Source organism: Megascapheus bottae, chromosome 18 (genome assembly GCF_031878675.1).
Source record: "Megascapheus bottae isolate mThoBot1 chromosome 18, mThoBot2.hap1, whole genome shotgun sequence".
Classification (NCBI taxonomy): Eukaryota; Metazoa; Chordata; class Mammalia; order Rodentia; family Geomyidae; genus Megascapheus; species Megascapheus bottae.
Genome location: NC_143526.1, coordinates 43681666 through 43963276, shown reverse-complemented (window position 1 = coordinate 43963276; position 281611 = coordinate 43681666). Strand labels below are relative to the sequence as shown.

The window sequence follows — 281611 nt, the reverse complement described above, 5'->3', positions numbered from 1 at the left end:
CGTTTTGCCTTTTCCTGCAGTGCCTGCGGGGGAAGAAGGAAGGGCGGGCGGAAGGTTTCAGACTTTGCCACTGGCCAAGCCCATGCCAGGCGGCAGGGGGGCACCCTGCACACATGGGGTGGGGGGGCGCGATTACTGTCCAGCCTCGACACTGTCCAGCCTCGCCACTTAGACGGCACAGGTCCTGTCCTTGACCCTCGGACAGGCGGGTGGTGGGGTTGCAGCACGCCTTTCTTCCAAGGGAAAACTCGGAAACGTCTCCAAAGGCCCAGGTCTGGACGTCCTCTGCCAGGGCGGCTTTGCCAGGTGCCTGGCGGAAAAGGAGGCGCTGCTTCCCGGGGCGGAGGATGGGGGGGGGACCGGGCTTCCAGCGGGCCGGGCCGGGCGAGCGTCCCGTAGGGGGCGGAAGGGTTTCACGCTCCTCACTCCCGGGAGGGCCTGCGCCCTCGAGACGGGGGTGCTTTCCCGTGGCAGGGAAGGAAGGGGGGCTGAGGAGGGGAACAACGCTGGACCCCTCCTTTCTACACCGCCCTCTGCCCGCTCGCACCCAGAGGCCCGGCCCTGGCCGCCTCCGGCGCCTCGGTGGGGACCGGGCTCTGCCGCCCGCCGCGCCCCTTTCTCGGGGTCCCGCGGGTCCACCCCCCGACCTGGAGGAGGGGGCGGGTGAAAGGCCTGAGGGGTGCGCGACGCGCGCGGACTTTGGAAACCCCGTGAATCCGTGCGCGGGCGCGCGGCGGGCTGGACGGGGTGAATCCGTACGCGGGGGCGCGCGGCGGGCTGGACGGGGTGAATCCGTGCGCGGGCGCGGTGGGCTGGACGGGGTGAATCCGTGCGCGGGCGCAGTGGGCTGGACGGGGTGAATCCGTGCGCGGGGGCGCGCGGCGAGCTGCACGGGGTGAATCCATGCGCGGGCGCGCGGCGGGCTGGACGGGGTGAATCCGTGCGCTGGGGCGCGTAGGGCTGGATGGGGTGAATCCGTGCGCGGGGGCGCGCGGCGGGCTGGACGGGGTGAATCCGTGCGCGGGCGCGCGCGGCGGAACCGGGCGGGACGGCGTGCACGCGCGGACTCGGGCCGGGCCTCGTGCACGCGCCCGGGCAGGCAGGTGGAGGCGCGCGCACGCGCCCCCCCGCGCGCGCCCGGGGGCGTCCGCGCAGCCCGGGCCCCCGCCCGCCGCGGCCGGCAATCTGTCCCCCGGGGCCCCGGCCGCCTCCCGCGCCGCCTATTGAGAGCGTGAAAGCGGCGCGGTCCGCGTTGACCGGCCGCCAGTCCGCGGCTCCGAGTCGGCCGGCACCCCACGGCGTACACGGCCCGCGCTCAATGCGGCCCCCAGGCGTCCCATTCAGCCGAGCTGCATGCAAAGGAGCCGGCCATTAGATCATCGTAATTATCCCATTGACGGCCCGGGGCCCCGCGGGGCTCGAGCCCATCAAACGCGTCTCTAATGAGGCGCCCGGGGCCCTTTGTGCGCGCGCCGCCCCGGGCCCCCGGCCCCCCGGCCCCCCGGCCCTTTCAGGGCTTTCTCCGCGCTGACCCCGACCCCGGCTCCGACGTCGGCAGCCCGGCTCTGTGATCGTTTTTATTGGCTCCCACCCAGCGCTTGTTTCCTGTGTTTAACCCCGCGGCCCGGCCCGCGCTGATGGGAATCTAATAGCATCTGCCGGGCGCCGTTCACACGGCCCCGCCCGCCGCGCCGCCGCTAATCACCGCCGCCCGCGGCCCGGCAGATGTCCGCGGCCGCGCGGGCTTCCGTGAGCACGGCCGGCTGAGCCCGCCGCACCCCGCCCGGTGAGGACGGCGGCCGCCCGCGCCGCGCGCCGTGGCGAGGGCCTGGGGCGCGCGGGCCGGATCGCGGCCCCCCGGCCCCCGCAGGCCGCCGCCGCCGACCATGTTCTTTTTTAAGAATTAATTAAACGGGAGGTTTAAAAAGATTCTGTTTTCGTATGTCACAACAACTCCAGATCGCAGGGAACGAGCGGCAGGTCGCCTCTGTGGCCCGCGAGCCGGCAGTCCACGCGCAGCGCCGTCTCCAGAGCGGCGCGGCGGGGAGACACGGCCCCTCCGCGGGCTCCGCGGGCTCCGCGGGCTCCGAGCCTCCCCTGCCCGCCGCGAGACCGGCCCGGGCCTCACGAAGGACCCGCTGGAGACGGGGGACCTGGGCCTTTCGGAAGTGTGGACCCCAATTCCCTCCACACTTCTCCAGCCCATAGGCTCTTCGCGTAATTCTGTTTAACCACAAGCATAATTTAATTTGCCATAAAACTGAAATGCGGGGCCGTTACAAACGAGCTTTGGACTTGAGGGTCGGTTGAAATAACCATTGGCAGAGAGGCCTGCACTTAGAGAAAATGGCATCCTTTAACTGGGAACCAGAGAGGCGGAATTTGAGAGGGAGCTCAGAAGAAAGCAAGAACTTCTTTCTTTCCTCCAGATTGGAAAACTTCAGCCCTGATAGGAAACATCATTGCAACACACTGTGCTAGGGGGAAAAAAAAAGCACTCTTGGTCCAGCCTGAAATATTAATTAACTTCCAAATATGATTCAGCACGAATGACCACAAGACACCTAAGCCAAGGGAATGCACAGGTAGCAATTGTCAGTCATTAAAGGGACAGGAAAGTGGAAAGCAATGGGACACTGGAGGGGAGGAAAATTTTGGTCACAAGTCAGACTCTATGCCTCTTGTACCGGGGTGTTCTTGAACTCAGGGCCTGGGTGCTGCTTCTTAGCTTCTTTTTCCGCTCAAGGCTGGTGTTCTACCATGTATGCCACAGCTCCACTTCCACTTTTTGTGGGTAATTTTGCTGGAGTCTCACAGACTGGAGGGACGGAATGGAGGGAAGGAGGCAGGACAGAGGGAGAAAGGGCGGAAGGGAAGGAGGTTTTCATTCGCATTGACTTCTTGCCCACAGCTGTGGGTCTGTGGCCTTTCCCCGTCCTGGAGGGAGTCTAGGTGGGCAGCTGCAGGCGGCTGTGGCCTCAGAGATCCCACCTCTCCCCTCAGCTGCCTCCTTCTCTGTGCTCAGTCCCTGCCCCACTCCCAGAGCTGCTTTTGAGGGCCCTCAACCGGAGGCTGAAATTGGGACCAACATCGAGGTTGCTTCCGTTTCTGTTGGAGGCACTGGGGTCAAAAAGCCAATAGGCTTCGCCTTCCAGGGACGGCTGCTAAGCACTGCGAAGCTGTCACGCGTGGGCATGCTCATTCCAGGTCCTTCTCACAGTCCTGCACACAGCGCATTGTCACTGCAAGAACTTCCAGTCTCGTGGCTCCACTGCCCAGAGGAGGAGCAGAGACCAGGCGAGCAGGAGGCGCTCGGCATCCTGGGAGAGCCAGTCCCTTAGCCTTCCAGGCCAGCAGCGCCACACCACGCTCTCTCTCCCTCATTCCTCCCCTCTCCTCTTTCTAAGGACCCTTATGACTTCACAGGGTACACCCAGATAATCCGGGCTAATCACCAGCTCTCAGGAGAGCTGAGGGGGGAGGGGGTTGGGGGTCATAAGCAGTGGGGCGAAACCTGAATGCAGCAGCGGGGTCTCCATCTCCACAGTTCCCAAGCCTCAGCAGGGGCGATTGGAGCAGCGGCTTGTGTGTGTGTGTGTGTGTGTGTGTGTGTGTGTGTGTGTGTGACCAGGGAGGGAGAGTGACGTGCTCGCGTCAATGCTGGGGACAGAGTGGCTCCCAGGATTGTCACCTGTGCAGTGCAGGACAAGCACACAGTGAGCCTCGTGCCTTCATTTGGAAAGTTGGGGTGCTGCTTGCGACCATTGGCCTCATCGGGGTTTGGTGGATATGAGGCCAGACCATCACATCCACAGTCCCTCCAAGGACTGGCCAGAGGCCAAAGGACAATAGGTGGCTAGAAGTGCCGGGGGTTGGAGTGGGGGAGGGGAAGTCTGGGCAGAAGAGCTGGGACCTTGGGCCGCTGTTGGGGAGGGGGCTGGGGGCTAAGGGGGGTGGGGCTGGGCAGGGTCCCTGGTGGTAATGCTACACTTCATTCCGAGAGCCTGTGCAGGGCTCGGCCAGCCTCTCTCACCCAGGAGCATGCCTGGGGACTCAGTTATACCCCTGGAGAAAGACAAGAGGCAGGCAAGCTTCAAAGCTCCTCAGCAAACCGCAGCCCCTGGCCAAATCTGGCTGGCCACCTTGTTTTATAAATACCGTCTTATTAACCCAGGGCCATACCTTGGCCGCCTCCTATGAAACCAAGCGGGGAAATGGGAAGCCCTGAATCCGCAAGATTTCTCTGAACCTCGGGCCCCAGGCCCCGGGGATGGGGGTTGAGAGGTTGGGTGGGTGGGGGAGGGGGGTTAGTAGGGGATGGGCAGTGGGGCTGGTGGGGTGGGTCAGAGTGTGGCTCCCAGGAGGACCACTTCCAGAATCTTCCCCTGCAAGAGGCAGGGGATGGGGCGGGGGGGGGGGGCCTTCCTCATGCCAGCGGTGTGAAAGTAAACATTGATGTTCATTCAAGGAACCAGGTTTTGTCTTGTTTACTCTTACCCAGAGCAGAACATTTTAACAGCAACATTCTGCCCCGACCACCCCAGGGCGCCGACACTCTCACACCAGCCTGGCTTTCTTCTCTGCGGGTGTGGGGGGACGAAGCGTGTGTGCCCTCTCTCTCCATGTTTCTTGAAGGACTCCCCTTGGAGTCCCCTTGAGACTCCCCTTGGCAGAGCTGGCGGCTGTGGGAGGTCAGGTTTTTGAGTTCAGAGGATATTTGAACTCTAAATCCACAGAGAAGGGAGGACAAGAAGGAAACAAAGCCAGAATGATCTGGAAGATCCAGAGGTCTGTCAAAGAAAAAGACCAGACAGGTGAATAGAATAAACCACTAAACCATTAGAGTCCTTCGTTTGCTCCTTGGCAAATGTTGAACACGCCATAATGGACTGTGGACAAAGGTTACACACAGGGGTCCCAGGGTGCTTTCACCTCTCACCTGGTATTGACTGGCATTTCTTCCTCCCCCTCCCCCTCCTCCTCCCCCCTCCTCCCTCCCCCTCTTCTTCTTTTTCTTTCTTCTTCTTCTTCCTCCTTCTCCTCCTCCTCCTCCTCCTCCTCCTCTTCTTCTTCCTCCTCCTCCTCTTCTTCTTCTTGGAAAAAATGAATGGTTTGTAAGCATTTAGAGACCATGGGTCAGGTGCAATGACTACAGGGGAGGGAGAGGTAAAAGGATCACAGTTTGAGGCCAGACTGGGCAAAAAGCTAGCAAGATCCTATCTGAAAAACAGCCCTGGACGCCTGTAATCCTAGCTATTTAGGAGGCTGAGATCTGAGGATCACAGTTCAAAGCCAGCCAAGGCACTAAAGAATGTGAGACTCTTATCTCCAATTAATCACTAGAAAACTAGAAGTGGTACTGTGGCTACAGGGGAGGGCAGTAGCCTTGAGTTGAAGAGTTCAGAGACAGTGCCCCCAGGTCCAGAGTTCAATCCTTAGGACTGACAAAGGGAAGGAAGGAAGGAAGGAAGGAAGGAAGGAAGGAAGGAAGGAAGGAAGGAAAGAAAGAAAGAAAGAAAGAAAGATGGATGAAGCGATTGGGGGAGGGAGGAGGGCAGTGGGTTAAGCTGGAGCCCAGGCTGCTGTCCTGTGCCATTGGTGGCCCTGGGCAGGCTCCGCTCCTCGGGCATGCACCAAGGTGAGCTGGCCCTGGCAGCTGGTCAGAGGGAGGACAGCACTAAGCAGCCAGGAGGTGGCCAGGTGTGGTTGCGGCTGGGTCACCACAAGAGGCAGGGGATGGGAGGGGAGGGGATCCAGTTCCTATCTACTCTCTGATACACATCCACCTCTGATTCATGGGTCTCTCTGCTGGGGTTGGCTCACAGGTCCCTATCTGATGGAGGGTGGGAGGGCCTGGAGGAGCCCCCCTTACCTGGACCTCAGCGACCAGCCCCCCATCCATGAGGAGCATGCTAAAAACGCGGGGCTGAACTGAACTGTAACCACCTGGGCTGGGACACTCCATCCCCACCTCCACAGCCTGTGGGCCAGCTGTCGCCTGGGCAGTGGGGTTGTGGGGCTGGGTGGCCTCATGTCACTCCCGCCCCAGGACCAAACCTGGCTCATGAGCTTCTTGTCGTAGGGGTTCTGGGTGGGAGAGGCCAGGCTGTCAGTCAGAGAGGCAGCCACACTTGTGCCTTGTTGCTCTCACCTCCCCAGGCGAGGCCCACTGCCCACTGCCAAGCCAGGAATCTGAATCACTGGGCCCATTTCCCTGAAAACGGTGTGTGTGTGTGTGTGTGTGTGTGTGTGTGTGTGTGTGTGTGTGTGTGTGTGTGTGTGTCGCACATGCAGTCCTGGGGCTTGAGCTCAGGGCCTTGGTGCGATTCCTTAGCATTCTCACTCACGGCTGGTGTTCTACCACTTGACCTGTAGCTCTGCTTAATTAGAGGTGAATTTCTGGACTTTTCTGCCTGGGTTGGCTTTGAGCTACCACTCTCAGATCTCCGCCTCCTGAGTAGTTAGGATTACAGGCATAAGCAACTGGCACTGGGCCCAAATGGGGTCCTTACTCAGCTCTGATTCCTGCCCAAGCAGTGCTCTGGCGGCCAAGGACATGCAGAGAGGCCCTTCTCTGCTGTCCACCGGAATGAGCTCAGCCCAGAGCCTGGCCCCACTGGGGCTGTTAGGGACACTCAGGGGACCAGTTCTGGTGTTAGTGGGGTTCCCATGTCAATGCTGGCATGCTCTCTCCAAGTTCCCCCAGGGAGTGAGGCCCAAGTTTTCTCTATGCCACACGGCAGGCCTCATGTTGACAAGCCAGATAAATCCTCGGGACGGCCACCACGTTTGTCTGTCAAGGAGGAGGCGCCTTGACCACCTTTCATCGCACTCTTAGGCATCTGTCAAAATGCATTGGCCTCATGAATATGCATGTCACCAGGGCTCCGATTCTGTGCTCGGAGAGGCTATCAATGCTATAATTAATTAGTCTCATTTGCATTCGAGACTATACATAATTAATTTCTTCATTAAAAGCTTTCAACATTTCTTTGCGGAAAGTGCAAAAGATCATAGAAGGGGTTTGAAGAAGCAATTAGTTATAAAATATGTCAGTGGTGGGCGGGGGAGGAGTCGAGACGCCCCCCCCTCCAAACACGGGCCTCTTCCCCCCTTCCTTCCCCAGCACCATTCCAAGCTGGGGTTCCCCAGACGGAGGTGTGTGCTCCTGATCACATGACTCCGGGTTGTCACTTAGTAAGGACCGTTCTTCTCTGTGCTTCTTCCTCCTGAGCTGGATGGCCCCAGCTGTTGTGTCTGTCAGCTGGCCAGTCAGAAATTCCCGACAACAAGGTCACTCTCAGCCTGTCGTCTGGATGCCACTCTGACGGGCAAAGCACTGGAAATGCTGACTTTGCTCCTCCTCTAACCTCGCCAGTGGTACTGACTTAGCACATCACGAGGTGTTGGGTGCTGGTGACGCATGCCTGCCATCCTAGCTGCTTGAGGACCGTGCTTCGAGGCCAGCCTGGGCAGAGACGTTCTCGAGGCTTCTTCTCAGCCTGCAGCTGGGTGCAGTGGCAGGCGCCTAAGCTACATGGAAGGCTGAGATTCGGAGGATCGCCTTTCCAGGACGGTCTGGGTGGACCCCATCGCCTCGGGGGCCAGCAGGGTATGTGTCTGGCTTATGCCTGTGACCCCAGCAACGATGGGAAGACTTGTCGCTCGGGTGGGGGCCCAGGCAGAAAGGAAGACCTTACCCAATAACCATCCAAAGAAAGGGTTGAGGCTTGGCTCAGCAGAGGAGCACTTGCCTGGTAGGAGCGAGGCCTGGCATTCGACCCCTCAGCTGCCACCAGTGTAGTGACGTAAATAACAGGACGCTCGTCTCCTAGGAGACTGCCATTTCTCAGGCACTGCTAGAAGCTCCACACGGGTGGTTTCTGTTCATGCTCTGTGTTGTGATCCTTGTGCTTTCCAGCACAGTGGTGCAAGATGAGCACAGACCCCACCTGCGAAGGTGATGCTCGCTGGCTTCTGCCGGTGTCTTGTTGCCATGGTGACAGACCACAACTATCATGGCCACTTACAGCCACAGAGTCCCACTCTCCCCCAGTCCCCAGGCGCTGGACTGACGGGGTCTCAGTGATTAAAGCCCCAGGTTTCTGGAGCCTCCAGGGAAGGGTCTGTCCTCGCCTGGCGGAGCCTCCTTCTGCTTCCCTTGGCTTGCAGCCTCAGCCTCTTGAGAATAGCGATGGCCAGTGGAGGCACCCCTCTGCCTTGTGAGGGCCCTTGGGGGGCTGTGACCCGTCTGGATGATTCAGGGTCTTCCCCCACCCCAGATCCTTACTTAGACCCATCTGCAAAGTCTCAGGCCCAGACACTAGTGATAGAAACCAGAACAATTCTCCCACTTCTGCTCCATTTAGAGAGCAAAACCCGAGCCAACCTGTCTCTCCCTCAAGGCCTGAACTTCTCTTTCCTCCTTTGCTTCGTCTTCCTTGGTCACCGTGAACCCCTCTCGCTGCCTTGATTTCTGCAAAGGCCTCAGGGCCATTGCACTTGCTGCACTGATAACTAGGTGTTTCCATGGCTACTGAGTGAGGGCAGGACATTAGAATTCAGGGACAGGTCTAACATCCTACCAACGCCAGCCCTGAGTCCTCTCAGGGAGGCAGGACAGGTGTCATTCCTTCCTTTGATGACATTTGTTTACTGGTTATGTCAGGACTAGGTTCCTGTAGCCCCGGAGGGGTGGAGATGTGCTGCATGACTCAGGGACAGTGCGCCCATGTTTGCCACTGCAGCTGTTGGCATTTTCCCCTCTTGAGCGGGGCAGAGGGGAAGCCTGGCTGGGAAGGCCGTTCAGGGGGCAGAGCTGCCATTACCTGCTCCCCTCTGCCCCCCATTTGTCCATCACTCACATAGTGGCTCCTGCAGACATCCCGCCACCATCACTTGAGACACCACAGTGAAGAGACTTTTGAGCCCCGGAGGGAGGAGAAAGGCAGACAGCATGGGGCTTTTGCTAAAGCAGACCAGCCTGCCTGCCTGTCCTCCTTGGGGCGGGGGAGGGGGGGAAGCAGACAGGTGTGGACTTGAACTTGAACTTGATTCATAGTCCTGGACTCCGGTCAGCAGCAGAATGACATGAAGAGCTTAGCTCAGAGTACGCCTTGTCAGCGAGGGAAACGGCTCCCGACCTACCTGATCAAGAGCCAGCCCAGCCACACCTGAGCTCAGGTCCAGGTTAGGGAAGAATGGCCAGGAAATCACAGCTCTAGAGCAGGGGAGTTGGGTGGGGGTGGGGGTGGGAGGGGGGACTGTTCTGGGTGGACTTGGGAAGAAGGAAGTGGACTTGAAAGCCACCCTCTGTCTAAGGCCAGCGTCACCCCCTTGAACAAGTCACGTCCCTGGGCATCAGATATATACCAGTACAGGGCTTGAACTCAGGGCCTGCAGGCGATTCCTTAGCTTGTTTTGCTCAAGGCTGGTGCTCTACCACCTGAGCCATCACTCCACGTCTGGCTTTTCAGTGGGTCCCTGGACCAGCAGCGCGGTGCAGATGGCGCAGTTCCTGAGTGAATGTGTTTCCCAGGCTACGACCTGCAGATGGGTGGAGCAGCAGGACGGGCAGAGGGGCCGAGCTGTGCTTCCTTCAGCTCCGGTGACTGCTCACGCTGGTGACTGGGGAGGGTGTCTTCATAGACAGCAACTGGGGAGGGGGACAAATACTATTTACTGGTCAAGTCATGGTGACTACTTCCCCAGGTGCCATGGGCACGAGTGATCAAGCTACAGGACACTACACAGGCCTCGAGTTCAAGTTCACACAAAATAATCACACACACACACACACACACTTATGCTTCCTCATTCCCTAAAAGCTTGGTGGCAGTGAGTGGGCATCCTGGGCCTTTCTAGAATCTCCTGGAATACCTGCACAGGCCCAGAGTGCAGCTGAGGGAGGTGGGTGATCTGCAAAGCCCCCCCCCCCAACTTGTTCCAGCCTCCTACCTTCCTGCAAGGGCCTGGTCTACCATGGCCGGGGGCTCTGCCCTCTCCTCGCAGGGTCTGTCTTGGCCAGCTGCCTGCTGGTGGATCGTCTGGGAAGGCTGTCCTTCTGTGAGTCCTTCTCAGAGGCTGCTGGGGCAAGGGCCTGGCCTGTGGTGGGAGAGTCCTCTGACCTGCTACGTGGCTGCCATTTCTGTCACATTGGCTGTGGCTGTATTTCCAGCAGTGACATGGACTGCCCGTGTCTTGGGGTCCCATGGTGAGCCTCAAGAAGGGGCTCGGAAAACATCCAGACCTCCTGGTAGAGAGAAGAGTCTTGTCTTGGGGGAAAATATTCTTCTACAGGAAACATCTAAGACTTACCCCAATACAGACAAGATGACAAGGAGAAGCAAAGCTAGAAGGAGAATAATCAACTCACTGGTCCCGCACACATGTCCCTGCAGCCTCGGCCCTGTAACACTGACACTCTCTTATCAAAGTTTTTGCTGCCCAGAAAGCTACGCTCTTCCTTGAATGACTGATTTGAACCAAGTCAGAGCTGGGCCGGTGCCTGGAAGCTGCCCAGGGCTCTGACTGAGGCTGCAGCTGCATTGCTGGTTTTGTGCTTGCTCACAGGGCTCAGGAGTGTCACCAGGACCTCCCAGTGTCTTCTCCCCTCTCCTCTAGGCACCTGCTGTGTTCTTCTGGAGGCAGGGCTGCACCAAGGAGCTGGGACTGACCTTGTAGAGAGGGAGCTGCTGGCCACTTCCCCACAAGATGGGTTTGTTTGTTTATTCATCCATGCGCTACTCTCAGGGTAGATCACAAGCATTGTTTTTCTGTGCTGATGCTGGGCTTGAACTCAGGGCCTGGGTGCTGTCCCTGACCTTTCTTTGGTCAAGGTTGCTGCTCTACCCCTTGAGCCACTGCTCCACTTCCAATTATTTGGTGGTTCAGTGGAGATAGGAGTCTCTTGGACTTTCCTACCCAGGCTGGCTTCAAACCTCGATCCTCAGATCTCAGCCTCCTGAGTAGCTAGGACAGATGTGAACCGCTGGTGCCTGGCCAAAGGTTTCTTTTGAGACAGTCTAGTACTAATCCTTTACTTTCCTGCCCCAGTGGCTGCAGCTGTGGGTGGGGGCTCATTTTCTTGGCTCTTACATCCCCTTTCTTAGCCCCACGGTCAGAGGAGGGTTCAATCCTTCTACTTCTCCTTCTGGCCTCACAAGACACTCTAGCATCATCTTCTTTGTTTCTTGTCTCACTTCCAGCCCAGCCATATCCCTCAAAAAGCCCAGGTCCCTTTTGCTGTAAGGCCTGGGCTCCCTGTGTCCTGTGGCTAGGAGGCTAGGAGCAAGGGTCATTCTCTTAGCTCCCCTGAGCTGGGGCACAGGTAGACACTGAGCACGTGGTCTCCAGGACCTTTCTGGTATGGATTCCTCCAGCTGTCCAAGGGTGGGCGTGCCCGCTGGTCCCCAGCCAATCAGGGCCTGCCTTGGGACAGGTACTGAGACACACATCACCCAGGGAAAGGAGAGGGTGGGGTGCTGCCAGGAAGAGGGCTGCCTGGCATCCAGTAGGAAGATGGACACCCATCCCCACACCAGAGGCCAGTCCCACCTGCCACCATTCCTCCAGACACATGAGGGCCCCTCCCTTTGAAAGAAGATGGTAAATTTCATGGGCATTGGCTTCTCCAAGTCACATGGGCATTCATGAAATATTTTAATCTTGTCCTTCAAACCAGCTGGTTTGTCTTCTAATAGATTCCAATAAAATCCTTCTTTGAAAATCACATTGTTGTTAGAAGATGTGGTTCTCTTCCCCCGCCACTCCCAGCCCAGCCCCCTCAAAATTGCCTCTGCATCCCCTTTTTCCTATTAAAAAATGGAAAATTGCACAATTCACCTAATTAGTCAAATCGGAGTCGTCTGTGGCTATCACAGCCCAATGGTTGAATTTCACACATCATTTGGAAGGCGAGGGTGGAAACGTGGGCGATTCCATTACAGAGGAGAGGCCGGCTCTGTCACCGGGCCCTGGCGACACGCTATTAGCCTTTATTGATTTTTGCTTAAGTATATTCAACACAGGCACATTCCTGCAAATTTAATGTGCTGGTATTTAAACTGAAATATTTCAGTAAATGGGATTTTCTTTGTAAATGAAATTTGCCAAATGATTATAAATGACTGGAAGCAGAAATCTGAACATCGAGGATAGGCGGTGTGAAGGTTCTAGAAAGAGAAATGGGCTGGGGGTTGGGCAGGGTTTTGAAGGGACTCAAAGCCTCAGGGAGAGTATTCAAGTGGGGAACCTAGGTGCTGCACCCTGAAGGGCTCCTGGGGGCGCAGGGCACACAGGTGAGGGAGGCAGGGCATGCTGGCAGGGACCTCTACCACAGATGCCATTGGTGAACGAAAGATGCCATTGATGACACTGGCGTTGGTAAGTTCCCACCACCCACAGACCACCCACAGTGACCACTGAATAGCAGCAGAAGAGAAACATCAGCAACTGGGAAATTTAGCATAGGCATAACACATGCCAACATATGTATTATGTATGTCTCTGTCAGTCTATCTCTCTTTATACCTACCTGTTTATAATCTATGTATCCATGTGTGATATATCTCTCTTTATCTACTGATTTATAATCCATCATTCTATTTATAATCTATCATTTACCTATTTATTTACATCTGTCCTCTATTTATCTATGATCTACTTATGTTTATCATCTATTCATTTTTTGTTAGGCCTGGGGCTTGAACTCTGGGCCTGAGAGCTGTCCCTGAGCTCTTCAGCTCAAGGCTACCACCCTACCCCTTGAGCCACAGTGCTACTGTGGTTTTCTGGTAGTTAATTAGAGATAAGAATCTCCTGGACTTTAGTGCTAGGGCTGGCTATGAAGTGCAGTCCAAGATCTCAGCCTCTTGAGTAGCTAGGATTACAGATGTGAGCCAACTCACCCAGCTTCATCTATTAACCTTTATCTATCAGCTATCTATTTATCTCTTAGCTATTTCTATTTCTATCTATCATCTATCATTTATCTACTTGCATACTTATATCTTTTTTTACATATTTTTATTGTTTAATAGAAGGGTTACATTACATTCACCAGATAGAAGGTGAATTATCTCACGAATATTGATACCCTTTCTCATGTTTTGGTCCTCATTTCCTTCCCCCTACCCTTACCCCAAGCTTGTTTTCCCCCCTTCCCTATCCTATTTCAAATAACCAAATAAACATATATACAATATATCAGATAAGGTGAAGTACTGCAACAATATGAGATAACCAAGGGACAGCAAAAGAGATGAGAGATAACACAGTACATTAAGGACAACAATCACTCATTATATGGCTTTTGTTTCTACATCCTAGAGATCCTTTCATTTAGCGTCATACTATATGGCCTTTTGTATCAAGGTTTTGCTCTATTGCAAATCTCTGCTAGGAGAGCCCAAGGTTTCTACTGATTATGACAAATGAGGGAAACCATTGAGCCTAAGTTCCTTTGAGTCTGGCTTACTTCACTTAATATGATTTTTTCTAAGTCTTTCCATTTCCTTACAAATGGGGCAATGTCGTTCTTTCTGACAGCAGCATAGAATTCCATTGTGTGCAAATACCACATCTTGTGGATCCACTCATCCACTGAGGGGCATCTGGGTTGGTTCTATATCTTCTGCACACTAATATCTTAGCTCTACTTATCTCTGTACCTCTATCTACTTATCTGTAATCTGTCTATCTGTGCATCCCTCTACCCACCCAGGCACTTAGCCATGGCCTCTTAAGTACCAAGCTTATTCTCCAGCACCTAGAGACCCTCCAGCCCCAACCTAGGTGTGGTCAGCAGCCTGGGAGAGGCGGCCATCTCTCACCCCTTCACTCCCGGGGCCATCAGCAAGGACCCAGCTCGCAGTCTTCATTTACAAAGATTCCTCTGGTTTCTTGTCAAATGGCTTCTGTTGCTCTTCTGTGTTCAAGAAACATTTCCCAGGGAAACTTGGACTCGGCTGCTGGAGCTGTGCGGAATTCACGTTCTGATGAGCTTTGCGTGCCTGCAGCATTCCCCGAGCGTGGCAACCTTGGGTACTGTGCTCGGCTGCATGCCCCTGCGCTCACCTGCACCCGTTGTCTGCACAGCCATGCATCTTTCACACCTGCTCCACACGGCTGTGTGTACTGTGTCTGCCGGACTCTGTCCTCACTGCAGTCCTGGGTGGTGCTCTTTGTCCTGGGAGCAGCTGGAAACCAGGCCGCCTGTTCTGGGGCAGAACCAGATCCAGGCTGCTCAGGCCAATCCGAAGCCAGGGCCTGGTCCCCTCAGCTGCTCAGGCCCACCCCAGGATGGCTTCCCTACCACATGTCCTCAGAGCCCCGGGAGCTGAGCCTGGCTGCCAGCCTTCGGCAGCAGGACGGGCTGTCCCTCACTCCCCGTCTACACCTCACAGTCCTCCCTCTGCCACCTGCATTATGGCCCTCAGTCCCTTGGGGCCGGTCCATTTTGTCACCTGTCCAAAGGCATTTTACCCATGAAAGCATTTCCTGAGCAAGGGAATGAGAAAGACAGGGGGATCTGGTGATGGGGAGACAGAGCAAGAGGAAAACCACCAGCAGAGCTCAGATGGGAAAACTACACTCAGCAGCCAAACAAATCAAAACACAACTGCAGCCCAACTAGTTCCCGGGTGCTTTCCAAGTGTAGATGCATGGTCAGATTTGGGGTGCTCTCCTGGTGAGCAGGGCATACTTCTGTTGAGGCACTGGAGGGTGTCTCCTGGAACATGCTGAAGACAGGGGTCTGGAGGCCTCTGTGTGGACCAGATTCCCCCTCCAGAGCTCTCCACTCCCAGTCTCAGTCTTGTTTGCTATTCCCAAACAAGACACAGGAAGCCAGTTACATGGGAATGCGGCCGAACCCAGGGTGGAGACGTCAGGATGGTAAGCTCAGGCTCTCTGCATTGAAGAACCGGACATGAGAGTTGGGGACCATCTCAATCCAACTTCAGAAAGAAGAGATACAGAGAGAGCATCCTGCTTTAATTAATCAATTAAGTTACATGTTTATTGCCAGTCCTGGGGCTTGAATGCAGGGCCTAGCTTTTGTGTTCAAGGTTAGTCCTTTACCACTTGAGCCACGGTTCCATTTATGACTTTTTATGGTTAGTTGGCAATAAAAGTCTCATAGCCTTCCCTCTCTGGGCTGGCTTTGAACTGTGATCTCAGCCTCCTGAGTAGCTAGAACTATAGTTTCAACCACTGGCACTCTGCTTCATTTATTTTATAAAATTGGCCCCCACATTGAGCATGGCTCATGCCTGTAATCCTAGCTACACAGTAGACTGAGATCTGAAGATCAAGGTTCAAAGCCAGCCCGGGCACCAAAGGACCTGAGACTCTTATCCCCAATTAACCTCTAGAAAACGGGAAGTGGGGCTTGGCTCAAGGGTAGGGTGGTAGCCTTGAGCTGAAGATCTCCGGGAAAGCACCCAGGCTGAGTTCAAGCCCCACAATCCCCCCAAAAAAAATTGCTGAAGAGAAAGAACAGAAGCCTTGCCAAGCTAACTCTGCCCACTAAACACCAACAAGAAGTAATAATGTTCTTTGTGGGAACACAATAGAATCTGTAATAGTTACATATTTAACATATTTAATCCAGTGTGATCTTAGTCTAAATCCAATACAAAAAAGAAAAAGGAAATAGAAAAATAAATGGAGCTCGCAGGAGAGCTGCTGATTTTTTTAAAATCAGTTATAGGGCTTGAACGCTGGGCCTGGGCACTATTCCTGAGCTCTTCAGCTCAAGACTACCCAATCCCTGGGTCTGGGCATTGTCACTGAGCTCTTCCGCTCAAGGCTGCCACCCTACCCCTTGAGCCACAGCACCACTTCCAGTTCTCTGGTGGTTAATTGAAGATAAGTCTCATAGATTTAGTGCCTGGACTGGCTTGGATCTTGGCCTCCTGAGTAGCTAGCTACCGTGCCCAGCTTAGAGAGCGGATGATTTTGAAAATGGGCAAATAGAAATGATCTAGCGTGAAAACTGATTTAAAACACAATTTTAAACGGATAACCCAGTGATTCTGGAGCTCATGAGATATCAGAGCCAACACACAGGTAACCTAGTTCCAAAAGAGAAGAGAGAAAGTGGCAGAACAATGCAAATGTGGGGAAAGCAGATTTGAGAGTGAACCCCAAGACAGATGAGAACAAAGAACATGACACAGGCAGGCAGTGTCACCAGAAGCACTGAGGAGACCGAGGTCCAGGGTTCAGTCCCCAGGACTCCACCCCAGACATCATCAATCCATCCATCCATCCACAGAGAAGGCTTTGAAACAAGCATGCATTATCTGGGTTACTCCAGGAAAGTGGGGAGATGCCAGGAGGATGATCCTTCTGCCACATTTCATAGATTTTTTTCTGAGTGCTCTCTTCTCCCTCCCTCTCCACCCCACAATGGACTTACAGATCCTGATTCCTGGAGCAAATTTTCCAGATTCCTTCTTGAATTAATAAATCCCTTCACTTATGCTAAGTACTCTGATGCATTGTCTCAATTGGCCCTCACCAAACCGCATGAAGAAGGGTTCAGGGAGGCCAAGTGATTTTTGCCAGAGCCACACAGCTGCCCAGAGACCAGCCCAGAAGCCTGGCTTGAGGGTCAGCAGGCTTGGAGACAGAGGTGATGTCTCAGCAGTGAGGATGGGGGGCGGGCAGAGATGTGGGCACAGCAGTTTGGTCAGGAAATTTCTTATCCAAACTTCCACGACCTCTGGGCCACTCCCAGAAATCCGAATTGCAAGCTTGAGGCAGCCCAGGACAGGTTCTTGTGCAGTCAGCAAGGAGGAGGCTGAGTCCCTGAGTCAGAGGGTTCGGCCTGGAGACTGACCTGTGACAGCCCAGGACTCCAGCGATGGTGGGGCATGGGTGGGTGGGCCACTGGCCTCGCCCTGTCTGCAGCAGCAGCCAGGTGGGACCTTGGCAGACCAGCTCACTCTGCCTGCTGCCCTCCTGACCAGGGCAGAGCCTGGAGACTAAGCCAGGTCAAACACAGAGCAGGAGAGGCTGCCCTGGCCTCTGCTAGACCCTCAGGCTTCTGAGAGCCCAAAGGCTCTTTGCTTCAGTGGTTTTGTCCATGGTCTCTTGGCTCTGTTTGGAGTCTGGGGTGGTATTGTGCGCCAGGGAAAGATGGTGTAGTGGAGGACACAGCAGAGCTCATGGCTACCAGGAAGCAGGTATAGATATATGGATATATATGGATATATATGATATACATATATAGATATATGTGGAGAGAGAGAGAAAGATACAGAGACAAAGATAGGGAGAAACAGAGAGGCAGAGCCAAGGGGAGGAAGAAGGGGAAGGGGAAAGAGGAAAGGAAGAGAAGGAAGGAAATGGAGAGGAAGGGAAGAGATAGGAGGAAGGGGCTATCATTCCCATTGAGAAAACACCCCCCCCAGTGACCTCACTTCCTCTTCTGACCCCTAAAGGTTGTACCGCCCTTCATGGGGCTTGAACCCAGAGCTTGGGTGTTCTCCTTAAGCTCTTTTTTGCTCCAGGTTAGCACTTTACCACTTTGAGCCACAGCTCCATTTCCAGTTTTCTGGAGATTAAGAGTCTCATGAACTTTCCTGTGTAGGCTGGCTTTGAACTGTGATCCTCAGACCTTAGACTGCTGAGTCGCTAGAATTACAGGCATGAATCCCCAGCACCTGGTTTGGGACTAAGCTTTAGTTATGAAAAGGGACTAAGCTTTAAGTACCTGGGTTTTGGGGATGGCGAGTGCTTTATATTCAAACTAATAGCAGTCTGTTTACTCGCCAGTCTACCAGTCTACAGATCTGACCACTTGCAACTGCACATTAGAGTGTTTCCAATTTAGAAGAGCCAAGATGACTATTATTTAAACATGGAGCGCTAACCCATGCAGCAGATGGGAGGAGAGTGCATTTGCTCAGGCAGTCGCCTGTCATTTGCGGGGTGTTTATATTCCAGGCCCTGGGGCTCACCAGGAAGCCAGGCAGAGCCTCCTCCTCTAATGAAGTTCATGTTTAAATGGAGAGAGAAGAGCAACAAGCACTCAGCAAAGTAAGTAACTGTATAAATAAAATAGTAACGGCTTTCCAAAACTATGGAGAAAGCAAAAACTCCAGCTCCCACTAGAAATCTCTAGGAGCTGTAAGGTTCTGGGGTGAGGGAGGGTTTTCTGGTTTAGGCTTTGACCTAAACAATAGGGAGGAGCTGGACAAGGGAAGAGCCAGAGGTGCAGCAGGTACAAAGGCATTGTGGTGGGAAAGAGCAGGCCTGTACAAGGATACAGAAGACAGGCAAAGAGGATCAGGTGAGAGAGGTCAGACAAGCAGACAGACACAGATCCCAGGGACGGGGCTTCCCAGGGCGAGATGAGGCCTGAGGCCAGTCTGGGCAGCGTTAGCTGGTGGACGTCTTCAGTTACTGAACTTCACTTCTTAGGGCAGCTTTACAGGGACAGGAAAAGGAGCGGAAGTTGAGGGAGAGATCCCAGACCCCCACCTCACCCCACCCATTACCCCATCTGTGTCAGGGGTGCTGACACACACAATGGCACATACAATGACACGTGTGTGACACATGTGCACAATGACACATGCATGATGACATCCATGCCATAACACACGCACGACGTGTGCAGAACAGCACATGCAGAGTACACGAATGACACTTGTACAGTGACACACGCAATGACACGTGTGTGGTGACATGTGAGGTGATGACATATGGACCTGTGTCCACAGTGCCGGTCCTCTCCTGTGCCCTCCCCAGCCCCCCCCCCCCCCCCGCACCGCAGCAGCTCTTTCTTCCTCTTTTTGGACACCATCTTTGGTCTTCATGGATCAGCTCAGGATCCTCTGCCTCTGTTTTCTGTGTGCACGAGCCCCCCTGCCTGGCTCTATAATTCCACCTCACAGCAGCGGAAACCCCTGCCTCTGGGATCAGCAAATATGTCCTCATGTGGTGAAGTTCTTCACACTGCAGGGCCCCCTCAGAGGAGGCCATCACCATGCCATAGCCCAGGCTGGCCTCGAACTCCCAACCCTGGCACCTCTGACTCCAGAGTGCTGGATTCCAGGTGGACACCAACACTTCAGGCCGCAACCATCTTCCCCTTTCCAAACTCTCACTGGGCAGGAATGGTGTACCGACTGCCAGGCCGACTTCTGTCCCTGGGTGGCACGTTTATTTTCCCTCTGGGTCTGTTGTGCCTCCGTTGCTCATTTCTTCTGACCTCTGAGAAAGAGTCCCTCACCCCACACCAGTCATGGGAGAAAGAGCTCCATGCTTGGAGCAGGCCAGCGTTCCTGCCGGAAGCAGGCTGGCATCAAGACAGCCCTGGGTGCCTGGCCCTTCATGGCTCTGGTCTCCTTCCCTGCCCACTCTGTCCCCAGAGCCACCTTTTCACTGGACACAGCCATGTGCCCCCGGGTAAGGGGGCTGTTGGTCCCCACAGCCAGCAAAGGACATCACAGAGGGTGTCCCTTGACCCTGTGTCAGGCCAGGCCAGGACAAAGAAATACAAAGCACTGAGAGGCCATCAGTGCCACTATCCCCCACACCTCAGCCAGGCTGGGCCCTGGCAGGCAGGCAGCCTTTCCCGCCCATGGCTCCTGGAAGGGGACCCGGCTTTGAAGATCCTGTCCCGCTGAGGGTGACTCAGGCTGGCTGCGGTGGGCATGTCCTCAGACAAGTCACCAGCAGGCCTGCATTGTCTGCGATGGCTTCAAACACACCAGTAAATCAGACTTGGCTGTGCTCAGTGGGGCGAGGCCAGCCTCCAGGCCTGTGCCCTCCCGGCTCTCAGCGCTCGTCACCAAGTCTTCCATCAGGAGGACTTGTGTTTTGGGGGGATTTGGTCCTGGGTGTCCACCACCCACACAGAAAGCGGAGCGGGGGTGGGGGGGATGCTGACCCACAGACAAAATTCCAGAAGGAAAAGAAATAGCAGGAGCAGGATCAACACTCCCCCACCCACCCTCCCCACCCTAGTGGCTATGTCCCCAGGGCCCTGGCAACCCCCAGGTCAGGGACCCCATGCTGAGCTTGGTCTGAGCACAGGGGCAGCAGCTATCTCCTTGAGGGGCTGCCTAGGTATGGGGGGAGCTGGTGTTTACCCCCAAATTATACAAGTTATAAAACAATGAAGACATCTACACCTGTCCTGTGCCAGGATGACATTTCATGAGCCTCCCACCTCGGTGGGGCTCCTTGGCCCTGTCACAGTTCCTTTGCACATCTTGGAGTCTGGGCCGCTCCTAGGCTCAGCAGGTAGGACAGGTGGGCGGTCTTTCCTGTCAGGTCTTACTTCCTGTTAGGGCTCACTTCCTGTCAGGCTCAGTTCTCTGCTCTGGCTCCTTCAGGGATGGGTTCTGACTGGGACTCTCGCACACTGTGCAACCTCAACCACTGTCCCCAACGCGTCCTGCCACTTTCCCTCCAAAATCGTGTCCTTGCCCTGGGAAAGAATGGAGCCAGAAAATTGACTGTCTTCCTATCTAAAAATGGGTGTGTCGACACACAGAACAACTGGAAGGAAATTGAGTGGCATTCTCTAGTCTATCACACACACACACACGGAGTACACTGCCTACAGGGTCAGGTAGAGTGCTTGTCTAGCATGCACGGAGACTGGGGTTCAATTCCTTGGTACATACACATACATAGAAAAAAAAATCGGTAGTATGGCAGTGCCTCAAAAGGCTAAACATAGAACTCCCCTATGACCCAGCAATCCCACTACTTGGCATTTACCCAACCATCCAGAAACAAGGGCATACTAAACCCACTAGCACAACAATATTCATTGCAGCATTATTCACCATAGCAAAGATAGGGAACCAACCTAGATGTCCCTCAGTTGATGAGTGGATCAACAAGTTGTGGTATTTGTACACAATGGAATTCTATGCTGCTGTCAGAAAAAACGACATTGACCCATTTGTTAGGAAATGGAAAGACTTAGAAAAAATCATATTAAGTGAAGTAAGCCAGACTCAAAGGAACTTAGGCTCAATGGTTTCCCTCATTCGTCATAATCAGTAGAAACCTTGGGCTCTCCTAGCAGAGATTTGCAATAGAGCAAAACCTTGATACATAAGGCCATATAGTATGAAGTTAATTGAAAGGACCTCCAGGATATTGAAACAAAAGCCATATAACAAATAATTGTTGTCCTTAATGTACTATGTTGTCTCTCATCTCTTTTGCTGTCCCTTGGTTATCTCATATTGTTATAGTATCCACTTTGTTACCTGATATATCAGATATATTTGTATTTGGTTATTTGAAATTGGATAGGGAAGGAGGGAAAACAAGATGAGAGGTGGTGGTGGGGGCGAGGGAAATGGGGACCAAGACATGTGAAAGGGCATCAATGTATGTGAATTAATGCACCTTCTATCTGGCAAATATCATGTAACCCTTCTATTAATTACAATAATAAATATATGAAAAAAAGAAAAAAAAAAGCTGGAAGTGGTGCTGTGGCTCAAGTGGTAGAGCTCTAGCCTTGAGAAAGCCCAAGGACAGTGCTCAGACCCTGAGTTCAAGGCACAGGACTGGAAAAAAAAATGCACTGCCTCCACTTCTCTCTAAGATGCTGTTTGGGGTTTGGCAAAGTGAGAGTCAGCAAGGCACACACGCACACACACACACACACACACATGTATGTGTATATATATATATGTACATATATACATATATATATGCTTATATGTGTATTTATTTATTTATTTATTTAGTTTGGTGGTGTCCTGAGGCTTAAACTCAGGGCCTGGGCACTCTCATTGAGTTTTTGTGCTTGGGGCTAGTGCCTTTCTATTTGAGCCACAGCTCCACTTCTGGCTTTTTGGTGATTAATTGGAAATAAGAGTCTGATGGACTTTCCTGCCTAAGTTGGCCTTGAATTGTGATCCTCTGATCTCAGCCTTCTGAACAGCTAAGATTACAGGCTTGAGCTACCGGTGCCCAATCTAGCAAGGCAATACCTATTTCTCCAATTGTCTGAAATTCTTTTCCTCTCTAAATTCCCTCCTCCAGGTAAATCCAAGAACAAAAAGTTCTGTTTCTTCAGGCACACTTTTTTCTGCCAGTCCTGGGGTTTGAACTCAAGGCCTGAGCACTATTCTTGGGCTTTCCAAGGCTAGAGCTCTACCAGTGAGCTACACAACCATTTCTGGCTCTTTTCCCCCCATTTATGTGGTACCGAGGAATGGAACTTGGGTCTTGGCGCATGCTAGGCAAGCACTTTACCACTAGGCTAAACTCCTGACCCACCTGCCCCTTCTTCAAGCATTTGTAAGAAATGAGACCTAGGAAGAAGCCAATGCCTCACACCTGGAATCCTAGCTACTCAAGAGGCTGAGATCAGAGGATCATGGTTCGAAGCCAGCTCAGTCAGGAAAGTCTGTGAGACTCTTATCACCAATGAGCCACCAGAAGACTTGGAGTGGAGCTGTGGCTCCTGTGGTAGAGAGCTAGCCTTGAGCACAGAAAAGCTCAGTGACAGTGCCCAGTTCCTGAATTCAAGCCGTAGGGCCAGCATGAGAGAGGGAGTGAGGGAGAGAGAGGGAGAGAGAGATTTCCCTGTTGCATGTTCAGCTGGCCATTGAACAAACATGGCCCACAGCTCAGCCAGTCTCCTGAGCAGCCACAGTTCCGCGGGGCTTCTCTGAAGTTCTGGCTAATTCTTCCAGATGTATTTTCTACTCATCCACAAACATTTTCAGGTCTGTTGCAAACAATGTCTTTATACTTGATATGTAATCGTATCCTTCAGGCAGAAAGCTGATCATTTCATGAAAAAAAAAATCTACAAATAACAGGACCTTTTCTAGTAAAATAAAATGAGTAATGTGACACTCAGTGCCATGAGCTACTAACTGTAATTAAATGGAATGGTTATTAGCATGACAGTTCATACACAAACACCAACTGCATGAGTTAGAACATTATAACATGTTCTTATTGCCAGTTCCCTAGTCTAATTAGCTATTTTCTTTGTGTCAAATTTATTTTCAGGCCAAATTCACTTGTGGAGGGGCTCAAAGATGGAGGAGAGTTGGAGAAACCCTGAGGACAATGTTTGCTGAGAATCCAGAGCAGATTTCTTAAATAGATCTCCTTTAAACACTGGCATTAGCCTGACGCTGGTGGTTCACAGGCTGAGATTTAAAGATTATAGTCCAGAGCTAGCCAGGGCAGGAAACCACATGGAACTGTCCTTTCCAATTAACCAGCAAAAAGGAAGTGGTGTCGTGGCTCAAGTGGGGAGAATGCCAGCCTTGAGAGGAAAAAGAGCTCAAGGACAGCACCCAGGCCCTAAGTTCAAGCCCCAGGACTAGCATAAGAATAAAACAAAATAAAGAAAAAAAACCTGGGCACTGTCTGTAGCACAGGGTGTGCTGTCCAGCGGGGCCTCAGAGGACAGCAGCGGCTTCTGCGGTGTCTCTGCCCATGCTGGCTTTCTCTTGGGAGCACTGTTTGAAGGCTGTTTGTTGCTGCCATGGGAGCCGAGGGGAGGGGGGGAGGGATGCTGGGGGAGGAGGCTGAGGGGCTCCAGGTCAGTTTCCCCCACATACACCCCCGCCCACTCAGGACAACCCTGCCACAAAGAATCATCTGCTCCAAAAGTCAACCGCAACGAAGTTGGGAAATCTGTGCTAGAACAAATGAAAAACAATATTACAAAAACCCTTAAGAAACGCTTTGGTTTTTGCCAGCATGCCAATTTCCTGGAAAACAAAAGCTTATACTCTTGAAAAACATCAAACATGACAATGAATTTCCCCAGGGCTGGTTGGGCTGCTTCAAGGCCCAGGGTTTAGTGCCGCTCACAAAACCAAGGGCAGCTGGGGACCAGCACTCACGTCTGTAATCCTGTCTACTAGAGGCAGTCAAAGGATCGATTTTTTTTTTTTTGCCAGTCTTGGGCTTGAGCTCAGGGCCTGAGCACTGTCCTTGGACTTTCTCAAGGCTAGAGCTCTACCACTTGAGCCTCAGCACCACTTCCGGCTTTTTGCTGTGTATGTAGGGTACCGAGGAATCGAACCCGGGTCTTCATGCATGCTAGGCAAGCACTCTACCACTAGGCCAAACTCCCGGCCCAGGAACGATGTTTGAAGCTCGCCTGGGCAGGAAAGTCTGTGAGACTCTTATCTCCAATTGACCAGCAAAAGGCTGGAAGTGGAGCTGTGGTTCAAAAGTGGTAGAGCACCAGCCTGGAATGAAAAAGCTGAGTATGAGGCCCTGATTCCAAACTCTAGTGTTATAGGCACCAAACCAAAAGCAACTATCTCACTCCCCTGCCCGCCCCCTCTCCATTCTCCTCCAGCCCCTCAGACCAGGCATGGAAATACTGAACAACCTGGCTAGACACGCAGTCAATGTGGCTATAATGTGGCTTTCACCAGAGATGTCTTCAAATATCAGATGTCCCCTGCCTGGAGATGGGCTCTGAGTGGTGCTGGGTTCCTTCTTTCTCCTGTCTGCTTTTCCCAAACTGTCTGTGGAACATGCCCTGTATTATCAAAGAAAGAAGCTGGGAAGCCATCCTCTTCCCTGCCCCAGCCCTTGGTGCGTGCCCAGAGCTGAAGAGTTGGCACGACACGTTTCAGGACACAATGCTGCTCTCACGGCCTGGTCTAGACACCACCACGGAGGAGCCCCAAAGACCCCAGGAGTCTTGCTGGTGTTTGGTTAGCGTGGAGATAGTGCCAGAACCCACTGTCATCAGGACCAGATGTTCCAGTCAGATACGTTGCAGATCTTCTGGGAGCTGTTCTGGAGCTCTCACCAGGCCCTACAGAGCAGGGAGTGAGACACCTTGCCATAACCTGCTCAGCTCCTCCTGTTCCTGAGTTCTCAGCTTGTCAGTCCCAGGCCCACAGTCCCGACTGATCTCCGCTTACCAGACTCACAGGTGGCTAGGCACGCACATGCTCTGTAGAGCCATGGCTTTTGTGGCCCAGGCCCCAGTGTCTGGCCAGAACCAAAACCCTAGGTGTCTGAAATCATCCCAAGTCCTGGGCTGCACAGTGACCTGACCTGGGCAAGACGCCTGCAATTCCTTCCCTCTGTGCCTCAGTTTCTTCATCTACTGTGGAGTCAGGGCCAGCCTTGGCCTTAAACACTCCTGGACTCCATGGTTTAACACCTGCCACATCCCTGAATAAGGCCTGCCTTCTAGTCAGTGCCTGATCAATTCTGCTGCCGAGGAAATTATATCATTGGCCTGTGTAGTTGTCTTATCTTCCTATTGTACATCCAGGATATAGTGGCATATACCTGTAATCCTTGCCACCAGAGGCAGAGAGTGGGATTGTGGCTCAAGGATAGCCCTGGTACCTCATCTCAACAAGAGCAAAAAAACTAGGCATAGTGGCGTTTGTCTGGTACCAGCTATGCAAGAAGTGTTGACAGGAGAATCACAAATCCAAAGCTGGTGCTGACAAAATACATAAATCGTATTTAAAAAAAAAGAAAGAAAACAAAAAGGACAGGAAGCATGGATCAAGTTGTAGAGCACCTGCTCAGCAAAAAAGAGGCTGTTGAGTAGGACCCCAGAACCACCAACAAATCAAAACAAAAATGAAGCAAACAAAAAATAGCCTTAAGGGCCAGGAGTTTGGCCTAGTGGTAGATTGATTGCCTAGCATGCAGGAAGACCTGGGTTTGATTCCTCCATACCACATACATAGAAAAAGCTGGAAGTGGTGCTGTGACTCAGGTGGTAGAGCTCTAGCTTTGAGAAAGCCCAAGGACAGTGTTCAGGCCCTGAGTTCAAACCCCAGGACAGGCAAAAAAAAAAAAAGGAAAAATGGCCTTAGACAAAGAAGGAACCAAAGTGCCTGATGATCAGTGAATGAAGAGACAGAATTTGAAGCCTACGTGGAATAGAATACCACACAGCTTTACCAAGAAGGGGGTGGTTGCCTGGCCCCTAGAGGACACCCAGAGCCCATCACAGAGAACAGGAGGAGATGCCCCACGAACTCACAGCAAACAGAAACTGTCATAAATTCATTGAACCCACCCAAGCCCAATCACACAGCCTAGTGTGAGGCATCGAGGCATGGGAGACCTGACTTACTACCTCTGCCAGCCCTGCGACACTGTCTGGCAGGAACAGATCCAGTCCAGAATTCACACACAGCTGAGTACGTCTCACGGCAGCCCATCTCCCATCCAGAGCAGAAGCTGGGCAGTAGGACTGTTTCAGCAGAGTCCTCACAGGCATGCCCCTGCATGTGGGAGTTGGGTCTGGCAAGAAGAAACACATTCTCAAGGATGGTGCACCTTAAAAATGGCCAAGACATTCTATTTCATATATTTTATAACAAGGAGGGCTGTAGAAATCAAAGCCAACTTTCCCACCAGGTGCAGTCCTGGGCCAGAGGTGAAGGACCACAGAACTTCTCGAGGCCTTCTGTGGCTACCTCTAGAGCAGGCCCTGCCCTCTCCCACACTCTGGCATTCCTGGTCTGCTAGGATGGCTTGGGGCCCGGGGAGTGTGCTTTCAGGGTAAGAGAGGACTTGTGCGCAGATGGGCCTAGAAACTCAGATGGGGTTCCTCCAAAATGGGGATGGAGAAGAAGCAAGGGTGGAGGAAAAACGTGAGGGAAGGAGGAATCTGGGATGAAAGCTGCGGATGAAGGAGAATTTGAGATGGGGACGCTGAGGGTGGAGAAGCTGGGGACAGAGGGGAATCTGGAGGTGGAGATGAAGCAGGTACTGAGAAGCTGTGTGACTGAGGGGAAGCTGGAAGTGGAGAATAAGGTGGAGGGGGAAGAGAAGCTGGGGCAGTGGAGAAGCTGGGGATGAAGAAGAAGCTGGGATAGAGAGGCTGATGGTAGCAGAGAATCCGGAAGTGGTGATGAAGCTGGTGTTGAGAAGCTAGAGGGTGAGGGGAGGCTGGAGGTGGAGGAGAAGCTGGGGATGGAGAAGCATCTAGGGGTGGAGAAGATGAGGATGAGAAGAATCCAGAGGTGGAGAAGAGGCTGCTGTGGAGGTGTTGGGCTTCCTGTCCCAAGCAGACCCCACCACAGATTGTTAGCCTGTGGCAGTTCTGGGCCAGAGTCCACTGGGTCTTGCGAGCTCAGAGCCATGGGTTCCACCTTGGTGTTGGTGTGGCTGGTGGGTGGTAGGGCTTGAACTCGGGTCTGGGCACTGTCCCTGACTTTTGTGCTCAAGGCTAGCACCCTACCTTTGGAACCACAGCTCCACTTTCACCAGTTTTCTGGTGGTTCATTGGAGATTCTTATCTCTCAGCCTTTCCTGCCCAGGCAGGAAACTGTAATCCTCAGATCTCAGCCTTCTGAGTAGCTGGGATGGCAGGTGTGAGTCACTGATGTCTGGCAGTGGGGTCCATATTGAGGACAAGCCAAGTCCTTGCAGGATGAAGAGGCAGGACCAGAACCTGCCCTGGTTCCTGTCTCTGAGGACAGAGGAGCAGTGGAGGAGGCACTCCTCAGAGCCTGCCTCATGCTGCCTTGGGGCTGCCTGCTACCACGCCATGGGTCTTGGGAACCAGCCGGGGGCAGTTCTGTGGCCATGTTCCACAATGCCCCAGGAAGGAGCCATCCCAACAGCGAGGGTCGTGGCCCTGAGGTCCATGGGTCACCAGGAAACGCTGGCATGGCCCTGCAGTGCTGAGAAGCCACATGAAGACCAGCACTCTTTCAGGTCACATGAGGGAAACTGAGGTCCAGAGAGCCCAGAGGATCCCAGCGGAGGCAGGAGCAGGGTGTCTGTCTCCACATCCTTCTCACAGTGCTCTCTGGCCCTGTGGCTCACCTAAGTCACAGGGCCTGGAGACTGACGAGGTGGCGCCAAAGGTCGGTGGCCCTCTGTGGGCCCTCTGTGGGCCTGGCACGGGCCTGGGTGCGGTGGTCATATGCTGGGCAGCCAGAGGTCTGAGAACAAACAGATGCCGCTCTGCTCAGAGACAGACTCCAGCCGCTGCTGCCAGGCGAACTTGGGTGTGTAATTTAAATCTTATTAAATAATGAATCTGGGTCAGTGGTAATTTATAGATTACCTTCATTAACTGGATAAAAATAATCACCAACTCAACAGTGAGTCACAACAGCAATTAAAAAAAAAAAAGGTAGAGCTTAGCACTGGTTGTCGTGTGAGGACGTGTCTCCAATTATTTCCCAGAGATTCTGGAGATTGGCAAAAATCAGCTGGAATTTCGCCTGCGACGACTCCTCCCCTCCGCTCCCCCCTGAATTCTGAAGCCCCGTCAGGAGAAATTTAATCCATATGTTTTAGAGTTGTTTACATTTAAGCCATCAAAACAGTGTTCGCGAGGCGTATTTGAAGTTCAAGAGCTCTTCAGGCCTCCTCTCCAAAGGCCTTTGGTCTCTGCACCAGGAAATCGTCTTGTGCCACGTGACACGAAGGTGGGGTCCCCGGGAACACAGGCCCCAAGCTGGCCCAGGGGACCCTGTCCCTCCCTCCTCTGCCCTCTAGCCCCGGAAGCTGCTAGACGCAACCTTCTGGATCTGCAAAATCAGCTCCAAAGAGCCCGCGTGGCTGGACGTGAGGCCCCGCCCCCCACCCCCCAGAAGAGTTCCATCTCACAGGTGAGATGCCAGGCCCCGGGTGGACCTCCAGAGATCCTGGAGCTTTCTGTTCACGGCTTTGTTTATTGTACAAACAAGCAAGCATGCAGCTAGAGCAGTCATCTACCCCTCTCCACTTCCTACCCCCGTCCCTCTCCACATCCCTCTCCCCCCACCCCTTCCCTTTCACTCCACCCCATGTGGTGAGGTTAGTTGCTCTGGACTTTTCTTGTGAGCATTTCCTCTCTCTCTCTCCCTCTCCCTCCCCTCTCCCTCCCCTCTCCCTCTCCCTCCCCTCTCCCTCTCCCTCCCTCCCTCCCTCTCCCTCCCCTCTCCCTCCCCTCTCCCTCTCCCTCCCTCCCTCTCCCTCCCCTCTCCCTCCTCTCTCTCTCTCCCTCCCTCCCTCCCTCCCCCTCCCCCCCCCTCTCTCTCTCTGTACTGGGGCTTGAACACAGGCCTGGGCGTTATCCTTGAGCTTTATTACTCAAGGCTACTATTCTACCACTTGAGCCACACTAACTTCCAGATTTTGGTGGTTAATTGTACGTAAAAATCTCATGGACTTTCCTTCCTGGACTGGCTTTGAACCAAGGATCCTCAGATCTCAGCAGCCACCTGAGTAGCTGGGGTTACAGGCGTGAGCCACCTGGCACCTGGCCCTGGGGGACACATTCTTGATTCATCCAAGTCTCTGCTCCTCCCTCGCCCAGGTGTAATGCCCACAGCGGTGGCAGCCCAGAGCCTGGATGAAAGCCCTGGGCTCTGGGCAGTGCTGGCTTCTCCCCTGCACCTCCGGTCATTGTGGCAGGATCCAGCCTGCAGTCTGTCTGCTCAGCCCTCCCCCGCCCCCCCACAGGCCCCAGAGGACCCCACCAGCTGTGGCCTGGGGCTGGTATACATTTTTCTGCTTATAAAAGCCCTGGGCTGGGGGAGGAGGACGAATTGAGAAGGCCCCGGGGAAGCACAGGGAGCCTCCACGTCTAAAAAGCAATGTTTCTTCCCAGTACAGACAGCCAGGGGCCTGGTGATCAGAACACCTGTCCCGGGGTCACCACCGCCTGGGGAGCTGCTGACCAGCCACGGGGCATCCGCCTGCCTCTGTTGTCCTTATTGGAAGTGAAAAAGAAGAGGTAGCGGGAGGGCGCGCAAAGTAAGACCCCTGCCTCACACTATATGCTAAAATGTCTCTCTAAATCAGGGAGATGCTACCCAAGTGCGTACGTGATAGGTACGAGCACATAAATAAATCCTGAGCACAGGAAGAGCATTTTAAAAAACGGTGCAGAGGACTGAAACTATAAAGAAACGCTGACCACCTAAAACCCAACCTCCCGACAGCAAGTAAAATATTACAAAGTGAGAGAGAATAAAATTGGGATAATGTGGTAAAAGAGGGGTCGGGAGTATGGGCTACTGGGAGAATTCCTCAGTACCAACATACACAGAGAAAGCTGGACATGGCTCTGTGCTTCAAGTGGTAGAGCACTAGCCTTGAGCAAAACGTGTCCAAGGTCCTGAGTTCAAGTCCCAGGACTGGAAAAAATATGTAAAAGAAAAGTGACAAATGTATGGTGCTGAGCCTTAACACACACACACACATACACACACAATATGTATATAAAGTGAGAGAGTAATTGCTAATCAATAAGAGAAAGTCAAGTTGGCTCCTGGGATATAAACAGATAGATGCCTAAATAAGAAATGCAAGTGATAAGGGGGGAAAAAACCCCATGGAATTACAATGTTTAATAAATTCAGCACCCACACATCCTGCATGTTCAGTGACAAAAGCTGTTTGGGGTCTGATCCTGTCCGGACTCACTCTATAACAACGCACTGAGCCCCTTTCCAGGGACCCCGGAGGTAGGACATGCACAAGACTCAGGTCTGCACCCAGAGCTGCACAGTGGCTTCACTTCCTCTGCCTGAGAGGCAGAGTCGAGGGACGACAGGGGAAGGCAGGGTGCTCCCTGCCATGGCTGAGGACAGAGGAGTTAACATGTGTGAAGAGGGCGGTGATGCCAGCTCCACCGTGTACCACAGTGCATGCCCAGGGCGCAGGGAGACGCCTGCCATGCACCGAGTGCTCAGTTGGTGCCCGTGTGCCCAGCCCCAGCCCAGGATGAAGAGGCTGTGTAAATACTAAGAGGAGCCATGGCCACGCATTGCCAGAGAACCCCGGGGCAAGATCCCCAGAGACGTCTGTTCCTGCTGGGCAGAAAGATGAGTGGAGCAGACAGAGAGAGAAAGAGGGGGGAGGGAGGGAGGGAGGGCGATACAGAGAGACAGAGACACGGGGAGAACGCGCACACCCTGGGTATTACTCACTCTGCCCCATGTGCCTCTAATGTGTGGCCGGGCCAGGGAGGTCTCAAAGGTGGCATGTGAGGGCCATGGGGGGCCAGGCCACAGGCCCGTGGCTGACCTGCTGCTGGTGTCTGCACGGAGTCTCACAGCTGTCCCCTAGGTGGTCAGGTCAGAGCCAGGCTCCACCACTGCCTCTGGCCTTCTAGAACCATCCTTTGGTGGAACAGTGGGGCTTGCAGCAGGGCGGGAGGAGGCCCTGACTTCCACCTTCCCACTGGCAGTGCATGGCCATCTCATCACTGCCTGGATGATGGCCCGGGGGGTCTCCAGACAGCCTGTGAGGCCCCTGCAAGCAGAGCCCCCGCCCCCCCCCCGCAGCATTGCCAGCTCTTCCTGGGAGTGGCGGTGGGGGAGTGGGGGGGTAGAGCAGGCACACCCCCCCTCCCCTGCCCAGTGTGTGCACACATCCGGTGTAGGGGAGACCCTGGCTTTGCTGGCTCCATTCAAACCCAGGAGACGCTGATGGGCGCACAGCAGACTCTTAAACAGCACGACTCTGGCCCTCCCCTTCTCTGGAGGAAGGAGGCTGTCTGGGGATACCAGGCCTGGGCCCAGCGTGCAGCTGGCGGCAGGGGTTGGACAGCATCCGCCACCTTTGGGCGAGGCTGGCTTCTGCACTGCCCCAGTGCCCACCACTCGCTGCTGATGCCCTGAAGTTGAGAGCCCATCCCTCCCTCGTGGACGACAGGGTGCTCTAACGTGGGAGTCTGTCCAGTGTGTGTGCACACGCTAACACACAGACACATGCAAAAGCATACATGTGCATCCATTTGTAAATCTGCGGGACACACACGTGCATTGGACAAGCACACACGGATGTACCTGTGGACATACATACAGGTGACATAAGCACACACACTCACACAGTTCACATGTACAGGGCTGGGAGTTTGGCCTAGTGGTAGAGTGCTTGCCTAGCATGCTCGATGACCCAGGTTCGATGCCTCGGCACCATATACATAGAAAAAAGATGGAAGTGGTGCTGTGACTCAAGGGTAGAGCTCTAGCCTTGAGGAAAAAAAAAAGTTCTCAGGCCCTGAGTTCAAGCCCCACAACTGGCAAAAAACAAAAGGTACACATGTACAAACAACTCATCTACTGTGGCACATATGGCCTGTGCGTGAACAACCACCCACATGCATGTGTGCCCAGTCACAAGCATGCATGTGTGTATAGACACACTTGTACATAGATCTGTGCTTGTGTATCTATGCAAATCACACGTCCATTAGGTGTATGACTTCTGTGCTATCATGCATGTGCTTTGCATGTGATCATGACACATGAGCACACACATAGGCATGCCTATACAGACGCTCCTACATATGCACATGTGTGTGTGTACATGGGGTGCACACACCGACACATGCACAAAGCACAGGCATGATTCACACCTGTGTGTGTGTGCCCACATCCGGGTACGTGCACCCGACTCTTGAGCCTGGTCCCCTCCTCGCCTTGATGGACGGACATGGCTGTCAGAGCCCGTGGGATGTGTTTATTATGGCGCGGAGTGTGGGCTGGGCTGCTCTGGCTTGTGTAAGTGTCAACTGGTGAGCGCATGTGTTGTGCAGAAGGCGGACGCAGGGGCTGGGGTGCCCCCCACGGTGAGACCACCCACCACAGCACTCGCACTGCCCTTTGACTAGAGAAGCAGCACAAGAGCACTGAAGCTGGGGCCCCCAGGCGTGGGACGGAGCCACTGGGCCACCTCCGGCACCGTCCCCCCATCTCTTGCCCGTCTTGCAGGAGGAGTACCAGGCTTGCTCTCTGGGTCACCCGGGCTCTTCCTGGGCTCTTGAGTTCAGTCACCACTCACCGAGGGCTCCGTCAACTCTGGTCACGCGACAGGCTAGCATGCCTGATAGGAGCCCTGCTGGGCGTCCACTCACCTCACAGGCGCCGCTCAAAGTGCTGCACAGAGATGAAACCGTACCTGGGGATCTGGGGCTGAGGCTCTGGAGACTCCCATCTCAACCCCTCTGACAGGGTAACAAGGCCCCTCCTGCAGCCCGGACTGGAACCGGACAGGAAATGACAGTGGTTCTCACCTGACTTGGGGAGGTAACAGGAGACTTGCAAGTGGTGGGGATGTCGAGGGGCTGGACAAGAGGTTCATGGTTCAGTGTGAAGTCTTTTTTTTTTAAAGCAGTACTGCGATTTGAAATGTTCAATCACCTGAGCCCATACCTCCAGCCCCATCTCTGCTGGGTATTTTCTCAGGCAGAATCTCAAGCGTTTTGGACAGACCAATTTTGGCTCTTGATCCTCCTGTTTGCATAGCTGGGATTAAGTCTGCATCACCATGTCTGGCTTATTCTTCAGAGTCTTCTTGCCTGGGTCAGCCTCAAATTACCATCCTCCCATTTTGCCTCTCAAGCAGCTAAGACAGGATCAACTGTACTTGACCAAGCCAGAACAACTTCTAACTTTCCAAAGTTAATAGTAATTTCCAGGTCAATAGTAGAGAGGATCTTGAATACCCCCTGCCCCCACCCTGCCTTGGCTGAAAAAGAAATGGTAAATACTTCAGGTGACAGACAGACCAGTTATCCTGATCTGACCTCATGCACTGTACACACGTCCCACAAAGATGCACAAATACAGTGTGTCAATGAAAATTTTTCTGTTTAAAAGATTGACATAAGGGCCAGGAGTTTGGCCTAGTGGTAGAGTGCTTGCCTAGCATGCACAAGACCCAGGTTCAATTCCTCAGTACCACATACATAGCAAAAAGCCGGAAGTGGTGCTGAGGCTCAAGTGGTAGAGCTCTAGCCTTGAGAAAGTCCAAGGACAGTGCTCAGGCCTTGAGCTCAAGCCCAGGACTGGCAAAAAAAAAAAAAAAGATTGGCATAATAAGTGCATAATTGCTACTTGGGGGTGACAGAGGAGAAGCAGAGGTGGGAGATGGGGATGGAGGAGGAAAGACACAAGGTATCTGTCTGTCCCTGACAGAGCCACAGTCACAGCCACCAGCGGGGCCTGGGCAGCCCTGGAGGAGTCTTTGGAGCTAAAGTTCAGAGAGCCATGGGTGTGGCTGGTCCCGTGGGGCTGGCAGAGCAGGCCACATGTGGCTCCATGCAAAGGTCCCCTTTGAATTCCAGTTCTGCCGTTGCTGGCTGTGTGTCCTGGAGTACGTCCACTGGTTCCGAGGTGAAGACAGAAAGAGAGCATGAAGGAAGTCTTCTCCACCCCTCCCCGCCATGTGAACACGACATAACCACCACGGAGGAATAAAGTGGATGCGGCCTGGTCAAACCAACACCACTTCCACGCAAGCAAAGATACTGCATGGAAAGTGACCCCCCCCCCGCCACACCCCTGGGGGAGAGGGAGAACACTGCATAATTATAGCTGTGACCCTTTCCTTTACTTTCTGGAATATTCTCCACCCCGAACAATTAATCTTCCTGGCAACAAATCAAAGGGATGCCCAGAAAGAAAGGATGGAGGCCAGCTATCCTTCAGAAGAAACTCCAGGGCCCCTGTGCTGAGCTCAGCCTTCCAGCCTCCACCCATGGACCCAACTACCCACCATCCAGTTATCCACCCACCATCCACCCAGTTATCCATCCATCCACCCCCACTCCTCCATCTACCCACTTATCCATCCATCCACCCCCACTCCCCACCCACCCACATATCCATCCATCCACTCCCCCCACCATTACCCAGGGCCTGGAGCTTGCAGGGCATGCCCTCTATGACCTGAGCCCCTCCCCAGCCCTTTTTGTTTGTTATTTGATCAGGGCTGATCTCAGATCTCAATCCTTTACCTATGACTTTTAAGGAGACGAGGCCACAAGCATGATTGCCATGGTTATGGATTGAGATGGGTCTCACTAGCTTCTCTCCCCAGCTGGCCTCCTTGGGCATTCAGATCTCCATCTCCTGAGTGGCTCGAGCTCTAGATGTGAACCACTGTCACCTGACCATATAGCTCTGATTTTTATTTTTGATGACAATGTGACTAGCTACATGGTCTGGGCTCTCTGGCTTAGGCTTGTCATATGTCAGCTAGAAGGAGGGGCCACAGAACAGTTGTCCCTGACAATGAACTGAGATTAAGTTGACCCTGTGACCCAAAATACAATACCCATGAACCTCCTTCCTGGTCCAGTAGCTCCACCACAGTTCCCAGACTGACTGTCATTGGCTCAAGTTGGACTATTTTGCACGTCCAGTCCTAATACAACTGCTGCGGGGGACGGGGGAAGGGAGGAGGGGGACAGGGGTACGGGGGGGGGCAATGCCAATTAGCCAAGCCTGAGTAGTAGCTACACTGATCTCTAGGCACTGATAGCCCACCCTCTAAGGGTCATGGTTCGAAGCCAGCCTGTACAGGAAAGTCCATGAGACCCTTTTCTCCAATGAACCAGCCAAAAGGCAGAAGTGGAGCTGCGTGACAGAGCAGAGTGAGAAAGAGCAGAGTGAGAGTGAGAAGCCTAAAGGAAAAATAACACACATGGGGCCGGGAGTTTGGTCTAGTGGTAGAGTGCTTGCCTAGCATGCACGAAGACCCGGGTTCGATTCCTCGGTACCACATACATAGAAAAAAGCCGGAAGCGGTGCTGAGGCTCAAGTGGTAGAGCTCTAGCCTTGAGAAAGTCCAAGGACAGTGCTCAGGCCCTGAGCTCAAGCCCAGGATTGACACAAATAAATAAATAATTAACACCGTAACACTGCCACACACAACACTGCAATACCCCACACCACCACCACACACAACACTGCATACACCACCACACCACTTCACACAACACCACACTGCCACGCACACCTACACACCGGCACACACAACAGTATACAACAGACACAACAACACAGCACCTCTGCTCTCCCTGGCTCCCTCCCTTCTAATTAGCGCCGAATAACAAAAGTATAGCAGCTTCACCCCTCCCCTCCACTCTCTCACCTGCCAGAGGCCCACATGAGAACACAGCTGGGAGTGTGAGCGCTTCACCAATTAGAAAGCATAATAAAACACGCCCACCCATGAGGAGAGGCCTAAGGCTGGCTCTTGGTGGAGGGAGGGTTGTGGGGGAGGGGTGGGGGAGGGGAGTCTAGCAGGGCTGGCAGGGAGGTGGGGGGAGGGTGCAGGGCACAGGGAACGGCAGAAGCCAGGGCACAGGAGCCCCTCTGCGACTTGCCTGGCTGCACAGTTCTGAGCCTGTGGGTGATGCTGGGTCGGTATAAAAGGGGGCCTCTGCACCTGTCTCTGAAGCTGGTGACCTGACAACCGCAGGCCCGGCGTCAGCCCCATCTCACCTAACCTCCCACCTGCTGGAGCCGGGAGATGGGAGGAGACCTCAGGGGTGGCCAGGGGCCCAGACAGGCCATGACATGGGGCCACATTGCCTGGCCCGTGGTCCCACATGACACCTGACACTCAAATACTCGCTCTTCAAAGTCTTCAAAGGACTCCTTCATTCAAAGAAAGGGTCACCCATCCCCTCCTGCCCGCAGGCCTCCCCTGCTCACAGCACTGAGTTGGAAGCTGAGGCCTTAGCACAGCTCAGCCAGCCCCGTGCAGGGACCTGCCCTGGACACAGCGGGCAGACACGTAAGCCCCCCAGCCCTTCACACAGCAAGAACTGCAGCAGCAGCCCAGGGGTCCCCACCAGGCCACTGCCACCAGCAAGGGCTGTGGAGACACCAGTGAGGACCCTGGGGAGGAGCTGCAGCCAGCAGTCACAGGAGAGGAGGCACTGCTGAGAGGTGGCACTGCAGTTAGGCCTGAGCAGCCCAGAGGGAGCCACCAGGAGACAGTGGGGAGGCTCTGGAGTGGGCGAGGCCCAGGTAGGCTCCAGGCTCCACGGGAACCAGCCAATCACCACACATGGCTAAAGACGGCTGGGTGGTGTGAGGGGGAAGTGAAAAGCCAGAGGAACTGTGGCCACCCCTCACTGAGATCATGGGCGTCTCACGCCTGGAAGCCTAGCTACTCAGGAGGCTCAGGTCTGGAGGACTGAGGTCTGAGGCTAGCCTGGATAGAGCATCCCTCAGGATTCCATCTCCTAAACAATGAGCAAAGCTGGGCTGGAGACGTGGCCAGAGCACATACCACGCCCACAAAGAGCAAGCACAAGGCAGCCAGTTCAAACTCCCGGGGGCAGGCAGTGTGTGTGTGTGGGGGGTGACGTGAGCAAGGATTCCTGCAATCCCCGCGAACTGGGAGGCAGTGCCAGCTGGGCCCCTGGAACCAAGGGTGCAAGAGCAGCCTTGGCAGCAGATCTGGCTCAAATAAAACCCCAAGCAACAAAGCATGTTAAGGTAGGACTACAGCAATAGCGATTTGCAAATCATGCACTGACTGTCCACCCATCCCTCTAGCCACTCCCGAACTTATTTCATTGTGATTCAAGGGCCCAACACACCCACTAGAAAACCAGACAAGAAGAGCGGTGGCTGCGGGCACAAGAGATATTCCAGTCCCACTGAACCCGCAACAGTCGTAACCTTGACCTTGGGTGGGAGATGTCACGGGGTGGGGGTGGGGGTAGATTTGGGCGCAGCCACCATGCCTGACTCATGTCTATGGTGACGCTGCTGCCCTCCTCTGAGCCTAGGCAAGACCACAACTCTCATGCTAAAGGAACCTTGTGGCCTCCCACTGGCTCTGCTAACAGCTGCATGGCTTCACAGAGCCAATCCCGAGCCTGGAGGAAGGAATATCACCCCTTGATGGGTGGAAAGCCGGGGATGCTGGTCGAGAGAGAATTCGCTGATTGGTGCGATGGCATTCGGCCCATGGAGGGTGGGGTTCACGAGTAAGCAGGGGATGGGCTCAGGGACACACCTGTGCCACAGGTAATCATCTCGTGAGACAGGCGAGGGCTCAGGGGAGGAAGAGAGGCTGAGCTAATGTGACTGACCGCAGGCAACGAGGGCACCAGATTTGGCTTTCAACGGGGCAGATTGCCTCGGGGATCACCACAGTTAGCACACGCTGTAGAATGCCCACCGAAGTTTGAGTTCTGTTTCAAGCACTGCCTTACCGTAAATATATTCCAAATAATGCCTCTCCCTGGAAGGAGGCAGCCCTCTGTTTAGTCATAGGACGTCTAGGAAAGTCAACCAGAATCTGCAGAATGAGTTTTGCTATCCACACTTGGGGAAAATGGAAAGACCAAGCCTGGCCTGGGTCAGTGGTCAGCTCACTACAGATCCGCTCTTATCCTTCTGGGAAGGTGGAGGAGGAGGAAGAGGAGGAGGAGGAGGAGGAGGAGGCAGCGGTGGCAGCGACAGCTCCACCTACCTAACCCACCTGCACAGCTTTGTTTGGGAGAAGAGCTAGGGAGATGATCTTTAGGCTGAGCTGCTGAGTCTGCCAGTCTGTCTGCCTGTCTGTCTGTCTACCGTGTGTGTGTGTGTGTGTGTGTGTGTGTGTGTGTGTGTGTGTATGTGTGACTGAATAAATATTTATCCGCTGTCCAATCAAGCTTATTAATTGCCACGATTTCACAATATGCAAAGTGACATCCCATCTTGGATCATAGCCATAATGTTTGGGACTCTGAGAACCTGTTTGCTAAGGGGAATTTTATGAGATTGAGATTGGCTTTTTTTTTTGCTTTATTTTGTTTCGTTCTGTGTGAGGCTGTGTTTGAGGGCAGGAGGGGAGGAGGGACAATACTGGTTTTGTGTGTTCCTTGCATTGATGAAGCCTGGGCCTTTGAAGTTTAAGACCAGTTGTAAATTCCTTGAAGTTGGTCCCGTTTCCTTTTTATATTAGTATGTTAACAAGCTTTGGAAAACAGACAGAGCTTACAGGAAAGCACAGCTGGGTCGCTCCTGAGCCCAGCTTTAATTCAAACCAGAGCCTGGCTGTGTCGTGCTGTACCTCGGACTGCTGTTTACCAACGGAGCAGGAAGAGGCTGTGGGGAAGCCATCCAGCGTCCTCGGTCCTCCAGCACAGAGAGCCTTCTCTAGCCCGTTCTCCAGTTGGGATTCATTAAGAAAGGAAATGCCACCAAGCCCCATCACTCCTGCGGAGACCTTTGCTAGATAAAGTTCAGCAAGAGAAAAAGGAAAAAGGAGAAGGAAAGGAAAAGAAGACACCGCCCACAGATGGGTTTATTGTCCCAGGGGACAGACACAGACCTGTGACCACACTCACAATGGTATGGTTGTGACAGTCAACTGTGCCTGGGAAGGGGCAAGGGAGTTAAAAGTTTTAACCAGCCTACTGTCAGAGCCTCACCCTGAGCCGACTCCACTGACGGCATCTGACGGGGGAGGGACTGGAAGTGCTATCTTCATGCATGACAACCCACGGAAGGACCTTCTTGGCTGTCCCTGACCAACTCAGCAAGGAGACACTTGAAGGAAATGTATAACCTCACTCTGGCTCGATCTCAGGCATGTGGCAGGTCTGGCGACATTTGGGGAGACAGAGATGTGTTGGAATGCAGGAGTGCAACGTCAAGTTCAAGCACACGTGGTGTGGTCTCCAGGTACCAGCTAACCTCCGGCTTCATCTGCCCGTCAGCCGTCCTGTGATCCCTCACTGTCCACCTCTCACAGGCACTGGGCCCCACCCACCCCACGTGGGTCCCCATCACTGCCCTTTATCCTCCCCTCTCAACAGCAAGTTGTGTTCAGCGTACCCCTACATACATCAGAGAAGTTTCCGGGCCACCTGGTTGATTTTTATTTTGAAGGATCCCAGGAAAAATAAATAAGGAAAATGTAAACGTGGAGAAACAGGCCAGGGGGGGAGGTGCCCTCTCTCTAAGCAGCGAGCATCCTGGCCCACATGCAGGGAAGGCACAGGCGCCCTGGGACCTCGTGATTGGTACCAAATGCCACCTGTACCTGGTTAGGGGAACAAAATATCCGCCCAGAAATGTAAGCAATGGCAGCAGAGACTCCACCACATTGGAACCACCTTGCTGGAAGGAGCTTGACTTTCAGGGAGTCTGTCAGGATCCAAACCATGTGTCTGCCGGGCCCCGCTGGTAGCGTGTGTAACAGCCTCTTGGTTAAAGATGGAGGGTGAGTGGACCAGAAGTTGAGTGCCCCAAGCAGCCAGCCCTGAACTGGGCCTAGGCCCCATATTAGCAGGGTCTGGACTCAGATCTCAGCCTCCTGCGTAGCTGGGATTACAGGTGGGAACCACTGACACTGGGCTTGTATTTCTCATTTTTGTAAGACGGGGTCCCGCTCCCTTTGCCTGAGCTGATGCCCAAGTTTCTATCCTCCTGCCACTGCCTCCGCAGTCGCCAGGGTCATGCCAGGCTTGCAGGGCTCTTTTGAGGACGTGTGAGAGCCTGGAGAACAGCAGCCAGACAGCGCTCACGGGCCATGCCCTGGCAGTGATGCCAGCTCCGTGTGGCAGAAACCAGGAGAATAGTGGGGTTTTATTGTTTTTACTTTTTAAAATTTGCTTGTTTCTGAGCCAGCACTGGGGCTTGAATTTAGAGCCTAGGCACTGTCCCTGAACTTTATTGCTCAAGGTTGGCTCTACCTCTTGAGTTACAGCTCCATTTCCAGCTTTTTTTTTTTTGCTGGTTTATCCGAGATAAGAATCTCACAGACATTCCTGCTTGGGCTGTCTTTGAACCTGGGGCACTGGATGGAGTTCACGCCACTCACTGACCACCAGGAGAGTGCCACAGGAAGGTTAACAACTTGCATGTGGCTGAGGCGGGATCTGAACATACACCATCTGGCCCCAGAGCTGGATGGGTGGATGGATGGGTGGGTGGATGGGTCAGTGGGTAGATGGATGGGTAGACAGATGGATGGATGGGTAGGTGGTGGGTGGGTAGATACAGATGGGTGGGTGGGTGGATGGGTGGATAGATGGATAAGTGGGCAGAGAGATGGTGGACAGGTGCTAGATGGATGGATGGTAGATGGATAGTGGATGAACAGATGGATATAGATAGATAGGTGGTAAATGGATGGGTGGGTGGATGATGGGTGGATGAGCAAATGGATAGATAGATGAGTGAACAAATGGATGGACAGACATGATTGATAGATGGAGGAATGGAGGGCTAGTAGGATAGAGGGATGGACAGATGACAGGTGGATGGATGGATGGATGAAAGGGAGGGAGGCAGGAAGAACAAGGAGACAGATTGATGGGTTGATGATAGATGATGGATGGGAGAAAGGATCGAGAAAGGGAAGACAGGGGGATGGATGAGTAGATGCACTGGTGATGGACAGATGATGGAGAGAGAGAGAAGGCTGGGGAAACAATGGGTCGATGATGGGGAAAGAAGGGATGGAGGGAGGGAGGGAGGGAAACATGGATGGACAGAGAGATGACAGATGAATGGACGGACAGATGGACATGGTGGGAATGTTGCACGGAGGCTTTAGCGAGCTCTAGGGACTACAGAGGATGCAGAAGAACAGAACGTGGTTGTGATTGGTTCAGGAAGATGAGGACATTGCGGGTTGGGTATCTACTGGACACAGGAATTCTCTTGAGAACAAACCTGCTGTCAGTTCAGTTGGTTCAAGCAAGCAGCCTTGTTCCTGAGCTGGGCCCACAGCCCACCCTCTGCTCCCTACCACGGGCGGGCGAGCCCTGAACCCAGCAAGGAGAAGGGTGGGGTGAGCCGCAGAGGGAATTACACGATCTATAATGGCTATAAAAATCTCAGGCTCTGGAGGAAAAAGCAATCATACTGTAATTGACTGTTTACTAATGGAATTTATTAATTTATAGCCACAAAAGAATCAGCTAATTTGTGGTTAATGGTGTTTAAAAGATAAACAACATAGATTAAATCTATGGAGCAAAGCCCGTTCCCCCTGATGCATCTGAATGCAGAAATGATGGGAAGGTCGGGCCTGGCATGGCCAGAGGGGACCAGGGGTTTGGCAGTGCCAGAGGTGGGGAGCCAAGGTGGGGCAGGTGGTCCTCCAGGCCTAGACACCCCAACACCGGGTCTGCTACTGCTCTCCTGGACGCTAGTGCCCCTCCCCCCACCTCCAGCCCAGGCGGAAGACAGCGCAGGTGGGAAGGGGCCAAAGCCAGTGCAGAGCTCTCCCTGGCCTTGATCCTGTGGCTTTTGCACTTTCTGTGCAGTTCTCACTTTTCTGATCACCCCCCATAGCCAGCGCAGTCTTGTTTCTCTTGAGCAACTTCGCCTGAAGTTGATGTCTTTACATTTGCCTGTGTGTGCACCAGGACGGGGGCTTGAACTCAGGGCCTCGTACCCTTGCTGAACTGCTTCACTCAAGGCTGGCACTTTACCACTGGAGCCACAGCACCCCTCCCTTTGCCAGTGGCTAGGAAAAGTCACCACGCCCAAGACTGGATGAAAGGATGGGTTGTTCTCCCCTGCTAGGCAGAAGATTTCAAGGCACAAAGCAAAGCCCCCACACCCACTCCCTGAAGGCTGCTCTGAGAAGTAGAGATGGAAGCCAGGCGGGTCCATGAGACCACAGGGCTGGGCAGAGGGGGTGTGGGTAGGGAGGCCACTCCTCCTTGCCAACTAGGCCACCCTTCTGCCTACCCTAGTAGTGGACAGAAACATACAGTGCAGGCCAGGCCTGACGGGCTCAGAAATATGTTGGTGGCTCGAGCATGGCCACGGGGCTGGGTGTGGGGCTGGTGTCTGACTGGAGGACAGACGAGCTCTTGTGCTCAGAGATGGGGTCTGGAGTCCCCACCGCAGCCTTCTGCTGCAAGGGCCAGAGAATCAGACCCAGGAAGAGCAGGTCGGGCTCTAAGGTTTGAGAAATTGGATCAAGCCATGCCTGAAACAAGATCTACTCTGGGATTCTTCCGTCAATAAAGACATTTGTTTCCTTCTGGCTCCAGCTCTTTGTACCACTTTTCCTTTTGCTTAGAATGAAAACACGGGCCAGGTATAGTGGCTCACACCTGTCATCCTAGCTACTCAGGAGGCTGAGATCTGAGGATCAGGGTTCAAAGCCAGCCTGGGTACTAAAGTCTGTGAGACTCTTATCTCCAATTAATCACTAGAAAACCCAAAGTGGCACTGTGGCTCCAGGGGTAGGATGGTAATGGGTGGGGCAATGCCCAGACCCTGAGAACAAGGCTGCTTGCTTGAACCAACTGAACTGACAGCAGGTTTATTCTCAAGAGAATTCCTGTGTCCAGTAGACACCCAACCCGCAATGTCCTCATCTTCCTGAACCAATCACAACCACGTTCTGTTCTTCTGCATCCTCTGTAGTCCCCACTGACAGGGTTGGGTAGCAGCCATGGAGTGGGCTATATCTGGTTGACCCTGGCTGAGTGGCCTCATCTCACAGAAAGTGCCTCCTCGGCCACTGGCCTGGCTGGCGTCACGGCCCCCAAATCCTGTCTGTTCCAGCCTGAGGCTCTGTGCCTGGCAAGGCCTGACTCAGCTCAGTGCCCTTGGAGGTCAGAACAGGGCAGGGGCAGAGGGTACTTACGGCTGGAAGGTGGTACTCTGTCTTGCCTCAGTTTCTCTCTCTCTTTTTTTCCAGTCCTGGGACTTGAACTCAGGGCCTGAGCACTGTCCTTGGACTTTCTCAAGGCTAGAGCTCTACCACTTGAGCCTCAGCACCACTTCTGGCTTTTTCTATGCATGTGGTACCCAGAAATCAAACAGGTCTTCCTGCATGCTAGGAAAGCACTCTACCACTAGGCCAAACTCCCAGGCCCGTGCCTCAGTTTCTCTACTGAGAAATTTCCAGAAAGTCTGTGCTCTGCTTCTGCCTCTACTGCCCAGACCTGTAAGGATAAGGCCAAAGGTCTCAGAAGTCACACAGGGCCCCCTACCCCTACCCCAAGAGGTTTTATGACTCTCATCCTTCATCCCTTCCCATTGCCTTCAGGACCTCTTGGGGCAGGTCCAACTCCGATCTTTCACACTACAAGTGTGGCTCTTTACTCAGGCTTGGAATGCAGTGGCTGCAAGTATGGCAGGCCACAGCCGAGCAGACAAGGGGCGTGTACTGGAGGAGGGTCCTTGGGCAGTCTCTGTCACCTGCTGCTCTGACTCCTGGACAGGTTTCTCGCCTGTCCACCAAGGGAACAAAGTGGCTGTGAGAGTAAAGTAAATAAACCATGGGTTTAATCATCCTTATTATCAAAACAATGGCTGGGCCAAAACTCCTGGACTCCAGTCCTCCCAGCTGACAGCCTTGAGGCAGGAAGGAGGGGTGTGTGTGTGTGTGATCACATGTGTGTGCGCATGCCTGTGGGCATGCACAGGCATGTGCACGTGTTTCTCAGTTCACTTTCTAGATGTGCTCAGGAGGCCGCAGGCTTTTTTCCGAGAATGGCAGATGTCCTGTCCCCTGCACTTGGATGGGGCAGGTTCAAAGGAAGCAGGGGCACCCTTCCATTCCTCCCTAAGAATGTACCAGGGCCCCCACACCCAGGGCTCCCACACCCTCCCCCACCTTGCTTCTCTGGGGAGAAAGCACTGGAGTCAGCTGTACCCAGGCTGCATCTGAGACATAAGCATTTTATGGTTAAAAATAATAATAAATCTTCCTAGCTGTTGTGGGCCGGGGGGGGGGGAGGGAGGGTCTCACGTCCATAATCCTAACTACCCAGGAAGGAGCCTGAGCAGGAAACTCTGTGACTCTTATCTCCAATGAACCACCAAGATATTGGAAGTGGCACTGTGGCTCAAGCGGTAGAGCACTAACCCTGAGCTGAAGTGCTCAGGGACAGCGTCCAGGCCCTGAGTTCAAGCTCCAGGGCCAGCATGCACACGTGGACATGTTTGTGTGAGCACAGACACATGCATGCACATGCACACATGCATACAGACACACACACATACACGCATGCACACACAAGAACTCTCCTAAAAATGACAAGAAGCCCATATCACCAGACCCTAGGGGAAAGCAGAATGGCGCCTGCCATGAGCCCGTGACTCTATGGGCTGAGCATCTGGGCAACGCCTTGCCCCCACCAGCTCCGAGGCCTCCACACACCGACCAGTGCCTGCCACCTGGTCCTGGGGATTGGCCAAGGCCGCAGACCCCCTCGAGCCCAGGCGATGCACTCCACAGTGCACACCCTCCAGCCAGGCTGGCTCTACCCCAGGGCCTGGAGGCTGTGAGCAACACAGTGAGATCTTACTTCAGAAAGGAGGCGGGGAGGAAAGAAAGGAAGGGAAGAAAGAGGGGAAGGAGGGAAGGATGGACGGAGGAAGACAGAGAAGGAACTGGCAAGATCATATCCACCATGTGTGACCTGGCGCGTTTTTAGGGGCTCTCACTACCATCATCTAAAACCAGGAGATTTCATCCCAAGCTGTGTATCTTCACTTTCACTGAGTGAGCGTTGGGGTAACCCTGAGCAGCTTTCTCACACCTCTCCTTCTCTAGCCGCACCCCCTCCCAACTCCTCTCCCCCACCTCCTCTCTAGAAACACCATATCCCTGCTGTTCTCTCAGGCTCTGGACCTCAGGTGGAGGTGAGCTGCTATGGGGGTTCTGGTGGAAAATGGGCCACCCCATTCTCACTCTTCCTACAGGGTGAGTGGATTTCCGGGGCCTCATCTTTCCCCTGGGGCAGAAGGGACCTTTCTCCCTCGCCCTTCTCTGCCTCCTGTCACAAAAATGCATCTAGTCGTGAGGACACGCAGGAGAATCCCAGGCATTTTGGCCCTCACTGGACCGTGCCCTCTGGTTTACTGGAACTCCAACAAGCAGGCCTGGATTCTCCACACTGCCAGGACCTGGCGCTGGGCACCTGGGCACGCCCCGGCTCGCCCTTTTAGAGGAAAGGAAAACGTCACTCGCCCTTCTGGCTGCTGCCTGCGGGCCTCCAGGCTCCCCAGAAATGAGTGAGGGTATGAGGCTGGGGCCCCACGTCTCAGAAGCCTTAGCTGTCCATCTCAGCCCCCCAGCAGCTCTGGGCTGGGCACAGCCATCAAGCACCTGGCCTGGCACACACCAGCCCAGCACACTGCAGGAGAAGCCGCCAGGCAGCCACGGTTTGCTGGCTCTGTGCCACACCACCCACCCACAGACTGGGGGTCCACACTTATTGTTAGCAGTGCGAGGCCGGCTAGGACAGGCATGTGGACATGCCAGCTGCAACTTCTGCTTGATAATTGTCCCCCAAATTCCCACCCACCCAGAGCATCGGAATGTAGCATGTCAACAGGCTGTCTGTGGATACAACAGAGGTGAAGATATAAAACCTGGATCAGCAGGGCCCTTGATCAGTGAGAATGTCCGTATGACAGACAGAGGGCCACTCAGGGGAGGTAGGCTCCAGAGACACCACTGCTGATGGCATCATGTGCCAATGATGCCAGGATAAAAAAAGCAGAAAAGAAAGCAGATGCTCAATGAAACATTAAATAAGGAAGGGTCTCAGAGCCACTCTGCAGAGAAAGAAGCTGAGGAACAGAAATAAAGAATCACTTTTTCGCCATGCACCAGTGGCTCATGCCTATAATCTGAGGCTGAGATCTGAGCATCGCAGTTCAAAGCCAGCCGGGCATGGAAATCCATGAGACTATTATCTCCAATTGACCACCAGAGAATTGGAAGTGGCACTGTGACTCAAGTGGTAGAATGCTAGCCTTGAGCTGAAGAGCTCAGGGACAGCTCCCAGGCTCAGAGTTCAAGCCCCATGACTGGTGGCAGAGTTCTAAGAAGAAAGAGCTGGTTTTTCAGAGCGTGCTCAGTGGTTTCACAACACACCGATGGTCAGAGCTCATCAAGACCCATTAGAGGATGGGAACAAATACGGGAATTACATGGGGAGTGTGGAGACTATGGCAGACTGTGTGGAGTACACACCACGGGGGGACGATACTGTCTCAGGCTCCATCCCACTGTGGCCATGTGTGACAAGGAGCCACTAAAGCTAGATCTCCTGGTTTTCCTAGCAAAGCCCAAGGCCAGGCTGTTGTGTGAAAATTTGCAATTCTTAAATGTTGGCAGGCAGTGGATTATTTTCCCCTCCAAACTCTTAAGCTGTCCAAAAAAAGCATGCCTCCTCTTCATGGCCTCTGGCTTCAAGTGATTAAATACTTGGAAGGTTTTGTCCTTGAACCCTTCTTCAGGAATCCACTGGCTGAGCCACACACGGATGCCAGCACGGTCAGGTACAGACACACCAAACTAGAAATAGGAACAACATTTGCTCCAGAATATTCTCCCACCGCAACCTGGTCCCGTGCTCGTTGGCTTTTCTAATGTGTGGCGTTCTCCTTAGAAAGAGATGGCAGAGCCTCACAAGTAGCTCCAGCTAATCACAACTGGGGGTTTACCTAGAGAACCCAGAAACCCTGACCACCTGCAAGAAGTGCCCAATGAAGCAGGGCGCAGCTACTCAGGAGGCTGAGATCTGAGGATCAAGGTTCAAAGCCAGCCTGAGACTCTTGTCTCCAATTAACCTCTAGAAAATGGGAAGTGGGGCTTGGCTCAAGGGTAGGGCGGTAGCCTTGAGTTGAAGAGCTCAGAGACAACGCCCAGGCCCAGGTGGGGAGGGCGGTAGCCTTGAGCTGAAGAACTCAGGGACAGCACCCAGGCCGAGTTCAAGCCCCATGATACACACACACACACACACACACACACACACACACACACACACACAAGCCCAATGACACCCCACAGTCCAAGGCTAGTTGTCCTTCAGGAGTTCAAGTTCAAGGAAATTCCTCCAGAAAAGCATTAGTGAGAACCTGACTGCTATACAACCTCAACCTCTTCTACACACACACACACACACACACACACACACACACACACACACAGACTGATGATGCCAGGGTGCCAGGGTCTAAAAGACTTGACTGGAATGAGGGCGGGGGGGGGGGGTCCCCACATTTATCCAAAGTTCTGCTTTAACCCAACACCCTATGAAGCACTTTGTCATTCTGCAACAGGATCTAGTGATTCTTGTCTTGACTTGCCTTTGAAGGATCCCTGCTAGCTTGGAAAGGCAGGGCATGTTTAAGCGGTGACTTCATTTCATGCACCCTAGCACCCCACACACTGGTTCCTGACACAACGTGAGCTGGAAGCTGGCAGCCGTGAGGGAGAGAAGCCCCATTCCATGCCCAGGGCAACCTCCCTTAGTCCAGAGCAGCCCTGCTGTCCAACCCTTCTTTCTAGACACACTTCCTGGTCACCTGTGGTTGTGTGTGTGCCAACTGTGTGCTGATCCCGGCGCCTAACCTCAGGATCTGAGAGCTGTCCCTGGGCTACTTTGCTCAGATCTAATGCTCTGCTGCTTGAGCCACAGCTCTACTCTGGCTTTTTTTGGTGGCTAACTGGAGATACGAGTCCCACAGACTTTCTTGCCAAGCTTGCGGAATCATGATCCTCAGTTCTCTTGAGTAGCTAGGGTTTCAGGTTGGGCTTTTATTTTTTTAGTTTTTAATGGATTTTTTTTCCTTCTTTCTTTCCTTCTTCCTCACCATCCCTTGATTTTCTTAGAAAAGAGAATTCCTGTTTTGCCAAGGAGAAAACAAAACCCCATCTGTCTACTGAAGAGCAGTTGGGGCTCCCTGAACCCAGGAATAGGGTAGGAGACGGGAAACGACAGAAACTAGGCTCTGGGGGATGAGCGAGTCCCAGAGCTTCACTCCTCCTGCTTTAGCCTCTATCTGTCCCAGCCAATGAGAGTGCGTGCTTCCTGTCACCTATGCTGATTGGTTTAGGGATGTAGACATCAGCCAATCCAAATGTGGCAGGCATTGGTGTGTGTGTGGGGGGGGGGGGTTGGACATCCAATCAACATCGAGTTTAGAGCTGTCTCCAAATTTGGGGAATCTCTTACTCTCCTTTTAAATTCCTCTATTGCTTAGTTAATACAAATAAAAGGCAGAATTCAAGCCGGGTGCTGGTGGCTCACACCTGAAATCCTGGCGACATAGGAGGCTGAGATCTGAGCTTCATGGTTCAAAGCCAGACTGGGCAGGAAAGTCTGTGAGGTTCTTATCTCCAATTAACCACCAGAAAACTGGAAGTGGCGCTGTGGCTCAAAGTGGTAGAGCACTAGCTTTGAGCTGAAGAGCTCAGGGACAGAGCCCAGGCTCAGATTTCAAGCCCCATGACCAAAAAAAAAAAAAGTTTTCCACAAATGTCATTTAAAAATGCTAAGGGAAGGGGCCAAGAGCATGGCCTAGTGATAGAAGGCCTGCCTAACATGCTCAAAGCCCTGGGTTTGACTCCTCAGTACCACATTTACAGAAAAAGCAGGAAGTGGTACTGTGTCTCAAGGGATAGGCCCTGAGTTCAAGCCCCAGGATAGGAAGAAGAAGGAGGAGGAGGAGGAGGAGGAAGAGGAGGAGGAGGAAGAGGAGGAGGAGGAGGAGGAGGAGGAGGAAGAGGAGGAGGAGGAGGAGGTGGCAGTGGCTGCAGCAGCTAAGGGAATTCAGGCTGAGATCAGAGGATCGTGGTACAAAGTCAGTCTTGTCAAAATAAATAACTAAAATAAACCCAGAAGTGAAGCTATGGCTCAAGTGGTAAAGAGTACTAGTCTTCAAAACTGTGAGAGCAAGAAAGAGCTAGCACTGTCCATTGTCTTTATGAGACTCATGTAACTGTAACCTCTCTGTACATCACCTTTATAATAACAGTTAAAAGAAAAAGAGTGCGATCTTCAGTCCCAGGACTGAGTTTAAGTCCCAGGACTGGCACAAGGGCTGGAATGGATGCTGAGAGGAGTCCTGTAAGAACAATTCTTGGAACTCCCCTCAACGTCCCTGCTCCTCGCCAGGTGTTCTTTGCTCACATGTCCTGAGGAAGGAGAGGCCATGCTTCTCTGCAGAGCTTAAAATGGAGAAAGCTCTGTATGTTGTGGAAGCCACTCGGGAGAGGCTGGAACGCTTGAAATCAGAGAAAAACTATGTTGGGAAGAAAAGGAGAGGGAAGACAGACAGAAGGAAAGCCAGAAAACAAGGAAGACTGAAACTCAAAGCTTGTGGTGTCAAGTCAGCCTCTGCAACCAGCTGCCCCTGAAGGTGTTAACCCCTGGTCTCCCTGACAACCTGAGCCAAGGCACTGCACTTGCCGCAGTGGGCACTGGCAGGTGGGTCGCAGTCAGGAATTAAAATGAATGAGAGTAGCACACCTGGAGATTTCCTCAGCCGGTTATAAAATAGGTCACGTTCCCAACTCATAGAAACCATCAACCACCGAGAAGATGAAGATTCTAATTGTCCACATTCAAGTCATAGTCATTGTGCACAGGAAACTGTACACATGGCATTCACTGACATATCTTCCTGCATCCCATAGGTATGTACAAATACCATGCATCATTTCAAAATGTGCTAAAGGGCTCGGAATGTGGCTTAGTGGTACAGTACTTGCCTAGCAATTGTGAAACCCTGAGATCCATTTCTTAGTACCATGTAAACTAATAACAACAACAACAACAATAATAATAAAGAATTTAAAAATAAATCTTTAGGGAGTTTGGCCTAGTGGTAGAGTGCTTGCCTGGCATGCACAAAGATCCGGGTTTGCTTCCTCAGTAAGTAACACATATATAGAAAAAAGCCATAAGTGCTGAGGCTCAAGTGGTCGAGCTGTAGCCTTGAGAAAGCCCAAGGACAGTGCTCAGGCCCTGAGCTCAAGCCCAGGACTGGCAAAAAAATAAATAAAATTTTAAGAAAAAATTTTAACTGTTAGAAATCATGGATCACCTCTTTATCACCTACTTCTATGCTATTTTTTCCAGTCACTTATAAAATGTGAGTTAACCAGTTTTATAATAAGAACACATTTTTATTTTTTGTTCGCCAGTTCTGGGGCTTGAACTCAGAGCCTGGGCACTGTCCTTGGATTTTTCTCGAGACTGGAGCTCTACCACTTGAGCCACAGCATCGATTCCGGCTTTTTTTTCTTGTATGTGGTACTGAGGAATTGTACCCAGGGCTTTGTGCATGCTAGGTAAGCACTCCACCACTAGGCCAAACTCCCAGCCCCAAGAACACATGTTTAAAGATAGAAAGTCTTTCTTCTCTTTGAAACAGCTGGCTGTGGCCTGCAGTCTTTAAAACCCAGCTCCTCTGAGGCAGGACCTGGACCATGGACCCCATGCCCTCAGGGGCTTCAGCCTCCTTCGCTCCCTCTGCAGTGGTGGGCGAGAGTCTCTGGAGAGTGTTCTCTAGAGGAGGGTGCAGGGAGGCTCCTGGAGCCTCCCCCAGCACGTAAATGACAGCGTGGGGCCCGCCAGATGAAAGTGGCCTGCAGTTTCCAGCAGCCTGGAGAACTTCCCTTCAATTACAGGAGAATTCACCACCTTGGCCAGCAGTTTCCTGGGCCACTTTCCATGAGGCTGGACCGGTCTTTCTGGAATCCCTGCATTTTTCCTGAGAGAATTAGAGGAAGGTGTAAGGATGAAAGGAAGGACCCGGGGTGCATTTTTGCAAATGTCTCTTTTGTGGACTCTAGGAGGCTGCTGAAAATGGACACACACACACACACACACACACACACACACACACACACACACACACACACACACACACTGCCTGGACATCATGGCCTTTCTGCCCCTTGCGGTCTTCATCTTTGTCTCCCCTGGGCTAATGTCCCACTTTCTCTCCAACACATACTACCCACACATCCATCCTCCCGCTGTCCCCTTGCCTAGCTAACGCCTATAGACCCTCCTGTAGCCCTGCCCAGAACTGCCCCAGATCTCCTGCTGTGAGCAGGAAGCTCAAATGCAGTGAATCTCAGTTCTGTGTGGCAGCTGTTTCCTAACAGCCCTGTGCCCGTCGGGGCAGCCTGGCACAGAGTGGGCAGGAGGGGCTCAGCCCACTTTCTCTTTCAGGGTCTTCACTGGCTGAGAGGCAACCTCAAGACAGTTAACCTCCATTCTGATACCCCTGGTTTCTGGTGAGACTGGGGTTTCGACTTAGGACTTTGCACTTGCTAGGAGAGGCATTCTACCACGTGAGCCAAGACCCAACTCCTAATACCCCCAGTTAAAATGCAGTCATTTAAAAAGCATAAGGCTGGGGCCGGGAGTTTGGCCTGGTGGCAGAGTGCTTGCCTAGCATGCACAAAGACCTGGGTTCGATTCCTCAGTACCATATACATAGAAAAAGCTGGAAGTGGTACTGTGGCTCAAGTGGTGGAGCTCTAGCCTTGAGAAAAGCCCAAAGACAGTACTCAGGTGCTGAGTTCAAGCCCCAAGACTAGTAAAAAAAATTATATATATATATATATATATATATATATATCATAAAGCCTAGTCCTGCGATGTGACCCACAGGCTGCAGTGTGCTGCTGTGGATTAACTCACACCAGGCCCCTGTCACCTCTTCTGGGAGAATACAATTCCCAGATCTCAGGTACTCACATGGACTTCCCAGATGGAGACTGCATTCCCAGACTTCTTGAAGCTATCTAGGTGTGGTCACGTGACCCAGTGAGATGCAAATGGAAGCTTCTGGAAGCTTCCTCAGAAGGCAGCAGGCGTTTTGCTTTTCACTTTTTTTGCATGGGTGTGCCAGCACTAGGGCCTCAGGCTCTTGCTTAGTCTGGTCCAGCTGTGCAGGGGAAGGGCTCCTTGCAGGTGCCGGGACAAGGGGGACCATTAACCCCCCGGAGGAGTCCTCCACACCCCACAGAGGGTCTGACAGGCAGGCAGGCAGGATATTCCCTAGGCACAAAGTGACTTTATGCAAATGTCCCACTACAGGGGCTCCTGTGGGCAGGTCTGCTTAGGGAGGGAGGTCCCCTAACTTGTTTTCTTTTTTGTCCTGGAGCTTGAACTGTGGGCCCAGGGTGCTGTCCTTGGGCTCCTTTTGCTCCAGGCCAGTGCTCTACCTGTTGAGCCACAGCACCACTTCTGGCTTTTTCTGTGATTGATGGGAAATAAGAGTCTCACAGACTCTCCTGCTTGAGCTGGTCTTGAACAGTGATTCTCAGGTCTCTGCTTCCTTAATCACTAGGATTACAGGCTTGGGCCACCCCAGTCTTTTATTCTGAAACTGCTCCTGAAACGTGCCCATCTTACTGCCATGTGTACCCACCAGCCCTGGCCCCTCGCATTACTATGCAGACATGTGCTCATCCTGTGTGTATCTATAAGTGCACGCTCATGCACACACGTGTGTACATGTGATGCGCACGTGCGCTAATGTGTTTGCATGTGTGTTCCCGCTGTGCTACATGTGCATGCATAGGTGGGTGTATGTACCTTGTGTGCTGTGTGTATGAGTGCTTGCTGTCGCACATGCTTGTGTGCATGGATGGGTTGTGTGCTTGTCTGCGTGTGCATGTGTATACATGTGAGTGTGTGTGTGCATGCATGGGCATGTACATACTCAAGCACTCTCTACTAAGCACTGCTTTTATTGCCCCACATTTTCATGTTATTTAGTGAGAAACAGCAAAGGATGACAGTGTCAGCCTGGCAGCCCCCCATGGAGAGCTGGCTCTGCCCTGTCACCCCTCCGGGCTGCTGTCCCTGTCCAGTAGCTTTCTCCTTGGGGCTTGGCTGTCACTTCTTTTCAGTCACTTCTCAAGGGAGACAGCGAGCTGTCATTTTCATTTACATTCTTGTCTTCTCTGAACAGAGTTTGTTTTTTTTTTTAAGAGTCTGGGGTGGATTCTTTGAAGGAAGTCACTGTGGATTTGATGGTTTAACCTGAGCAGTCTCTGGAGGGGAAGGGGGAGGGGTTCCGGACATTTTCCTTGTCCTGGCTGGGGGAAGGGACAGTGCCCCCACCCTGCCCCAGGTCCCCATAGGGGTATCCTGCAGTGTCCACAGACGGGCCTGGCTCAGAGCAGCATGCTTTGTCCCTGTAACCCCTGCCCCAGCCCTCCCCTGACCCCCTCCTGTACCCCTGGAACCCCATTCTCCAGGGCTGAGGATTACCCTTGTTTCAGGTTTTAGAAACTCAGAAGCATCGCTTTCCTCCACCCTTACAAGATTCATGTGATTTTTGGTCATCTAGCCCACTGTCTGTGCACAGCAAGACCAAACCCCAGCTTCAGAAGTGGTGGGGCAAGCCTGCAACCCCGGCTCTTGGGAGGCTGAGGCGGGAGGCTCAGGATTTGAGGCCAGCCCAGGTTACGTGGGGGAGGGGGTGGGAAACACTGAGATTGCCATGAAATCCACACATCCCAGGCTCGAGGCAGATAGTCCGTCATTCCAGCGCTTGCCAGCAACCCCCATCTCCACCCGCCCCCCCCCCCCCCCGCCACATCTGCAGAAACAACACTGTATGGTTCTGACCAAACCAGAGGCTGGATTTCCTCTTAGAGACCCCACCCAGCCTGTACAGAACAAACCCAAAGAGCATGGCTATGCGGCCAGCTTGGGCATAGCCACCTGTGGGCAGTGAGCGATCCCCCCCTTCTCTGCCCTCCCTACTTCCCTCCCCTCCCAGTCTGGGGGACACTACCAGGAGGGGAAACAGGATGAGACCCTAGTATCCCTGGGCGCAATATGGAAATAATCATTTCTAAGAAAAACAACAAATTAAAACTGTTAAGGAGCTTCCTGGTGTATGATTTAAGATCTGGCTCGGCTGGAATGACATCAAAAGGCATAAAATATAAACAGTCCACAGAGTGGCTCTCCCAGTCTGCCTCGCACACCCCCCCACCCCTTCCCCTGTACACATACTCCTCTCCCTCTGTACACACCTCCTCCCACATACCCCACAGACACACACAGCCAGGGGCAAGGGGTGGCAACACTGAGAGGCCCAGTGTCATGGCAGGGGAGAGGTGAGAGGATGGTGTGGGAAGGGGGGGCCCACGTGTGGGGTGGAGTCCTAGTAAGAGAGCCATGGCCAGATGCAGGCGGCCTAGGACAGCGCAGGGGCAGCCGGGTAGCGTGGCTGGCCTTGCCAGCAGCCAGCACCTTGTCTCTTTCCTCAGCCCCGGGAAGGAGACTCCACTCGCCCCAGCCAGCCCAAAGGTCAAGGAAGCAGCAGCCACGCTGAACTGAGATGGTGATGGCTGAAATTCCCCAAAGCCAGGATGCTCTGCATCCCATGGCTCTTCACTACAAATGCCACTGGGGGGGTCTCACGGAGCACAGCACGCAAATCTCCCCTGTCCCCTGCAGGGCCAAGGAGCCCTGCCCAGCTTAGGTTTCATGCTTCATTAACTTGCAGGACAAAAGGAGTTAACCCTTTCCCCAAGCCTGTCAGGAGGCTCACAGTGCAGACAGGGGGACAGAGGGACACAGAGGCCCCCTTAAGTGATTGTGGGGTGATAACTGACCCCTCTCCCCCAGTTGGCCAATGTTTAAGGGGTGCCTCTAAGTGCCAGGCCAGGCAGGGGCAGAAGTGAGGGGGGTAACAGCCATCCTGGTGCTATGGCAAACTCCACATGGGCTTTTCAAACTCACCCCTGCTTGGGGAGGAGAGTGAGAGGGGGGTCCAGGGAAGTGCGGTAGCTCAGTGGGTGACACACTCCCATCTTTGATGTCAGCCTGTCCATCTTTCAACCTTTCTTGTCCTGTGTGTACCCCAAACTGCAAAACTGGTCCACACACCTGCAGTAGCAGGAAGTTTCTGGAACCCTGGCCTCCATCTGATGGCTGAGCTGGATTCTAGCAAGTTCCTCAGGCAGTTTATGGACCATAGAAGTTGAGACGTGAGCTGGATGGTGGACACATCACTAGGGGCCAAGGAAAACCACTCCTGGGGGGCGGGGAGGCATTGCCAGTGACCAGCTTGGGGGGGGGGGTGACAACACTGGTCCCTCCTTTCCCTACACACCCACCAGGCCCATCTTTGGAGAAAGCCAGGCTGAAGCACATTTCTGGAGAGCTTGGAAGAGGTCTGACATCGCCAATGCAATGTGTTGTCAGTCATGGCTGTCACCCCTGAGACCCTGTCCCGGGAACTTGAAGATGTTTCGATCCCTGGAGGCCATCCCAGCCACAGGAGCCAGGCTAGAGGCAGAGGGGTACTGAGACTCCACCCCACTCCTGTTTCTCTCTCCAGGTCCCTCAAAGATCTTGCCTACACCAAGGCCCAGGCCCACAGTCCATAGCTGAGCTAGGCGCGCAAGTCAGTCGACAGAAGAGCCATAACTGGGCACCCGTGTCTCACGCCTGCAATCCCAGCTACTCAGGAGGTCCGAGTGAGATTGAAGCCAGCCCATGCAGGGAAGTCCGAGAGGGGCCAGGATTTGGCCTAGTGGTAGAGAGCTTGCCTAGCATGCATGAGGACCAGGTTCCTCGATTCCTTGGTACCACCTACGTGGAAAAAAAGCCATAAGTGGTGCTGAGGCTCAAGTGGTAGAGCTCTAGCCTTGAGAAAGCCCAATGGCAGTGTTTCGGTCCTGAGTACAAGCCCCAGGGCTGATAAACAAAAGAAAAGAAAAGAAAAGAAAAGAAAAGAAGTTGTAGAGTCTCTTATCTCTATTTAACCATAAAAAAGTGAGACGGGGAGGTGTGGCTCAAGTGGTAGAGTGCCAGCCTTGAGCAAAAATGCTAAGGGATAACACCTAGGTCCTGAATTCAAGTCCCATTTAAAAATAAGTGAAGGAGGCCAGGAGTTTGGCCTAGTGGTTAAAGTGCTTGCCTAGCATGCATGAAGACCTGGGTTTGATTCCTTGGTACCACATACATAGAAAAAAGCCGGAAATGGTGCTGAGGCTCAAGTGGTAGAGCTCTAGCCTTGAGAAAGTCCAAGGACAGTGCTCAGGTCCTGAGCTCAAGCCCAGGACTGGCAAAAAAAAAAAAATAAGTGAAGGAGGGGCTGGGAGTTTGGCCTAGTAGTAGAGTGCTTGCCTAGCATGCACGAAGACCCACGTTCAATTCCTCGGCACCACATACATAGAAAAAAAAATAGCCGAAAGTGGTGCTGAGGCTCAAGTGGTAGAGCTCTAGCCTTGAGAAAGCTCAAGAACAGTGTTCAGGCCCTGAGTTCAAGGCCCAGGACTAGAAAAGAAATGAATGAATGAATGAATGAATGAATGAATATATGTAGGAAAATAAAAAGAGCTTCCAACATGGTTTTCTTAAAGCTGTACCTTTTCTTTTTTCTCTTTCTCGCCAGTCCTGGGGCTTTAACTCAGGGCCTATGCACTGTCCTTGAGCTTTCTCAAGGCTAGTGCTCTACCACTTGAATCACAGCACTACTTCCAGCTTTTCTATTCTGTGTATGGGGTACCAAGGAATTGAACCCAGGGCTTCATGCATGCTGGGCAAGCACTCTACTACTAGGCCGTGCTCCTGGCCCAAAGCCACACCTTTTCATAAAAAATTAATTTTAATGTATTTTTCCTTTATTTCTTTATTGCTTAGGCGGTACTGAGGAATCAGTCCCAGGACCTCATGCATGCTAGGCAAGTATTCTACCACTAAACCATATTCCCTGCACTCAAAAGGGCATCTTTGCCTTTGAGTATGTCTCAATTCCTAGAGAAAAGATTTTAACCTAGGACCTTCTCTCCTCCTGGCTCAGATTCAGTATAAACTAGCTGGAGGGTAGGTAGCAAACTGACCAGACATGGGGGCAGAGAAAGATAGGGCAATGGTCTGCTAGTTTTTCTGGCTTAACGTGGCTTCCCCTACTAGAATCCTTTCTCAGTGGTATGGACATTGAAATCACAAAGCTGGGTTACTTCAAAGCTGGGGACTGGGAGGGCTGGTGAGCTCTGGATGTCTGCATGCATAATCTGACTTTCAATCTGTCTATACAAACTCTATCAGCAGCCTAGGGGACCCCCCCCACACACACATACCCCCTGCTCTCAGCTCTATCTCCAGACCCAAACCAGACCATTCCTTACTGACCAGCCTCCCTTCTGGAGAGGCAAGGTAGGAAGAACTAGCTACCTGGGCCAAGGATTTAATCATTGTTTAAAAAATCCAAATGAGCCAGGCACGGTGGCTCACACCTGTAATCCCAGCTACTCAGGAGGCTAGAATCTGAGGATCAAGGCTCAAAGCCTGCCCGAGCACTAAATACTGAGAGACTCTTATCTCTAATTAACTACTAGAAAACTGGAAATGATGCTGAGGCTCAAAGTGACAGGTGGTAGCCTTGAGCTGAAGAACTCAGGGACAGTGCCCAGGCCCAGGGGTAGGATGGTAGCCTTGAGCTGAAGAGCTCAGGGACAGTGCCAGGCCCAGAGTCCAAGCCCCATGACCCCCCCCAAAAAAAATCCAAATGAAGTTGGGTGCTGGTGGCTCACGCCTATAAACCTAGCTACTTAGGATGCTGAGATATGAGGATCACAGTTCAAAGCCCTCCTGTGCACAAAAGTCTGTGCAACTCTTATCTCCTATGACTCAAAGTGGTAGAACGCTAGCCTTGAGCTGAAGAACTTTGAGACAGCTCCCAAGCCCAGAGTTCAAGCCCTATAACCTACAAAACAAACAAATAAATAAAATAAAATAAAACAAAATCTAAATGAGCCAGGAACTCACGCCTGCCTGTAATCCTAGCTACTCAGGAGGTTGAGATCTGAGGATGGTGGTTCCAAGCCAGTCAGAGCAGGAAAGCCAGTGAACTCTTACCTAAAAAAGCCAAAAGTGAAGCTGAGGCGTGAATGCTAGCCTAGAACACAAAGCCCAGGACCAACACACACATACATACACACACACACACACACACTTGCACGCACACACCACTTCATTCATTCCATTAAAGCAGTGCAGCCTTGGGTAGTTAAGGAAAAGGTGCAGCCCTTGGGAGGCAGGGAAGGTTAAGCGCCATCACAGGTGCTGGCCAGAGCATGTCTATCTCAGTCATCATGGATGATGACCTTGACCATGAGTCCTATACATACCTCAAGAACACTGGGGCAAGAGGCTCCAGACACAGTGGAATCCCATCTACTATGAGGACCCAGGATGTCTTGTCCACTTATGGGTTGGTACCTGGTGAGTCTCAGCTCATCTAAGTAAGGGAAGGATACTATTGGCTTTAGGCCTGGGAAGCCAGGGTTCAAACTCTGCTATGCTAAGCTGAAAGCTCCCTCATAGAACCTAAGTTCCATGCAGTTAGCCACCTGTCCTGTTGCTTTCCTGTATTTCATATTTTTCCTCAGGAATCTCTCTGTGTGGGTTCTAAATAAGTAGAAAGCACCGGGTTATTGAACAGTCTCTAAGTCTTCTACAAAACACATGGTGTGTGCATGAAGTCGAATGTAGGATGAGGAATGGAGTTAAAGGAGAATGTGTACCAGCATCTCTGCCAACACAGACAAGGCTGGGAGGTGAGAGAGGCAGAGCAAAGAGGGCAGGTATGATCAAATTTGGAGGATGGGGCCCAGAGGTAGACCAGATGTACTCTGTAAAACTTCATTTGAAATAAGAGCTTCATCTGGACTTCCTTTTATTGTAGTACTGGAGATTGAACCCAGAGTTCGCGGACACTAGGCAGTGCTCTACCACCATGTGACACCTCCATGCTCCTCTGGGGTCTCATCTCTCTTGATATCCATACATATGCCTGCAAGCATATGGGGCAAAATTCAAAAGCCACTTGTCACGTCAGCTTAGGGGAAGGTGTCTCTGTGTTGCAATTCCAGGTACATTTCAAAGATTCACCCAAATTAGAACCCCAACTCTTGGGAGGCTGAGATAGGAGAATCTCTAGTTTGAAGTCCACTTGGGCTGACCCCATCAGCAAATAAGAGAAAAGGAAAGAGGGGAGAGGAAGAGAAAAGGAAACGGTTTTCCAAAATTGGTTATGGCAAGTAAAGAACAAAAACCCCAAACAAAAAGGCCTTTCATAGAGATCGTCATCAATAGGCTGGCTAGGGAGAATGTCCAAGTTCACAGATTTAGAGATTAGCCAAGGACTGGGAGCTCTGTGCATTCAGCCTCCTGCAAAGCCAACCCAGAAGCCCAGGGTGGGGGTACACAGATGAGAAGGGAGACGTTTATCCTGTGAGGAAGGGGGCTACCGGAAGCAACCCCTCAGAACAGAACAATGGGTTTGCCCTTCTGTAAGAAATAAACAGAGAAAACCCCAGACATAGAGGCATCTGGAAATTTCTCATTACCTATTCATCATTAAGCTAGCGTGTGGCCCTTAACTGTTTTGTCTGCTCAGACCACATCCTCTTTCTGAAAACAGAGCCCCTCTTCTCCCAGTTAAAACCCTGCCCCTCTGGACCATGTGGGAAGGTCCCATAAGATCCAGTAACCAATCCCTTAGTCCAGAAGTAGTCACCTGACCCAAGATGAACCAATAAGAGCCTCTATCCTATTTCAGGGCTCACAGCTGGCAGAGCTTCCCGGCTATTCCTCTTCAGTAAGGGAAGGTCTACCTCTGAGAATGTTATGGCTACTTTTCATTGGCAAACATGTCCTAGGTTCCAGACTATTCCAAAGGCTGGTCCCAATGTGCTCCTTCACATAGACTGAATTTAGAGGGCCCAGTGGCTGTGATCTTTCTCACGAACAAAGTGGAGAACATGGTAGTGCAGAGGCCAGAGGTAGCTCCTGCATCCTCTTCCCTGACCAGCCTGCACTGTGCTCCATGGAGGCCAAGAAAACGAGGCAGCTCTCAGCAGAAGACAAAATACTTGCTAGCAAAACCCCTGTTCCAGGCTGCAGCCACCATGGGAAGATCTCGTCTGTTCATACGCAGCCTCGGCTGCGTTATCCCCCATCTGTCCTCCCAGCTCTTAGTGACTCAACGTAGCCTTTTCAACGACCGGGATATTGGCACGTTTCACAAGGCAAGGGGAAAACCTGAATCGTCATAAGCCAAGAATGTGAAGTTTGTATTTAGTTTCAAAATCACATGAGAAAAAGAAAAGAAAAACAACGATCAAGTTGTTGGGGCACCGTGGAAGGTGTATGGGTGTTTGTGGCATGTGTATGCCTGCTTTCCTGAAGATAAAAGTTCCACATATAGGGCCGGAAGTTTGGCCTAGTGGTAGTGTTTGCCTAGCATGCACAAAGACCTGGGTTTAGTTCCTCAGTACCACATGCATAGAAGCTGGAAGTGGTGCTGTGGCTCAAGTGGTCAAGCTCTAGCCTTGAGAAAGTCCAAGGACAGTGCTCAGGCCCTGAGATCAAGCTCAGGACTGGCAAAAAAAAAATCCACTTATGGCTAGGAGTTTGGCCTAGTTGGTAGACTGCTTGCCTAGCATGCATGAAGACCTGGGTTCAATTCCTCGGTACCACATACACAGAAAAGGCTGAGAAGTGGTGCTGTGACTCAAGTGGTAGAGTGCTAGCCTTGAGAAAGCCCAAGGGCAGTGCTCAGGCCCTGAGTTCAAGCCCCAGAACTGGCAAAAAATGATTCCACTTAGCTGAGTGCTGGTTGTGCATGCACACCTGTAATCCTAGCTACTTGGGAGGCTGAGTGGGAGGATTGGGGTTTGAAGTCAGCTCAGGCAGAAAAGTCCATGAGAATCTTATTTTTAGCTGACCAGCAAAATGGCAACTGAAAGCAGAGCTCAAGTGGAAACACTGAGTGGGGTCTGAGGGGCTGTCAGGCATAATGGCTGAGATGTCAAGCTGCTGAGGATGAAGAAATGCTTCACTGAGGTCGAAGCACCTCAGGCCCATGAAGTTGCAGTGTTGGGGGGCAGAACCCAATGAGAAAGTTGGAAGGAAAAGCATTGCAGAGTTGGTGATTTTCCTTCTCTTTGGAGACCATGCTCTGCAGAGGGCAACATGGTCAGTCAGGTGGAAGTGGACTGGGAATGAGGGGCAGAGAAAGCCCAGGGCAGGGAGCTTGTCCCCGGGACACTTGGCAATGTCTGGGGGCTCAAGGGACCACTACATCTGAGAGGCATTGCAATTAGAGCCCAGCAGGTAGAGGCCAGGGACGGCGGTCAGCTCCTGGCCATGCCGAAAGGCCCTGCAGGCAGCCATCTGGTCTCGAGTGTCAGCAGAACCCCAGGGCTCCAGAGCGATGGGCTGGGGAGACAGAGCAGATGACACAGGAAAGATGCCCTTCAGAACAAAGCTCCAGCCGGGCCTGGGCCTGTCATCCTAGCTACTCAGGAGGCTGAGGCTCACGGTTCAAAGCCATCCTGGGCGTGAAAGTCCATGAGACTCATCTGGAAGTAACCACCAGAAAACCAGAAGTGGGGCTGTGGCTCAAGGGGTAGGGTGGTAGCCTTGAGCTGAAGAACTCAGGGACAGCACCCAGAGTTCAAGCCCCACAACCAACCCCAAAAAAAAGAAGAAGAAGAAGTGAAGCTCCCCAAAAGTAAATGATGAGGACTATAGGGATCAAGACTCTTTCTGCTGGGAGAAAGCCATGTTGTTTAAATCACCTGTCCTGGGCTGGAAATGTGGCTTAGTGGTCGAGTGCTTGGCTGGCATGCATGAAGCCCTGGGTTCCATTCTTCACTACCATGTAAATAGAAAAGGCCAGAAGTGGTACTATGGCTCAAGTGGTGGAGTGAAAGAGGCTCGGGGGAGAGTGCCCAGGTCCTGAGTTCAACCCCCGCCCCCACCCCCACCCCCGAATGCTCTGTCCTGCTTCTTTCTTTTATGTGTGTGTCAGTCCTAGGGCTTGAACTGTCCCTTAGCTTTTTCACACTTGGCTAGCACTCTATCACTGGAGCCTCAGACCCACTTCTGACTGTTTAGTGATAATTGGAGATGAGAGTTTTGTGGCCCTTCCTGCCTGGCTGGTCTTGAATGGTGAGCCTCAGATCTCAGGCTCCTGTGTAGCTCAGAATATAGGCAATCTGGAAAGGACCTGATTCCCTTTTGGCTCTATTTTCAAAGGGCAGGAGGCATAGTCGGAGACCAAGTGCTCTCCACTTACTGGACAGCCAGCTTCTCTCCCCCAAAACTACTTCTGCCACATTGAGTGTAGATGAGTCAGACACCAGTGGCTCCGATTTATTTTATACAAAACAGGGCTCTGGAATTCTGGGAAGACCATGGGCAAGCAGCAAGGCTGACTGAGAGCAGAGAGCAAATGCATCAGTATCAGCCCTCTATGGCAGATGACCCCAGCACCCAGGCCCCCATCCAGGCCCCCATCCAGGCCCCGCTGCTGTGCTGGAGGGGCAGATGCCTCAGGCTGATTTCTCAGCCAGGTCAGCTCCTCACACCCAGGACAAAATCCAAAAGACTCTTACCTCCAATTAACCACCAAAAAGCTGGAAGTAAAGGAATGGTTCAAGTGGTAGAGCACAGCCTTGAGCACAAAAGCTAAGAGATGGTTCAAGATGCTGAGTTCAAACCCCAATAGAAGCACAACATTAAAAAGAAAAAAAAAGTAAAATAAATGCCAACTCAGGGCCACAGGTACAGCTCTAGTGTACCTCTAGCTCAATTGCCAGCACCATAAAAAATAGACACATTACGGTTTCCTCTAACTTCTCCACGTGAGAGTTTGTCCCTGTGGCAGAAGACAAGTGTGGATACAGAAATTAACAAGCATATCTCCCCATGGAGGGTGTGCGTGAACTGGGGTGCCACGAGTCTGGGGAGAGACAGTGACAGGGTGCTACCCTGTCACCTTCAGGCATTCTTCCCACCAGCCGGGAAACTGAGGTCTGACCCTCAGCACCTCACCCTCCAGGGTGCACCTCCTAACACACTGCAGCATCCGACGGAGAGCCAGGCACTGCCTGCCAACCACACACCACGGGGCACTCCTGGCATGCAGGGAGGTGGCTCCTGGCTTGAGTGGCAGCATGTCAAGCATGGAGGCTTCTCCCCCTGGAGCCCAAGCTGCTTTCAGAGGTCACCCCAAGGCCTCTTGACGCCTACCTTTGTCCATTCGGACCCAGGGAGAGCTGCTAACTCAAACCAGGTGAGTCACTTCCAGCATGCTTTATCCAGACTTCCTGCTGAGGTCAGGGGCTGCTTGCTGGCTCTGCAGTGCTTGCTGGCCTCCTGGACTCCCTGCCTCCTGTCTTGCAGACCCTGTCTTTGTGGAACATTCCAGAATGTCCTCCCAGGGCCTCTGTGTCTTTTCCTGGCTTCTCAGCTACTGTCGTTCCACAGAGTTCCTGTCAACTCCGTCATCACCTCTACCCTGGCCCCTTCCAGCCCTGACCCACTTTATCATCCCGTCCTGCCAAGCTGGGTCTGGGTGGACCTGCACATTCAGGGTCAGCGTCCATGCAGCTGTGGGAATGTGGACACTGTGAAAGAAATGGGCCAAAAGCTCAGGGCCCCGAGCCCGGGTTCTGCAGCTCCGTTCAATGAATGAAGAGCAGAGGCTGGAACTCTGCCTACCGTTCTCAAATCCTCAGCCACGTGGCTGCCCTTCCAGCCTTTTGAAAATGCACACACACAGAGGGCTTTTGGAAAAAAACACAAGAGAAGAAACTTAATCCCTTTGAGGAGTTAAAATCTTTCCCTGGAATTAAAAAAAAAAAAAAGAAACCAACAAAATTGGATGTTTTGGATAAAAAAGCGTGACGGAGTAAGAGCCCAACATCTGTTCCTGTACAGTTAGTTTACTTTTACCCCTCCTTAAGAACTGACAAGTTGCTAAAGATGTCATGAATCACAGGAAAACATAAGAGACATACACACAATGGGGGACAGCCAAGAAAAGGGGAGGGGGGGAAAGACAGAAGAGTGACAGAGACAGAGATCATAGGAGACAGACACACCAAGAGGAATGAGCTGGGGACTGGTGGCTCACATCTATAATCCGAATTACTCAGGAGGCTGAAATCTTGAGGATTGCAGTTCAAAACCAGCCCTGGCAGGAGAATCTGTGAATCCATCTCCAGTTACCCACAATAAGCTGGAAGTAAAGCTATGGCTCAAGTGGTAGAGCACTAGCCTTGAGCAAGAAAAGCTCAGGGACAAACCTCCAAGTGCTAAGTTCAAACACCAGGGCAAGAACCAGGACCAAGAGAGAAAGTGGGGGGAGAAAAAAAGAAAAAGAACAAAGGAAGGAAGGAAGGAAGGAAGGAAGGAAGACTAGGAGACCAAGGCCTCCCCTCCCCCTGGCCTAGCGCCGTCCAGCCAGCCTCCTATCACTGCCGCCCTGTGCCCACGCAGACTGTATTTCCAGCTGCTTTCCTAGGGGCTTCACAGAAAAGGCTCCTGGCCCCTCATGTGGACTCTGTGCTCCACAATGATGCCAGCTCTTGCCTGGAAACTGATGGGACACCATGGAACCAAGTGAGAAAGGGTTACACCCTCTCTGTCAAGTAGCCACAGCTGCCTGCCTGCTTCTTGTCCAAACACAACTTAAGCCCCTTAGTGGAGGAGAAAGAAGAAAGTGTGTAGTGCCAAATCTGTCCCAACATTCACCAGGCCTTTTACATTTAAAAACAAAATGGCAGTGGGGAGAGGAGGGACTCTTTCTGTCTCCCACGGGGCTGGTCCTACAGTCCTCTCTGCCACAACTTCCTGGCAGCGGCATGCACATGCAGTCCCAGTCATCCCAGCCAAATAGAGGCTCTGAAAGATAATAAAAGAAAACATTAAACAAACAAACAATAAATGAAAATCCTCTACTAAAAGAGTAGATTTGTAAAGTAGGAAGAGGAAAGAAGCAAGTACCACAACACAACAAAACAATAAGAAATTCAACATATTGCTGGGTGTGGTGGCTCACTCCGTCATCCTAGCTACTAGGGAGGCTGAGATCTGAAGATCAAGGTTCAAAGATAGCCCAGGTACAAAAGGATCTGAAATTCTTATCTCCAATTAACCTCTAGAAAATGGGAAGTGGGGGTTGGCCCAAAGATAGGGGATAGTCTTGAGCTGAAGAGCTCAAGAACAGTGCCCAGGCTGAGGTCAAGTCCCATGACCCACAAAAAAAAGAAGGAAGGAAGGAAGGAAGGAAGGAAGGAAAGAAAGAAAGAAAGACAACATATCAATCAATGTTAACTGACCCAAAGATATAGAAGGACAACTTTTTTGGATCAAAACACAAGAACCAGCTGGGTTCTGGTGGCTCATGCCTATAATCCTAGCTACTCAGAAGGCTGAGCTCTGAGGATCATGGTTCAGAGCCAACCTAGGCAGGAAAGTCTCTGAGTCTCTTACTCCAATTAACCACTAGAAAACCAGAAGTGGTACTGTGGCTTAAGTAGTAGAGCAGTAGCCTTGAGCTGAAGAGCTCAGGGACAGCATCCAGGCCCAAGCCCCACAACTGGAAAAAAAAAAAGTCACTTCCTAGAAATGAACGTTACAATCCATGGAGAGAAAACTATAGCTGTTAACATATATGCACCAGATTTACAGCAGAACACCCAAGTTCATTAAGTAAACACTTCTGACATTACAAGCACCAATGGATTCTAGTACAATATCAGAGGGAGACTTCAACATCCCATTCTCCCAACACAAAAGTCTAATGAACAAAATAATCCACAAAACATAGTTCAAATGGAACTGACAGACTTCTACAGAGTATCTTACCCAGTAGCTTCCCAGTACATGTTTTTCGTAGCTGCCCATTCAAGAACTATACTATGCAGGCCAGTCAATAAATGTAATGTTACACCAACAGGATCACAAACAGGACAGAGAAAAGCCTTTGACAAAATTCAAAACATCCTTTTACAATAAAATATCAGTAAAAACTAGAAATGGAAAAAAATATACCTGACCTTTACATATTACTAAAGTCAATATCACACTTAAAAACTGAAGTCATTTACTGTAAAGTTAGACATGCGACAAAAGTATCACTCTCTTCATTCTTATGACTCTGTATGACTTTAGACTTACTGGCCAAAGCAATAAAGCAAGAAAAGGGAATAAAAAGGATTCAGATAGGGAAAGGAGAAATCAAGTTAATCCTATTTGCTGATGATATGATCCCTACACATATAACAACCTCTACACACACACACACACACACACACACACACACACACACACACACACACACACACACCCTTTTGGAAAGGTAGGATATGAAACCAATAGTCAGAGGGCTGGGAATGTGGCTTAGTGGTAGAGTGCTTTCCTAGTACTCATGAAGCCCCGGGCTGATTCCTCAGTATCCTAGAAACAGAAAAGGCCAGAAGGGGCACTATGGCTCAAGTGGTAGAGAGCTAGCCTTGAGCTGAAGAGCTCAGGAACAGAGCCCAGATCCAGTTCAAGCCCTACGACCAAACAAACAAAAAATCATAATAACAACAACAACAAAACCAAACCGATATAATTTCCCACAGAACTAGAGAAACCAATCCAAAGCTTCATATGTAGTTGCAGAAATAAACCTACCAATGAAGCCTGTTGAAATTCTGGGGAGGAAGCCAGAGAGCCACCGAGAAGACATTGTTTGGCTTATGTTGAATACATGTATGGAAATGCCACAATGGCTTTCTAACTTCTGTACTTGAGGTATGCTAATTAAAAGAAGTTTTATCAATAACTAAGTGGAAGCAAGGCGGTGCTAGGCTCCTGGCTGAGGTGCTTGCAAATCCAGGAGTTCACCCAAAGGCTGGCCCTGATCCTTGGGGCCCCGGATGGAGGCCTGGGAACCCTACATTTTCATAAGGTCCCAGAGGGCATGGACGCTGTTGTTTGTGGTCTTCACTTAAGGAGCTGTTTTTCAGAGGCAGCTGCGTCCAGATCCATGAGGTGTGGACCTCCAAGACCAGGCAGGGAGAGCCAGGCAACCTCCATCCTCCATCCACCCATGACAGAGGCCATCTTTGGTGTGACTCCGGTGGGTTCTGCCCGGTCCTCCTGCAGTGTACCCTGCCTGTAGCCGGCTGCTTCTCATGCAGACCACGACCTGCATGGGAGCCCTGGGTCAGGGCCTGCCTGTGGGTGTTCTCCTGGGTCTGCAGGTACCCCATCCTTCCCTCCCTCCCTCCCTCCCTCCCTCCCCCAAGTCTCCTGGGATGGCCTCTGTTTATGGATCACAAAGTGGGCTCTCAGGGGTGTGACAGGCCCCTGTTTCACAGCCTGCAAGGGACGGCCAAAGGCTGTCTAAGGCTGGACTGCGCCCTGTCCCCTCCTCCACAGAAATGGGACGTTGAGGTGCACAGTGCCTCCAGCAGGCCAGGTTCTGTGGTCGTGGGAGGCCCGCTGCATGGCTGTGTGAGGTCCCTGAGGCCAGCACAAGAGGGTCTTCAGGTGGGCTCTGAGCAGGTGATTGTGAGCTCTCAGAACACGGGACCTGCTTCCTGGTCTAGCCTTTCGCTGCTGTTTCCCGGAAGCCCGGGTATCCTGGTCAGACCCCGCTCTGAACTAGCCCTGGACGTAGAAAGTGAGGACAGAGCCCATCTCCATCTTAGCCCAGCTCCTTCCGGGTCAGGCTCTGCCACCACCCTTCCCCACAGCCCGCCGCCACCTGCTGTCTCTCACTGTCCCAGCCTGGCAGTCCCTTGGTTTCCGTGTCTATCCCACAGCAGCCATGCCCCTCTGGGCCTCTTGGCTTAGAGCTATGCGAGAGGGAGAAGGGGGATGGAGGCCCGAGGCTCGCATCTCTGTCCCCCTGCCTCACAGCTAAAGGTGAGAGCAAGAGGAGTACTTGCCTCTGACCACTCGCCGATCTTTGCAGAACCTTCCATGTGAATTGTTTCTGAATAACATTCACCTCAAAACAATCCCTGAAATGCCAGCCATATATGGACCTTTTTGAGCAGGTCTGCCCCAGCTCGGCTCTGAGCATGGCCTGCTGGGTATTTTCCATCTGGCACCTGAACAGCCCAAGTTGGTGACTTCCAGGGTGCTTGGCATTGACTTGCTTCATTTTCTCCCTGTGAAAGGCCCCTTGTTCTCCCAGGAAGTGTCATCGAAACAATGCCCAGTTAATCCACTCCTGTCCCTGGCTGGACCCAGCCCAAGGAGGAGGAGGAGGAGGAGGAGGAGGAGGAGGAGGAGGAGGAAGGAGAAGGACAGGGTGTTGGGGATGGGCAAGAGGAGAGGGAAAGAGGAGGAGGAGGGAGAGGGGGGTGAGGAAGAGGAGAGGGAGGAAGGGAAGGAGGAGGAAGGAGAGGGGAGTAGAGGAGAGGGAGGAAGAGGAGGGGGGAGGAGAACAGGGAAGAGGAGAATGAGTAGGGGAAAGGGGCAGAGGGGGAAGGGGAGAAGAGGGAGGATGAGGGGACTGGGGAGGAGGAGGGGAGATGGGGACAAGGAAGAGGAGAATAAGGAGGGGAAGGAGGTAGAGGGGGGAAGGGAGGAGGAGAGAAGGGGAGGAAGAGAAGGGGAGGTGCAGTCTGCTGCCTCCCCAATAGAAGGAGGGGAAGGGCCATGGGTTTACTGTGAGCCCCGCTGGCTGGTCCCTCTTCCACCTCCCAGCTCAGTGCCCCGGGCATCAGTGATGGAGCTTTCTCTTGTGCTGTGCCCCGTGTCCCCTGGACTCTGTGTTCCTTCGCCCTTGCTTGCTCTTCCTAGTTCTCCTCTTCCCTTGTTGGGCTCGTGGACGGCTTGGTGAGCAGGAGTGGAGGACGGGACCCAGGGGAACCAGTGGCGCCTCAGCTGGGTGGCCTCGCTGCCCCTGAGCTGCTGCGCCCTCCTGGCAGGATGAACACCAGGAGCAGTCGGTATGGATGGCTCGTGCCCTGCCACAGCCTGGGCCTGACGCCCCTCAAAGCCAGATACGAGGCACTTCCTAGACTATATTGTTCTGCTACTAAGTACACGCATTTGTTTGGTTTTTTGTCGTCATTTTTTGTTTCTATTAGGTTTGTGAAGCCAGGTGCCAGTGGCTCGCGTTGTAACCATAGCTACTCAGGAGGCTGAGATCTGAAGGTTGCAGTTAGAAGCCAGGCTAAGCAGACAACTCAGCAAAGGTCTTACTTCCAATGTGTCAGCAAAAAGCCAGAAGTGGTGGTATGGCTCAGGAGGGAGAGCGCCAGCCTTGGCTGGCCCCCTTTGCCCAAGTCTCAGTTGACGGCATTTCTGCCACCCACTGTCTCCAGGCCAGGTCCACAGAGCACAGGGCCCTCCCCTTCATAACACCCCACCCCACCTGCCACAGCAGGTTCTGAGCGAGCCACTTAGGCAGAAGTTACTGCCTCTGCTTCCAACCTCCTGGCCTCCAGCCCCCAGCCCAGAGCCTAGTGTGTACTGCACAATCAGTTAAGACCGCCCAGGGAATGAACCTGCAAATCTAGATTGAGTAAAATGGCTGCCGGTCATTGTGGCACGTGCCTGTAATCCCAGCACTTGGGAGACTGAGGAGACAAGAAGTGTGTGAGTTCAAAGCTAGCCTGAGCTACACAGCAAGACCCTGCCTCACAAAACCAAGGTAGCTCATGCCTGTAACCCTAGCTATTTGGAAGGCTGATATCCTATGCCAGAAGCCAGTATGGGCAGAAATCTCCAATTAACCAGCAAAAGGCAAGGCTAGAGTCATGGCTTAAATGGTAGGGCAACAGCCAAGCAAGCCAAGAAAGCTTCCTGAGTTCAAATCCTGGTAACCACCAAAAGTAAACAAGCTAACAAACAAAAGCAATGAAAATGTAGAAGGGAACAGTCCCCAGTGGCCCTCTTAGATGGCCACATTTCTCCTTACAGGGAAAAACTGAGGATTGTCAAGTGCTGTGAGGCTGAGGTCTGAGGATCCTGACTCAAAGCCAGCACAGGCAGAAAAGTCTGTGGGACTCTTATTACCAAGTAATGACCCAAAAGCTAGAAGTGGAGCTGTGGCTCAAATGGTAGGGCCTTGATCAAGGAAGCCAAGGAATTTCATCCAGTGCCTGAGTTCAAGTCCCGGTACCAGCACAAAAGAAAGAAGGGGTGAGGAAGAGGGAGAGGGAGGCTTTGAAGATGACATTCTGGTCATTACCAATAGTTACCAGCAGCAGTGTGTGCATGGGTGACTTGGCAGAAATTCAATAAAACTTTATTTAGGAGAGCAGGCGGTAAGTCACAGTGTGTCCATCTCTGTCCTAGACTTGAACGGGGACCATCAAGGGGAGGCTGGCAGAAGGAGGGGGTGGAACCTCAGAGGCTCCAGTGCCCTGAGGGAGGACGGCCCTTGGCTCTCTGGCTTTGTCTTCCTGTCCCTTTGCCAGTGGGGGACAAAAGGAAGGTGCCCACAGCAGACCTCTCTCCCAACTCTGAGACCACTTCCTAAAACCACAGACGGCAATGGAGAAGCCCAGGTCCCCCCTCTGGGCCTGGCAGGGACACAGAACCAAGCCCAGAGTGGGGAATGTGTTCCCACAATGGAACCCATTGAAGAATAGCACACGTGCACAAAAGCTGGTGTGTTTGGTGTCACAGCTGGCCAAGGGGACACAGTGAGCCGGGTGGCCGTGAGCCTGGTACTCAGGGGACTTCCAATCCCCCAGAAAGCCCATGGTGGCTCCTGGGTCTGGAGACCCCCATGGTCCTGCACTCAGACGCCAGGACTGCGAGGCCAGCCATCCCCCTGGCTGCCAGTATGCAAGGCCACCCCTGGGTCTCCCTCTGCCAGCCTCTTGATGTGCCACAGGTATCTAGCAAGGCAGCTTCCACAAAGGCCCAGGGCCTCTGACCTGAGAGAGAGAGGGAGGGAGGGAGGGAGAGAGGGAGGAAGGGAGGGAGGAAGGGTACTGAGGCCACGGGACTGGGCCTTGGTTCGTCCCCTTCCCCACTTGGCTGGCTGTACCACCTTGACCATAGCCACAGCTGCCTGGAAGATGCATCCACTCTCCTAGAGCAAGATCAAGGTCAAAGGCCAAGGAGTCCCCAAGAAAGATGGAGATACTGTCTGTCCCCCTTGGGACACGAGCAGACTCCAAGTTTGGAGCTCGTGGCGTATTGAGGGCTTGGACAAATGCTGGAATCTCCCAGAACTCTGAATCTAAGGAGCAGTGCCCAGGCCCTGCACTCAAGCCTCACTGCTGGCATGCACATGCATGTGTATGTACACACACACACACACACACACACACACACACTGAACCCAGGACTTTCCACCTGCTAGCCAGGAGCTCTACCCGCTGAGACATGCCTCCCAGCACAAACAACTCACTTTGAACCCTCTTGTTGTCTAGTGTTTTCTCTGGCTTTCTAGCACATGCTTTAAAATGCATTCATACAGCAAAAGTGCCTTTGCTTACAACTTTTGCCATATGTTGGTGAGAAAAAACAAATCTAAGCAGCCTGTGAAGTCAGCATGCATAATGCCTGATTCTGGGCCCCAAAACACAGACCAGGTATCCCTGGCCACCTCACCCCCACCCCACCTTGGCCCACCACTAAAGGGACCCAAAGAACTTGTAGGCTTGCACTGGAGCCCAGCTGACAGCATAGCCCCTCCGAGAATGTGGGGACATCTGTCACATTGGCACCGTGTCTGTCACCAGGAGTAGCTGTTGAATCCAGAGAGTAGGAGGTGACGTCTCATTTGCATACTCACGTGCTCGGGACTGGGTGCATTGCCAATCCGCCTCATGCTGACCCCCCCCCCCAGAATTGTCTCCATCTTTTCAGACTTGTCCCTAGGATGATATGGGATGCAACTCTGTCACCCCCAGCCCCGAGCCTGACCCAGGAGAAGGCAGAGGGCTAGCTTGGTAACAGAATGCTTGCAAGCTATACAGGCGCGTATTTTCTTCCAAGACCCACAACCACTCCGGAACCCCCAGATACACACACTTTCCCTGGGTGCACACATCTGTGATGAAATGCGATTCACCGTCTCACACAGCGAGGGCCGAACACCAACAGCCAAGAATAAAACAGAACAATTTCAACAGCATATCATAACAAGGTATGGCCATATGTACCCACTGTCCCTCTCCCGTCTTCCTCCTTCCCTCCCCCCCCCCCTCTCTCTCGTGATGCAGTGATGGCACTCCTGGGAATTTGTCCACAAGACTATATATGTCGTAAGCACAGCTACACACCCGTGCTCGTTGTGGCACCGTGTGCCATAGTGAAGTTATGAAAGCAGCCCAGATGGACAAACGGATCAAGAAAAAGAAAGGTTTCTTATTGGCCTAGCACAATCCTGTGACCACAGCTGTAGCCTCCGCGATTGGCTCACCTGCCTGCCTGTGGCCCAGATGTCACCTCTACAACTGGCAGCCTCCCCAGAACCCCTCAGAGGACAGTGGGCCCAGAGAGCTTGGGAGAAGGAGCGGCTGGATTGACACCATCCACAAAGACCGCCAAATGTAGGCGTAGCTGCCTTTATGAAAGCCAGGCGCAACAGGGCTTAACGCTAACCCAGGCAAGCAGAAGAGTCCAGGAGACACCACCTCCAATTAATCAAACTCTCCATAATCAGGGGTGGAGCATGGTTTAAGTGGTAGAGCATCAGCCAGGCAAACAAACTAAATGAGTATGAGGCCCTGGGGTCAAGTTCTGGTACAGGGGGAGAAAGAGAGACAGAGACAGAGACAGAGACACAGACACAGACACAGACAGAGACACAGACACAGAGACGGAGACAGAGAGAGACAGAGGAGACAGAAACAGAGATGAGACAGAGGAAAAAAAATAGAGAAGCAAGGAAGGAGAAAGGGAAAGGAAAAGAAAAAAGAAAAGGGGAACCAGCTGGACGAAAGGTGTGGAGCCAGGACCAGGATAGCACACACTGGAGCGTCTCAGTCTTTGCTGGGGGCGGGGTGCTTGGTGTCATCAAGCCTCTCTGCTGGCTGGCTTGCTGTTTCCATTCACAGTGGCTTGTTCTCTCCTGCCCAGTACATGGCCTCTGCCCCGCCTGGCAGCCTTTGACCAGAGGCTGACAGATGGCTTTGCCAGGCTCCCCTGGGTACACACAGTCCAGGTTGAGTAACTTTTTGCCAACTGGCTGGTCAGCCCCGAGCATCCTGACCAAGTTCCAATCCCCCAGATCTGAGCCACTTCCTGCTCAGCCTCCTGAGACCTGACCTGGTCCCGCTGAAGACACCCTACTCCTCTAGCAGGAGACAGCGATGGCCACGATTCCCCACTCTAGAAGGTCAAGAAATCCAGGTGGAGGATCTGAGGTCTCACCATCCCTGCAGGAGTGCTGAGCACAAGGTCTCCTACCTCCCGGGCCCAGACTCCTTCCCCAGAGAGGCCTGCATACACCTAGCTACTCAGGAGGCTGAGATCTGAGGATCCAGGTTCAACGCCAGCCCAGACAGGAAAGTCTATGAGACTCTTCTCTCCAAGAAGCTACTCTGAAAAGACTGGAATTCATGTTGTGGCTTGGTGATCGAATGCTAGCTTTGAGCAAAAGAAGCTCAGGGCCAGTCCCTAGTCCCTGAGTTCAAGCCCCAGAACCAGCGAGTTCAAATGACGGCACATGCCTTAATCCCTGCCACCATGAAGGACCATAGGTTTGATCCCAGCCTGACCTAAGTATCAAGACCCTATTCAAAAAGAAGAGGGAGAAGGGAAAGAAAGAAAAAGAGACGGCCAGATGCACCAGTCAGAGCACTCATCTGCCATATGGCGACTGTGTGTCACTGTGTACCTGGAGTCCAGCGTCACCAGTGTCACTCCGCCTCCTCCTTGATGATGTCACTCCACTTCTTCACATTTGGATTTCAGATGTTGCCCAAAGGATCTCACCGTTCTAATAAGTTAATAAAATTATAGACATTAGCCACTGCAGCTTACAAATCTATGCTAATTATCAGAAAAAGAATGGAGAGGGGAGGAGGGGGGAGATGAAGAGAGAGGGGGGGAGGGAGGCCCATCATACGACTCCGGGGATGATCATGCAGGCGAGTTAAGCTTGGCGCTGGCAGGGTAGGGGAGCTGAATGAACGCTCGCTCACCTGATTTCTGAGCACTGGAAGGTGGTTGCATCAATCAAGGCTGGAGCTTTTGTGCCTGGGAGGGAAAGTGAAAAAGCTGCCCTAGCCCTGGCCCTGGCTCCGTGAGCAGAAGTCTGACGTGTGTGCAGTGTACACACTGAGCATGGGTTTGGCGTGCCCAGTTCAAAAGCACCCAGCTGGCTCCATCCTTGACCCACAGCCCGGGCAGCTGGCCCTGGCCCAGCTCAGATGGGGCCTCCGGACAGACCACTCGGGGCCGGGCCATGAGGCTGCAGCTGCCAGGCCTGACTGCTGCCCTGCAGACCCTCCTCCCTCCCTCCTTCCCTCCCTCCCAGGGTCCAGGCTCTCCCAGCCCTGATAGCAGCTGTGTGTGTAACTAACAGAAGAATCAAGTGGCATTCTGGGGCAGGCAGAGGTTTTCTGTACCCCAGTAATCAGAGGAGTGAAGGCCTAAGGACCCCATCAGAATGCAGACCTGACCAGGTAGGTCTCCAGGCCCTCCAAGCTCCTCCTCAGCAAGAGCTTGGCTGTTGATCAGAAGCAGATGTGACAGCCACACCCATAATCCCATCACCCAGGCCCAAGTGGGCAGGGCTCAGGTTCAAGGCCCTCTAGGTGGACTCCTAATAAATAAGTGAAATGCCAACAGATGCCCTTGAATCTCTGCAGTGGTCAAGAGACGAAACCATGTCAGCGAGGGGTGCTGAAGCTCAATCCCCTCTTTCCCTTGGGTCTTAGCTTCTCTCCAGCAGTATTATCAGATTTTGCCAACAAAAATTGGTAATATGTAGGACATGCTGACAAAGAGAAGGATTTCTCTTGCTTGTCTGAAGTCCAAGCCTGACTGTTTATCTTGTACTTTACCTGGCACCCCTACCTGATACAATCTTCTAGACATGGGCCCTGGCCCCAGCTTTTGGGGAGACCCAGACTCCTGCTTCCACGAGCAGACTTGGGCCACGTCTGGTGTTCTGTACTGAGTCTCTGAGTCTAGGTTCTCCTGGGCGCAGCCCTCATCCACAGACCTCCTGCCTAGAACAGGGACAGGGGCCTGCTGCCCACTGCAATGGGAGAACATGGGGTTCCAGTGCCCAGGAAGAATGAAGGGAGCCTCCTGTTTTCCTTTGTGCCCCAGCCACGCTGGTCCTCCCCACACCCCATTTCTGATCATTCCAGGGGCTTTCGGGATGACCGTGCACTCGCCCTCTACCCTGCAGACTTATCTCATGGAATGTCCTAGAAGTTAAACCTGAAGTCATTCACCCACCCATCTTTTTGTTTTGCTGTTTTGCTTGGCTGAGCTGGCCTTAAACTCCAGATCCCAGTGCTGAGATTATAGAGGTGTGCTGCCACACCCGGCTCTTCTAATCAGTTCAGCTTTTCTCCCTCTCCCTCCCAGTTTCCGTCCCTGAGTAGAGACCCATCTTTCCATCCTTTGTTAGTTTCAGGTTCAGTTTGCTTGGTCTTCTTCTGGAGTGTGTTGTTGTTGTTGTTGTTGTTGTTGCCAGTCCTGGTCCTTGAGCGCAGGGCCTGAGCACTGTCCTTGGACTTTCTCAAGGTTAGAGCTCTACTACTTGAGCCTCAGCACCACTTCCAACTTTTTCTACGTATATGGTACTGAGGAATCGAACCCGTGTCTTCATGCATGCTAGGCCACACCCCTGGCCACCTGGTCTCCTTCTGGAAGGTTCCCGCTCCAGATGTTTAGGGCACTAGCATGCCTACCCCCAGGTCACAGCCCAGTGTCTGCCACCCAGACTCCAGATTTCCAGGATAAGGGCCCTGCCTGGTGTCCTGCAGGTCAGGGGTCTGTCCCTTCCCCGGGTGGCTGTGGAGAGGTGGGGTCTGAGCTGCGGGAGCCCACTGCTGCGGAGAGGAGAGAAGGTCTGTGAGAAGGTGGTGTGGGGTGGTCCTGATCAGGAACCTCTGGAATGAGCCACAGCAGAGACCTAACCTTGTGGGTGCTGAGAAAATGCTTCTAGAGCAATCCCCGGAGGCCACTATGACGGAAAGGTCCTCAGGTCCCTGGAAATGCTCTACCCTTGTGGGCCAGAGTTGCACTGAACATCCTCATTATTCCCTCAGCCTCTGGGTCACAGGAGACCCTCTGGGGGTTTGAACTCAGGGTCTGGGTCCCACCCCTGAGCTCTTCTGCTCAAGGCTCATGCTCTGCCAACTCTGAGCCACAGTGGCACTTCTGGTTTTTAGGTCGTTTATTGGAAAGGAGAGTTTCACAGACTTTCTCGCCTGGAGTGGCTTCAAACTATGATCCTGGGATCTCAGCCTCGGGAGGAGCTCCTATCACAGGCCTGAGCCACGGCGTCCAGCTCACTGTTGTGCGTATGAACTAAGCTGTGGGGCCGCTGGGACTAAGATGGGAGTAAACCACAATGGAGGTAAAATATTCAACCTACAGGCTGGTGCACAGGATTGTTCAGCGAGCTGGGGAACACCGCGGTCGCTAGTTTAACGTTTCTAAATTCTGGCACATGAAAGTTATTCACCAGCCAAGGGTCTCCCCCACCCCCAAATCAAGTAACCTTTGAATGACCCTTTCTGTTGTTGACAGTCAATAAGGTCTGAAGAGCCCCACCTTACCCCGCCTATCAGTTCCCAGTCGAGGAGGCCAGCCCTGCCGGGAGCTCCACTCATCCCGTTCCTGTCTGCTCTGTCTGCAGTGCTCTCCTGCGGGCCTGGCTCCCCACTCCTGCTTGCTGTGCTGAACTCCCTCAGGATGAGTTTCAGAAATGAAGATCCAGTCAAATCTATCCCGCTGTGCAGGAATTCAGGGGTTTGCCGGGGTCGGGGCCAGGCCCAGGCCTGCAGTTCCAGCTGAAGGCTGGGGTGGCGCCCAAGCTCTCCAGCCCTGCAGGCTCCATGCTGCTGGGCCTGGCCCTGCTGCTCCCTCTGCCAGGGCACCCTGTGCAGCCTGGCTCTTCTCCCTGTCCCCTGCCTGTCACCACCTGAAGGAGACTTAGCTTAGCCCTCAGAGGAGGGCTCAGATGGACTGGGCCGTGTTTCTGCAGACCCCAACATCCTCCATGGCTGGGGGGAGGGGGGGCCCACTGCCAGGAGTCTCAAGTCATGTGAGAGCAGCAGGCCAGGGTGACAGCAGGGGACAGGGATGCTCTAGGCCCAAGAGGATGGCCCTGATAGTCAGTGCCTTCTCTGCTGGCCACGTGCCCTGGACAGCTGAGCAAACCAAGGCTTCAGATGGGTAAAGGGACAGCAGCACACAAGCCAGGGGGACAGAGATGGGGCCAGGAAACACAGGGTCATATACCATTGGTGCCACGTGAGTGTCACTTTATACAGAATGACAATGGTGACAAGAAGGGGTGCCCGGGGCCCTGGCCTGATCTTGCTTGTTCATTTGCAGATCTGCTTCTCCAGAGCCCACCGTGGAGACACTGCCCTCCCGGCCATCAGGGGCACAGTACATCAGTCCTTCCTTCTCTCTTTCTTTCTTTGCTTTCTTCTCTTTTTTCCTTCCTTCCTTCCTCCCTCCCTCCCTTCCTTCTTTCTTCCTTCCTCCTATTTGTCTTCTTTCCCTCTCTTTCCTTTTTTTTTTTTCCTGTGCCAGCACTGGGGCTTGAATTCAAGGCCTGGATGCTGCCCCTTAGCTTTCTCACTGAAAGCTGGTGCTCTACCACCTGAGCCCTAGCTGTTTCCAGCTCTTTTCTGGTTGATTGGCGATAAGAATCTTACCAATTTGTTTGTCTGGGCTGACTTTGAACAGTGATTCTCAAATCTCTGCTCCCTACGTAATCACTTCTGTCTGGCTTTCTTCCTTACATCTTGGAAGAAACAACCCTCTCTTCCCCTATGTACTGCTTGGCCAGTGAGCTGGCTTATCATTTTTCTAGAAGAAACAAAACTGAGAGCCCCCCCCCCCCGTCAGTCTCCTTTCCCCCACCCCCACCCAGAAGAACTGTCAAGGTCCAGAAGCTAGCACGCAGAATTTATATTTATTTGCGAAGTGCTAAAGGTGTCTCTCCCAGCCTGGCAGCTCTTCAACAAAACATCTTTGGCTCCAAGCTCCCTCCCTTCCCCCCCCACACCCTCCCTTGCACTCCCCCATCCCTTTGGCGTCCCATGTGCTAATAGAGTCTGTTTCTCCCAGGGTGGCTGAAAGCTCCTATTTCAAAGCTAAGTTAGAGCTGGGGGCCTGGTGGCTTGCGCTTGTCACCCTAGCTGCTCAGGAGGCTGAGGTCCTAGGGTCTTTATTAGAAGACGGCCTGGGCAGAAAAGTCCATGAGACTCCAATCTCCAATGAACCATTTAGAAGCTGGACTTGGAGGTGTGGCACAAGTGGTAGAGTACTACTAGTTTAGAGCAGAGAAAGCTGAGGGATAGCACTCAGTGCTGGGTTTAAGCTTTAGTACCGTACAACACACCACATACACACACACACACACACAATCGAAGTTAGACCAGGCACCCGTGATTCACGCCTATGATCCTAACTACCCAGGAGGCTGAGATTTGAGGATCAAGGGCTGGGCAGATAATTCCCAAGGACTCTTTACAACCACCACGGGAGCTGCGACTCGAGTGACAGAGCAGCAGCCTCGAGTGAGAGCCTACAGCCTCGAGGGCAAGCCCCCATACCAGTACACACACATATTAAACACTTGATTTTCTCCCTGCCATCATTTTTTTTATTGTCGGGATAATGTATAGGGGGTGACAGTTCCATTCGTCAGGTAGTAGGTGCATCGCTTCTCACACACTGATGCCCCTCCTCACGTTTTTGTCCCCATTTCCTTCCCCCCACCCCTCCCTGCCATCATTTCACCAATAACCTGACAACTGCTATGTGGTGTTTCTGTCCTGGACAAGCCAGCGTTCACCATCACCACCCCTGAGGATAGGACCCTGAAGAGAGCTAGATAACTGGGCAAAACAGAGTTGAAACCCGCGGTCTCTGTGCCCAGCCAGCCATGTGGGCTTCACAGCACCACAGCACTTGGTGCAGCTACTCTGCCGGCTTGCTTTGCTCTGGTCAGCTTTGGTCGGCTCTGGTTGGCTCTGATTAGCTTCTGGTTGGCTCTGGTTGGCTTTGATTGGCTCTGACTGGTTTCTGGTTGGCTCTGGTCGGCTTTGGTTGGCTCTGGTCATATCTGGCTGGTTCCAGTTCACTCTGGTTGGCTTTTGCAGTACAAGACAAGAGTGTTAGCACTGAACTACACCCCCAAGGTTTTTGTTTGGAGGAGTTAGATTTTATATTTCTTTTTATGAGATAGGTAGAGTGCCAGGCTGATCCCAAACTCTTGGGCTCAAATAATACTCCTGTTTTAGCCACCTAACTAGCTGGAATGGTGTGCGTATGCCATAACAGGCAACTAGTTTGCAGTGTGTGTGTGTGTGTGTGTGTGCGCGTGTGCGCGTGCACAGTACTAAAGCTTGAATCTAGGGTCTCATCTTGCTTAGGTTTTTTTTTTTCAAGGCTGGCATACAACCGATTAAGCTACACCTTCACTTCTGGCTTTTTGCTGCTTAATGGGAGAGAAGAGTCTCTCAGGTTTGTCTGCCCAGGTTGGCTTTCAACCTCACTTCTCAGATCTGTCTCCTGGTACTTGGATTACAGGAGAAAGCCACCAGTGCCCAGCTAACTTTTTTTTTTGTATATTTTAATGGTTGAGAAAATATTAAAACAGGAATATTTCAAGACAGGTGAAAATTAGGTGAAATTTGAATTTCACATAATTTCAAATCTGAGAGGGGCTCCAAATGACCTAGCTAGCACACGGAAAGGCAGTGCCCCATTCCCCGCAAAAGGCTCACGGCGCTGTCAGGAAGCGTGCACAGAAGGCAGGGGCAGCAGGCAGGAGGTGCTGAGGCAGGGGCCAGCTCCACTGCAGCATCAGTACGTCAAAAGGAATGAGTGAGGGGCAGGTGGGACCCTCTGTTTTGTTTCAGATGCCCTGTCTTTCTTGTCTTGGTTGTTGTCCTATTAATCGTTTCTCGTGATAAACTGGCAGGCAGGTAAACCTGATAAAACTAAACCTGAGTGGCCTGAGGTGTGTACACAGTCACGGAACTATGGGGGCAGAGCCCCCACTGGAGCCTAGGCCAGGCTTTGGCTCCAAGGTGAAAGCTGACTTCCACAGAAGGGACACGGGACCCCGAATGAGAGAGAAGCCTCCCCCTGCCCAGGTGCTTCCCTGGGGACAGGGAGGCAGATGTGGCTCTGCCCCCCTTCTCAAAATAAGGAGAACATAAGGAGCTAGGAAGGGAACAGCTAAAATCTCTTGCTGGGGATTAGACAGTGGCATATCCAGTGTAGTTTGGCTTGGCAGAAGGAAGGAAAAGAACAAACTGGCAATACAATCGGGAAGGCTGGACTGAGAAGGAGGCTTGCCGCCCGCTCATGGAACATTCTAGAAAATGCAGCAGGGTCCAAAAGGACCAACAGTGGGGAAACAGCAGATTGGGAACAGAGGGGTGAGAAGGAAGAACTGAATGTGGCCTAGTGGTAGAGCGCTTGCCTAGCATGCGTGGTAAAGCCCCGGATTCGATTCCTTGGTACCACAGACATAGAAAAAGCTGGAAGTGGTGCTATGGCTCAAGTGGTAGAGTACTAACTTTGAGCAAAAGAAGCTTAGACAGTTCCCAGGCCTTGAGTTTGCCAGAGAAGCAAACAAAAAAGAAATGGAGCCAGGCATACTAGCCTAGAAGCATGCAGGAGGTGAAGGCAAAAGGAACAAGAGTTCAAAGCCAGCCTTGGCTGCCATAAACATACAACATCTAAAATTGTCAACATCTAGATACAAGGGGACATATTCCATTCCCTCAGCAGAATGCACCTTACAAACCACTGAGGGAAACATGCCACACCATGCCGCCTTTCCATTCAGCAGAGTCACTGTGCAATTGTGTGTGTGTGTGTGTGTGTGTGCCCTCCAGCAGTGGGACTAGAACTTGGGGCCAAGGTGCTGTCCCTTAGCTTAGGACTGGCATCCTATCACTTGAGCCATACTTCCACTTCTGCCTTTTTTGGATGGCTGAGTCTCTCATGTTTTTCTCTCCAAGCTGGATTTGAACCTTTTATCTTCAAATCTCAGCCTCCTGACAAACTAGATAGGAGTCAGCTGATGTTCGGCTTGGTCTTAAAATCAAATCACGAGCTATTGCTTGGCCAGGGCCCTGGAATTGGACCTTTCACTCTATTCAGGTTCCACACTGGTACCAGACCCTGCCACAGAGTTGTCGTTCCAGGTAGCAGGGAGGTGACCCCGCTTTACCATGCTGCCAGAAACAACAGCACACTGCAGAAACCCTGGCTCTGCCGTAAGAGTAATCTCAGAATCAGGAAGCTGTTTGTCTCTGCAGAGGATCACGTTCCCCGTGACTGGCAGACGGGACTTGGAAGCTCTGGGTGTCTCCCATTCCTCCCAGTGGGATGAGACACAGCTCACAGAGAACAAACCGAGATGATCGGCAGGAAGAGAAACACTGGTTTATCTGGAGGAAGGGACATGGACCCTTCTGGGAGGATGAGACCCCGTGTGGCAGAGTGGACACCTCTGTCCACTGGGCTCCAGTGGCCGTGGAGTCTGTGCCACCATGCAGGGCACAGAACCCAGCAGTGCCTAGCCCAAAGGGACCTCAGGCTCTTATTCTTCTATGGAGCCAGTGACGGCCACTTCCGAGCTGTGCCCTGCTTCATCAAGGCCGGCAGGTTTCACTGCCACTTTGGGCCACCCTCCATCAGTCTGTGGAGGAAGGCTCAATGGAGGAGTTGCCCTCAGCCCTTTAGGGAGGCGGCGTTGCCAGCCATTTCCCCGGAGGAGCCAGGCCCCGGCAGCCCCCCCACAGCCAAGCCCCAAGAGAAGCATCTCTTTGTTCCTCACCCGTCCGTGACCCGACCTTGTTTCGCTTTGGTTTTCAACATTCAAATCCAGGAAGTTTAGGTCTCAGAGCTCCCCCTGACATTAGACCCCCACCACCACAGAGGGTGGGGACAAAGAATGACGGTCATTGTTGTGGAATCGTTTCAAATGAGAAACAGCCAACATCTTCCCTGCCTTGGCCACAACCTAAATCACACACACATGCAAGATAAGACAACCATGCCCACTTGTGGAAATACCCCCTCTGCCCTCGACCAGGATCTACAGGTGTGCCAACTTCTGGAAAAGAGGCTTGGCATTCAGAATGGCCAGGCCTTGGGATGCACTTCCATCCCACAGATGCAGCATCCAGCAGGGCTGCCACTGGCCACGGGGTAGGGGGGAAGCGGAGGGGGGAGCCCTGGGTGATGAGCTCTGCAGACCGCAGATGACGCCCTTCCGCTAAGGCAGAGACAAGCACATTCTGGTTTCCTCAGCACCAGCTCAAAAACCCTACGCAGACACAGTTATTCTTGCTTGGAACTCAGAGTCCTGCACATCCAGAGGGAACCAAGATGCAGGGAAGCAAGCAAGAGTGGGCCGAGTCCTATGACTCACTTTCAGTCCTGGATTGACTTTGGGACATTTCCAAAACATTGTCTGCAGCACAATTCGGCACAGCTCCTCCAAGCCAACTTCTAGTCCAAAAGCAGGTTGTCGATAAGAAACCCATCCTCCCCTTCCCTCTTTGCCCCTGTGACTTCCGCCTAACTAACACCCCATGCCTTAAGTCCCGATTGAGAAATCACTGCCAACCTAAGACCTCTTTTCACTGCTTTAAAGCACAACAATTGGGATCTTGACATATCAGCCCGATAAATCCAACTTAATGGGAATGCAGAGCTGCCAAGAGTGAAGTTTGAAGTTGGCAGAGCTTAAATTACTTCAGGCCATCCAATGCCAACATTAAGTCAAGAATTGCCGAGCGCTTCACAGAGAATTATGAATTAAGGATTAAGAGGCCCGAGCTGAAGCAATAGCCTTATCCACTGTGGAAAATCCTTTCTCTCCCACGTCCCTTTGAAGCCAGGCCACACATGCCAAACTATAAACACACCACTTCCTGGAGGAAAGGCCAGGGCACTTCAGCCTGAGAGCAACTGCCTGCCGTGCCCAGACTCCCAGAGCCTGCTCACTGCTGGCCAGAAGCCCCTCTTCTGAAGGAAAGACCCCATCTGATTCACCAAGCAGGCAGGCCAAGTGATTATAATGCCTGGATAGACAAGTTCAGTGCCTCCTGAGATAGAAATCCTGCTACCTTCCACACCTTCTCCTGCTGGATTATACTCCAAGTCCCCCGAAAGAAAGGCTGCCTACGTAAGGAACACCTGTGGTAACCCTAACACCAATGAGCGAGTAACGTGGGTCCAGCAGGAGCCGGACCTAGGATATTGTGCTCTACATGCCAGCTCTCATTCATGTCTTCAGCACACCCGATGCCCCGGGTTCTACCTCTAGCACACATGCAAAAAATGTTGGGTGGGAGGTGCCAGTGGCTCATGCCTGTAATCCAGCTTGCTCGGGAGGCTGAGATCTGAAGATCACAGTTCAAAGCTAGCCTAAGAAGATAAATCTGAGAGTCCTTTATCTCCAACTAGCTAGAAAAGACCAGAAGTGGAGGTGTGGTAGAGCACCATACTTAACAGAAAAAGCTAAGGATGAATGTGAGGCCCTGAGTTCAAGCCCCTATAGCAGCACATACATTAAAAACGGTTGTTGTTCCCCCCCCCCAATATCCACTAACACCTCTGGACAGGAGGATGGCACTGCCAGCTGGTGAGACACTGGAGATACCTGGCACCCGAGTGTTGTCAGGGAGAGAATTAAAATCTAGGTACCACTCCTGGAGACTGGGGGGCAGACAGGCGACGGAGAGGGAGGCAAAGAGTATTACCAAGTTAGAACCAGATAGAACAGATTCTATTGAGAATATTTTTTTTATTATACAGGTATCATACATACACACAACAATGACTTGGGGAACATTTCTGAGCACAAAGTTCAATTCCAAATTTCCATGTCACCCACACGAGCTACACCACACATTCATCTTAAAAAGAGTTCGGCCCTGAAGGAATGAGACACAAACTTATTGCTTTTTTGGAGAGAGAGCTCGAATTAAATAGAACCTGCTATACCCCATAAAAGAAGCCACATTATTTTCTTCATTCTTCATACCCTATGTATATTTGTATAAAATTTAAAGATGTGTCACAGATCACCCATCACCGTTAAAATATTAAAACCGATCCTATGTCCCCCAATGTTATTAAGAAGTATGGCAGTATTTACAGACCCCATTAAATTATGCATAAATAAAATCTGTACAGTCAATACAGTTTCTCAAAATACAGAGTCTCTGCAGGGACCTGGAGATGGCAGGCTGCAGCTCGCACTTCCTGCTTACCCTTTTCAAGTTTAATGGAGAGAAGAGGAAAAAAAAAATCAAAATCTGAAATAAATATGCAAATAAAGCTTCAGTACCTTAAAGGAACATGTTGTTTGAGTCTCCCCTTTAGAGAATCACAACTTTCCAAGAAAAACGACGAGACGAGAAAATGACATCATCAGCAGGCTGTATTTTCTACAAATTTCCTCAAGCCAGAGCCCCTCTGTGAACATGGGGTTGCAGACAAGGCAACCTGCTAGATATAGAACCTTCGCCTCCAGAGGAGGGGTCCGTTCTCTGCTCTCTGAAGATGTTAGACAAATACCCATTTTCAGATAAATATCCTAGTGGACCTGAAAACCAACTGCTTCGTTAATACTGAAAATAAAAGTGATTGTGGCTCTGAAACTCATCCATTTTTCGGCATCAGCAGCTAAGCCTGTGTGGTTTCTTGTCAGCCCGGGGAATTTATCAAAAAAAGGTTCTAAATCCTGTAGCACCATGTTCAGAGAAAAAGGATGGAGTTCCAAAAAACAAAAATGACTGGAAAAACCAATGACAACAAAAAACAAAACAACTATAACAATGAAACAGTGCTTGGCACCTTGGAATTGATGGGTCGTTTATCCGATGTGAGATGTGAGATACTTTAGCCTAGTGAAGCCACCAGAAATCCAGCGGAGGCAGGTGGAGACGGCTGCATCGGAAATGAGGGGAGACGGTTCTGACAGCAAGGTAGGCAGAAGAGGAAACAAAATACTCTTCCCCCAGGCCAGAGGCGTCTCAGTCTGTCCAAGTGGGGACAGGGCCTCACCAGTCTTCCCTTCCCGACTCTTCGGTCCTCCGTCCCCGCTGGTCACTTCCTGTGCTTGTCTATCTTCTCCAGAGTCTTGGAATCTGCTGGACTCTGGTCTCCGGGGCTCATGTAGGATTTGTCTATGACCATCAAGGCTTCTTTGATGTAGTTCTGCAGTGCAGACACGGCCGCGCAGATGGCCTGGCTGCCGAAGCCATGGGTAATTAGGCTGAAATGAGACAGGCAGCTCTGTATGCTCATCTCCAAAACTGGGGTGGGCCTGCTGTTCCCGTTGGGAGTTCGGTCTTGATTGAGGAGGTCTGTGAATTCTTTACACACTTGCCTGTGAAGACAGTTGATTAACTCTGGTGAGCCTTCCCTGGCCCTCTGCATGTCCCCAACACCCAACAAACCCACCCTCGGGGCCCAGGAACAGAGGTGGAATAGTCTAAGGCCTCACTTAGCACCTGATAGGAGGATGCCCTGCTAGGAAGATCTCTTCCCAAGCAGGATCTCCTTTCATTCCTGGGGCACACTACTAAAGATAACAAGATTAACAACAGTCGGCTGATCAAGGTCTCTAGGTTGTAGAGGTTAAGGGACAAGTTTACTTTAGGACAAATTGGTGTCAATAAATAAATGCTCTCAGAAACCCCAAGGATGATGCAAATGGCCGAAACTAGTGATCACGGAGTGGCCAGCTCATCTTTTGAACTAATCTCATTTAACAAGATTTGACTCTGCTTCACTGAGCAGGACTGCACTGTCACTTTCTGAGAGTACAAACTCTCCTGGTGCTTGAAAACTCACTTTGGAGTTGATTTGCCCACAGGCCTGCCATGAATTTACTCTGATTTTTGCAATGAAATAAAAAGTACACAGGGCTGAGAGTGTAGGCTAATGGTAGAGTGCTCGCCTAGCATGCACAAAGCCCCGGGTTCAATTCTTTGGTACCACATACTCAGAAAAAGCTGGAAGTAGTGCTGTGGCTCACATGGCAGGGTGCTAGCCTTGAGCAAAAAAGTGTCCCAGGACAGTGCCCAAGACTTGAGTTCAAGCCCCAGAACTGGCAAAAAATGTATATATATCTTTTTTTGTTGTTGTCATGGTGGGACTTGAAACTCTGCCTGGGCTTCTCCCTGAGCTCTTCAGCTCAAGGCTACCACTCTACACCTAGAGCCTCAGGGCCACTTATGGCTTTCTGGTGATTAACTGGAGATAAGAGTCTCTAGGACTTTTTAGTGCCAAGGCAGGCTTTGAATCTTGATCAGATCTCAGCCTCCTGAATAGCTAGGATTACAGGCGTGACCCACTGGGCGCTGTCCCGAGCTCTTCAGCTCAAGGCTACCACCCTACCCCTGGAGCCACAGCACCACTTCCTTTTCTAGTGGGTTAACTGGAGATAAGCGTCTCCAGGAATTTAGTATTCAGGCTGACTGAATCGTGATTCTCAGGTCTCAGCCTCCTGAGTAGCTAGGATTACAGGTGTGAGCCACTGCTTCCCAGGAGAACTCATTTATTAGCCATCCTGGCTTTTCTCTTCCTAAGGTGCACACAGAGCCCCACGGTGTGGCATCTCCTTCCCGAAGCCAGTACTGGGCACTCCATCCTGGGGTTGGAGGCAGGCCCATTACTCACTGTGCTGCCAGGAGCATGTTCTTCCTCGCTGCCATCTCGTTTCGGCCTCCGAGATGAGGTCTCGTTAAATATTCCGCCACAGGCTTACTGGGAAATTCAGCTTCACAGACATAGGCGAAGTCCCGGGCCAAATGAACAGCCTCACCTACAACCAGACCATAGGTTCAGGCCCTGACACAGCGGCCACCACAGGGGACCGTCCTGCCCCCCCCCCCCCATCTCTGGCAGTCATGGTCTACCAGCCACTCTGCCTCATAAAGTAAAACCATGAGCAGAGCAGACTGAGATGTCAGGGTCCTGCCTGCAGTCCAGTTCTGGGAATACCATGAGCAAGGAGCCCCCAGCAGGAGAAAGAACCCCTTTCTTTACACAACTCCTCCTCCTTGAACTCAGGGCCTGGACACATCCCTGAACCTTTGTGCTCAAGGCTGGCACTCTACCATTTGAGCCACAATTCCACTTCTGGTTTTCTTGGTTGTTCATTAGAGAAAAGAGTCTCATGGACTTCCCTGACTAGGCTGGCTGAGTACTGAGACCCCCAGATCTCAGCCTCCCCAGTGGCTAAGATTGCAGGTGTCAGCTGTAGGCACCCAGCTTGGGGCTCTGTAGGTTTGTGAGGTGCTCATGTACCCACAGTCCAATGAGCAGATGACCAGTCACAGCCAGGCTGTCTCCAGGTAATAATCTCTGCTCTTGTTGCACATCCTGTTGTTTTAGGAGGTATGGAGGTCGGAAAACGGAGGTCAGACAAGTTTGTATAAGACCCTACTGATAAGCAAAAAGGGTAGGAGGCTCAAGTGGAGCCGGGTACTGGTAGTTTACGCTTCTAATCCTATCTGCTTAGGAGGCCAAGATCTGGGTGGATTAAAGTTCAAAGCCAGCCCAGGCATAAGAGTCCATGTGACTTTATGTCCAATTAACCAGCAAAGGGGCAGAAGTGGAGGTGTAGCTTGCCAGCCTTAAGTGAAAAAAGCTAAGTAAGAGTACAAGGTCCTGAGTTCAAACCTCAGTACTGATAGGAAGGTTATTTCTAGACATTTTTTTTTTGCCAGTCCTGGGCTTGGGCTCAGGGCCTGAGCACTGTCCTTGGGTTTTCTCAAGGCAAGAGCTCTACCACTTGAGCCACAGCATCATTTCTCACTTTTTTCTGTGTATGTGATATGGAGGAATCAAACCTGGGTCTTGCTAGGCAAGCACTCTACCACTAGGCCAAACTCCTGGCCCCTCTAGACTATTTCTTTTCAAAGACCCTAGAAGATTAAAGTGGTTGTAGTGGTTCCTGGATGCCTATAATCCCATGTTGTTAGAGTGAGTGGCTCAAAGCCACCCTCGGCCTTAGGGGGAAACAACATGCAAATGAAGACTGGGATCACAGCTCAGTGGTAGAGCACCGACCCAGTGTGTTCTCAGTCCTAAACCCAATCCTCAGCGCCCCCAAAACTAAAAGGGGAAATCTAGGACTATAACCTGCAAGATCATCTTGGAACACTGACTCCCCCACCCCAAAATACAGCAGAAGAGAAAGGACTCCAGGAGCAGAGGCCCCGAGAGCCTGGCAAAGCCCTAGGTAGTGGCTGGGCCCTCCTGGTTAATTCAGACCCACCTCCTGGAGGATCTGCTGGGGGCAGGGCAGCAGTGGTCAACATCTGCCCAAGGCCTCTGGAGGCTCTCCATAAAGGGTAGAAAGGGAAGGTACACAAGTTTTTCAGCTCAACCATCATCATGACAAGGAAATGCCTTCCAAACATTGCACTGCTGTGAGCAGAGGGGGACTGGGGCCAGAGCTGGTAACCACCTGAGTGCAATGGCTGCCGTGGTTGGCATCATTGTCCAGCTCCTTCCTGCAATGCTTTGCTGGCTTGAGGGGTTTTTTTGTTTTGTTTTTTAATTTACTTCTCCCTCACCCCCCTTTTAATGGTTGGACTGCATTCTTGGCTACTTTCCAGGTTGGGGGGGAGGGTCTTCTATTCAAGAGACTCAAATGCCATTTATAGGGACAATGATCTGAAGAGTGGAGAAAGAGCCCCTCTCTGGCCAGGGGTTCTATTGCTTTCTTGTCTCTTGATGGGGAGAAATAATGACAAGTTAGGCCAGGCTGGTGTATGCAAGGACTGTGAGCTGAGGATCCCACAGCAGAAAAAACACATACTCCATTCTGCCCAGCATTGAAAGTAACCAGGATGGTAAATAGAAAGTCAGCCACTGATCAGCTCCCTCCTCAACTCTATGGAAACTTTTTTTTTTTTTTTGCCAGTCTGATGTATATACGATCTGAGATTAAGAAACCCAGTTTCTTTGCCCATTGATTCTCGTGAGCTCAGAAGCCAGGAGCTGTCAAGATACAGGGCTGCGAAGTCTTCAGACAAAATGGATTCATTAACAGGAACAGAAGCAGTCAGCTTGCTTTCATCTCTCCCTTCCCTGCTTGGGACCATGTCTTAAAAGGCTTGTGGTCTGGCTTTCCTTTTGCAGAAGTACTAAAGACAGCACAAATTGAAAACATTACCAAAGAGCCACCAGCGGCACTCACCTTCCACCAAAGATGTCAGCAGGGTCACGTGCGCAGCTTTCCGCCTCCCCGCTGGAAGGTTCAGGCCAATCTTGTCTAACTTCTCCCTCAGAGATCGCCCTCCATTTTTGGACTTGGCTCTGGGAAAGAGACAATGGGGTCCTCTCAACAAAACACAGAAAATTCTCCCCTCCTAGCAGCAGGTGCTCATGCCTGTAATCCCAGCTACTCAGAAGGATGAGATATGACGACCATGATTTAAAGCCACCCAGACAGGGAAGCCCCTGAGAGTCTTAGTTCCAATTAACAACCAAAAAAACCAATGTAAAGCTAGGGCTCAAGTGGTAGAACACTGGCCTTGAGAGAAAAAAAAAAAAAGAAGAAAGAAAAAGAAAAGCTCAGGGACGGTGCCCCACCTCCAGAGTTGAAGCCCAAATGCCAGCACAAAAATAATATAAAATAAACTGTACCTTCTAAAGTAGTGTTATTAAAGCTGGACTGTCAGGCTATTTCAATTATGTACAACATAATTTTTAGAAATTAATCTCTGTAAGTATTTTTAAACCTTGCCACCACTCCCTTTTATTTTCTGATGAGCATAGAGCATCGCTTGCTGTATTGCAGGAGATGTACATTTTCAACTCAGAAAACTGGTTGGGGGGGGGGGACAAAAGCCTCTCTTTTCAATACAGATGTTAGCCTGTAAAATCAAATCCTAACCAGATGATAATTTGTTAGCATTGTTTTAACACTTGCTTCTGCACTTGGCACTTTCTAAAAGAGAAGAAGTGTACTAAAATCGCTTGCTGAGCCGATTAGAATTCAGCGTTAGGTATACAAGTTACATAAATGTTAAAAATACCTCCCAGGTTCTCTATACATTCCCTCTCAGCTACCCAAGCACAGACCCCAGGGACTGTACCTTCGGAGGACGCCACCAAGCAGGGAGGCGTTCAAGCACTCTGGCGGTGACAGCCTCCTCTGCACTTCGGCCACCGTCACTTTATATTTGGATGTGGAGCTGAGGAGGGACAGTCTCCCCGGGACAGAGCAGAAGACCTCATTGGGGTTCATCACAGCCCCTACCAGCTCCTTCTGGCACGGCAGACCCAGGGGGTTCTTGGTCATGGAGATGGGACCTGTTGAGGAGAGACCAGAAACGGGGGTCACTAAAGCCCATTCTGAGCAGAGATCTTCTCTGAACCAGGAGCCCGGCTAAACTGCCTGTTTTTCAGACAAGAAACCTAGACTATACACACTGCCAGATCCTTTTCTTTTTCTAAGTCTTATTCTTTCTTCAAAGATAAATCAAATGTGAAATTCACAAGTTAACACCTTGCAAAGTTAATTAGTCAAGATCCCAAGCATGTTTTTTTTCTTCTTCTTTTTTTCCCACCCAGTGCCTGGCTACCTCTGTAATCTGCTTAATTAGAACATTTGCCTTCAGAAGACGATTAATGCTAGCCCCACCCCCTCACACTCCAAGAACTAACCCGCGACCTCAGATCCTGCCCCCAAAGCCTTCTGTGGAACTGCATTCTTCACTCTTACTAACACCCATTAATCCACCCAGTTTAAGTTTACTGGGAAATTTTATTTTTCAAATTTCCTCCCAACCCTTTACACCACCACAATCTATTAAAGCAGTTTGATTTTATATAACAAACCCTAACTACCTTTAATAGGGTCCTTCTTACCTTTCCCCCAACAGCCATCCTAACAATTCTGCCAGCACAAGTACTTAATTTAAGGAGCCTCCCACTCAAGAGTAATACCACTTTTTTTTCTCACCCCTCGCTCTCTGGGAAGACCAGAAAGTGGGGAGGTGGGGGGGGGGGGACAGATCACCCCGTCCTGCCCCGCTGCACTGTTTGGTTGGCAGACCAGACTTACTCAAAACCTTTCTGACAAGTTTGAATCTTCCCAAAATTCATGTTTGAGATCACACCCACTCAATCAACAATTAGAGCGCTCACAGACCCCACCACTCCGGGGAGGTGGTTGTGAACGGATTTCAGATTGTTGAAGGCACCGTGTGAGATGCCCGGTCTTCCCCTCCCGGCCAGGGGGCCCCGGCTCCGGGGGAGGCCGGACTCCGGGGCGCGGGCCCCGCGCGCAGCGACCGACCGCAGGCGTCCAACGAAACCCCTCGGTCCGCCTCAAAACCACCCTTGAGAACGAGTGCTGCGTGCAGAGCCTCCCAGGGTCTCCCCGGCCTGCGCGCTGCTCTCTGGGACCGGCTCAAAGCCCCTTTCCCGAGGCCCGGTCGCCCCCCTCCGCTTCCCCCAGGGCCCCCGCGCTCACCTTTGCGGATGACAGTCTGGTCGTGGAGGAGGAGATGCTGGTCGTCCACATTCTGGGAGGAGAAAGAACAAGGTTTCCCTTTAGGTGTGGGCCGGGGGAGCCCCGGGGCGGCGGGCCGGCCCCCCGCGGGCGGCGGCCGGGCGCGCTCACCTGCACCTCCTCCATCTGGTGCGCCACGTCGTGCAGCCCCAGGTTCTCTGCCAGGCCCGCGGCGTCCAGGGCGTGCGCGTGCGGGAGCAGCAGCTCGGAGCGGCGGTAGGCCTCGCGGCGCGCGCCCACCGCGCCCCCCTCCAGCCCGGCGAGGTGCGGCAGCAGCGCGGCCGGGCGCCCGTGGTGCGCGGGCAGCCCGGCCCCGTCCTGGCCCTGGCGGCCGGGCCAGGCCTGCTGCTGGCTGCCGGTGGGCGCGGGCTGGTGCAGGGGGTTGATGGCGGCGTAGGCTTCGCCCAGGTGCGAGTAGGGATCGGCCGACTGCGAGTAGGCCAGCTGCTGGTAGGGCGGCGGGAAGTAAGGCGGCGGCTGGTACTCCGAGACGCCCGAGTGCGACAGGGGCGGCGCGGGGCTGTAGAGGTGCTGGCCGGCCGAGGACAGGTGGGGGATGCGCGGGTTCCCATTGTTACCCGCGTCGTGGCGATCCTGGGCGAGACGGAGAAGAAACCCGGTTAGGACGAAAACCCTGGTGCGGCGAACCCGCCAGCCCGCGAGCCCCGCCGCCCCCGTCTGGCGACAGTGCCCTCCGGGGGAACAGCTCCGGGGCCCAGCGACCCCAGGAGCGAGACGCCCCGAGGACTCCTTCGTTAATGGCGACCCCCCACCCCCCAGGAAAAAGAGGCTGGATTAAGACCTGGGAGGTCAAATCCTCCACGCCCCGCGGCGTAGGGCCCCGCGCCATCAAGCTCGAGGCGCTGGCAGACATCGAGGCCGATCTCCGGGCTGGCTGGGCCGGCGCCCCGGGAGGAAGCCGCGAGGCAGAGAACCCCAGGCAGCGCGCGCTCGCTCGCCGGTCCGCACGTGTTGCCTCGGCGCAGCCGGCAGAAATTGTGCCGGAGCCAATCCCGCACCCGCCCTCCCCACCCCAGGGACCCACCCTTCCACGCCCTTCGGGCAAAGACCTCCGGGCCAGGGACGCTCCCGGGAGGTGGCTGCCACCCAACACAGCCCGAGGGGCTCGGGAGGGAACTCGCTGGGGCCTCGGGCTGTGTTCTCTGCCTGCGAGGCCAGACCGAAGGAAGAGGAGGTGCGATCGGCCACTGGCGGGGTCCCCACAGCCGGTGCCGAGACCCCGAGCCCCGGGAGACAGGGCCCGCGCACGTCCACGCGCTCTGAGGCGGCTCGATTTAATTCCTAAAAGATGTGTCTGCCTCGGTCCGGGGGTCACGGGGTGGAGGGGAGCACGCGGGGACACGGCGCTGCCGCCCCCTGGCGGGAGCGCCGGACCACGCCGGCCCGGGCCGCCCCCCTGCGGGGCTCGGGGGCGCCGCGCGCGCGCGCTCGGGCTTGCCGGCCGCCCCGGCTCCCCGCTCCACGCGCCCCGGCGCTCGCCGCCCGCGTCTTCTTCCTCTTCCCGCTCGCCGCCTCCCTCCCGCCTGCGCTCCGAAACTCCAGCTCAACCTGTCCAACAGGCTGGAGCACTAGCCGGGCGGACGGCCCCGTCGGGCCCCAGCACCCCCAACGCGCCCCAGCCCCCACTTCGCTGGAGAGTCAGGCTTCCGTTGTTCTCCAGCCTCCCCGAGGAGGAGGTAGCGGGGCAGGTGACCGGCCCGCCCCGGAGGAGCCTCGGGGAAGGTGTCGCCCGCGGGCGGCCAGCCTGCGCTGACCCTTCGGACGAAGACGTCCGGCGAAAAGGCCACGTCTAAGACCGCAGGCCGGAGCTGCCGGGAGCTCGGGAAGAAGGGCGGCTCGCTCCGAAGGAAGCCGGCTGGTAAGCCTTGTTGGTGGGATCTGCCGTTCTGCCCAGGCCTAGGGCTGGGTGCTTAGGAAAGGGCCAGTACGGGAAGGGGCCCCGAGAACGGGGCTGCGGGGTGTCCGGAGGACGGGGTGTCCGGTCCGGCCGAGAGGCGAGGGCTCCTGCGCGCTCCTCCCCGACCTCAGCCGCTGGTCCCCCGCCTCCCGGATGGCCTTCAGGCGGAGCCGGGCTGCACCCCTGCGCCCCAGCTCACCTCGCAGTCCTCTTCATATTTGACATTATCGGTTATTTTCCACAACATGGCGTCCGGAGTCCCCCAAAACAGTCGCCAGTTAAATCCAGGCTCCCCCCACCCCCCGAGCGGTAAATCCAAAATCGGGGTCACGGTGGCCAGGCGTCTGCCGCCGCCCCCGCCGTGCGGGCCCTGCTGTCCCGGTCACTGGATACGCATCGGCGGCTCTGAGGACGTGGATGCGGCCACCGCGGGGAGCGCGCGCGCGCGGAGGCCGCGGCCGTGGAGCGATGAGGCCGCGCCCGCACCGAGTGTCCCCGCGATAGCCGGGGGACCAGAGCGCCTTAATGAGAAGGAAATTATCATAACTCCTCCCCGGGGGCCGGCGCCGAGGCCCGGGCGGGGCGGGGCCGCCCCCAGCCAGTCCCAGCCCGGCTCCGCCCCGCGCCCCGGCCGGGCGTCGCGCGCCCGGCCCCCAGGCCGCTAGGGGGGCGCGGGGAGCGCGGTGGGCGGCGCCTCGCTGACAATTGTGAGGCCCGGGAACCCAGACGCCCCAGAACCCCGACGCGTCCTCCTCCGCCGATCCCGCCCAGCACACATCTCAGGTCCGCAGACTGTGGGAGCTGGGAACCCAGATAGTTCCCAAAGCCCGGGAGACCCTCTCTGCTTGCCGGCATTCCTCTCCCCTTGGGCCAAGAAATGTCACCTGGAGGTGGGGTCCTGGCGTTTGGGGGTGGTCTCAACTCCTGGGCTCCTCTCACGCGTCCCACGCACTCCACGGACACGCACAGATTGGGCTGGGGACGCACAGAGCAAACCCTAGCCTGGACGGAGCGGCGCCCCTGCTCCCAGGACCTCACCCCGTCCTGCTGCCACCCTCTCGACCCCCCATCTTCTTGTGGGCGTTCTGCCCCCAGCGTGGAAGTCAGAAGACCGTGCGGGCTCAGCTCAGAAGTGGGGACAACGGCCTGTCCGTGACAACGCTGTCGCCCGAAGCTGCGTCTCCTTCCTCGGCAGTGGCCGAGCTCCTCTGCCCTGCCCTGCCGCCCTGCCCAGCTCTGCTGCCCAGCCCGGCTCTGCCGCCGTCTGCTCAGCGCCGGCTGCCTGGACCCACCACCCAGAAGCCTTAACTTGCCCAGGAAGAGACCCGAGCACCGGGGGCCAGGCGGAGTAAGATGGGGTGGGAGGAGGAAGGGGCTGCAGAGCCCCCCCCCACGGTGGACACTCACCCCACAGGTGAAGGTAGAAAACCAAACCCTCCACTGCCTTCCGGCTCACTTCTGACGCCCAAACTGGAACGAAATGGTGGGAGTTCGTTTTTACATTTTAAAGAAACGAAAATTCATCTCCCCAATGATTGTTTTCATTGCAAGAGGGGGAGCACGCTCGTTCTCAAGTGGAAATTTTGTGGGGTCATCCCAACGGGGTTCAGCCCTTCGGAGGGGCCTGGGCAGGGGACGGCTTTGGTTCGGTGCTGGACCCGGTTTTGCAATCGTGGACACCCCGCAGGGCGGCCGCAGTCTGGAACGGGCTGCAGGGTGGCGACCCTACCGCCTTCCTGCTCCTCCTCGGAGTTGGGTGAGCATTTCTTTAGTCCCAGATGGCCTAAAATAAAGTAAGAACTAAGACAAAAATAGGTGTCCTCCAAGAGAAACGTCGTCCCTCGCCTTCGGGAGCGAGCTGAGTTTACGAGGAGGCTGCTTCAAACCGCTGGGGCTGCTTTTCCAGCCAAGGTGACGCGGGGCTTTGCGCCAACTACCCGCGGCCGAGTCCAGAGGCAAGAGCCCCTGACCCCGGCCTGCAGCCCTCGGGGTCTGGGGGCAGAGAACAGCACTAGCCCCTCTCGTGGTATCCGGGCGAGAGACTGGGGGAAGGCACTGCCCACCGCCAGAGCTGCATCCTGACCCTGCGGGGGACAGGCGGGGGCCAGAGCTGGGAAGATCCGGGCTCCCCGACCCGGGCGCCCCGACGGGCTCTGCTCCACTCCCGGCCTCAAAGTTTTCCTCCAAGACCCGACCCGGGGTGCAGATTTACAAGCTGTCCGCACTGTGTCCCCCAGCTTCGCCTCCGGCAGTCCGGGGCCAGGGGGGCCTGGAGTGGTCACTCCCTCTCGGTCCCTAGCTGTCCTCCCTCCCTCAGCCGCGCGCGCCCAGGCTTCCCGGAGGAGCGGGGCCGCCTCCCCGCCCAGGACGCGCGGCGAGGCCACGGGATCGGTGGACACTGAGGGTCCGCGCCGCCCTCGGGGACCCCCGGGCGCCCAGGGGCTGCGGAGCCGCTGGGCAGAACCATTCGTTCAGAGAGAGCCGTGGCGCAAAGCTCGGAGGGGAAGGCGGCGCCGACAATCGCCCTCCCGTCCCGGGGCCCGGGGCCCGCGGCGTGCACCCTGCCCGCCCGGCGCCGCCGAAAGGTGTGCGCCGGTGTCCGCGGCCCCCGCCGCCCGTGACCCCAGCTTCACGGCTGAAAATGGGAACCCAGGGCTGGAGCAGCCAAGTCGGGCCCCCGACAGTGGTGGGCCCCGCCGCCACCGCCGCCGCCTCCCCGGGGTGGAAGTGGAAGGATCCCCGCAGCGGAGGCGGAGACCCGGGCGGAGGCGCGGAGCGGGCGGCCGCGTCCCGCGGCGTCGGGGCTCCGCTCTGCCGCCCCCTAGGGGCCCCGCGGCCACGCACACCCCGGGAGCTGGGCCCGCGCCGACTGGGCCCGGGGAACCCGGCTGGAGCCATCAGGTGTCAGCCGCGCCCCGACGGTGCCACGACGCCCCCGCCCGCCCCCCGCCCCGGGGACGCGGCCGGGCAGGGAAAGCTGGACGGGGCCGGGCGGCAGGTGGAGGACCCGAGCGCTTCGCCGCGGACACCCCCAGACCTCCGCACGCGGCCCCGCCCGAGCTCACCGGGGGGCGCACGCCCCGGGGTGCTCCGAGCGATCCGTCGGGTCGGGATCAGAATTCTCCACGGGCGCCACGCGGCCACCCGGCGCGACACCGCCCGACTCATCCAGTCCCACGGCCTCGCACCCCACCCAGGCCCAGCGGGGGGCAAAGCGGCCCCGCGGCCTTCAGGAATCCCTTCCCGCAGACGGCGGCGAGGCGCCCCGCGGAGGGCACCCGAGCTCCCCCGGGGTCCCAGCGCGCCCCGCTTCAGACTCCATCCTGACAACCACTCCGCCCATCTCATTCCATGGGGGAAACCTCGGAGTCGTCAGGTCGGGAAAGCCGCCCACGCCCTGGAGCCCTGTCCCATGTCCCCTGTCCCAGCCGCTCTCGGGGATCCGCTGAGGGACGGCGCCCCCAGCCCCGCTGCGCCGCGCCCGCGTCCCGGAGCGCCCGGGGGCCGCGGAGGACACCCGGAGGCCTTCCCCGGCCGGCGTCCAGAGTCACCGAGCACCTCCGGGCCAGGTGAACCCGGGGGCTGTCACTCAGCAGGCCGCCAGGCGCAGAGGAGGCCCACCGAGCCAGGACTGGGTCCCCGCGCCGGGATGGGTGACAGGAGCCGCACGGATTTAACGCCCAAGCGCCCCGGGGCGCACCCCCCCGCCCGCAGCCTGCGGTCCCCTCTGGCCTCTCCTCCTGGACACCCGCACACCTCGCCTCACCCTTAGGAACGGGAAATTCATGTCGCCAGCTCTCCACTCCAGGGACTTCAGGGCAGAAGCAAGGCCGTCCAGCCCTCCCTAGCAGCAGCGGCTGGGAGCAGTTTATTTGGTAGGGGAGGGAAGGAGAGGGGAAGGGGTGGGAGAGGGAGTCCCAGCCAAAACCAGCGGTGGTGATTGGTGGACACACCTGAGAGGCCCTCCCCCCTCCTCCCTGCCCTCCCCCCTCCTCCCCTGCCCTCCCCCGCCCCTGGGATCTGCAAACTCCTCCGCGGAGCGGAACAGGGGTCTTCCCCGCATTTGAGGAGACTTCTGCAGAGACTGCATGTGAAGAGACTTTTTTCAAGTGGAAGGGGACGCACACCACCAGGGGCCGTTCACAGCGGGTGGAAAACTTAGGTTTAAAAGCAAAGTCTTCCCGGCAGAGGACAGTAAAACTTTATCAAGCCAGAACCATCCTCATTCCTCCGAATTCTCAGCTGCTGTAGGAATGAAGTCACACAGCTAGAAACTTATCTTGACTTTGGGAACTTGGGAGTTAACTCTGACTCCTCTGGGGAAGACACTCAGAGGCAAGGTACATGGTTCTTGAACAATAAGACAAAAGTTCAAGTCCAGTATCATGCCAGCTGGGAAGGAGAACCAGAGGGTTCTCCTCCCCAGCACAGCCAGGGAGGTTAGACTCGTGCCTGAACTGCCCCTCACATCCCATTTCCTTGCTAGCTTGGTCATGAGCTGAGCTCAGGCATCTCACCCAGCTCCTTTCCCCAGAGGAGATTGGAAGATGTACCCTGAACCCCCCCCCCCCTCCGCCAACACCCAGAAGGCAACAGCGAATCCAGCATCCACACCCTTCCGGCAGACTGTCCAGACTCCCCTGAGGCCTTCAAAGGCAGTTTTTTTTGAAATGCACCCTGGGATGTTTATGACCAGCCATCCATAGAAAGAAATGTAAATTTTTACGATGTGAAAAACAGCCATTTAATCACTTTCATCAAAAAGGGGTTCCAGCACAGATTTCCAGACACTTCTCTGGGCCAGGTACATTCTCCTAGCTGGGAATGTACGGGGTCGGGGGTGGGGGTTGTGGCTGTGTTTGTTTGTGTGTTGTTTGTGGTTCTGGTGAGCCAGCTCCCCCTCCCCCACCCCACCCAGTCTCCCGTTGCTCTTCCAGGATTTGACCATTGAATATTTCCATTTTGTTCTAAAGTAAATCCAGGGAGTCTCTAGCTCCTGTGAACAGAAAATGTTCACATTCTTTCTCTGTCTCTCCATGTTTAAACCCTGTCACACTAAAATCCTTGCTAAAGTGTGTGTGTGTGTGTGTGTGTGTGTGTGTGTGTGTGTGTGTGTGTGTGTGTGTGTGTATCCAGAAAAGATTTTCTGGAGGAGAGCTGGTGGCTGGCTTTATAATTCTAACTACTCAAGAGCTACTGTTCAGAGGATCTTAATTTGAAGCCAGACCAGGGAGAAAAGTCGAAGAGACTTACATTTCCAAAACAACCAACAAAAAGCGGGTGGAGACATAGTTCAAGGGATGCATGGTGCATCATTGCAGGTTGGCCCTCCCTTACGTTGTCCTGTGAAGCACAATGTGTTTTGGGGGTGCTAAAAGTTAGGAAGTAGACTGTTAGGGCCACAGTCACTGGCTGGCCCCCTAGAAAGTTGTTACCACGTAACCCTGGGCTTATCTAAAGCAGGGCTTCCCAAAGTGAGGGCACAGGTGAGGGTGTGGGAAGGCAAGAGCGCCCCTCTCTGAGGTGCCCAGCCTCCACCACTACCCCCAAAGCCCTCCCCCCCCCCCCGCACTGTGAGGAGCTCTGGAGTGCAGTCCAGCAGCCAGTGCTGGACTCTCAGTGACTCTGGTGTGGTTGATGTTTGCAGATGGGGCAAAGGAGGAAGCCAGCACTATGGAGTGCAGGAGGACAGCAGAGGTCAACCAACCTGAGCACCACACGGCAGCCAGGGCCGCCTGTGAGGCCAGGGTCTGCCTCCCCCAGAATGCACCTCTCCCTGGTCCATGGGTCTGGGGTTGAGCATGGCTGGGGTGGGTGAGCCCTGCAGAGTCCAGCTGGGTGGTAAATGAGCTAGGCCCACCTGCCTGGCCCATCAGAGAGGAGCCTGAGACTCAGCTCCCCTCAGCTCCCAGGGCCAGTGAGGCACTTGTGCCTCCAGAGACTTCTATGCCAAAGGGGCTCTCGTGCTCACCTAGAACCCCAGCCCTGAGGAGACTGAGGCAGGGGCTCCCAGCACTGAGGCCAGGCTGAGCCGCAGACATAGTAATGAGACCCTGTCATGATAAATAGATAACAAATAAGGAGTTTAACACATTTTTAAAAAATGGCACACACCCCCCACCCCCAATCAAACACATGAATTACAGGGGGAGGAAGGAGGGAAGGAGGGAGGCCTGGAAGGAGGAGTGAGAAGAGCTGTAGAGGTGAAGATGGAGGTGAGAGGAGTTGCAGGGATGAAAGGGAGGGAGGGGGAAAAGAAGGACAGGAGGAAGGGATGAGGAAGGGAATGGAAGCTGGGCTGCACCAGCCTTGTGGCTGTGGCAGTCTACAGGGTGGCTCTGTGACCTGTCCAGGGGCTACAGCAGACCCAGCTGAGGCACGGGCTGGGGAGTGACGACTGAAGAGACCCTGCAGGGTGTGGTGGGGGCTGGGACTTAGGAGAATCTGGATGCCTGACCGTCCACCCCCCCCCATGTCCCCTCAACTCTGGAGCCTGGCCTTCAGCTGTCTACAGAGGAACCCTGCTGTTGCCCAAGAATGATATCACCAGGGACAGGGTCCCTGGTTCCCTCTGGGGTGGGCTGCTGGGGAAGCAGAGGACAGGACCAGTCATGGCCTGGGAAGCCCGAGGTCTTCAGGAGGTGGATCACAGACAAAGCATGTGTGCATGTGCATATGTGTGTGTGTGGGGGTGCAACCACAGGTCAGAAATTCAGGTGGGAGCCGAAGTTAGGGGATGGGAGAAGAGCAGGGCAAAGAATTGCCCAGGTAAAGCTCACAGCACCCGGCTGAGATCTGGATGCCTGGTTCATTTAATGTGCAAGAACAAAGAAAAAGTCAACTAGAAAAAGTCCCCAATTTTCCCACCTCGCCAAACTAGAGGTCAACACACCTCTGCCATTCAGAAGCTGTGTTTCAGGTGATGGAGAAGATAAAACGTCAGACTAGGGCAGGGTTCTGACTGCACGAGAGTGTTTGTTGTTTTATTTTGAAATGGAGTCTCTTCAAAGCTGAGACCAGCAACGCTTCCCCCCACCCCAGCCTCTCAGAGTTCTGGGATTAGGACCTCACGCCCTAACTAAACAGGGCTTTTTAATGACAATAGAAAAGTCGTTACCTGCCGCTAGTGGCTTTACAGTGTAAAAAACGATGTGAGCGGGTGGGGAAGAATTCTGTCTCCCCACGCTGCTAGCTGGGAGGGAGGCGAGTTGGGCTGATTTGAATGTAGATTTACTTTCTTTCTGCTCCCAGCTCTCCTTTTGTGTTTCCTCTTTCCGTCTCCTCCTCCCTCATCTCAGTCTCCTCCATTTGTATTTTGCTCCTTTGTTGACTGGCTTAAATTGTAGCTAACACTAGCATTTTTAAAACTTTTATTTGACTTTTTCTTATACACCGAAGTGACTTATATTATTACTTAAGGTGTGTCCCTTTTTTCTTTTTGTGCCTTTGTGGAGCCTGAAACAAAGGGCCTCCTGTTCTTGCTTGGCTTTTTCCACTCAAGGCTGGTACTCTACCACTGGAGCCACGGCACCAAGTCCACCTTCCTTTTTGCTGATAAATGAAGATAAGAATCCTCCTGGATTTTCTTGCCAGGTCTAGCTTCAGATTGAGATGTTCAGATCTCAGCATCCTGCGGGCCCGCCACCAGAATCAGGTCTCTTTCTTGAGTAATTTCATTAGGTCCACACACAGACTAAAAAAGTAGGCGTGGTTAGCCTTTTTGTTCTGTATTAAAAGGAACCCAGAAATTTGGTAACTCAGCCTTTGGGACCTGGAAGGTGAAAAGGGGTGAAGGAGACACTGGATATCATCAGGAATCTGTCTGGTATGGCCACACATGCATTTTTTGGGTCAGGTTGCCTATTAAAATAGCCTCTAACTTGCAATAGAAGAAAACCTAGATACATAAGGCCTTATAGTATGATGCTAAATGAAAGGACCTCCAAGATATAGAAACAAAAGCCATATAATGAGTGATTGTTGTCCTTAATGTACTATGTTATCTCTCATCTCTTTTGCTGTCCCTTGGTTATCTCATATTGTTACAGTATCTCACTTTGTTATCTGATATATTGGATATATTTGTATCTGGTTATTTGAAATTGGATAGGGAAGGGGGAAAACAAGATGAGGGGTGGGGGGGAGGGAAATGGGGACCAAGACATGAGAAAGGGTATCAATGTATGTAAATTAATGCACCTTCTATCTGGCGAATATAATGTAACCCTTCTATTAATTACAATAAAAAATATATGAAGAAAATAAAATTAAATAGCCTCTAGTTCAGCCCAGCACACCACAGGCCCTTTGAGAGCTGAGCATGCAGGGTAAGGCCAGGGGAGGATTTCTGTGGCCTATTCCCACCCCTTCCCTCCCCCACACACCTCAGGAAAGATGCCTAGAAGTGCAAAGCCAAGTGGCAAAGAAGCACAGGGCCCTGAGTTCAAAGCCCAGTAACTGCTCCAGAAGAAGAAAAAGAAAACCATAAACCGAACAAAGACAAGAGACCTGGTACCTTTCCTTTCAAGCCCATCACCTTTCTTTCTTTCTCTCTCTCTCTCTCTCTCTCTCTCTCTCTCTCTCTCTCTCTCTCTCTCTCTCTCTCTCTCTCTTTCTTCCTTTCCTTTCCTTTCCTTTCCTTTTATGTTTTGTGGGTCAAGGGGCTTGAACTAGGCCTGAGCACTATCCATGAGCTCTTCAGCTCAAGGCTACCACCCTACCCTTGAGCCAAGCTCCACTTCCCATTTTCTAGAGGTTAGTTGAAGATAAGAGTCTCAGGTCCTTTTGTGTCTAGGCTGGCTTTGAACCTTGATCCTCAGATTTCAGCCTCCTGAGTAGCTAGGATGACAGGCGTGAGCCACAGAGCCAAGCTGAGGATCATGTTTCTGTTAGTACGTGTGGGAGGGAGGCATTTGGCAAGGTCTGGGTGTATTTTCTGCAGGTAGATAAGCATCCATACTGCAACCGAACGAACCACCTTCTAACCACAGGAAGAAATTGCATGAACTGTGGCACATGGCTTCCAGTGGCCTGCTGCTCCTTGCACACCATGAAGCAACGTGGGCCAGACCTCCAGGGATAAGGCTTCGGGACCAGGCAGCATTCACCAGTGACTGCAGAAGTCAGGATGGAGGCTACCTCAATTGGGTGGGGTGAGTAGGTTGGAGAGGGCATGAGGAGACTTGTGGGGTAATGGAATGTTCTAGATCTTCATCTGGGTATTGCTTACAAGAGCTGCTTCTCTTTGAAAGGTGGCTGAGCCATATTGTATGACAGAGAACCTCAGGATTTGCATCTTAAAACTCACTTCTGTTGTTTTTGCTTGGGGAGAGACAAAGTCTCCCTATGTGACCCTGAAACACAATTCTGCCTCAGCTTCCTAAGAGCTAGGACCTCGGTTTAAAAACAAAAAGGGCTGGGAATACGGCTTAGTGGTAGAGAGCTTGCTCAGCATGCATGAAGCCCTGAGTTTGATTCCTCAGTACCACATAAACAGAAAAAGCCCAAAGTGGTGCTGTGGCACAAGTGGTAGAGTGTTAGTCTTGTGCAAAAGAAGTCCAGGGACAGTGCCTAGGCCCTGAGTTCAAGCCTCAGGACTAGCAAAAACCATAACAAAACAAAACAAATAACATAAAAAAGAAAAGTAACAACACTGTTTGAAAGGAAATGTACTCATCTGAATCATGTAATAGTAACCTTCTGTATATCGCCTTTCCTATATATATATATATTTTTAATGAATTCACTTTATTTATTTATTTATTTATTTATTTATTTGCCAGTCCCGGGCTTGAGCTCAGAGCCTGAGCACTGTCCTTGGACTTTCTCAAGGCTAGAGCTCTACCACTTGAGCCTCAGCACCATTTTCGGCTTTTTTCTATGTATGTGGTGCCGAGGAATTGAACCCGGCTCTTCGTGCATGCTAGGCAAGCACTCTACCACTAGGCCAAACTCCTGGCCACTATATATATTTTGGTTGGTTCTGGGACTTGAACGCTGGGCCTGGGCATTGTCTCTAAGCTCTTCAGCTCAAAGCTACCTCTCTACCCCTTGAGCCATAGCACCATTTCCAGTTTTCTGGTGGCTAATTGGAGATAAGAGTTTCACAGACTTTTGAGCCAGGGCTAGCTTTGAACCTCTATCCTCAGATCTAAGCCTCCTGAGTAGCTAGGATTATAGGTGTGAACCACTGCAACTGGCAATAATGTATTTTTTTTAATCAAACGTTTAAGAAGAAAGTAAGTAAATCAATTGTGTAAAACCTGAAGAAATTAATTCACCCCATGCAATTATTGTTTTTAAATACATTTAGGCATATAAATAGTGATAACTTTTATTAATAGCCAGTACTAGGGCTTGAGCTCAGGGTCTGGGTGCTGTCCCTGAGCTTTTGTACTTAAGGCTAGTTCTGTACCATCTGAGCCACAGCTTCACTTCTGGCTTTTAGGTGGTTAATTAGAGATAAGAGTCTCCAATTAATTCCTGCCCAGGCTGGCTTTGCACCTGGATCCTCAGTTCTCAGTCTCCTGTGTAACTAGGATTATAGGCACAAGCCATTAGAACCCAGCTGACAGTGTATTTTAAATAAAATATTCTATAAATCTTAACACTGAATGGGGTTAGGCCACCTGGATATCTAAATACAGAATGAAATCAGACCCTTGACCCACAGATAAATCAACTGAAAGTGCATTTAAGACTTATGAACATTGAAACTTTAAAACCACTGGGAGAAAACAGGAAGGGAAGACTGGGGAGCTTCACCTGGACCATGATGGCTCTTTCAGTGTGAGCACAGGAGGACATCTGGCCATGGAGATGAGAAGCATGAGGGCTGGGAATTTGGCCTAGTGCTTGTCTAGTATGCACAAAGGCCTGGATTCGGTTCCTTGGTACCACATACGTAGAAGTGGTACTGTGGCTCATGTGGTAGAGCTCCAGCCTTGAGAAAGATCAAGGACAGTGCTCAGGCCCTGAGTTCTAGCCCTGGGATTGGCAGAAAAAGAAGGAGGAGGAGGAGGAGGAGGAGAAGGAGAAGAGGAAGAAGAGGAAGAAAGAAGAGGAAGAAGAGGAAGGAGAGGAAGAAGAGGAAGAAGAAGAAGAAGAAGAAGAAGAAGAAGAAGAAGAAGAAGAAGAAGAAAAAGAAGAAAAAGAAGAAGAAGAGGAGGAGGAGGAGGAGGAGGAGGAGGAGGAGGAGGAGAAGAAGAAGGGGCCGGGAGTTTGGCTTAGTGGTAGAGTGCTTGCCTACCATGCACAAAGACCGGATTCAATTCCTCGGTACCACATACATACAAAAAAGCCAGAGTGGTGCTGAGGCTCAAGTGGTAGAGCCCTAGCCTTGAGAAAGCCCAAGGACAGTGCTCAGGCCCTGAGCTCAAGCCCAGGGCTGGCAAAAAAAAAAAAAGAAGAAGAAATGAGACACATGGATCAGATTGCATTGAGCTAAACAACCTTGTAGACAATGGCTAAATAAAGAGGAGAAAATATACATCTAAGGGGTTAACACCAAAATAAGCTGGGAACACAAGTGAACAGATTTTTTTTTTAATAGGTAAAGGATCTGAGCAACATTTCTCCAAAGAAGAGGTGAATGGCTTCAGATATGAGGAGGAAGTGCTCAGAATTACCCCACCTTCTTTTCACAGCTGAAAAAAAAAACACATTTTGGAATGAAGCTTAGGTGCCCAGCATGTGAACCCCTTGTTTTATGAATGGACATTAAGTTTCCTCTAAAATATAAAATCCTTGAAAGCATAGCTTTTGTTCCCTCTCTGTTTAGCCCCTGCTTAGGACTTCACCGTAAACAGAAGCGAGTCATAAATACTAGTTAGCTGTAAAGTGTCTTGGGCTCTACAAAATACCCAGTGAGTCAGACCTCAGTTTCTTCACCTGTAAGAGAGGGAGCAGCTGAAGCATACCTAGCCCTAGGCCCCACTCCCAACACCAAATATAGGCTTGCGCCCTAACGACTCAGAGCCAGCTCAGAGGAGCCTCTAGGGGAAGTCACGAAGCCCTGCCGGGGAATGGCAGGGAGGCTTGGGAAGAGGTGTGGGGAGGCACGGAGAAGGCTCAGAGGAGTGGGACGAGGGGATGGGGGGGGGGGGCTGCAGGCCAATCCCCAAACAGTGAGCTCCAGCATCTGGAGCTCAGAGAATTCCATAATTAAGTAAGACATCACTGGCTTCCTGCTGTCTGTATGATGGGATGTTCTAGGGACTACCTGATACGTGACATCCAACCCACAGAAGGCACTGACAGGAGAGCCCAAAGCTACGGTGACCTCAGTCGTAAAAACATTAGAGGGAGCTGAAAAAATGGCTCCCATTAATTTTTCTTCTGAAAGGTTGTTGGGTTTCATCTTTATTTTTTTGTTATTATACAGGTGATATCCAGAGAGATTATAGTTAGGAAGCCAGCTGAAGAGTACATTTGTTTTGGACAACGTCACTCTTCCCTCCCTCTCTCCCCAGTTTCCCCTCCCATCCCCAGTCACAAGTTGGATAGTTATTTTCAACCCAGTCCTGTGAGTTCAACAGCTGAATTTATTCACCCTTTGTCCCTCCTCTTATGTTGGTTTTGAAATAGGGCCTCCCTGTGTTTTCCAGGCTGTTCTTGAACTCTTGGACTCAAGCCTCCTTGGCCTCCCCAAAACTGCTGTACTTAATTCTAAATTCTCATTCCAGAGAGTACTGTTGTTTCTGTCTTCTCTCTCCTCCTTCTCTTTTTCCTCACTTGTTTTTTTTTTTTTTTTTTCCAGTCCTGGGCTCAGGGCCTGGGCTCTGTCCCTAAGCCTCTCTATGCTCAAGGCTAGCACCCTACCACTTAACCACGGCGCTACTTCCGACGTTTTGTGTATGTGGTACTGAGGAATCGAACCCAGGGCTTCATGTATGCTAGCCAAGCACTCTACTGCTAAGCCACATTCCCAGCTCCTCCTTCCTCCTCCTGTTTCTCCCCCTCCTCTTTTCTTCCTCTTCCTGCTCCTTTTTATGATACTGGGGTTTGAATTGAGCCTTACTCTTGCAGAGCAAGCACTCTGCCTCTGGTCCACAGCCCAAAATATGATTCATTTTTATGTTTTCAGATTAATGGATAACAGACTTAGTATTCATTTCCAAATCTATACATTCTGACCGAGTCTCAGAAACTGCTAGCACCATTGGCTGCCCACATAACCAAAGCTTTCTTACAGACCTCAGTGTCTTTCTCCCAGTGCCGGGGTTTGAACCCTGGCTTGCACCTCCTAGGCAGATGCTCAACCACTGGAGCCGCGCTCTGCTTCTCAGTCATGGAAATGGAAAGAGATCCTGAGCTGGGAAGACAGTCCCCCCTTTCCCAGGTCCTGGAGTGGCCAAAGGAATGTGGTCAGGAGCCTGGGTGACAGAGGGCAGGGAGGGCACCACCCAGCCCACACAGTGGCAAGCACGGACCGCTGTGGTTTCTGGGAACTGGCTTGTTAGTCCTCTAAACACCTTTTGGGGGTACTGTGTAAGCCTTCCTCTACTTCCCCCACAGAAGGGCCCAAGGCCAGCCCCAAGACAAACACATCTGGGTGGAGGGTGTGGTGGAAGCCACAAGGCTTGCTTGTTTTCTAAAGGCTGGGGGGTATCACCTGAGTGCCAAGCTTGGGGTTCATCTAGCCCATAATAAGCCTGACACCGATGAACCTTATGGACAGATGGTGAGATGGAGCCATGCCTTGCGTATTCCTGCCTGGTGTTGGTAAAATCCTGTGAGACGCACACGTGTGTGTGTGTACACGCAGGACTCACTCTCTTGCTTGGCTTTTCCATTCAAGCCTACCACTGTCCACCACTTGAGGCACACCTCTACTTCCTTGGAATGTTTTGGTTAGAAGTGTGTAAACTGAGGCCCAGGAAGGCTGGAGATTCAGCCAGCGTCCACTCGTCCAGCATGACATGGGCCCCCAGTCACCTCCACACAGCCTGGTTCCACACAGATCCGATCAAGCACATGGGCTTCAGGGCCCAGAGCTCAGGATTCAAGCCATCTTCATCATCCACTGGAAATCATCAAACATGGCTGAGCCTGAGCTTTCCCACATCAGCAATGATGCCCTCAATCTGGGAGTTATTGGGAAAGCTCTGGGAGAATGAGAGTCTAGGCCTTGACACAGCAATGGGGAGCAGAGTCTGTGTGGTCTGGTAGCGGGGCACCCTGACAAGTGGCTGCCCCTGGACTGGGACACCTGTGTCACTGCGCAGGCTGGCCCCAAAGTATGCACTGATGGCCGTTTGTCCAAGTGCTCAGTCCATAGTCGTTCAGGCCCTGTGCTGGGCAGACAAGCGTTGGCAAAAGATGCTCAAATCCCTGGCTTCAGGGGGCTCATCTGGGCTGGGGACCTCGGGAAGCCAGCCTTAGCACCAGAGGAATTACCAGCCCTACCCAAAGGCTGGTGCCAGGTACCAGGGGTTCACACCTGTAATTCCCAGCTACTCAGGAGGCTGAGATCTGAGGGTTATACTGCTAAGCCAGCCTGGGCAGAAAAGTCCACAAGACTCTGATCTCCAATGATCTACTAATAAGCCATAAATGGAACTGTGGCTCAAGTGGTGGAGCACCAGCCTTGAGTGAAAAAAATAAGGGACAGTGCCCAGGCCCTGAGTTCAAGACTCAGTACTAGAACAACAGCAAGACAAAGGCCTGGCCCAGTCCTGGGACAAGAAAACTTCAGCGTGGGGCTGGGGTACCCAGCTGTCCATGGCCTTGGATGACAGAAAGTTAAACAAGATCCCCCTGCATCCTGTACCCAGCTTCAGAGCCCAGCGACATAGGTGGCCAGAACTCCTTTATTCAGTCCACTCACCCTGGTAACCATGCTCCACACAGCCAGGAAGGAAAGTGCTTGGCTTCTCAGGGAGGTGGCTCCCTGTCCAGAGAACTCCCCTCTGCACATCAGAATGATCGGGGCAAACAGGTTTCCAGCCGGAGGGCCAGGTAGGTTACTAGCTAGCTGAAAGGAGATAATCTCACACCAGGTGTAAATGGATTGCTCCAGGACTAAAAGCTTGATTGAGACATCTTTTAATGTAGCCTGTGGCCCAAGCAAAAGCCACCTGAGGGCTGTTGGAGACCTGGATGCTGAAGACTCCAATGGACCCGTGCTGGCCAATCCAGGGGGATGATTCCTATAAAACCCACAAGCCTCACCAATCAGACGGGTCCCTTCTGGGAGCTGATGTGCCAATCAATGAAATGACCCGCCCTCAGCCATGGAGAGGAAGGGGCCTGGTCCAGCAAGTTCTGTTTCAAGTTAGAACATTAGAACCGAAGGGAACTCCCCGGCTTCTCTCAAGCCCTAGTGAGGAGGAAGTTTGTATTCGGAGTTCTGTTTGGCACACCGTTTTATTTAGATCTTTGTGGTTTCACATGAATTTACTTTCAATGTTCTCTCTTCCCCAACCCACCCACACCTTTTTGAGACAGGGTCTCACTATGTAGCTATGGCTGGTCTGGACTGGAACTTGCCACCCTCCAGCCTCAGAGTCCTGAATGCTAGGATTACAGGCAGACACCACCGGGCTTGGCTCATTCTTGCCATTTGTCCTTACCTACAGCCATGTATTTAGCATGTGTGTGGGCTGATGGGGGAAAGGCATGTTGAAGGAGGCGTTCGCTTTCTCCTGTCGGGTTTCTTTTGATTGCTTGGTTTTCTCCTTCTGTGCATTGCCCATTCTTGCAAATTGTCCGTGTTTCCACCTCACCGTCAGTCTTGCTTCAAGCTTTCCACAGGATTGGCTTTTTTTTTTTTTTTTTTTTTTGCCAGTCCTGGGCTTGAGCTCAGGGCCTGAGCACTGTCCTTGGACTTTCTCAAGGCTAGAGCTCTACCACTTGAGCCTCAGCACCACTTCCGGCTTTTTTCTATGTATGTGGTACCGAGGAATCGAACCCGGGTCTTCATGCATGCTAGGCAAGCACTTTAACCACTAGGCCACACTCCCGGCCCTAGGATTGGCTTTTTAGGTTTGCTTTCCTTTGGGTCCTGAGCCTCCGCGGGAAGTGTATGGGGGTCTGAGGAGGGAGCCTCTTTCCAAATGGCCCTTCAGGAGGTGGCAAGCATTCACGGAAGGCCTTCCCATTCCCTACATCCCTGCAGCTGTGGTCTCTGTGGTACTTCTGCGCCTGAGCCAGATCGAACCTTCTCTGTGCTCTCTGTCAGCCTCTACCCACCGGCCTCCACTTACCAGCCTTCACCCACCGCACTCTCCACGGGAGCTTCAGGATCTATTTGATCTTTTCCGAGTCTTGCTAGAACTCGGGAGTGGAATGGCTCTGGGTGTGTTGACAGGATTGTTGAAGAGATCTCAGATCTTTATAGGAATAGGGGGAGAATCGGCCAGGAAGGGACAGCAACAAGCCACCTCCTTGACCCAGAGCCCCTGGGTGAAAATAAAATGAAATCCCTGCAGGTGACTGTGAGGATAGCCACAAGGGCATAGAGTCCTTAGTGAGTCACCTGGAGCTTTGGCCTAGGGCTCCTTCTGGCTCTTTCTGCCTGGGGGAGAGGGAGGGGGAGGGGGAGGGGGGAGGTTGGATAGCTTCAGGCTCCAGGTCAGCCAGGACTTGAAGCAGGGAGGAGGACACACCTGGGCTAGACTGCGATTTATCTCCAGTTTCAGAGTTGTTTGTGTCAGATAATAAAAATTAGAAGAATGGATTCACCGGTAGACCAGTAGTCAGCACATTGATTAAAAATGCATGGCAGCCTCTGCTCAACAACTCTGCACCTGCTGGGTGTAGAGCCTCCGGGAACAAGGCCAGGAGCCATAGCGGGTGGGGGTGGGGGTGGGGGATACAAGATCCAACCCCAGGGGGCGAGCAACGCTGGACACACGACACACAACACAGGACTGGGGGCCAGGAAGGCCCCGGAGCTGCTGCTGGCTGAAAAGGCTTAGAGGAAGGCTCACTCCTCTTCAGGCTGTCTCTCAACTGACAATCATCTGGTTTATAAACTCAGCCACTTGCCCTGGGTCTCTCCCACTAGAATGGGAGTCAGAAAACAATGGGATTTTCCCCACGGGCCTGGGTGACACCCCTGGGAAATAGACTCCTACTGGGGGCTGGAAGGAAGCAACTGCCAGTCCCAAAGACCTAAATGTCGGAGGTGGATTCAGCCAGCGGGCCAGCTTTGTAGTCTCCCTCCATGGTTGAAGACTTGGCGCCTTCACTTCCTGCTTTCTGGTCGTTTATTGGAGGTAAGAATTTCATGCCTGGGCTGGCTTTGAACTTCGATCGTCAGATGCCAGTGGCTAGAGTTACAGGTGTGAGCCCCCCTGAAAACCCAGTGCGCTTTGCAGGCTGAAATGTAGAGGTGACTTGGTTTCGTGGGGTTGGGCTGGGCTTGGAATGGGCTTGGGATGGTATCATTCTGAGAAGCTCACAGGTAGTATGGGAGCCCGGCTCACAGTTTGGGCTTCAAACACAGCCGTTGAAGAGATTCGTTTAAATGCTTATATTTCTCAGACTTCCCAACTTTCCTGGATTGTTTTAACAATAAAAGATCAAGCCAGGCACGGAATGGAGACACAATCTTCTCTGTCTCTATCTCTTTCTCTCTCTCTCTGAACAAAAAGACAAGACTCTCTAACACTGGAAACCAAAGAGAGAAGAAATGTTTCTTAAACATTATGAAATACTTATTGGCTTTGCCTGGGAAAGGTGGAGTGAAAAACAAGAGCTGGGCACTGGTGCCTCATGTCTGTAACCCTAACTTAATCGGGAGATCTGAGGGTCATGGTTGGAAGCCAGCTCTGGAAAGAAAGTCCATGAAAGGTTAACTCCAATTAACCAAGAACTGGAAGTAGAGCTGTGGTTCAAGTGGTAGAGTGCTGGCTTTGAGCACAAAAAGTTAAGGGACAGGACCCAGGCCTTGAGTTCAAGCCCCAGTATGGGGACATGGATGGACACACACACACACACTGCTAAATACCTTGAAAGCCTCTTTCTTACACATTATGTTCATATCTCTGCCCTCAGCTATTCTAATAAGGGCTTTGTACTTTGCCATTTAACAGAAATCTACCATGGCATGCCATTTATCTCTATTATGTATACTTAGATCTCAGTTCTGTTTGACTAGCACTTCCTTTATTAAAGTATAAAATCTCACATATTTACAGTACAATACGATACCTTGTCCTATGCAAAGGCTTTCAAAGCCATCAAGTTCCTCAGCCCACCGCTGCCTCTCCCAGAACACAGACATTTTGTGCCTGCTCTCTGAACAGCTCTGCAGAACGCAGTGCACTAGCACTCAGTGCTCACCCTGGTCCGTGGTGACCCACGGAACCAACTTGCCACGCCTCTCCAGGGCCACACCACCCATCCCACATCCACATCGTCCCCACCCCCCCAGCCACATCTCATGAATCTAAATTAATCAAAACTATAAACCACATTTCATTTCTACTTGAGGTACAAGACTAAGCCTGGCAATGCTTGTTAGTCTGGTTGCACAGAGAATATTCCAGAAGATTCGAGAACTTTCAGCAGGTGGCATCAAGCCTATGAAAAATCCCCTACTCTCAAAAGGTGTTGATCAAGCATCAAGGGAAGCTCATCAGAGACTGGGTCAGTGTGTCGCTCCACTTCCTGGGTCTGGCTGACTGGGAAAGGCGACTCAGGTAGAAGCAGCTGGGGTCCTGAGTGTTGAGTGATGCGTGACTCACAGCCCTGCGTTACTCACAGGCACAAGATCTTTTGGGCCTTCGCTGCTAGCATGTCTGTCTGGAGCAGAGATGGGCGGCAGCTGCTGGCGTTGGATGTCCTTCCAGGAAAGCCTTCCCCAGGCACTGGGCAGCAAATACAGAGTCGAGGGGGGTTATGTACCCACAAATATCCAGTGTGCATGTAGCCTGTGCTGTGGAAATAGCAGGCACTGGATAGCTTGCTCCCAGCCACCAAAGGAGGCTGAGATCTGTGGACCATGGTTGGAAGCCAGCTCAGGCAGGGGAGTCTGGGAGACTCTTATCTTCCATTAACCTTCCCAAGGCCGGAAACAGCTGAACTTGTAGAACATCAGCCTTGAGCAAAAAAGCCAAAGGAGAAAGTAAGGCCCTGAGTTCAAGCCCGAGTACGGGTGCTGGCACACACACACACACACACAGGTATGCAGGCCCATGTGGGAGGCTGGGTGGCCCCAGTGCTTGTTGATTCCACGTGAGAAGGACCAGCAGTTCTCCAGAGGGTCTAGGTTGGCAGTGAAGAGTGCCATTTCTCACTCATGTCCCAGAACTCCAGCATGGGGGTCCTGCAGAATTAGGGATCCCACTGGGAGAATTTCAAAGGGAATTTTTGTAGAAGTTTCCCAGAGCTTGGGAGGGGGTCCTCCCTTGGCTGGAGCTGGGGACTCATCAGGGACCCTGACCCCTTGGCCTCTTCTGGAGCTCCACCATGCCAGGTCAGTCAGGGCTGACCAGTCCAGTCAAGTCCAGGGCAGAGGCTTGCTGGACTCCCATCCCTGCTACCTGGACCATGCCCCATGCTGCCTGTTTTCCCAAGGTGCCTTTTAAGTGCCAGGTCCCTGGGGTTCAAGCCCACCCCAACTTTCCATGGGAGGAGGGCAGTTTCCATCCAGCTGCCCTGGAGGTGACTCCTCAACCTCTTAGGATTTGAGGGGGAGGAGAGGAGCCTCAGGCGTGGCTGGATCCCTCATGAGGGTCTCCCCCCCCCCCCCCCAGCCTCTCCCAGGTGTGCAGCATGCAGGATCTCCAGCGTTCCCTGGCCCCTTGAGATTTTTTTTTTCTTGCTAGTCCTTGGCCTTGAATTCAGGGCCTGGGTGCTGTCCTTAGCTTTTTTCCAGCTCAAGGGTGGTGCTCTACTATTTGAGCCACACCTACATTTACAGCTTTTTGGTGATTCATGGATTTTTCCTGCCCAGGCTGGCTTTGATCTGTGATCCTCAAACCTCAGCTTCCTGAGAAGCTGGGGTAACAGGTGTGAGCCACCAGCATTCAAGTGCTGAGGGTGATCCAGGAGCAAGGACTACAGTTGGGAAAGGACCAGAGGAAGAGCCTTTCCCTGGAGCTGGCATTCGCCTGAGTCCCCAAGAAGCTGAGGGTCAGAGTCCCAGCCAGCCTGGTTCAAGCATCTGTGGGGTTTCCTAAATTTCCCCCTTCTTTTGTTTACTGCCCCAGGGCCCCTGCCAACCCCGCTCCGGGCCCCCCATAGGCCGGAGCCAAGGGATGGTCACTCTGTGACTTCAGAGTCACCTCCATTGGCCTCTGTCCTGAGCTTCCAGTCAGTTGACATTTAGTCACAAAGCCGCAGGGAAAGCTTCACCTCTAGCCATACCCAGAGCTGGAAAAAGAAGAAACAAGGTAGAAAAACCTCAGCCTTGTTGACTTCCTTCCCGAGCATGGCGCAGACACCTTGCACAGCTGCACCCCATCTCCACCTCCTACCAGGGTCCCCTGGCCTTCCAGTCCAGTGGACAAGTGAGGAGTGGACAACGGAAATCAAGATGTCGCCTCGGGAGGGGCCGAGTTACTCCGTGGGATGCTCTTCTTTCTTTTTTTGAAGTCTTTTTGTTGTTGTTGTTTCTGTTTTTTGTACTAGTCCTAGGGCTTGAACTCAGAGCCTGGGCACTGTCCCTTAGCTTTTCTTTTTGCTCAAGGCTGGTTGTCTTTCGAGCCCCCAGGGGAGGCTGGGGTCTGGGGGCTGGTTTGTTTGTTGTGTGTTCAGTGCTGAGGGTGGATGCAGGGCCTCGGGTGCTCAGTGCTCTGCCCCGAGCTCGGCTTCCAGTCCTGCAGACATCTCTGGTGCTCATAGCTGGAAGGGAGACTCAGGCAGTCAGTGGGGAGAGAGAGAGAGGCCAGGGGCCACTGCCGCCACCAGCACCCAGGGCCAGGGCCAGCCCAGCCTTCCAGGTCAGCAGGGCCAGCGGGGCCCTGTGTAGCTCTGCCAGAAGGAGCTGGAGGCTTAGCAGAAGGTATGGAGGGAGGTTTCTAATGGCTTTCTCCATGGTTTTCTGCCCAGCAAAAAAAAAAAACCAAAACTTAACTTGACCAGGGAAACATGGAGCTACTTGCAACCAAAGAATCGACGCTGGCCCCAGGCTGCCTTCCTGCCAAACTCTGACCTGAGCCACATGGAAATGCCTGGGATAGCAAAGAGGGGACAGATTTCAAGAGCAGCCCCGGCCCCATTCCTGCTCAAGCCCCAGGTGTCTGTTCAGTAATTGCTGTGACAGGAGGCCTCATTGCATCAGGCCAAGAGATGCTATCTGTCCCAAGAAGGGCTTTGCCGAGGCCACAGTGCAGTAATTATAGGGGAAAAGTCCAGCTGTGTTCTCAGGTCCCTGGGGTCAGTACTGAAATCTCACCTGAGAGCTCCGGGAAGGCGTGGACACCTCTCCCCCCACTTCCGGCTTCCAACTACCGGGAAGGTGGATGGTTACCAAGTATGGTGACAGAGTCCTGCATCCTGTTTCTCCTTGGGGTGGTGACAGTGGGGAGGATGATGAGTGATGATGGGGTGGTGGTGGTGGTGAGCTACTACAGGTTGGCAGGTGACTCTCGTCGTTGGGCTCTTTGGCCTGTTGGTCATTACAAATATTTACCTTTTTTTTTTTTGCCAGCCCTGGGGCTTGAACTGAGGGCCTAGCCACTGCAGTTGAGCTCTTTTGCTCAAGGCTAGCACTCTACCACTTTAAGCCACAGCCCCACTTCCAGTTTTCTAGTGATTAACTGAAGATAAGAGTCTCTTGCTCTTTAGTGCCCGGGCTGGCTTTGAACTGCTGTCCTCAGATCTAAGCCTCCTGAGCAGCTAGGATTATAGACATGAGCCACTGAGCCCAGCTTAGATTTTTTTTTTTTGTTTTGCCAGTCCTGGCCTTGAGCTCAGGGCCTGAGCACTGCCCTTGGGTTTTTTCCTCAAGGCTAGATCTCTACCACTTGAGCCACACACCACGTCTGGCTTTTTTTCTATGTATGTGGTACCACAGAATTGAACCCCAATCTTCGTGAATGCTAGGCAATCACTTTACCACTGGGCCAAACTCCTGGTCCTGTTAGATTATTGCCAGTTCTGGGGCTTGAACTCAGGGCCTGGGCACTGTCCTTGGGCTTTCTCAAAGCTAGTGCTCTACCACTTGAACCATAGCACCACTCTGGCTTTTTCTGTGTATGTGGTACTTAGGAATTGAACTCGGGCTTCCTGCATGCTCGGCGGGCAGTTTGCTCGCCTCATTGCTTTCTTTTTTTTTTTAAATCCATACATGAATTCATGGACAGCTAGTTTGATTCCATGTCTCAGCTACTGTGGACAAGACTGTAATTCGTGCCAATGTCTCTTCGACATACTGGTTTCCATCTTTCCGCCATGCTGATTTCCTTTTCTCTGGGTATGTACTCAGTGGTAGAATGTCTGGATCCGGTGATAGACGTATTTTTGTATCCCCCACCAGTGTGAGCTTCCCTCTTCCTCTCCCTCCCTCTTCCCCTCCCTCCCTCCTCCTCCCTCCCCTGGCAGCAGCACACTTTACCCACCTGTCCCAAAGACCCAGAGCCCTGCCCCCACAACGTTCTGGTCCCCATTTGCCTAATTTGTGGGTGAAGGAGCCAGAAATTTTCATCTGAGGTTTTGACTCTGAAATGCAAGATAGAAATGATGACAGCTATACAGAGATGAAGCTGAGGCCATCAGGGCTGCTCTCCTCTGAAATGTGTTCAAGCCGCCGGGTCCAGCAGGTGCTGGCAAGCCTGGGGAGTCCTGCTAAAGGGAGTGGGGAGGGCTAGAGCCAGCATGGCCCCTCGGCAGCAGCAGAACACGGCTCACGTGGTAGAATGTGAGCCATGAGCAGAACAGGTGAAGGGCAGTGCCCAGCTCCTGAGTTCAAGCCCCAGATCTGGCAAAACCCAAAATAAACATAAATAAACTAAATTAAATCTTAGTGACGACACTCTGGTCCTGAGTCTTAATGGTAAAGCCCCTGCCTACCCTGAGGCCCTGAGTTCAAACCCTAGTACTGCCCCCCCAATTTAAAAGCCCACCTGGGCTAGCCCTGTAAATGCCTGCACATTTGTTCCTGAGTTTTTCCTGATTAACACATTTTTCTAGTGGAATTAAGCCCATAGAGTTGAGGCTCGCGAAGGCATTCAAAAACCTGCTTTGAAGCTCAGGCTGGAGGCTCACACCTGTAATCCCAGCAGCTTAGGAGGCTGGGATCTAAGGACCTAAGGTTTGAATCCAGCCTGGCTAGGCAAATTCATGAGACTCTTTTTTGTTGTTGTTGTTCCTGGGGCTTGAACTCTGGGCCTGGGCGCTGTCTCTGAGCTCTTTAGCTCAAGGCTACTCCCCTGCCCCTTGAGCCACTGCGACACTTCCAATTTTCTAGTGATTAATTGGAGATAAGCATCTCATGGATTTGGGCAGGGAGTTTAGCTGAGTGGTAGAGTGCTTGCCTAGCACGCACAAAGACCTGGGTTCAATTCTTTGGTACCACATACATAGCAAAAAGCCAGAAGTGGTGCTGTGGCTCAAGTGGTAGAACTCTAGCCTTGAGAAAGCCCAAGGACAGTGTTCAGGCCCTAAGTTCAAGCCCTAGGACTAGCAAAAAAAAAAAAAAAGAATCACATAGACGTTAGTGCCTGGGCTGGCTTTGAACCATGATCCTCAGATCTCAGCCAGCTAGGATGACAGGCAGTGAACCACTGCGCCCGGCTTTTTTCTTTTTCTTTTTTGGTTGTACTGGAGTTTGAACTCAGCGCTCTGCCAACTTGAGCCATACCCCCAGCCTTTGCCAGTTTAAAGTCCAGTAATGTGAGCTTAGTCCGTGAGACTTTTATTTCCAACAAACCACCAAAAAGCTGGAATCAGATCAGTGGGTCAAGTAATTAAGTACCAGCCTTGAGCAAAAAAGCCAAGGGATAGTGCCTGGGTCCTGAGTTCAAGCCACAGTGGCCAGACACAGGCCAGCACCATTGCATAAAACAGGCATGCACAGTGGGGCCCAGAAGTCTGGACCCCTCTGCAAGCTGTGAGCCCCTCTCCTCCCTCCCCACCCTGCGTAAATGGAGGGCAGTAGAGTGGGTCACCAGTGTTGGTGCAGGGCCACCACAGGTCCTTCCCAAAAGCCCAGGACAGGGGTAGGGGTGGGTGGTGGGGAGGAAGGGTGGCAGTGAAGAAGGTGGCTGCTAGGGTTCTGCTGGGCAAAGGGACCGAGCGCCCAGGAATGCACGATGGTCCTAAAGTAAAGCTAAACAAGCTGCTGGGAGCATGGCCTAGTGGTAGAGTGCTCGCCTCACAAGCATGAAGACTTGGGTTCAGCTCCTTGGTATCACGTGCAAAGGAAAAGCAGGGCCTGGCACAGTGGCTCATGTCTGTAATCCTAGCTACTCAGGAGGCTGAGATCTGAGGATAGCAGCTCAGAGCCAGCCCAGGCAGCAAAGTCCATGAGACTCTTAGCGCCAACTAATCACAGAAGAAGCAGAAGTGGTGCTGTGGCTCCAGTGGTAGAGCTGTAGCCTTGAGCACAGAGGCTCAGGGACAGCGTCCAAGCCCAGAATTCAAGCCCCAGGACCAGCCAGGAAAGATCTAGTAGTCACAGAGGGAAGGTAAGGCAGGCAGGCAGGGCCAGGGGCTGGTGGCTCATGCCTATAATCTTAGTTGCTCAGGAGGCTAAGATCTGAGGGTTGCAGTTCGAAGCCAATTCAGACAGGAAAGTTCACAAGCTCTTATCTCCAATACATTGCTCAGAAAAATTAGAAGTGGTGCTGTGGCTCCAGTGGTAGAGTGCTAGCCTTGAGCAAAAAGAGGTGCAGGAACTGCACCCAAGTCCTGAGTTCAAGCTCTGGGCCTGACAAAAGAAATGAAAAAAAAAAAACGAGAAAGGGAGGGAGGGAGGAAGGAAATTTTTCCTCCTTCCTGCTGGAAGTATCCCCTTAAACCCCTCTTGTCTAGGGTCCAGAACTTTAGAACAACACTGTAGCAGAACCACTGATTGCTTCACAGCACCAGGCAGACACCAGCAGCTTTCCGTGACCTGGCTGGGGACTTATCCCAGAGGCCGGCCCCGTCCAGCATGTGGGGACCACAGCAGTGTGTGAACCCCCCAGGCAGAAGCCATGGGCCCCCTGGAGGACGATGTTGGCGCCCCTCCTGTCTGAAGGCTGACTGTCAGAGGTGGTGATGATGGAGAGTGAGGCTGTAATGCCTCCAGCCGGTTCACACCCGCCACACAGGAAGCGCTTTCCCCACCCCACCGGTGAGCAGACCACTTAGTCACAGGCTCTGGTCTCTCCATCACTAGTTATCTGATATCCCAGACCTGGACTCAAGCTTGAAATCCTCGAGTCTCAGCCTCCTGAGTGCTGGGATTACAGAAATGCACCCCAGTGCCCGCAGAACGACGCAGTTCACTGTGGAGTCCTGGGTGCCCCCAGTGATTGTGGCTTCCTGGGGCTGCTCTCCAGAGAGCTGTGTATATGTGTCTGTATGTGTGTGTGTGTACACGTGTGCATCCATCACGATGTCCATGATGTTACTCTGTTTTTGTGTGCCCCTCCTGGGCCTTGAGCTTTTGTTTTGCTCAAGGCTGGCGCTCTACCCTTTGAGCCATACCTTCACTTCCAGACTTTTGCTAGCTAACTGGAAATCAGACTTTGATCTTCAGATCTCAGCCTCCAGAGTCTGGGATTTCAGGCGTGAGTCACCGCATCCGGCTGTATGTTGACACTTACGTCATTGATACATTACATCCTACTTCTCCATATTGGAATTTCATTTCTCCAACAGGGAGAAACATGAACCTGACTACTTATCTAGAATTTCAGAACCCAGCCGCTTGGCTCTGGCCTGGGGCCTGGCTCAGGCTTCTCCATACCACTTTTGATCTGTGGAACAGCATAGGGATTGTGTTTATAGTAGAACTTCCTGTGACTAGTGTTGAATACTAAGTACTAATTCATAGAGGACAGAAGGGTCACTGCAGCCCTTGTTGCTCTTTTAATAGGTTATACTTTCTCAGAATATGGTCAGTTTCTCCTTGATTTTCAAATTGCTTCCAAATCATTGTCGTCGTCGTCATCATCATCGTCTTCTTCGTCTTCTTCTCCTTCTCCTTCTTCTTCTCCTTCTCTTTCTTCTTCTTCACTTGAACTCAGGACTTTGTGTCTTCTTTTAATCCCTTGAGCCACAGCATCTCTTCTACTTTTCTGGTGATTCATTAGAGATAAGAGTCTCACAGACTTTAGTGCCCCGGCTGGCTTTGAACCGCAGTCCTTAGATCTCAGCCTCCTGAGTAGCTAGGATTACAGGCGTGAGCCACTGCGCCTGGCAGGGCTTTGTGTCTTCTAGATAGGCAATCCACTGCTGAGCCATGCCCTCAAGCTCTTTCCTGCCTCATCACCATAAAGATAAGGTTTTCTACTTGCCCAGGCTGGCCTGGACCGTGACCCTCCTGTTCTAGGCTTCCTGCCCAGCTGGGATGAGGATCTTGGCTTCTTCAGTGGAGATGGAATCTCCCCACACCGATTTGCCCAGGCTAGCCTTGAACCAGTCAAGAGCCTCCCCACCAGCCGTCCTAGGAGTTTTGAGCAAAGCAAGCACAAGGTTTTGAGTTCAAGCCGTGGTACCAGCCAGGGACAAGAATGACATTCAGATGTTTTCCAAGATCAGAACACAGACAGAGCATCTGTAATATTCTAGTACATAAACATGGTAAGAAATCGAACAATGCAAGCAACTTACAATAACAAAACAGTGATAGTGGGCGTGGATGGCTCATGCCTGGAACCCCAGCTACTCAGGAGGCTGAGATCTGAGGGTCACAGTTCAGTCAGGCCAGGGAGGACAGTCCAGGAAACTCTCTCTTGTCTTCAATTCACAACACCTCACCACCCCACCCCCAAAAAGAAAAAGTGCCAAAAGTAGAGCTATGGCTCAAGTGGTAGACCAATAGTTTTGAGCATACAAGCTCAGGGAAAGCTGGGTGCTGGTGGCTCACACCTGTAATCCTAGCTACTCAGGAGGCTGAGATCTAAGATCCAAAGATCTGAGATTCAAAGCCAGGCTGGACAAGTTCTTAAGACTCTTATTTCCAGTGAACCTCCAGAAAACCACAAGTGGTGCTGTGGCTCAAAAGAGCTCAGAGCAAAAGAGCTCAGAGACAGCGCCCAAGCCCTGAGTTCAAGGCCCACAACAGGCATAAAACAACAAATAGTGATAACCTTAACACAACTGTGTATGTGTGCCTACATGTGTGTGTGTGTGTGTGTGTGTGTGTGTGTGTGTGCTCATGTGCACATGCACCAGTACTGAGGCTTGAATTCAGGGCCATTCCACTTTTCTGTTCACAACTGGTGTTCTACCACTTGAGCCATGCCTCCAGTCCAGCCTTTTTCTTTTTCGCTGGTCAGCTGGAGATAGAGCCTGGAGGATTTTTTTTTATCAAGCATGGCTTCCAACTGCCATCCTGAGAGCTCGGCCTCTTGCCCGAGGCCAAGTGTGGCGCCTCACAAACCTTGGTAAAAGGTTTGGTTGATTTAAAATGACCGAGGGGAGGACATTTTGTGGTGCTGCGGGTATGGGCTCTTAGACTTCGTGGGCTATCACAAACTGAGCAGACAGACGGTGCTCTCTGTGTGGCGGTGCGGCAGCCAGCACCGGGTTCCAGGGGAGGTGAGCCAGCAAAGCTGGTGCTTGCTTTTGTTTATTTTGATTTGCTCAGTTTGCTGTCATCGGGGTGCTGGGGATCAACCCTGAGCCCCAACTTGGTTTGGTTCACTCAGGCCCAGCCAGCCCTCGGTGGGGGGGGGGGTCTGTACCTTCCCGCGCCCCTCCTGGTCTTCCGCTCTGAGGACTGGGAGACTTCCAGCCAGGAATGTCCCTGCCCCTCCTCAGGGGACTGGGAGAAGTCTCCATTGGGTGCTCAGATCTGGGTCCTCTGCTTCTCTGGCCTAAAGCAGGATAGAGTGGGGATAGGTGCTCAGATAGGCCAGCTCTGAGCCCAAACCCCCTCCTCCCTCCTCTTCCTCCTCCAAAGGCCAAGATCTGAGGAGCACAGTGAGAAGCCAGCCTGGGCAGGAAAATCCATGAGACTCTTGTCACCAATTAACCAGCAAAAAGCCAGAAGTAGAGGTGTGGCTCAAGTGGTTGAGTACCAGCTTGAATGAAAAAGCTAAGGGATAGGGCATTGAGTTTATGCCCCAGTACACATCCCTCCCCATGCGCACGCGTGCGCGCACACGCGCACACACACACACACACTTTCCCTATACCGGGCTTCGTGCTATGGGTCAAAGTGATGCCACCCATCCTGCCAAGCCCCTCTCAGATCACGGGCAGAGGTTGGAAAGATGGGGAGGCGGTGTGGTTTTACACCACCTACTTTCCAGGCCCCTCTGTGAAAACAAGCCCCTGGTCAGCTGGAGACAAAGGGCTGTGACCTCACACACAGTTTCCAGCCCGGCCGCCCTGGGGCAGGGCCCTCTCTCCCCATCCCAGCTTCCTCATGGGTAAAAGAGCATTGGGCAAGCTCTTTGCTAAATGCCTGGAATTCTGCACAGCCGAGACATGCCTGGGGGCCCACAGCCCGCCTCCGGGTTCCAGGGAAGTCTTCAGCAGCTGGGATCAGGGTGGCTTCTATCCTCTCTGGCCCCAACTGGGGACCCCCCCCTTCCCTGCCACCATCATTGTTCAGTACCTGCCTGGAGCCCCAAGCCCCACACTCTACAGCCCAGGCCAGGCCAGGGCAAATGTTCCAACTAAGCCATCTTGCTGCCTCTTCCTCCTGCTCCTGCTCCTGGTCTTCCTCCTCCTTTTGCTTTCTTATTTTTAAAGCAAGACGTTTTCTTTTCTAGGGAGAAATGTCATCCCATGAAACCACACACAGGACACTGAGACTGTGTGGTGGCCTTAGGCTCATTTCTTCCTACTCAGGAGATGAGGGTCACAGTTTGAAACCCAGCCTGGGCAGAGAAGTCTGGGAGGCTCTTATCTCCAAGAGTCCCCCCAAAGCTCAAGTGGCTAAGGGACAGTGCCCAGGCCCAGCACAAACTAAGAAAACTCCTTTTGTTTCTCTGTGTTCTTCTGTAGGGAAAACTGAGCCCAGGGCCCCACACAAGGCAGTAAGTATTCTACCCCCTGAGCCCTTAGCCCTCTCCTTGTGACTTGACCCTGAGAGGTAAGTGCTGCTGCCCCCTCCCTTCAGATGAAGAACCTGGATCCTCTGTGGTCATCTGGCAGGGTTTGGGCTCATCCTGCCAGCAGCCGCCTAGGGGAGGGGGTCTGGCGGTGGCCTGGAGGCCTGCAGTTCCTGAGTGTGGCCACAAGGTGGGGTGCTGACCACGGGCGCTTGCAGCGAGGCCTCGAGGCTGGAAGGCTGGGGGACTTCAGCTGACATCTCACCACCGTGGGGTATGCCGGCTATGGACATTCCCCGGCACACCTAACTTTCTCCGGCCCCAGAACTGCTCCGAGAGGTTCTCTGGTTTGTGTTTTGTTTTTTGAAGGGGGAGGAGAATCAAGTATAGGCTACCTGAACTCTCCCAGGGCTTCTCCCTATTCTCTTTTTACCAGCGTGGTGGGCGCCATTCGCTGCTTGCGATCAAAATGTTCAAACACCCTGGGACATCTCCCTCCCAAGAGCAAAAGCCATGCGGGAAAGGATGCTGACTGCGGGGTGAGCGGAGAAAACCCCATCTCCAGGAGCCTCCCTAACAAGCTAACTCCCACCCAGGGGTCACAGCCCCGCTGAGCGCAGGCAGAGGGGGCCTCACGACACAGAGCGGCTGCTGTGCCTCCCCTGAGGCTGCAGCCTCCCTGGGCCTGGGAGCCGTGGTGAATGTGGATCAGCAGCATAGGTTGACATGAAGTCTCAGGCTAGGCTGTAAAGATGCCGGACCCTGCCAGGCCTGACTCCGGCCTGCGCTCTAGGTCCAGCGCCACCCTGTGTGGGTCCCTGGCTGTCCATCCCGGGAGAGAGGCCACTTCCTGATTTCTTCTTGTTCTGTCCCAGAGGTGCAGCCCCCGCCTTGTGTGTCACACACGCATTCTTCTCCACACACTGCGCCCCGGGCAGCCCCTTACCTCATGCTTCCTGGGCCGGCTGTCCCAGTTTCCTGTAGCATTTATTCCATTGTTTTTTCATATTCAGACTGACTCTGTCTTCTGGGAGAGTGGAGATGGTTTCAGAGTAGCGCTAGCAGTTCTCATGTATCACACTGATGGGTCTGTGGGGTGGGAAGAGGGCCTTGAACTCAGGGCCTTGCACGCTCACTTGGCTTTTTTTTTTTTGCTCAAGGCTAGTGCTCTATCACTGGAACCATAACTCCACCTTCGGCCTTTCTTGCTAGGTAGTTGGAGATAAGAGTGTCATGCATTTTTCTCAGGCAGGCTTCCAGGCTTCCTCAGATCTCAGCCTCTTAACTAGCTGGGATTACAGGCGTGAGCCACCAGCACGGGTTTTATATATGTGTGTGTATTGTATATTACTATATCATATGTACTCAAATATTCATATATATTCATATGTATATTACAGCATGTCCCTGCACGTGGACAAAGGAGACACGGGAGTTGACAGTGCTGTCCCCTCCCTGGTTTGCTTTGCAGGAGCCGTGGCAGTAGTTGTCAAATGGGGTGTCATCCCCCCCAAGGCCCACTCATCAATACTGAGGAGAATGTGAGCTGGGCTAGGTGTGGGGTGCTGAGGGCATGAGGTGGGGGGGGAGCCCAATGCCTCCCTGTGCACAGCCCCCGGCCCTGCTGGAGAGCTGCTGTTCCCAGCCTTCCACAGCGCTAAGTGTGAAGAAAACCATTCTAGTTGCAGCTGGGTGCAGGTGGCTCACACTTATAATCCCAGCTACTCAGGAGGCTGAGATCTGAGGACCAAGGTTCAAAGCCAGCTCGGCACAAAAGGACCTGAGACTCTTATCTCCAACTAACCTCTAGAAAATGGGAAGTGGGGCTCAAGGGTAGGGCAGTAACCTTGAGCTGAAGAGCTCAGGGACAGTGCCCAGGCCAAGGTCAAGTCCCATGACCCCCCCCCCCAAAAAAAAAGGAGTTCAGGGATATTGCCTAGGCCCTGAGTTTTAGTCCCACAACTGACAAAAAAGAAAGAGAGCAAGAGAGAAAGAAAGAAAAGAAAGAAGCAAAGCAAGAAAGAGAGAAAGAAAGAAAGGAATTGCACAGCTACCAGACTAAAGTCAATACCCATGTTGTAGATTGACGCCAGCACCCGGTGCATGCTGGGTAAACTCCTGACCACTGAGCCACATTCCAGGCCTCGGCTGTGCAGTGCAGATGGGCCTCGCGTTTTCTGCATCACCCCTGAGCTCCTCAAACGCGTGACCTTAGTTGCCTCAGCTTCCCGTGTGCCGGGATTGCCAGTCCTGGCGGTCCTTTTCTTTTTTTTTTGCAGGGCTAGAACCAGGACTCAGCACTGTTGTCTTGTTGCTTGGTGACCAAACCCCTCTGTGGCTGAGATCCGGTCACCAGCGTCCACCCTCTGCATTTCATTTTAGTTCTAGTCATGCACATAATGTACTTTGATCAAATTCACCCCCGTTCTAGCTCTAAAAACAACAACAACAACAAAACTGGTCAGGGCCTGGGCACTGTCCCTGAGCTCTTTTGCTCAAGGCTCTACCACTCTGAGCCACAGCACCACTTCTGGTTTTCTGGCTGTTCATTGGAGATACAAGTCTCGTGGATTTTTCCTGCCTGGGTTGGCTTTGAACCACGGTCCTCAGATCTCAGCCTCCTGAGTAGCTAGGAGTACAGGCGTGAGCCACCAGCACCTGGCTTCTATGGTTCTTTCTCAGTGCCCCTTCTCTGAAATATTTTAATGGGCTTCATTATTCTGTGTTCCCACATGCATGTGAAACACTGTGCTTGCAGTCCTCTGAGCCTGGCTCTCCCGGTGTCACTGGGGCAATCTAAACTCCTGGGGCTCCTCCTCAGCCACCCACGTGAGGGGGACTCCAGGCTGCTCCCGCCTGGCTGGTTGCTTCCTCCCTAACTTGTTTCTCTCAGGATTATTGCCCAACACAAGCCCAGCTCCCTCCATGGCCCCCTGCCCTGGGGTATCCCTCTGTCAATCTGTCCATCTGTCCCTCTGGGGCCTGGGCATGAAGCCCAGCGCTTCAACTACAGTGGGTTCATTGTAGAGGCTGGCTGCGCCCCAGCAATCCCCACCCCGCTCTTCTCTCCTCCCTCTTCCCTCTTTCTTCTTTCTCCTCCCCCTCTTTCCCCCTTTCTTCCATCCATCCCTCCCACCCCTTCCCTCCCTCCCCCTCCCCCCTCATACTGCTGTTAATCTGAAATTTTGGAAAACATGTGCTTCCCTTTATTTCCCTCTGAGTGCACCAGGGCATGTTCGAGTGTGTGGGTGCGCTCTCCCCCTCTGGTGTTTGTGCATCATTGAGGTGTCTGCTTCTTTGGGGTGTCTTCCTGCATCAGTGGGAAGTGAAGTGGGGCTGACAGGCTTGAACGTGGGGCTCAGGAGAAGGCTGCTGGCAGAGGTGGAGGAGAGCCTTGGCTTCAGTTCCTCTGTTACTTAGAAAGGAGGAGGAAAGAAAAGCCTAGAGATGGCGCTGTTTCTCCCCCTCCCCACCCGGCTGCGCCTGCTGCACCCCAGGACCACGATATCCAGGCCTTTTGTGGTCCAGCCAGCCTTCCTACCTAAGCAGCAGAGGGAGCTGAGGGATGAGGCGAGGGAGGGACTAGAAAAACTGGTGACACTCTGGATGGAATCCCCCCACCCCAAGTTCAGCCTAAGGCCCCTGGGCCAGCCAGACTCCCATGGCCTGGGGAGACCCCAGTATCCTCTGCTCCCAGAAATCCTCCTAACAGCAGGATGGGCCGTGAGGGTCCTGAGTCACAGGATGCAGATTCGAGCCTGGAGAAGATGGAGGAGAAGACCCTCGGCCTGCACTGGGGTCTGCCTGTCAGCATTCGCACCCCGGGCCGGGGGGCGGTGACAGGCGGCTCTTCTCCCCTTCTCAAGGTCAGCAGTTTCGAGGTGTCCCCTGGGGAACATCACGTCCCCATCTGGAAGTGGTGGAGGGAAGCAAATGGCAGCCCCTAACAAGGGGGTGTGAGGGCAGGTGTTGACTGCAGGGAGAGTCCCCAGGGCCGGGTGACTGGACCTGGGCCCCAGGCCAGCCCCAGTCACCGCAGGGCACACGCCACGCGTGCGGCAGGGCTGGTCCCCCCCCCCCCCCCCAGGAAACTCAGCACACCGAGGCTTCTCGGCCCAGATGGTCCCTAGAGGAGCCAAGGACAACACGTCAACAAGGGCTGTCGCTACCCCACGGGCCCTAGTGACAAACAGATGGCTCAGCTGAAAATATTTACTATTTCTGCACAATTACAGAGCACGTGTGACAGCTTCCCCATGTCCTGAGTGGGTGACAAGCCAGGAGAGGCGGGTACGAAGAGCTGAAGGCAGAATCCTCCATGGAGGAGCCACGGGGGGCCTCGGACGGTGTCCCCTCTGGAGGAAGAGCCCAGGGACCGCTTGGTGGCTCTGGGGCTGACACCTGGGGCTATGGAGTCCCCAGCTGTGACCCCTGGATGCTGCAGTCCGCTGAGGTCTCTGGGGCTCCTTCCCTGTTGGTCAAACCCCTTTAAGCTTTAAGCCTCCATTGCAAGTTTCCCTTCACATGAGACCTTGTTTGGGGTTTCTGTTTCCCACCCTGCCCCAAAGGGGACCCTGGTAGGGACCCCTCCCTGGTAAGGTCCCCAACTTGTCCGGCCTAAGCCACCCAGAGCGCTGAGTATCCGGGGCACTGTGATTGGTTTGCGGATGACCCAGAAAGAGCCAATTAGAGACCAGGGGACCCTGCCTAGGGGTGGGGCGGCTCCAGCCGAGGGTCCCCTCAGCCCATGTACCCAGGCCCCTTCCTGCCAAGTCCTTGAGCTGATACCACAGCCTCTGTGTTCAGCCATGTTTGGGCTTGCACTGAAAAAGCGTCATCTGTCTTGTGAGACCAGGCTGGGCTTGCAGGCACTGTGCAGCCCAGGTTGGTTCTGGGTAGAGATCTTCCCTGAGTTCGAAACCCCACACTCACTGCAATGAGGCGAATTAACTGTTCTGAATTGGCCTTGGTATGTTGCACACACTTCTCAAACATGGTCACCTGGCTGGCCTGGCTCGTCCCTGGCCCTGGGCCTGGCGCCCGTCCTGAGTTCATCACGGAGCGACACAGTTGGGAGTTTCAACAGGAAATTCTCCTGATGCCCCACCACCCCCACCAGTGTGTTTGTACCCTCCACCGTCCTGGAGAGAGGAAAAGGGACCCAGACTCAGTGGCAGACACAGGTTCAAGTCCAGTGCTGACGCTAGCACAGCTGGACTTTGATTGAAGCAACAAACTTCTCAACAGAGCCCTTTCCTCCTCTGTAACTTCACCATTCAGCTTGCGATGCAGTGAGCTCAGAGCTGTTCCTCCCTCCCTCCTTCCCTCCCTCCTTTTTTTTTTTTAATTGCCCTTGGCTTAGGATTTGGGGGCCTAAAAGGCCCCAAAAGTAAGAGATTTGAAAATTAAAAAAAAATGAAGCCGAGTATAGCAGCTCATGCCTGTAATGACGGGGGCTCAGAGACAGCGATGGGGAAGATCGAAGTTGGAAGTTTCTCTGTACAAAAGTTATCAATTCCCCGCCTCCGCCCCGAGTCAGGCACGTCATGCCTACCTGTCATCTCAGCCACAAGGACCATGCAGGTAGCAGGGCCAAGGTGCCCAGAAGCAGGCCCTAAACTGTGAGGTTCTGCCTAAAAGTAACGAAGGCAAACCAGGTATGGAGGCGTGGCTCAAGTGGCAGAACGCCTGTCTAGGGAGTGTAAGACCTGAGTTCAAAGCCCCAGGACTGCTCCTCCCCGCCAAAAAAGAAAAGAAGTTGGGTCACAACCAGACCTGAACATGTACAGAAATGAGGCTCGGGCTGTGTCCACCGGCAGAGGACCCGGCTGGGAGGGGACCCCTGCAGGCCACCATGTCTGCTCCTCCACGAGTAATGCCCCAAGACCAACTGGGTGTGCAGGAAGAGGACTAGAGCCAGTCCGGGCTGGGGGGGGGGGGCACCGGGACCCCAGAGGGCAAGGAACCACCCATACCTTGTGTCCATGCCCACTCGGACCCTGGAATGCCACCCAGATCTCAAGACGAGACTGTGAAGAAGAGCAGAGGGAAGGTGTGTGTGTGTGGGGGTGGCCAAGTGAAGATGAGGCAGCTGCGAGGGCTGGAGTGCCTGCAGCCTCTGACCACTGGAGGAGGCTTTGAGGAGCCACTGGCAGAGATCCTTCAGAGCCCGGGAGGCTCACAGCCAGGGTCCTGCAAACTAAACCAACTAAAGATGGACAGACAAGAAGAGGAGAGGACCATGGGTTCAGTTCACGTTTACAGACAGAGCTGAGAAGTGAGGGTGAGGGTGGGCATTGGTGCTCACACCTGTCTCCCCAGCCACTCAGGAAGCTGAGATCTGAGGATCAAGGTTCAAAGCCAGCCCAGGCACTGAAGACTGTGAGACTCATCTCCTATTAATCACTAGAAAATGGAAAGTGGCGCTGGGGCTCAAAGGGTAGGGCAGTAGCCTTGAGATGGAAGAGCTCAGGGACAGTGCCCAGGCCCAGCGTTCAAGACCACAAGCGAAAAAGAAAAGTCTCTCAGATGTGTCTGCCTGTTCTTGGCCTCGAATCACAATCCTCAGATCCTCCTGAGGTGGCAAGAGATGCACCACCAGCCCGGAGCTTTTTCTTTTTTTTAATTGTTTATTTGCCAGTCCTGCTGTGATAGGAGTTCTTCGGGTTTTCTCACACAGGCCCTCCAAAGCCTCAGGCCGGCCCAGGAGACCCAACGGCACGTGTGTCTGCTGTGTGTCATAGGAGCCTGAGGCCGCAGGAGCGGAAGCAAGGCGAAGAGGTACCGGAAGACCAGGACCGTGGCGGCTGCCCTGTCCCTGCTCTTCTGATTCAGACACAGGTGGGACACAGACCACTCAATAGTTGAATGGTCACACATTTTGCTTTACCTTTTCTTTCCAGTGGATCTGATTTTCTCTCCCACCCATCTCCCCACTTCTCAACAGCACTGAGACTTGAACTCAGAACTGTAGGCTCTTACTTGCCTTTTTCACGCGAGGCTGGCATTCTACCACTTGAGCCACAGCTCTGCTTCCAGCTTTTTGGTGGTTAACTGGAGATAAGAGTCTCAGGGACTTTCTTGCCTGGGCTGGCTTTGAACTGTGATCCTTAGATCTCAGCTTCCCAAGTAGCTAGGATTACAGGCATGAGCCACGAGTGTTCAGCTTGCCTGCCTGCCTGCCTTCCCTCTTTCCTTTCTCTCCTTTCCTTGCCTTTCCTTCCTTCCCTTTTCCTTCCCTCCCTCCCTGCTCACCTTTGGTCATGCTGTGAAGGTTTCAGAAACAAGTGAGTCTAATTTCTCTTTCTCTGTGATCTTTTAAATTTATTTTACGGTGTCAGTCCTGGGGCTTGAACTCGGCCTTGCCCTCTCGGCTCTGCTGTTTCTGCTCATAGCTCGTGCTCTACCACTGGAGCCACACTTCCAATTCCTGCATTTTGCCAGGTAATTAGAAATGGAGTCTCAGACTTTGTTCAAACTGTGATCCTTAGGATTTCAGCCATCCAAGTAGCTGGGGCAGCCCCTGCCCACGCCACACCCCGCCCGCCCCCACCTGCAGTCTTTTTACACCACCATCCCTCCCAGAAGGCCAAAGCACCTGGGGGGGAGTAGCGTTGAACACCTATCACACACCATCTGTTTGAAGTAGGGGCCATTGTCTGGGTGAAAGGAGAAGGTGAAGAGTGGTGGTCTGGGTGCCTGCAGGCAGTAGCGGGAAGGCAAATTCTTCCCCGCCCGCCAGGGTTTCTAGTGTGCAGGTGAGGGGTGGGCCAGGCGCCAGCAGGTGCGGGGCACGGAGTCTGCCTTCCACCGCTGGCTGTCCACCTTCTGATCCTGAGCTGCCCACTTCATCCCGCCGTGCTGAGGCGGCCCTTGGGGTCTAAGGTGTGGGGAGTGGGCTGTGGGCACGGGGTGGGGTGCAGAAACCTATTTTAAAGGCTCTTACCACTCCGAGGAGAAGTCCTGCAGGGGGGAGGGGGCAGCCTGCCTGCTCCATCTTCCGCACACATCTTCTCACCGTCTCCTTCTGGCCCGGGGCCACTGCTCTTCCTGTTGGCCAGGCCACCACACAGCCGCAGGGGGATGGCTGGTGAACTTCCCCTTACCTTCAGCAGCCCCTGCGCTGGCCCCACGGGTTCCGACGGTGAACTAAGCACCACCTCACCCCTCTTCTCACGTGTATACACACAGGTTCGTGTACCTGCATGCACGTATTCGCACACCCACCCCACTCGTTCTTGCTTTAGGCTGTACACACACACCCACTTGACAACCTACCCATTTCACTTCACTTGTGGAGCTGGGATTCACACCCAGGGCCTCACCCACAAGATGAAGCGGTCGGTGCAGGCGCAGTCTCCTCCACAGCAGACTGCAGGGCCCTGCGTGGGGGACGCAGCTGCTTTTCCTTTTCATTCCCAGAACCCAGAACAAGTCAGCACTGGAACACATAACCAATTGATGGCGATGATTTGTTATGGAAAACCAGTACTACTATTGTATTACAAATGCTGGTCGTTGCGATTAACAGTAAAGGGTCCTGGACTTGGATTTGTTCCTCTTACAGCATGATTGCAGGATGGGCTCCAGAGCAAAATCTTTAGCAAACTATGCATTGCAATAGGCTTTGTCTGCCCCCTACTGGCAGTTTCTGGACACTGCAAGCCACACACTACAGTGTACCAGGCATCTGCCAGCCCTGTCCTATTCCTGGCATCCCTGGTGAGGATGCAAATGGGGGCAACATTTCCAAAGATACCAGACAACCCCCGGGGAAACCACCCAGCAATCCCTCCTCGAAACACCTTCAACCACGCATGCACACACATGCACACGCGCACGCACACGCACACACACAGTGCAGGCACCATTGCATTGTCATTTCATGCTGTTGGAAGCGGCTGTGTTAAGATGATCCAAGAAGATGGGCATGAGAGATATACACAGCTGGACACAAAAGAAACCGCGGAGATAGAACCAGAATACAGACACTGGCTGCTACTGGGGCTGTGTGGGGAGGGAGGAAGGAAAGGAGAGGCTTGAAGAAGGGACAGGGAGGGGGAAGAGGTGCCACGTCCCTGGGGGGGGCTTGGTATTTTTGTGTGTTTTGGTTTTATTCTTGATGCCAGTCTTGGGGCTTCAATTCAGGGCCAGGGTGTTGCCCCCGAGCTTTTTCACTCACTGCTGGTGCTCTACCACTTGAGCCACAGCTTCACTTCTGCCTTTCTGCTGGTTCATTGGAAATCAAGTCTCACACCTTCCTAATGTCGGCGGATCAGCCATGAACTTCCCCAGTGCTCTCGGGGAGAGTGGAGCAGTGTCTTAAGGGCGCTTGTCCAGGGTGCAGCAAGTGAGTCCTGGAGCAGCATTCTGCACGATTCCATTTGTGCAATGGCTGGAAACCACAAAATCCTCCAGACGGCAGCTGGCCCGGGGCAGGGCAAGCCTGATGCCCCTGCAGCTTGGTCTTCAAGATTTCAGGGAACTAAAGAACTTGGGACTGCTGACTTTCTGGGTTTGATCCTGTGTTTTAAGATTTAACCTTAGGGAGAAATTGGTGTGGGGAGTGAGCACCTTTCTAACCTCCCGTGTCTGTTTCCACAAGTGTACAGTGGGTGCGATGAGCGTGACAGGCCAGCTGGGCGCTGAGACTTCTCATTCCTAACTCCCTGTCCACAGACACTGTAGTCTCTGTACCCTGGCTCAAGGGCCCAGGAAACCTTCCTGTTAGGTCTGCAGCCTCCTGCGTGGCCAAGAAAATGACCACAAACCCTGTGGTTAAAAACAAGGACATGGATTCTCCGTCTCCATGGTGGAGGAAGGGCCATGTACAGACTGGGGTTTCTGCTCAGGGTCTCCCCAGGTTGAGGTCAGGCACTGGTCACGATGTGTCCTGCCTAGGCCCACCTACTGGCATCCATCCTTTTACAAAACCTGGTTTCCTTCTTGCTGTGGACTGGGGGACAAGAATCTGCCCTCCCAGTTTTGCCAGAGCTGGTGTGGCTTAAACTCAGAGCCTTGTGTAACTTTCTTGCTCATGGCTGGTGCTGTACCACTTGAGCCATGCCTCTAGCCTTGGTTTTTGCCAGTTATTTTGGCGTTTTGAGGTCTATTTTGATCAGGATCCTTCAGATCTCAGCCTCCTAAGTAGCTAGGATTACAAGTGGGAGCCACTGGCACCTAATTTAGCTTCACTTAACCATGAAGTTGTTCTTTGTAATGTAGTAGATTAGGAACCATTCACCTACTTTGTCCACGTGGACACATGAGAAGAGCCAGGAGTGTCTACGGAGATGTTGGCATGTCTGGCTTTCTTATTGGTCCCCAGGGGTCAGGACCCCTCGGCCAAGGATGTCATTGTGCTGGGCGCTGGCAGCTCACACCTGTCATCTTAGCCACTCAGAAGGCTGACATCTGAGGATCAAGGCTCCAAGCCAGCCTGGAGAGGTTCTTACCTCCACTGAAGGAGCCAAAGGTGGGGTGAAGGTAAGGCTTGAGAGGTTGAGCACCAGCTATGAATAGGAAAAGTAAAGCACGAGCACAAGGCCTTGGGTTCAAGCCTCAGTACCTGCACACACACACACACACACACACACACACACACACACACACACACACACACACACACACACACACACACACACACACACACACACACACACACACACACACCCCTCCCCCCAGTGTGTGGGAAGAGGAAAGGCAATCCCTTCTGGCTTGGTGGGGACGGGGCGGGGGAGGGGGGATGTCTCACTACATTTCTCTTCTGGCTCAAAGGGAGAAAGGCAGAGCGGGCACGTGAGGGCTCTTCCTTCAGAATAGTTTATTAGATCGGATGCTGTCTGCCAGCATTCTTCTCTCTACTCCGACGCCACCCACTCACTCCGATTCCTCCTCCCCCCAGATCTCGTAGATGGTGATGTTACCCTGGGGGTCCGGAGGCATCTCCGGGGTTTGTAGCTTGGGGGGGTTTCCGGTTGCCATGGTGACTTTCAGGTTCCGCACCCTGGACAAAAACTTCACCAGATCCATCTCGAGCTGGGTGAGGGTGTTGAACGCGTGGTCTTTGGTGGGGGAAGCATTTTGACTTTTCTTTAGTGGCGAGCGAAATTGACAGCCTCGAAGGCTGGTAATATTCTGCTCCTGCAATGAAAGAGTGCAGGTGAAGAAGGGCCGGCTGACCCTGGCTCCAGGGCGCTGGCCAGGATGGGCCTGCCCGAGAGAACATAGTTCTGATAAGGCTTTGGTCCAGGTGCTGGCAAACTGGTCACATCTGTTTATTCTGCACTAGTCCTGGGGCTTGAACTCCGAGCCTGGACGCTGTCCCTGAGCTTTTGTGCTCAAGGCTGGCGCTCTACCATTTGAGCCACAGCTTTTAGCTTTTTTGACTGTCAGCTTTTTTCTGGTTCAGTAGAGGTAAGAGTCTTATGGACTTTTCCTGCCCAGGCTGGCTTTGGACCAGGATCCTAAATCTCAGGCTCCCGAGTAGCTGGGATTCCAGACGTGAGCTGGGTGCTCCACTCCACTGCCTGTTTGTATAGATTGGGACTCAGCCATGCTTTTATCTGCACATTAGCTGTAATTAAAGGGCTGAATACTGGCCCTTTAACAAAAGCTTGCCAATCTCTAGCCAATAGGGTCAGTGGGTCTGTCCAGGGCACTGTCCAGGGCACTGTCTCTCCTGCCCCTTGTACTTCAAAGGGCTGGCAAGCCACTCCGGGGACTGGCAGGTACCATTACCCCTTAGGTACAGGCCTCACACACCTTCCCTGGGGAGAATGAGAACATTTCCATGGAGTCTACGATGTAGAAATCAAACAGTGAGACCTTAAGTAACCAGGGGACAGCTGGCTACTGTGGTTCATGCCTGGGAGATTGAGATCTGAGGATCTAGGCTCAAAGCCAGCCCAGGCAGAACACTTCCTGACATACTTGTTTCCAATTAAATCAGAAAAAAAAAAAGCTGTGGTTCAAGTGGTAGAGCACCAGCTTTGAACAAAACAGCCAAGGAACAGAGCTCAAGGAACCTGAGTTCAAGCCCTAATACCAGCATGTACATATACACCACCAACAAAGTCAGGGACATTGAATCTGGCTTTGTGAATAATTCTGGCTCGAAACACACTGTAAATTCTTTAATATAACCTCAATTTGGAAAAAAACAGTTGATAGGCCAAACGGTGAGCCATTTGACAAGTCAATACAACTGTCCCAGCCTCAGTGGGCTTGGGGACACATTAAGGCCGTACTCAGCATCAGGCCCAGGATTTACAACAGGGCAAGCTACCGTCCCATGAAGTCTATCCTCACAGTACGCAGTCTTGCCTAGACTGACCAGAGGCTTCTGAAAAATGCGGTATAGCCGGGCACCAGTGGCTGGTACCTACCATCCTAGCCACTCAGGAGGCTGAGATCTGAGGTTTGCAGTCTGAACACAACCCAGGCAGAAAAGAAGCACTCGTCTCCAGTTAACCACCAAGAAAGCCAGACCTGGAGGGGTGCGTGGCCCAAGCGGGAGAGCTCACATTGAGCACAGAAGCTCGGGGCCGGCCAGCGCCCAAGCCATGAGTTCAAGCCCCAGGACTGGATGTAAAATGGAGCCCACCTCACCTTACTCTTCTCACTATCTCCTCGAAACTTCAGTATCACATACAGCACAACAACGAAAAAAAGCCAGAGCCATTTGCTCCCAAGCCAGCCTTGGGCATGCTCTGGAAGGTTCTGTCGAATCCGGAAGTGCCCTCCGCAAGGCGCTTTCCCTTGGGGTTCTCTGGCTATCTCCCTCAGCGACGAGAACATGAAGGCCCAGCCGCAGGAAAGGCAGAGGGGGAAGAACAGGAGCCATCTCAGCGTCCACATGGTGGGCAGAGGTGGGGCAGGGGGCCGCTCATGGTGGGTCTGTCGGCTTGGCGCCGGGAGTGGGCACCTTCTGCTGGGCGCCCGTGATGTCACAGAGGCCCCGGCCCACAGACCAGGCCTTTGTGATGCCTGCGGGGGGCTCCCTGTGTTGCCTGGGAGCAGGACTTAGGGAGAAAGTTCTAGAGTCAGAGAGGGAGAAGCAGAGGGGAAGCCAGGTGTGTGTTGGAATGTCCTTTGAGCCCAGCACAGGTGGGAGGTTTGTGAGCTGGCACCATGTGCCCCACGGCAGGGGCCACAGCAGGTGTTTTGCCAAACCTCCATTCTCCCCTCAAACGACCTGCCAGGATTTCCATGCTCAGGAGCCTTCGCCTAACTCCACATTTCTGTCTCAGCAGGCACACAGTTCTGGGGGCAGTGGACTGCTCTCCCAGGCCAAGCCCAGCCCAGCCCGGCCCGGCGGTGGCCCTGAGAGCACTGAGTGCCACCGACACACACCTGTAATCCCAGCCTCCAGGACTCTGAGGATCATGAGTTCAAAGCCAGCCTGCCCCCCAAAAACATCACCGTTCATTAAAATGTCCCAAGAGCTTGGTGCTGGTGGTTCGTGTGTGATCCTAGCTACTCAGGCGAAGAGTAGGTGGTCTGAGGTCTGGCAGGGCAGAAATGTTCACAAGACTCTTACCATCAACGAACTACTCAGAAAATCCCAAAAGTGGTGCCCTGGCTCAAGTGGTTGAGTGTTAGCCTTGAGCACAAAAGGTCAGGGACAGCGCCCAGGCCCAGAATTTAAGTCCTAGGATTGAGGGGCGGGCGGGGGAAGGAAAAAAGGGGCTGCCTAAAGGTGTGGCTCTGAGGGTTGAGCTGAAGCCCAGCAAGTACCAGGCCTCGAGTTCAAGCCCCAGGAGCCCTCCTCCGTACAGACAAGAGAGCAGCAGGCCCCCATGGCTAGAACCCCACCTCCACCAGGCAGGACTGTGAGCAAGTGCAGCTCAGCTAGCCAGCTAGATGTGGTTTCTCACCTCAAGAGTGGGCAGTGGCCACCACCCACCTGCCTGGGCTACGGGGAGACCCAGGAGGACGCCAGTGAAGCACCGGACTGCACAGACAGCCCTGAGGACAGGGCAGCTCCTGCCTTTCACCTCCGCTGACCTCGCGGGTCAGGTGAGCTGCCAGGGTCTGGGTATAGGACACAACACTGGGCAGTGCTCCCTGCATAGGGAAAAGGCTGCCCTGCAACGCTTCTGCTGGCCTTTAAAAGCTGGGGCCTCTGACCCTCCCTTACTGGACAGGCCTGGACTAGGGCAAAGCCTAGCACACGCTGTCAGAGCTTTGAGATGGACCCAAGGCTCTGCACACGGACTGGTCCAGAGCAAAACAGTCCTTCAACACAGAACTGAGGCTAAAAAGAAGAAAATGAATCGCACGCCTGCAATCCCAGCCATCAGGAAGGCTCCAAGTTTAGAGGCCAGCTTGGGCTATGTAACAAGATCCTATCTCAAGAAGTGGCACTGTGGCTCAAGGGGTAAAGCACCAGCCTTGAGCTGAAGAGCTCAGGGACAGCGCCCAGGTCTAGAGTTCAAGCCCACGACAGACAAAACAACAACAATAAAAAGATCCTATCTTGGACCGGGAGTTTGGCCTAGTGGTTAAAGTGCTTGCCTAGCATGCACGAAGACCTGGGTTCGATTCCTCGGTACCACATACATAGAAAAAAGCCGGAAGTGGTGCTGAGGCTCAAGTGGTAGAGCTCCAGCCTTGAGAAAGTCCAACGACAGTGCTCAGGCCCTGAGCTCAAGCCCAGGACTGGCAAAAAAAAAAAAAAAAAAGATCCTATCTCAAAGAATAGGTGCCTCTCTCCCCATCTGAAGGGAGCACGGAGGCTGGAGGGGGCACACGCACCACTTAGGTACCCTCCCACCAGTGCCAGGGAGGAAGGAGGAGAGGGGAGAAGGGAGAGGCGGGGTGGGGAGAGGCAGCGCCCGCTCCCCGGGATGATAGGGAGGCCGCTTTATTCAGAACCACACTGGGAAGGGCCCACCTAATCCGGTTCTCTCCGGAAGACCACAGAGCGTCTGATGGGACCTGGGGGCCGGCCTGAGGGACAGTCCCATGCTCAGTCGGCCTGCTCTGGAAGCAGCAGGACACCCTTGTCACTCACGCGGGGTGTGCGGGCAGGGCACTCAGAAGCAGTAGGACGTGTGGGTGACCCAGTGCGCAGACTCCTCCTTGGAGCGCTTGGCGGAGCTGTGCGTGGTGAAAAGTGACTTGTAGGCCTCCGACTCCTCGCTGTCGGCGATGGATCTTTTCAGGGCAGCCGCCGCCTTCCCGGCTTTTCCAGAAGCAGCTCCATTAGTGGCTGCAAAAGAAACGCAACCGTCTTCAGGGCTGTAGACCTCACAATCCTGCCCGGCAGGAGCACGGGCCACACACCTGGCTGCGGCCAATGCCAGCATCAGTGCTGCACTGGGCCAGAGGGCAGGGGCAGGGGATGTGCATGGCACCGGGGAGCCAGCTGTGCCAAGACCAGGAAGGCGGCCACGGTCGCGAGTCGTGCACACACAGCTTCAAGCGTGTCTGAGTTGGCGGGGTGGTCCGGAAGGCCCCGGTGGCCACGCAGGGTCACCGCCTAGGTACAGCAGGACAAGTGGCTCCTCCACGGGACTCACCTGCACTTTTGGAAGCTGAAGCCGGTTTCTCTTTGGGGTCGGAGCTGCTTTCCTCAGCCCTGCCAGGCTTTGCTTTGGATGGCCCTGGGCATTCTGGAAAAGAAACACAATCCCAACAGAGCAGGAAGTTGTGTGCGCTACAGGCTGCAGTGCTGTAGCTGTAGGGTTTTTTCTTTCTTTCTTTTTTTTTTTGTGCTAGTCCTGGGGCTTGAACTCAGGGTCTGGGCACTGTTCTTGTCTCAAGTCTAGCACTCTACCACCTGAGCCAGCCACAGTACCACTTCCAGCTTTCTTCTGTGTATGTGGTACCTATGAATTGAACCCGGGGCTTTGTGCTTGCTGGGCAGGCACTCTGCCTCTAGCCACACTCCTGGCCCTGAAGTTCTTTCTTCTAGTGCTTACCTTCAGCGGCTCCAGCCTTTGAAACACACTCCACGCCCTTGGGCTTCTTGGTTTTCTGCAGGAGGAAAGAAGTGTTGGGGACGTCAGGGGCGGCTGTGGGGCTGGCACCTGTCAACCCTCCCCCGAGTCCCCAGGAACATGCGGTTTTGCACTAGTGCCTCACACTCCTCCGACAGTCAGGTGACATAGGACGACACGCAGGTTGCGTGCAGTCCAGAGCACAACAAAAGACTATGTCTCATCACAGTGCTGCCAGTTCAGCTGCTCTGATGGTTGCTTACTGAGCTATAAGCTTGGAAGCTTAAACTTGGGCATATTTCTAGCTAGTTCAAAGATCTGGACTACTTAGATTCTTTTTTTTTTTTGTCATGGGGCTTAAACTCTCCCTCAGCTCTTTTGGCTCAAGGCGGGCACTTTACCACTTTGAGCCAAGCTCTACTTCCAGTTTTCTTGTGGTTAACTGGAGTCTCATAGACTTTATTGTCTGAGCTGGCATTGAACTGTGATCCTCAGGTCTCAGCCACCTGAGTAGCTGGGATTTCAGGCGTGAGCCACCGCACTCAGCTCTGGTTAGCTTCTTAGGCACTGGAATTGTGATACCTTAGTTACTGGGCAGCAAGAGTGGAAAGGTGTGAGTCCCTTGAAAATCCCACAGCTGTTTCTGCATTGATTCTATTCCTTTGATTTACTTTGAAATGTCATTTTGGCAAGTCCCCACCAAGGCCACAGAGCCTCCTTATTTCAGAGGACTATCTCCACCTACTTACTGAACACTAGAGGTCCTTCTCAGGCTTGGCCTTCCTTTGAGGGGAGGCATTTCCAAATCAGGGTCAACTACATCCCCAGACCCCAACGCCAACGTCCGAGCTGGAGCGAGCAGCCTAGTAGCAGCGTCTCAGAGGGACAGGGCATAGTATGCGTGGAGAGTGAGTTATTTCCATTGGACTCTGACAACTTAGCAGGAAGCCTGGACAGTAGCTTCCTTCAACCTCCAATTGCCGTGTGTGTGTGTGTGTGTGTGTGTGTGTGTGTGTGTGTGTGTGTGTGTGTGTGTGTGTGTGTGTGTGTGTGTGTGTGTGGATGTGCTTGAACTCAGGGCCTGGGCACTGTTCACAAACTATCTGCAACAGACAGAATACCTGCATCTCCTCAATAAATCATGGTGTAAATGTCTGCTGGCCTCAGATCTAGAGCCTACTAAACAGTTTATTTTCTTCTTGGTGGCACTGAGGGTTGAACTTGGGGTCTCCACAACCAGGCAGGAGCTCCAGGCAGGAGCTCTACTCCTGGGCTGTGCCCCCATCCAGTTGTCATGTGGTGTCATCAGGGAGCACTTCCATGTCCCAGCGCCAGAACCCCTCCCCCATAAGACCTGACACCCTGTGTGATGTGTGCGGGGTGCTGTCTACCCTGCCACTGGTGGTAGGGCCGAGTGTGGACAGGTCCAACAGTGCCTGACACAAGCAGGTGTGCTGGACCCACGCCGGGGACCTGCTCAGGTTCTAAGCCCTAGGAAGATGCCAGAAGCCTGGGTGAGAGGTCCGGGTGGGTCCTGGGGAGGCCAGCATACATACATACATACATACATACATACATACATACATACATACATACATACATACATACATAACTGCCTGCCTGCCTGCCCTCCCACCCTCGCCCTGTGCCAGCCCTCACCTTCTCCAGCTTGGCGCGTAGCCGCCTCTCCTCCATCCTGGTCTTCAGCTCCTCCACGTCCTCCTTGGTGCCGTTGAGCACAATGATGTCATCGTCCTGGAAAGGGGCCCCACACTGGAGGGAAAAGGGAAAGCCATCTTCAGATGATGGAGGGAAGGGGTCCCCAGATCACTGCTCGCAGCCCTTGCTAAGTGTGTGCTGTGGCTCTGCCTGTGTGCTGACTCGGCCAGTCTGTCCCTCTCCATGGCTTGAAGGCCGAGGGCCACCGAGGAGGGAGGGCAGGGCTGCTGGCAGGCACAGCTGGCTCCAGGAATGCTACCCACACAGTAGGACTCTATGAGAATCTCAATGTTTGCCTCTTTTTGCCACATGTGGCTCAGATGCAACTAAATGGAGGAACCACAACACTTACCTAAAAAGGGTGCATAACCTGTCTTAGCTACTGAATATTCAATATAAAGGAAAAGTAAATTAGCAATTCCACAGTCACATGGTCACTTTTTTTTTTTTTTGCTGGACCTAGAGCTTGAGCTCAGGCCCTGAGCACTGTCCTTGGGATTTCTCAAGGCTAGAGCTCTACCACTTGAGCCACAGCACCACTTCCAACTTTTTTCTACGTATGTGGCACCGAGAAATCAAACCTGGGTCTTCATGCATGCTAGGCAAGCAATCTACCACTAGGCCAAACTCCCACCTGATCTATCTTTATTTCTTGAGACAGTTTCCTGCCTCAGATTCTCATCTTCCTATCTCTACCCCCAGAGTTCTGGGATTACAGAAGTGTACCACCATGCCAGGCTCCAGGTGGTAACTTTTTTTTTTAATAGAGCGCTTTTAAGAAAAAGAGTTGGGGCAGACCCGCTGTGTTGGTGTTGGTTGTGAGTCCAGCAGGCTTGAGCTTGCAATAAAGACTCTCGTGCTCTTACCTTGGGGAGTGGGGGGAGAGTTGGGGGACCGGGAGTTTGGCCTAGTGGTAGAGTGCTTGCCTAGCATGCACAAAGACCCAGGTTCAATTTCTCGGTACCATATACATAGAAAAAAAAGCCAGAAGTGGTGCTGAGGCTCAAGTGGTAGAGCTCTAGCCTTGAGAAAGTCCAAGGACAGTGCTCAGGCCCTGAGCTCAAGCCCAGGACTGGCAAAAAAATAAATTAAAAAAAAAAAAAAAGAGTTAGAGCTGGCGCTGGTGGCTCACGCCTGTAATCCTAGCTACAGGAGGCTGAGATCTGAGGATCAAGATCCAAAGCCAGCCTGGGCACAAAAGACCAATTAATCACTAGAAAACAGGACGTGGGGCTTGGCTTAGGGGGTAGAGTGGTAGCCTTGAGCTGAAGAGCTCAGAGACGGGGCATAGGCCAAGTTCATGCCCCCTGACCCCCCCCCCCCGAAAAAAAAAGAGCTGGGAAATGTCACGAGGGAATCCCGGTGGACTTAGGGGCATGGACCCTTACATCATTTAAAACAAATGGGAAGGGCTGTGCGGCTTTTCCTTCCTAACATCTGCAAAGCACAGCTGCTGTTTGTGTCTGACCCATGTGTTACCTGTGTGGCACACTGCTCTGTCCTGACGCGTCTGCCCCTGCAGACACCCCGTGACGCGGTGGAGAACGCAGATCTGGTGTCTGCCTTCAGGAGCACCCGGTGCTTGTCCTCCCAGGGGCCCTCTGCCCTGTCCACCCGGCGGTGGCCCAGGGTTTTGCCCACAGGACGCTCAGTAGCTGCTGACTGGCTATCACATGCTATGGGGTTCCCATCCCTGTCTTCACTCACAAAGTCCGAGGAGGGAAGGAAGGGGGTGCCCGGAGGCCCCCCCCCCGTGGGCACACCTGTGAGCCAGGGGCCAGCGTGACTCTGGCTCTCCTGTCGGCAGAGATGGCCAGCTCTTCCCCCTCTCCTTATGAACAAATACATGACTCTCATGGACTTCACAAAGCACTGCAGCGGGTGCCCACAAACACTGCCGCCCCAGCCCGCAGTCTGAGCCCGAGGGTGGCTGTGCGCTGTCCCCAGGGCCCAGGGTGCAGTGTTGTGTTTACCCAGCTCTGAAGAAACGTTCAGAGAAGCAAAAGCAGCAACTCTTGCATCCCGGTGTGAGAAGCAACCAGAGCCCGAGTCTCCAGAGAGGCAGAGGCAGGCAACTCTGCCAACAGGAGGAAGAGCAGGGTGGCGCCCATGCTTCTCACCCTGCGTCCACCAGCAGCAGCAGCAGCAGCTCTGGTAAGTGCCCACTACCCACACTGACACTGAAGGGCAGGCTCGCCCCAGCTTGCCCAACGGGGGAGGGGGTAAGGGGGGGTTGAGGCAGGACAGCCACGAGCTGGGATCACAGGGGTGCACTGCCACGCCTGTCTTTCTTGGTCCTTCCATGGCACTGGAATAGCATGTCTGGACCACAGTCAGACTTGAAACACAGACATGCAGGAACCCTTCTCTCTCCACATGCCCCGCTTCTGGCCAAACCAAAGGCGAGTGGAATGTTTTCCCTGTGACCCAACCACAGATCATTCAGTTTAAACTGTCGCGGTAGAAAGGGGGTGTGTGTGTGTGTGTGTGTGTGTGTGTGTGTGTGTGTGTGTGTGTGTGTGTGTGTGTGTGTGTGTGTGTGTGTGTGTGTGTGTGTGTGTGTGTGTGTGTGTGTGTGTGTGTGTGTGTGTGTGTGTGTGTGTGTGTGTGTGTGTGTGTGTGTGTGTGTGTGTGTGTGTGTGTGTGTGTGTCAGAGACACTAATCAGCCTCTGTTCTCAGCTGTGCATAACAGACAAAAGGCTACAGAGCTGACTGTGGAGTGGACATCCTAAGGTTTCCTATCCACTGAACATAGCTTTAAAATCCCAGCTACACGTCGTGGGCATTGATCCTTATTACCCATGACCTTTACAGAAAGCTCAGTAAACAGAGCGAGTGGCTGTTGGATGGTGTCTGCTGCCCTGTGAGCCTGCACACCAGGCGGAGGGAGTGCAGTCTCGGCATGCTGTGCCAGGGCAGTGGAGGCAGAAAACCCCACTGCTGCCGGCTTGCTGCCGGGACTGAGAAGGAACACAGCTTCAGCTCTCCTTCAGATGTAAGGAGCACTGTCTGTGCCTGCACGGACATCAGGGGACACACAAGTGCTTCCGGCACTATAAAAGAGGGCAGTGACAGATTGCTCTCAGCCATGCTTCCAGTCATTCCACTGAAGGAATTCTCCAGAATTCCCCAGGCGTCATCTGGTTCCAGTCAACTGACTGCAATCATTATTTCTACCATACTATAGTTGTGTGTGTGTGTGTGTGCGCGCGCGCACTTGCGCATGAGACACATCTATGTATGCACATGTACGCAAGGTGACGCTTTCCCAAGGCTGTGGATGTGGAGACCCACACGGGCGGGGATGTGCTCCTAAAGGATCTGCCTAGCACACACAGGCCTGGGTCCATCCCTCAGAAAGAGAAAGGCATAGAAACGCAGGAAGGAAGAGGAGCAAGGAAGACAAAGACCCCACTACCCAGCCTAGGAAAGAGCATTCTCAGCAGCCCTAAGGCGGCAGGATGCAGGGATAGCTCACCACCAAGAACAGACCGGCTGGACAAAACTCGTACGCAGCTCTTCACATGGGTGACCTATGTGAATCAGGCTTTCAACACAACGGCTTGTGAAGGAAGGACATGGTTCAAAACAGGAAGTGTGTGCCTGTGTAGGTCTTGGGGCTTGAACTCAGGGCTGAGCTTTTTTGCTCAAGTCTAGTGCTCTGCCACTTGAGCCACAGTTCCACTTTCTGGGTTGTTTTTTGGTAGGCTTGACTCTGGACTGGGGCACTGTCCCTGAGCATTTTGGCTTAAAGCCAGTGCTCTACCAGTTGATCCACAGCACTACTTTGGGCTTTTTCTGTATTTTTGGTACCAAGGAATTGAACCCAAGGCTTTGTACATGCTAGACAAGCACTCTACCACTAGGCCACACTCCCAGCTCCTTTCTGCTGTTTTTGTTGGTGGTTAATCTAAGTCTCAAGAACTTTCCTATCTAGACTGGTTTCGAACTGAGATCCTCGGTTCTCAGACTCCATTCCTACATTTCTTGGAAATTCACATTTACTAAATGTGCCTTCATTAGGGCTAAAAACGCTGACCTCGGTACAGAAACAGAACGAGAGAGGATGTCAGACATTTGCAGAGCTGGACGGGAAGCCGGGTGCCCTGGAGAGCACCTCCTCCCACAGGGAAGAGGGATCTTGGCACATTCTACTCCACACACACAGCAGCCAGGTCTCCAAGACGCCATCACAAAGCCAGCTTCTCCTCCCCCCCACCAGTACAAAGAATGGCAGAGCAGCAACTCAAGATGGGCTGGCAGGGCCACACCTCAGGCACTTGAGCAGACATGGATCCCCAATTCAAAGTGAGCCTGGAACAGACGTAGTGGCCAACGGTGTGGACAGCACTGAGGTGGAAAGGTGACAAGCAGACACCTCAGCCATTGCTCTCTTGGGCTCTGCAGTTAAGTCAGGGCACCCAGATGAGGCTCCTCAATGAATTATGGAGACAGCTGGACCCCCGGGGGGGATTATGCGGATCATCTGCAAGTGCAGAGGACTCATTGGCCTCTGCAGAAGGAAGGGACCAAGGAGAGGACAAGAATCCCCCTTAGCTTCCCACCCAGAGGCCCCAGCAAGCTGGCATGGGCTCTGCAGCCCAGCACTAAGGGAAAGTTTACTTCTACCATATTTTAAACAGTCTCCTTCCTGTTCAAGTTCTGTTTTTAAGGTGGATTTGTTTATTTTGGAGATGCAAATTATAAGTGGGAGTGCTAGGTTTTTGCAGGCAAGGATTAGATATTTCATAGCACGTCTTTCAAAGCCAGCTGTGAGGTCTAATGTTTGGCACAGGAACGTTCACTGAACCATCACATAACACCCTGCCCTGGTACACTGGGGAACAGCTGTCTTTTGTTTCCTATGTCTGTTAGAAAGAAACTGCAGCAAAGGTAAATACAACATCTAAAAAATCCAAGCTATGGGCCGCGAGTTCTCGGTACCACATATGTAGAAAAAGCTGGAAGTGGTGCTGTGGCTCAAGTGGTAGGGTTCTAGCTTTGAGAAAACCCAAGGACAGTGCTCAGGCCCTGAGCTCAAGCCCAGGACTGGGGCGGGGGGCGGGGAATCCAAGCCAGGCACAGTGCTCGAGCCTATCCCTAGGACTATGTGGCTTGGGCCAGCCTGGAGGTAGAAGCTCCCAAGCCAACATCTCCCTCACTGGCTGCCCGGTGCCCAGTGCCCAGTGCTGTGACCCCGGCTACAGGGGCAGCGTGACGGCCAGGCACAGTGGTGCACTCCTGTTATCTCAACAACCAGAACCAGGGTCACAGCCCAAGGTGGGCATAAAGTGCAACCCTATACCTGGAAAATGGGGCTGGAGATAAGGCTCACGTGGTAGAGCACCAGCCTAGCACGCAGGAGGCCGACTTCTATCCCCAGAGCCAGTACCATAAAACACAACCAACATATAATGATAGCTTTTGGTTGTTTTTTTGTTTTTGCCAGTCCTGAGGCTTGAACTCTGGGCCTGGGTGCTGTCCCTGACCTCCTTTTGCTCAGGGTTATCACTCTACCACCTGAGCCACAGTACCATTTTGGACTTCAGTGACTTAACTGGAAATAAGTGTCTCACAGACTTTCCTGCCCAGCTTGGCTTCAAACCCTGACCCTCAGATCTCAGACTCTTGAGTAGCTAGGGTTACAAACAGCTTGCTGAGCACTCATGCCTGTAATCCTAGTTACTCAAGGAGGCCGAGGTATGAGGACTGCGGTTAGAATCCAGTCCAGGCAGAAAATTCCCTCAACATTCTTATCTCCACTTAACCAATCAAAACCTGGGCATCATGCTGTGGCTCAAAGTGGTAGAGCACCAGCCTTGAGCAAAAGAATCAGGCCCTGAGTTCAAGCCCCACGAATGACAACAAAACCCCAGGCTTTCTACTGAAGGCAAGAGTAGCAGTCACAGAGGAGCGGCCAGGCTTTCCTTCCCATGGCCAGGAGGGCAGAGCCTTCAGAATCTGCCACGCCCACTCAGGAACCCACTGGAGCTTGGGTGTGTGTGGGGGGCACACACTAGCCTCCAGTGACCCTATCTGGTCTGTAATGGCTCCGATCCTCCCTGGAAACCACCCCCACACTCCTCTCAGCAGGATCCTTTCTGCCATTGCCACACATCTCTTCATGTCGCGTCCTTTACTGGAAGATGGGAGCAGGCATGACACCCCAGGTTCCACACCATCATCCTCCGGGAGGCTCAGAGCCACCCCTGGGAACCGCCATGCACAGATCGCATGGTTACCATGGAAACAGGTGGCCACACCCAGTGCTGACACAGCTGTCTGCGGCTGCATGCACTTTGGGACACAGTTCCTTAAGGATCCAAACACACACATGGAGGTAGCCACCTCACTACCTGACATTCACCAAGGAAAAGAGGTATCTCCCCACACAGACTCACGCTCAGTGCTTACTGCATCTTTGCAATGTTCAAGAGCTACAAACATCTTAAACGTCCCCTAGCAGCTGAGGGCCCAGGTGGATGACAACTCAGCAGTAAGACAGGGCCAGTGCACAAGAGATGCAGCTGAAGGCGCACGGCACTCACACACCACCAACAAAGGGCTGGAAATGGGACTCAGGTGGAACATCATCTTAGCAAGTTCAGCGCTCTTGAGTTCACAGCCCAGTACAGATGACGGACACAACGCAGTGATCCGGATGAATTAATTCAGAGGGTTAAGGGTGAAGGCCAGGAGAGCAGTGCATGCTGCATAAAATGTGCCCAATGACACAAGGCACAGATGAATCCCTCAGACCCAGGATGGGGCAGGAGAAGGGCCACACTAAAAGAGTCATGAAGCAATTTTTAGGGTTGAGGAAAATGGCAGTTTCTTAACATAAACAGAGATTATGGCTGGACGTGGGAGCACATACGTGAGGCAGGAGGAGCACTGGAGAACAGGAGTTTGAGGTCAGCTTAGATGGCAACACAAGACGCTGTCTCTGGTCAAGCTATCCACCTGAAGGATGTGTGGTGTGGTAGCTGCAGCAAAGCTGGGAAGGGTGACGACACTGACCAGCACTGCCTCTGCTTCTTCTAGGAAGCACAAGGGAAAGCACCCAAACTAGGGTGGTGAGAATGCCCTCGGAGCGCCAGGCATGGGACAGCTTCGAGCCACAAAACCCGGCCTTCTTGTGTGCGCAGCTGTCTGCATCTTCATCTTCCTGTATTTAAGGAGCTCAACCCCAGAGGCTGCCGACACAGAGCCCACCTACCCAGCCGCCGTGGAATGCGGCTTTTATCCAGACGAGCTGTGTGCCGCTTTATTTGAAGGGAAAAAAGCAGCCCCCCAGATCGCCAAGTTGTGCACAAACCCACCCATATCCAACATCCTTGAGTATGTACACAAAGCAGGAAACTGCTCTGGGCTTTCCCAGGGGCTGCGATTCATCACCACACCTCTCTCTGCAGAGGAGGGGAACTTCTCTCTAGCCTACATAATAACCATTCACAAGGAGCTGGCCATGTTTGTGCAGCTCCTCAGAGCCATCTATGCACCGCAAAATGTTTACTGTATTCGCGTGGATGGAAAGGTCCCATGGAAGTATATGACGGCAGTGCAGACTCTAGCCCACTGCTTTGAAAACATCTTCGTTTCATCACAAACACAAAAGGTGGCTTACACCAACCATGGGAGACTGCAGGCAGATATAAGCTGTATGAAAGATCTGGTCCGATCCAAACTGCGATGGAAACACGTCATTAATCTTTGTGGCCAGGATTTTCCCATCAAAACCAACAGGGAAATCATCCAGTACCTCCGAAGCAAGTGGAACGATAAAAACCTCACTCCTGGAGTGGCTGTCCCAGTGCACCCCCAGTCCCCACAGGGCCAAGGCCTTACTGAGCCCAGCCCGGCAGGGAGTATCCATGCATCTCTAAAGGAAGGATTTAGGCAGGAGCCACCCCACAACTTAACAGTTTACTCTGGAAGTGCCTACTACTTGCTTACGAGGAAATTTGTGGAGTTCATCCTGACTGACAGCCGTGCGAAAGACATGCTGCAGTGGGCCAAAGACATCCACAGCCCAGAGCAGTACTACTGGGTGACCCTGAACCGGCTCAAAGGTAAAGGACTGATCACACAGACGTTTGTTCACAGCAGAGGCCAGGAGCAGGGGCTCTATTCGCCCCTCCTTTCTTTTCTCCAACCCCTCTGCCTGTTCTTGTGCAGTACTGGGGCTTGAACTCAGGTCCTCAAGTTCTCTTGTTTAGCTATTTTGCTCCAGGCTGGCTACCACTTAAGCGATAGCTGTATTTCTGGCTTTTTGCTGTTTAATTGGAGATTAAGAATTTTGACAGGCTGAATTCAAATTAGGATCCTCAGACTTCAACCTCCTGGGTAGCTAGAATTACAAGTATCAGATACGTCTGTCCAGGCTGGCTTTGAACCTCAGTCCTCAGATCTCAGCCTCCTGAGTTACAAGTCAAACAGGGGTTTTGTTCTTTTTTGTTTTGTTTTGTTTGGCTTTAATTTTTATGCCTTAGATTTTTTTTTTGAAAAATAAATTATGGATATTTGTTTCTAGGAAAATATTCCACAACCCATAAAATATAACATAATAGTGGTATAGCTGTATCCAAAGTAAGATTCCTTCCTTACCTTTGTCTAATTGGGTACCACATCTTTGGACATGGAAAACTAAAACTGCTGGTATTAACAAAATTATTTTGTACTGTTAATTGCTTTCCTCTGTCATGGGGCTTTCCTAGCATTATTCTTTTCACGGTGCCCTCTTTCCTAGTTGCCTTCATTCCTTTCTACCCAGGGTACTAGTTCAATACTGTTTCTCCAACTGCCTCCTTGTATGAGCTACAAAGATGTAAAGCTTGGTGTAAGTCCAAAAATTACATGATCAAAACACGTGTTTAACAAATTGTTGGCTAAATTTTTAAAGACAATTACCACAATTCAGTAGCAAATTACAGACCTTGAATGTAGGCCGATGAACATTTGGCCCTGAATCAATTCATGTGAACTGGCTGGATAGACATGCACACTTCTAGGAAAGTATTTCATAAAAATGTCCACTTTTTGAGATTTTAGCAGAGCCCATTTAGGGGAGGGATATATATATACACACACACACATATATATATTTATATTTGATGGGTCATGGGGGGCTTGAACTCGGCCTGGGTGCTGACCCTGAGCTCTTCCGCTCAAGGCTACAGTAGAGGGAGTTTTTCTAAATTGGAGATCTCTCTCTCTCTTCTTGTGGATCATGGGGCTTGAACTCTGGGCCTGGGTGCTGTTCCTGAGCTCTTCAGCTCATGGCTACTGCCCTACCCTTGGGCCTGGGTGCTGTAGCTGAGCTCTTCAGCTCAAGGCTACCGCCCTACCCTTGAGCCACAGCCCCATTCCCCCCATCCCCACTTTGTAGTGCCCCGGGCTGGCTGGCTTGAGATCCTCAGATCTCAGCCTCCTGAGTAGTTAGGATTACAGGCCTGAGCCATTGTGTGGCAAGATTTTTTTTCCTACTCAGCTGTTTTGGAAGGCTTTGCTGGCACTTAGCATCTTGCTATACCTTCCCCTGTGGAGTGCAGGTGGGCTGCTGGCTTTAGTACAGCCACATTCCCACCTCACCTGGCTGCTTTGGTCTCCTCTACAGAAGTACTTGAATTTTGCTTCTCCTCCCAAAAAGCCTTTGAGATCCCGATTGTACATCTTGGAAATTCTTCCTATCTTCATTCACTTGGTAAATACCACCAGGCAGCCACTACTGCCAGGCACAGTCATCAGGATCTACCCATAGCAGGGATGTGCTGGTCCTGGGCCCTGGGTCTTCACCAGGCTCTGGGCGGCAGAGGGAAGTCCTCTCCTCTCAGTGCACTTAGGTGCTTCCTCCTTGGAAAGGCTAAGAGCTCCCCGGGGAGTACGCTGCATGCGTGAACACCCAGTACACCCTGTGCAGGACCTTTTCCTAACCTTCCTACCCAGCCAAGTCCTTTTCCAGTTCACCTCAGAGGGCTGTTATAAACAAATGACCCAGATGACCCCTACATGGCTCCCAGGGGCACTTTGCAAGACCAGTAATCAGCAAGGGATGGAGATGGATGCAGAAGGCAGTCCAGGTCCTGGATGGAGACTGAGGGCTGCTGCTCCGTCCCAGCCCCAGAGCCAGTGCAGCGCACCGTCCTTCTGCGGTGGCCTTCCCTCAGGGAATTACACTTGTACTAAAGAACCAGGAGTGGACTCCGGGTGCATGATGGCTTTGTGTTTCCTCAGACGCTCCTGGGGCTACACCAGAGGCTGGCTGGGAAGGAAATGTTCGAGCCATCAAGTGGAGAACAGAGGAAGGAAAGGCTCACGATGGATGTAAAGGTAAAAACTAAACCAAAACAACCAGCATTAACAATTTTTACAAAATCTATGTGGAAGAAAGCATACAATCCTATTTAATCTGTGATGACCAATTAGTGGTGGTCAATTTTGATTAAAAACCCTTTCCTTGATGTAAGACTCATACAGAGAAGTGTAGGCATCATAAATATATGGGCTAGTAAACTGACTGGTAAGTGACTACAGCAAGGGTTTAACTTATGAAGGTGTGAGTTTGGTCTGGATTTATGAAATGTAGTTCAGGCTGACCCGAACTCTCTATCCTCCTGACTCGTTTCCTTATCACAGAATTACAAATGTGTAGCACCATGCCCAGTTAAAGTTTTTAAACAACCTACAGTCACTGAAAAGCTGAGAAAAGACAGAAGCGCTGAAGTCATTACCACCTTGGTGAACTGTCCCTGTCCATGTCCAGGGAAGACTGAGAAGCAAGGAGTTGGAATGAGGGAGAACTTCTGATTTACCAGGCAGGTGACTGCCAGTTCATTTCCTGGTGACAGAGGATTCACCTGGAGGGAACATTTTAGAAAGTGCCAGCACAAGGAAGGACCTTGTCAAACCAGAGGTGAACTATGAAGCCCAACGCCTTCCAGTGACATCAGAGGACATGCAGCACTTCTCTGTGTAAGTATGGCAGCTGAGAGTCTGTGTTCTTTCTGCAGGTCACTATGTCCAAGACACCTGTGTCTATGGGCCAGGAGACCTTCCCTGGATCATCCAATCACCTTGTCTGTTTGCCAGCAAATTCGAGCCATCTTCTGAGCCCCTTGTGGTCACATGCCTGGAGAGGCGGCACCGGCTTCGGGTCCTGGCACAGGCAGAGGTCCCCATAGAACCACACTGGCATTTCCAGCAGGAGAGTCATTTCAACATGAAACTGCACTGCTAAGGGCGTCTGTTTCCTGTGGGTGTGACCCTTTCCTGGTGGAAATAAGGCAGCATGGCACTAAAGAACACTGGGCCAGCAATTCCTAGTACAAACTAGTCCTCAGGTGGGATGTGTTTCACTGTTGATTACAGGCTGCTTTCCTAACTTCGGGAGAAAAACTGTAAGAGAAAACAAAGGACTAAAGCTATCCCAGGAGTCTAGGAGAGCTGCTCTGGGGGCCAGGTGCTTGTGGTGGTGTCGTGAGCAAGGAACCCCACCCTAGGGAAACATGCTGACTATGCTGGACTTGCTAGAGAGAACAACAGCGCCGCACTCCGTGATCTCTGAGTAAGATGGAGGTGCTATGGAGCAGGAAATACGTCTTCCAAAGCTGCCGGAAGTGTGCTATCTGCGTGTTGCCTGGTGGTGCTCTTCAGAGCACCGCCCGTGACATCATCTGTGGCCACTATGGACGCTGGGAAGGAGGTGAGTGAGACGCAGGAGTCAACCTGGACTTGCATTTAGTTCGGAAGTTTTAATTGACTGTGTTAAACACAAGGCCCAGGTGGCAACAGCTCCATCCGAAGGCTCTCTAGGGCAAATGCACCATGCACTGGATGAATGTCCCCTAGAAGTGCCTGACACTTCCCACAGGAGATGACAGGACCCGGCACAGGGCAGGAAGGTGAGGCCAGGATGTGAAGAAGGCAGGCAGCGGGGTGGCCTGGCCGTGGGGTACGCCCTATTGACTTCCTACAAGGAAGTACAAGCCCCATGGCAGAACACATCACTTCAGAAACAGCACAAAATAAAATAAGAAGAGCAACGTCACACACCGATTCTGGATCCAGGAGTGTCAGGTGAAGAAAGGGCATGCTATGACCCAAGCTGCACAATGCCAGTGCAAGCCTCAGCCCTCACGTATCAGATGGAAGGGCAGCTGGTGCACACTCCATTCTTAAATGGATTGTCTGTTCACTTGTAGTGCGTAAGAACAAAACAAAATCCCACATAAAACTGAACTTTTTGTTTTGGTCAATCTTGAGTCTTGAACTCTGGGCCTGGGCACTGTCCCTGGGCTCTTCAGATCAAGGCTATCGTGCTTTACCACTTGAGCCAGAGCACCACGTCTGGTTTTCTGGTGGTAAATTGGAGATAAGAGTCTCAGACATGAGCCACTGACACTTGCAAAACTGTCTGAACTTTTATAACAAGGTGAGATGCACACTGGGATCCTGAGATAATGCCTCTGGTCTCTGGAAATGAAACCCTCTTGCAAAGCTTTACACTTTACTGTTTAAAAGTGTATATTAAGACAGGTGCTGGTAGTTCATGCCTGTAATCCAGGTACTCAGGAGGGTGAGATCTGAGGATTGCAGTTCAAAACCAGCTGGACAGGAAAGCCCATGAGACTTATCTCCAATTAACTACCAGAAAACCGGAAGTGGAACTGTGGCTGAAAGTGGTTGAGCACTAGCCTTGAGCAAAAGAGCTCAGGGACAGTGCCCTGAGTTCAAGCCCCATGACTCACCCCCAATCCCCCACAAAAGTGTGTATTAGAGGCAATTTCTTGAGGCTTGACAACCACAATATTTTAGGAAGCTCAAACAATCCAAAGGAAGTCAAAGCCAAAAAAACAGAATTATCTGGGGTGGTGGTGGGGGTGGTGGTGGTGTGTGTGTGTGTGTGTGTGTGTGTGTGTATGTGTTATTTTCAGGTAGTGGCCTTGAATTCAAGGTTTTGCTCTTTCATCCAACCTTTGCTCAAGGTTAGTGCTCTACCACTTGGGCTATAGCTCCATTTCTAGCATCTTACCAATTAATTAGAGATTAAAAGTCTTGTGGACTTTCCTGCTGGCTTTGAACCTTAATCCTCAGGTCCCAGTCTCCTGAGTAGCTAAGATTATAGGCATGAGCCACTAGAACTGGGCTAACTCAATCTTCTCTTTCCACCTACCATGAAAAGAATGTAAAACAAGCAAAAAAAAAAAATGTAGAACAGAAAGAGCCAAGTACACATTCACATTTACTTCTAATTTAAAGTACCGACAACCTTTACCTACCACAGAGCCTAAACACAAGGCTCCAGAAGCCAGTAAGTTAACTACGACCACCTGCCACACCACTAACTTCCACAGCAACCTGCTTCACTACTGTGCACACCAGTTACCTGAGGACCTTGATAAAACACAGACTAGGTCAGCAGGCCTGCAGCGGGCCTGAGGTTCCGCACTTCTCCGTGTATGCTGTTAGTGGGGCTTGAAAGCAGAGCCTCACATCCTTGCTAAGCTTTTTCACTTATCAGGAGCTCGACCACTTGAGCCACATTCCCATTTCTGGCCTTTTCTGATTAACTAGAGAGAAGAATCTCTTGGACTTGTCTGCCAGGCTGGGTTCAAACCTGCTGAGTCCTCAGATCTCAACCTCCTGAACAGCTAGATTACTGATGTGAGCCACCAGCACTCAGCCAATCCTGCACCTCCTCTTTTCTTTTAGACATTTATTTATGGCCATTTTAGAGGTGATATACAGAGAGGTTACATTTATGTGAGTCACATTTCTTTGTACAGTGTCATGGGTTCTCACCCATTCTCTTCCTCTGTCCTTCCCGTATCCACCCACAAGTGGTATGGTCCGATGTCCAGTGGCTCACTGCCCTGTGAGCATCACTGCTGCGCTTTTTCACCCTTTCTCCTCAGATTCTGTGTCCCCCCCCACTCCCCTCCCCCGTCAACATTGCAGGTCACAGTGAACTTTGAGTAGCAAGCACATCATTTATTTTGCAACCTGAAGTGATTCCAATGTGTTTCTTCTTGTTGCAAGAAGCGAAAATACAGTGGGGAATACAATTAATTTTTCTGGTTAGTGATTTGTTTATAGTCAAAACAAGAAAGCCTAGCAACTGCCATCTCTCTGGATCCTGTTTACTGAAACCAGGCATGCACACCTTGTGTCATACAGCATAGAGCCAAAGTTGTCTCTAAGCTGTGAGTCTCTGCTAGTGAATTTAGGAGGCACCTCTTGGTAGGGCACTAGTGGCTCATGCCTATAATCTTAGCAACTCAGGAGGCTGAGATCTAAGGACTGCGATCAAAGTCAGCCCAGGCAAGAAAGTCTATGGACTCTTATCTCCACTTAACCACCAGAAAACCAAACGTGGAGCTGAGGCTCAAAGTGGTAGAGCATTAGCCTTGAGCAAAAAGAGCTCAAACATGCACCCAGGCCCTGAGTTCAAGACCCGCCCCCCCCAGAAAAAGGAGGCCCAAAGGACAAAAAATGCATAGCCTTCACCTGATACATGCCACACACCAGTGATTGATCTAAATTTCAGACACAGTTCAAATAGCCATTAGCACCGACTTTGTCTTCCTTCATTCTTGGACTCATGGCGCACTGAAATTCCTCATGTAGAAGGGGCCAGCATTCTGCTTAGCACCTAGCTACACATTAAGACTACATGTTTCCTGGCAGTCAGGCTCCTTGGCCATGTGACTCCGTCCCAGCCAATGGAGAGAGTAGAGTGTTACAAGCCAGTTCTAGGTCTGCCCACAGAAATCTCTTTAGAAAGATGCTGTCCTTCCCTCATGTGAGGGGAAAAATGAGAACTTTTCAAACCACAGGAACAAGAGAGACAATCAACTTCTCTCAGTACATGGTATCTTCTCACAGTAGCTCTGGCAATGAACACACAGCATGCAACCAGTTAAGTAGTGGCAATGTTTACGCATGAGAAGCAGTAGTTACCTTGTCTTCTACAACAAATTATCAATAAAATAAAATAAAATAAACAACTTTAGTCCAGTGCCTGAAGTCGAGAGCTGAGGCTTGCAGGTCAAAGCTCTCAAAGCTATATGGGAAGTCAAGTCCATGAAACTCTTATCTCCAATTAACCACCAAAAAGCTGAAAGTAAAGCTGGGGCTCAAGTGGCAGAGAACTAGCCTTGAGCTTTCTATAAAAGTTCAGGGACGGGCCGGGAGTTTGGCCTAGTGGGTAAAGTGCTTGCCTAGCATTCATGAAGACCCGGGTTCGATTCCTTGGCACCACATACATAGAAAAAAGCTGGAAGTGGTGCTGAGGCTCAAGTGGTAGAGCTCTAGCCTTGAGAAAGTCCAAGGACAGTGCTGAGGCCCTGAGCTCAAGCCCAGGACTGGCAAAAAAAAAAAAAAAAAAAAGTTCAGGGACAATGCCCAGGCCCTGAGCCCTGAGTTCAAGCCTTAGGACCAGCATACACACACACACACACACACACACACACACACACACACACACACACACACACACACACACACACACACACACACACACACACACACACACACACACACACACACACACACAAATTCTCTCTGAGGTACCCTAGTTATAGTCAGTCCTGCTGCACTATAGGAGGACTCAGTAGCTTGAATTACAACAGCCCCCTTATAGCTCTGCAGAGCCTGCCAGCCCTCCCTGCACCAGCTGGCCATGTAAGGAGCTGAGCTGACACCAGGGACAGCCTAGGAGTGTGGGATAAGTCCCACACTCTGGTCGCTCTCATCAGTGAGTACCACAAGCCTGGGCACCTACTATAATTACTCTGAACACTGAAAAACTAGAAATCTGGGAGACTTACACCCACTCGGGAGATTTGTACTCAGTGGGCTGAACTGGGCATGCTCCAGAGGCTACACACCAGCCAGGGGTGTGGGAAGTGTTGACCTGGCTCACTTGGCTTCTGAACTGTGTTTCTCTCTCACCTTCTTACACCTCTTATTAGATTTCCTGAGTGCACAGGCATTGTGGTGTGTCTAACCTTACCACCTGTTTACGCTGGGTGTAATAACGCACACACATCTGCATGTGGGGCATACACAAAGCTCCCTTCTTGTTGGTAGAGCCACCGTGCCTTGGAGGTCTCCCTCCTTCTCACAGTGAGGGCTTCTTCCCAAGCTCTCCCGCCCCTACCCTGCAGTCCTCGGAGCAGCACACAGCCGCATTTACACTCCCACATGCTTTCTGGCTTGCTCTACCAGGGTGAATATGAGCTATCAAGGCAGTCAGGGGATGTGGGAGGACTGACCACAGAAAGAAACAGAACAAATAGGAGCTCAGCAGCCCTAGGCTGGAGTGAGGCCAGATCAGTGCAGAGGGAACACAGTCCACAGGGAACAGCCCTGACGTGGGCAGACCACAAGAGGCCGACTCCAGGTCAGCAATGAACGGCCTCCCAAGAGTTTTCAGATGTGCGTAAGACACGGAGGTACCCTGGGCCATATGATTTCCTCAGCCAAAAAGGGAAAAATGAGCAGGACAGGAACTCGACAGGAACTCACCGTGTGACAGACTTCTGCTTTTATCTCTTTCAAGGCTCGTTCAGAAAACACACAACCGCAGCCCCGAAGGAAGCAGAACCTGGTGGGAGAGTCCAGTAAGGAAAGCGGCTTCAGTATGGACTAGACATGAGTACATAACTGACACCACTCGCCACACAAGGAGCAAGGGCCACAAACATAACATTGACTCGATTTCTCTGACTTAAAAAGTCAGGGGTTGGGGGCTCGGGTCTAGGGCAGGGCAGGGCAGGGCAGGGCATGCAACTAGCACACACTAGGGCTGGAATCCCGGCACCGCAAAAATAACTGCATAAGTAGATTAACTCAGGGTTTTATGCTCGATCAGTCAGCTTGCTAGGCTACACTGGTGCTCTACTACTTGAGCATCTAGCCCTCTGAAAAGGCCTTAAAAGTCAACTATAAACGAAATGATAACAAAATACTCAGGAGGTTGAGACTTGAGGAATGTGGCTCAAAGCAGTCTAGACAGGAAAAGTTCATGAGACTCATCTCCACTTAACACTCAAAAGAATGGAAATGAAGCTGCGGCTCAAGTGGTAGTATGCTAGCCTCAAGCACAAATGTTTGAGGATAATGCTAAGCTCTGTGTTCAAGACTCATGACTGGTGCACACACACACACACACACACACACACACACAACTTGAACAATATGATAGGGCATTAGCATGCAATTTAGAAAAGATAATCTACAAAAAATGTGTTAGCCCCAAATGTTACAGAAATTCATCTGAAAACCACGGCGTGTTTCACCTAGCCGGTGGTGACTGCTAGGAGACTGAAGGTCTCTGTTGAAAACTGTGGACAGTGGCACTTGGGTGGGCAGGAAGACACCACACGGCACAGCATTTTAGGAGTAGAATGTAGCGATACCACATAAAGTAGCACTTTCGACTGTTGTGTAGAAATGGGCCTCCAAGTGCACAAATGCACAGGTGTGTTCTCATCAGGCTGTGCAGACAATGCTGTCTTTAACAAGGTCACCCACATGTCACGTGTTCACTGGTGAGGAATGGGTCCGACAACTAGGAATACTGACTGAGCCACTGGAAAGAACAAGGCTAACTGGTGTTCAAGGTCAGGAAAACATGGAAAATAAACAAGGCAGCTGCATGACTGACTAGAAGGCCAGTGTTTCAGCACAGGTGTGGACCCAGGGCTGACCCCTGGAGGGAGGGTGAGGGAGGGTGCGCAGCAGGACGCACGTTCACACCCTACTGCACCCAGTCCAACCAGGTCCACTGAAGAGTCCTACCACACGCAGATGGCCCTGGCGGAACGCAACACACACTCCAGTTAATGAACATTTTCTGGATGCTTACTCGTAGATTATTTTTCTCTGAACAAAGATTCAATGTATTTTATTGCATGGCAATTTATTTCTATATGTTCATGTTATTCAAATTTTACAAAATGTACATTAATAAAAAAAAATCTACTGCACGGGCTCTATTAACCACGAGGACAGAAGTCAAAGAGGCAGAGTTCAAAAATAACTGGGAAGAGAAAAAGGGGCAGAGTAAGTAGCAGAAGAAAGGAGAGGAGCAGGGGGGCCTCCGTGAGAGCACCAGGCTACAGGCAGCTGTGTTTGTTCCCTACTGAGTTCTTCCTGTGGGGTGAACCAAGGTTTTCTTAAAAAGAAGTGGCAGCCACTCCGAAGGCTTTACATTGTATGAATCTCTGTAGATATGAATACCTAAGACAGGGGAATTCCCTGAGGAGAAGGCAAACTGATGCTCGCCAGGGGACCAGTGCCAGGGGAAGGGGGGCTGCTCCAGGGGTGAGGGGTTTCTTTGGGTGATAAGGAAGGTGGTGACTGCACAATAATGTGAATGTGTTAAATACCACTCAATGCACACTTTAAAATGGCCCATTTTATGTTACATGTATATACATACACACACATGAATACACACACACATATGTAGCCAAGTGTTGGTGGTTCACACCTATAATTCTAGCTACTCAAGAGGCTGAAATGTGAAGATCATGGTTTGAAGCCAGCCTTGGCAGAAAAACTGTGTGAGTTATCTCTAAGCACCAAAAAGCCCAAAGTGGATATGTGGCTCAAGATATAAAGTGCTAGCCTTGAGCAAAAAAGCCAAATAAGGGCCCTGGGTTCAAACCCTGCTACTGACCAAATAAGGTAAAATAAGTTGAAATAAATTAAGTAGGACAAGATTGGTAAAGGGTCTGGATCCCCAACAAGTTTCCTGTTTGACCCCACCCACCACCAAGGATTGAGCCCACAGTGGTTCAAATTTAGGCACTTGAAAGACAAGCTATGAACCTTCTGTTCAGCTCCAGGGTCTCCCACTTCAGAGGATGGTAGTCCTGAGTTACACAAACACACCAGAATGCTACCAGCTGGGACCTTGGCTGGCGCACACAGTCAATACACTTCAACACTTCTAAGGAACAGGAGTTGTCACGGGAGGTGCCTGCCCTTTGCTTTCAGGACCCTAGGAGCAGATGGTCAAGTTACCAACTCAGGTTAGAGTCACCCTAGAACCTTTGGAATTTCCACTTCAGCGTAGGTTTTCCTGCTCTTGAGAACTGTGGGCCACAGACAGCAAAGCCAGCAGAGCTGACAGAATACTTATGGCTGCTGCAGAAGAAGCCACTGGGGACTGAGTGTGGCTTCCTCCCAGGCCAAGCCAAGCCCCAGGATGCCACAAAGAAACCCCAAGAGCCCCAGTTCTTGTTCACCAGCCCCATGCTAACCTGTGTCGGCCGTTCATCTCCAGGCCCACCACGGGGCAGATGAAGCGGGCGCGCTGGAGGTCATCATGCTTGTCACCCTTCGTGTTTCCTTTATCTCCCCCCCAGGCAGGGTTATCAGAAAGCCTTAGCTCTGTCACATTCTGCAAAGAGACAAGAGCACTGTTGAAGACAGTGACACCATGAGTGGCACAGCTCAGCATGGGCACGGGAGGGGGGGGAGGGGGGCACAGGAGGGCACTGGCTGCTCACCAGGGTGATTTCATAGCTGTCGCTCCCCACTTCCCCTGATCTGGGGATAGAGGAGCTACACCCCAAACTCCATGTACTGATTCCTTCTGATAGTAACACTCGTACACCATCGAAAAGTAAAAAGCCTAAGTTGAACCATCATATGTCAGAGACCACATACATTGGCAATTCCTTCTTATAAACATTCGTTATTTAAGGGACTGAAGAAGCTCACAGCCAACAGCATGCACTCAGCTCACCCAGGAAGGATGCTCGCTCTTTCCCTGTTTCCCAACTGGCTAAAGTAAAATGGGTGGGGCCACAGCCTAAGGCAGAACTTCAGTAGGAAAGTGCTGTCAGATTTTATGACAGATGCACAGGTCTGCAAGGTGCAGCTTCACAGCTCTATGATAGTGTTTGAGGCATCTCTTCCTATACTTAACTCACTGTTGGGATTTCCACACTGGGAAGAGCAGCTGAGTGCCTCACAGGAAAGCCGGATTTCACAGCCCACTTCCTGGGTGAGCCAGGCGAAGCCCACCAAGGACCCCTCGAGTGTTCTGCTGAGAAAACGTAGGAGCTATATGGACGAGCCTGCGTACAATCCTTGAGAACCTGTTTGGAGGTACCAGCAGAGAAGCCCAGCCTTTCACACACCCTTGACTGATGCTCAGTCCTCTACCTGGTCCACCGCACGCTGGCCTCACAGCGAGAGACAGCCATGCCACGGCGAGGCAAGGGGACACCAGATAGTCAGACCAATCAGTGCCCAACAGGCTGACATGTCATACACAGCCCACGTCCTGCACTTCTCTTCACTGCTCCCATTTCTTGGGGGGGACAGGGGTGTGCGTGCGTGCGTGCGTGCGTGTGTGCGTGTGTGTGTGTGTGTGTGTGTGTGTACATTGCAGGTTTGACTACACAAAACCACTGCATGTGTTAAGCATAGAACTAAATGAATTTGAAAGCTAGTTGAATTTACACTTACAGGTTTTTTTGCTGTTGTTGTTTTGTTTTGTTTTTGCCAGTCTTGGGCCTGAGCACTGTCCTTGGGCTTTCTCAAGGCTAGACAGAGCTCTACCACTTGAGCCTCAGCACCACTTCCAGCTTTTTTCTATGTATGTGGTACTGAGGAATCAAACCCAGGTCTTTGTGCATGCGAGGCAAGCACTCTACCACCAGGCCAAACTCCCGCCCCCTACCCCCTTTTTTTAAGAGTGAAAATTGGTCTGGAAATTTCCGCATTACCACTGGCTACTCAAATAAGCACATTCTGTATTCAGCCCCAGAATTCAAGCAAAAAGCCTAATATGCTAATGAAAAAGAAAGCAAAGGAAAAGAATGGTCTTAAAACCCCTGCCTGGGAATCAGGGATCTGGCTAAGCAGGCTTGCAATTCTGGAGAGCCACTCCCACCGAGCTGAAGGCACACCAGCCTGACCCAGCTGAACTTCCTCAGCGCCTTTTAGATTTCTTTTTCTTTGATGCACGTCCCAGCACTTGAGGGTACAACTGGTGAACGAGAACTCACCATCATCACAGACGTGTTGCCAACAGGGCTCAAGCCCTTTCCTTCTGCCTCCGTACATAGTAAAGAATAGTCCATGCCAAGAATTGGAGGACTATAATTTTTTTTTAATAAAAGAAAATGAACTGACAAATAGAACCCCTAATCAGGATAGGGTACCACCAAAATTCTAATTCTATAGAAGCACCTCCCTGATGTAATTAAAAATTCAAGGAGCTGAGTCTTGTGTGTGTGTGTGTGTGTGTGTGTGTGTGTTTAATGGTGTGGGGGATCTACCTCTGTGGTAAGCTTTAAAAAGGGTAAGAAAGTACTCTGTTACGAGCAATATCCCCAGGCCTCAAGAAGAAGCTGACTACGTTCATTAAGAAACTTCACGGCTTCCATGAAACCACAACAGGTTTGGCATGTAGAAAGCATGCCTACGGGAATTTCTTGTTTGAGATTCACATAACCTCTCACATCACAGCTCTATTATAGCTGGACAGGATGAGACTCCCAACTACTGAATTCAGTCTTTAATGAACATAATTTTAAGAAATCAGCTCAACTTTGGAGACTCTGGGAGCACTGTATAAACATGTCTTACCTTAATGCTCTTAATGTGAGATGCTGCCTTTCCAAGAGCCTTTTCGGCAGATTTGTCCAATAGAAATTCAATGACTGCATCTTTGTTATAAAGTCTGCAAAAATAAGGATCAGTCAAAGTATGTGGCAACAAGCAATATTCAATAACCAAAGGAAAACAAATCAAATGCTAACCAAAAATCATTTATAACTGGTAAAGAAGAAATGTCTTACTTTACCAGTGGAAGTACCCATGACCTTCTTTCAACCCTTAACAAAGAATACAAAGAATTGGTGTAAGCCAGGCACCAGTGACTCACAATTATAATCGTAGCTACTCAGGAGGTTGAGATCTGAGGATCACGGTTCAAAGCCAGCCTGGACAATAAAGTCCATGAGACTCTTATCTCCAATTTACCACCAGAAAACTTTAAGTGGTGCTGTGGCTCAAGGGGTAGGGTGGTAGTCTTGAGCTGAAGAGCTCAGGCAAATGGTAGATAAAGAATGAAAAAAGTAACCTGAGAAGTTTAATGTTTAAAAAAAAAAAAAAAGTATGGGCTGGGAGTGCAGCCTAGTGGTAGAGTGCTCGCCTAGCATATACAAAGCCCTGGGTTCGATTCCTTGGTACCACATACTCAGAAAAAGATGGAAGTGGCTCATGTGGCAGAACACTAGCCTTGAGCAAAAAGTGTCCAAGGACAGTGTCCAGGCCCTGAGTTAAAGACCCAGAACTAGGAAAAAAAAAAAAAGTACGTATTTTTCAAGTTTTCTTCCAAAATAAAAATAGAAGATTCAGAACCTCTGGGCTCACATTACTGGACTTTAAATTGGCAAAGGCTGGGGTATGGCTCAAGCTGGCAGAGCTCTGAGTTCAAAAAGAAAAAAAAAAAGAAAAAAGAAGCCAGGTGCAGTGGCTCACACCTGTAATCCTAGCTATTCAGGAGGCTTAGATCTGTGGACTGAAGTTCAAAGCCAGCCCAGGCACTAAAGTTCTGAGACTCTAATCTCCAATGAACCACTAAAAAACTGGAAGTGGTATGCCCGGCGTGGTGGCTCACGCCTGTAATCCTAGCTACTCAGAAGGCTGAGATCTGAGGATCCAGGTTCAAAGCCAGCCTGGGCACAAAAGGACCTGAGACTTTTATCTCCAATTAACATCTAGAAAAGAGAAGTGGGGCTTGGCTCAAGGGTAGGGCATTAGCCTTGAGCTGAAGAGCTCAGGGACTGCACCCAAGCCCAGAGTTCAAGCCCCAGATCGACCCCCCCCCCCACGCAAAAAAGAAAAAGCAGCTAGAATCAGCTCCCCTGTTACACAGGATACAATCCTTCCATGCCATCTACATTCTCTACTGAACCTCAAATGGCTCCCTTTATGTTTTGTAGTTCTAATTTAACAGAATTAGAACATGGTCGTTGAGGCTTTGAATCATGGATTGAGTAAAACAAATTGATTAGAAGAGTGTAGTTATATCCAGAGATTGAGAATGAAAATTTGTGCCTCACAAATTTGCTTAGGATAATTCATATTTGATGAGTCAAGAGCTCTATGTACACATTATACTTCCCTCAAGATCACTGAATAAACCCATCTTGATGAAGTAAAGCAGCCATACCTGCCAAGTTCACAGGCAACTATCGGTCGTCTCAGGATCTCTTGACTCAGAGTGCAATAGTTCCACTGGGCCACTAACTCAGCATCTTTATCAACCTAATAAAAGAAAACAAAAATAAAATCTCCCAGTTAAGTTTCATAACTGGAAACTCCATGGTCCATAGTCCTCTATGTAAACGTTTAATACTATACTGATATTTAAATCAAATCCCTTTTTTTTTGGAGGGGGGGGATAGTCCTGGGGCTTGAACTCTGGACCTGAGCCACAGCACCACTTCCAGCTTTTTCTGTGTATGTGATATGGAGGAACTGAATCCAGGGCTTTGTGCATGCTAGGCAAGCATTCTTACTACTAGGCCACACTCACAGCCCAAATCACTGTTTGGTTTTTTTTTGGTCAGTCATGGAGCTTGAACTCTGGGCTTAGGCACTGTCCCTGTGCTCTTCAACTCAAGGCTAGCACTCAACCATTTGAGCTACAGCCCACTATCACTTTTATTTTTAAATCAAAAATAGTGAGACAAGCTGGGCATGGTGATATAGACCTATAATCCTAGTACTCTGGAGGCTAAAAGAGGAGGATCACAAGTTTGAGGGCAGACTTGGCAATGATGATGTTGGTACTGGGGTGTGAATTCAGGGCCTGGGCACTGTCCTGTAGCTTTCTTGCTCAAAGATAGTGCATTAACACTTAAACATCTACCTACACTTCCAGTGTCTTAAGTGGTTAATTAAAAATATGGTCTTATGAACTATCCTACCCAAGCTGGCTTTGAAATGAAACTCTCAGATCTCAGCCTCTTAAGTAGTTAAGATTACAGGTGTGAGCCTCAGGCACTTGGTTCAAAAACTACTCTAAGAAGAGCTCAGGGGTAATTCAGTGATTTGGTCTTGGGCAGCATGCACAAGGCTCTGGGTTCCATCTCTAGCACAGCAAACAACAACAAAAAAACCAAGACAGTGACAGATGAAGGGAGATGAGACACCTTAGATAATTAATATTGTGTCAAATAAATGCAACACATATAAAGAGACCAGTGCTTATTAAAACTGTAGAAGCATCTGAGCACCAGTGGCTCATGCCTATAATCCTATCTACTCAGGAGGCTGAGATCTGAGGATTGTGGTTTGGAAACCAGCCCAACAGAAAAGTTCAGGAGACTCTAATCTCCAATAAACTACTCAGAAAAAAAAAAAAGAACAGGAAGTGGTGCTGTGGCTCAAGTGGCAGAGCACTAGCCTTGAACACAAAGAGGCTGAGCAGGCATGCAGGCCCGGCAAAAACATCAACAACAAAAACCCTAAAACTATACAAGCTATAAATACTAACATGTGTAATTTAACTAAACCTAGGATGGGTCACACAGAAGAGAACTTCTTAAGTATTGCAGGGAGGGCACTGAACATTACAGGTTTCAAATCATGGCTTGCTCAAACCAAGTTTGCGGTGATCATCTCCCAACCAGGAGGCCATGGAGTGTCAGTTCACCACCCAAGAAATTCTAAGAGATTTGTGAGTTCCAGGCCAGACACCAGGGAAGGAAGGCGGCACACACCCCTCTAGCCGGCCACGTCTTACTCCTTTACAACGTAAGCTCTACGAGGGTCGCGTTCTCGTCTGCATTCCCAGGGCCTCGACCAGCGCTCGCAGGAAGCCATTACCATTGTGGGTCGTGCGAGGTGGGGTTAACGAGAACCACCTCGCCTGCCCACACACTCCAACCACCTCGGGCTTTCCTGCCCCGTTTTGACATGTACGTTTCTGGCCCAGCTCTTCACCAAGCTCCTCCTTTTCAGCCCCACCACAAGGCAGTAAAAGTTGAGCTGAGGGCGGGGAGTCTGGCCTAGTGGTCGAGCGCTGGCCTAGCGTGCACAAAGACCCGGGTTCGATTCTTTGGTACCTCGTCTATAGAAAAAAGCCAGAAGTGGTGCTGCTCAGGCCCTGAGCTCCAGCCCAGGACTGGCAAAAAAAGAAAAAAAAAGTTGAGCCGAGGCCAAAAGCAAAGCAGAAGTCCACGCCCTGGCGAAGGGGCCGGAGAACGGTGAGAGGGCTCTGCCGCCTTCTCCCCGGCCTGCGCGCCCGGGACCCCCGACGCGTGCAGCCGTCCTCACTGCGGCCGGCGTCGGGCCGGGCCCAGCCTCGCAGGCCCCCCGCGCCGCCCCCCGCGCCCACGTCACCCACCTTCTCGACCTTCTTCGGTCCCTTCACCAGCTCGTGTCTCTTGGGGATGGTGCCCCCGTCGCAGCCCATGGCGAGACTCCAGCCAAGACCAGCAGCAACAGCTCCACTTCGCCACTTCCGGGATCACTGGCGACAGGTAAAGCCACTTCCGGCTCCACGTGATGACGCACCCGCCCGTCGCGCAGCTCACGGCCGGAAGAGGCGGGGAGCGAGGCGGGCCGTTGCTTAGTAACGACGGTCGCCTCGGGCGGCGCTGCCGGGAGTTGGGCGTGGCCGGGACGCGGGGCGCGGCGCGCGCACGGGTCCTCCGCGGGCGCCCGCCGCAGCCGGCCACGCCCCACCTTCCTTCTTCCCCGGGTGCCGCGGGGTGGCCTGCGCTTGCTCGTCGTCCCCGTCGTCCCCGGCGGGAGCGGCTCGTGAGCACCCACGGGCGGAGCCGCCGATCGGACCGGAGCCCCCTCCCCCATAGAGTTCCAGCAGGGTGTGGGGCGGAGCCTCCCCCGGGGGCCCGAGCCTCCCCGGGATCCCGAGCCTCCCCCGGGACCCCGAGCCTCCCCGAGGGGCCCGAGCCTCCCCCGGGATCCCGAGCCTCCCCGAGGGGCCCGAGCCTCCCCGAGGGGCCCGAGCCTCCCCGAGATCCCGAGCCTCCCCGAGGGACCCGAGCCTCCCCGAGATCCCGAGGCTCCCCGAGGGGCCCGAGCCTCCCCCGGGATCCCGAGCCTCCCCGAGGGGCCCGAGCCTCCCCCGGGATCCCGAGCCTCCCCGAGGGGCCCGAGCCTCCCCCGGGATCCCGAGCCTCCCCGAGGGTCCCGAGCCTCCCCGAGATCCCGAGCCTCCCCGAGGGGCCCGAGCCTCCCCGACATCCCGAGCCTCCCCGAGGGTCCCGAGCCTCCCCGAGATCCCGAGCCTCCCCGAGATCCCGAGCCTCCCCGAGGGTCCCCGAGGGTCCCGAGCCTCCCCGACATCCCGAGCCTCCCCGAGGGTCCCGAGCCCCCCTCCGGGGTCCCGAGCCTCTCCCTCCCTCCCCCTCCCCCCTCCCGCCCCTTCCCCCGCCCCGTGCCCTGCCATCCACCCGTGGTGGACGTCTGAAGTTCCTCCCTCAGCTGGGGCATTGTGTGTCTTGTTCACTGCCTCCTCCAGCCCAGGCAATGGTTTTGTTTTTTGTTTTTTTTTCTTTTTCCAGTCCTGGAACTCAGGGCCTGAGCACTGTCCTTGGGCTTCCTCAAGGCTAGAGCGCCACGACCTGAGCCTCAGCACCGCTTCTGGCCTTGTCTACGAAGGTGGTACCGAGGAATGGAACCCCGGGCCTACATTGACTTTTGAAGAGACAAGCTCAATTAGATCATAACAAGAGCAGAAGTCTCTATAAGACCGCTCCTAAAATCCATTCTAGTCTACTGTCAGGCCCTTGATCATCTCTGTTCCTTTAATCATTGTAAATACCAGGAGGAAAGTTCATCACAGACTAGAGGTAGGTTCTTGTCAGAGCTGGAAGCTGCCACACTGACATAAGTGAAATCGATAATAAAACCTGAGTTAGAGGTCGGGGCTGTAATGCTACCTACTCAAGAGACTGAGATCTGAGGGTGGTGGCTCAGAGCCTTCCCAGACAGAAAAATCCATGAGACTCTTATCTTCAATTAACCAGCGGGCACCAGCAACTGAAGGTGATGGCTCAAGTGCTTGAGTGAAGAAAGCCGGTCTGTGAGGCCATGATTTCAAGTTCTTGAACGAGTGTGTGCACACAGGCACCCACGTTCACTGGAACAATCTCCTACTTGGGAACAGTTGCCCATCAAGAAAATAGGTGGATGTAAAAAGTTCCAGGTCTATAGATGGAGAGTGAATATTGCTGCAATGTGGGAATTAATTGATTCATTGATAAATTGGTCTCTCATTGGCTTGTGACCACAAGCACCAGAACTAATCCCCAGGAGAGTAGAAATGTTCTGTCCTTTCCAGTTGTGCTCCAGTACCTAGAGGAGGTTTTGGCATAGTTGAGGTATATTTCCTCAGTGAACTGAAAAAGCAACAACAAAGCACAGACTCACTTAAGGAGAGGTGACAGATGCAGTTTTGCAGATCCCTAAACTGTACAGTAGTGCAGAACACTGGCACAGGGCAGCTGTTTCCAGAACCTTAGATGAAGGCTGAGTCTTCACCGAATCTAAGCAGCGCTTCTGACTGTAAAACTGTTTCCCTAATGTGGCCCCTCCCTCTGCGAGATGACCACTGGAGAAAGCTCAACAATGCCCTGTCAGCTGTGCTGGCTCAGGTGAAGATCACTGGACTTATCCCTCACTTTCCTTTGCCTGTTTTGGTTGACTGGTCTCTTGGTTGCTCTGTCCAGCTGTGTACAGCTAAAACAGTGTGACTCATTGTGATTGTCAGTGGGTGAGAGCTGGCAGCCTGCTAGAAGGCCTGTGTGTTGTGCATCTGGGAGGCACGCGTCATTGCTGTCTGTTCTCTTCCTTTCCCTCCCCAACCCCCGAGACAATTTTGTCACAATCCAGATGTGGATTTGAAGAGAAGGGTGAGGATGGAATGATAAAGAGAGAAAAATAAACCATAATAATCTACTAAAACCAGTGTTTCACGCCAGGTGTTGGTGGCAGGCACCTGTAATCCTAGCTACTCAGGAGGCTGAGGTCTGAGGACCATAGTTAGAAGCTAGTCTAGGTAGGAAATGTTCATGAGACTTTGTTTTGGTCAGGCCTGGGGCTTGAACTTAGGGTTTGGGAACTGTCTCTGAACTTCTTTTGCTCAAGACCAGTACTCTACCACGTGAACCACAGTGTCATTTCTGGCTTTTTCTGTTTATGTGGTACTGAGGAATTGAACCCAGGGCTTCATACATCTCAGGCAAACACTCTACCACTAAGCCACATTCCCAGCTCCAGTTTATGAGAATTTTATCTCCAATTAACTTTCAAAAAGCTGAAAATAAAGCTGTGGCTCAAGTAGTAGAGCACCAGACTTGAACAAAACAGGACAGCACCCAGGCCCAGAGTTCAAGGCCCATGACCAGAAAAAAAAAAAATTGGAGCTGGGGATAAAACTTAAGTGGTAAAACCCTTGCTGGAAGGAAGGAAGAGAGTGAAAGAAACAAGTTTCTAACCAGAACGGTGACTCCCTGAGTGCTTGTCACATGCAAAGATCTTTACAGTGGCAACTCAACCACTTCCATCCTGATGAATGTAACCTAATTGGGGTCAAGTTGCTATCATCACACCACCTACCATTTCCTCTTCCTTCCTCTGGAGGAAATGACAATTCTGGGCATTTGACACAAATGTTTACCAACGGGTTGCCAAGAGCTGAAACAAAGCAATACAAAAAAAGATGTGTTTCATTTTGTTAGAAGGTCTTTTTTTCCGAAGCAGTGGTGAATGTTTGCCACCATCCTTCTTCAACAAAAAGGAAAGGAAATATCCCTTATGCTAAGAACACCCATTGTCACCATTTTGTACCCAAAGGGTTTGCACTTTGAGGACAACATTCCTTGGTTTTTAACTTCTCAGACAAAAGGATGGGGGCGTGTTAATTACCTACTAGAGAATATGTCACTTAGGACTAAGCATAAGAGGTACCAGGTTATTTTGTAATTAATAAATACATGTTGTGATCAACACAAATGGAAAAAGTAATGTCATAAGTGCTTCAGAACTGCTTTTACTAGCAGGCACTTGGCCCTATGAACAAACAAAAAGCCGGAGAAAAATTGGACATCCCAGCTTCCTCCCAACGCTGTGTCCTTTGCCCTGAGCAATTCTCTCCTGCATCACGTCATAGCCATCTTAAAAGCCAGGGAGGTGTGGACAGGGGACCCACCTGCCTGCCAGGCTGCCAGGTCTTGTCCAAAAGCCCCACCTAAGTGATCCTGTGACTGGACTGTCAGGCCACCGGCCACCACCACTGACCACTGCCACACGCCTACGACAAGGACTGTTTCACTACGCAAACGTCCGTGCCTGCCCCCAGCTCTTCATCGATTTAAACCCACACCTCATGACTGTGCCCAGAAGATGGCTGAAGGTGGAATGAAATGCTGTCCTCCCCAGCTGCTCATACCACATCACGAATCTTGCTGTGTCCTTCACCTGGTCTCTGGCATATTTGACGTAGAAGATGGAGTGGACCAGAACTGGCATGTAAAATGTCTTGGGTTTGGATGTGGGGTCTAAAGCTCCAGTTTCTTTGCCTACTGCACCAAAAATGTATTTCTGGCTTCCCTAAAACAATCTCTCAAAAAAATCCCCCTTTGCTAGCGAGTCTGGTTGGAAGACATTCTTCACTACCACATGTCTTCGGAATACAGGACATGTAGTTCCTGACCATGGATCTCTTCAGAGATGTTATAGGAAGGAGCCTCAGGAGGGAGAGCTGTCTTCGGGAGAGCCAGGGGCAGGTTAGCTGGTTGATGATATGATAAAGATGGCTTCTTTCTCCAAGGCAAAGCCCAGTCGGCTCTGCTCACAGCCCAATGTAAGAGAGTGGAGGTTCTAGGCTGAGGGTTTCAAGTGACCAAGGTACACTCAACTTCAGGATACCTTTTTTGTTATTGTGGTCCTGGGGCTTGAACTCTGGGCCTGGACGTGGTCCCTGAGCTCTTTTACTCAAGGCTTGCGCTTTACCACTTTGAGCCACAGCTCCACTTCTGTTTTTCTGGTGGTTAATTGGAGATAAGAGTCTCCGTGGGGGACTTTTCTGCCCAGGCTTCTTTTTTAGTCCTCTGTAATCAGCTCAATAAAAAAATAGCCAGCACGCTGCTGGCCACATTTGAAGGTGCCCGTCAAGCTGGGAGGAGAAGACTGGAACTGGATTTGGTATCACCACAGGGCATGTGGCCCAGAGATGCTGCTGATGGGGCAAAGCTGCAGGTGAGAGACATGGACCTAACCAGGAGAGAGGCAATGATGTAACCATAGCAACAGGAGGGGGCGCCTCCACTGCAAGGAGAAGAGGAGGAGGTGGGCTCCCGGGGGAGGGGGGGACTCAGCAACACTTCCGTGTCCACTGACGACCCCCGTCTTCCTGTCTGCACCCCACCCCACCCCAGATGGTGGTTTTACTTTTCAGAGCCAGGGTAGCACATAAGAACTTGTGTTCTAGGTATCACCTGCAGACTCCAGGGGAAGACCTCAAGTACAGAGCCAACGCTTTATTTGGATACCAGAACTTCAGCCATGTGGATCCAAAACCTCTCGAAGGGAAGGGCCACTGCAAATGGCGCTTAAATTCATGATTATATTTAAATAACATCCTAAGTCACAACAGGCTTGAGAATGTTGGTGTCTAAACATTTTCCAATTAAATAGTACAAATTCTTATCCGCTGAATGGTTCTGAGGCAAGCAACTGCAAAATAAGTTAGGACAGAAGCCAACAAAACACAATCTGTTAAAAATAACATGTACCCTTAACTCAGACCAGATAACACGGAAACGATATTTATATATTGGGGCTCTGGTTGTATTTCTTCGCATGTGTGAGGCCCTGGGTACAATCTCTAGCAGCACACACACACACACACACACAGTGAGATGAAACACAGGCACATACTTTGTACATATCTAACAGAATTAATTCAATCACAAATAAAAACAAAAAGCTTATTACTTTTTTTGTGTGCCAGTTCTGGGGCTTGGACTCAAGGGCCTGGGCACTGTCCTTGGACACTTTTTGCTCAAGGCTAGCACTCTACTATTGCAGCCACAGCCCCATTTTCGGCTTTTTCTATGTATGTGGTACCAAGGAATTGAACCCAGGGCTTCATGCATGCTAGGCAAGCACTCTACCACTCTACCACTAAGCTATGCTCCTGGCCCCCTTATTACATTTTTTTTTTGTGTGGGTTGAACTCACCCTGGGTGCTGTCCCCGAGCTCTTCAGCTCAAGGCTACCGCCCTACCCTTGAGCCAAACCCCACTTCCCATTTTCTAGAGATTAATTGGAGATAAGAGTCTCAGGTCCTTTTGTGCCCAGGCTGGCTTTGAACCACGATCCTCCTCGAATCTCAGCCTCCTGAGTAACTAGGATTACAGATGTAAGCCACTTTGCCCAGCTCCCTTATTACATTTTTCTAATGGATGCAACAGAAAATGATTTTCTTTTTTTTTTTCTTTCATTTTTCTTTTCCAACTCCATGTTCTTCCCCGTGGCCTGGTATCTTATGTCTCCAAGTTCCATGCAGAAAAGACCCACTCTGGTCCTTATGACAAGGTGAGTGTTGCGTGAATGAATGTAAACCACACACATTTAGGCTAATATAAAAAGTGACTTCCATGACGTCATCTCAAACACTGACTCCATGTACCGGGTCAAGCCACACCCCACGTCACCAAGTCCTGACCTCCCTGACTCTCCCCCTTGGGAAGCCCACTGGGGTGACACTGGCTCTGGACACTGTGGCTGCTTGCTTCTCCCGTGGGGTGGGGTGGGCTCGGGTGGTGAAGTAAAGCCGAGCCGTGTGAAGCTGGGAGGGATGGGAGTGCAGCTTCACTCCAGTGTCCCTCTGAACTGCCTCGCGTGCTGCTCCAGCCTCTGCACCTCTGCCCGGAGGTGCTCCCGGGCCACAGGGCTGGGGAACTGAAGCACAGCGTCCTTGGTGGCCAGCGCCAGGTCCTTGAGCAGCCCACAGAGGTGACTGCTCCTGCAGAGGATCTCATTGCGCACATCCTTCTCCCGGGTCTCCGCACAGAGCGTGTCCACCAGCTTCTGGCCTACCACGATCACCAGTTTGCTCTGAGCGATGAAGACCTCGGGCGCTGGGCTGCTGCCCAGGCTGCTGGTAAATGCACCGATGGCTTTGAAGAGTGCCCCAAAATACAGCCGGCAGTGTTCAGAGAGCTGGATTTTCCTCCCAGAGGTCTGCTGCCTCATAGGTTCAGGGACAAGAGAGCCAGGACCCTGAGGAAGAGAAAGAGGAAAGTTGATAAGGTGCAGATCGATGGGGAGGCTGTGGTTGCCTTCCTCTTCCTGTGGTTACTCCATTTGCAAGAACTTTTATGACAACAGTTTGTTTAGGGAGAACCTAATACTACAACATGAATGTCAAGGTTTGCAAAGTGTTACAAAAAATGGTGCCTATATACACATCTGTGTACAGTATGTATTGTATACATGCATAATTCTTTTTCTCAGTTGTGGGGCTTGAACTCAGAGCCTGGGTACTGTTGCTGAGCTCTTTGTGTTTAAAGCTAGAACTTTGACTCACAGCTGGTTTTCTGATGGTAAATTGGAGATAAGAGTTTCACAGATTTTCCTAACCTGGCTGGCTTTGAAGTGCAATCCTCAGATCTCAGCCTCCTGATTAGCTAGTATACAGGCATGAGCTACCAGCATCCAGCCACATATATCAACTTTTATCCATTTCAGTAAATCAGGAGAAATCTCTTCTAAGGGACTCATTGGCAACGAGTGTATTTGATCCTTTGGTCATACAAGAAGAGGGGCAGATGTGCAATGCACGCCTGTAATCCCAGATTAAGGGAGGCATAGGTAGAATGATGGAGTCCAGGCTGGCCTAGGCAAAAGCAAAACCTTATCTGAAAAATAAAGCAAAGGAAGTGGCATTGTGGCTCAAGTGATAGACTGCTAGCTTGGAGTTGAGCACAGGGACAGCGCCCAGGCCCAGAATTTAAGCCCTGTGAACGACAAAAATAAAGCAAAAAAGAGGCTGAGGACATTGCTCAAGTAGAAACATTTTTCTAGGCAAGTATGAGGCCTGGAGTTCAAGCCCCAGGTCTGTGTCTTGCCTCCCCCTCTCCCGCAAAAAAAACCCAAACGTTCATGATAATAAGGTTTCATCAACTTTTATTTTTGTGTTTGTATGCAGGTACTAGGGCTTAGTGTTCTTGCTTGGCTTTTCTGCTCAAGCCTGGCACTCTACCACTTGAGTCATACCTCCACTTCCTGCTTTTTGGTGATTCATTGGAGATAAGACTCCTGCCTGGGCAGTCTTTGAACCACGATCCTCAGATCCCAGCCTCCAGAGTAGTTAGAATTAACAGATATGAGCCATGAGTACCTAGCTAACCAAAATTGTATGTTCACAAAATTTTCCTTATGAAAAACGGTATCACTGTCTCCCCAGAGGCAGTAATATCGAAGGACTTCCAGCATATTCAGGAAGTAGAAGGCAGGTAACAATCCAAAGCCCCTTCATTTATGTATGTATGTATGTATGTATGTATGTATGTATGTATGTATGTATGTATTTATTTTGCCAGTCCTGGGGCTTGAACTCAGGGCCTGGGCTCTGTCCTTAGACAATTTTTGCTCAAGGAAAACACTCTGCCACTTGATCCACAGTGCAATTTCCTGCTTTTTCTGTGTATGAGATATGGAGGAATCGAACCTAGGGCTTTGTGCATGCTAGGTGAACACTCTACCACTAAGCCACACTCTCAGTCCCCAAAACTCCTTCTTGATGTTTTATTTACTCTTCTGTTGTTGGTATTGCTGTGCTGGGGTTTTGAACCCAGGGCTTCTCACATGCTAGACAGGTGTCCCGCTGATTGCCACTGAAGTTTACCTTTGCAGTTTTATGGGTAGGGGAACCATCTCAGAGCAGGGACCACTGGGGCCAGCCAGGTAGCAAGTCATAAGTCTGGAGCTCTGTCAATCAGCTAAGTCAGAAGCTCTCTTTACCTTCCCCTCTGCCTCCTCCCATTTGTGATGGACGATGGCAGAGAGGACAGGGAAGGCAGCGGTGGTTTCAGAAGACAGCTATGTCCACAGGACTGGTGCATTTGGAAGGGAGGAAGGAAGCCTACTTTGGAGAAGTATGTTATTAGGATTTCATAGTAAAAACAGAAAATAAAAGCAATGAGTGTTTTTAGTGGAAAGTGAGGAAAGGTAGTGCAAGAGTGGAAGCAGAATATTGGGAGCAGAAAGATGGTAGGAACAAGGTCAAGGTTAGAAGTAGCAAGAACCAAGAGTAAGACAATGGACCGCTAGCCACTCGGCTTGAAAATGTCCACCACAGACTAGCATTGTTGGCTCATACCTGTGATTCTAGCTATTCCGGAGGCTGTGATTTGAGGACCATGGGTCAAAGCCAGCCTGGGCAGGAAAATCTGTGTGACGTTTATTTCCAATTAATTGCCAGAAAACTGAAAGTAGAACTGTAGTAGGGTGCTAGCCTTGAACAGAAAAGCTGAGGGACAGCACCTAGGCCCTGAGTTCAAGTCCCACGACCAAGAACAACAACAAATTAAACAACTTCAGGCAAATGAAAACTACAGGTGATGTCCTCTCCCCTACTGAGGAAATGCTGAAGGTATGACTCGAGTGGGTAAAGCACTTGCCTGGCAAGCCTGAAGCTCTAGATTCAATCCTCATTACTGCAAAAAATGTACATACATCGATGAACATTAAAAAGATTCAAATTTCTAGAATGTGTTAAAACTCCTATATCACCAAGGCATTTCAGCAGAATCCTAAGGCCAGAGCTGAAAGGCGCCAGTGGTCTCCTAGACACAGCCCCAAGGTGCCTGCCTGCTGGGGCTCTGGAGACAAGCAACTGCCAACCCAAATGGCTTCTTATCAGGGCTGAGCACAATCAGCAAAATATTTTGTTGGGAGTGGGGATCAGAACAAAGATTTGAACTCAGGGCTTCAAGTTTGCTCACTAGGCATTCCACTACTTGCAAGGAAGAACATTCCCAGGTAGACTTAAATAAAAGATTTACAAAAATCCTCTCTGATTCTATTTTCAGAGATAAAATGGAACTCCAGATATTTCATGAAAAAAATTGAAATCTTCTCATTTATTTGCCCAGATACTAAAATCTTACTTCCCAATATGATTTTACCTGTAAGTTTACATCCTTGAATTTTATTTTCTGAGAAAGGAGCCAATGTTTTCCCAGAGCCTGGGTGCATGGGTGGAGAATCTCAGCCTCCTTCCTGGCTCACACCTGCCCAGGCACACAGTGGAAAGGCCTGTTCCCATTCTGAACTCAGAACTCACCTGTCCACACGCATGTGGTCCACTTTTCTTCCCCAGTTCAGTGGAGGGTTCATTTTCCTTTTGTTTATGGAAAGGACTCTTCTGGCACAATTCCATTTCCCTGAGGGGAAGCTGCATGCACACCTCGTGTTTGGATTCCGAATTTGGGATTAAGTGCCCAGGCTCTTCTTCTTGTTCACAGTTCTGGGTGAAGAGAAGCCTTGCATTGGCAATGACAATGGAGACGAACCTCTTGACATCTTCTGGAACCATCCGAGCCACCATGACAAACCTCTCAAGGTCATCTGGGCTGTTCTGGACTTGGTCCATCCCAAGAATGTCGAGAGACCACTTGCATCCGTCTAGGCTTCCCTTAGCTTCCAGCAGGATCTGGTGGGAGTTGGAGATTGTCTGGAGCTGATCTTGAATTCTGGCTTGAAGGTGATTGTCTGTCAGGTTGCAGGCAGTCCCACGAACGCCTTGAGCAAACTCCAGAAATTGCCTTAAAGAATCCTCGACCTGGTGAGCGGCCTGGCGGATTGCATGGATGTTGGCCTCCAGAGAGTCTCGGAACCTCCATTTCCTATTTACAAAGAGCAGCAGGCCTGCTACAGAGCTGACCACTTCATGTTGCAGGGTCACTGCTGTCGCCTTGGCCACGTCGGAATCCAAATCCAGAGACAGCTCCTTTGTGGACTCTGAATAGGAGCTGTTGGAGGAGTCGGTGGACGTGGAGGAACAGGAAGACATGACACTCGCTCTGCTGCTGCCTGAGCTGGAGACGGATAACCGGTGAGGCTCAGGGGACAGGGAAGAAGTCCGCCCAGAAAGCCAGGATGGATTGTGGCCTGGGGGAGTCTTTGGCTTAGCTTTTCCCAGCTCACTTCCGGTGGGGAACACATTTGACATGGCCTTAGGAATGTCGTAAATGTTGGGCGTGGTGTTCTGCTGTTCCACCCGGGGCAACAGAAAGCTGGACGGCACCTTGTAGCTGACCCCTGCCCCTGGAGGGAGCGAGTCTCCAGGTGCTGTGGAGGGGTAAGGAGAAACGTCCGGAAGGCTGGCATTTTTCTGCCTGAGCGTGATGTCACAGGGCTGTGGAGGGGGGCTCCTGGCTCTGTTGCTGGCAGGGCTGGGGACAGTGGAGAAGGAAGCAGGAATGACCCTGGGCTCTGCTTCTTCCCGGAAGCTGGTTAAAGCTGGGTTTCTAATGTTGGCTCTTCCCGGAGATGGGATGTCATATGTCCATTGTGACTTCTGAGGGTTTGGTAATGTGTGGCAGCCAGCTCTTCCCCAGGCTGGAGCTGCTGTCTGGACGATGCTCTGGCCCTGTGGAGTGAGCACGCACACACACACACACACACACACACACACACACACACACACACACACGGAGTTAAGTAGTCTTAGCAAGAAGCCTGGAGTGCTCAGTCTGCCTGCCACTACTCTTCTCATGTCCCTTTGTGGCTCTTACCCCCTTTTGTGCCTCTATCTTGCCACTTCTTCCATGACAGCCCTGGCTTATCTGTAACTCACCACCACCACAGCAGGCCATTTACTGTCTCTCATCACCAGCTCAGAATGCTTACTTATACCTCACATTTTATTTTCCCCAAATGGGACGTTCTGCTTCAACTGCCTTCCCATCTAACAAACTCCTATGCATCCCTCATGAAGTCTGCTGAAAAGCCATCTCTTTGTAAGGTTTCTCCAGGAGTCTTGGGTGACTGTGTTTATGGGATGTGTATGGTAGAATACAATGACTCCAGCGAGTCACAGATTTCGGATGAAATCTTTGAAGAACTATAGCTTAGGTCTGGAGTGCCTCACGAAGGCTCCCGTCTGTGCTCAAGGCTTGGGCGTCAGCCTGTGGTGCTACTGGACCTTTAAGAGGTGGACATGGGGTCCCTCCCCTCTTTGCTTCCTGGTCAGCAGCAGGTGAGTATCGTTGCTGTACCATGCAATTCAATGCTGCTAGGAAATGCTTTCTTCAGCTGGGCTGGCTTGAGTGATAGAATGCCTAGAAAGTACAAGGCTCTGAGTTCAAATCCCAGCACAACCCCTCCCCAGTTTAAAAAAAAAGCGGGAGGAAGAAATGAAATGAACCTCACCCCTCCAAGCTCCTATACTGGCTCCTTAGTCTCCCACTGGTGGCACTATCTGGGGGAAGTCCTGGAAACTTTAGAGGATAGAGTCCAAGTTAGAGAAGAGAAAGTAGATCCCTGGAGGCAGGTCTTGGTGTGGTGTGTGTGTGTGTGGGGGGTATTTTGTCTCTGACTCCTTCCTGCCTGCCTCTCTCTGTTTCCTGCTGCCTCGCTCCTTCTTCCTGTCCCTAGAGAAGTGAGCAGTTTGTACCATCTCTCCTTCAGCCTTGATGTTCCATTCAGGGCCTGAGGCCAAGACGCTGTAGATGAATTCTTTTTAAACAGCTAGAAAAGTACTTCCTGCCTCTGATTTATCACAGTGGGGGGCAGGTGGCTAATAGATTTGCCATGACCAGCTGAGCCCCACAGGCTTAACAACTGGCCAACCCACCCTGGGCTGAAATGCGTGACCCTTGTGAGCAGTTTGCTTCAGGCCTTTCGTCACAGTGATGGAAGCTGATGAAAGCATTGAGCTGATAACATTTCCCAGAGGATGTTAGGTTTGATAGCCTCACACTTCCGTGCAGACACGTCCATACTCACACTTGCGTGACTGGCTGGGGTGTGGAGAGCGGCCTTCTGGGGACTGGCTGGTATGTCATACAATGGCTGCTTCTCTGGCTCCTAGGGAAAGAGCACAAGGAAAACAGCTCTGATTTTTCCTCACCAATGGCAGCTAGCGCTAACTGTCCACACTCCAGTGCTTTATCCAGAGAAAGACAGGAGACTCTGAACAGGCTGTGGGGCTCTCGGTCCTGGAGCTCTTTGGAAAGATGTCTGTAAGCTGCATAGATAGCCTGCAGCCATGCCCTTGGTGCTTTTGAAGGTGCCTTTCTCGTTGAAGGCAGAGAAAAGCCAGGGGACACACTGCAGCTCAAACAGACGGAGGCAGGCCTTCACACGGAAAGAAGCCTGAAGATGTGGGATTGGGACAAAGGAGTCTGCGTGTATGTGTATGTTTTTTCCTAGTAGAACATTCTACCTTTCACTCCTGTGGTCACCTGAAAATATTTCTTGAGTGCCTATGAACTACAAGACACTAAACCAAATGGCACCATATAGCTATAGTAATGATAATAAAAAAAAAAGGGGGGGGGTGGTTTGAACCAGGCACTGGTGAATCACACTTGTAACCCTAGTTACTCAGGAACATGAGATTGGAAGAACACTGTCTGAAGCCAGCCCAACCAGACAAATCCAAGAGAGACTCTTATTTCCAATTAACCAGCAAAAAAGGCAAAAGCAGAACCGTGGCTCCACTGGTAAAGTTTCAGCCTTGATTAAAAAATGAAGGGACAGGGTGGAAGTTTGGCCTAGTGGTTAAAGTGCTTGCCTAGCATGCACAAAGACCCGGGTTCAATTCCTCGGTACCACATATATAGAAAAAAGCCGGAAATGGTGCTGAGGCTCAAGCGGTAGAGCTCTAGCCTTGAGAAAGTCCAAGGACAGTGCTCAGGCCCCGAGCTCAAGCCCAGGACTGGCAAGAAAAAAAGGACAGCATCCAGGCCCTGAGTTTAAGCCCATTACTGGCAAACACAAAAAAAGAGGATTCATGGAGTAAGATGGAAGAGAAGGATGAATGGGTGACATCAATCCATTTGTAGCCTGACTTACGGAATTGTAAAACTACTTATTAGTACATTTTTAAAAGAGGGTTTCACTGGATGATAGTGGCTCAGGCCTATAATCCTATCTTCTCAGGAGGCTTAGGTCTGAGGATTGCAGCTTGAAGCCAGGCCAGTCACAGACCTGAAACTCAAGTGGTAGAACACTTGGCTTGAGGAAAATAAGTTCAGAGACAGCACGTAGGCCCTGAGTTCAAGCCATTGGACATGGGCATACCCACACAGACAGACAGACCACACACGCGCGCACGCGCACACGCACACAGTTTGGGTGACTGATTGGACAAATCTGAGGATGTACTAGAGCCAGGCACTGTGTTTCATAAAGATATGACTGGTGCTGCTCTGCTCAAGCTGCTTGGGTGCTCGTGAGAGATGTGTGTTAAATAACACACTGTGTTATATGATTAATGTGAACATAGAGTACACTGTGAAGATTGGGTCACATATTGTCAAGAATTTTCTTAGGGCTTCAGATGTGGTTCAGAGCTAGACAGAAAAAAAGTGTGTGTGTGTGTGTGTGTGTGTGTGTGTGTGTGTGTGCGCGCGCGCACTGGTACTGGGGCTTGAAGTCAGGGTCTCTTGGATTTGTCTGCCATTCTGGCTTTCAAACTTGATGCTCAGATGCACATATGTACATAATAAATACATACGTGTACATAGTAAAATAATAAAATACATATCATAAAGGGAAAGTAAGATTTCAAAAGCACCTGGGCTGGGCTCCCGCCCACTAGGGCGGTAAGCTAGTTAGTCATGGGTGGTGATGCATTGTTTGGGGTGATGCTTGTGGAGACCCCGCTCTGTGAAGGGGAACGCAATGTTCGAGCAATGGACTCAGACCCCAGACTCAGCACTCGGCCCCCAGGGAAGCAGGGCTGCTCAACAAGACTCACCTTAAGGGTTGAGTGGACCTGGCTCTGGGCAGGCACGTCGTACACCTGGGAAGGCAGAGTTGGCAGCGAGGCTCTGGTGGGTCTGGGAAGCACAATGAGGGCCTTGGAAAGAAAAGGGACGCTAAGCCAAAGGGCACGTCACACAGGTTGTCATAGCATGTTCAAAGTGACCCCCCCCAGGTGGCAGGGTCTGCTGGGCAAATGCTATGTTTGCCAGCACCCCCTGGTGTGCAGATACCCCCCCTGTGAAGATGAAAGCAGTAATCTTAGAGCGGGGCTGACTTTCTCCTGGGGTGGGCCAGGTCTGCCTGCATCGCCTCATCTGGGAAACAGGCTAGGATACACCAGCTTGGGTGCTATGCCATGGATCCAGGTGCTGAGGGGGCCCCAGGGACCTGCTGTACAGGTAAGCTTCCCCGTGATTCCTAGGACCAAGAAACCGAGTCTCTGACATGGAGCTATTCATACATTCACCTAAAGCTTTGCTTTTGTTTTTTCTTTTAGCTGTACCAGGCCTTGAGCTCACCTCCAGGCAGGTGATGTACCTCGGAATCATACCTCAAATCCCTGTCTGCACTGGTTCATTTTGAGACCAGCTTCCTGCTCAGGAGAGCATCTAGGCCACAGCCAGCCTGTGTATGCTTCCCAGGAAGCTCGGATGGCAAGTTCTGGTTACTGTGTCCAGATATCGCTCAAGAAGGGGTCTAGGGGACTTTTTCCTCAAGTTGGCCTTGAACAGCAATCCTCTCTATTTCAGCCTCCCAAGAAACTACGATTATACATGCAAGCCACCCACACCCAGAGCATCTAAAGCTACCAAGGCTGTAGCTGCCAGCCAACCAGGCAGAGCTGACTTTCCAAGCACACAGTGGAGGAACTAACACAGTCTAGGGGAAGCAGAAACAGAACGTTCTCCTTAGGAGTGAGAGAAGATTGGGCAGTAGGAGGTGTTCAGAGGAACTGTAAGGGACAGACTTTGCTGGAATGAGTGGGAAGCAGAAAACACACCAAGGATTGTAAGTGATAGGGGAGTGAGTGCGGGGAAGAGAGGGGTGGAGTGAGAGGGAAATAACCGCAGGTGGTCATAGAGAAGAGCTGCTTCTTACCAAGGACAGGAGTCACCATCAAGATCTATGACCCGCTCAGCTACAGCTCTGGACTCATGGAGTCTGAGCTCATGAGGTAGAAGGCAAGGCTGGTTTGATCCTGTGGCATGCACAGCTGCTGACTCTATGCTGCACAGCATGTTGGATGCCATAGGGACAGCTGTGTTTACCTGAGTTAGCTAGTGAACTTTTTCCTTTGGTTGGTCATGGGGCTTGAACTCAGGGCCTGGATGCAGTCCTTGCGCAAGGCTAGTGCTCTACCACTCTGAGCCACAGCATCACTTGTGGTTGTCTGGTGGTTAATTAGAGATAAGAGTCTCACAGAGATCCGGCTTTGAACCACGATCCTCAGATCTCAGCCTCCTGAGGAGCTAGGATTATGGGCCTGAGCAACCCACGTCTTCATCTGGTAAACTTTAACTCAAGTTCTCGTCTTCTATCTTAGACCTTCGAACCAGAACATCTCTGTGGGCAAGGCCTGAGGGTGGCAGGGGAGTATAGGCTGAAGGCTATTGGCTGACAGGGACTTATTACGTAAGAGGAAAGTAAGATGGGTTCCAGTAGTATTCTGCACAGGGTGCAGAGCAAGAGAAGTTGAGAAGACTTCGTTTCTGAACTCCAGCACTGGGAGAAGGTAGCCCAAGAAACTTGTCATGGAGTAGAGCCCAGGGCACAGAGGTGAGAGGGAGTCACAATTTAAATGTGGACAGGAAAGAGGAGAGTTCAGATGTAGGAGTAGCTTCTGGTGACCAGACCAGAGTCCCTTCATCATCAGTGTCCCCAGAACCCAGCACTGGGGTGGCACAGGTGAAGGGCTGCCCTTTGTTTGCTTTTGGTGAATGAGACAGTAGAAATTAACCGGTCTGGCGTCACGCAGGCTGCAACCACAGGTGTGGCTAGAACAACTATGGGGCTGGAAACTGGCAGCTCCTTTCTTACCTGCAAAGGAAGCTGTGCTACCCTGGGTTCTGGAGAGTGGGGGGTCTCTGGGAACGAAGGACACACCCCACTTCTACTTGGAGAGCCTGAGTCCTGTACACAGAGGAGCAGACTCCCCTAGCTCTAGCGTTCCGTCTACCTTGGTCTCCCCTTCATGCAGCCTGGGCTGCTGTTGTCTCCCTTGAAGACTATTAAAAGACAGCTTTAATTGTATGTATTCCTCCCATCCCATAACAACCCCATCCTTTACTCTGAGAGGTGCTTCCAGTGTTCTGGAATCTTCCTTATTATAGCCTATGACCTTGACTCAACTTCAGTGCTTCTGTGCTAATTGGCCCAAGCCATCAATGGCTCTCATTACATTTTGAATTAAATCCACGCTCCAAAACACGACCAAGCCCAGGGGCCACACGTACAGTATGTCCCCAACTACCAGTGCCACTGTCCTCACATCCATCCCCCCACAGGTCCCACTAGATCCCTCCTGACACAGACTCTTCAAATGCTGCCCCTGCTCCCATCGCTCCCTCAGGACTGCAGGCCAGGGTCCCTCATTCACCTGGCCACTGTGTGCGCGATACATGCCTACTAGGACACCTACAGAGCCCAGGGACTTTCCTGAGGGTGGCATTTCACACAGAACAATGCCACTTCAAATGTAACCAGTGCTTCTTGGAGAAATGTAGGCTCGGGGCAGGGAGGCGGGGCTGGGGGGAGGGGACAATTCATTAAGGAACGTGTTTGAGAAACATGGTTTCAAAAGGGAGAAAGAACCTCAGTTTAGGAACTAGTGGGTCCAAGAACAATTTCACCAGGAAATCTTGCCCCTGTTGGGACTTCAGTCAAAACTGATTATGTTTCTTAGGTGGTCATTTTTATAGTTTTGCTCTTGTCACGCCTGCATTTTATATTAAGGAAGTTGCTACACAAAGTGAAACAAAGCTTAGGTTAGTGGCTGCCCTAGGGGGAAGTGGTACAGAGAAAGCAGGGAGACTTTGGAGGGGAGACCTGGTTTTGTTCAGTCTTGATTTATACGAGAGGCTGAGCTATGCTCTTAGGATCTGAAGGTGAGTTTAACAAAAAGCTCCACGGAGCTGAGCCTCAGTGGCACTTGTCTATAATCCTTGCTACTCACAGGCTATGACTGGAAGGTAAAAAGTCTTTGCCCATAAAAGTTAGGTATGGAGCCAGGTCTTGGTGGCGCACACCTGTAATCCTAGCTACTCAGGAGACTGAGATTTGAGGATCAACGTGCAAAGCCAGCCTACACAGAAAAGTCCATGAGACTCATCTCCACCAAAGCTCCAGAGAACCAGAAATGGTGCTGTGGCTCAAAGTGATAGAGTGCTAGCCTTGAGCAAAAAAGCTGGGGAACAGCACCCAGGCCCTGAGTTCAAGCCCCATAACTGACAAAAAAAATAATCTGGGTGTAGTAGTACATACCTGTAATCCCAGCTATGTAGGAAATGTAAATAAGGAGAGAGTGAGAGAGAAGATGTTGAAGAGGAGAAAGGACTGAAGGTAGAGAGGAAAGGAGGGAGGGTGGAAGGGAAGGAAAAAGAAAAGAAAGAAACAAGAAAGAAAAGAAAAAGCAAGGTCGTCTTAGTAGGGGCAGGCAAGGAGAGACTTGGAAGAGAAAAGCCAGGGAAGTCCCTGGGAGTTTTCTGTGCCTCCTCAGGAGCTGCTTGGTGGCAGAGAGGCCCTGAATTCCCCTCAGTAGCTGAGGTTTTTCTTGGTTTCCTCAGAGTAGGAGGCACTATTGACATGGTTTGTGCCAAGTCCAGGGCTTGTAACTGGTGCCCTGGGAAGCTTTGGTGCCAAACCTGTCCTCCCATCCTGCCAGTTCCAGCCCTAAAGCTGACACTGGGGTCCTGGGGTGTGTGGTTTCATTCATTCAACGTTTGCTGGGGCATCTGCAGGAGCCTGGCACTGTGCTGGGTGCTGTGGTACCTGGTACCTTCCAGAGAAAGGAGATAGCCACTGATAGATTTTTTTTAATTCTTTAGTAATTTTGGAAAGAAGTTCAAGTTAACTTCAGTGTGGCTAGTTCTTACAAGACAGCAGTTTTCAAAAAAAAAAAAAAAGACAGCAGTTTTCAGGATTTCTAAAGGAATCTGTGACTCCCTGTTTGCAGGCAGGGTTGGAAGGTAGACTGGAGGTGGCAGATTTGGGGCCCTGACACCGTGTTGGGCAGTGGCCTCTCCACCAGGGACACAGACCTTGGCAAGATCTCTGCCAGAGCTGTGGTGCCATTTGATTGTAAAGTGGTGTCCGATGGCAGGAAACGCCATCATACGTGCTCTATCCCAGTGTCCCAGGAAGGCGGGGCCAGGCTGATCTTCTGCTTGCTTGCTTCTGTGTGTGTGTGTGTGTGTGTGTGTGTGTGTGTGTGTGTGTGTGTGTGTAGAAACTCAAGCTGGCATCACTGGTGGCTCATCCACAGTGTGCTTGCACAATCATAGTGCAGTGGTTCTCCGGAGCCATTGGCAGGCCGCACAGGAGCCAGGCTTGGCGAGCGGGGCAATCTCAGGTGTGAAGGGCACGGGGCCCCAGCGCCAGCTTTCTTGGGCACCACTGCACTGGCCACTCCTCCTCACAGCTGACCTTTGGACCAGGGTAACCGGAGAGGAATGGCCACTCCCCACCCGTGTGCCCTCCCTTTCATCCTGCCCGGATGCTCACCTGTTTGGGGAAGCTCAGAGTCTTTTCACAGATGACCCTGGCCTGGGAAGGAGGCTCGGGGAGTTCGTAGACTTGGGTGGTGGACGATGGAGGCCGCTCCACCCAGCTCTTCATGGGCTCGTACACAGGTCCTGGTAGAGGAGGTTGCCATGGGGTTGGCACCTTGTAGGTCCCCTCAGAGCCAGCAAGGTCATCTTCCAGGCCTCTCGGGAACGGGGGACAGGGCCTGTCTGTGGGGGTCTCTGGGAGGATGATGAGGCGGTTGGCGGGGGCCAGGCCTTGCCTCCCGTGGAGCAAACACTTCCACCAGCCCTCGCTTTCCGGAACATTCTGCTCCAGGACCATCAGGATGTCTCCCCTGGAGAAAGCCAGCTCATCGACGCAGTCAGGGCGGTTGTCATAAAGTGCTCTAGCCAGCAGCATCTGGGGGGGGGGGGACAGCAATCAGCATCATTACCAGTGCCCGTGGGTCCCACCCACATGCCACTCAGAGACCACTGGGTGCGTTCACGGTGGCTGTTCACTTTTCATTTCTTCGGCCCAGACTCTCTGGCCCTGGCTGTTCATCCGAGGACTCCCTTCTCACTCCTGGGATCGCACGTCAAGTTTTGCTTCTGCCCCGAGACCAGGTGCAGCCATTTCCCTTTCAGGCCTCTCAAGGCCCTTTGTAAAAATCCACAGGTGCTAGGGCCCTGGTGGTCGTGTACTGAAGTGTGGTATAGCCCGTGGCAGGGCACACTCGTGTGTGAAATTCCTAGCTGTGTACCACAAGCATTTCAGCTAGCATCTCTGGGCCTCAGTTTCCTCGTGGCTAACATGAGGATAATAGTAAATGTCTAGCTCAAGGGGTTATTGAGAATTAAAGGGACTGAGTGTGTGTGTGTGTGTGTGTGTGTGTGTGTGTGTGTGTGTGTGTGTGTAGGATCACCTCTTGTTTCTCTGCTACTCTGTCCCCGGCATCAAGCACAGCTACTTAGCAGAAGCTCAACAAATGATCATAAATGAATGAATGAATGATTGAACACTCAGGAGGCTAATGATTTTTCTATGGTGTCAGAGAGAGGAGGAGAAAAAATAATCTGTATCTAAGGGACTACGAGGGAGCGGGGGGGGGGAGAGGGCAGGGGAGAGGGAGACTAGGAGAGTAATAAAGGGAGCGGATGTACATTTTGCATGTGGAAGCATCACAAGGAAACGCCTTATGTACAATTTCATATGTAGCAACCAAACCAAGTCTCTTGAATTCTCCAATCCATGATCTTTGGGTAAGTCACACAACCCCCAAAAACCCTTTGGTGTAATGTCAGTAATGATTGAGCCCCTTCCTATACCTTCTCTTTTCTTTTTCTCCGCCCCCCCCAGTACTGGGATTTGAACTCAGGGGCTCTGTTTGCTTGTTAGGCAGGTGCTCTACCATTTGAACCACACCTCCAGCCCAGCTTTTTTGATAGTTATTTTGGCTATAGAGTCTCTCCCACTTTGGAGATGCAGTGTGCCTGGGGCTCATTTCAAACCATGATCTTCCAGATCTCAGTCTCGTAAGGAGCTAGAATTCTAACCACCAGTCAGTGCCCACTGGCCCCTAGCGGAGACCCTTGGGTAAACTTCCCACTGCAGTTGCACAAAGACAGTTCCTGTAGGTTTCAAAGTAATCGCCTTTTCCTCCTTACTATGACAACACATAATGATGACAGAGACGGTAGAATACAAGAAACCACCCAAAATCTCACCACCAAGAGTTCCCTAGTCACGCTTCAATTGTTAGCTCTTTCTTTAAATACATTTTGTTGAACGTTTTTTTTTTTTTTTAAATACTCAGCCCTTGTCCACATAGGTCACAAACAGAGCAAAGACGGGCTTTGATCCCATTACATTTGTTGGGAGTGTGTTTCTATGATGTGCACTCCTTTTCCTGTTATGCCATAGAACGTGCTATCAACAGTCTCTGACACTGGCAAGCAGGTCAGGTGACCTGGGCAGTACCATGCTGCGTATTTGAGGAGCACAAGTAGACTGGGAACCCTGGTGTAGACAGGAAGGGAATATGAGGAGTCCCCAAACTTCCTCCCCTGGGATCCTAAGTAAGCCTGGGTGCTGTCCCTGAGCCTCTTTATGTGCTAGGTTAGTATGCTACCACTTGAGCCACAGCACTCTGTCCGGCTTTTTCTGAGCAGTTTATCGGAGGTTAGAGTCTCCAGGACTTTTCTATCCAGGTCAGCTTTGGACTGTCATCGGCTGATCTCAGCCTCCTGAGTAGCTAGGATTATATGCGTGACACCCGGATGCCTGGCCCTGTGAAACTCTTTATATCCCACTAACCACCCAAAAGCTGGAAGTAGAGCTGTGGTTCAAGTGGTAGAGCGTTAGCCTTGAGCTTCTCTTCAAACATTCTTGTCCCGCTCCTCTTTACCATTCACCCCCCAGGCAGGACACCGAGTGATGCCCGGAGCATCTTAAAGCAGGAATGCATGTGGGTTAGGTCATGGCAGGCCACGGTGCTGGGAGGGCCAGACACCCCGGCAGCCCGGGCAACCCCAGAATCCAGCTGTCATTGTGCACTTACTCTCCTGGTCTCAGGCAGAGTTCTTCCTGGACAATGGATGGTAGAGCTGACAGACAGGCGCTCCAGTGGTGTCAAGTGCAGCTTGTGGCTAGTCCATATTTATTTTTATTTATTGTGGTTTTTTTTTTTTTTTTTTGCCAGTCCTGGGCTTGAGCTCAGGGCCTGAGCACTGTCCTTGGACTTTCTCAAGGCTAGAGCTCTACCACTTGAGCCTTAGCACCACTTCTGGCTTTTTTTTTCTGTGTATGTGGTACCGAGGAATCGAACCCGGGTCTTCATGCATGCTAGGCAAGCACTTTAACCACTAGGCCAAACTCCCGGCCCCGGTTTGTTTTTTTTTTAACTATATATTTTTTGTCTTTTCTTTTTTTGGAACTGGAGATTGAATGCAGAACATTGCACTTAGTAGGCAAGCACTTTGCTACAGCCCAACCCATGGCTCAAACGTTGGCATTGCTATTTAAAGGTACAAGGCATGGGCAAGGTTCCAGGGACAACGGAAGACACAAGTGTAATCAGTTTCCAGGAATGGACAATTCCCAGACGCATTCATCTTGGGCTGTTTTTCTGTCTACATTTGTGTCTGTCTGTCTGTCTGTCTGTCTCTGTCTGTTGCTCTGTGTGGTTGACAGTGATCTTGTTATTTAGCCCAGGCTGGCCCCAAACTCCCAATCCTTCTGCCTCATCCTCCAGAGTGCTGGATTCACAGGCAAGCACCATCTTGCCCAATGCACTTGCCAGTCATCACAGGGAAGCCAGGAGAAACAGGAACAAGTGTTTGGAAAGGAGGGGGGAAGGAAGAGGGAGGGCTAAGGGTCACAAGGGCAAACAATAGAGAAGACCCCCCCCCAACATCCAAGAGGAGGGCTTTCATACATCTGGGTGTAGTTTGGGAATCCTCAGCTGCCTTTGGGTCACCACTGGAGAAATCATCCATTCACTCCTGGATTCATTCATTCATTCATTCATTCATTCCCTGAGAGCCAAGATCAGGTGCTCAGAACATCTGCTACCTGCCAGGATCTCTGCTAGATCCCTAATGGTGGACAAAATATGTCCCAATGCTCATGTGTTGTGCACAGTTTCTTGGAAGGGACAAAACTTGAGTGTGATGGAAAGAAAATACAGGAACTCGTGGGAAGCTGTGGGTCGGGAAGTTGTGGTAGGAAGGGCTTAGGAAAGTTTCCCTGAGAAAGTGGCCCTGGAAATTTCCATGTCGGGGTAAGGCGGAGTGTGGGAAGGTCCCCGGGCATGGGAAGAGAAATGTGTGGAGGCTGGACCAGTGGGGGGTGAAGGGGCGTGTGTGGAGAAGAGGGAGTTGGAGGAACTGAAAAGCAGGGCCCTGCCTGGAGAGCCATGAATGGGTCTGGGCGTTGATTTTTTTTTTTTTTTTTGCCAGTCCCAGTGCTTGAACTCAGGACCTGAGCACTGTCCTTGGGGCTTTCTCAAGGCCAGTGCTCTACTACTTGAGCCACAGCACGACTTCTGGTTTTTCTGTGTATGTGGTACCAAGGAATTGAACCCAGGGCTTCGGACATGGTAGGCTAGCACTCTATTACTAGGCCATGCTCCCAGCCCTATTTATTTTTGTATGATGAGACTGGGACTTAAATTCAGGGCTTCCTGCTTGCTAAGCAGGTGCTTTCCCACTGAGCTACACTTCCACCCTTAAGATTGCCACTTGGTTGAGTGCTCGCCTAGCATGCATGGAGACCGGGGTTTGATTCCTCAGTACCACATCCATAGAAAAAAGTCAGAAGTGGTGCTGTGGCTCAAGTGGTAGAATGCTAGCCTTGAGGAGAAAGCTCAAGGACAGTGCTGAGGTCCTGAGTTCAAGGCCCAGGACTGGGACAAAACCAAAGCAAAGCAAAACAAACAAAAGAATGCCACTTGCTTTCCTGAAGAGCCAAACGTGAAAATGAATAAATAAAATAACACTAAGCGGGCCAAGCTGAGCATTGTCTAGCATGCAACACTGAGCTTCCCTTGCCATGTAAAAAGTCACTAGGTCAGGGACCAGGCCTTTCTGCCCCCACGCAGGCCCCTGTAAGGAGAGGGCTCTCCCCACATCCTGCTTAACTTTCATCTTTCCCCAAACAAGGCTGGGAAGGCATCAGGACTCAATCCTGCTTCTGCCTTGGGTCATCTGTCACCTTCCTCTTCTGCCCCAAACTCTTGTGCTTTGAACATAGGGAACAAGTTAGCAGCGAAGGAATCGGGAAGCTGGTGGGACAGTTCCCATTCGGGACATCGCCAGCTGCCTGGGGGGCCAGGCACACTGAAAGGACACTGCTGGATGCCCAGACAGGGAAGGAGTGGGAGACACGCCAGGAACCCCGGGTGTCAGGCGACCTCTGACCCCAGCTCTGTACAAAGACACAAACTTTTGACACAGACTTTGGGACACATTTGTCTTCAGCTTCTAGGCTTTCTTCTTACAGGGACTGTGTCTTATTTTCAAGACTTCTTCTTTTGGGGGGAAAAGGTGACAGACTTGTTCCTATGTCTTTGAGGGCCACAAGAGATTACTTACACAGAAACCATTCTTGATTTTTTAATCAGTGTTATGAGTCCTTTAATGCTTGGGAACTGTGGATAGCTGAGATTGTGTTTCCATCCATGAAGGAAATGTATACTAAGGTCACTGGACTCTGCTGTGCGTCTTTAGGAGGTAGTTGAGCTTAGACCACTACATCTGGAGTGAGCTCTGGGTGGAGAAAGTTTTCTGATCACTTTTCTTCCCTCTCCTTCCCTCCCTTCCCTTCCCTTCCCCTCTTTTTGTGATAGTACTGGGACTTGAACTCAGGACCTGGGCACTATCTCTGAGCTTCTTCTACTGAAAGCTAGCACTCTATCACTTGAGCCACAGCTCCACATCTGGATTTTTGGTGGTTAATTGGAGATAGGAGTCTCGCAGACTTCCCTACCTGGGCTGGCTTCAGACTTCAGTCCTCAGATCTCAGCCTCTTGGGTGGTTAGGGTGACAGGGGTAAGCCACCAGCACCCAGCTCGGATCACCTTTACAGGCAGACAAGTTTTCCCCTTGAATGTGCTTTGGAAATAGTTCACATTATATAAATGAAGATTATGTAAAAGAAGATCAAAGCAGAGGGAATGGTCTTGTCTGTTGGCTAGTGTTTATTGTCCATCATTGTGTAGGTAGCACGTGATGTGTGTGTGTGTGTGTGTGTGTGTGTGTGTGTGTGTGTGTATGTGTGTGTGAGAGAGAGAGAAATTTCCAAGAGCATAGGAAAAATCCCCTCACCTCCACTTCTCCCACTCACATTCTCTGAAAAGGGAAGAAAAAGGGAGGAAGGAAGGGAGAGGAAGAGGAAGAGGAGGGTAAAGCAATGAGCATCATGTGACACAAGTCCTCTGGAGAGAGGAGAGGGGTAAAAGTATTGTCAAGTAGCCATAGCTTCAAAGATAACTGGGAAGGAGTCACCAGTTTACAGTCCCCTCCCCCAACCGTGTGTGGTGGTTTTAGAACCACAGCCAGGCCACAGAATGAGGCTGTCTCTGTTCCATGTGCTATGGTTTTTTTTTCATTAAAAATTATTATTATTATAAAGGTGACGTACAGAGAGGTCATAGTTACATGATTCAGGTAAAGAATACATTTCTTTTCGGGACAATGTTACCATGTTAACCCTTCCATTACTCCTTTTTTTCTTTTTGCATTTGAAAACAGTGGCAAATGAAAGCCCCGCCCCACCCAAGATAGCCTCACAGATTTACCACACACACACACACACACACACACACACACACACACACACACACACACACACACACACCATGCCCTCATGGATCTGTTAAAGTGAACGAGTCCCAGTCAGGTCCCACAGAGACTCCTAAACAGATCTAATTTGTTGGGCTTTGACCTAGTCTTTCTAAAAGATTACACTATTGGAGGTTCAGTTAATTCATTTGTAACCAGTTGCATACCACCCAATGTATTTATTTGTAAATGTATAGGCCCATTCTGTCTACTGCAAATGAGGGAAACTATGCAACCTATGTTTTCTAAGTTGGACTTACTTTGCTTAATTTAATATTTTTTTAAGTCTGTTTCCTTATGAATGGAGACAGGTGGATGAATGAAATGGGACGTGGAGGGTGTGCTGAGAATGCAGTCAAAAATTCATTGCTTTTACCACAAAATTAAGAAAAGTAAGGGAAGGGGTGTGAGAACGTTGAAGGGAGTTGAGTCACTGTTCAAGATGCATTGTGTACTGCTTTCCATAGTGGTTGAACAAGTTTGCACTCCCACCAACAGTGTAGTAGTGATTCCTCCTGGCCACATCCCCTCCAGCATCTGTTGTTATTAGTTTTCCTGAACCTGGCCATTCTAACTGGAGTGAGGTGGAATCTTAGCGTTGTTTTGATTTGCATTTCTTTTATGACCAGAGATGTTGAGCATTTCTTCATGTGTCTATAGACCATTTTTGTTTCTTCTTCAGAGAAGACTCTCTTTAAGTCTTTGGCCCATTTTTTAATGGGATGGTTGTTACTTTGGAGATTAGTTTTGGAGTGATTCAATTTTTTGAGCTGTTGATATATTTTAGATATGAGGCCTTTGTCCGTTGTATGGTTGGTGAAGATCTTCTCCCACTCTGTAGGCTTCCTAATTAATTTACTAGCTATGTCAGTTGCCATACAAAAGCTCTGCAGTTTAATGCAGCCCCACTTATCCAGCCTTTCTCTGATTTGTTGTGATTCTTGGTCCTTATTAAGAAAGTTTCGACCTGTGCCAAGGAGGCCTAGTGTATCTCCTATTCCTTCTTGTAAAGTTTTCAGTGTGTCAGCTTTTACCTCCAGGTCTTTGATCCATTTGGAGTTAATTCTAGTGCAAGGTGACAAAGAAGGATCCAGCTTTAGTTTTCTGCAGGTGCTTAACCAGTTCTGCCAGCACCACTTGTTGAAGAGGCTCTCTTTCTTCCATTCTATGTTTTTGGCTCCCTTGTCAAAGATTAGGTGGCCCTAGGTCTGTGGTTTAATATCTGGGTCCTCAGTTCTATTGCATTGGTCTTCAGGCCTGTTCTTGTGCCAGTACCAAGCTGTTTTGATAATTATAGAGTCTAAAGTTTGGTATTGAAATTTCTCCTGCACTGTTCTTTCTGCTAAGAAGTGTTTTTGCTATACGGGGTCTTTTAGTATTCCATATAAAATTTTGGATTGCCTCTTCTATTTCTTTAAAGAATGACATTGGGATATTGATGGGTATTGCGTTGAATTTGTAGATAGCCCTTGGCAAGATTGTCATTTTCACGATGTAGATTCTTCCAATCCAGGAGCATGGGAGGTTTTTCCATTTCCTTAGTTCTGCTTTAATTTCCTTTTTCAGGGTTTTAAAGTTTTCATCGAAAAGGTCCTTTACATTCTTAGTTAAGGTAATTCCTAGGTACTTTATTTTCTTTAAAAGGCTAAACATAGAGCTTCCCTATGACCCAGCAATTCCACTACTTGGCATTTACCCAACCATCCAGAAACTAGGGCATACTAAATCCACTAGCACAACAATGTTTATTGCAGCATTATTCACCATAGCAAAGATATGGAACCAACCTAGATGTCCCTCAGTTGATGAGTGGATCAACAAGTTGTGGTATTTGTACACAATGGAATTCTATGCTGCTGTCAGAAAAAATGACATCGCCCCATTTGTTAGGAAATGAAAAGACTTAGAAAAAATCATATTAAGTGAAGTAAGCCAGACTCAAAGGAACTTAGGCTCAATGGTTTCCCTCATTTGTCATAATCAGTAGAAACCTTGGGCTCTCCTAGCAGAGATTTGCAATAGAGCAAAACCTTGATACATAAGGCCATATAGTATGAAGCTAATTGAAAGGACCTCTAGGATATTGAAACAAAAGCCATATAATGAATGATTGTTGTCCTTAATGTACTATGTTATCTCTCATCTCCTTTGCTATCCCTTGGTTATCTCATATTGTTACAGTATCTCACTTTGTTATCTGATATATTGGATATATTTGTATTTGGTTATTTGGGGAAGGGGGGAAAACCAAGATGGGGGTTAGGGAGGAGGGGAAGGTAATGGGGACCAAGACATGTGAAAGGGTATCAATGTATGTGAATTAATGCACCTTCTATCTGGCAAATATCATATAACCCTTTTATTAATTACAATAAAAATATTTAAAAAAGATGCATTGTGTATATAAACTGCTTTGTTAAATGGCACCTTTCCAGAACTATTTAAAGATAGCTTAAAAATGTAAAAAAAATAAATAGAAGGAAACAGATCTGGACTGGAATAGTGTCCCAGCTCAGTCTGGCCAAGGTAAGACCTAGAGGCATGGACTGAGTCTCTGCACAATTATGGAGCATCACTGAGCTTGTCCCTCCTTCTCTCCCTTCCTCCTTCCCTCCCCTTCCTCCTTTGGCCAGAGGTTGGATGGTGAGTAGCTGGCAGGTGGGAGGCCTTCCACAGAAGGTCCACAGCCAGAGCTGATAGTACAGAAGAAAGAGGCAGGAGAGCAAGCAGCCTGGGTGGGACCTGCAGTGCCCTACAGAGGGGCCACATGCTTGCGCTCCTCCCTTCTGGCCACGGTTAGAGCAAATGTCTACTGGAAGGGACCATCAGACAAGCAGTGCACCTGCCCTCCTGCCCCATCTGATTCCTGTCTCTCTGCTCCTTCTTCCTTCCCTCCTGTCAAAGGACCTCCCTCTGATACAGCTGTGCGAGAAGGAAGCTGGTTCCCCGCTTGGATTTGTTTCCATCTTGCTTGAGTTGCAGTCTCCTGTCACGAACAACGTTGACACTGAAAGTAAAATGCCAGGAATCTGGAGGGAATTGAGAGTCAGCAAAATGTTTGGATGTTTCTTCACTCGATGGCCTGAGACTGAAACATTTTCAGTTGTTTCCTTGGGACCTGCCAGGCTAATGGAGACCCAGCAGGATAGATGGACAGATTACAGATGGATGGTCAGACAGAGTAATAAAGCTCCCTCCCTCCTGTTTTGCTTCAGCCTTCTACCTCTGCTCAGCAATAATGATGAAGACTTTTAAATGAGGTGACAAATAAGAATAAATGAGGTGACAAGCAGACAACTTCCCTGGGCCAAGATGAGATGGGGGTGGAGAGTACTGTTTTTCTTGGAACTGTTTTTCAAAAAGCTTTGTAAAGTAGCTGAAGGAGTGATACTGAAGGGAAACATCTCTGTGGTGTGTGTGTGCGTGTGTGTGTGTGTGCGTGTGTGTGTGTGTGTGTGTGTGTGTGTACTTAATAAATACCAATTTGCCAAATTGATCATATAAATAGGAAACTAACTTAGTTTTTGCTTTAGTTTTCTTTTATTGAACACATTGAAAAATCTTGAATTTATGGCTTCCTGTCCAGAAAATGCCTGAAGCTGTTTATCTGAAAGTATGATATTCAAACTCCCTTTGCTCAATTATGTTTAAGTGTAAAGTAATTTGAAGCTTTCAGAATGAGTAAAAGGAAGTCAAGGCACTGATAGTTCATGCCGTAATCCTAGCTACAGGAGGCTGAGATCTGAAAATGGTGGGCAGAAAAGCCTGGGAGACATGTTATCTCCAATTAACCAACAAAAGACTAGAAATGGAGCTGTGGCTCAAGTGATGGAGTGCCAGCCTTGAGTGAAAAAGATATGAAAGAGGGCTGGAAGTTTGGCCTAGTGGTAGAGTGCTTGCCTAGCATGCACAAAGACCCAGGTTCAATTCCTTGGTACCACATACATAGAAAAAAGCCAGAAGTGATGCTGAGGCTCAAGTGGTAGAGCTCTAGCCTTGAGAAAGTCCAAGGACAGTGCTCAGGCCCTGAGCTCAAGCCCAGGACTGGCAAAAAAAAAAAGATATAAAAAAGTGTGAGGCCCCAGTAGTTGTGTGCATGCATGTGCGTGCACACATGCACGCACACGCACGCACACACACACACACACACACACACACACACAGCCCATGTGTTCTTTTTTGGCTTCAAATCCCAGCACATGACACCACTTCCGTTTCCAATGACACGGTGCTTGGTCAGTTATTTCCTTAAGGCCCAGAAGGCAGTTGGAAATGACAACTTGGAGACTACTGGAACAGCAAAGGCAGAGTCACTCACCTTCCTCTGCGTCCTTAAAGCAATACTCTCCAGGCCTAGCAAATGCAGGTGGGAACCTGCACCTTCACCACCACCCCAACTGATTTGTGCAGCTCGGATGGGAGACCTGGGCTCAGCAAAGCCAGTGCTGGAACAGCAGCTGTTCCTGCCAGTCTCTAGGGCTGAAACCCACAGCCGGGATCTGGTGGTGACAAAGGTCCCCTCAGCCCCCTCTCCTTCTTCTGGATACAAATAAACCATGCCACGATTGACCCAGAGGAACAGGGTCAAAGGCGTGCAGAGACCTAGTGAACTTGGCAATGATGGGGATGGGGAAATAAAGGGAAGCTTAAAGAGCAGGGCAATCCGGGAGCCAGTGGCTCACGTCTGTGAACCTAACTACTCAGGAGGTTGAGATCTGACGATCACAGGTCATAGCCATCTTGGACAGAAAAGTCCATGACCAATTAGCCACCAAAAAGCTAGAAGTAGATGCATGGCTCAAGCAGTACAACACCATCCTTGAGCAATAATGCTCAGGGAGCACTCAGGCCCTGAGTTCAAGCACCACAATGGGTACAAATTAAATAAACACCTACCTAGCGGGGTTTCTTTTTGTTCTGTTTTTCTACCAGTGTCCTTGGATGGCCTGTTGTGTGAGTATGCAGGCTTTTTCTGGTTTCTCTGTGGTAACAGTAAGCCCTGGTCCTCCCGTCTTTGAGCCACCAGGAAGCCACACATGGCAGGGACTTCTGTGAGTAGATTAGGTTGTATCTGCCAACCAGGCTGTGATCAGAAAGAAATTCCAGGACTAGGGACCAGTGGAACATTTCCCCCTGTCTGTCTTGCCCACTTCTTAAGTTCCTTCTTGCTAGCTGTGCCCTTGAGTTAAGATACTTGGTTTGGAGCTGAGTGGTGGTAGCTCAGGCCTATAATCCTAGCTACTCAGGAGATCGAGATCTGAGGATCACAGGTCAAAGCTAGCCCAGGCAGGAGAGTCCAGGAGATTCTTACTCCAATTAACCACCAAAAAGTCAGAAATGGAGCTGAGGCTCAACTACCAGCCTTGAGCACAAAAGCCCAGGGACAGAACCCAGGCCCTGAGGTCACACTCCATGACTGGCATTGAAGAGAAAAAATCAAGACATTTCCTTTGAGAAACTGAGTATTTGGGAGGTATCCTGGGTCAAGGCAAGTGGAAGAGGATTCTGTCCCAGCTTGTAATGGACTCCACACAGAGTGTGTGTGTGTGTGTGGTGGGGGGAGGCGAGTAACCAAGGACAGTTCAGGGCCTTGCTTCACCTTCAAGATGGTAGTGTCACTCATGCCTGCCTGACTTCCTTCTTCCTACCTCTTAGTCATGAAAGCCAGGGGAGGGGGGTTTACCAGAAACTAATATGGAAGTGTTTTTCCTTTCTCTTTTTCTTTCTTTGAAAGGAAATTGTATGCTTCTTCTCATAGCTAAAAGTGAACTAGTAAAACAGAACCAAAACAACCCTGCCACATACAAGCCAAGTCCTGTGGTATATGTCTGGAAGCCAAGCTATTTGGGAGGCTGAGGCAGGAGGATTGAGGCCAGCCTGAGCAACATAGCAAGACTCCATCTCAAAAAGAGAAAAGGCATACAACTATCTGAAGAAATGTTTAGGAATACAAGAAAGACACTTGCACACCCATGTTCATTGCTGCACTATTCACAATAGCCCAGTTATGCAGTCAGCCCAGATGCCCTACAGGGGTGAGTAGATGAAGAAAATGTTATACACAATGGAATTTTACTCACACATCAGCAAGAACAGTTTTAGGTCATTTGCAGGGAATAAAAATATGTAAGTGAAGTAAGTCAAGTTCAGAGAGACAAAGGCACATGTCTTTTTCTTGTATATAGAAGTTAGATCTAAACCAGAAACATATAGGAAGACACATACAAGGTTTGTGTATTTGCACAACAACAACCTGACGGAAGAATGGTATGTGCAAGGGTAGATTCCATCGATTAACCTCAACAGGAATTGGAGATGTGTTGTGTCAGAGGTAGGCGAGGTCATGGAAATGGAGACAGGGTGGGTGAATACAGCTATTATATTCAGTGTGCACATGTGAAAATGGAAAGAGGCAACTTGAGGGGATGGGCAAGGTCGGGAGAGATGGGGAGAGGGTAGGGAGTGAGTGGTACTGATCAAGATGCATTGTCCTCACAGACTGATGAGTTCATTCAAAAATAAGTGAGAGAAAGATGACCTATGAAATTATAGATTCAACGATCTAGTTTTAGTTTATCTAATAAACATCAAGTTACATGTAGAGGTTATATATTTAACATGTAACTGACATATATAATTTATACACACGTGTGTATATGAAGCTCCATGTGACTGTCACAGGTAAAGCCATCTAGTTAGGGTCCATTTGACCAACCAAGAATTCAAGCAGTGAGTGGGCATGGGGCCGGGCCAATGACTTCTCTGTTTTTCTTAGATTGCGGGTTGTAGAGGAATGAGGCAGAAAAGGCATCACTGTAATTCAAGCTTTTCTTCTCTTCTGGTGGTGTGGATGTCCTTAGATGTAATAGTTCTGTTGTCAAGAAGAGGCCATAGATCAACCGAGCCCAGTCTCTCGTTTTCTCCTTGGTTCAGAGGAGGCTACCAGATGGCTCAGGTTTCTAATCTATTGGATTTGAGAAGCTGCTGGCCCCTTCTTCTCAGGGAGAGGAGGAATGGAGGAGTTCCCCACAATATCTGCTATCAGTCACTGACTTCTGTTTTTTTTTTTTTTTTTTTGCCAGTTGTGGGGCTTGAACTCAGGTCCTGAGCACTGTCCTTAGACTTTTCTCAAGGCTAGAGCTCTACCACTTGAGCCTCAGCACCACTTCCGGCTTTTTTTCTATGTATGTGGTACCAAGGAATCGAACCCGGGTCTTCGTGCATGCTAGGCAAGCACTCCACCACTAGGCCAAACTCCCAGCCCCTTCTGTTTTTATTCTGCTTGTTTAAATGCTGAACTCAAAGCACATATTCTGCAAAGTGCTTTTCTCTTGTTACATCGGGGGCAGCCGACTCCCAGGGAGAGGGAAGCTACTGCACACTTTCCTTTCTTGACTGCTTCCAAAAGACCAGCATCCCAGCCAACAAGAAAGAGTAGGTGCACAACTACCAGCAGGCCAAGCTCCATCCCCAGGGCAGGCAGGACCTCAGAGAAGAGGAACAAGACTTGACTTCCACAGACTCCTGTGCATAGACATACTCCTGGGAATAATTGCAGCAGCTCTTGTGTAACACAGACACCCTGGCCCTACCCCGCCCTGGCGACGCTCTGCCTCTTGGCATCACTCTGCTTCTCGTGGGTGTATGTGCAAGCCGCCTCTCCCCTACAAGCAGATACCTCATAGCCACTCATGGTGGGAGCCCGTTCCTCCAGAAAAGCCAGTTCCCCTTTGTCCAAACCTTGTAGGAGAGTAATCTCCCTGAGCGCCACCATTCTGGCCAGTCTCCACCTTCTTCCTTTTCTAAATTACTTCCCCTCCAGGCTCTTGTCACTTCCTGCCTTAGTCATCCGAATTCCAAGACCATGATGGCGCCATCTCACGATCAAGTGGACCCTGAAGTTGGAAGTTGCTTATGGGGGTCAACGTGGCATTCTTATGAGGCCTCCCCTCTCCCAACATTTAAAGTGTGCTCTAGAGGAAATGAAACACTCAGAGAAGAAAAGCCAGTGAGCAGGGAATAGCAATGGTGTAATGGATTTTTAAAAGTTATAGCACGGAGGAGTTGTTAGATATTGAGAAAGAAGCCAGGCATCTTTTGGTGGCATTCAGAATCGTGTTGAGCACAGAGAAGACACTCAGTGTTCGTTGAATAAATAAGACGAGTACATTGTTTGGATGCTCAGACAGAAGGCCATGTCTATAACGCTAATTACTCGGGATTCTGAGATCCAGAGACCGTGGTTCAAAGCCAACCTGGGGAGAAATGACTGTGCAGTTTCCTCTCCAATTAACTGAGGAAAGCCAGGCTGGAGTGTGGCTCCAGTGGTAGAGCGCCAGGCCTAGGGATCCAGTTCCCGAGCGCATGGGATCCTGAGTTCCAATCCCACTACTGGCATTAAGAAAAGGAGTGTACGCTGTCTTCTATGCGGGACTTAGCATGCCCGGTTAAACAAAAGCTGCAACTCACACTTTGATTTACTCTTCCCTCTGCTCCGACTGCAAGTCTTAAACACCAAAAGGGTGCTGTTTTATTTTTACAATGCGGAATGAATTTTGCCCTTCACTTTTCCATCTCACTCCTGGCACTGTCCTTTCACATTAAGCAGTCTGTGCTTAGCATCCAGGTATTAATTGGACTGAGATTTCTGCCTTTCCCCCCCCTTTTCCTCTGCAACTAAAAGCCTTGCCTGCAGGCTGGCTGGGTGTTGTGTGGCCCACGACTCCTTCCCCTCATTTACTCCGCTCCCGCCACCTTGGCCTTTTGATGAACTCATTCCCGCCACAGGGCCTTAGCACCTGTCTCTCCCTCTGCCTGGAAAGCTCTTCCAATCATCGCATGTTGAGGATGGCCTGACATGTCCATGGCGTCGTTTCTTTATGTCAAGCATCACTGGGCATCACCAAGTCTGTGCACTTGCCCGCTGTCGGTCATGGTCTCCTCTGCAATGCCAGCTCTGTGTGTGTCATCCTGAGTTCCCAGAGCTGGTGAGCTCGGGGTGGGGGGGTGAAAGGCTGAACACTGGGTGATAGTCATCAGTTGTATTTTCAAGTCGAGTGCTGTGGGGGGGGGGTGTGTTTTGCCTTTTGAGAGAGTGAGATTTTTTCTTTTCTTTTTTGGTCTCAGGGCTTGAACTCAGGGCCTAGACACTATTCCTGAGCTGCTTCTGCTCAAGGCTAGTACTCTACCACTTGAGCCACAAAGCCATTTCCAGATTTTTCTGAATGGTTAATTGGAGGTAAGAGTCTTATTGACTTTCCTGTCTGGGCTGGCTTTGAATCATGGTCCCCAGCTCTAGCTAAGATTATGGGTGTGAGCCATCCCAGGAGAGTGAACTTTGTGATGCTGCCAGCAGGTGGGACAGCAGCAAGAGAGGCCACCAGGCGCTGTGACCTTGACTTTGATCACAATGGCTAAGCTTCCAGGCACCCTCTGATCAAGGGAGGAGGAGCTTACTCTCAGGTGGAGTGCAGGTGAGGTGGGATCAAGTGGGGTTAGGGAGCTGAGCCCCGGGGATCTCTGTTCCCAGAATCCCCACAGCCAGGAAGCTGCATCCCTGCTTGTGGTGAGGCTGAGCTGTAAGGGTTCCACTTCCCTCCATGTGACCTTCACCCCCTCCCGCCAGGCTCCTACTGGGTGCACAGAGTGTGGGATAAGCCAGCTCAGCTCAGGCTGTCCAGCAGCTGAGGGAGCTAGACAATGCCTGTGAACACACCAGGGCCAGACAATGGTGACCTTGTTCAGTGGAGAACAAGTGAGGAAAATGAGGTGCGGGGGGGGGGGGGGAGGAGAGGGAGGGTGTGTGACTGAAGACAGAGCCCAGTGGGGGAGTGGGAGGGAGCTAGCTGAGGCAGGAGAGCCACTGGGGGCACCCAGTGGAGTCAGGCTTCCTGCATGGGTCTCATCTGTCCTCAACAGTCAGCCAGTTTGCAATGTCCTGCTTACACCTCAGGGCACATAGGCGTCCCCTCTGTGCCACCTGTAGCTGCCCACTTTCAACTCAGGATTCTTACCCAGAGATCTGAGGTGAACAGCCAACACCAGCCAGCGGCCACTGTCACCTCTGTGCCAGCCTTGACAATCTTGATGTTTTCTGGTCTAACTCTTTTTTTTTTCCCTTTTGTGGGCTTGAACTCTGGGCCTGGGCACTCTCTCTGAGCTCTTCAGCTCAAGGATACTGCTCTACCAATTGAGCCACAGTGCCACGTGTGGTTTTCTGGTGGTTTATTAGAGAGAAGAGTCTTATGGACTTTCTAGCCTGGGCTGGCTTTGAACTCCGATCCTCCGATCTCAGCCTCCTGACTAGCTAGGATTACAGACGTGAGCCATTGGTGCTTGACTGGTCTAACGCTCTATCTGAACTGGAGTGAGACCTGCGTCAACCATTCTAACAGAGCTGAGATGGAAGATGCTGGAACATGAAGATTTCGGTGTTCTTAGATGATGGATCTTAGGCCTCTCACTCCTCAGGAACTCCATAAAGACACAGTGGCTCCCGTCTGTGATCCTCCCTCTTCAGAAAGCTGAGCTCGGAGAAGCATGATTGGAAGGCGATCCGCATAGGAAAGTCCGTGGGACTTTTCTCCAATAAACCACCGAAAAGCTAGAAATGGTGCTGTGCGTGGCTCAAGTGGTAGAGCGCTGGCCATGAGTGAAAATGCCAAGGGAGTGTGCAAGGCCCTGTTTTCAAGCTCAGTGAAGAAAGCCACGTGTGAGCTCACCTGTAAGCACCCAGAGGTACTGAGGAAAGAGCCCGCACATAGCCGAGAAACTGGTGGAAAGGGGGCTGAAAGTGGAATGAAATTTCAGAAATTCTCAAACAGTGCATGGAAGTGAGGGCCAGCCTGCATTAATCCCCGGACATCTCTCTCTCTCTCTCTTTCTCTCTCTCTCTCTCTCTCTCTCACACACACACACACACACACACACACACACGTAAACACGAATTCTATTTTCATAAATAAGACCTTTTTTTTGGGTGCTAGTATTGGGCCTTGAACTCAAGGTTTTACACTCTTAATTGCTTTCACTCAAAAGTTTGAGTCACACCTCTACTTCTGACACATTACTGGTTAATGACAGATAAGTCTCTTGGGGATTTTCTTGCCCAGGCTGGCTTTGAACCTTGATCCTCAGAACTCAGGGCACAGATGTGAATCACCAGTGCTCGACAAGAGAATATTCCTGTTCTTAGGACACAGTTAGTGTCTGGTGTTTAGGTGTGATGTCTCCTCCATGCCTGCCCCACGCACAACCCGCCACTCTCCTTGGTCACTTTGACTTTCGTTTTCAAATGCTTTGGTAACAAAGACACCAACAAAGTCTGTGCCTAGGCCTAAATTTACACTCATAAATTTACACAGCCTAAATTTACATAGCATAAGGCACCAGGAGCGGACAGGTCCGGAAGAAAGAGACACAGAAATGTCATAAGTTACTTTTTCCTCACTTTTCCAATAGTTGAGGTAGCCGGAATATTTTCATGTAATGACGGGAGAGTCCGTTGGGCTACTCAGTGTGATTTCAAGCTGAGTATCCCTGACATGAATTATTACTATGGCAACAATAAACAATCCACTGAATTCTTGTAAATAGCCTCTCTAGTCGGTAATGGTTTCATTTCTATTTTTATTTTCCTGTTCTACTTAAAATTTCAAGGCATGTATCAGGGGAAAGGAGCATTAACTTTGAGCCTTATCTAATTTGATTTTAAGACCCTTTTGGGTGGGGGGGTAGGCCTTCCTTCCTTCCTTCCTTCCTTCCTTCCTTCCTTCCTTCCTTCCTTCCTTCCTTCCCTCCCTCACATTTTTTCTTCTCTCTCTCTCTCTCTTCCTCTCTCTCCCTCTCTCTCTCTTTCTTTCTCTCTCTCCCTCTCTCTCTTTCTCTTTCCCCATAGGCTTGAACTCAGGGTCTGGGCACTATCCCTGAGCTTCTTTAGTGCTCTACTACTTGAGCTACAGTGCCATTTCACACTTTTTCTGTGTGTGCGGTACTGAGAAATCGAACTTGGGGCTTCATGTATACTAGACACTTTACCACTAAGCTACATTTCCAGTCCATTCCTCTCTTTTATTTCTGGGCCATTCCTGGGCCTTGAACTCGGGACTTGGGCACTGTCCCCTGAGCGTTTTGTGTTTTTTTTTTTTTTTTTTTTTTTGCTCAAGGCTAATGCTCTACCACTTGTGCCACAGCTCCACTTTGGACTTTTAAGATTCTCACCAACTTTCCTTCTTAGGCTGGCTTGCACCTCAATTTTCAGCTGTCACTCTCCTGAGTAGCTTGAACCCTGGCACCCAGATCATAGAGCCTTTCTAAGAAGAGCGCGTTCTTTGGTTTAAAAGAGCGCGTTCTTTGGTTTTGGCACGGATGGGTAGAGTGAAGGAGCGTTTCTGCCTTTGCTCCAACACAAGACAAGGTAACACAAAGACAGCACATAGGACTCCCTCGCTGCCCTCTACAGGAGGCAGAGAGATCGATAGAATCAGCCGGGTTATAAGAGCCACTCGGGGCATCGTCAGGGCCCAGATGGTCAGGGCAGATGCACCTCTGGCTTCAGGAGCCAACTACACATCCAAAGCTGTGCGGCCCGTTATCCAGCTGATCACCGTTCTATCCAGCTGGCTGATAGCGAGCTTTGCAGTCCAGCTACTTCCCACCTCCAACCTTCATTAGAAAACCCAGCACTAGCACCTGTCACATCCATGGCTGCCCCACGCCCAGCCTGCCACTCACCTTGGGCACCCCATCCTTGAGGCCAGCTCCCTGCATGCTGGTAGGAGATGGTTTTGTCCAGCTCTCTGGCTCCTTCTCCAGCGCCAGAGGCAGAATGGCCAAGTCACTGAATGTTCCCGCTGCTTCCCGGGGATGATCGGACAGCGCATGGGAGCCTGTCAAGAATGTTCTCCCAGCAGGCAAACTTTCTGGAAAGCATGGTAAGAGTAAAATGATAGGGCGAGAGGAGGGGAAACAGATATAGGCCACACTCACTCCATGACTGACGTTGCACTGGTCTGTAAGTAGAGCCTGTCACTCATTCGCTAGGAGAAACCACAACAGAAAGAAAAAAAAAAAAAGCCACCCTCTTCTGCTTTGCAGTGCAAGTTCCTGCTTTGAACAGCTTGGTTCAGGGGCATAGAACATTCTTGTTCCTTGAACTACTGCCAGCTCCTTTCCACGATAAGGCCACTTGGCCCAATTTCTGACCATGGTCAGCGTTTCTTCCTTCCCGCTCCCTAGCATCTGCTTCCGCCACACAGGGACCCAGCCCCACTGTGCCTGTGGGGACACTCCTGGGCTCTGAACACACTGAACCAGGCAGACTTGTTAGAGCTGAAATCTAACCAACCTGTGTTTGAAGTTACCAGGCTAGCTCACAGTGCCTCCTGTCTTGCCAAATCTAGAATGTTCCTTCAATCCACCTCAAACACACAGACCTGCTGGACCAGATGCTGCACATTTTTATGCCCAGCAGCTCCATCTCTTACCACTCTCTTCTTGCCACCATACGCATTTACTTACGGACTTCCGGTTTTCCTGTGTGTCCGGGCCCCACACTGGAGCATCTGAACACACTGAGCATGGGAAACAGCTGTCTGCTTGCTGGCCAGGCGATCTGCCCTTTAAAATGCTGCCTTGGTAGTGGGTGGCTGTGGGGGTGCCGACTCCACAGAAGATCCAGCTCTCTGTGGTAAAATGGGTGGCCCACAGAGGAAGGGGAGTTGCTGAGGGAAGGGAAGGTATGGATTGCAGGGGTGAATCAGTGTGGAGGTGGAGCTTGCTCTTTCACAGTACAGACAAGCACCAGGAGATGGAGAGAAAGGATGAAAATGAGCCTGAGCTGCATAAGGAAACCCGGTGGACATGGATGGAAGCGCTGGACGTTGTGAAGGGCTGGCATGTGACTGACAGCTGGGTCCCAAGATTTGTTTTATTCGGTTAGATCTTTAGGAAGTTGAGATTTCGTCCCCACAGCATGGCTGGAAGGTGCACAGCAGGTGTCAGCAGGCTGTCGAATGCCCTCTGACTGAGGGGAGCTACTTCATGCTGACATCCTTCACATGCTACAGTCCTGTGCAGGTGGGTGGGAGACGGAGCACCCCTGGGAGGGAAGAGGGAGGAGGGAGGAAGGAGGAGATTAGAACAGAGAAAGGAGAGAGCACCAGGGGCACACAAACAAATCTACGGGTTTCTTGTTCTAAAAAGCCCAAAGTCCTAAGCCAGGTGCTAGTGGCTCAGGCCTGTAATCCTAGCTACTCAAGAGGCTGAGATCTGGGGATCGCAGGGCAAAGCCAGCCCAGGCCAGCTCATCTCCAACTCACCATCAAAGAGCTGGAAATGGAACTGTGGCTCAAGTGTGATAATGCTAACCCTGAGTGAAAAAGCCAAGGGACAATGCCCAGGCACTGAGTTCAAGCCTCAGTACCAGCATGAACAACACAGAGTCAGAAGCTGGTGTGTGGGGGCCACTGATACCTCAGCGTTCTGAACAGTGCTCAACATGGTTGTCTTAACTTGCTGAATACATTTTGGTTCTAGATTAGGCACCAAATGTTAGTAGTTGCGATTCTGCACAAGTGTCTGAGCAGTGTTTACTAGCTATACATCTTGTTTCTGCTTCCTCAGTCCCCCTTTTCTCTGGTGGTTAAAGTCCTTTTAGCACTGGCAGCAGCTGCTAACCCAGAGTGGAGTGGAGCTGAACCCGCAACTCGGACAGGGAAGTAGGGTGAAGGGAGCACCCTTGTCTGAATTATCTTGGTGACAGGAAAGAAAGGGTCTGTGTCCTCTGAGATGCCCAAAGGAGATAGGCTGGTGTCTGGGTGGACAACTCTGCCACCTGTGGACCATGTTTACCAGAAAATGACTCCCCCCATTTCCTGCCCCCCCCCAGGCTGGGCTGAGAAAAAGAACTAGAGACCTCAGAACACCAGGGCTGAGCAGGGCTTGAAGACCAACCTTTAAGTGCAACCGTTGCTTGGAGGGGCTGGGGGGGTCTACAGTGCCAGGTTCAGATCTAACTATGCGACACATTGCCTCATGTCACCCCACTGCAGCCTTGCAAGCCGGCTACTGACAAGGATCTGGGAGGGGATGTTTATCTGGCCAAGTCTAGCTTCTTTCTTTTTGTCTGTGGTGGGGCTTGAACTCTGGACCTGGGTGCTGTCCCTGAGCTCTTCAGCTCAAATCTAGAGCTCTCCCACTTTGAGTCACGGTGCCACTTCCCGTTTTCTGGTGGTTCATTGGAGATAAGAGTCTCCTTTGGGCCCTGGATGGCTTTGAACCATGATCCTTAGATCTCAGCTTCTTGAGTAGCCAGGAGTACAGGCAATAAACCACTAGCACCCGGCAAAATCTGGTTTCTTTGATAATGTTTTCCTCACAGAATTGGCAGAAGAAAGCCAGAAAGCGTCAGTCACAATGGATAAACCTTACTTAGATCCTACGAAGTCCCTGACACATACACTGAAATATTTATAGATAAAATACAGCTGATGTCTAGCTTCAAAGCCACGTGGCAAAGTTGAGAGGCTTAGGCAGACCACGGTTGGTTATGATGAAAGTTACAAAGCTTGTGTGCCGGATGCATTGGGCTTCATTGTGATGTAGACATGGGGTGTGTGTGTGTGTGTGTGTGTGTGTGTGTGTGTGTGTGTGTGTGTCTGTATTGGTCCTGGGGCTTGAACTCAAGGCCTGGGCACTGTCCCTGAGCTTTTTTTGCTCAAGGCTAGTGCTCTACCACTTGAGCCACAGTTCCATTTCAGGTCCCGCCCCCCCCTCAAAAAAAAAAAAAAAAGAGAGAGATTAGAATCTCACCAACTTTTCTTCCAGGGGCTAGCTTCCAATCATGATCCTCAGATCTCAGCTTCTTTGGGTAGATAGAACTATAGATATAAGCCACCAGTACTTGAATATAATTCAACCGTCATAAAACTCACCCTTTAAAGGTGTACAGTTCAGTGTAACCATCACCATAATCTAATTTCAAAGAACTTTCATCATCCCTAATAGAAACCCCTCAGCAGTACTCCCTCTTTTCCTCCCCACGTCTTGGCAACCAATGTCTGCTGTATTGTTGGCTTCTGGATATGTTTGAAATTATCTAATAAAAAAGTTAAAAAGAAGCCGGGTGTGATGGTGTAGACCTGTAATGCCAGGACTTTGAGAGGAGGTAGAAAGATGGAGTTCAAGGCCAGCCTGGTCTACATAGCAAGTCTGGCTTAAAAAAAAACCAAACAATAATTGTAAGGAAGGACAAATCTGCTCAAGGTCAGAGTAAAGAAACACAGCCAGTGTTTCAATCTGAAAGAGATGCCACGCTAACTCAGTTCAGATGGTTCCCTTGGCAAGCTTGTCAATGACTTTTCTGCAATAGGAGGGCTGGCTCTCCAATTCATGATACAGATTCTGGTTGTCTAATTCATGATCTGTTTTCTAAGGAACACAGCCTAGGCTGGAAGAGGGAAACTAGGGCACAAATGCAACAGAACTTGGCCCTGAAATAAGCCTGACTCCCGCAAAAAAAGCTAGAGGGTTTTTTGTGGCGTTTATGAATGGTGGCGACTGCCTTGACTAAATGCATGTGTCTTAAAGCAGACGAGTCTTACATGCACAGAGATGGCAAGAATGGAGTATTTCAGGGAATGAGTGCTTTTGAAATCTGCTTGAAGACAGGAACAGAGTCTGAGAATTAAGTTAGGGCAGACCCAGCAAGGGGTGTGGGGGTGGTGGGCACCATGGGTCCTGATGTCTTCTGAGATTCGTGACGCCCATCAGCTGAGACTTGGGCCCACACGTGTGGGAACGCAGGTGCTGTTTCCTGCACACTCCTGTCAGGCTTCCAGGGACGTTTACTGAGAAGCTCATGCATTTCAACACAGGCTTAGTTTCTGCTGCTTCACATTGTGGGGGATTCTTCATACATTTTCTTGGTGCTACCCCTCTCCCCGCTACAGTGCCATCTGGGAAGATTACTGAGGGCTCAAGGTGTGTTCATGAACAGGGAATTTGTGTTGATTTCTGCAAGTCACTTGAAGCCACTATGATTGGAGAACGATTAAATAAATTTTTTTTTTTTTTGACCAGTCCTGAGGCTTGAACTCAGGGCCTGGGCACTGTCCTTGGACACTTTTTGCTCAAGGCTAGCACCCTGCCACTTGAGCCAATGCACCACTTCTGGCTTTTTCCGTGTACATGGTACCAAGGAATAGAACCCAGAGATTCGTGCATGCTAGGCGAGCACTCTATCACTAGGCCACACTCTGGTTCCAGCTTTTAAATTTTGACTTGACTTTCTCTAAGCAGTTTAGATTGAGTTGGGGATGCCCTGTGAGTCAGCTTCTTCCTTTATGCACCCTCCACCTCCTCCCCAGTACAGGGCTGGGTTTTTTCAGGCTTACCCTTTGAGAAGTCTAGGCTCTCTAGATCTTGACCAAACCTTCCACCCGGAAGGGCTTTATGCTCAAACATCATTAGGCTGCATGGAGTGGACTGTCACCCCTGGGGTGGCTATGAGCTCCAGGACTCGTAATCCTCTGGATTTTCCTGTGTTGGCCTCTCAGGATTTTCCCTTTCTTGCTGGATCAGGAGATTAAACATAAATTCTAGTGAGATTCGTACTGAAAGGACTCTGAGTGCCGGGTCTGTGTGTTCAGAGAAAGAAGCCTCCCTTTCAGAGCAGATGGCTTTCCCTGCCTCACACTAGGAAGCATGGGAAGCCCTGGGAAGCATGGGGGTGGAGCTCGAAGGCTGAAGGGCACCGTAGAGGTCACAGAGGCCTTTAAGCGGAGGACACTGTAGGCCAGAAGACAATACAGCTGGTGGGAGCATTCACCAACAAGTCAGTGACAGAGCTGAGGCAGGACCCCCCGCTCAGCCTCCCACTAACTTGCCTAAAGAAACCCAAGGGCAAGACAGAAGACAGTTTGCTCTAAATGATCCAGAGAAACGGAATTATACTCAAGTTGCTTTAATTCACAGAGAAAAGCGGAGACACAGAGCGTGGTGATCATACTACAACTGCGACTTCTAGGACAGGCACCAGGGAAAGTGCGAAAAGCACTCCTTACACCTGCTGCTTGAGAACTCGTGTGCAAACACGGGGAAATTCGTGTTCCAAACAAACGAACTGACTTTAAATGGATATTATATACAAAAGTTTATTTGAGCAATCACAGGTGTGAAGGTGTAATTCTCGTTCTCACTGGATACCATCCATCATTGAATGCCAACACCATTACTGAGGTGAGAACTCCCCATCCATACAAATACACCAACTCAAAACATTTCATATCACTTTTACAAGCAAAGAAGAAAGAAAATCGTTTCAGAAACAAAAAAAGTTCTTGACCCTGTCAGTTTGATTCCTGATTCTACAGAGCCACTTCAGAGACTGGTATCAAAACCATCATGGTGAATGCAAAGGCCGAGGGAGCCCCTGATGGGTGGAGCAGTCACTTCAGTACACGAGACAGAGTGGAGAAACAGACATGGCAGATGGCAGGTTCACAGGCTAAAGGCAACAAGAAAGTCAGAGAATGAAGTGGAGAGTTTTGCCTTGATACTTTAGGCTTTCTTTTTAGAACTGGTTATCCCACTCCAATCAGTAGCATTCTTTAATCTTCTAAAAATGGCACTTCTAAAAATGGTGCCCAGTTGGGCACCAGTGCTCATGTCTGTAATCCTAGCTACTCAGGAGGCTGAGATCTGAGGATCATGGTTCTAAGGAGGAAAGTCCTGGGACTTCTATCTCCAAGTAAGCACCAAAACGTCAGAAGTGGGCTGTCTTGAGCAAAAAAGCTCAGGGACAGCACCCAAGCTCTGAGTTCAAGGCCCAGGATTGGGGTGCATGGGCATATACACACATACACACAGTACCTCTGAGGGCTAAGTTCAAGCAGTGGGAGACCAGGAAGCAAAATTAAATTGACACTCATCATGGATTAACAAAACAAAACAAAACAGCTCTTCAGAAAACTGAACTAGAACTCTGGGCCTTAACACATGAGAACGTGTAAGGGCTGCACGAGCCAAAGGACAATGACTGAAGCAGAACTTTTCTGCAGGAAGTTCCTGTGACACAGCAATCACTTTCACTTTGACTTATTTACTATAATTCCAGCTGTTCCTGGGTTATATTTCTAGGTACTCTTATTAGATCATGAGGTGTTTGATTTTTTGAATAAATAGCAAGAATTAATAAGAGGGGAGGGTATGGTTTTCTTAGAGAACAGAATCTAGAGAAGTACTGTCACCCTCTAAAAAATTCCAAGATAAAGAAACCCTATATTGGATTGTTAATTGTATAACTCTCCCAAGACTGCGGCTCTTATGGCCTCGGCAAGGAGGCACTAGCATACTGAAGAGAACGGAAAAGCGAGTTGAGATTACTACAAAGCCAGTGGAAAACAAGCCCTCATGAAGAGAAAAAGGTAGGCTCCTGTTTTTGTCTGAATAAGATTCATTTTTCATTATGGTTCCTATCAGATCATTCACCATCTTACTGGCAAAGCACTTCCTGCTGCACCCCGCACTGCAGGGGCTCAGGGGTGCAGCGTGGTAAACACAGTCCTGCAAGCCGTTGAGGAGCGTCGGGGGACACTGGCCTTATGTTTTACTGAAGCGAACATAGAGAACACTAAAATTGCAGATCTGAGCTTTATTGTCAGAAGGATGTCATTTTAGGATAGAGTTGAGAGAGTCTCAAAGTGGTTCAACATGGCACAAAACTCTAGGTCCTCACGCGGCAGCCTACTCACCCGTCACAATGTATCTGGAAAGGAAACAGAGAGGGGTCGTAGAACAGCCTTGGGGGTGACTGGGAGCCAAGCCGAAGCTCTCACGCTAGACTCACCTGAACCCTAGAAAGTACTTTAATACTCTATCCTCCAAACACGTAAGATCAAAGAATGGCAAGTCCTGCATTTACAAAACCAATACAAACTGCACTGGAATCATCAGTGAGTGGAGAAATGCCCAGATCTGGGTTTCCAACCTTTTCCACCATGATTCTACATCAAGGTCAAAAAAGATTCTTTTGTCCAAATCCTAGTAGGATGCACACAGCGGCAGAGCGCAGGCCACTGGTGGCACGACTTCCTACTGGAGCTGGTGGCAGGCCCTGCAGGAGGGCGGAGTCCCTGACACGAGCCCCGTGGCCAGGTCAGTGCGGCTTAGTCGGTGGTGGACCTCCGGTACCAGAACCGGGCTCTGAAGTCGTCGCTGCAGGTCATGAAGCCCGGGTTGGTGGGTGAGTGCACAATGCAGCGCACGATGTTGTTGTGGCCTAGCGAGAGCAGGTTCCGGCGCTCGGCCGTCCTCGAGTCCCAGCAGCACAGGCTGATGGTCCTTTCGTCCGGCAGCAGCACGTAGTCCTCCGTGTGGTTAAAGACGGCCTGTGTCCGGTGTACCTGTCGGCCACTCAGGCCTGCACCTGCAACAGAAACCAAGACGTGAAGGGCCCGTGGGTGGAGTCACTGCCACGACGTTCACCCCTCAGACCATCTGGATGTTCTGGTGGTGTTCTGGTGGTTTCTTCAGCTGGAAAAACAGCCTTACCAAAAAAATATGAGCCAGGCCAGGTGCTGGTGGCTCACACCTGTATTCACAGTTACTCAGGAGGCTGAGATCTGAGGATTGTAGCTTAAAGCTACAGAAAAATCCACAAGACTCGTGTCTCCAATAAACCACTCAGAAACAGCTGGAAGTGGCACTGTGGGTCAAGGGGTAGAGTGCCAGCCTTGAGCAAAAGTTCTCAGGGATGTAGCACTGAGGTCCTGAGTTCAAGCTCCATTATTGGCACCAAAAAAAAGTAAATAAAATAGAGCTGGTGCTGCGTTATCTATTTTCTATAGTAGTTAAAACCACTTTATGACATTTGTTTCCCCCCTAGCAACCAAGTACCTCATGTTTAGAAGAACCACAACAATTCTTTGCTAAACATTTATTCCCTGCCAGGATGAACAGAGCTAGAAAAAAAAAAACATCCTGTGTTCAGACCTCTATTTCTTAGGATTAAACTCCCAGGAACAGAATTACTGGTGTATGAAAATTTGCTTTCCAAAAGGAAGCTTTATCTTTTTGTAACCATGTAAAATAGTCAATAGAAAGTGAGAAGCCTGCTGTTTGGAGGACAACACTGCATTGCTTTCTGGAGTGCAGGTGGGTCCTCTCAAGAACACTGGCTTGGTTCTGTCCCAGTCTCTGTACTTCCTTTTCATGACCCAGGGAGGGTGCTGCCCTTGTTATGGGGTCACTCTTCCACTTCTCTAGGCACTCCCCTCATTGTAAATGTCAGAATAGGTGCACAGGCCCCACGCTTCTCATGTGAAGGTGAGTGACTACAGCTCAATGGATGGACACAGAAGCTTTAGCTAAGGCAGAGGCCAGCTCAGCTCTGATTACTGACGTCACCTCAGGCACTTAATTTTTGTGAACCTGTTCCCATGATATTCATTTATTTGGTAGTATTTAGAGTTTGAACTAAGGGTCTTGATGCTCTTCTTGCTTAATGATACAGCCTGGATTCTACGCAGGGCTGGTCTTAGGACTGTAATTCTTCTACCTTTACTTTACAAAACTGTAATTTCAGGCAAATACTACGACTTCTGCAACCTTCTTTTTTAATACCAGGGCTTGGACTCAGGCTGGTATGCTTGCCCATGGCGGTTACTCTCCTGCTTGAGCCCAACTCTCGTTCTGCTCTCTGTTGAGCCATCAAAGATGAAACCTTGAGGACTTTTTGGCCTAGGCTGATTTTAGTTGTGACACCCGCCCCTCACAAGTCTCAGTCTCCCAGCAGGCATTTATTTCTGTTTACACAATATATTTATTCAAGCTTGGCTTTCAACAGCTCCAAATGGTGTCAGGCTAGACATCCTTCAATAGCATGTACCCCTCAAGAAGAGGAAATTTGCATATAAATCGCCTTTAAAATAGCCAACCTTGCAATTCTCCACTGAAACAAGCCAGTTAACCACGTCACCCCAAGGTACTGCACACATTCACCGAGGTCTCAGGGGAAGCACAGTGGGACATGTTTCCTCTGCTCATACTAGCATCTTCTCTGCAGTCCATGCACAGTTCATTTCAAGAACTAGGACAAGAGTGGCTCTCTGCAGACTTGCATGAACACACGGGCATTGTGGGAGACACATCTAAGTAGGCGATGCTGCACCCTAGAGGCTCAAATGTCATCAGCACTGCCATTTTGCCTTCAGATAGCAGAGGTTCCCCCTCCCTGCACGCAGTGTTTCTTAGCTATGGTAATCCTGGTGCATCACATAGCTCACAAGAGAAAAATAGTGGAAGCTCCCTGGAGGTTTCTCACCAGACAACAGCCTTTGCTGCTATGGAAAGGAAGAGTAAGAAATATTTTAACAGAAAGGCTCAACATTTCTGGTCATAAAAGAAATGCAAATCAAAACAACTCTAAGATTCCACCTCACTCCAATTAGAATGGCCAGGATCAGGAAAACGAATAATAACAGATGCTGGAGGGGATGTGGCCAGGAGGGGTCACTACTACACTGTTGGTGGGAGTGCAAACTCGTTCAACCACTATGGAAAGCAGTGTGGCAGTGCCTCAAAAGGCTAAACATAGAACTCCCCTATGACCCAGCAATTCCACTACTTGGCATTTACCCAACCATGCAAAATCTAGGGCATACTAAATCCACTAGCACAACCATATTCATCGCAGCATTATTCACCATAGCAAAGATATGGAACCAACCTAGATGTCCCTCAGTTGATGAGTGGATCAACAACTTGTGGTATTTGTACACAATGGAATTCTATGCTGCTGTCAGAAAAAATGACATCGCCCCATTTGTTAGGAAATGGAAAGACTTAGAAAAAATCATATTAAGTGAAGTAAGCCAGACTCAAAGGAACTTAGGCTCAATGGTTTCCCTCATTTGCCATAACCAGTAGAAACCTTGGGCTCTACTAGCAGAGATCTGCAATAGAGCAAAACCTTGATATATAAGGCCATATAGTATGAAGCTAATTGAAAGGACCTCCAGGATACTGAAACAAAAGCCATATAATGAATGATTGTTGTCCTTAATGTACTATGTTATCTTTCATCTCCTTTGCTGTCTCTTGGGTATCTCACATTGTTATCTGATATATTGAATTTATTTGTATTTGGTTATTTGAAATTTGATAGGGAAGGGGGGAAAACCAAGACTGGGGGTGGGTGGTGGGTGGGGGGGAGGGTGATGGGTACTAAGACATGTGAAAGGGTATCAATGTATGTGAATTAATGCACCTATCGGGCAAATATCATGTAACCCTTTTATTAATTACAATAAAAAAAATTAAAATAAAATGGAGTATTTACACCTAAAAAAAAAAAGAAATATTTTAACAATACTTATTAGCTAATGGACCTGAATCCTAACGCTGCATGATAGGAAGCTGACAAAATTCATCACAAAAGAGGTTTATTGGTACAAGTGCTGTGGGTGAGACCAGTGGTAATGAATGAGAATTCAAGGGGCCTTGCCTGCTGAGCCTACTTCCAATCTGGACTCGGGACACTGGTGTCTTAAATAGGGGCTCCCTTTGCTCTTAGGGACAGACCCAGGCACTCCCTCTCACTGGGGAAGCCCCCAGCACACGCCATTATAGAGCTCCACTAATAGGCTTTCTCTGCTTGTACTCCTGTTGCTGTGGGAAGAGGACAAGTGACTGTTCCAAGGATGGACTGCCAGGTCTCCACCTCCAGAGGAGAAGAGTTAAGAAACTATGATTCTGTTCCCTGCTTTGCCTCTAAATGCAACCTTTAGTAAGTTTGTTTTTTTTTTTTTTGAGTACAGGGTGGATCCTCAGACCTCTCACATGCTAGCAAAGTACTTTACAATGGAGCTGCCACCTCAGCCCCAAGGTTGAACCTTTAGTTCTGAAACTGGGATAAGAATTGCCTTGTCCCATGGATACATTTACTGTATTGCTCCGTAAGGGAGATCAGAAAGTTCTGGAAATGGTAAAATGCTATAGAAATGTCAATCATTTTCTCACATACCCGTGTATCTGACCAGAGTTCGTCCTGTGGATATTTCCCAAAGCTTAGCCACAGAGTCTTTTCCACTTGAGAGAATGTATTTAGAATTTTTGGAAAAAATGGCAGAGCAGACTTCGGCACCATCATGTGCTTTCTCAAAGGTGGTGATGCAGCGATTTGAGACTCCATCCCATAATTTGATACAGCCGTCCTTGCTGCCAGTTACATACATGTTGGCACTGGGATTGTAATTGACGGAGCAGATGGCATCAGTGTGCTGATCTTGAGGGTTGCACGAGACAAAGCATTGGAAGGTGTTGATATCATAAAGGCGAAGAGTAGGGTGCTGAGTTCCAACCAGTATAAAGTCTCCCGATGGGTGGAAGGAGATGGAGCGCAGCATTTCAGCTTCCTGCAATGACAGACACTGACCTGAGTGACCACTCGGGAGACAGTCAGATCCAAAGGCAGTGGAGAAAACACCAGACCCAAGAGTCCACTATCATCGGGTATCACATAGCTATCAGAGCACTGGTGGCACAGACTTATGATCCTAGCTACTCAGGAGGCTGAGACCTGAGGATCTTGGTTCAAGGTCATCCAGGCAGGAAAGTCCATGAGGCTGATTTCCAGTGTAACCACCAAAAAGCCAGAAGTAGAGCTGCCTTGAGCAGTGAAGTTTGGAATAGTGCCCAGGTCCTGCGTTTAAGCACCAAGAACAACACGAAAAACAAAACAAAACAAAACAAAAACACCCAAACCAAACCCCGATGCAATGAAAGGATTGTCATATATAAAAGTATTTTTAATATTCTTTAGAGCAGAGATTTTGAAAAACTGTATTTACGGATTAAGTCTTCAAAAACTATAGAAGTAAACTCCATTTGTGAATGAATATTGGGTGAATTCAGAATGGGACATTATAAATGGACTAGGGGATAATCAATCTATTGGTGTATTGATAACACACATTTGTAAATGAGAAGAGCCTCTTTTAAGTTGATCCCATGCTGCAAACAGTGAGGGAAAAAATATGTTTAATGACCGAAAGATGGAGGTCAGTACTATTAGTATTTCTATGGTTTCCCTTCCATGTTGCACTCCTATTGTTTATAATGGAATCTCAAAGCGTGATGTGGACGCGAAACTCTCAGGAACTTTGTCCAGGCTCCAGCTGATGGCAGTGGCTCTGGCAGCCAGAGATGTGTGCCGGCTCCTGTGCCCTGTGGATGGGCCTTTCTTTCTCATTCTATTTCTTGTTTTATACAATTATCACTGAGACTCCTTGAAAAAACATAGCATTTACCCAAAAAAAAAAAAAAAAGCCTCTCCCAAACATCTCTAACCTGAATGTACTTGAAGGCTCTTTTGGCTGATGGCTTAGAATAATCAAATAGTTTGAGTGTATAATCTCGTGAGCCAGAGGCCAGGATCTGTTCTGTTGGGTGGAAAGCAAGACATGTGACTTCATCCACGTGGTCGTAGAGAGTCCGGATGACTGGGTGGTTTTCCATGTTCTGCTGCGCTGTCTCATTCATCATGACCTATGCCAACAAGGGGAGATGACATGGTCAAGGCTCAGACGCAGCTCAACTAGCGCTCAAAGTCCACTCTACACCTACAGTGCACCAAAGCTGCTCTTTCTTCAGAGTGAGCAACGGAATGCTCTCATGTTCTGAGTTTCTTACCTCTATTGGCATAGCACTTTTAGCCAACATTCGCTCTGTGTCAAGTATCTTTATGGAGGCGTCAGCAGACCCCGTGGCTATCAGCTGCCCATCTCTACTGTAGGTCGCCACACGGCATGGTCCTTTATGCGATGTGACATAGCAGGTCTCATACTCAGACGCCTCTGGGGACATCGTCTGGACATCTGCATCAAATTCCAGGTCTATGCCCGTGCCAGGAGCAACTGTGTCGGAACGACCAATTGCATACTGAACTGCGGTGTCGTCATTTTCCATTCCTGAAAGAAATCAAAATTAAGAGCATGAAGAAATCATGTAAAGGCCCAAACATCTCACCAGTGTCAACTTGCTAGTCCTTGGAGGTCTACCACACATAAAACTTTACAAAATGACAGACCCTGCCCAGGCTACCACAGGTTGGCGGAAGGCTGGGCATACACAGCCAGAGTTACCACTTTAACTGCTGCCAAAAAGAGCCGTTTGCTTTTTAAAAATTATTTTCATGTTGAAACTTTTAAACATGTGTGTGTGTGTATGTGTGTTTGGCAGTACCTAGATTTGAACTCAGAGCCTCATGATCACAAGGTTGGCCTTACCAAGCCACACCTCCAGCTCTAGTTCTCTCTTATTTTCAGGATAGGGTCTTGCTTCCTGTTTGGACACACTGTGGCTTCCCATTGCTGCTGGGACTACAGGCAGGCGCTAGTGTGACCGACTTCCCTCTGTTGAGATAGAAACTTCTGGCATTTTCTGTCTTCTCAATCTCAGCCACTACATAGCTTAGGATGATGGGCGTGAGCCGCTGCATCCAGCCATGGGCCGGGCGTCTCGTGAGCATTCTTGCCTAGGCTGACATTGACCGTGATCCCCGTTCTCAGCTTCCCAAGTAGCAAGGATGACAGGCATCAGCCGCCAGCAGCCGGTTCTGAATCTCAACATTTTCAAGGCTGATTTCTGTGAGCAGCTCAGAAGCTCATGAAAGTCAGTTATATGTTTTAATATTAGTGAACTGTTTTTGAAAAATGTGATTATTAAAAGTTGAAATATATCATGCTTGATCTAAAAACACATCATGCTTTAAGTTAGAAAATAACTTACACAGTGCACAAATAATACTTATTAGCAGTGGAAAAATTAGAACTATATAGAAGAAAAAAAGACTTCAAGTCTTATCACTTGCAGATAACTTTTTATCATTGCGGCACAAATCCTAGCTTAGTTTTCAAGAGATACTGACCTGCAACGTACAGCAAGTTCTCATGTCACACAGATGTCTGTGTCCACACTGTCATATTGTTATGTTCTACTTTATGGGTACTTAAAATTTTTTTAGCCAATTCCATATCGTGGGGCAGTTTTGTTTATACCTTTCATTTCCCTGAGGATAACTCCTCACGATTCGCACCACTAAGTCAAAGGAAATCAACATGTTCAGTAATTCAGAACTTTATTGAATGGAAGGTAGGTACAAGGATATACCACTGAATAAGACAAGGGCCTCATCTTTATTAAGACTATAGTCTCTTTTTTTTGGTGGGGGGGGAAAAAGGGAGTTGGAGAGCAGGAAGATAAGGATTATAAGGAAGGAAATGCTCCAGATAGGAATTGTTACGATGTAACAAAAAGCAGAGGAATCAGAGGTGACATCTCAGCTGAGACTTGAAGAAGTCCACAATACAATGGCACAGTGGTCCAGACAACATGTAACACATTAGAACAGTTTAAAAAGTCTTCATTACCTGGACTTTACTTATCAATCCACAAGTAGCTACAGTTGTACTTGTCACATTATTACACAACAACACTAAGCAAGAATTATCTTGTGGACAGTTCTTTATGGGGTCCACAAACTGACATTCACAAGATACCTAGTTTGATGAGGTGTAGGAGCTGCTCGGAGGGGGCACACACAGACTGGGGCTTCACCTCATTGATGAGGCCGTTGGCGATGCTGATGTAGCCATCGTAGAGGAGCTGGCTGATGATCAGTTTGTAGAGCTGCTGGCGGTCCTTCAGGCCCACTTTGGTTCTGTACATCTTGGAGAAGAGGACAACTTCCCTGCCAGCAGCAGAGAGAAAACAAGGAAGTGAAAAACAGTGACGAGCAGAGGCACTAGTCAATCTGAAGCAACAAAGGTGTCTTTGGTTAGACATACATCCCAGTTAGACTAGCTGCATCATCTTTGGGTAGTGACCTCATTGTTCTCAGCACAGGTTCTTTAGCTGTTAAGTTTCTAGAGGTTAAACAACATGGTGTGTGTAAAGCACTTAGCTGAAATTATTCGAGTAATGCCAGCCACGTGTATACTAGAAACCCTCATCCACTTTTCTTCACTGCCAAACCGCAAGTTTTAGTCTTTATTGCTAGCCCCGAATCTTTAATTTCTTTAACCAAACACCAACTGATATGTGCAACAGATAAGACAGCTGTAATTGTTTTGTCTGGCTCCTGTTCCCACCAGCTGAGGTGTATGTTTACTGGTGACTGTTATGTTCATTTGTAAAACCTGCTACTGCAATTGTTCAACTTTGCCAGGCGCTATGAAGGCAAAAAGCGACTGAGAGCTCAACCGAGATAAACACTTTGGAAAGATTCGAAGTGAAATTGTGTAAGAAAACGTACTAGGGAACGGTTGCCTAGCAAGCGGGAGGACAGGTTCAAACCCTATCAGTGCTACCTTACATCCAAGCGAGAAAGGGCCCAATCCACTATAGAAACGGAAAGGGCACTCTGCGTAGACACACACTCTTGACTATGCACTCTTAACGGACAACTGTTAACGAGGCAGGCAAGAATGCCCACGGGTGGGCCTGGGTGGACGGGCTGAGGATGATCACCCACGCATTACCCATTCCCCGCCTGCGACCCCTCCTGTGGCACTTGCATTTTGGACGGGCTACCAGCGTCAAGAGACAGAACTACAGAGAAGTGACCTCGGTGAACCATTTACCAAGCACCGCCTCTCTGCACCAGGGCCTGCCCCGAGCTCAAGTACACTGGGAACCACAAACACGCGCACCGACAACCGCGCGAGGCCCGGGCGGGGCTCGGGGGCGCCTGAGCACCGCCGTGGGCTGTCTTCACGCCCGAGCCCCGGGGCGACCGACCGAACTGCCGCCGGGCGGGCGGGGGCGACGACTCCCCGGCCTGCAGGGAGGGCGGCGAGGCACGAGGCCCGGGCCGGTTACCCCGAGGCGGAGCCCCGGGCGGGCGCGTCTCGGAGCGCCCCTCCAGCACCCGGCCGCCGAGGCGGACGAGCCGGGGTCGCGGCCTGGGGGGAGGAGGAGGAGGAAGGGGCGGTGCAGGCCTCGCCGCGCGCGAGCCTTGACGGCCCCGTGCCTCGTGCGGCCCACCACGGGTCCCCGTCAATCCCCCCCGCCGCCCCTCCCCGATGCCCGGACCCCCTCCGTACCCGCTGATCGCGATCTCTGGCTCCGGCTCTCCGGCTCTCTTCTACAAAAATGGAGGCGCGAATCCCGCCCGATCGATGGCTCGGCGCGCACATTCACTGCGCACGCGCCCAGGCCGCGACGCCGAGTGCTGCGCTATCGACCGGCCCCGCTCGGCCTTGCCCTTCTCGCCATTTTACTTACTGGCACGTTCGAGAAGTTCGCTCACCGGCCCCCGACTTTATCTCCTATGCAACAACCTTGAGTCCAACGAACTGTTATTTCACGGACTAATGCCCACGCCTGGATACCACGGCGGGCCCTAGAACCGCCGTAGACCTGACGGGCCGTTGGCTCCGCTACTTCCGGGCTCTTGGGTGCTAGTGCGCCTGCGCCACGGAATGCTGGTCGTGAGCCAATCACAAAGAGGCTCCGCCGTGACTCGGGCCAATCAGCGTTCAGACCGCAGGGTTTAAACCCGCATTTCAAAAGGAAGAACCCTTTAGCGGTAACGGCTGGGCGGTCGGGGCGCTGGCGGCCTGGTGCCGGAGCTGGCAGCCGGTCCGCGGGTAGGTGGGGGTGCCCGGCCCCGCGGGGCGGGCGGGGGACGAGGCCTCGGGCCGCGGGTGGACCTGGGGTCCCCGGCCCCCCGCTCCCGGAGCTCCCCGTTGGCTGCCCGGAGTCCGCGGGCGGGGCCGGGGCCCGGGGCCGGGGGTCTCCCGGCCGGCGTCTCCCCGCCCGGGGGCGCGGGTCTCCGGCCGGCGCCCCGCATTCAGGGACCGCCCGGGGTGCCCACACCGCAGGAAGCCCCGAGGCCTTGGGGCTCTGGCGTGGGTGAGGTGACGAGACCCCCGGGCTCACTGAGCGAGCGGCGGCGGGGGCCGGGGGCGTGAGGAGCGCGGCCCCGGAGGCCCCGGCGCCCAGCGGCTCCCGCCCCGCCGCGGAAGGTGGCTCCCGGCCGGCCGGCCGAAGGTGAGCTGTCTGTTAACGAGCGCTCCCGCCGGGATCACCCAGGGTCGTCGGGCGCAGGGTCTGCTTTATTAAACCCGGCGGGGTGGAGCGTCGCCATCGCCGAGCGCTTTCCACGGAAGTGGAGGCGCCAGCCCTGAGCGGAAAGGCCCCGAGTTCAAGGCCCAGTGCTCCATCTTCGCAGGCGCTGCCACTTGTGATTGTTAGGGAAAGTGAAGAAAGCATTGGAACACGGGTTGGGGTGGGGGTGGGGGTTGCTTACCCTTTCTATTGCTTTTACGAATCCACTGTATAAAGACTGGGCCTTTATAATGTTAGCTAGTTTGTAAAAGAAATGTGTATCTATGTGGGTGTGTACATACATATATGGGGAATGCTTTGTGGCTAGGTTCTAGAATTCCAAAAGCATTTGGGTAGCCCATTTCATCTGCTTTCTTGATGTTTGTTCAACTTACTTGTTAGTTGTTTCTGCCTGCCACCCTATAATACTGACATAACTTATATCATGGTGTTGTCCTTTGTCATTGACTTCCTTCATGTCCAATGTATTTGAGTCTTGTTATGTACTAGGCATTGTTCTAAGTCCTGGGGTCACAGGCAGTGAATACTAGGGCACCAGCCTGGCCTTCGGTCTCTTGCTCCCTATTTCTGTGGAGGATGTCTGAGTCTTGGGAGACAAACAGTACATAGATGCGCAGAAGCTTTTATTTACGATGTTAAGGCTATGGATAAAAATAAGGGAGAGATGATCCTGTGAGGGAATATTGAACAAACACCTGAGTGAAATGAGCGAGCTACACCCAGGGGGCCCAATAGGCAGAGGAAATCGAAAGTCCCAAGGCCTGGTAGCTGGGGACTTGTTTTGGCTGGTGTGTGGTAGACCAGAGATAAAGGCAGAAGTAGTCAAGGTCCATAGTCTATGGGACTTGCCGAGGAGTTTGCATTGTTTTGGCTGAGTTGGCTAGCAGCAGGGGTCTTAAAAACCATGGACCATCACATCTTCAGGGTTAATGGGGATCACTGGCTACAGGGTCCAGAATGGACTGCCAAGAGCAAAGGCAGAAGTGAGGTGATCATTCGGGACCTCTTGTAAATGATCCAAGGGGAGCATATTTGACTGGATGGTGGCAGCGGTGGTAGATCAGATGATGTGGGGGTAGTAAGAGGACCATGTCAACGATTGTGCTGCTAATCTGATGCACTGCCGTCACTGGGGATGTGGATGTCTCTCCAAGCCAATGGCAGACGAAGTGTGGGACACTTAAAATTGAGGTGGCTCTCAAATAATCAACTGCAGATACTTACGGAGAGCAGGAAAGTTTGGAGCGATGGGGGGAACCATGAAAAGGGTGACATTGATCAAGATGCTTTCTACTCATAAACTGACATGTTCAATTGAAACCCCTTGTACTATTAAATAAAATTTAAAAAATATAAGTGAAAGGTTTTAAAAAGTAGGAAATTTAAGTTTGGAGCTGAGAGAGATCTGGGTTGCAGTTGAACATTTAGGAGTCCTCAGGCGCTGGATGAGAAAGCCAAGAGACTAGGCAAACTCAACATTGGGGATGAGGACTGCTGGGCCTGAATTTATTACCATGCCCTCAGTCCTGCCCTCTACAACTGTGGGACAAATGGACATGTGCATCAGTTGAGGAGCATAGAATTATGCGAGGGAGGGAAGATATGCATGTACGCATGCATACACATCTACTTTGTTAGGAAAGAAACCACCTTATCAGCTTCATTAATATACGTTAAAAAATACAGAATTCTGTGAGTCACAGAGACCTTTTCATCTGGGAGACTGCCAGTAACTACTATAGCAACACTTGAGGCAGGTGGCTTCATATTAAAGGTTGTTTTTTTTTTTAGGCACCATGGACACATCTAAAGAAAATCACATTTCGGGGCCTTTTAAGGTAATTGAATTGCCAGTAGTCCCATTTACATCTATAAAGTTCAAGAGACGATTGGTCTGGTATCAGGAATTGTTTCTCTTTTGCACTGACACTGGGGCTTAAATCTACACCTGGGCAATGTCCTTGAACTTTTTCACATAAGGGTGGCACTTTACCAATTGAGCCACAGCTCCACTTTTGGCTTTTTGGTGGTTAATCGGAGATTAAGAGTCTCTTGGACATTCCTGGCAAGGTTGGCTTCAAACTGTGACCCTCAGATCTCAGCCTCTTGAGTGGCTAGGATTACAGGTATGAGCAACCAGCACCAGACCTTCTCTTTTCTTTGGGTTAACTATTTTCTTCCATGTTCTTGATTCTGTCTGGGTTTCTACTGGGTTGTGGAGCCACACTTGTGTCAGAAGGAGTGGACTTTGTATTTGAAGCCTTCTATGCTTTCATACACAATGAGTTGGTGCTGGACCTCAAGACATGGCTTTCTAACACTGGCCCTTGTCAGGTAGACTGAAAGCAGGAGGAAGTCTCATCTGCTCTCATTTTACTGCCATTAGCCTAGCATTTTGGAGCTATTTAACTTGTAAGACTAAAGAGTCTACATTAAGAAGGCTGGGAATGGTGCTTAAGTGGTAGAGTGCTTGCTTATCATGTAGGAAGCCCTGGGTTCAATTCCTCAGTACCACATAAACAGAAAAGGCTGGGATTGGCTCTGTGGCTTAAGTGGTAGAGTGCTGGCTTTGAGCAGATGAAGCTCAGAGACAATGCTCAGGCCCTGAGTTCAAGCCCCAGCACTGGCCAAAATAAGGAGGGGAGGGGTGAAATCAGGTTTACTGGAACAAGTAAGGAATACAGTTGGGATAATCCCAAAAGAACATGAACATAGGAAGCAAAGAAGAAACTTATTCGTTTTCATGATGGAGAGACTTGTCATTGCATATAGACATAGGCATATTTGTGTGGGTGTGTGGGTGTGTGTGTGTGGGTGTGTGGTTTGAGGCTTGAACTCAGCGCCTGGGTACTGTCCTTGGATATTGCTGCTTGAGCCACAGAACTGCTTGTCTGGCTTTTTCTATTTACATAGTACTGAGGAATTGAACCCAAGGTTTTGTGTATGTCAAGTGAGCACTCTACCACTAGGCCACACTCCTGGTCCCATTTTTAAAAATTTTTAAATTACATTTTTATTCTCAAATAGTTGCACAAAGGGGTTACAACTCAAAAAGTCAGCTTGAGTACCATGCATTTTGATGAAAATCACCCCTTTCCTCCTCGCCATCCATTCAACTGCACCTTTTCCCTCAATTTTAAAATAAAAATGTTAATAAGCATTGTTCTATTTTCATACATGCTTGTAAAGGACTTGGGCCACATTCACCCTTTAAAAGTTTTCTCCTTCCGTGTATTTTCAAAGAGGTTCATTAGTTATCCTACAAAAGACACTAGAGATCTCACAACATTGATCTCTTCATTCTGTCCTGCCGCAGGCTGCAGTTTCATTAGGAGATGGTCCAAAACGTGTTCCAGTGGCTCAGCAGTTTCCTTCATCTGCAGTCAGTGGCCAGGCTCAGCGCGTCTTGTGTCCTTCAAATTCCTCCCAGAGAGTTCCTTCACAAGCACAGAAGCTTGTCTCCACTCAGAAGCCTGTGCAGAAGCAATCACAGTCGGCTGCCATTGCTCGACCTGTCTCCCGGTCCCTGACTAACCCCCAGAAGAATGAGCAGCCCCAGCCATCAGCCTCTGGTAAGCCAGCTTGATACTCACCGAGTGGTACCGAGTGGTACTTTGTTGCTAAAACTACTTGGGGGAGGTCATCCAAGGCCACTGCTGGCTATGCTAAAGAGTGGAGCTTCGTCTCCAGACGCCTGTGACTACTAAAGATTTGAGGGCAGAGAAGGGACTGAATAGCCTCTTAGAAAGCTTACACCAGACATGCGGAGTGAACTCAAGAGTAGCAGTGCTGGCTGTGAGAGTGCTGGGGAGGAGATATTGAGGTCAAGTGCTTGTGCGGGTGGAGCGCGGTAGTGGTGATAGTTACCATTTGTCATTCAGCAGCTGTTGAGTTCTCCCAACATAGTAGCGGGCTCTGAGAGAGACCATGCCTTCATTCATGGTGCCAAATTCACTCCTGGAAACCATTTAATGAGGATAGCAGAGTAACTGACCCGCTTCCACAGAGGAAGTAGCTAAGACTCGGGGCACAGTTAGTTTAGTAAAGACACAGTGGAGAGGTTGAAAACTCACATAGGATTAGACTCAGGTAAACTGGCAATAATAGATTACCCTCAAAGGATAATGATGGAGTTTAGGGTGCCGGTGAAAGGAAGAAAGAACTTCCTCTCCACTGGCAGGTTTGCTCATTGAATCTGTGAATGGGGAAATGAATCAAAATACTGAACTCAGTGGTCAGTGGTTAATACGGCAGCATTGTGAACTCAGAAGGGTCTGTGTAAGCAGGCACTGGGAGGGAAAGGCAGCGATGGGGCCCCAGGAGGGGGGTGGAGAGCATGAGGTGAACCAGGGCTAGCAGTGTGAGTAGCAGCAGCCTCTTGGGTGACACATCTGGTTCCCATCATACAGGTAACTTTGCAGATGTCCTTTTCAAACCCTGGCGGCATTCATTGTTCAGGTGGTGGCACATTCCGGTCTCCTACAGTCACATGTTGGGGTGGTGCATCCCGAATGCCAGTAGCATTTACATGGATGTTAGCTGGGGTAGAGAGCCACAGGGGAGCCATTTAGATTTGCACTGTAATACCTGAGTGCAGCCTACTGGACATGAGAGGTAGAAGCGTGGAAAATCCCCTTGTTTCCACAGCTACGGCAGGAATAACTAAGCTGGTCCTGGTGGTGCATGCCTGTAATTCTGGCACTTGGGAAAGTGAGGCAGGAGGATCAAAGGTTTCAGGCTGGCTTGGGAGCATAGCAAGGACCCTGTCTTACCATGGGCAGTGGCTCATGCCTGCATTTTAGCTACTCAGGAGTCTGAGGGCAGATTCGGAGTTATGGTTTAGGGCCAGTCTGGGCAGAAACGTTTTTGAGACCCTATAAAGAAAAACAAAGCTGGAGACATGGCTTAAATGGTTAGATCCACTAGTGTTCCCCTCTAGAACAACTGTCAGTTGAACTCTTAGTAGTTTGTATTATGTTCTCCTGCCTGGAAGGTGATGGCTTGCTTTGCATAATATGTGTAGGGCGTGGATGTGGCTGGCTCGAGCACTGGGTCGAGAGGTGACTGAAGTTAGTGGTGGTTCCTGGAAGTTCATTCAGAGAGACTGCAGGGAGGTAGACCAGCTGTGTTTCTGCTGTGAAGGCCTCCTGCCTGCAGTGGGTGCCAGGGCACGGCTCAGAGAGAAAACCTGAAGCCTAGATTCTTGATATTAGGCATCATTAATGTTCCTGGGACCATCCTGTTTATCTGTTCAAGTTTTAAAAAACTTACTCTTTGTAGTTGCTCTAAAAACGGAACTTTAACTTATTCCATATAGGAAATAATCCTGAAAAGGAAGTGGCCTCAAAAGAGAAAAATGAAGACTCAAAAAAGTAAGCTCTCATTCACAAAGTTCTGTATTGTTACTCTATTGGAATAGGCTATTTCATTGTAATTAGAGGTAATTATAAGACATGCTTCCAGTTATCTAATCTTAAAGCCCTTTATTTTTTTATCAGGAACTCAGAAATTTTAAAATCAGTTTTTAAAGATAAAAGCCTGAGTTAATCTGTTATAGAAAGTTTGAATGATTTCTTGCTATTCTCAGAAGTCATCTGTATGTACTTCTAGTTTATTTTCATGCAAAAGTGAGAGTTCTTAATTTTTTTTTTAAATTTTTGAGCTGGAATCTTATGTTGCTATTACTGACCTAGAATGCCTAAGCTCAAGTGATCTTCCTGCCTTAGGTTCCCAGGTAGCAGGGACTGGAAGCATGCACTGCCGTAGCTGGCTTACAAGGACAAGTTTTTCCAACACAAAATGTCAGGATAGAGAATTATACAGGCATGTGTGACTAAAAGGTATTTTGGCAACACTAATTATTGTACTTGTTCTCTATTGTAAAGTCCCTAGATGGACACTTTCTAAACACTTGCTCTTAACCTCTGAGCTAGATTCCAGCGTAGAGGAGCAGGGATCAAGTGATCCCATGATTGGTTTTGCTTGTAGCCGCCTAAAGACTTTCTCAGCATTGAGCTCCATAGACTCCATGCCCAGCTGCCTGGGCCCATCCTGCCTCCACTAGTGACAGTGGCTCCATGCGTGAAAGGGGGCTGGACTAGCTTCTCATGATTGGTGGGAGGGTGGATGTGAAAGAGGCCCTGAGCCCTTCCTGCTGTTCTGTAACTTGCCCTTCGCATGATCCCTGAGCTGTCAGTAGGTCTACATGCTGAGCACAGGACCTCCCCACAGAGGGTTTCTACCTTGGAAATCCAAGGTTGTTCCATGTTAATAGCTCACAAAGCTGAACACACCTAGCAAAGTTGGGGCTCAGTGTCTGTGACTCACGAATAGTAATTATGGGCTTGGTTCCCACTGAAAGTACATGTGATGGCCAATTGGAACTTACAGAATATGTTCATTTCTTGTTGGGAAATTCTTGGCAAAGATGTGTGTCCTTCAAATTCTGAGGTGCTGCCATCTCTTCTAGAAGGCAATGGACTTTGGAAGATTTTGACATTGGCCGCCCACTGGGGAAAGGGAAATTTGGTAATGTTTATTTGGCAAGAGAAAAACAAAGCAAGTTTATCCTCGCTCTTAAAGTGTTATTTAAAGCTCAACTGGAGAAGGCAGGAGTGGAACATCAGCTCAGAAGAGAAGTGGAAATACAGTCCCACCTCCGGTGAGTTTCCAGGGTGAAGCTCAGAGGAAAGCTCACAAGACTCCTCTTAGCCTTTCACAGGACTTGCCGCAGGGGGTTGGAGGCGTGGTTCTGTTGGTAGAGAGCTAGCCAGTGAGTGAAAGCATCATGTGCCGAGTCTTGAGTCCTGTTCTTGGACCTAAAAAAAAGAAAAAGGAAAAGAAATAACTTGCTTCGTAGCACCACATAGAATACTTAAGTACTTGTCATTTTCCAAAGATTCATGGCGACTTTAGTGCTGTGTTGGAACTCAATTTGAGGTCCGAAGTTTTATTAATGAGGTAACTTAGCTGAGTAGTCTTTTTTTCTTGGTTGTGGGTAAGTAAGTGGTAGCAGTCTCCTGGTTGCTTTGAGTCAGTGGTTTTTTCATTTTTGCTTTTAATGTTCTGTAGATATAAAAGAAATGATAACACTTAGACTTTGCCTGTAACACACTCATCCATCAGCTAGGCCTAGGCAGACTGTGTCCCCATGCCATATGCCTGTCTGCTTTGTCTGTTTGCACGTTATTCTTGTGCAAATCCCGTGCTCTTTTTTTCTTTAATATGTAGAATGATGTTTAGCTGAGATTCCCTCCTATGAATAAAGGGAAGAAATAAGAGTCTTAACTAAACCCGAGGTCCAGAATAACACGAAGGGAACGTCACTGGTGCCTGTGTTTTACATGTGGGCCACACTGCCTGGAGTTAGGCCTACAGCTGTGGATTCTCCTGTGGGCTGGGAAGAGGGTTCAGGTGAAATACCATTGAAGGGTGTGTGATATTCAGTGCATACTCTCATATCAGCTCTGAAACTGACCCATCTTCACTGTTCCTTGCAGGCATCCTAATATTCTCAGGCTATATGGCTATTTCCATGATGCCACTAGAGTGTACCTAATTCTTGAATATGCACCGCTTGGAACAGTCTACAGAGAACTTCAGAAGTTATCCAAATTTGATGAGCAGCGAACTGCTACTGTAAGTTTTCTCTGATTGATCAGGCTAATTGTGTTTTCTTTATTCCAAAGTATCATTCATTGGGGCCGGGAATTTGGCCTAGTGGTTAAAGTGCTTGCCTAGCATGCATGAAGACCCGGGTTCAATTCCTCGGTACCACATACATAGAAAAAAGCCAGAAGTGGTGCTGAGGCTCAAGTGGTAGAGCTCTAGCCTTGAGAAAGTCCAAGGACAGTGCTCAGGCCCTGAGCTCAAGCCCAGGACTGGCAAAAAAAACAAAAAAAACCCAAAGTATCATTCATGGTAGAGTCAGCTGTTAGCATGAGATCAGACATTTGAAATGAAGAAGCTCAGGTATGGCTTTTCTGCCTTCTCTCTTTAGCAATTGCTTATCTTATACTAGTTTTAGACCTGCAGAACTTGTGAAGGGAGTGGAGTTCCAGTATAGTCCACCTCTGATTTCTCCTATTTATGTCTTCACTAATAAATTAGCCTTTTTAGTGTAAAGTAATATTGAATCCTATCTAGCATCTACTTAGGAAAATGAACTTCAGCATTTTGTTAGTTACATATATACCTTGAATATACTGTACCCTTCTTATACTGTACCCTTCTTACCTAAGTAAACTCAGGGCTTGACCTACTAGGTCTTAAGTTGAGATAGGACTGGAGATAGTAATTTAACGAAACCAAAGTAGAAGTAAAAAGGGCTAATTTTCTTGCATACGTTAATCTGATTAGCCAGTGAGTACATCCCCAAATTCAAAATTTATGAAACTTACCTGCCAACCATAACAAAACTGAGTCAGGGTAACATGTAATAGGTGATAGCTGTCAGCTGTGGATGCTGTGAGGCCTGAGTCTGAGGAGCTCAGGGTCTTACTTATGACATGGCAGAAGCAAGAAGGGTAAGAGAGTCAGAGCTAGAACTCAAGAAGCTTCACCCCCTTTTATATGGGAATTAATATCCTCAGGAGGATGGAGCTCTCCTGACCCAGACACTTCTCCTTAGATACTGTCTCCTAACATGGTTGTTTTTGTGATTAACTTTTCAACACACAGTTCTTAGGGCCACATCACTCTTTAATGTGACAGTGAACTCACTTCTAGGTATTCTAATTTTCCCTCCTGATACTTTTCTTCTGACAAATCAATTTTGTTTTAGAAAGATCCTGTTTTAAAAAATGGATATTGATTGTATTGGAAACCTGTCAGAAGATCCCAAACATTGCTCACAAATCAGGATTCACTAACTTGTACCATTTGGTCCACATTATTTTCTGTCTTTGTTGCTGTTTGGCCTTGTGGGAGTGTGGTTAAAGCTCAGAGTTAGTCCTTGGCTGTTTCTTAATGTCCTATCAGCTGTATTTTCAAAGGACCAGCCAAGGACTGGAGAGCTTATTGCTGACACCCATCAGCTGATTTTTTTTTTGTTTATTATGGGGAGTCCTCTGACTTACTATTAGACCACGGAAGTCATGTTTGAGGCAGCTTTAAAGTGAGAGGTTGAGCCAGCCAGGGAAACTGCCTAGTCCTCAGGCTAGTGCCATTGGGGCTGACTTTCCTTTTCACATGTTTCCATCTCTTCCTCTCAGAAACCCTGTGCAGGACACAGGATAGATCGCCTCTGCCTGGAACTCCCTCATGGATGTGTTTCCCAAACAAAAACAAATGTTCTCTGCCTGTCACCAGGGACACTTGTGGACAGAGCAGGAGGCTGAGGAACTCGTGGCCATTCAGTCTTAGCTCTAAGTCTGGTCTTTGTTTCCTGTCTGCATTCAGACTAAAATGTGACTCTTTTGCCTGCCTGCCTGCCTGCCTGCCTGCCTGCCTGCCTTCCTTCCTTCCCCTCCCTTCCCTTCTTTCTTCCCTTTCTTTTCTTCCCTCCCTCCCTCTCCCTCTCTCTCTCCCTCCTTCCCTTCCTCCCCCCTGCCTTTCGCCCTACCTTCTTGGAAAACACCTGTAAAGAGTGCCATTCCTAGTAAGAAAAAAATGTTGACAGGAAAAGCCTCATGGGAATGGGTTTCTTCAAGTGTTTTTAAAGGAGACAAATGCTTCAAACATGCAGAGGCAGGGATGCTAGGACAAGGATTAAAGGTCAGGCTCACAGGGGGGTCATTTTAACCAGGGATTAGTTTAGGTATTCGAACAGTTTCCTCTGTGAGAGCAAAGTTCAGGGCCAGGTAGATACATATCTGGTTGGTACTTGTCAACTTTAATATACTTTATTCTAATTATATGTCAACAGATGTATAATTGATATTTACAAAGTAGAGGGAAATTGTTCTAGTATCTCCAAACACAGCTTAGTCTCTTACCATCACATTTACCACTGCCCTTAGTTGACCAAACTTTGGGTTATTGTATCATCTGAACACACCAAAAAACATGTCTGGACCACCTCTTTCTTGCTCAGAAAATACTAGAGTGTGGGGGACTGTCCAAAATTCCTGCTCTCTGGTTCAGTTTATTCTTATCAACTTGTATATGATTTATGCAGTATTAGCATTGAAACCTGTGGAACATTAAGTTTATACTGTATTAAAATATTTGAATGTCAGAAAGTGTATAAAAATCTAAAACGTGCTCTCTGATACTTTCTTTCTGATAGTATATCACAGAATTGGCAAATGCTCTGTCTTACTGTCATTCAAAGAGGGTCATTCATAGAGACATCAAGCCAGAGAACCTGCTGCTTGGGTCATCAGGAGAGCTTAAAATCGCAGACTTTGGGTGGTCAGTCCATGCTCCATCCTCCAGGTATGTGATCTCACAGTAGGGGTATGTCACGAACCGGGTCTACTCTGACTAGCTGGATCATTTCAGCTTGATGAGCAACTACCGTCTTTGAGGAAATATTGTGTTTTTGAGCTATCTGCCATTCTAGGCTTATGGTTAAAGATGTTTAATGCCAGTAAGGTTAACAAAAAAAACAACCCTGCAGAGGTGATGCATACACGACAGAAACAACACATAATACAGATGTGTGTAGGGGACAGCTCCTACCTTCATGCTAGGGTGGAGTCCAGCTGTGTCCTGGAAAGACAGGAGAAAAAGCAAAGTGGCCGCACAGCAGCCAGGAGCTGAAAGAGCAGTTCTGAGGCATGGGGCAGGTGGGGTGGATTCTGAAGTCCACATTGGTGTGGATGGGAGCATTCAGGCTGGTGAATGCTTGGATGCTTCATGTGGGTCAGGCATTCTAATGGGTCAGCTTGGAGGAAAGACTGAAAATAAAGCCATTTCAGAAAAGCTGCGGAGCCTGAAATTGGTGGTGTGGGGCAGACCCTTTGTTGTTGAAATGATTTCCATTGAGTCTGTGGCTGTGGTCTCTTTTTAACTGATTGCTACCAGTGGGAGGGGATGTCACCCAGTGAGTAACTCAGCTAACACTGAACTATAGGCTTTAAACAAGAGCTTTACCTGCCCAGTGGTGTTTTCTGAAGATGGTGTGCGGATATGCTGGTGGCCATGCCCCCCTGTGGCCAGGGGTGTGGTGGAACAGCTGGCTGCTGTCTGTCTTGGAGCACTGAGGAGCCCGGTGTGGCAGGAGACTGGGGGGGGGGGGGGGGAGAGAAAGTGTGTGTGTGTGTGTGTGTGTGTGTGTGTGTGTGTATGTGTATGTGTATATGTGTATGTATGGAGGGGTAGTTAGAAGCCTAAAGTGGTGGCTCCTCCATTACAGGGCACACCTTACCCAGTAAACTTGGAGGGGGGAACAGGGTGCTACCTGTGGCTGGGTGTGGCCACAGGACTGTGACAGCCGTAGCACCCGTCACCTTCTGCTTTTGACCAGCTGGCTCGGTGTCTGCTGCAGCCAGTGTATTTCCAGCCTTTGTTTTCAAAATCAGAATCAGTAGAAATGCTGAACCATAGCAGATAGTGCCCAGTCTGCCCAGAGCCTCCACCCAGCAGCTGTGATTGCTTTGCCATATTGCCTGGGTCTGCTTTCTTGGTGAGCATGTGAGTATAAGATATGGCACTGTCGTGCTTCATTCATACTGCGTGCTGCTGTATGCGTCTCCTATGGTACAGGCCCTGCGCAGTCACCATGAGAACCTCCTCACTGCCCCAAGTCAGCGGCATTGTTCATACTCAGTTCATGGTGACACCACCCCAGTGGTGCAAGAAATGTCACGAGTGTGTATTCTAACCAGGACTTGATGCCACATGCTGTAATAACCTTTAGGAGGTCAAGGCAATGAAAGCTCAGAGCCATCCTGAACTGCTGAAGGACCATGTCTCAAAAAACCAAGCCAGTCCCATGCATTGGACGTGATTGTCTCTTTAGACCTAATCTCGGGCAGGCCACATACTTTTCCTTGTTGTTGTCTGTATGGAAACTTGAACTTAACACCTTCATTACACCTGGCTTCTTCACTCAAGCCTGGCACTCCTATCAGCTGAGCCACAGCTCCACTCTAGCCTTTTGCTAGTGAATTGAAGATAAGAATCTCCGACTTTTCTGGGCTGGCTTTGAACCACAGTCCTCAGATCTCACCTTCCTGAGTAGCTAGGATTATAGGCGTGAACCTTGGTACCTTGCTAATGTACAGTGTTTTTCTTATTGTGGTATCACCTAACTTGGACCTAGTATACAACTCTGAGTTATATTTAGAGAACTCTGAATAGCAGCTTTTTTCTGTTCTGTTGTGTTGTAGTCCAGGCTGGCTGTCCCTGAACTTTTGCCTCAACTCCTGAGTGCTGAGATGCCAGGCATGGCATGTACCATCATGCCTGGCTACATGGAAGCTTATATACAAATAATTGCAGTTACACTGTCTAGGTTATTCAGCATTTTGGAGCTTGTCAGATTTGGAAGCAAACAGTAGGTCCTCCACACTTCTTTAGAGAAGGGCCCCCTGGGGAAGTGGACACATGTTACATGACTGAGGGTTGGGCTCTGTTGTGCTGCTATCATAGGAGAACCACTCTGTGTGGCACCCTGGACTACCTGCCCCCGGAGATGATTGAAGGTCGCATGCACGACGAGAAGGTGGATCTCTGGAGCCTTGGGGTCCTGTGCTATGAATTTTTAACTGGGAAGCCTCCCTTTGAGGCACAGACATACCAAGAGACATACAGAAGAATATCTCGGGTAAGCCATAGCTGAGGAGTCGTCCCTGACTGGCCTGGGTGCGAAGGTTTACACTGTCTCTAACCTGTGTTTGGTGACTTTTATCCCTTGTACTCTAGGTTGAATTCACATTCCCTGAGTTTGTGACAGAGGGAGCCAGGGATCTCATTTCCCGACTGCTAAAGCACAGTGCAAGCCAGCGGCCGACTCTAGGAGAAGTGCTTGAACACCCCTGGATTATAGCAAACTCGTCAAAACCACCAAGTTGCCAAAAGAGCAAAGAATTGAGTGGCAAATAATTTCCCTGAAGCTTGGGGAGAGCCAGAGCTGCTGCACAATGTTTTGGAGCACCTACCGAGATTCCCTTCTGTTGTCTACCGCCGTCCCCGTAGCACTGCAGGACGGTGCCCGCACAGCCGATGGGCCGGGCCTGCACTGCGCTCTGCTCCATGATGGGATGCTCGGAGGCCACAGGATCCTGCTGCTCTCACTGACTGCTTTCATAATCTGGTGGCAGGCTCCCCTTCACCATCCCCACGGACGTCCAGCTGATGCCCTCGAGGGACACCAGTTGTGTCGGCTCAGTGACAAGGAAAGTGACCACTTTGCCTGGCTCAGCCAGCTAGAGCTGTACATGACCTCACAGTGCCTGAGCGTGTGTGTAACTTATTGGGTGGCCCAGCCCAGGAGAGCTGTTGGAATGAGGATGTGGTTCGTTCTTTTAACTGTTAAAATAAAGGTTTGTGTGTGGACTTTGACCTTCCTCTGTGGCCTGCTCCCCGTGGCCATCTCCTTGCTCAGCCTGTCTGGGTTTCTGGTCCTCCTTAGCCTTGGTGAAATGGAACACATGCTCTCCATCTATCTTGGGACACTTAAGCCGTCTTTGATTACCTTGACCTTACGACGTGCTGATGATTTTCACCACTTCACTGTTGGCCCTGCTCGAGTGTGTACAGTCAGTAGAGATGGGCTTTCGAGGCTGACGAACGAGTCAGCCTTGAAAGCAATGACACCTCAGAGGTCAGCTGTCTCCTTGGTGTAAGTGAACTGGTCTCTAGTTTGTGTGTGCGTGTGGAGCTCAGCCTGGATGTTGTTCCTTAGCTTTTTGCCCTCAAGGGTGGCATGCTATCCCTTGAGGGTGCCCATACCTCAACTACGGGCTTTTCTCTGATTGGTTGTAGATAGTTTTTTGAGCTAGCTTTGAACTAGGATCTTCGGGTCTCAACCTCCTGACATGAGCCATCAGTGTCCAGCTTAGTTCCCAGGCTTGTGCTAAACCAGCCTTCACATTTCCAAGTAATATTCTTGTGCCCTCTCCCCAAGCTGTAATTGGTTCACATGAGCAGGCTGGCTACATGGATGGGATATTCCCCAGACCAGCTCTCGAACAGGCAGAAACTTCGCTGCACAGGCCACCTGTACCATAGTCAAGCACAAGGAACAGCAAGGGCTTACTGGGAGAGAAAGAAAAGGTTCATGAATGCACACAAAACATTTATTTGCTTCACAGATCTAAGCTGCTCCCTTTATCCGGGTAAAAAACTACAGACAGGTAATGGCTTAGATTACATTTTAAAAATATATGTTTATTCCTCTAGTTCCATGAAAAACTGAGTACACGCAGTCCACATCTTGCTGGTGAGTCACATAAGGCGTCAATTCCCTGATCCTGGATTCCATCCCCTCTTTTTTTTTTCTGTTTTGGCTACTGACCACAGGACGAGGGTGGGGAGGGGCTTAAGACAGTGGCATGGCTATTTGGTATGAGTCTTATTGCTTACACTTTGACATTTTGCTGAGGGATTATCCGGGGTGCAAAGGGAGACTTGGTCAGATTGTGGCCAAGATGGGGAGGGGGAGGAGTGGCCGTGTGGAAAGGTTCTCCTGGTCCCTACCACGGACCACCTACCACCACTGTGGGCATCTCTACCAGGGAGATGGGATGACCTTGGGAATCAATCCCAAAGGCAATCCAGGGGTTTTTATTTTTCTCCTTGCAGTACCAGGAAGCTACAGTTTCAATCACTTAAAAGGAAATCATTTGAAAGGAAATTACTGCTTTAAGAGCCAGAAAGTGCTAGATGTGGCAAATGCTGTAATCCATCCTAGCCCTTGGGAGGCTGGAGCAGGAAGATCTTGGGTTTGAGGCTAGGGAACTGTCAGCAGTCAGAGCTCAGTAAAACTTGTGTTGTCAATAAGAAGAGCTTTCTGACTGCCCGAAGGTACATGTTTTCAAAAGGCACAGTGAACCTGTCAGAAATGCAATCCCTTCAGCTATCAAGCAGCACACACTTGAAAACCAGCTTTTCAGAGCGAAGCCAGCACCTGGTAGCAGCACAGCTCAGAAGAAAGCCTTGGGCTGCTGGGTCACTTCTTGACCTGACTGCTTACAGCATCTCATTTGGGTCTTGAATGTCTGTGCTAATCTCCTTAACCCGCTTTTTCTTCCTACAGTAAAACTGGCCTGATAGACCAATTACCCAAGCCATTTCCCCTCCTTCTAATGTGTATTATTGAATGGTTTACTTTCCATGTGTGACCAGTGCTACTCTATTTCCTTTGGAAGTAGTGCTGATTACTTCATGTACTTAAAAATACAAGCAGTGACAGTGTAAATGAGCTCTGGAATGTCTGAGGCTTGAGACTGTGTTAAAGATTGCCTTAGCTTTCTACACCTCTGTGATCAAGCCAGTTTTCTCTTCTGGTCGTGGGGCTTGAACTCAGGGTTTGGGTACTGTCCTTGGGGGTATGTATTTTTTTTTCCTCTCTAAGTTAAAGCTCTACCACTTGGGATAAGAGTCTCAAGTAGTCCTTCTGCTCAGGCTGTTTTGGAGCTATGATTCTCAGATCTCAGCCTCCTATGTAGCTAGGATTACAGGCTTGATCTGCTGGCACCTGGCTCCCCGTGGCAGTCTTTAACACTGCTAATGAGCAGGGCTTCTCTATTTTATAAACAAGGCTGGCCTACTTTAATGCAATCTCAGAGAAACCATCTAGTGCTGTTAGGTTCATATTTGATGGTATTTTGGAGTTACCAGAAATACTTGTTTTTCTTTCCTTCTCCAAAACGTGTAATTATGAACTTGGAGGGGTTGATGCCAACTCAGATCATGATTACAGATTGTTCTTTGTTCCTTGTCTGCCTGGCAGCTGTTTTGCAGAACATTGCTAATCAGAAGAATTTTAAAATTCAGCTAAATTGTTGCTGTTACAAAAAGTGTGCAGAGCCGGGAGTTTGGGCTAGTGGTAGAGTTCTTGCCTAGCACGCATGAAGACCTGGGTTCAATTCCTCAGTACCACATACATAGAAAAGCCAGAAGTGGTACTGTGCTCAAGTGGTAGAACACTAGCCTTGAGGAAAAGTCCAAGGACAGTGCTCATGCCCTGAGTTGAGACCCCAGGACTTGCACACGCACAAAAGCTGGGTGCGGTAGCTCACACCTATAATCTTATCTACTCTGGAGGCTGAGATCTGAGGATCAAGGTTCAAAGCCAGCCCAGGCACAAAAGGACCTGAGACTCTTACCTCCAGTTAACCTCTAGAAAACAGAAAGTGGGGCTTGGCTCAAGGGTAGAGCAGTAGCCTTGAGCTGAAGAGCTCAGGGACAGTGCCCAGGCCCAGAGTTCAAGCCCCATGACCCATAAAAAAAAAATTAAAAGAAAAAAAAGAGTGAAGATGAACTCCTTGGGCTTTTTTGGAGACACCTCCCCCTCTAATGAACTAGAAGGGTATTTTGTAGATTGTTTGAAGATATTAGCTCATCTGTCATGACTTACTATTAGATGATATAGCCCTGGAGTCACTAGCATTAACAAAAATTTGCAAAGACAGTCAACAAAGGCCAAAACTCACGTGAACATAGCAACTCCCTGCTCCCAAACCCCTACAACCCCCAAATCAAGTTTCATGATTGGGAAAAGGTACCCACAGTTGGTTTGTCAAGGTTTTGCAGCTGGAGGTTTAAAAAGTCCCACTCTGCGAAAATATCTGACAATGAAGGGCACGGAGAAGAGGGTGATGCTGATCCTTACAGGGGCAAACAGCTTGTGGATTGCATAGGCCACCACGAAGGTACTCGTGCCTGCCGCCATCTTGGACTGCACCAGTGATTCTTTAAATCCAAGCTTAAGCAGGATGGCAGACATGTCTACACCGCTGGTGGGAAAGGAAAAGAGACAGTGATCACGACGGGGGATAAAACCCACTGGGTTCTAAGATTCACAACATCTTGTAAAGTGTGATGCAAGCAGCTGAATGAATAAGCCCTAGAGACTTCTCATTTACAGAGAATCCTCCATGACCCAAAAAACCAAGCACTTATTACGGTCAAGATCTCACCTGGAAACAACCATGTAAAATACACCCAACGAGACCAACGAGATTCCAATGTGTAGTGACACGCCGACAGCCCCATACTCTTGGAAAACCTTTTTCAGCTGCTGGGACTTGCTTTGCTTTTTCTCCTCCGTGCCTCTGGTCTCCCTGCCTGGTGTTGTGGTGATTCTGCTGGGGTCCTGTACGAGAATCAAAGGGAAGACTTGAGGTTAGTGGTCTTCACCCAAGATTATACCAGCACAGTGTTAGGCTCTCTCCTTGCCCACTCAGAGCTCAATTCTGTCCTTAGTGACTAAGACTTAAGTCCCACATTCAGGTGAAGGCTAAGTCCTAGCGATGGCTAGCAGAATGAAGGACTCTAAGATGTCCAGGTTTTTGCCCTCAGAGCCTCTGGACATGTCATCTTACCTGGGCATAGGACTGGGGAGCTGTGTTCTGGGGAAGGCTCTGGAGGTGGGGAGATATCCAGGTGAGCTCAATGGAACCACATAGATCCTTAAGGGGGGGGGAGGGTGGTAGGAGAGTCTGCATCTGAGGCAGAGGTGATGGCTGGCGCAGAGATCTGAAGATGTGCTGCTGGTGGAGGGATGTGAGGATCACCCCCAGGGGGCAGGGGGGCCTTAGGAAGCTGCAACAGGCAGGAAGTGGATTCTGTCCTGGAGCACAGAGGGAACTGCCTGACACCTCAGCTCGTTCAAGATCAGTTTGGACTTTTGACCTCCAACACTGCAAGGTAACAGATATGCATGGCGTCTGATAGAGCAACAAGTTACTAAAACCAGGCTCCATTCTTGGGGACAGCAGTGACTTTGTTGAGCACTTTTGCTGAGCTGATACTGGGGGGCACCTTATTTCTTCATCTTCCTGACAGCTTTGTGACATTAGCATACTGTCCCTTTCCTCACTTCACAGAAGAGTGGCACAGGCTTGAAGAGGTCGATCAGCTGGCCCAGTCATAAAAATTAGAGCCTGGGCCAACTGGTGCAGCACGCCATGCCTGGTACCAGAAAAGGGATGGGCAAAACAACAGGCAAAAGCCATTGTATCTTTTTTTTTTCCTTTGCAGGTCATGGGGCTTGAATTTGGGGCCTGGATGCTATGCCTGAGCCCTTTTGCTCAAGGCTAGTGCTCTAATACTTTAAACCACTTCAGTTTTCTGACAGTTAACCTGAGATGGGAGTCTCATGGACTTTCTTGCTGGTGTTGGCTTTGAACCATGATCCTCAGATCTCAGCCTCCAGAGTGGCTAGGCTTACAGGCATGAACTGCTCCTGTCAGCTATGGTATCTTATACTTGAGACTGGAGACAGATTAAGGAAAGGGCGGTTTCTGGACAATATACTGACCAGGATTTGCACAGAAATAATTCATCGCATGTATGGCTGGTAACATTTATCAGTCACCTACTGGGCCTACTTAGGACAAACACACAGAAAACTCTACCACTCTTGGGGTAGAAAGTAAGTGCTTTTAACCAAGTGCTTTTATCCACATAAAAATGCTTTTATCCTGGGCTCGGCAGGAGGTGAGCATCTGCTCTACTTACAGGTCCTGCAGCTGTGGCCTCCCTCCTCATTGTATCTTAGAACCTGCTGTAGCGGAGCCATGTTGCAGGCAAGGGGTAGGAGCAGCTAGCTTGGGATTCCCATGAGACAGCGTGGAGGAAATGACAGCAGGTCCTCAGCCGGGCCCACCAATTGCTGAGAGTCACTACCAGGCGCAGGGAGCTCTGGCTCAGCACATCTTGACCACCCAGGACCTGTGTGGCCCAGATGCCATCAAAGAGCTTTGCCATTGGTCCATGGGCCCCATCATCGCGGCGGCTTGGGCACTGGAATTTCTCATCAGCTCCCCAGGTGACTCTGAGGTGATCAGCTGGTGGCCAGGCAATCCCCTTCACCCATGTCCTTCCCTGGCTGGCACCCTCTCTTTGCTGTCATCCCTTCCTAAGGCCCCCCCACTGTGCCCTGAGCAAGGCCTGGGCCATCTTGCTTCACACTGAACAGGAAGCTGCCTGTTGTTCTGGTTCCGTTCTTACTATCATCTTGACATAGACGATGGTGTTCTGTAGCTGAAAAGTCTGGCTGCCTTCTCAGTTTTCTTTTGTTGGCCAGGAGGCCTTTTGCCAAACTAGAGGATGAACAAAAGGGCCCTGGGTGGCCATGGTTGTGAGCCTGCTGGAGACCAGGGAAGCACAGGGCAGAGCTGGCTTCTCACTGCCCTTGGCCTCCTAACAGTGGCTTGGACTGGAGGGGTCTGTCGTCTGTGCTATCAGCTCTGGCAGAGAACTAGGTGTGGCCCGTTTTATCAGGAAGAGCCCAGCCTCAACACTGCTCAGCTACCAATCCAGCCAGGGTACCAGGCTTGGGGGCGGTGGTGGCAGCATGTATTGGCCATGAAAAGTCAGTAACATTCTTTCTCCCTTCCAGAGCCCAGGGTAGGAGATCATGTGGAAGAGGGTGCTCTGGGAAGGATCTTCTGTTAGGAAGTGGGGGGGTGGGGTGGGAAATACCAGAAGCCATGCATTTTTGTCTTTCCTTCTGAGACTAAAGAAGACTGAGCAGAGGAGTCTCAGACCCTCATCTGTCATGCACATTACCCTAGGTACCTATGAGGTGCCAGGTACTACCCCAAGTGCTTGCAATCCCTGCATGCTTTCACACATGAGTGCATGACACCTCAATATCTGTCAAATCCCCCAAATCAGAGAAATGGCAGGAAAACTGGAAGAGGATCACCCATAAATCAGTCCCAGTCTTAGGAGTGACACATATTCATTCACTAAATAATAAACACTACATTGTACTGCCTTTGGCCCCAGCAGTGCTCTGAGTACACTGAAACTATTAATTCTAATAATCCTTATGCCCCTGTGTAAGACTGATCATTGAATAGAATAAGATCCTCAAAGCCAGGAAAGGTTAAGTAACTTTGCAAGGATCACAGAGATGAGCTATCAGCGCTTGGACTCACACTCAGCACTGTGCTCCTCCTCAGCCCTCACCAGTGGCATCTCTGTGCCAGGCTGCTTCAGGTGCTGGGACAGAGCAGAAAAGAAACCTGACCCAACCCATAGGAGGAAAGGGCCCAGGGAGAGAAAAGAGGTGAAATGCTGGGGCTGCCAGAGGTGACTGTGCATGACGAGGCCTGCGAGGAGGGGCTGGTTGGGGCCCAGGGACAGCAAGTCATTTATCTCAGTGGCCTTGCTGTACAAGACCTTGGCTGTGTTAAATAAGGACAGGTCCCTGTATGCTGAGTCTCATTCCCTCCCCATTCCAGCAGAGCCCTCTGCTCAAGACAGGCATGTGTCTCAGGCCCCTAAGTGAGTCCCAGGCAAACAGGAAGCACACAGCGGGGCTCTAATCTCCCTGTGCAGGATGCAAAGAGCAGCAGCCAGGGGCTGCTAGACTCTGACCAGTCAGTCCCAGCCCTCACTGGCTCCAGGCTGCACTTCCAGACTAGGGAAGATCCTTAGAGAGATGAGGGTCTTGTTAGAACAAGATCCCATGTGGGTTCCACTCATCTATCAGAGAGCAGAGGCCAATCACAGCTTATGGGCCCTGGGGCCTTGTGGCTGTGTATGTTTATGGTGACCATAATAATGACAAACGCTAATTTAGGAAATCCCAGATACCAGATACAAGAATTATCTCCCTTTATATTCATACTCTTAAGACATGTGTAAGCTACTAACATCCCATCTTACAGATGAGGAAAGTAAGGCCCTGAAGAGTATAATACTCAACCAAGGTCACAGAAATAGTGGAGACCGGAACCACAATGATACACAGCTGTCCTGGGGGACAAGGCTAGTGTCACTGAAAGACAAGCAAGGTAAGAGGCCCTTCCAGATGAGTGCAAGGAAGATGTATTCCCAGAGGGCTGAGGAGGGGCCTGAGGGCTGCTGATGCTGGGAGACATGGCTGGAGGGGACCTGGAAGAACTGGGGGAGGCAGCTTGGGAGTTCATAGAGTTTCCCTGGACTGTGTTGAGGATGAGTGTCCAGGCCCCTGTGTGTGTCTGCCAGGCAGAAGAGGAGAGGACAGAGAAGGAAGTCCCACCTGTGTGTGCTGGGACAAGGAGTCCAGGCCCTCTGTCCCTTCCTGAAAAGCCTCAGGAAGTCGGGGAGTCCAGGCTTCAGTCCTCGGCTGTCCCCAGACTTGCGGCCCACAGGTCAGCAAGCAGGCCAGGCCTAGGGCCGGACCCACAGTGGGAAGCTGGGAGCCCTGACGTGTCCCTTACATCTCCAGCGTCCACTTCCTTGGTGGCCCCACTTAGCTGCACTGCCATTCTGAATGGAGGCCGGAGACCAAAGAGAACCGCAGTGAACAGCAGCAGCACCGAGCGGCCGGCTCGCTGCGGAGGGCAGGCGGGGGCCGCGGGGTGGAGACGGCGGCCCCGGGCCAGGGCTCCGGCGGGACAACGAAGGCCGCCAGCCAGTGAAGTTCGCACGCGTCGAGGCCGGGCCCCGCGCTCCCCGCAGGCTGGGGGGCGGTCGGGCGGCCCACCGCTCTCCCGAGCCCCGGGTCCTCCGGTTTTCGATCCGGAGAATCGCCACCTTGGCTTGTAGGGACTTGGGGACTCCGGGACCCGGGAGGCGATCGGCTACGGGCAGCTGCGGTGCCCCGCTGTGCACCGGGCGCCGGGCCCCTGGGGACCGGACGGGGGCGGAGGCTCGCTTACCTGGCGACCCGCGCCGTCCCCGGAAGCCGTGCGCAGCAGTCGGGTGTGTGGACCAGGTCGGGACAAGGCCAAGGCCAGCGGCGGCGGGGCGCAGTGGGCGGCAGCACCCAGGAGCCAGGTGGCTCGAGGCGGGACCCGAGCGCCCACCCGGCTGGCCTGGCCCAGCAGCGTTAACAGCCCCACCATGGTGCGCGCCTGCCGCAGCGGGGCGGGTGAGACCGGGCCTGGCGGGCTCCCGGCCCCGCCCCAGGCGCAAGCCCCGCCCCCAGGCCGAGGCCCCGCCCCCGGAACTCGCTGCTGGTGGGTGGGGCTAGAGAAGAGTGGTTGTTGTGGATCCACCCTCTGGCTCCGCCCCTCGGAAGAGCCCTCCAGCCTGTGTTAGAGTAGATTTGGAGAGAAGGGAGCGCGTCCTTCAGGCCCCGCCTCTAACCCCGCCCCCAGGCAAGTAGGTGGGGGGCGGGGCTACGAGCGAGATTGGCGGGGCGGGACGGGGTGGGCGGGGCCACGGCGGACGGGCTGGCGGGATTGGCGGGGTGGGCGGGGCCACGGCGGACGGGCCGGCCGGATTGGCGGGGCGGGCGGGGCCACGGCGGACGGGCCGGCCGGATTGGCAGGGTGGCCGGGTTGGCGGGGTTAATTCTAAGGGCACCGAGGTGTTCCCCGGCTGCCGGCGGCGGGGCTCCCCCGTCGGAAGCGGGTGAAAGCGGGCACATGGACACTTGGCACCCTCCGAATGACCCTGGCACCCGTCGGAGTGGACGGGAAGCGGGGCAGCCTCGTGGAAAGCCGTTCTCTGGGTGCGGCAGTAATCATCCGGAGCGACGTTCGCCGCAGCGCACGGGAGCCGCGGTCTCGGGCAGTCGGATGGCTGTGCGGGGCGGTCTGCTCACCGCCCTGGCACCGAGTACCGTTCTTCCAGTGACGGAGCCCAGGTCTCACGGGAAACAGATCTCAGAGCTGTCCTGGGGTGACATGTCCGGCGCGGTGGCTGCCGTGGCTGCCCGCGGCCGGGGTGGTGCGGGGAGCCGAGGGGACCCCGGGTCGTGGCAGCCTGCCGCGCTCCGGGTGGGTCGTAGGCAGTGCACGCTGTAGGCCCCCGGGCTGCGGCTGGGGGAGGACGGAGCGGAGGAGGCCAGCTCAAGGCCAGCTCAAGGCAGCCGCTACAGAGTGAACCCCAGTCTTAAAAATAAAGGACCCAGTCCTAAGATGCCTCGCCCCCTCTCCAGTCTGTGGGTGACACTTCCTAAGGCGCAGGCTCTCAGGCAAACGGCGGCTGCCGCCTCAGCCTCTCTGAGCTGCAGGTTTTCATCTGGAAAATGAGGGCACGACGGGGGGTGTTTATGGCCGTGCCAGGGGTGGCACAGGGACTCCACGCGGGGCAGAGTGTGTGCAGGTTAGCTGGGATGAGTCAGAGGAGCCCGAGGCAGGGCCTCCTCCCGAGGCTCCAGACCTGGAGGCCCTCCTTAGGTCTCATGGCAGTTGAGAGGAGTGGTTTTTTTTTTTTTAAAGAATTTATTAACCCTGATTTTTACATCATATTTCAAATGTCATGTTTAACAAGCAAGAATTCAAGAAGGGAATCTCTATATGCAATCACTGGTACATAGATTTTAGAACATAATTAAAGAGATAGCTGTCTTTGGTGTATGGGCCTTAGGGCAAAAGAAAAGCATGTTTTTTTTTTGTTTTGTTTTTTTGCCAGTCCTGGGCTTGGGCTCAGGGCTTGAGCACTGTCCTTGGACTTTCTCTAGGCTAGCACTCTACCACTTGAGCCTCAGCACCACTTCTGGCGTTTTGCTAGGTATGTGGTACCGAGGAATCGAACCCGGGTCTTCGTGCATGCTAGGCAAGCACTGTACCACTAGGCCAAACTCCCAGCCCCGAAAAGCACGTTTTTATTTTCTCCATTAAATCTGACAATAACTAGAATGGTGTCGTTAGAATCTTTTACTGTGTCACGGTGTAGACTTGGGTTCAAGGTTCTCTAGTCTCAGTCTCCCAAGTGCTGGGATTACAGGCATGTTACTACACTCAACTTTTCCTTTGTTTTAATCACACACTCACACACTGCTTCCTGCCTGAACTTTATTAGCTCTGTGTTTCTCATAAGTAGAAGCTGATGTTGGCAGTGTATTCATTTAAATTCTCCTCCTGTCGTGAGTAGAGGAATGTATGCTCATGGTTCAGAAGTTTACAGGTTTGGAAAGGTGATTACAGTGCTGTGTCCCTCTATGGTTGGGGTTGGGCTTCTGTGGATCTGTGCTGAGCCCAGTGGTGGTGAATGTGCCCCGGAGGCCTGTGAATGCTGTTTCTCTGGGCCCCAGAGTCTTTTGTGAAAGCAGCCTTGAGCACAGCCTTGAGTCTGACTCAGGGATAGAGTGCTGGGGTTGGGAAGGCTAAACCTGCTTTGGTCCAGATAAGGGCTGGGGCTTGCTGGAAAGGGCCAGCAGCAGGGTGGAATCTGGCCTTCCAGAGTTAGAGGACTGACTTTCCCTGAAGTTCTTGACTTCTTTAATCTGGCCCAAGTCCAGATTAAAGCTGCCAGGATGGACTGTGAGGACAAATCTTCACTACTGAGGATTTTAAAGTCTCTTCACACATTCCTTTTCATAGCCCTTCCCTCTACCCACCTAGAGCACACCTCTAATCCCCAGTGTGCCCAGAACTCAGCACTCTGAGACTGTTTGCTGGAGTCCCAGCCCAGGAGTAGCCCCCCACAACACACACACTGAGAAGTAAAGAAACCACTTGAGATGTCCCAGGGGGAGGGAGCGGTGCTGGGAATGAAACTTGAGGATGGAAGGCATTTTCATCTGAGATGTGTACATCATGTGAGGGGGAGGGGGAGTTACAGGTGGACACGGTGCGAACATGCTATCCTGTCTCCATTTGCTGCTATGCATCTTGAGCAGGGCTGAGTAGATGTTTGGGGACTCAGAACACAATGAAAATATGGGATTTCTGGTTCAAAAAGCAGGGCAAGTGTCGTTAAAGGTCATAGAGAATGGAGCCTTTCCCTCCCTTTCGTCATCTCTCTCGAGTTGTAATGTTTAAACCTATTTAGTTATTTAAACGTACCTGCTAGAGCCATGCCTTCAGTCATGTGGGCTTTAGTTTGTTTTTCAAATAGAATTTCATGTTTTTGCGCCTTCTGAGTAAACGGGATTACAGGCATGCACTACTTCCTCTTTGTGGTTTTTCTGAGGGTTTGTTATACCTCAGCAGCTTCTTTGGCCCTGTTAGCTTGGATGCTGAAGAGCCAGGAGCATTGGCACAGGCCATAGGAAGACTGGCAAGAGCTTTGAAGTTCTCCTCTGGGATGGCTCTGGCTTTGTCCTTTTTGTACGTGTTCTGGATGGCCATCCCGGGTCCTCAGCCACAGGGGTGTGTGTGTGTGTGTGTGTGGTGGGGGAGAGGAGGAGCAATTGAGTTCTTCAGCAGAGCTGTCTCCCATCTCAGGGAGAGCATGGATTGCTGGGGAAGAGGAGGGGCTTGCAGCAGTACTCTTTCAACTGCTGCATGTTTGCCTGCCCACAGCTTTTTTGTTGTTGTTGTTTTCTATTGGTCATGGGGCTTGAACTCTGGGCCTGAGCATTATCCCTGAGCTTTTCAGCTCAAGGCTACCACCCTACCCCTTGACCTGCTGATTTTCTAGTGTTTAATTGGAGATAAAGAGTCTCACGGTCTTTAGTGCCCAGGCTGGCTTTGAAACACCATCCTCAGATCTTAGCTTCCTGAGTAGCTAGGATTACAGACAGGTATGAGCCACCACGCCTGGCTTGCCCACAGCTTTTTTGAGCTAGGGTCCCACTAACCTTTTGGCAGGATGACCTCAAATTGTGACTCTCTACCTGTCCCCCCGTCATTGCTCCCCAGTCAAGGCATGTGTGACCTTCCTCTGGTGTCCTCGTGGGCTTTGTTCTGCTTGTTGATTCTTGCATGTTCCACTGACCCTGTCAGCTTCTTGACCAGTCAGGAACTCTGGGGTGGCCAAGGAAAACTTACATGACATCATTTTAGCCTAAGTGCTTGGATAATTCTGGGGAGAAAATGGGATAGGTAAGGATGGGATTCGGTCCTTTTTAGTTATGATTTCTTAGAAGGACAATCTCTCTTTTTTTTTTTTTGTCAATGGGGCTTGAACTTGGGGCTTGAGTGCTGTATCTAAGCTTCTTGCTCAAGGCTAGTGCTCTACTACTTTGAGCAACAACACTGCTTTCTGTTTTCTGGTGGTTAATTGGAGATAAGAGTCTCATGGACTTTTTAGTCTGGGCTGGCTTTGAACTGTGATCCTCAGATCTCAGCCTCTTGAGTAGCTAGGATTACAAGTGTGCTGCTTTCTCTGGTCATCTCTTATGGTTTTCCTAGACACTGTATTATTAATTCTAGCATCTTCTTGGATTCCACGTAGATGAAATTCTGCCACGGGCTGCATAATGATGTTTGGATCACCCGTGGATGCCGTTCGTGGGCGTGGTTATGCCCCGGGCACCCAGTGGAGTCCTAGCCAGCATGGTGCATTGCGTAGCATGTGAGCACACAGTCTACGTATATGGTTTGAGCACCCCCAGAGTCCACAGGCATCGGGCTTCTCGGAATGCAGTCAGCTGTTGGCTTGCTCCCCTGATGTCAAGTGTGAAAGCTCCAAGGCGGGGAGCTGTCACTGGGTGGTGGGTGGCACTCCTGCATGCTTCCCATTTTCATGAAATCATCTGTGTTCCCAGCACCATGGTCCTGCAGTTGAGGCGTCCCCGTTTTGTAGATGAGGAGTCCAGGCTGGGGACATGTGTGTTTGAGTCCCAGGAGGCTCGGTGGATGACCCCACATCCCCAAGGTGGTACAGTCAAGTACTGGCCAGCAGTGGTGCAGTGTCTTGGCTGATTCCCAGCTGGCTTGCAGGGACTCCCCAGGGGTTCGAGCTGTGTCTCTCTCTTCTGCCCTTCCTCCCCCACCCCTTCCCTCTCTCCCAAGGGACACTTCCCATCTGGCCTTTTCTCTCTTTCAGCAACAATGGCTTCCCACTGTGGCTGTCACGGGTTTCCAGAAAGGCCCAGACTGTGCAGAGCAGTCGGTGGAGAGCTGCCAACCCAACAGGTGCCTCTGCCAGAAGAACTCTGCCATCCTTTGCCAACCGGGCAAGCCTTGCCAATGGCTGTTCAGGAAAGAGAGGCTTGCTTATTATACTAGATAGTAATTCACAAAATACAAAACCAAAACAGGAGTACCTGCTTAGCAAACAGGAGGCCCTGAGTTCAAATCTCAGTACCAGGAAATGAACAGCCCAACAAACAGTGAACAGGACATAACCTGGAGAGAAAATGGCTGAATAATGATTAATCATCACATGGTGAAAAATAGTTATAACAGGTAATGGGAAGATCCCCCCCCAGGTAATGTTGAATGGGAAAGCAAGGAAGATGAAAGTCTAATTTACCTGTGTGTTGTTGTTGTTGTTGTTGTTGTTGTTGTTTTGCCACTCTTGGGGCTTGAACTCGGGGACTGGGCACTGTCCCTGGGCTTTCTCAAGGCTAGAGCTCTACTTCTTTGCACCACAGCACCACTTCTGGCTTTTTCTATGTATGTGTTACCAAGGAATCGAACCCAGGGCTTCATACATACTAGGTAAGCACTCCTACCATTAGGGAATACTCCCAGACCCTAGTTTTTCCTGTTCATATGACAGACTTGTATATTTAGATGTGAAAATGTGTGTGCATTTAGGATTATATGAACATAGTATTTTAAGGAAAGGGAGAAGAGGCTGTTAAGGTTTCAGGTTTGTGAGGGTTTTTTTTTTTTTTGTGCCAGCACAGGGACTTGAACTTAGGGTCTCTTGCTTTCCTTTACCACTGAGTCATAGCTCCACTTCCAGGTTTTTGTTGGTTAACTGGAGATAAGATTCTCACAGGCTTTTCTGCCTGGAGCTGGCTTCAAACTCCAATCCTCAGATCTCCTAAGTAGCCAGGATTACAGACGTGAGCCACTGTGCCTGGTGGGTCTCAGGTTTTGACAATTGAGTGTCTTGGTCCCCAAACGACAAGAGTCACGCTGGCAAGACAAATGTCTGACATGAAGTGGCTGAGTGTAGGCGAGGATGAGTGGCTGTTTCTTTACCATGGGGATACAAACTGTGTTAGTATAGAAGGACAGACTTTGTGGTGCAATAAACAGTGAAGTGAGCAAGGAAAATGCATGGCCCCTTCCCCGATGTAGAGCAGCAAGCTTAGCACACCAGGCACATATAGGGCCCTGCGTGAGGCCGGAGTGCAGGCATCAGTGTGTTTACGGCTCACAGTGGCTGATGAGGCAGGTGGATCAACAGACAGAAGCCCCTAGGGCTCAGTCACTTGACCTTGCTACTAGATGGTCTGCCTAGAGGCAATGTCCACTCTGTTCTTAGCCAGGACACCAGCTGGGATGCTAACCGTGGAGCTTCCTGAACCCAGAGATCTCTAAAGATGGTCCCTGCGAGGAAGGCTTAGGGATCTTTTGCCGTCACCACAGACAAAGAATCTGGAGCCTGGAGAGTCAAGGAAAGTCTTGTAAAGCCTCAGTGGTAAGAACAGGGCAGGGGCACTGTTACTTCTCTTGTGTTTTTTTTGCTCAAGGCTGGCGTTCTACTACTTGAAGCACACCTCTACTCTGGGCTTTTTGGCAATTGATAAGAGTCTTCAAGTCTAATCTTGATCCTCAGATCTCAGCCTCCTGAGCAGCTAGGATTATCAGTGTGAACTCTCAGCCCTTGGCAAGACATGTCATCTGTGAAGCCTCACACGTAGGCTCATTTATATTTGAAATTAAAACTGGACTAGGGGGTCGTAGAATGGCGATCTGTAAAACAATCTACTGGCCAGTAAAGAGGTGATAAGGCAGCTATACTTGCAGGACAGCAGGAGAGAAATGCAGCTGGCTTCAAAGAAATGGGCTTCCTCTCTCCAGTAGGACTGGGCAAGGGTTGGGTATGATCGAAATGTCATAGAAAGTGATTTTTGCTGAATCTCACATTCCGGCCTGGGGTGTGTGTGGGGGGGAGTAACTTGGCTTGGACTCTGTCTTGGGTTCCCAGGGGTCATCAGAGAAGATGATGCCAGAGCCGGTGCCCCCAGAGCCCTGGCAGCAGGCAGCCCTGGCACCTGGCCTTCTGGCACTCAGACCACCTGTTATCTCCTACTTTAGGCTGATGGCTTGAGTCTAACCTGAAGGATGTCGCAGCAGTGGTTAGGTTACAATCCTTTGTGGTTTCTATCTCAGACCCTTCTCGGTTCTCATGTCTGGATGCTCCTAGGGCAGGGAGCCACAAGTTCAGGAACAGGAGCCCCTTGGCCAGAGGCCTGAGGACAGCCCTGCCTCTGACAGGCCTTCAATCCTGCCCCGACCTTGCCTGCAGCCTGTGAGAGACTCCAAGCCCCTCTGGAGGGGCCACCTCCGGAGGTGAGCTGTTGCTCAGTAACACGCTGCCATGTCGCTCAAGCCCAGCTCAAGCCCCGTTCACACCTCCAGGTTAGTTCTCTACCCACGTGCTCTCTGTGTGGCCTGAGTAAGTCATCCACCACTCTGAGCCTCTTTTTCCTCATTCATGACTGGCAGGACAGGGCAGCACCAATTCTGAGCACTGCTGGAAGACTGGAAGCCCAGTACCCAGCCCTCCATGCAAGCCTGGTACCCAGCCTGCACCTGCCTGGGGCATCTGTTTGTTGCTGGGTAACAAATGACTACAGATTGTAGCAGTGAAAAACAAGCACCATTCAATCAGCTCATGGAATGGAGAGCTGGGGGCTGAGGAGTAGGTCACCTCCTCCTGTAGTTCTGACCCCGCCTTCACCGTGTGGGTCTTTACCCTCTAAGCTAGCAAGTTAAAGTTTAGTGGGAAGACATGCTTAGGGGCCTGTAGTTCTGGCCCAGGGTTGAGCCTGGAGCCATGGGGATGCAGAAGCCACTCATTTTTCTTTTCTAGAACTTTCTCTCATTTGGAAAATACCTTCCTCTCCTTCACCCCCTCCCATGGTTTGGGCGGTCACAGTGTCCTGCTGGCCCCTCTGGTTGGTGCAGGGCACATGACCCTGCTCTTGCTGGAATGTCCCTGGAATGGATAAAAATGGGGTCGTTTATGCGTTTACGTGGTCTGACCTGACTTTTCCACTTACTGGCGCACTAATGTCTTTCCTGCTGAAGCTGTAATTACAGAACATTAGTTTAAAAGGCCCAGGGCATCCTTCAGCATGCATGCCCATGGTTATTCTCATCTCTTGTGATGGGTTTATAGCTGGCTTCCATTTTTGTTGTTACTCTAACTTGAATTTAATTGTCAAGTTCACTGGCTTTTTCCTAGGCCTCATTATTCCTGATGTCCTGTCACCACAGGTTCCATTACTAACCTTTGCAAATGTCTTCTTCCCTCATTCATTTGTTCATTGGCACGTACATACTGGGTGCTCCATCTGTCTCTTTCTGACACCATGTAGTAGGGTGGCAAAAAGGCAGGGTTTTGCAGGTCAGAGAAGAGTCTGGAGTTCGTAGCTACAAGCCGAGGGACCCCAAGGAAATGAACCTTTGTCTACAATGGGAATAAGGACCACAGCTCAGCTTCCAGAAAGGATCAAAGTCACGCCAGTAAGTGACAGGTCTGAGTGCAGCACCTCATCCCGCCCCCCCCTCCCTCCCCAGCACACAGGCTGCCTGGGACAGTGGAGGGAAAAGGGCAGAGGAGGTCCTCCCCCTTCCTCCCCCCATGTCACTCCCCCCTCCCTTCCTGGCTTGCACACCAGAGAGCAACAGCTGGGGACTTGTGTGTGTGTGTGTATATTCCAGTAAATTTCTTCCCAAATCATTTCTTGAGAAATACTGTGTGCTTAGGGACACAGAGGAGACCCAGAAAAACACAGCCTGGACCCTGTCCTTGAGAGGGCCATAATACAGAAGGCTGTCCACAGCTGGTGTGGACAGGGTTAGCAGCCATCCACCCCTTGGGGCCTGTTCTCCTGTGGCCTGTCCTGTGGGACCTGTGTTCTTGCTCTTGTGGCCTATCCCATGAGAGCTCTCCTGTTTTTTTTTTAATCAGTCATGGGGCTTGAACTCAGGGCCTGGGCACCGTCCCTGAGCTCTTTTACTCAGTGCTCGACCACTTGTGCAACTTGTAGTTTTCTGGTGGTTTCTTGGAGATAAGTCTCCTGGACTTTGCTAACCCACCTCCCCACTCTGCAGGACTCATCTCTGTGCAGTGGATGGGTCAGAGTCCACACCTCTTGGTGCTGTGCCAAGATATGGCTGCTCCGGGTACCTGGCATGGACAGGAGCGCAGACACGGCGAGTTATTAAGAGGAATCTCACGCTTCCCTCCTTAGCTTCATGTCCAGGCCAGTGCTTTCTTTTTGTTTCCACAGATGGGGTGGAGGGTAGACCTGTGCCTGGGGTTGGAGCTAGGGCTTGGGGATTCAGCTGCTTGAGGAGCTTCCAGGCTTAACTTGCACTTAGTTGTGTGACCTGGCCTGTCACATAGCCTCTCTGAGCCCCACTTTCCCACATGTGAACTGGCCTCATGGGGCTGCTGTGAGGACTAAGAGATGGGCTTGAGGTTCTTGGCACAGAGCCTGCCATGGCTGCTGCCTCCAGAGAGCCCATCGCAGGTCACACTGGGACCATTCTAGCTTTTCTCATTCGTGCATTTTCAGAAGATTGCAGAAAGCGTGAGCTGTACCTGAGGCAAGGTTCTGCTGGGGGAGGCGGTGTCCCACAACACAGACCCTGAGCTGTCTGATCTGCTTATAAACCATCAGTGATAAAGCAGTAGCTTGTTGTAGGATGGAGGTGTGGATACCGAGTTCTAGAAAGCTCCTTGTACCGAGAGTTCTCCCGAGAAGGAAATGGATGATTTCTCAGTACTGAGGATGGATCTGGAAGTGAGAGGCACCTGGAGGGTGTATTTTGGTGTGATGTCTGAAATGGTTGCGAATGGCTGTGTCTGAAGTAGACACTTATGAGGAGGGAAAGGCGACTGAGTCACATCTGAGAAGCTTGGGCAAGAACAGGAAATTAAATCGATATCAGCACACTGGCATCCGTTCTGTTGGCAACCATGGACATTCTCACAGAGCATAGATGTTTAGTATAATAAGTAAAACTAGCTCATTGAAGAAAAAAAAACAGTACTTACTGGTGCACGGGCCACATGGCTCCCCTCCCCCACACAGTGCCGAAGAGCAGAAGGTGTCAGATACAGGGAGAATGCTGGAAAGCTGCTTCCAAGGGGACACTGGGAAAGCATTGCCTCATGATCAGCAAGAGGCTGCTGGGGAACAAGGCTGGTTACCTGGACTTGGTGTTTTCTCTCCTCTCCCCTCCCCTGTTTGAAGGCCGCAGGAGTCCTGTTCTTCCCAGAGCCCAGGGTGTGACTGCACTTGGGCCTTTGGTCTCCTATCTTGCATGTACATACAGAATTTTAAGCGGTTTTTCTCCTGCTATCTGCCTAGCATCAGTTTACTTACTAGATTCACTCATCGAAGCTTCCGAGTGAGAGAGCAAAACTTTCTGTCTTCTGCAGTTGTCAGTGGGTTGATTTATTTACTCACTGAAGGTGTTTCCAGACCCTACTCAGTGCTAATCTCTGTGCTGGGATGCAGTCATGAATGAGAAAGATAAGACGTCTGCCCCAAACGCTGAATGCTCTCTCTCCTGGGGAAGAGATGATGAGAAAAACTCAAAATCTCCTTTCCACAGAACTGGGAGAGAAACCAGTTTTAAATATTGAATCAATATTAAATGTTGAGCCAGAATGGGTCAATGGGTCACTAGCAATGGAATGATTCTCCCGCCTTTCTGGGACGGGGTAATTGCAATCCTGTTATTACTCTACGGTTTTGATCCTGTTATTTCTGTTACATCACTGTTGGTTGGAGGCCATTCCAGCCCCAGGCTCCTTGCTGCTGGGGTCTTCCTATGGCTGCATCGTTACCTCTGACAACCCCACAGGTTTGTCATTATGCTCACTTTTATTTTGCAGGTGAGTCTTGGCTAAAGGAAGATGAGGTGCTACCCCCAAGGGGTTAAATGAGCACTGGCAGACAGACGGGCAATACCCGTCTCTCAGAGGAGAGGCTGTCTGTGGTGTGGGCAGTTTCACTGGCTGAGAACTGCAGGTTGCAGGGCAATGAAGAGGCTGACTTCACAGGGGGCACGAGGCTGCCCCCCTCCGCTGGATTTCAGCATAGCGGAACCCCAGCGACCAATGCTTCCACCCCACGGCAGAGCTCCTTGCACAAGGCATCCTCTCCCAGGAGGTGGCGCTGCAGGCTCTGCCAAGGCCCAGCCAAGCACGGCTTGGGCATTTTGAAGAGAGAATTTGCAGCTGTTAACTAGTCCAGACAGCATTCTGGGGTGTGGGGTGTCAGCACCCTTCTGTAAGTGGTAGTTTATAGCACAGCAAACCCAGCTGTCCCAAGATGGACAATTGGACTGAAAGCATGTAAAGTTTCCTGAGACCCATATGCATAGACTGATATGTACACACGTCTGTATCTACATCTATCTTATTTTTGTTGGTCTTAGCAGTATGGGATTTGAACTTAGGTCAAGTGCTCTACCACTTGAACCATGGTTCCAGCCCTCTCCTGAGTTTTAAGTTATTTATTTTGGATCATGATACTGGATAATAATATCACTAGGTGATATCCCTTAACTTTTTGATCAAGGCTGGCACTCTATCATTTGAGTCATATTTCTCCTTCTGGCTTTCTGCTGGTTAATTGGAGACAAGAGTCTCACAGACTTTGCCTGCTTTGGAGATCCTCAAATCTCAGTCTCTTGAATAGCTAGGGTTAGGGGTGTAAGGCCTGAGCACCTATCTCCTTTCCTAAGTTTTAAATGTTGGCAACTGAAAAAAAAAATAGGTGACAGATCAAATGTATTTGAGTGACAGGGACACTATAAATCCTGGGGAGGTAAAGTGAGGGCTGCCACCCGCAGCCATCTCAGCACACAATTACAGTAGACATGTAAACAAACAGTGGTGGTAGTATGCCCTGTGAGTCTTTTGTGACTGATGTTGGAGTCTTGGGGGGTCTTTTGTCTTAAGTTTGGGCCTATTTGTTTCTTTATACAAGATGATCTCTTTGTAAAACTCAAATCTTTGTGGCCCAGTAACTACAAAGTCCTAATTGTATCGCCCCTGCCCGTGATGCTGCAGGGCGCGGGCCCGGGGCCTCAGTGGACGCCTGTGCCTGGGCAGGATTTCGTAAGTCTTCACAGTGAGCAATCAGCGGGTGTTGATGACGACTGGGGGCGATGATTCTGGGAAGTGCTAAGGAGACAGATGAGGGAGCCCAGCTCCTCTTCACCCCAGTGTGGGAAGGGCTTTCCTGCATTAGCTGGGAGGCTTTGAAAAGCCTTGAAATCCATTCTTGCTTCCAAATGCCCACATATCAGAAAAGCGAATAAGAAGTATAACGAAGTTAAGAGTGGCCTTTCCATCCCTCTGGTGACTCTCTCTCGGAGTTGTGGCTGCTTGTACAGATGTCCTGCAGAAGCTCTGTCTGCTGTCTTCTGAGTTCCTTTGAAGGGGACCCTGCTCTTGGTGCTTGGAAGTGCTTTTGATGTCATTCCTGCCTCAGGAGCCGTGCTTGCCTGTGGTGACGTCTGAGGGAGATGTGTCCTTAGCAATCTTATAGAGTGGTCTGGAGACTTCTTGCGTCAGGATCACCTGGGCAGGGACAGAGCAGGTATTTCTGAGATGTGAGGCTTGTGGCTCAAAGCCAGCCTGAGCAGGAAAGCCCGTAAGACTCGTATCTGCAATGAATCACCGGAAAACCAGAAGTAGAGCTGTGGCTCCAAGTGATAAAGTGCTAGCTTTGAGTGAAAAGAGCTGAGAGACAGTGCTCAGGTCTTGAGTTTCAGCCCCATGACTGACCCCCCCTAACCCCCCCTAGAAAAGGTAAATGTCCAGGCTCTGTTTGGGAACCCCTGGGCCCTGCATGGACAGATTAGACTCCTCAGGAAGTGATATGCACTACATCAGCACAGGGGATAAACAGGCCTCGTGGGCCAGGGCTAAGCTCTGGGAGGCTTCTAATCTGTTAAAGGTCAAAGCTTGAGTGCCTCGGTGAGATACTGAGCCATGGCCTAGAATATGTGGAGAACTGGCTTGGACTTTTGCCATTCATTCCAGGAGAGGATTTTGCAGATAATAACAACCCCATCTGCGCCCCTGGTGAATGGCGCATGTCTGGTAGAGATTGCCCTGCTTCTTCTATGGATATGGGACACTGCCATTTGGAATTGGCTCTGTAGGATAACATAGCTGGCTGTCGAGTAACCTGTGGTCACTGGATGTTGCTATGTGACACTAATTCCCCCATTGAATGGTTAACAGTGGCGACAGGGATTTTTTGTACACATCCTTCCTGTGGTCAGGCATTCAGAAGGCGTTTACAATGTGGGAGTGGCGCAGGAATGCTCAAGAGGTTGCAGTTAATGCAAGGTCCAGGCTGGTCATGAAACTCTGGGTCTGGGTGATCCACTTGCCAAATGCTGGTTCCCAGAGTAGGCCAGTGGTGCTGGCTGCCAACGGGAGAGGAGATTGTGGGTCTTTTCCTCACAGGCTCCACACAGAGCAACATGAGCTCCCCACAGCCCAGCCTGGGTGACCTTCCCAGAGGTGTGGTCCTCCCACATTGCTCTTTATGGCCCTGCTTTAGAAGCCATGTGGTGTCATTTCCACAGCCTGGCAGTCACCATAGGCGAGTACCATAGAAAGTCCTGAGTGCCAGGAGGCACTAGCACCTGGCTGTACCGTTGTTTTATTCACATGATCACACAGTGCATGCTTGTAATTTCAGCTCTCAGGAGGCTGAGCCTGTGAGCGCAGTATCCTCTATCACTTAGAACTGTGAAGTGGATGTTGGGGTTGGTAGTTGGAAAATGGGGCCCTTCCTCTTCTCATCTTCAAGTTTCCTATGGATATGTCACGCCAGATCACTAACTTACCTGTCAAGCTTAGGAGCATCCTGGCTCTATAAAAGTGGCCTGTAACTGAGGCCAGCAGGTCCCAGAAGGATACTGGGGTCATCTGGAGAACCAGGGCTGACAGTGGCTCCCCACTTCCTGACCAGGGCTCTGTCCACTGTCCCCATTCAGCCATACTTTCTACTTCCCCAGCTTGGCACTGGACCACCTCTGAGTTATCTCCCCTCCCCTCTGACCCAGGCGCCAGCACTCAGGAAATAGTTCCAAGGGAGGGGAGGTCCCCAGCCTCCCACCAAGAGCAAATAAGGGGAGCAGTGCACAGCTTTTGGCTTAAGAGGCGGGTCATATGATCATCACTGCTTCCCAGATTCTCAGCCCTGCCTGGAAGGGCTCTCAGCCTGGTGGAGGGAGCTAGGAGATGGCATAGAGATTTGGTCTTTTAAAAAAATTTTAAACAGAAAAAAGTGCTGAAAATAGATTGAATACCTTTCCTTGTTTCCTTGTTTTTTTTTCTCCTTTTTACAAAGCATGCGTACTATTCAATTAAGTGACTAATTTCCCCCTTTAATTTTGTTTCAGAACAATAGCTCCTTTGAGGTTCCCATGGTAGCGAGGGAAATGATATAGATGAACCTGAACACCATATGATCCTTAGCAAGACATGACCCCTTGTTTTGGAATATGAGTTGGTATCAGTCACTCGACAAAAGTTGGCTCTGTTCCAGGGACTGTTCCAGGCACTGGGATACAGCAACCAATAGGAAGGAAAGGTCAGCGCATGACCTTTGGGTGGGGAGACGCCCTACGTGAGTAAGTGCTAACACGTCCAGCATGGCAGACTCTGCTCTGGGGTTTGGAGGAAAGGAAAGCAGAGGAGTGGAGGGAGATGGCTTACCACAGGGAGCCGTGAGCTCTGGGCTGGTCAGGAAGTGGTGCCAATCTGCAGCCTTGGCATGTTCTCTCACTGCCAGAAATGCGACTCGTCTCCTGTCCACCTGGTCTGTTCTTTTATGACTCTGCTGATGTCACATAGAGTCCCTTGTAGGCAGAGGCTGCGATGCCCCTGCACCCCTCGTTTCTTCAGCACCGCGGTGTGGACAGCTCCCGGTGTACAGGGAACAGGGGCGCTGCGATTTGGCTTGCTTCTGTCACTTCTGACCATGCCAATCAAACCCCACAAGTAGGACACTAATAGCAAAGAGTGCTGACAAGGTCTGGGACTTGGGGCCCTTGTGTCCTGCTCTTGGGAATGTGATAGGTCTGTCACTCTGGAGCGGCTTTGACGGTTCCTCAAAAAGTTAAACAAGTCTGTCACAGGATCCACACCCAGCTAGATGCCTATGAAGGCTGAACACAGGCACACTGTGAGTTGTGCGTCATTTTTAAGGGAACAGCCAGATGTCCACAGGTTGGGGAAGACTGAAGATATGTGCCCGGGCTATACCATTTTTCACCCCAGAGAAGAACAAAGCACTGTCACACCTTACCATATAGTGGACTTTGAGCCTCTTCACAGCAAGGGAAAATGACAGACAAACAAGGCAAATATGGTCTCCTGGGTGGTGACAATGAGAGGAGACCAGGAATGGACATGACATTTCTTTGTGGGGTGATGAGAATGTTCTAGAAGCAGACAGTGTTGATGGTTACACAACTAAACTATACATTTAAAGAGGGTGGATTTTAGGGAACTGGAATGGGGCTGGACTGTCTAAGAGAAGTATCCTTTCTGTGCTCTGATCATCACTGGATTCATTTTCTTGAATTGCTGAGGCTCCTGTTCGCAGCAGTTCTCCAAGCTGCTGGTGTTGGGGTGGGGAAAGCCTGCGATGAGGTCAGGTTCTCTGATCTCAGCTTGTTGGTCATGGTGGTGATCATTCATTGAGATGTGCTGAGCTTACAGATCAGAGACACACCCGATAGTCAAGACCAAGCACCCAGGTACTTTGTTCCCAGCCTAAGCAGTGCCAGTTTCCTGCCTGCACCAGGCTCCTCTCTGCAGACACAGGAAGGCCACGTAGACTCTGGGAAGTCAGGTAGGAGAGTGATGCCAGCCTCCCCTGGCAGGCCTTGCCAGGTGGAAGCCTCGGATCTCTGGAGGTTATTGTGAGGGTTGAAGGGCGGGGGGAGGGGGGCGCTGTGTGCTGTACCAGACGGAGTTCAGGCTTTGGGATGGAGATGTGGGGCGAGTTCTCACTCTCCTGTGTGATTCCACTTCCTTCTGAGCCTCAGCTTCCTCACTGGGAGCCCTGCTACATATCTTGGGGACTTGGCTGGGTTAGACAATGAATCCAGCCCGCCTAATCCAAGTCTGGTGCTCCCATCATAAGTGGCCAGGCCTTAGATCAAGTACAAAGTCGCAGTGACCTTGTAGATTAGCTCTGTGAAACCTTGGGCTGGAATTTGGAACTTGGTAGAAAGCACAGCAAGAAACTGAGAAAAGTGAAATCCATCCTTTTCTTTTCCTAAAAAAAAAAGTATTCTGTGATGAGAGGGGACTCTCTAACCAGGGCCCAGGGAACTCAGTGCAGGGTAAATAGACTTAAACATTTTTTTTCTTCAGAAAAAAACATTAAAACCCTCTTAACATTTAAATAGTGCAAAGCAGAGCATTTTGTCTCCCAGGAAACCAGCAAGCTAGATTCCACTGCCAGGTCTGAAAAGTGTAAGTGTTCTTCAGGGAAGGCTTGAAGTTGATGTGCATGGATACCAAAGATCACATTTCTCCGCTCCAGGTCCAGAGGCAGAGACACTGGGTCCTGCAGCCACGGAGCAGATGCATGGCCGAGTGGGTACCCTGTGCCATGCTGGGCTCCAAGGCTGGACCACAGCCATGGCAAGCCTCGTTGATGACAGTCTTGACAGCAACACACCGCTTAATGGCTAATTTAAGACCTGCTCCCACCACCGGGAGAGAGCAGGGTCTGTTCCTCTGCTGTGAGTCTAGAGATGAAGGTTTGAAACTCTCTGGTTCTTGATGCCACCGCTGCCCCAGGGGTCTGCCATGTTCCCACAGTCCTACGCTCCAGCTCCTCGTTCGTGAGGCACACAGGACCCTGTAGTGCTGTCTCTGGGCCTGACTTCCAGGCCCCCTTTGGTCTCTCTTAACTTCAGAGCCACCCGGGAGGTTTGGAGCTTCATAGTATGGAGGTTTACTAGGCTTGACTCTGAGCACCACACTTGCTGTGTTGCAATATTCCCACCATAGGCCTGGATGGTCCAACAGTCAGTCATCCCGGGCCTCCTGACTCTGGGACAATCCAGATCTGAAGACAGGTCCTTCTGGAATTAGTATAAAACTCTTGTCCAGGGTACAAATAAGAGGCCACGCTCCATGCACCTGTGTAACTAAGAGTTACACGTGGAGCTAACAGTATATTCTTGAGCCTTCTGCTTCCAACAAATGCACCTGCATGATGACCTAGAAAGCCAGTGTTGAAGGAGTTTGAGCCTATCATGGCAGCCTTCAGAGAGCTGTCCCTGCCCTTAGCCCACCTCGTACCTTCCTGCTTCTGGCTTCTGTGTCTTGAGCAAGCTTGCAGGTACATCCAAGTTCCACCCCCCCACCTGCCCCTGCCACCAAACAGCCAACCTTTGGTCCCTCTGTAAGTTGTTGTGGCATAAGACCCAAGAAAGAGACTCCTATAATTGTTGGAAGTGGGGTTTGGCTTTTGGGCAGAGTATGCTGAGATCTAGTAACTAGAAGGTTCTGGAAGTCGATGAAGGTGGATGGTCAAGTGGAACAATGAATTCAAGGTGCCAGGATAGTCAACTAGGAAATCCACCAAGCAACCAGACCCCAAAGAAGTGACCCTCCCCAAAGGACGTGGTCTCTAATAGTTGAGATTTTGGGGGGGACAAATATGGGGATGAGTATTGGGTGGGGTGGATTTCTACAACTTCCATTTTTTAGATAGTGGCTTCTCTTGTTTTTTTTTTTCCTTTTCGAGTTGGCTTTCTTGTTAACATTTGTTAGAAGAAAAATGTCCTGCACATTAGAAACATTTTAAAAATTACTCTCCAGAGCACTCTCACCCCTGGGTGCTTTGCTGCCTCTAAACCATAGGTCACGTTGTAGCAGCGGTGCCCCACTCCGAGCTGTCCTTTTACAATCCCAGGGTTTCCTCTGGTATTCTGCCCAGGAGCACAGAGATTGACCCCAAGAGAGGGCCTGGCATTTTCTATCACAGTGTCCCTGCTCCTCTTCTTGTCAGGGAGGGAGGGTGGTGCGTGCTTTGGGCCAGTCTGTGCCCTCAGTGAGGCCTATACCCTTCCTGATAATTCATTAGGGAGTGCAGTCAGTTCTCCCACCCAGTTGTATTTAAAGAGGACGTTCAGAGAAGAAAATCCCAGGGGAGTGAGAATCCAGCAGTACACAGGTGTCACAGGGGACACTGGGATATTCTGTAAAGTTTACTTGCTTCAGATGGCTGGATCCTACCATGTGCAGTTACACACACACACACACACACACACACACACACACACACACACCCTTGATCTTCACATTCAGCAGCATTTCTGGTGGATGAAGTATCTGTTTGCTGCCTCCCTTTCATGATTCATGGCATGATTCAAACGTTCCATTTTAAGCGTTAGACCCCCTGAAGGAGGCTGGTATTGTTTTGCGCCCTAAGTCAGTGGGGCCTCATTTTAGATAGAAGTCAGATATCACATAGCCATCCTCCTGGAAAATTCCGCATGGCAAGTTCTTCAGGAATCTGCAGGACATGAGCTCTAAGGCCTCCTACCAGCCCTGGGGATTCTTGGTCCACAATTGCCTCATGGCATCCCATAGTGTCCTCTTTCTTTCTTCCCTTAATCTCTCTTGAAATATAAGGTATCAGTTTTATATAGCACAAGAAGATAAGCAGAGACTCCAGGTAGCTTATTGCTTTGTTACAGCTATAAATCTCCAAGGCTCTAAGACCTTGTTCAATAAGGGTTAGATTCTACTACCTCTATTTTCCTGGCTTTCAGGATGGGAAGAGTGAGGGCAGGAAGAAGGTGATTTTGCTCCTACAATGAACATTTGGAAATATCTAGAGACATCTGAGTTTGGTGTGTGGGGAGGTTTGTACCAGTTCCTCACAAGTAGCAACTGGAGATGCTGCTAGCATCAGTACAAGTACCTCGCAAGCTCAAGACCCCGAGTTTAATCCCTGCTGCTACCAAAAAATAATTTAAAAATATTAAAAAACCCCCAGCAAATACTTGCACACAGTGGTCCCAGCAGCAGTAGTCAGAACAGCTGAGTGTGGAACACAAACAGGCATCAGCTAAAGAAGAGTGAAACAATATGTGCCATATCCATACAGTGGGAAATGAAAGAGCTTGGACACAGAAGAGCACGCATAGTCAGGCTCAGACTGGGCAGATCCAGACAGGCAGAAAGGGATGTTGTCAGGGATGGAGGCAGGCCAGGATGGGGAGGGGCTGCTCGCTGCGAAAAAAGAGAGTCTTTTGGGCCTGAGATGGGAGATGTAGGATTGGCTGTGAGGAGGGGTGTGGCGAGGGGGCGTGGAACAAGGCGGTTTGGGACCAGCAGTCCAATCCCAGGTCCAGTGGCACAGGAGGAAACGTCCAGTGGAAACCTCCCGCCCTCCCTCGCAGGCCCTGGGATTTAGATCTGCACTTCTGGAAACCATGTATGTTGCAAATGCCAGTGTGAAGAACCAGGAGATTGAGAGAGACTCGCCTGGAGTGGTGGTCTTTTGACCTTGCCTAGTAAACGATGAATCTCAGAACTTTGCTTTTTCCCTGAAGCCAGCTCAAGTTGAACCCTTGGCCGTTTGGAATGCTCCGGCAGCATTTTGGCTGATGCATCTAGATTCACGGTTACCTTCCTCTCTCCCTACTCTTTGATCCAATGACTTGTTGATGGGTAAGTGGCAGGGCACCGTGTGGCCAGTTCTGACCGCATGGGTTGTTCTACATGAGTACAGGGACCAGCAGTGTCCGGGGTCTCGATGGACCTTAACAAACAAGCCTGTTAGCAGCATTGCAAACTATGACTTATTGGGTCAAATGGACAGACAGGAGAAGGGATTCTGATCTTAGCATTTTTCATTTCCTGAAGATTTGATTTAAAAAAAAAATTGTGTCCACATTTTGGTTGTTGAGATGAGGTTGCTTTGGCATTGAAGCAAACTTCAGTTCTGATGAGGCATTAATGGTGGGGCACCTCTTAATTAGTAATGGGTGCACTGGTTATTATCAAGATAGCGCGTCTCAGGTGCAGGCCCCACTCCTTCACCCCCTATGTGTCTCTTGCTTTTTGGTGTGAGTTCAGTGTGAATGGCTAGATTAGATGCTTGTTTATATTTGTGAGAATAATTCTGGGATGAACATGGACAATTCAAGCCTGGAATCCTCCTCTCTCTCTTTTTAATTATAAGAAAATTTAAGGCTGGGAGCGTGACATAGTGGTAGAGTGCTTGCCTGGCATGCATGAAGCCCTAGGTTCAGTTCCTTGGTGCTGGAAGTGGTGCTGTAGCTCAAGTGGTAGAGCTCTAGCTTTGAAAAAGCCCAAGGGCAGTGCCCAGGCCCTGAGTTCAAGCCCCAGACCTGACCAAAAAAAAAAGAAAAGAAAAAAGAAAATTAAATAGGTCCAGTTCTGGGAAATGTGTAGTGGTACAGTTAAAATTCTTGGTGATTTTACCGATGGGACTGGAGTGGCTGAAGCCCCTGGGAGGGCAGTTTGGAGACTCTATTAAACAGAGTGGCCCATGTCCTTGGCTCCTGCCATCCGGCTTCCTGGAGCTGCTGCCGTGGATGGACGGGAACAAACAGTGGCACTCAAGGATACTTGCAGCGGTTTGCTCTCTAACAGTGGAAGATTAAAACAGGTCTGCGTTAATAAGAGCCAGGCATTCAAGGGCACAGGATGAGCGGGGGCCGGGAGATTCATGGCTTCTCCAGAGGGCAGCTACAGAATGGCCTCTGAAATCAGGGCCTGGCAAGGAAGGCAGGAGGAGAATCAAGTGTGAGGTGTGCTGCTTCCTGTGTGGAAAAATACACACCAGTACACACACGCACTGTGTGGTGCACAGCCCGTGTGCATGCTATGCAGGTACTGCAGCTTACACGTGCACACTCCCCACGCTCCCCACAAATGCACATGCACATAAACCACACACACGCACACACAACACACACCAGCACATACACGTGCACACTCCCCACACTCCCCACAAATGCACATGCACATAAACCACACACACGCACACACAGCACACACCAGCACATACACGTGCACACTCCCCACGCTCCCCACAAATGCACATGCACGTAAACCACACACACGCACACACAGCACACACCAGCACATACACGTGCACACTCCCCACGCTCCCCACAAATGCACATGCACGTAAACCACACACACGCACACACAGCACACACCAGCACATACACGTGCACACTCCCCACGCTCCCCACAAATGCACATGCACGTAAACCACACACACGCACACACAGCACGCACCAGCACATACACGTGCACACTCCCCACGCTCCCCACAAATGCACATGCCCATAAACCACACACACGCACACACAGCACGCACCAGCACATACACGTGCACACTCCCCACGCTCCCCACAAATGCACATGCCCATAAACCACACACACGCACACACAGCACACACCAGCACATACACGTGCACACTCCCCACGCTCCCCACAAATGCACATGCACATAAACCACACACACGCACACACAGCACACACCAGCACATACACGTGCACACTCCCCACGCTCCCCACAAATGCACATGCACGTAAACCACACACACGCACACACAGCACGCACCAGCACATACACGTGCACACTCCCCACGCTCCCCACAAATGCACATGCACGTAAACCACACACACGCACACACAGCACGCACCAGCACATACACGTGCACACTCCCCACGCTCCCCACAAATGCACATGCACATAAACCACACACACGCACACACAGCACGCACCAGCACATACACGTGCACACTCCCCACGCTCCCCACAAATGCACATGCACATAAACCACACACACGCACACACAGCACGCACCAGCACATACACGTGCACACTCCCCACGCTCCCCACAAATGCACATGCCCATAAACCACACACACGCACACACAGCACGCACCAGCACATACACGTGCACACTCCCCACGCTCCCCACAAATGCACATGCCCATAAACCACACACACGCACACACAGCACACACCAGCACATACACGTGCACACTCCCCACGCTCCCCACAAATGCACATGCACGTAAACCACACACACGCACACACAGCACACACCAGCACATACACGTGCACACTCCCCACGCTCCCCACAAATGCACATGCCCATAAACCACACACACGCACACACAGCACGCACCAGCACATACACGTGCACACTCCCCACGCTCCCCACAAATGCACATGCACGTAAACCACACACACGCACACACAGCACACACCAGCACATACACGTGCACACTCCCCACGCTCCCCACAAATGCACATGCACATAAACCACACACACGCACACACAGCACACACCAGCACATACACGTGCACACTCCCCACGCTCCCCACAAATGCACATGCCCATAAACCACACACACGCACACACAGCACACACCAGCACATACACATGCAGACCCATGACACACGCTTATACCACATGTCACAAACACATACAACATACCACACACCTGTGCATAAACCCAACATATACATGTGCACAGACAGCTCGTATGCACGCCACACAATCATGCAAGGCACCACATTCCTCCAATGTATGTGCAAAACACCACACAGAGCCACATATCCCACAAACCACACACATGCCACACGCCACACATTCATGTTCAGACCCACCTATGTGTTCAGACTTCCCATGCACACATCACGTGTACACATGTATCACACTCCTGCACGTGCACATGCGCAGCAGCTTGCACATATGCGTGCAGACTACTTGATGCATGTGCATGATGATAATGTAGTATTTAATGTGTGTACATAATTATGCCTAACTATCCATATATAATGAATATTTATTTCTAAACTGTGCTGCAAATATCCATTAAGTAGACAGAACATGATTTCTTTGCAAATGGTGGCTTGCACCATTTGAATTTTAACTCATTATTACAAAAGTGATGTAGCAGGGTGACAGTTACATAAATTGGGTACATTTCTTTTTGGACAATGTCATCCCTCCCCTTACTCTCTCCCACTTTTGCCCTCTCATCCCCACCCACAACTTGTATAGTTCATTATCAACATCATGTCCCCTTTGTCCTTCCACTTCTATGCCTCCCCTTACACTCCTGAAGACAGATAAATGAACAAACAGAAAAGAAAGGCAGTTTTTTTAAAACCCTCTTGTTTCCATATCCTACAGTTCACTGTGATAAATATTATTTTGTACAACAGATGCCTTTCTGTTCCTCTTCTGTGAGTGTCCTTTGCTCTCACTGTGTATGAATGCCTAGAGACTAAAGTTATTATGTCCCATTGTAGTTTAGATCTGGCTTCCTCATATGAGAGAAAATGTGCTGATGGTCCCTCTGAGCTTGGCTTGCCCCACTTAATATGATTTGTTCTAGGTTCATTCACTTCCCAGCAAATGATGTAATAGCAGTCTAATTCGAATTCAAATTCGAATTTTACACAGCCATTAGAATAATGTGTATAGGTATCACTCATCATTTTGGGGTCCACTCATCTACTGTGGGGCATCTGGGCTGTTTCTACAACTTGTCTATGGTGAAGAATGCAGTAGTGGATTTGGATGTGCAGGGGTCTGCATGGGATCCTGGCTTGTTGTCTTCTGGGGAGATGCCCAGGAGTGGCATGGCTGGGCAGCCCCAGGATTGCCCCCTCCCAAAAGATCTTCTCCCAGTCTTTCTAGTTTAGGAACTATGTCCTTTGCTGTGCAGAACCTTTTTGGTTTGATGTAATTCTATTTGTTAAGTCTCTTCTGTTTGTTTTGTCTCTGAGACTCTTTTCAAAGAGTGTCTGCCTCAGTTTGAGGTCTGAGAGAGAGAGATCTCACATAGTGAGACCCTGTTTCAAAAAAAAATCAATATTAATCTATAATGACAGTAATCCCTGGGGCAAGGGGCAGCAGACCAGGTAGATATTAAAAAGGAACAAGAAGGAAGATGATGTTTTGTTCTGATTGTGACACTGCAATTCAAATCGTGTCTGTAAACACTGTAAACTTAGCCAGGCTAACTAAGTCTTCCTAGCTCCCAAGAGGGTCAGGTCTTCCTCTGACCCCCTCCCACAGTACCTGTACTCACGCACTCTCAGTATTTATCTCCACCAAATCATGAAGACACATCTCTGCCAAGACAGGGATGCTGTTTGTTTTGTGGCTGAGCTTGGTCTCGAGTAGGTGTTCAGTAAAGATTGCATGCGTGGATGGATGTATGGATGGACAAATGGAATGATAGATAAAATACATGTTAAAGTTCTGCTTTTGCTCAAGAAAATCTCACATTAATATGTTTATATGAGTCTTAGAAAAACTTACATTTTATAATTAAGAGAAATTCATTTTACTTACAATCACGTCCCTCGCTTTATTCCCCAAAACATTTCCCTTCAATAAAGCAGTAAAAGGACAAACAAAAAAAGTATCTGCCTATGCCCATGAGTTCTAGTGTTTCTCCTAGTCCTTCTTGCGGCAATTTCAAAGTTTTAGATTTGATACTGAGGTCTTTGATCCATTTTGAGTTGATACTTTTGCTTGGTGATACACAGGGATCCACTTTATGCTTTCTGCATATGGATGCCCAGTTTTCCCAACACCAATTATTGAAGAAGCTATCTCCCCCCACCATCCTACTTGACAGCCTTTTTTTTTTTTTGCCAGTCCTGGACTTGAGCTCAGGGCCTGAGCACTGTCCTTGGACTTTCTCAAGGCTGGAGCCCTACCACTTGAGCCTCAGCACCACTTCTGGCTTTTTTCTATGTATGTGGTACCAAGAAATCGAACCCGGGTCTTTGTGCATGCTAGACAAGCGTTCTACCACTAGGCCAAACTCCCGGCCCCATTGACAGACATTTTCTTAGCCTAGTTCCATTTTCAATTTCTCCCCTACTGTCTGCAGTCTATCTCACTATCCCTCCACCTACCTCTGACTTGGCGGTAATCAGAAAACTAACATCAGCTCCATCTCTACCCCCACCATCATTAGGCAGAATGCAAACACAGAATCTTGCCAGCTACCATTCTGCTCTGTTCCTTTCCAATCTTTACTCTCCCTTTAGAGTGACATCAAGAAATGCTTGCTATTCTCAACCACATTTCCCAGCTGAAGAAGAAACTGTTTCTTTCAAACAGAGAGGCCACAGGGTCACAGGGCTAGCAGCAGGGGGTCAGACCTGGCTTCATGCCCCGCCTTCACTGAACTCTTTCCAGCCTTGTTCCCAGGGATGTCATTCTGCCGCGTACTCACAAACCAGCAGCAGTGGGTCTACTCACGCTCCTCTTACACTCTTTGCACAGTGCTATCACACTTCACTAGGTTCCTGGGAGAGCATCTCATCAGTGGGCCAGGCAATCGGACCCAGACACTTGTACACTATGCTAAATGCAGCTTTTTCTGGAAATTTGCTTGTCCAGAGATCTGGGCACCAGGTCTCGGTTCTCTTTCCATTACCTTCCTTTAGGAATTATTTTTCTTGCTCCACCAATGAGGCTCTCGTGATGAGGAGAGGGGATCGGAATCCTGTAAAGGGAACTTTCGGAGTCTGTCTCCTGAGGACTGAGCCAGCACGCATGGTGGACATGCCTGAAGGGCTGGGCAGGCATCCATGACTGCCTGCCTAGAGTTCAAAGCCAAATCACTGCCATTTCCCTAATTCAAATGGACAACCTCTCTGCATAATGCAGTAAAATGGCCTCAGGCCCAAAGAGGGTTGAAATTAATTGATCAGGGCAATGCACACAGCAATTTATGAGCTGCCCTCTCATTGAGGAAATGAAAAGCACTACCAGTTGCATAATTTAATAAAAGCCAGTCTCTATTCAGCTGCAGAAACAGTTGGATGACCCAGTGGGGTTCTGGCTTAACTTATGCATTTTAGTTTAATGGCTGTTGAAAAAAAAATTCAACTTGGCCTATCATCCTGTTACTCAGGAGGCTAAGATCTGAGGAGCATAGTTCAAAATCAGCCTGGGCAGGAAAGTCGACAAGATTCTCATTTCCAATAAGCTACCCCCTTCCCCTCCTCTCCCCACTCACTTCCCCTGCAAAGAAAAAAATTAACCTGGTTCTGGCCTCCAATTCTCATTAAGTCATGAGCATTAGAGGTAGGGCAGGAAAACTAAACTGGGAATGTTCCAGAACAAGATTACGGTACAGAAGATTGGGCAGAAAGAACATTAGCCCTTTGCAAAGAAAGGATTTTCTGTGCATTTAATCATGTATTTGTTAATTTGAACAGCAGGAGAAAAGAAGAGACACAATGAAATTTCCATCCTCTGCCAGAGTGATGGCTGGGCATTTGGGCGGAGACTTCAAGTGCTGGGGTGGGTGGGAAGACCTGGGAGGGAAGGTGGGGAGGAGTTGAGAGGCAGTGAGAGGGGTTAGGGCCCAGGGTCACGGATGTGGGTCCAGCAGGAGGCAGAGGCCTTTATGGTGGGGGGGGGGCTGGTGAGCACAGGCAGAGGGCCTGGAGACTAAGTCTGCTTAGAGCCACCGGGCACAGGGGCTGCCACGCTACTGTGATCATGGCTTGGTATGAAGGCCCAGCTGTACCGGAGATGCTTGGTCAGTTTTCTTACCGTAAACCATCAACACATCACCCTATGCACACCTTGGGTTTTCTGCAGCCAGGTTTTCTTTTTGTACAAAATGATGGGTTTCACTATGACATCTCCCTATACAATGTGCTTGAAGCTTCCTTTGCCTCACATATCTCGTTGCCCGGCTTTCCCAAGTACTTTCTCTCCCGTGACCCTCCTTTTGTGTTTGGTTTAGACTTTACATGAAAGGGAACAGGATATTTCTTTCTCTCTCAGTCTGACTTAGTTTACTTAACAGGCTCATTGTCAGTTCCATCTACCTTTCTATGAGGAAAGGAATAGCAGGAGAAGAAAAAAGAGCAAGAGAGTAGAATTGAGGCAAACACAATCAAAATGCACTGTATATACATATGAAAATGTCAAAATGAAATGCGTAAGTTCATAAAAATATATTTAGCCATCGGACATATAAGAGAGAAAGTAGCCTCACAGATGGATGGGTTTTGATATGAAAATTTAGGCTCTGTTTTTCTCCATATACAAGAAAAGGAAATAGGCTGTCTTGCTTTGGGTTCATTTTGGGGGCAGGTGATTTTATTGTCTGTTGGGTACAGGACAATACTTGCAAAGTTGGTGCTGAAAGTAGGAGGAAAGCATCCCACCCTACCTTTGTAAGAATGCCACGTGCAGATGTGGTGTGTGAGACCTTGTCTCTGACTCACAGATGAGAAAATGACCCAGAGGGGCTTGTCAAGGCCACAGGGCATGCACAGCAAGTGGAGGCCATGAGGATTTTTAGCTTTCTGATCCTGTGCCTGACTTGAGGCAGTGGATGGAGAGATGATGGAGTCAAGGCTCTATTTCACTCTATTCTTGGAGGGACAGAAAACATGTGTGACTTGTGGTTAGAGAGCTAATTCTGGGCTGGAGGAGTCATTCACAGCATATCAGTTAGACAGGTCAGGATGGTATCATGACTAAACAGGTTGACCAGTCAAGTGAATGGCACATGTGGATTACCATTGCATTATTTAGGACAATAGAGTCTTGGTCAGATTACTATAACAAGCATCATGGATAGAGTGGCCTCCAAACGACAGCCTTGCCTGGACTGTGTTCTAGAGGCTTGAAGTGTGCAATGAGGCTGGCACCCTGTGACTCAACTTCCCCCACAGCCCCCTCTCCTAATGCCATCACCCCGGGGGTGAGATTCCAATACGTGAATCTGAGGGAATGAACACACACACACACACACACACACACTCTGTCATTCGTGCATGGATCACCTGCACACACTTAGAATTTGACATTCAAAGGTTTTTATTGTAAGTGTAACCAGTTGTAAAGGCTGTTATTTCTGACATATTGTAGACGGATTATTTATGTATTTTTGTAGAACTAGGGATTTAACTTAAGACCTTGTGATTACTAGCAGGCACTCCACCACTTGACCTACATCTCCAGCCCCCTTTTGCCTTGCTTATTTTCTAAACAGTCTCTCTCTATACCCAGGCTGGCAGGGAGTATGTTTCTCATGTTGCTGGAGACATGTGGCTGCATCCAGCCATTGTACTTCCCCGGAGGCTGAGATAACAGACATGTGCAATGATGCGCAGTCATCGAATGAGGCGGAGACTTGTGAACTTATTTTTTTCCTCTCGATCTTGGTGCTTGAAGTCTGGGTCTGGGCCCTGGCCTTGAGCTGCTTTTGCACAAGGCTGGTACTCTACCACCTGAGCTGCAGTGCCACTTCCGGATTTTCTGAGTACTGCTTTTGTTGTTGTTGTTGTTTTTGTTTTCTTTTGAGATAAGAGTATCACAGAGTTTTCTGCCTGAACTGGGTTCAAAGTGTGATCCTCAGATCTCAGCCTTCTGAGTAGCTAGGATTCTAGGTGTGAGCTCCAGGTGCCCAGCTTCTTATGGATTTTTCTACTTGGACTGGCCTTGAACTCTGATGACTACCCCACCCTCTGACCTGCCACCTGCCACAAAAACATTGCAAGGTTTAAAAATTGTATCTCGTGGAACTCAAATCCATGATTATTTGTTTAAAAATGTAAGAAAATTTTTTTTACAAACTTGCCTTGTCCTTATCTCTTCTTGCATTTTTGATTTCTTTTGCAGGTTCCCCAACTCTTATTCTAATAAGATATACATGCATACACACACACACACACACACATATTATATATGCTTTGAAGACTTTTATTTGACGTTCATCATACTTTCCCAAGAATACATAGTACAGACTCTGGAGCAAGAACAGCATTTCTTGGTCTCTTAGGCTTTTTCAGCCTAAAATCCTTCTAGAATAAATTTGAAATTCAATTATTGTTAATATAATCAAGCCACATAATACAAGTTCATTATGAAATAGGAGACATAATTACTGAGCACAAAAAGTAACAGTTTTGAACAGCATATCTTAATGAGATGGATAGGGCTTAAAAAGCCAGCTTGTTCACAAGGAAGAAATTCTTTTTTTTCATATATTTTTAAAATTGTAATTAATAGAGAGGTTACAGTTATATTCACCAGACAGAAGGTGCATTACTTCACACACATTGATACCCCTTCTCATGTTTTTGTCCCCATTTCCCTCTCCCCAACCCCTCCCTTCATCTTGCTTTTCCCCCTTCCCTTTCCTATTTTAAATAAACAAGTAAACTTATATACAATATACCAGATAACAAGGTAAGATACTGTAACAACATGAGAATAACCAAGGGACAACAAAAGAGATGAGAAATAACATAGTACATTAGAACAGCAATCACACATTGTATAGCTCTTGTTTCCATATCCTGGAGGTCCTTTCATTTAGCCTCATCCTCTGTGGTCTTATGTATCTAGATTTTGAGCTATTGTAATCCTCTTCTAGGAGAGTCCAAGGTTTGCACTAATTATTACAAATGAGCCTATGTAAAAGGAAGAAATTCTTTATGGCTCGAATGACACAGGGTTCAGCATTAATTTTTCTCCCTTTTCATTCTTGGGAGATGTAAGTTTGGTAAGCGTTGTTTACTTGGGAGTTAAGAGATTTGTTAAAGGCACACACCATTGCATTGTTTAAGCTCCTTCAGAGGTATATATGCCAGAAGACACATGAGATTTCTCATACAGTTTATTTGCCACGATCTCTGAGCCGACAGCTCATCTAGGCCTGGCTGTAACATTGTTGAAAGGAAGGGGCAGGAAGTTGCTGGAATCACGGAAGGATTTATGCCTCAGACTTTGGGGGCCTTCACTTGTTAGACACTCACTCCAGTATTTAGAATGGTCCTGTGGGGGTGACACTCCCACAGGTTTTGCCCAATTCACCGTGGTCAATCCAGGGTGAAGGGAAGGAAGAGCAGGTGGAATTCACAGAGCCTTCCTGGGCCCGCGGATGTCCTTACAGGGGGTTGAAGACGGGACCAGCCTGACCCCTGCTTGTTTATCATCTCTGCCAAGTTGTACAGGTGCTGAGGTTAGAAGCAGAGCAGTTTGGGCAGCAGAGTAAGTGCCTGGGTGTTAGAGCTCAGTTTACACACTAGCTCTGCCCAGTGGGCTAAAAGTGTTTTTTCTGTGTTTTGGTTGTGGGACTTGGACTCTGGGCCTGGGCACTGTCCCTGAGCTCTTCAGCTCAGGGCTACCACCCTACCACGTGACCCATAGTGCCACTTCCAGTTTTCGGTGGTTAATTGGAGATAAGACTCCCACAGACCCTGCCTGGGCTGGCTTTGAACCACGATCCTCAGATCTCAGCCTCCTGAGTAGCTAGGATTCAGGTTGTGAGCCACTGGCGGTACCTGGCCGGGGCTAAGCATTTTGAGAGTTCTTACCAGCTTCTGCCTCTCTTGTGTGTGTGCAGTCAGATTACATGGGTCAAGAGTCCATGGAGCCAGAGGCCCATCTGTGCCTACTATCTTGGGGCCCCAGGACCCCTGGAGAGCCTTCTGGTTCATAAACCCCCCAACTCTCACAGGCTTTGTAGACATCTTTCCTGCTATATTCTTCTAGAGTGCGCCATTCCTGGGAACCCCAACGTCCTGTTGGGTGGGCAAAGTCCTTCAAAGTTAAGTGTAGAGAGGGAAAGGTTGGAGTGTTATAAGTAGGGCTGAGAGCTAGCACCTTGGGGGCAGAAGGTACTAGGCCTTGGCAATCAGAGATGAGGAAACCTCACAGCCGATGTGCAAGATGCTTCCCAGGTCTTCGGGTAGCGAGCCCCGTGGGCTCTGCCTCTTCAAAAGGAAAAAGGAAGCCATCTGAGCTGCCTCCTACCTATAACCCTGGCTCCCGAGGAGGCCGAGAACTGATTACAGTTTGAAGTCAGCCTGGGAAGGGAAGTCTGGAATTCTTTTTTTTTTTTTTTGCCAGTACTGGGCCTTGAACTCAGGGCCTGAGCACTGTCGTTGGGCTTTCTCAAGGCTAGAGCTCTACCACTTGAGCCACAGCACCATTTATGGCTTTTTCTATGTATATGCGGTACCAAGGAATTGAACCTGGGTCTTCGTGCATGCTAGGCAAGCACTCTACCACTAGGCCAAACTCCCGGCTGGAGTTCTTATCTCTAATTAACCACCCAAAAAGTCAAACATGGAGCTGTGGCTCAAATGGTAGAATGCCAGCCTTGAGTTCAAAAGCTCAAGGACTGCGACCAAGGTCCTGCGTTCAAGCCCCAGGACTGGCACAGAAATGGAAGGAGGGGGCTAGGCAGTGTCTGTGGGTTCCATGAGTAGGAGACAACCAAGGAGCGAGCCCCCATGACCCTGAAGGAGGAGGGAATTATTTGTAATTGCATCTCCCACCCCTCCCCGCCACATTGCAGGAGACCAGACTTTCCCCAGAGTTATATTTGTTTGAAGCATTGTGTTGTACATGCATTTGCACTTCATTTTTCCTTTCCGTGGTAGGTGGGTTTATGTATCAAGGTAATTGACAGACTCATTTTATTGACCCATTGGTTGCTTTGACTGGTAACTTAAGACTTACTCTTGATTGTTAATTTATGCTCTTGCCCCAGACCTGTTCGGTCATAGAGGTAGGGTCTAGTTTGGGTACAATAAGGGAAGAAAAGGGGAGTGGGAGATTGTGGGTGGGGAGAAGAGGGAGTGGGAGGAGGAGGAGGGGGAGGAGGAGCGGTGGAGGAGGAGGAGGAGGAAGAGGAGCGGTGGAGGAGTGAGTTCTATTAGGAACCTTCCTTAGTCCATTGGTCACAATGGAGCCAGGAAGGGCAGCCAGTGTGGACTGGCTCTCAGCCTGGCAGCTTCCTGCAACCTCCTGGAGACATTCACAGAAGCAGATGCCTGGCTCTCGCCCCAGAGATTCAGACTCATTGATCTGCGGTGAAGCCAGGGCCATCCAGACATGAAGCACTGCCCATATGGTTAGGAGGAGCCAGAGGCCCAGTACCAGGCTGGAGGAGGGTATGGGTAAAGCATTACTTTTCTTAAATTGGTTTTTTGTTTGTTTGTTTTTTAAGATGTGTGTGTGTGTGTGTGTGTGTGCGTGTGTGTGTGTGTGTGCGTGTGTAGGTCCTGGGGCATGAAATCAAGGCCTAGGTACCGTCCTTGAGCTCAAGGTTGGCGCTCTACCACTCGAGTCACAGTCCCACTTCTGACTTCTTGGTGGTTAATTGGAGATAAGAGTTTCACAGACTTCATTGGCTTTGAACTGTAATCTTCAGATCTCAGCTTCCTGAGCAGCTAGGATTAGCTGGATGGGTTGTATTACTAGAGGAACTAGTCTTGGCATAAGGACCTTTGACTGCTGGCACTGCCTTTTTAGCAACTACTTACTGGCTGTGTTACTGGGTTTTATCCATTCTGTCTGCATTCAGTTTACCTAACAGACTGTCTAGTGGGGACAATAGTACATTTTGTTTTTGTTTTTTTTTCCCTTTCGATGTCATCCTGGGGATTGGTAAGAGAATTTATGAAATGCTTAGAACAGTGGCTGGTGCAGGAGCCCTAGGCCTTGGAAAACAACAGCTTCTTTGTTCCCAGTATGCTCTGGTGACTCACTTCTCTATGGAGCATGAGCTGGGGTCAGATCGCAGGCTTTTGATGGCCCTGCTGTACTTGGCACACATGTAGCCAAGGTACACAAGGTGATTCCATTTGTTTCTGGAGGTTCACTCAGGAGACACAAACACACAGCACCAGCTTCATGATGGAGCATCAAGGAACCCAACAACATGGAATGAGTTGGGGGAGACCATAGTGTTGGCTTTACCCTGGGTTTTTATAGAACTTCAGTTTTCCTGGCTGCTTTGGGGTCATCTTGCACATGTGAGTGGTTTTGCCTGTGAAGTTTTGTGAAGTCTGAAGGGGCAATGGAGTACGGACGATGGATCAGAGCCTGCATTGCCAGGGACCTGCGGCTCCTCCCTCCCTGCCTTATTTGCATAGGGCCACGAAGTCTGGATGCCCAGAATTCCACCTGCCTACCATGCTCCTTTAGTTCCAGAAGAATCAGAGAAAACAGAACAAGCACATGACATTTGCTGCCTACTGAGCCAGCATCTCAGCTGAAAGACAGAGGTCAGGGTTCTGTTAGACACTCAAAGGCCAAAAGGAAGTAATGTTGATTTAAGAAATATGGGTTCCCACTGGATCCTATGATAGCTTTGTCGTCGTCGTCTATTTGGTGTGTTTTTTTTACGTTCCTGAATCAGCCAATTACTTATTCTGAAAGTAAGTTTCTTTGCTCATCCCTGCCTTTCTCGTGAAGCTCAGTGTGGACAGTGGAGGAACAGTGTGGGTGCGTTAAGAAATGAAATGAAAACATTCAATCTAATTTTGTGGAACATTTCCCCTGCTCAGCTAATGAAATGCACATGTGCACAGAGGCTACATGGAGACATTGTATTATTTTGGCAATTCTTTGCGTGAATTAAGTGGTCTCATATTTGGATTTAAAGTGGCATTTCATGATTTAAAATAAGATGTAAAATTCATGCAAATAATACATTACACATTTTCTTTACTCAAAAAGCAATTGAATTGTTAACAAGTCAGCAGGACAAATTGCGTGATGCCCTAAAAAAAGAAAGACACTCTTCTTTTGGCAACTTGTACTGCATTCTCTGCTGCTTTTTGAACAAATTATGGATCCTGGGAATTATGTAGCCTGTTCTTATGATATGGAGATGTCAGTCATTGGCAAATGGCTTTCAAAGTCCTATGTTCCTCTTAAGCAGCTCTGAGAAACAGATTGCTGGTCGTGTTTGAAAATGCCTGATGGTGAACCTCTGTTACTTCTGAAACCCCATTTCTTCCTCCCTGTGCATTATCACCTTTTGGTGATCTCTCTGCTCTCTCTCTAGGTGATGGTGGCAGGTGAAGCACTGGACCTGGAGACCAGTTATTCAACAGGTCATAATTCTGTGACGGTAATGATTGAGTCAGAGATGGGCATGTGACCCAGTAAGAGTCAGTGGCTTTCTCTGCAGTCATTGAGTGGGAGTCTTGAAAAAGATGTAGCGCTTGTATCTGAAGCCAGAAGCAGAGTGGTTACAGGTGATTCCCATCTTGCCAGACAAGAGGACTCAGGTTCCCCTGAACTGAGACCCAAGGCTTGCTCTTATTCCAGCCTATGTATCTGTTTGTGGTGATTCTGGGCTCAGGGCATTCTGCTCACTGTGTAAGTGTGGCTCTACTTAAGCCACACCCACAACGTTAGTTGATTTTTGGTATATGGACTTGCATTTTTGCTGGGGCCTAGCCTTGGACCATAATCATATTATGACCATGATCAGCTTTCCTGATAGCTGAGATTACTAGAACGTACTAGCTTGACTCTGTTATCTATCTGTCTGTCTGTCTCTCTCTCCATCCATCCATCCATCCATCCATCCATCTGTCCATCCATCTACCTACCTATCACCTGTCTACCTTTTTTATATATACACACATGCACGCGCTCATGCGCACGCACACGCACGCACACACACACGCGCACACACACACGCACACACACACACACGCACACACACACGCGCACGCACACACACACACACACACACACGAGGGAGAGAAAGAGGGCAAACAGTACTGAAATACATTGCATCTGTGAATGAAGATGGCAAAGTCAAACTCACTGAAAGCCATGGATTAGCTTTAAATCTTTGTGTGACTCAGTTTCTGTATCTATTTGCTGGTGTCTGTTGCCCATGTAGCAATTCTGAGAGCTACAAGACATGACAAGTGAAAAGTCTTGTGCACGGGGTCCAGTGTGTTGACTCAATGAGCAGTGGTGTTACCACCTTAAAGTCACACATTCGGTTTGTGCTTCTTCATTTGTTACATAAAAATTTTAAGGTTGCTACACAGTCTTATTAGTTAATGGTTGCTTTTGTATTTCTCCTAACTGATCATCGCAATAATAATGAGTGGTTGAATTCCCTCTTAATCTCAAGCTATGAGCTATCTACTTCAAAATGTAATAATCTAATTTTATCTTCTAGAAGTGCTCTTGGTTTCAGAGAACATATTCTGCTGGGATATCTTTAGTCCTCCTGTACCTCTGGCTTATCTTTCCTTCACAGCCAACAATCTCTAGGTAAAATTTAATATCAGTGCTCATTTTTATTATGTTTACTTTTGGATATCCTGTCCTCCAATGATGTATGTGGGGGGCAGTTCTACTGCTCTGAGACCCGATTCTCCTCTACCTCTGGGCACACGGGAGGATCGAAGTCTTTGTGTTCTGGAAGGGAAGCCAGCTCAGGTGACTTGCTTTTGTCCAGTGAAATGGGAGCAGAACTGATGGATTCCATGCAGAAGGGAAGGCATTTGAGTACTAGTTGAACTCCAGGTGGTGGGAAGCTCTGGGTCCTCAGAGGATTGCTTTACTGATGACAGTTGTCTGGGCTGGGGTTGGGCTTTGGGTTTTCGTAGATAAACTTCTGACCTGTGATCTCACTGAGACTTTGGGATTGCTTTATTCACATCAGCTAGCATATCTTTCTCCCCGCCCCCTCTCCCCCCTGCCCCAGTCCTGTTGCTTGACTCAGGGCCTGGGCACTGTCACTGAACTTCTTTTGCTCAAGGCTAACACTCTACCATTTGAGCCACAGTACCACTTCTGGCTTTTTCTGTTTATGTGGTACTGAGGAATCGAACCCAGGGCTTCATGCATGCAAGCACTCTACCACTAAACTACATTCCCAGTGCAGGCATATTTGAATGCTTCTGCATTGGAGGATGGACTATCCTTGTTCCATTTAGGAAAATATTGCTTTCAGTATTTGCTATTGTTGTTATTGTTGGGGCTTGAACCCAGGGTCTGGGAGCTTTTGCATTCAAGACTAGTGCTCTGCTACTTTGAGCCACCTCACCACTTCTGGTTTTCTGGTGGTTCATTGGAGAAAACAGACTCATGGACTTTCCTGCCCAGGCTCACTTTGAACCATGATCCTCAGCTCTCTGCCTCCTGAGTAGCTAGGATTACAGGTGTGAGCCACTGGCTCCCAGTTGATTTCAGTTTAAACAGGTAAAAATTCAGATGAAGCCTGGGACAGGTTGTATGCTGACGTGATAATCACCATGAGGTAGAAGAGAAATAATGCACTTCAGCTTTCTGGAGCTTTACTGTATTGTGGTGGAAGGTGCCAAGGCCCAAGGAAGACTTGGCTCTGGGGCACATGGGAATTGCCTTCAGGTAGTGTTGGCATCTTTTGCTGAAGATGGATGCCAGTGTGTTTCCTCTGATTTGGAAACTGGTGATGGCAGGCAAGATGTGGCTAAGTCTGGTTCAAGATTTGAAGACAAATAGAAACGTCAGGCAAACAAACTTTTGGTCTAATGAGGTTTTATTGAAAATGCAGAGGAGAGCAGTAAGACGAGTGGCATAGAACTATGGCTTTCTTGGCCAGTGCTTTAGAGTCATCCATCTGGCTTTCCTATCAGCCATCCAGATTGTGGCTGTGTACAATGTGAGAAGACAGCAGACTTAAGTGACCTTTTAGGTTTTTGGCTATTCCCTCTCCAAAATGATTTGAATGAATCATACCCAATGTGCACGTTTTCAGCCATTGCCTTAGGCAACTTGTACATACAATTTACAAAGCCTTCTTGTAACTGTGACTCACAGTTATACTTCTACCCAGAATTTTGTTACAGCTGAGCATTCAGGGAGAAACATGTCTCAGTGAGGTTGGAGCCTTTCAGAGAATTCAATTAAGGAAGGCTGGATGGCCAAGGCCATAATTGTGGCAAATACCCTTAGTCACTAAAGCCCAGTGGCTTTCTGTTCACCTTTTGTTTCTTGGTATCAGAAAACAATCATGTATACATACTTGTGACAATAGTCAAATGTTATATAAACACTTTAAGCAAAAAAAAATTAAACCAACCACAGACAAAACCAAAAACAGTAAATTTTCTTACCTCCTTCCTCCTACTACTCTAAACTATAGAAGTAACCATGACAACTATTCAGTTTATTCTTCTGGAACTTTCTATATGAACATATACTTTGAAAATTTATTAAGCTATTTATGAATATGTGTTTCCTAAAGTAATGCATGATTGTTATAGGATGTACATAAAACATTAAAAAATGTAAAATGTTCTCAGCATTTTTTTATTTTGTATATGCACTCTTCAAAAAGAAAGAGATGGGGATGGGAATGTGGCCTAGTGGGCAAGGTGCTTGCCTAGCACTCAGAGGCCCTGGGTTCAATTCCTTGGTACCACATAAACAAAAGTAAAGAAATTTGCACCTTGATTAAAAAAAAAGAAAGAGGTATCATAATATGACTCTGGAGACATTAATATTTGATCGTATTTTACAGCTAAAGACACGTGGCTTCAGATACATTAAATAACTCATCTGAGATCACACAATCTAAAAGATTTGAACCCAGGTTTGTGTGTCTTCAAAGACCCCATTCTTTTTAATTATGTTGAACTGCTCTCCCTCCCTTGTACACCAACCTACCCCACTGCTTCCCAAATCCAGGGAATTGTCTGATAAGAAGGCGTCACTTAAAAGTGCCACTTGAAAGCCAAGTGCAGGTGCCTCAGATCTGAGGATGGTGGTTTGAAGCCAGCTTGGGCAGGAAAGGCCACAAGACCAAAACACTGGAAGTGAAGCTGTGACTCAAGTGGTAGAGTGGTAGCCTCCAGCGCCAAAGCTCAGAGACAAAACCCAGGGCCTGAGTTTAAGCCTCAGGACTGTCAAAAAAAAGGGTGTCCCTTGACAGCTTTTCAGATGAATTAGAAGCAGATGTTCAGCAGTTTCTGTTCCTATGTTTTATTTGCAGTTATGATTCTCTGAGCAGTGTCCTTCACGGCTCAAGGTAAGATGTCACCTTCGTTATTAATATGTTGGCCCTGCTCATCCCACACAGACACTGTGTTCA

General features: G+C 50.8%; 8 protein-coding genes, 3 long non-coding RNA genes and 1 other non-coding gene across 16 annotated transcripts; 3 read left to right on the top strand and 9 right to left on the bottom strand.

Annotated features, from left to right (window-relative positions):
• Positions 1-85519: 85519 nt before the first annotated feature.
• On the bottom strand, positions 85520-94118 carry Tfap2c (transcription factor AP-2 gamma). The gene is made up of 7 exons (XM_090352891.1): positions 94067-94118; positions 92061-92543; positions 91911-91962; positions 90529-90745; positions 89628-89746; positions 87098-87242; positions 85520-85802 (listed from the first exon to the last, which is right to left on the bottom strand). The coding sequence occupies exons 1-7, from the start codon at positions 94112-94114 to the stop codon at positions 85520-85522; spliced, it is 1347 nt and encodes a 448-aa protein (XP_090209017.1). The 5' UTR covers positions 94115-94118.
• A 39656-nt stretch (positions 94119-133774) lies between these two features.
• LOC150050636 (protein FAM209-like) lies at positions 133775-135909 on the bottom strand. Its single transcript, XM_090352556.1, has 2 exons — positions 135582-135909; positions 133775-134114 (listed from the first exon to the last, which is right to left on the bottom strand). The coding sequence occupies exons 1-2, from the start codon at positions 135828-135830 to the stop codon at positions 133851-133853; spliced, it is 513 nt and encodes a 170-aa protein (XP_090208682.1). The 5' UTR covers positions 135831-135909; the 3' UTR covers positions 133775-133850.
• Rtf2 (replication termination factor 2) lies at positions 133933-166171 on the bottom strand. The gene is made up of 10 exons (XM_090352555.1): positions 166021-166171; positions 163840-163934; positions 162249-162342; positions 159908-160047; positions 157164-157242; positions 140576-140689; positions 138899-138953; positions 138497-138589; positions 137989-138186; positions 133933-134114 (listed from the first exon to the last, which is right to left on the bottom strand). The coding sequence occupies exons 1-9, from the start codon at positions 166087-166089 to the stop codon at positions 138011-138013; spliced, it is 915 nt and encodes a 304-aa protein (XP_090208681.1). The 5' UTR covers positions 166090-166171; the 3' UTR covers positions 133933-134114; positions 137989-138010.
• On the top strand, positions 147732-151939 carry LOC150050635 (putative beta-1,3-galactosyl-O-glycosyl-glycoprotein beta-1,6-N-acetylglucosaminyltransferase 7). Its single transcript, XM_090352890.1, has 3 exons — positions 147732-148708; positions 150870-150965; positions 151646-151939. The coding sequence occupies exons 1-3, from the start codon at positions 147739-147741 to the stop codon at positions 151870-151872; spliced, it is 1293 nt and encodes a 430-aa protein (XP_090209016.1). The 5' UTR covers positions 147732-147738; the 3' UTR covers positions 151873-151939.
• Positions 161621-161755, bottom strand: LOC150050634 (small nucleolar RNA SNORA57). The gene has a single exon (XR_016538795.1). It is a non-coding gene; the product is annotated as a small nucleolar RNA SNORA57 (small nucleolar RNA).
• A 2955-nt stretch (positions 166172-169126) lies between the features above and the next one.
• On the top strand, positions 169127-171475 carry LOC150050632 (uncharacterized). The gene is made up of 2 exons (XR_016538683.1): positions 169127-170900; positions 171133-171475. It is a non-coding gene; the product is annotated as an uncharacterized LOC150050632 (long non-coding RNA).
• Positions 171476-172144: 669 nt separating this feature from the next.
• Cass4 (Cas scaffold protein family member 4) lies at positions 172145-204685 on the bottom strand. The gene is made up of 6 exons (XM_090352554.1): positions 204443-204685; positions 185367-185789; positions 180640-180741; positions 178662-178742; positions 175996-177303; positions 172145-172928 (listed from the first exon to the last, which is right to left on the bottom strand). Exons 1-6 carry the CDS (start codon positions 204476-204478, stop codon positions 172518-172520), a joined length of 2361 nt encoding a protein of 786 aa, XP_090208680.1. The 5' UTR covers positions 204479-204685; the 3' UTR covers positions 172145-172517.
• Positions 204686-209846: 5161 nt separating this feature from the next.
• On the bottom strand, positions 209847-221167 carry Cstf1 (cleavage stimulation factor subunit 1). 3 transcript variants are annotated; one of them, XR_016538680.1, is made up of 7 exons: positions 220813-221167; positions 219268-219458; positions 217400-217677; positions 217058-217255; positions 215733-216123; positions 211557-212135; positions 209847-211475 (listed from the first exon to the last, which is right to left on the bottom strand). XR_016538680.1 is itself a non-coding variant. In XM_090352549.1 (6 exons), exons 2-6 carry the CDS (start codon positions 219434-219436, stop codon positions 211876-211878), a joined length of 1296 nt encoding a protein of 431 aa, XP_090208675.1. In that variant the 5' UTR covers positions 219437-219458; positions 220813-221167; the 3' UTR covers positions 209847-211875. The 3 variants fall into 3 exon arrangements, 2 of the variants coding, with proteins under 2 accessions (XP_090208675.1, XP_090208676.1); XM_090352549.1 differs by having other exon boundaries at positions 209847-212135; XM_090352550.1 differs by having other exon boundaries at positions 209847-212135; positions 220994-221167.
• Positions 221133-235282, top strand: Aurka (aurora kinase A). 2 transcript variants are annotated; one of them, XM_090352552.1, is made up of 9 exons: positions 221133-221358; positions 223631-223677; positions 225156-225411; positions 227157-227211; positions 228309-228500; positions 229339-229477; positions 232068-232216; positions 234377-234551; positions 234650-235282. In XM_090352552.1, the coding sequence occupies exons 2-9, from the start codon at positions 223636-223638 to the stop codon at positions 234827-234829; spliced, it is 1188 nt and encodes a 395-aa protein (XP_090208678.1). In that variant the 5' UTR covers positions 221133-221358; positions 223631-223635; the 3' UTR covers positions 234830-235282. The 2 variants fall into 2 exon arrangements, with proteins under 2 accessions (XP_090208678.1, XP_090208679.1); XM_090352553.1 differs by lacking the exon at positions 221133-221358 and adding an exon at positions 221728-221761.
• LOC150050629 (uncharacterized) lies at positions 225136-228315 on the bottom strand. Its single transcript, XR_016538682.1, has 3 exons — positions 228228-228315; positions 225707-225796; positions 225136-225312 (listed from the first exon to the last, which is right to left on the bottom strand). It is a non-coding gene; the product is annotated as an uncharacterized LOC150050629 (long non-coding RNA).
• On the bottom strand, positions 228403-234956 carry LOC150050628 (uncharacterized). Its single transcript, XR_016538681.1, has 3 exons — positions 234886-234956; positions 228805-228904; positions 228403-228657 (listed from the first exon to the last, which is right to left on the bottom strand). It is a non-coding gene; the product is annotated as an uncharacterized LOC150050628 (long non-coding RNA).
• A 3122-nt stretch (positions 235283-238404) lies between the features above and the next one.
• On the bottom strand, positions 238405-243782 carry Mims2 (mitochondrial inner membrane structural 2). 2 transcript variants are annotated; one of them, XM_090352548.1, is made up of 3 exons: positions 243550-243782; positions 238870-239045; positions 238405-238686 (listed from the first exon to the last, which is right to left on the bottom strand). In XM_090352548.1, the coding sequence occupies exons 1-3, from the start codon at positions 243733-243735 to the stop codon at positions 238470-238472; spliced, it is 579 nt and encodes a 192-aa protein (XP_090208674.1). In that variant the 5' UTR covers positions 243736-243782; the 3' UTR covers positions 238405-238469. The 2 variants fall into 2 exon arrangements, with proteins under 2 accessions (XP_090208674.1, XP_090208673.1); XM_090352547.1 differs by lacking the exon at positions 243550-243782 and adding an exon at positions 239275-239692.
• Between the last annotated feature and the right edge of the window lie 37829 nt (positions 243783-281611).

Bases quoted from the DNA above. Each gene is read 5' to 3' on its own strand.
- Tfap2c (XM_090352891.1), bottom strand. From the start codon at position 94,114: ATGTTGTGGAAAATAACCGATAATGTCAAATATGAAGAGGACTGCGAG. The intron at 90,746-91,910 runs GTGAGCGCGGGG...TCTCCTCAACAG, and splicing joins CCAGACTGTCATCCGCAAAG to GTCCCATCTCCATGACCAAG. The intron at 89,747-90,528 runs GTACAGTCCCTG...TCTCTTTCCCAG, and splicing joins CTTGGTGGCGTCCTCCGAAG to AGCCAAGTCCAAAAATGGAG.
- LOC150050636 (XM_090352556.1), bottom strand. From the start codon at position 135,830: ATGTGGACGCTGAGATGGCTCCTGTTCTTCCCCCTCTGCCTTTCCTGC. The intron at 134,115-135,581 runs GTGAGGTGGGCT...CTTTCATTGCAG, and splicing joins GAGATAGTGAGAAGAGTAAG to GAGCAGAATATTACCAGCCT.
- LOC150050635 (XM_090352890.1), top strand. From the start codon at position 147,739: ATGGGACAGCTTCGAGCCACAAAACCCGGCCTTCTTGTGTGCGCAGCT. The intron at 148,709-150,869 runs GTAAAGGACTGA...GTGTTTCCTCAG, and splicing joins GACCCTGAACCGGCTCAAAG to ACGCTCCTGGGGCTACACCA. The intron at 150,966-151,645 runs GTAAAAACTAAA...TTCTTTCTGCAG, and splicing joins GGCTCACGATGGATGTAAAG to GTCACTATGTCCAAGACACC.
- Rtf2 (XM_090352555.1), bottom strand. From the start codon at position 166,089: ATGGGCTGCGACGGGGGCACCATCCCCAAGAGACACGAGCTGGTGAAG. The intron at 157,243-159,907 runs GTTAGCATGGGG...CTCTCCCACCAG, and splicing joins GAGATGAACGGCCGACACAG to GTTCTGCTTCCTTCGGGGCT. The intron at 138,187-138,496 runs GTGAGTCCCGTG...TTTCTTTTGCAG, and splicing joins TTCAGCTTCCAAAAGTGCAG to CCACTAATGGAGCTGCTTCT.
- Cass4 (XM_090352554.1), bottom strand. From the start codon at position 204,478: ATGCAGGGAGCTGGCCTCAAGGATGGGGTGCCCAAG. The intron at 178,743-180,639 runs GTGAGTCTTGTT...CTCTTTCCCTAG, and splicing joins AGGTCCACTCAACCCTTAAG to GAGCCAGAGAAGCAGCCATT. The intron at 172,929-175,995 runs GTGAGTTCTGAG...TCTCTTCCTCAG, and splicing joins GACCACATGCGTGTGGACAG to GGTCCTGGCTCTCTTGTCCC.
- Cstf1 (XM_090352549.1), bottom strand. From the start codon at position 219,436: ATGTACAGAACCAAAGTGGGCCTGAAGGACCGCCAGCAGCTCTACAAA. The intron at 216,124-217,057 runs GTTAGAGATGTT...CTGTCATTGCAG, and splicing joins GAGCCTTCAAGTACATTCAG to GAAGCTGAAATGCTGCGCTC. The intron at 212,136-215,732 runs GTATGTGAGAAA...TTTCTGTTGCAG, and splicing joins AACTCTGGTCAGATACACGG to GTGCAGGCCTGAGTGGCCGA.
- Aurka (XM_090352552.1), top strand. From the start codon at position 223,636: ATGGACACATCTAAAGAAAATCACATTTCGGGGCCTTTTAAG. The intron at 225,412-227,156 runs GTAAGCCAGCTT...TATTCCATATAG, and splicing joins GCCCCAGCCATCAGCCTCTG to GAAATAATCCTGAAAAGGAA. The intron at 227,212-228,308 runs GTAAGCTCTCAT...CATCTCTTCTAG, and splicing joins AAAAATGAAGACTCAAAAAA to AAGGCAATGGACTTTGGAAG.
- Mims2 (XM_090352547.1), bottom strand. From the start codon at position 239,655: ATGGAGCCTGGTTTTAGTAACTTGTTGCTCTATCAGACGCCATGCATA. The intron at 239,046-239,274 runs GTAAGATGACAT...ATTCTCGTACAG, and splicing joins CTCCCCAGTCCTATGCCCAG to GACCCCAGCAGAATCACCAC. The intron at 238,687-238,869 runs GTGAGATCTTGA...CTTTCCCACCAG, and splicing joins TTTTACATGGTTGTTTCCAG to CGGTGTAGACATGTCTGCCA.